This window comes from Prionailurus bengalensis, chromosome D1 (genome assembly GCF_016509475.1).
Source record: "Prionailurus bengalensis isolate Pbe53 chromosome D1, Fcat_Pben_1.1_paternal_pri, whole genome shotgun sequence".
Classification (NCBI taxonomy): domain Eukaryota; kingdom Metazoa; phylum Chordata; class Mammalia; order Carnivora; family Felidae; genus Prionailurus; species Prionailurus bengalensis.
The window spans coordinates 86788232-87076589 of NC_057346.1; the positions used below are offsets into that span (position 1 = coordinate 86788232).

At 42.9% G+C, this 288358-nt stretch overlaps 1 protein-coding gene across 1 annotated transcript; it reads left to right on the plus strand.

Annotated features, from left to right (window-relative positions):
- Positions 1–55791: 55791 nt before the first annotated feature.
- RCN1 (reticulocalbin 1) lies at positions 55792–69294 on the plus strand. Its single transcript, XM_043580878.1, has 6 exons — positions 55792–56357; positions 60739–60932; positions 61939–62117; positions 63833–63893; positions 66591–66790; positions 68154–69294. Exons 1-6 carry the CDS (start codon positions 56104–56106, stop codon positions 68259–68261), a joined length of 996 nt encoding a protein of 331 aa, XP_043436813.1. The 5' UTR covers positions 55792–56103; the 3' UTR covers positions 68262–69294.
- The last annotated feature ends 219064 nt before the right edge of the window (positions 69295–288358 follow it).

A 288358-nucleotide genomic window follows, 5' to 3' on the forward strand; every position in this document is an offset into this window, starting at 1 on the left:
ACAGATCCCCTCCAAACAGTGGCTTAAAACAGTAAAAATTGTTTGGTTCAGGAGTCTGAGAGAGTGAGGTCTCTCAGGTGGCTGCTCTCCAGTGAGCATCTTGAAAGCGTCATCATCCTATTCCAGGTGCCTCGGCTGAGAAGACTCAGCTGGCTGCTTGAGTATCTCTCTCTTTCCCTGTGTGTCCCTCCAAGGGGTCTATCCACATGGTGGCCTTAGGTTAGCTGGACTTATTACATTCAGCTGAAGATGCCTAGAGTTCCTGTTCTAAGAAAACCCAGCAGAAACTGCATGAAGTATCACTTCCTGTGCATCCTATTCTTCCATGCAGTCAAAAGGCCACCCAGGCACAAGGGGAAGGGACCTAGACTTCTCGTCTTGGTGAGGGGAATGACAAAGAACTTGTGGACTTGCTTTAAGACAGCATGTATGAAATAGTATCACAAGCGCTCTGTCACCTCACTTTGTTACAATTCTTGGCACAGTATGTAGTGTTACCTTACATTCTTATTGGTTTGTAATCTCTCTAAGCCCCCAAAGAATGCAAATTTTGAGAAGAGAGGCCTCATGTGTCTTATTCACCCCTGTGTCCCCTGTGTTTAGTAGAGCAGTGCCTGGCACTTACAGATGATAAATACATATCCAATGAATGAATGAACTATGAATGACAAGGGCTATTCTGAAGTATTCTGAGTATCATCTCATCAAGATTGATACTTGTGGGCTCCATTTTGGATGAAGATGGACGGTCCTCTCCTTCCTTTTTGTACTCTTTTTCTTTTCATCTCTCTTCCCCCTCCCTCCCAAAATAATTACAAATCCTTAACAAGACAGTATTTCAAACCTAGAATTCTTAGGAGAATTGTGATCCTTTGGAGATAGCTTACATTATCCCGTTTTTCAGGAGAACAAACACACCCAAGCATGCTGATTGCATCATTTGGTTAAGTCAAGGATACATATGCAATTCTTTTTTTTTTTTAATTTTTTTTAACGTTTATTTATTATTGAGAGTCAGAGAGAGACAGAGCATGAGCAGGGGAGGGGCAGAGAGTGGAGGAGACACGGAATCCGAAGCAGGCTCCAGGCTCTAAGCTGTCAGCACAGAGCCCGACGCGGGGCTTGAACTCACAGACTGTGAGATCATGACCTGAGCCGAAGTCGGACACTCAACCAACTGAGCCACCCAGGAGCCCAGATACTTATGCAATTCTGCACCTTGTTTATTTTACAGATCATAGATTGGCCTGGATCTTTTTGTTTGTTTGTTTGCTTCCTGAGTTTTTTTTTTCATTTGTTTGTTTTGCTTTGTATTTTGCTTTTCTTCCAACCAGATAAGCTGAGACCTGCTCTGTTTCCATTTGAAGGTACTCATCTGTCTACACTCCTTGACATTTCAGTCCCTGAGATTCAGCCAGAGATTTAGCAAGCTTTAACATTCTAACTACATGTCGTTGGCACCATTGTCTCTTGTCACACTCTTAATTCTATGTTCTGATAATAAAACTTCATTAGTGTCTGTGCTTTTCCCTTACCTTTGAAGTACTGTCTTCTGCTAAAATGATTAGCAGTGCTCTGCGTCAGATCATTTGGCTGCCTGACAGCCATTGTGAGTGAGCTAAACTGTGGGGATATGAAAATTTCTGACAATTTCCATTATCGTCAAATGGAGATATTTACTTGTACAAATATTAAAGGTTATTTAAAGATGTAAACTGACTTCATTTCATTAGAGGTTTGCATAAGGTAATAATTTAAAACAACTACCCATCCTCCTTTAAATAAATTACCAATTCATTTTCTGAAAGAAAAATGCCACTTCTCCAGGCTGTGTTTTTAAGTGCTTGCAATAGTAGAAGGATAAAAACAAAAACCTATGAATATTTCAGAACAAGAAATGTTCAAGTTCTCTTATTGAATCAGACAATGGGTTATTGTTCTGGAAATCTGACTGAGAGTTGTCCAATCAGATGAGATAGTGAAATATCACTGACATCAAAATGGGTCTTAGAAAGGGGGTAGTAGCAACTGTGGTTAAATCCTCCTGAATTCCAGTTCTAGGAATTTATCCTAATTAAAAAAAAAATCAGGATGTGTGCAAATATTTATTTATCTACAGGGATGTCCATCCCAGTGTTATTTTTTTTTAATTTTTTTTTAATGTTTATTTTTGAGAGAGAGAGACAGAGTGCAAGCAGGGGAGGGGCAGAGAGACAGGGAGACACAGAATCCGAAGCAGACTCTAGGCTCTGAGCTGTCAGCATAGAGCCCGATGTGGCGCTCAAACTCACAGACCATGAGATCATGACATGAGCCGAAGTCAGACGCTTAACTGACTGAAACACCCAGGATCCCCTTTCCCAGTGTTATTTACAATGGGAAAGAAAGAAGGAAGCCAAAGAAGAAAGAAAATGTATTTGAGACCAGGGAATTGGATGATACATTAGGGAGTAGACATATGATGAACTACAGTAAAGATGATTAAAAGTCATATTGTAGGGGTGCCTGGGTGGCACAGTCGGTTAAGCGTCGGACTTCAGCCAGGTCACGATCTCGCGGTCCGTGAGTTCGAGCCCCGTGTCAGGCTCTGGGCTGATGGCTCAGAGCCTGGAGCCTGTTTCTGATTCTGTGTCTCCCTCTCTCTCTGCCCCTCCCCCATTCATGCTCTGTCTCTCTCTGTCCCAAAAATAAATAAATGTTGACAAAAAAATTAAAAAAAAAAGTCATATTGTAGAAGAATTCATAATGACATGTGAAAATGTTCACTGTAAATGCAAACCATAAGGATATATATCCTATGATATGGCTTATGAAAAGGTAAACATCTATGTTTGCATTGAAAAAAGGCTAAAAGGTGGGGCACCTGGGTGGCTCAGTCAGTTAAGTATCTGACACTTGATTTTGGCTCAGGTCATCATCTCGTGGTCATGAGATCAAGTCCCGCATCGGGCTCTGCACTGACAGTGTGGAACCTGCTTTGGATTCTCTCTCTCTCTCTCTCTCTCTCTCAAAATAAATAAATAAACATTTTTTTAAAGGCTAAAAAGAAATGGATACAAATGGATAACTTGGTAGTGGGAATACTGGTGATTTTAATTCTTGTGCTTTTACAATGTGAAAAATACTGGCAATCCAATATTATTCAACCGTTTGCAACTTAATGGTGCTGGAGGCATCGTTATTCTTGCTTAGCTGAATCAGCGCTTCTTTTCATCTAGTACAGCACGGAATATCCCTGGGTGATTCAGTGTATTAATGCTAGTGCTATGCGGGTTGGCAAAAGGATATGTGGAACAAGCTGGTCTGATATTACACAGGAAGTTCTTTAGGCCTCCAGAATTTGGTATCTTGGGGCCAGTCCTTCCCACTGAATACCTTTGATATTAAGCCAGTAAAATACTCCCTAATCGTTAAATTAAAGCCCTGCCTGCAAAACTTTCAAAAAGCATTGTATTTTATTATTATTATTTTAAAATTTAAATCCAAGTTAGTTAACATATAAGGTAACAATGATTTCAGGAATAGAATGTAGTGATTCATCATTTACATATAACATTCAGTGCTCATCCCAACAAGTGCCCTCCTTAATGCCCCTCACCCCTTTAGAGTTTCCCCCCATACAACATCCTGCCAGCAACCCTCAGTTTATTCTCTGTATTTAAAAGGTTCTTATGGTTTGTCTCCCTCTCTGTTTTTATATTATTTCTGCTTCCCTTCCCTTGTGTGCATTTGTTTTGTATCTCAAATCCCACATATAAGTGAAATCATATATTTGTATTTCTCTGACTGACTTGTTTTGCTTAACATAATACACTCTAATTCCATCCACATTGTTGCAAATGGCAAGATTTCATTCTTTTTGATTTCTGAGTAATATTCCATTGTGTGTGTGTGTGTGTGTGTGTGTGTGTGTGTGTATCTTCTTTATCCATTCATCAGTCAGTGGACATTGGGGCTCTTTCCATACTTTGTCTATTGTTGATGGTGCTGCTGTAAACACTGGGGTGCATGCGGCCTTTCGAAACAGCACTCCTGTATCCAAAAGGCATTGTATTTTTTTCTTAATGTTTATTTATTTTTGAGAGAGAGAGAGAGAGAGAGAGACTAGGGGAGGGCAGAGACAGAGGGAGACAGAACATGAAGCAGGCTCCAGGCTCCGAGCTGTCAGCACAGACCCCAATGCAGGGCTCCAACCCACAAACCATGAGATCACGAGCGGAAGGTGGATGCTAAACTAACTGAGCCACCCAGACGCCCCAAGGCATTGTATTTTAAAAGAATGAATTAGTAGGGATTAGTTTGGCCTTTGTGTCACAAAACTCCCCTACCTCCAACCTCCAGCATAAAGCACAATGGTAGTTTTCTCGCTTTTAGGAAGTCCAGGGCTGGTAAGGCATTCCGAGGTCTAGGGATTTCAGTGACTGCTATCCTGTTGCTTTACTACCCTCAGCACACTGATTCCTCCATGAAGTCCAAGCTCCACCCATGACAGAACATTCTAGAAGACAGGTGGCAAAAGAGGAAATAGGCTGTGTCCCTATTCTAAAATCACAGGCATGACTTTTGTTATAACCCATTGGCCAAAACTTGGTCACATGGCTACTGCAAGGTTGTGTTATGAGAACCTGGAAAACCTATTTATTCTACTTGGCTCAGTTAAAAGTTTTAAGGGGAAAAAAAAACAAAACAAAACAGATACTAGAGGGCAAGTATTAGCCTCCCCAAAACCAGTCATACATGTGGGCATCACAGGATGTCATCGGGCAGAAAAGACCAACCAAGTGTAACTGTTTCAACATTTTCCTACCTATTCAACCCAGAAAGCAGTTCCTGGTGCTTGCATTTATTTGAAAACAGTCTACATGCTGCAGAATTCCAAGATACGGTCTCTGGGAAGAAATAAAACAGCTGCAGCAAATAAAGCAGATGGGAATTAAGAATGCTGGAGAATCTCCAAAATATGATCCCATTGTCCACTAAGTGCCAACTCTACAAAGAATGTATGCTCCAAAATAGAAACTCTATGAAACTTTGAAGCATTTGATTAATGTAAACCTACATGAATAATGCAAGGCTGTGCACCAGGGCTGGATGTGAAGCAGAGGGAGGAGAAAGATTAGCATGTTCATCTTGGCTTAAAATTAAGAAAAATTCACAGAGGGAACTCGGGCTTTTGGGGGTGAGGGGTGTGACAATTAAAATGGCCACTGCTGACGTGATCCTTGGGGGCCTCGAAGCAAACACCAGCTGGCTTGCCAATGAGATCTCCTCCAGCAGGTAGACACAGTTTGTGCCCCTCAAGGCCCCCCAGGTCCAGCCCTATGTGCCATTGGGTAGAACAGTCTGAGTCAGTCATGCATATGTGACAACATGCAGGCCCCCAAAACTCTTCTTTGCTCTGTAAATATCTTTCCCACCTATAGTTTGCTGAGACTAGACCTTCTTCCGTTAGACATTCTCTCCTTTTACATTAATGAATTATTTTCTGTTGAAATGCAAAGATCTCTGGGAGGGGTTGCACACACATATTATTCCAAAACACTGCCCTTTCTCTTCTGCCTATAAAATTTCTTGTATAAATCTTATCACAAAATATTTTAGATTTACAGAAGGTAAGGAATCACCCATCACTCAACTTCACATATGGAATATTACCAATGAAGCTCAGGCTCCTTTCACCCCTTCCCTAATCACAACTTCTTCCTGGCCCCTAGAAGTAACTGCCATCTTGAATATAATTTGGTGTAACATTGTTAAGCATGGGATGTCACATGAATTCATTATCTAGCCATCAAGCCCGTATCTCCTGCCCTTCTACTGCTTCGGGTCATTATCATTTTTCACCAAAGCCATTCATTCAGCACACGCTGAGCACCTACTCTGAGCCAGGCACCATAACAACAGTCTTCTAGTCTCCAGTATCTTCTACTCTCCATCCAGTTCATCTCCCACTTTGCAGTGGCAGTATTATATTCCTGCTTAAGAACTTCAAACAGCTTCCTATTGCCTGTATGATAAAGTCCAGGCTCCTTAGCATGGCTCCCAATGCCATGTGACCACACTGCTAAATCCTCTCCTGGAGACTTGGAAGGGTTAAGGTAAGGATTAAGGTGGGCACAGAATCTATCATTAGCTTTACTGCAAATGGACCTCTGTGCAAATGTTTGCATGGTTGCAGTAACAGATTTCTGGGATGTATCTTTTCATTTTTAGTAGAAGGAATTAATAAAACATGTGTTCAAATCCAAGCTCTGTTTCTTGCCAGAACTGGGGCAAACTGTTTCATCTATTGGTTTCTATTTCTTTGTAAGGGTAAGTCTCTATGGAAAAGACTGCTTGCTAATCACTGAAGTCCACTTTGCCCTTCTTCTATAGTTCTGGAACTGCAGCTAGGACATTGTTGTCCAGCTAAGGACCACATTTCCCAACTTTCTGTGGGATTTGATTTTACCCTACTTAGAAACTGATATATTCACTTGTTACTGTTTCACTGATGCTATTAGAAGACATGAGACTCCTAGGTGAGAGGCAAAGGATTTTATCACTCATGATACAACAAGCAGCATGAACATATTTGCATTGGTTCCTCTTCTCCCTGGGTCTCATGGGGGTGATGAGACAGACCCAGAGGTATATTATGCACACAGAGGGTTTGGGTTACAACTGAGGAACACTGACCCTGGGGAATCCACCTCTTTTTATAGCAGAGAATAAAGAAGCCTGCTCATTGTCCTTGGTGTGTGTGTGTGTGTGTGTGTGTGTGTGAGATGTGTCCATCTTTTAAGGTTATTGTCTGCACAAACAGCTGTGAGAAATGGCCTGGCTAAAAGAGCAATGAGGCCTTTCTAGTCTTGGTGCATCCAGTCGAGTCTTGGACAAGTCAGAGACCCAAGGAGTAATCTCTCCCCACACCTCTTTTGAGATTAAATGTGACCATGTGACTGACCATATTCTGCAACAGAATTTTAGAGGGCCTATGGGCTGACAACATAAGACCAGGCCATGCCTCATCTACTCCCTTTTCCCCCTTCACATTGGCTGGATGGTTGGAATGGCAATGATAAGAGTAATCTCAGAAACCAAGTATTAAAGAAGGTGGGGCTGCCATCATCCTGAGTCCCTGAATGACTGTGTGCAGCAAAGTTTCCACCCACTTAGAACGTTCATTTCATATGGTCATGTGAGAGAGAAATAAACTTTTTATTCTGTAAGGCACCTAAAAAAGTTAATTTGCTACTGTGACCCGGCCTACCCTTCATGGATACAACATCTAACTCAGAAAGATTATGGGGATTAAGTGAAATTGCAGTGGCTAACATTTATGCAGAGTCTACCAGTGTGCTAAAGACTTATACACATGGTGTCGTTAAATCATCACAATAGTCTTTCAATATAGGCTCCATCATCTCCATTTTCTAACTGGAGATCAAAGAGATTAAAAAATGTTCTTAAGGTTCAAGGACCAGAAATTGACAGTAATGGGACCAAATCCAGCTCTGACAAATGCTGAGCTCATGATGGTCTGCAGTAAGCCACATGTTCCCAGGTTTCACCTGCAGGTTCTCTCTCTCTCTCTTTTTCTGTCCCACCTGCTCCTGATCCCCCATTTCTTCTTCCCCTCCCTCTTCCTCCATTCCTTAATATTGGACTCCACTTTCATGTAAGATGGAATGCTACAATGTAATAAATACTGCGGTCAGGATATGTGAGTTATGGTCTCAGCTCTTGCAAGCACTAGCTGTGTGAACTTGGTAAATCATTGAATTCCTCTGGCACCCAGTTTTCTTGTCAGAATAATAGTTATGTCAATGGTAGTTGCCTTATCCATCTTAAATGATGACCATGAGGCTCAATTAAAATAAATTGCATCAAAGGTCTTTACATATTATAAAACATTCTAGAAATGGCAGGTGTTTTTCTCCACTTACCCCCTTTCCATATGCCAGTAGTCCACGATGTATGGTCCCTCTACAGCAGCATCAGCATCACTGGGAACATGTTAGAAATTCAAATTCTTAGGCTCCACCCAGGCTTGCTGAATTAAAAGATCTGGAGTACGGCCTAGAAAACTGTATCTACCAAGCCCTCTAGGTGATTCTGAAGGACACTCAAGATTGAGAAACACCATCACACGTGCACACACATGAACACACACTCTCGTATCCAGATGGAAGTAAGTCAAAATAAATATTAAATAGAAAAGAAGTCATAGAAGAACAGCCTGAGGGTGGTGTTTGTGGAAGGAGGTGTGAGTGCTCAGGAGAAGCCTGGGAGGGAAGAGTAGGTCGATGACGTGCATAAGGGTGCCAGGCCTTCTGTATTTAGAGGAATTTCCTTCTTCTCCCGAAAACCAGTGCTGTGGTCTATGGTTCAGCTATACCAATGGAAGAAGAGCAGGAAAAGTGAGTCTTCAAAGGTCCCCATATTCATGAGGACTCTTTTGGTTGCAAGTAAGGGAAGCCCATCATAAATAGTTTTAAAGAAAAATGCAAATTTATTGGCTTACAAAATTAGAAACTCCAGGAGTAGACTAACTTGAGGCACAAGCTAAGTTCTTAGGCTCAAACCTTGTCTCTTACTTTCTTGGCTCTAGTTTTCCCCATTGTTCTCATTACTCCCAGGGTCTTCTTGTGTGGTGGTAAGAATGTCCAGAATTTATCTGCTTAGCAGCTCTAGTGTAAGGAGAGTGCCTTTTCCCCCATAGCTCCAGCAGAAATCTGAAGCTGACTCTCCTTGATCTTGCTTGGGACACATGCCCACCCTTGGGCCCATTAGCATGACTCTGATTGGCCAGACCTAGGTCATATACCCAACCCTGGAGTCCAACATACCCACATGCACCAAAGAGGGGAGCGTGTTCCCTAAGAGAATATAGGACTGCTGTTACAAAAAGGAGGGCAGGTTGACGTCAGGCAGGTAATAATAACAAATGTTTACAAGAGACACTAACCTCCTACCTCTGTGAAGACTGGGATTATGGGTCAGCCATAAACTCCTACCAAGTTTCCCACCTTCCCTCTGAATCCTGCAGAATCATCTGTGACAGCAGTGACTGATCCTGAAAGGGGAGGGGTAGAACCTAGGAAACAGCAGCTTAAAAAATAGGCCTGACTGTATCTCATAGTTTCAGGCTTGACTCAACTTCTCCAGTCTTGGGAAATTATCCAGAGAGAAATCTTTGAGCTTCATCACTCATCAGTTCCCATCTCCTTTTGCAACTTTCTGTGATAAATAAAATTCCAGTTGCCTTACAAAGAGAGGCCTGGAAGCTTCAATGTCTTTTAGGTTTGAGTCCACAATCTGTAATCTGTGCTATACAATAAATAAATAAATTCTCCAGCATGGAAAGGTTCTTTATCTGTAATGCTTAATGTGGTAGCCACTAGCTACTCATGGCTATTGAGCACTTGAATTGTGACTGTTGTGACTGAGAAATTAAAATTTTCATTTTATTTCGCTTTAATTAAGTTTAAGTTTAATAGCTGCACGTGGCCAGTGGCTACTCTGGCCTAGAGTAGATTGTGGGGAAAAAAGTCAGAGCAAAGGCTCTGACATTCTGAATCCTATCAAGTTCAAAAGACAGGCTTCAATTCAGGGCTACTCACTTCCTGTTCTACTCTTCTTCTTAGTAATAAACTTGTAAGTTTTAGTGGGCCCATGACCTACTAGCAAGAGGCTCTATTGCTCAGCTTGCCTCGCAGCTGGCAGGGGTGTTGGGCCGGAAGTCACATGTTAACTGGTTTATGGAATGTGAGAAGTGTTATGTGCAACTTTGGGGTTACCTCCTTAAAGAAAAAACCCTTGCCCTGGACTTTGTCTTCTCCTAGACTGGAAGGCAGATCTGGAATTGAACGAACTCAGTCCTCTTAGCACAACACCCTAGGAAATCATGGACCATAAAGATGGAAAGATGCTGGGTCCCTGAATTATTTGATGGAACAGAGATACCATATCAACCTTGAAATGCTCACCTTAGGGCCATGTGGCAGGAGATAAATAAAACACTTTTATTTAAACCATTTTGAGTTTCTGTGTTGTAGCCCTTAATCTCTATGCTACTACATCATGTATCCAACAAGGCAGCACCGTGGGGCAATGGACTGGTGATTTAGAGGTCTCAGTCCTCATTAGTTCCACCACTTGCTATGGCGGGATCTTAAATTTCTGTGTCCCCTTGTGTAAAAGGAGGCATTTGGACTGAATATAGGCTGTAGGAAAACAGAATTTATCTTGAGCAAAATAAGGAAAATAATAGCAACTACTTTATAGAGTCCCAAGGATTAGACGAGACAACACATAAAGCACACTTAGCCCAACTCCTGAGATGCAACAGATGCTCTATAACTATTAGCTGTAATTATTGTTGTTGTTATCATTACTATTAAGTTCTGACCCTCACAGACTGCAGGGAGCTTCCTGGAGAACTGTGTTGACAAAAAGATGAGACCCCTCAGGACCCCATCAGTGCTTGCTAGAAATTAACGCCAGAATCATCCGGCAGGGTCTACTGTGAGCACAGGAGGGAGAGTTCCCTATAATGAAGGGAATTCCTGGATTTGTTTTTTGTTTTTTAATTTTCCTTTTTTAATATTTATTCATTTCTGAGAAAGAGAGAGCACAAGCGGGGGAGGAGCAGAGATAGAGAGACACCGAATCTAAAACAGGCTCTAGGCTCTGAACTGTCAGCACAGAGCCCCATGTGGGGCTTGAACCCATGAATCGTGAGATCGTGACCTGAGTCGAAGTTGGAAGCTTAACCGACTGGGCCACCCAGGCAGCCTGGGAATTCCTGGATTTCCAAGGCACTTCCCTTCCAATCTCACAGAATTTATCTATCTGTAATAACAGCATAGAAATATCCTTTTCCCCTTCCTCCCTATGCACATATGCCACCAAATACTTCGAGTAAAACACAAATACAGGAGCCCCTCCTATGGTCTTTCACTCTCTGGCCTGCTCTGAGCCCATTTTCTCTCTCTCTCTCTTTCTCTCTTTTTGAGCCTAACCCCTGAATCTGGAGACTCCAGACTTAGGAAAGATACCTAGACTTCTTAGGTTTTTCTTATTATTTTTTAAATTTCCTCCTCACCTGACTCAAGTCACTTTTCAAGGCCTGGAAATTGCTGTGTTAAAATGATATTATTCAGCCAGTTCCTTGAAGGAAGTGTTTGGAGGACAGGGGTACCCAACAGGTACAGTCCCTTTTGGGGGTAACCTTGCCTTGCTGATGTGATGACATGTGGAAATTCTGCATCCAGGATTCTGGTCTTCTGGAAACATAAATACTCACACAGCTTAGAAAATAACCCAGGTCAGAGATCCAAATCTGCATGCCCATACCCAGTCTCAAATCATTTCCAGAGAGAGGTTTTATTTGGGATCTTTTCCAAAATCACTGAAACTGGAGAAACTATGTATGGAAGGTTCAGTTGGGGAAAATTGGAAAATAGAATCAACTCAGTTTAAACAGTGCATAGTTCTCACAGGATAAATTCACTCCAACTCCCTTATTTAGAAAGATAGGTCTTTATATTTTTTCTTTTATTTATTTTTTATTTTAGAGAGAGAGCACAAGCAAGGCAGAGGGAGAGAGAGAATCTTTTTTTTTAATTTTTTTTAAAAACTTACATCTAAGTTAGTTAGCATATAGTGCAACAATGATTTCAGAAGTAGATTCCTTAATGCCCCTTACCCATTTAGCCCATCCCTCCCTCTCACAACCCCTCCAGTAACCATCTGTTTGTTCTCCATATTTAAGAGTGAGAGAGACAGAGAATCTTAAGCAGGCTCCACGCTCAGCATTGAGCCCAACATGGGGTTTGATCCCAAGACCCTGAGATCACGACTTGAACTAAAATCAAGAGTCAGACGCCCAACTGACTCAGCCACCCAGATGCTCCTATTTATTCTTTTATATTGGGGTCAGCAAACTGGACCCCTTTCATAAAGAAAGCCACCATCTGTTTTTGTAAATAAAGTTTTATTGGACCACGATCACACCCATTCATTTACATATCACCCATAGCCCCTCTAGCCTTGCCACAGTAGAATTAAGAAATTGCAACAGAGACTGTGTGATTCACAAAGGCTAAAACTTTTACTTGCCTGTCCCTTTAGAGGAAAAGTTTGCCAATTCCTGTTCTATATTTTAGCAACTCCATTTCAGGCCAATATTATTTTTTGACTTCAGTCAACCAACCAAGCTAACACAACCATTACCATCTGCCCATGTGTACATTTATTCCAGTAGCTTTGGTAATGGCACCCACGGCAACCATTTCAGCCTGATCCATCTCTATGTCCCTCCTTTCCTGGTCTAGCACCCTAAGAGTCCATCCCCACACTCACAGATAGGAGAGGTGAGCGATTTTGGGGGCCAAAACACACCCTGGTTCTCAGACAGCCTTAAAGCCCCAAGCCTGTCATGGTCTTTGTAAGTTCCCTTGTTCTGTCAGATGAGGCCAGACCACCGCATGGTGTGGTTCACAGAAGGCATCCCCCCTCTGTGGTGGGGAGAATACAGGAAGGCCAGAGATGGTACAACCGGAGAGTCCTGCCTGGTCTAGTGTGTGCATATTCTGTTGAGCTGATTTTTGCTGTGGGAGGAGCACAAACCCATGTTGCCAGATGTGCAATTCTTTAAAGGGAATCTGGAAATCCCTTTCGTTTAATTTTGTTTCCTTTTGATAGGTGATCACTGCATGCTGAGGTTTCAGACTAAGAGCTAATGACCTTGGGCAAGTTCATCTGCTTTTCTCAAGTACAGTGTCCTGAGCTATCCAGTGAATAGAAAGAAGGAAGGAGAAGTACTCTCTCTCAAAAGGGGTTTTGGATGCTTCCCCATGATAATCATGACAGTTTTATAGAATGGAGCTTGGCTGGCACAGAGTAAGTGATCAGTAGTTGTAGCTTTTTGGTTTTTTTACTGGAGGAGCACTACATTGAGATCCCATCTGTCTTGCCTATATCGATTCAGAATACAGTGTCCTGTCTTCCAAGGCAGAGACCACCTAGAGGAGAGATCCAGGGCTCAGTGGGAAGTCTCTGGAGCCCTTCATACAGAGGGGTGGGGGAGAGAGATACTGCAAGGAACTGCTCCAGACATCTGCTGAGACCTTTTCTACTAGAGGGAAAATAAAGAAATAAATAAAGACGAAAGGCTGGAAGGAAGGAAAGAAGGAATGAAGGAGAAAAAGAAAGAAGGGGAGAAAAGAGGAGAGGAAAATTAGATTTAGAGAAAACTAAAAGCATAGATAACATTGTATTTAATACATAGGATGATACCCTAGAATCAAGGTTCAGGGATATATAAAAAACTGCTAGAAAAAGTCATGTTGCAGATTATAATTAATGATATGTAAAGATGCTTAAGACATTGTTGAGCTTGAAAATCAGGGTATAAAATAATGTGTGTTGAATGAGACTAACAGTGTGTATGTATTTACTCATATCTAAATAGAAAAAAGACTAGAAAGACAACATAACATAAAAAAATGTTAATCTCTGGGTGACAAGACTGTGAGTGATTTTTGTGTTTTTGTTTTACTTATATAAACTTCCTAAATTGTCTTAACAAACCTCTAAGTTGTGTAATAAGACAAAATAAGAAGTATTAAAAATAATCAGTAGGAGTGTGATGTTAACTAGCTACAGCCAAACTGACAGTTTCAGATTCTTTTCCCAAACTTCCAGCAGGTGGCGCAATGGCAATGTCTGCCTCCGGCCAAGTTTCACTCCAGATCAACAGAATCTCAGATGCTTTGCTGTCTGCAGGCCTTGGTAGGTTCCTGTACAGAGCCTCTGTTGAGGCAGAGGACATGTTCCCCAGTAGGGCGGGGGCACTTGGAAGAAACAACCCAGACCGGGGGGCTGCCCATGCTCAGATCCATGGCCCAGGGTTCCATTCTTCCTACACCGGGAAAGACAACAGTGTTAGAAATGCAATGAGACCCCTTTCCTCTCCTTCTCTCCACTGACATCCTCCCCCTAATTTGGCCTAGGGAAAAATTCAAGTTACACTTTTAGGTTGGCATTTCTGGATTGGATTGGATTTGCAGCTCATCTAAACCCTAATGATAAGTGAAATTTTGAGTTGAAAGGTGAAAAGGGGGGGGGGGGGAAGGAGGTAATTCTGTATCCACAATGTTCTCCAGTCAGTACACAGAAAACCCCATCTACAAAAATGATGGACATTTTGGCCACTCTCAGATGTGTGGGTAGGAGGGCAGGAAGCAGGCAACCAGGCTAACCAGCCTCCAGGGAGTAAACGGGACAGAGTCTTTCCAGGCCTGGACATATCTGAGGCAATGGATGGGCACAGCTGGGGCACAGCCTTCACCTGCTCTGGAAGAGGAGCATATCTCAGAGGAATCACCTCCACTCTTTCTTTTTCACTTTTGTTTTGAATCTTAAATTGTTTGCCCCTAAGAGAACCACTCTGAAGGGAATTCAGGGTAAAAAAAAAAAAAAAAAAAAAAAAAGCCTCCAGAGTCCACCAAAATGGTCTCCATTCTACCCAGGCCAGCAAACACACACACAGTCTGGAAATAAGAAATGTTCTGGGCCCTTACTATTTCTCACAGCTCTTCAATAAGCCTCCCATGCCTTTCTCTGTGTTGACATGAAGAAAAGGAAGGGAGGAAGGCAGGGAGAAGAAGGACAGCATGGCTCATCTTGGCAAAAAGAGGCTAGCAGTCTCCCCTGGCCTGGTTCCAGAAGTTTTCACTTACTGACTTATTCCTCTTCACCCCCGTTGTAATCTGGACACCTTAACAGAAGACTGACTTGCACGTGGCACTCATCTGGGTTTTGAGTAAAGGAATCAAAGCCCTTAACATATAGTAGCTTTCAATCTCAGACAACCTAGGCAATCAGAAGGATCCACAGAAATGACAGGCAACAGGGATGTGGCAACAACCATATGTGCATATGTAACTTCATCCTACAGATGTTCATTCCTGCTCCAGCCCTCTTCCACCCCCACCTCCACACCCCCAACACACACATACACATGCACACACACACAGGCATTCCTCAGGGCACTAGAATAGTGGAGATCATATAACAACAGGAAGATGAAAATAACACTTATGAGACTGTATATCAGTTCAGATTCAAGGCTAAGGGCTTTGGAGTCACTCAGCCTGGGCTTGAGTCCCAACCCTGACACTTCCTATTGTGATACTTTGGATTACATAAACTCTCTGAATCTTAGTCTCCACATCTGTTAAATGATAATAATAATGTCTACAAGTCACAATATTACAGAGAGGGTTCAACAAGATTCTTCACGTAGAACACTTAGTGCAGTGCCTATCTGTGAGCAGCTCAGTACAAGTGTGCCGTTATTACTTTCTAAAAGCCAAGGATAAAGGGGCAGTTTGAGATTGCCTGAGTTTGTCAGTTGAAGGGAAATTTCACCAGGGGCAGTTATGGTCAGTGACAAGACCTACTGTCACCAAGGTAATTTTTAAAAGACATTTAGTATGCTTTTAAGCAGATCCCAACACTTTTGGGGGGGACAGGTTTTTAAAGCCACGATCTGGGGACATCTGTGTGATCAGTAAGCTAGGAGGGTGTGGTGACCACCAAAATAATCAACAACCAGCACAGCAGGAGCTCCAGCCAACTGGAAAGAACCCTGTCTTAATGCTGGATCAGGGTCCGAGAGAACCCCTGGGAGCCAGGCCCTTTATGTTGGATTTTGGGGAAATTTGGGGAACCCAGGGAAGGAGCTAGGCATCAACAATGCAGAAGGGCACTTGGCAGGGGCTCCTGACCAACTAGTACATAAGAAGTCTAGTAGGTCAATAATCTGCAGGGTCATGCTGGTGCACCCTGGCTCAGTGTCAGTTCTGGGTCAAGGTATGGGGTTCAATCTCATTCTCACTTGAGCATTCCTTTGTCCACCAGCCAGACTGGACAGCCCATTTATAAATATGACTTCTTTGGCAAAAGAGATCAGTGAAAAATGTGTGAAATGATGTTCAGCAGAAATCTCTCCCCAGTTCTGGAAGGACAACACAATGTTAAAATGGCACATGGTTGGTTCCTAATCTTTTGTAACTGGTAGAGGGTAAAATACTCAGGAGCCCCACTTTCTAGCTGCCAACAGTCCAGGAGAGAGCTTATTCCCAGTATGAATGGAAGGAGAGTCCACTAATGCACAAGGGCTCTTCTGAGGTGGGTTTGGTGAGGCATGAGGGAATATCCCATGAGGTTGTGAGCTCTTGGAGTGAGGAGCACACCAGGCTCTGTGCCACTCCCAAAACACTGTTCCCGATCAATACTCAGTGTGGCCAGGTGTTAGTGTGGAGCTCAAGCTTTGGTCAGAAAGGACTGATCACATGTCTGGGACAAGTTTCACCAAGGTGAGGGACATGAGGGGAAGAAACATGAGAGCATGGGGAGGGAAGACTTTGAAGCCAGCCTCTGTGGTCTTGTGTCTGGGCTCCAGGGAAAGATAGGGCTACAAAGTGAAGCTGGAAGAATGCTTTGTCTCCATATTCTCTGGCAGACTGTAGGAGAGCAAGGCAGTTGTCCTTTGGAACTGGCAAGAATGTAAGGGGGTAAGAGAAGAGATCATTCCACAGTTGCTAAGTGGCCTGAGTGGAGTGGGTGCAGTTTGGCCCCCAAGCTAGCAGAAGAATGGAGCCCCACTACATGGAAGGAGCTGTAGGCAGCAACAGCACTGGGAGACACCTTCCCTCAGCAGCATCATTAAGACTTTCCTTGGAGTTTCCCTGCAAAAGCTGGAAGGGCTATGAGGAGAGAACCAGAGGGCCTGCTGCAGTGGGAAGGCAACCCAGAGAAATGCACGCCACTCGATGACAATGACCCCCACATCTAGAGAGCATTCTGCAGTTTACAAAGCACTGTCTCAAACCTAACTCTTCCCAGTGGAGATTACTACTCCTGTTTTCTAGATGAGAAAGCAAAGACCCAAGAAGGTGAAGGGATGGAGTCAAGGTCTATCATGATGGTGCCAGGACGCACTGGATTGTCATTCAGGTTTTCTGGCCCTCAACAAAGTACTCTTAATCAGAGTGGGATCAAGTGAGGCATGTGGGGTGTAGTACATAAGGAGGCAAGATCCTGAAGAGTGAGGTGGCTGGGGCACAAATCTGAAGGTGCTTGAAATGGCTCTCAGGAGTGTACAAATGGGCAGTCTGCCTTCTTAAATTTGGCCCTGAGACACCTTGCTCACCTCCCCCACACCCAGGCCTTCCTTTAATGACCTGTCCCATTCCAGGGGCAGAGAGCTTTGCCAGAGGAGCATACTGTTGGGATTGCAAACTAGATATCTCTGGCCCCCGCTTGCCTGTTGGGCACGTCTGGGGCCTCACCACAGGCTACATCCTTACAGAGAAGTAGCCTGGCATCTCAATCTGTTCTTGCAGCTCAGAGAGGGGGAGAAAAGGAGAGGGTTGCCACCAGATACGCTGGGCACCACAAACAAACAACAAAAAAGATTCATGTGTTCAATGGAGCTGAATTTTAATTGATACTTTCTCAAACAGTGGTTCTGAACCAACATCCCTCAGCCCCCAAAGATGATAAAGGGGGTGTGGCTTAACGCCACAATTAGCAGACAACCCCACAACAAATACAGTAAACATTAATCATATTAAATATTGAAAGCAGACTTTGGTACGCTTGAAGAGCAATGGGTTTTTTAAATTTTATTTTACAGAAGACAAAGCAATGATTGTGGAAGAATTATTCCAATGTCAGGGCTGAAGGGAAATAATGTAACATTCTGGAATTTATATAAAAATTACAGCTTTGTTGTGTTTCACACTATATATAGTAATTTAATCATTTGCAGCTGATTAATTTCAGCGAAGGAAAATGTAGCATTATGCATCCCTAATGGAGTTCCAAGGTTTGAATTCTAATCGTGAGTTGGGCACAGTTTAAGTCTAAATTAGCAATTAGCCTGGGCAAGGGACATGTAGGTTGAAATGGAGTCATCTGTTGACACGCACTGAGTCAACAAGAGAGCGGCAAAGAAAATCATCAGGAAAATGCTCGCCACAGAACACTCTTTGCTGGGTTAATAATTATAATTCCTGACATTACCAGCATGCCGCTGCACTTTAGAAAACATTTCTTGTACGTTTATCTCATTTGCTTTGGTCTCCGTCTAAGTCTATGAAGTGGAGATTTGTGCTCCATTTCATAGCAAGGAGACTGAGGCTCAGAGAAATTAAGATCACAGTGAGGAGGAACATATTGTGGCAGTCTTTGAACTCAGATGCTCCAGTTTCAAAGCTAGCACAGATGGTCCTCAAATTACAATGGTCCAACTTACAATTTTTTGACTTTGTGAAGGCGCGAAAGCAACACTCAATCAGGAGAAACCGTTCTTGGAGTTTGGAATTTGGATCTGTTTCTGGCGGTATGCAGTGGCAGCCACAGTGTCCAGCCCGCTGTGCCAACAGGGAGGGTAAACAGTGACACACTTACAACCATCCTGCACCCATAAAACCATACCGTTTGTCACTTTCAGTACAGCATTCAATAAATTGCATGAGATAATCCACACTTCATTCTAAAATAGCCTTCGTGTTGGAGGATTCTGTCCACCTGTAGGGCTAATGTAAGTGCTCTGAGCACGTTTAAGATGGGTTAGGCTAAGCTAGGATGTTCAATAAGTTAGGTATATTACATGCATTTTCGACTTATATTTTCAACTTATTGATTGGTTTATTCGGACATGACCCCATTGTAAGTCGAGGAAGAGTCTCTCTACAAGATATTTTCTGGGAGAAATTTGCTCCATCTTGAGATTCTCCAGAATGAAGTGCAAAGGTTATAACAATACTGATAAAAGTGACCCTTGATGAAACTCTCATGATGCATCCAGCACTGTGCTAAGCATTTTAAGGTATTAGCTCAGTTAATCCTGGAACACACCTATGAGGCAGCTTCCATTAATATTCCCTTTTACAGATGAGGCTCAAATGGGTTAGGCTATTTGTCTAAGTATGCAATTGGGACTGAGAACCTTGCTTTCTGCCATAACACTTAGCTCCTCTCAAAGACAGTTCTTTTTTTTTTTCAATATATGAAATTTATTGTCAAATTGGTTTCCATACAACACCCAGTGCTCATCCCAAAAGGTGCCCTCCTCAATACCCATCACCCACCCTCCCCACCCTCCCACCCTCCATCAACCTCAAAGACAGTTTTTAAATGGCAGGGTAAGGTGTCTGGATCATTGAGTCCATTTGGAATCTGGCATGCTTGGTTGTGATGCACATTTGGGGCCAGGAACTAAGCAGAGCCCCTGTGCTGGATATCACCACATCCATTCTCTCCTCTCCACCTGCTCTGAGCCAGGAAGGTGAGGCTGGGTGGATCTGCTGAGTCTGGCCAGGGGGAGCAATGGCAGGAAAGAGATAGGAACAAGGCTCCTGTCACATGGCCACGATGCCCTCCTTGCCTCCAGGTTTAATAACTGCACCTCTCCCTGCCCCCTTCAAGCCCAGAGTTGGGTATGGTGCCCACTATCACCATCCCTGGAGCATAGCACTCTCCCTTCTTGCAGTTTCTCTACAGTTTGCCTTTCACCAATGAGTGATGCATAGAAGACCTACTCTGAAGTCCAACCAAGCAAAGGTTGCTTTCAAGGAACTGGACAGAGAACAGTGAAAGATAGTAAGCTTTTCAATATTTCATTTAAACACCCACAGAAACCTGAGACTGGAATGAAGAGCTCTCCCTGGGTTACACTCTTCAAACAAATGGAAGAGCTCACCGTGTGTCTCTAAAACCTCGGATCCCTTTGCTCATGCAAACTGCCGACCCTTTGTACTGCCTCCAGATATCAGGGCTCTTTGGATGCAGGTGACAGACACAAACTCAAACTGGCTTAAGCAAAAGCCAATTTCATTAGTTCATGGACCCAAACTGGAAAAAGTAGAGTGGATCTGAGCTCGGGGAAGCTGGGATCCAGGAACTCCACTACCAGGAGGATACTCTCTTCCATTTCTTTTCTGCTTCTCCCTGCACGTAGTCTTTACTGACAAATGCAGCCTTGCCAGTGATGCCATTGACAAAAGCAAAATTAAAACCAGCAATCAGATGGGAACTGGTCATTTGGAGTGAAATTCACTGAATCAGTCAGAGTCCTGTCAGGAAGCAGAATTTCTCAGGTTGTTTAAATAAAGGGATTTTTTAAAAAGCATACCCACCTTTTCTCTTTTTTTGAATGTTTATTTATTTGTTTTTGAGAGAGAGAGAGAGAGAGAGAGAGAGCACAAGCAGGGGAGGAGTTGAGAGGGGAGGGGGGAGGCACAGAATCCCAAGCAGGCTCCAGGCTCTGAGCTATCAGTACAGAGCCTTATGTGGAGTTTGAACCCATGAACCGTGAGATCATGACCTGAGCCAAAGTCAGATTCTTAACGGATTGAGCCACCCAGGTGCCCCTAAAAAGATTTTTAATAAAAGGACTCTTTACAGTGATGCGGACAGTGTTAAGTATATAAATAAGAACTACCAGAGCACCCAGACTGGAAGAGGAGGAATCTATTATCATCGTAAGGTGAAGGGCCAACAGGAGGAAACACCGCTGTTGGACAGTAAGAGCTGCCCCGTGGAGAGGCATGAGGTGGGGACTCAGGTGTGACGGATGTTGCTACCGCCAGCAAGAAGAGCTGGAGCACCTCACCTTTTCCCTCTCTGATCTTTGATGTCTTGCCAGTAACATGCTCCCATGGGCCTCACCCAACCAGATACGCAAGTACAAGCAAATTGGGGTGGTACAGGGTTCAAGGTCAACCTCCCAGGGTACAGACTAGGGTAGTTAAGGCAGAAGGTGGAACTCAGGAGACAAAGGGAGACTAACCTGCATGTTTATTTTGTATCTGTTGGGGTGTTAGGAAAAGTGAACGTATTTAAGAGTGTTTTGATTTTATGAGCATTTCCTAAGAATTTCAACATCAATGACATAACTGACTTGAAGAAAATATCATCCAGAGTTAGTAAAACCACTGAATGATTAGTTGGTTGGCCATCAAGATATTTACACGATCTCAAAGTATCTTCCCAAAGATTACCTGTTAATTACAAAATGGAAGGTATCTTCCTGCCAGAGAGATCTGCCAGGCAGCTGCTTAACCAAGCAGTCTGGCTTAGCATCACCAGTAAAGGACACACTGACACCAAGTGCCTCGTCATAGGATGCCACAGGAGGTATACAACTTCACCTCTGTTGTATTCTTGCCAGAATGGTTAAGCTGTCTCATCTGGAAGAAATGATCAGGCAAGTCCAGATCACAGAGTATACTACAAGACAGCTTGCCCAGACTCTTCAAAAAAGTCCATCCCCTGACCAATAACAACTGAAAAGTTAGGGGTAATTCAAAAACAGAGTACTGCACACAATTTGGACAAGCCTCACATACGTAGTATTGAGCAAAGTAAGCCAGATTCAAAGGAGAGTTTATAAAGTGTGATTCCACTTACATAAAGTTAGAAAACAGACAAAACCTATTTGGGTATTAGAAATCAGGACACTCGGGGTGCTTGGGTGGCTCAGTCGGCTGAATGTCCAACTTTGTCTCAGGTCATGATCTCACAGTTCCTGGGTTCGAGCCCCACATCGGGCTCTATGCTGACAGCTCAGAGCCTGGAGCCTGCTTCAGATTCTGTGTCTTCCTCTCTCTCTGCCCCTCCTCTACTCGTGCTCTGTCTCTCTATCAACAATAAATAAGCATTTAAAAAAACCTTTTACATTAAAAAAAAGGGGGGCACCTGGGTGGCTCAGTCGGTAAGCGTCCGACTTCAGCTCAGGTCATGATCTCACGGTTCATGAGTTTGAGCCCTGCATCGGGCTCTGTGCCGACAGCTCTGAGCCTGGAGCCTGCTTCAGATTCTGTGTCTCCTTCTCTTTCTGCCCCTCCCCCACTCACACTTTGTCTCTCTCTCTCAAAAATAAATAAACATTAAAAAAAAAAAAAGAAGTCAGGTTTTCCTTGGGCATGATGCCAGGGAGGATGCCCAACAGAACATTCTGGGGTGCTGATGGTGTTCTGTTTCTTGATCTTAATGCTCATTATAAGGGTGTATTCACTTTGTGGAAATCTGTTATAGCCAGTGTGCTGTGCTGTGTGTGTGTGTGTGTGTGTGTGTGTATTCACACTCCTTAGAGAGAGGAAAAGAGAGAAATATAATGTTAATGTGGCAAAATATAGCCAACTGATAAATCTATATGAAGGATATATAAGTATTTTTCATTCATTCTACTATTATTTTAATTCTTCTCTTCTTTGAAATCTTCCGAAGTAAGAAGTTAGAGGAAAAACAGAAATGGTTTTAAATTATTTTTTAACTGTTCCACGCCACACAAATGGCTGGCATATTATTTATTAGGAATGGCCTCTCCAATACATTCACATCAGCCACACACTTATTTAAATATATGCAAACTGTTCATCCTTAGCTAGTACAAAACAAAGAACAAAAAAAAAAAACGCAACTATTTTGCATTCATCATGATCCCTAAACACAAGCCAAATATCTGTCTGGTGTTCAAACACAAAAATTGCAATCTTTTCCCGTGTTAAGAGAAAACGTGCTGTGTTGGGCATACTAAACTATAGCTTGGAAACCACAGAACCATACCTATGGGACTTTGAATTCCTACAGGTTATTTTAATGGTAGGTGAGTTTTACTATGCTCGCTAAATTTAGAACCCAACTGACTTAGCTGTGACACTACCGGCAATGTTGACCAATATTAGAATCTTGTTTATCCTTTAAAATATATAATCTTCGTGTGCCTGGGTAGCTCAGATGGTTGCACGTCTGACGCTTGATTTTGGCTTAGGTCATGATCAGAGGGTTGTGGAATTGAGTCCCGTGTTGGGCTCCATGCTGAGTGTGGAGCTTGCTTAAGATTCTCTCTCTCTCTCTCTCTCTCTCTCTCTCTCTCTCTCTCTCTCTCTCTTTCTCTCTCTCTCCCCCTCCCCCCTCCTCTGCTTGCTTGCTTTCTCTCGAAAAAAAAATAATAAATAAAAGTATATGTTCTTGTTGGGGTAGGAGGAAGAAAATTCAGATCTCTGTCTTCTGATTTTTTAGACCCAGGCATGGATAGAAAATCCCAGAAGAGGGCAGACAAAAGAGGAAACAGAGAGGAGATCTATTTGTTTTTATCCACCTCTGTTCCAAAATGGCAGAAGATCCAATGTGGGGAGCGGCTACTCTAAGAAGCAATGGTTCTTACTGTCAAATGTCATCATGACAAAATCTTTATGCCTCCCCCCAGTTCATCCTTTAACTTCCAAGGCTTCAGGAGGGCACAAGTATTGTGGCCTCTTGGCAGCCTGGGTCTGAGAAAGAAGCAGACTCTGATCCTGACTCTCCAATCTTCCAAAGCCAACTAAATAGACAACTTTATTTCAGCCCAATTGCCAGCTGATCTGTGAGCCACTCTCTGGCACATTCCTGGAACATAGTAGGTGCTCAATACATACTGTTAGATAAATGAATGAGCTAGGGAGAGGGGACTGCAGAAGAAGCTGAAGGAATGGTTTTCATAGAAGATTCTATGCAACTCAGAGGGCTTTTTGCTGATTTCTGCTCAGAACCCAGCTCTGGAATGCTCAAGGATGCCATCTGGGATCAGTAGAGATGTATCCTTGGCAGGGATATCAGCATTCTTACTTCAAGGGACTTTGCAGGGAACTGACATCTGTAAGGGGGCAGAGTAGGAAAGAAATACCATAGCTGTGAGGCAATTTATGGAAGATATACTAATTTTTGAGTCTATATGTGATATCCCCTAGGAGTCCTTGACTAACTCAGCATTTGTAGGGGGCTAAGGTGGTGACAGCATAAGAGTATAAGAGAAAGAGTCAGTGAAATTAAGGAGGGAGCTACTATTACAATGAGTCCATTTTGTGTTCTAAAAAAATCTGTATTGAGAGTGAATTATGTGTTAGATCCCATGCTATATACTTCAGATATGTTATTTTGTGCAATTATCACAGCAATGCAATTATGTATCTCATTTTACAAATGAAGAACTAAGGCTTGAAAAGGTAACTTACATAAAGGTGATGGTTATGGGTCAGCTTGACTGGGCCATGGGATGCCCATATATTTGGTTAAACGTTGTTCTGGGTATGTTATGTCTGTGACGGTATTCTAGGATGAGATTAACATTTGAATCAATATACTAAGGAAAGCAGATTGCCCTCCCCCAATGTGAGTGGACCTCATCCAAGCCATTAAAAGACTCAACAGAATAAAAATGCAGAGTAAGAGAATTCTTTCTCTGACTGTCTTCAAGCTGGACATCAGTCTTCTCCCACCTCTGGACTCAGTCTGGAACTATACCATTGGCTATCCTAGGTCTCTAGCTTAGTGGCTGCAAACTTTGAGACTTTTCACTGTAATCACATGAACCAATTTCTTATAATAAGTCTCTTTATATTTGTATACAAATTTGTTTAACTTTAACTCAGTAGTTCCCTGATGTGTGTGTGTGTGTGTGTGTGTGTGTGTGTGTGCATAGTATTATTATATTCTGTTACTCAGGAGAATCCAGACTAAAATACTAAGATCATGCAATTATATAATAGACACTCTTGGCTGAGACACCCCACTCCCCTTGCTGGTAGGACCCACCTTCCACTATGAAGACTTAAATTTCCAAATACTCCCCTTATCAGCTTCTCATTCAGGGCACAGGCATGCAACCCACACCTTGTCATGTGAACCTAAAGGAGAGTTTGGAGGGAGGTAGTCCTGCAAAAGAGTTTCTTTCCTAAAAAAGCAGCCAACCAGGAGGAAATAGCTCTATCCAACTTTGTGGAGGATTTCATCTGCCTGGTGCCAGAAACTACAGCAACATCTTGCAATCAGAAGGAAGACACTGCCTTTGTGCTGAGGAAGGCAGAACAGAAAAAAAAAAGTGTGAATTCATGACATTACTGTAGAGCTGCTGGATTAACCAATTTTGAAATCACTGGCCCTCCAGATTTCTTATATGACATAATATTCTTATTGTTTAAGACCCCTTTAATGTCAATACTACCCAAAGCAATCTACACATTCAATGCAGTCCCTATCAAAATAACATCAACATTCTTTACAGAACTAGAACAAACATTCCTAAAATTTGTATGGAATCAGAAAAGACCCTGAATAGCCAAAGTAATATTGGAGAGGAAAAACAAAGCTTAAGGCATCACAATTCTGGACTTTAAGCTGTATTACAAAACTGTAATCATCTCCACAGTACAGTATTGACACAAAAACAGACACATAGATCAATGGAATAGAATAGAGAACGCAAGAATGGACCCACAAATATATGGCCAACTAATCTTTGACAAAGTAGGAAAGAGTATCCAATGGAAAAAAGACAGTCTCTTCAGCAAATGGTATTGGGAGAACTGGTCAGCAACATGCAGAAGAATGAACCTGGACCATTTTTTAACCCCATACACAAAAATAAACTCAAAATGGATGAAAGACCTAAATGTGAGAAAGGAAACCATCAAAATCCTACGGGAGAAAAGAGGCAGCAACCTCTTGACATAGGCCACAGGAACTTCTTACTTGACATGTCTCCAGAGGCAAGGGGAAAAAAAGCAAAAATGAACTATTGGAACCTCATCAAGATAAAAAAAAAAAAACTTCTTTACAGTGAAAGAAACAAGCAACAAAACTAAAAGGCAACCGATGGTATGGGAGAAGATATTTTCAAATGGCATGTCAGATAAAGGGTTAGTATCCAAAATCTATAAGGAACTTATCAAACTCAACACCCCAAAACCAAATAATCCATTGAAGAAATCGGCAAAAGACACGAATAGACACTTTTCCGAAGAAGACATCCAAATGGCCAACAGACACATGAAAAGATGCTCAACATCACTCATCATCATGGAAATACCAATCAAAACCACAATGAGATACTACCTCACACCTGTCAGAATGGCTAAAATTAACAAGTCAAGCAACAACAGATGTTGATGAGGATGCAGACAAAGGGGAGCCCTGTTGCACTGTTGGTGGGAATGCAAACTAGTGCAGCCACTCTGGAAAACAGTACGGAGGCTCCTCAAAAAATTTAAAATAGAACTACTGTATGACCCAGCAATTGCACTACTAGGTATTTATCCAAAGGTTACAAAAATGCTGATTAGAAAGAGCACATGTACCCCAATATTTATAGCAGCACTATCAACCATAGCCAAATTATGGGAAGACCCCAAATGTCCATCAACTGATGAATGGATATATAATGGAATACTACCCAATGATGAAAAAGAATGAAATCTTGCCATTTGCAACAACATGGATGGAACTAGAGTGCATTATACTGTGCAAAATAAGTCAGAGAAAGATATCGTATGATTTCACTCATATGTAGAATCTGAGAAACACAGCAGATGAACATAGAGGAAGGGAAGGAAAAATAAGATAAAAATAGAGAGGGAGGCAAACCATAAGAGACTCTTAAATACAAACTGAGAACAAACTGAGGGTTTCTGGAGGGGAGGTGGGTGGGGGGATGTGTTAAATGGGTGAAGGGCATTAAGGAGGGCACTTTTGGGGATAAGCACTGGGTGTCATATATAAAAGATGAATCACTGGGTTCTACTCCTGAAGCCAAGATGACACTGTATGGTAACTAACTTGAATTTAAATAAATTTTTTTTTAATGTATGCCCAAAAGACCCTTTAAATGGAAGTCTGTTTCCTGCATCCAAAATCATCCTAACCTAATTACCTGATTTAATTTTCACTGTACGAACTCACATTAAAGGGCATCAGTTTATCTAGTCACAGGTATAATTAGAGTTTCAACTCGTATTCTTCTTTATTTACAAATAGTCCAACTAAACGCTAAGTATGTCTATACATCTATGTCCATATCCATCCCTGCATCCCTTCATCCTTCCATCCCTCCATCCCTCTATCTATCAATCATCTATCATCTATCTATCTGAGTTCTGTGATCGAAAAAGTTTGGGAAGCTGTGATTGGAGCATACTATAGCTCCTCTGGAGAATCACAGTGAACATTAACGTGGGAGAGCCTCTGAGAAGTTCTACAGTAAAGAAACTTCAACTCAGTATTTCTCACGTTTTTGTTATCTAATCACAGAACTCTTTCTTTGAGCACACACTGTAACAGCAACCAAGTTTGGGAAACACACAAGTGACTGGGTAACTCTCTCTCTCTTAAGATCCCACACACACACTTTAAGAGGGCAATTGTTCCCTCTGAAGGCAGCACTTGTTATCCTGAAGCACTCAAGCAAAGCCTCCAGCACAGAGAGGCCACTTGGAATTTGCTTAGCAGATGTTTACATATAGCTGATGTTAATTTCTACACAAAAGGTTTGTTTATGGCCTTGACTTATTGTTTAGGATTCACAACTACATTCTAGGACCCTCGAGTCTGGCCCGTCATCCTGCTTGAGCTAACCATATTTGACACAAACAGTTCCCATTCAGGGTGGCCCTAACCCCTGTTTACACCATCCACAGCCCAAGAGGCAATCTCGTGCTTGTGTGTGAACATAAACTTCAGATCACATGCATCCTAACACTACTTCATGAGCAAGAAATTATTACATCTGGTTCATTGACATTTACTTCTGGGAACTGTTTCCATCAGATTAATCCGTTTATCTAAATGATCTTCCACTCACTTCACTACATCAGAACTCACCAATACATTTTCTGTTGATGCTTCCAGTCCTCCTTTATGTGGCCCAAGATACAGGGTCATTATTGCCTGCGGATCTGCAGACTGGACCCTGATCCAGTCTGCTGTGAGGTGCGAGGGAGCCCAAAATAACATGTACCCCATCAGCGTTCAGGAAAGGGGAGAAAGAGTCAGACAGCTAAATGTGTCAGCGTCAGCCTGTTACTGAGAGTGCTTTTGGGAAAAGTGACTTCGACGTGCAGGAGCAAACAGGCCTTGTGTTAGGACAGATAGTGTATGCCACAGTTTTAACAACCAACCAGGACTCTCGGCGGCTGGTAAAAAAAACAAAGGTTTATTTCTGATTCACATGCCCCCCGTGGCTGGCTGAGGGTCTGTGCCATGTCATCTTTACCCAGGGACCCAGCACTTGGAGCACTCACTACCCGGAACGCTGCCAGTCATCACGGCAGAGGGGGAAATATGAGTGGGGAGACACACACCCACTCTGGGAGCTTCTACCCAGAAGCGATCACATTGCTTCTACCCAGAAGCGATCACATCGCTTCTGCTCAAGTTTCATTGGCCATGTGTGAGCTCCATCACCCAGGCCCCTTACCTCTGAACCCCAGAGCCAGACAGATGTGTTCCTCTAGAACAGGCGTCACTGGAAAAGCCGCAGGCTGCATCCCACAAAGAGCAGAGCCAGGCAGGTGCTCTCTGCAGACACACAGATCCCAGAGCACTCGATGGGGCTAAACAGAACTCCCCGTCAGCTGACAGGGTGGACATGGCCAGGCAAAGGCAATCAAATCACACTAAGACTTTTGCACAACAGGTTATTCCTTATGGTCTTCTTCAGTATGAAGTTCCCCCTTTCACTCTTGAACCCCTTCTTCTTCGACATGTCCTCCACCTTCCTCATACTTTACTTTCCCATCACTCTAGCCTGCTTCCTCCTTCTCCAGTGACAGCAGTGAACCCCACTCCACCGCTGGCCACCCAGTGACATGAGCCAACAACCCAGTGGCTGAATCACAAACAGCAAAGGTGATGTTTAGATCAGTGTGAGACAGGCTTTTCTGTGACTGGCCGCCATAGGCTTCCTGTGGGAGCACTGAGCAGGTAGATAAACGAAGAGATAATGTCCCGTGTGCAGTAGGTACAGTAGCTGCTCATTCAATGTCAGTTTCCACCTTCAGTACCTTTGCTTCTTTTGGTCCTTTCATGGCATGCCCTGTGTTTTTCTCTCTCTGTATCCAGATGCCAACTATTCCTCAAATGTCAAGCTTAGGTCCCACCTCCTCAGGACACGTTCATACCTCTATAGCCAATGGTGACCCACCATGATGCTCTGTCTACATCCCTGTGCTAACCCTTGGAACTCAAGTTGTTATCTGACTTCCATGTGTGAAGATGGACTCTACAAGTTACCTGGAAGCTCTTGGAGGGTGGTGGCAATGTCTCATATGCCCTCTGCTCCCCTGACAGAAACCAGGACAGTGCTGGATGCAGAGCAACTTTGTGACAGATAGTTTCTGGAATGACTTGATATACAGGCTGTGCGGGGTGGTTGGCGAGGTCTGCTCCTATTACAGCGGGTAGGGGAATGAATGAGCACCAGCCCGGGCAGGGTGGACACTTGATCATGCCGAAACCCAGGAGACAGTCTCCACGTGAGTGCACGACTGTGGGGTAAGATGAGACTCTCTCTTTCGGGAAAACATGTCAGAACTGCCAAGGGGGAGGGTTACTCAGCTGGAATCAGTAAGGAGATAAAGGAAATCTCACACAAATTTTATTTTAATTACTACATTATTCATTTCTCCCAGGATTCTGGGTTTTTCATTTGCTTGCTTTTACTGGACATTTTTTAACAAGTAAAGAGGTGAATTTTGCCCTGTGAATGACCTAGGAGCTGCAGCTGATCCTGGCTTGATGTCAGTGACTTTTAATGAGGTGCCAATGGCAAAGTGACTCTCTTGCCTAAGTTTTGATGTACCAGTAATAACAATTATTATGAGCCAGTTACTATTCCAAACATATTTGTACTAATCCATTTGATTTTTACAAGAACTGTACAAAGCAGGTGCTATGAATGTCAATGTCTCAGAGATCAGAAAGCAGTGTAACAGAGAGGTTGGGTTATTTGGCTAAGGTTACAGAGCCTGGAAGTGCTGCAACCAGGGTTTGAACCCCTGTACTCTGCCTCCAGAGCCCTGACCCTTAATCTCTGCACTGAAGGGCAGGTGGGGCAAGAATGGGAGAACTTGGGCCTTCTGAAATCAATCACATAGGGCATGGCCTTGAGAGACAGACAGCCTGGGTTCTTTACTGTCTATTAGAAGTTTCATTTTAGGTCAGTTGCTTCACCTTCCTAGGTCTTAGTTCTTTCATCTGCAAAGTGGGGTTAAAAGAAATTAATATATAAGGTGTCTGGCACATAGTAAATGCACAGTAAATGTTAGGTATGAATTGTTCTCATGTTCTCTTGTCTCCTAAGACCAGAGTCTTTATTTCATTCAGACTGCATTCCATCTGCCACTCTTCTCACCCAGCTCTGTGACTTGCAAACACAGGAAAAGAGAATTCTCTGATGAAATGGAGTTTCCAGGCCGGCCAAGCAGTGACTAGATCACCAGGCACCTCTGTCCAACACCTGCAGTCAGAGGTTCATAGGTCCCTTAGGAGACCCCAGATTCCACCGCTTTAGCTAGGAATAAAGATGTGGCTGTCGGGGCGCCTGGGTGGCGCAGTCAGTTAAGCGTCCGACTTCAGCCAGGTCACGATCTCGCGGTCCGTGAGTTCAAGCCCCACGTCAGGCTCTGGGCTGATGGCTCAGAGCCTGGAGCCTGTTTCCGATTCTGTGTCTCCCTCTCTCTCTGCCCCTCCCCCGTTTATGCTCTGTCTCTCTCTGTCCCCCCCCCCCCCCAAAAAAAAAGATGTGGCTGAGAAGAAAACAAGTTCCTTGGGTATTTATCATTATAGTTCGTTTATGCCTTTTTTACCTTCCCCCTCTCTGGCCCTTAATCAGATATTTCACATTTGTTAATAAATCCAAAGTCCAATGACAGAGCTACAAACAGCAAACCAACCAGTGTTTCCCCATGGCTACTTCATAAAATGACACAGACCTAATCTAGCTGCAAAGAGGGGCAAGCTGGTTAAATTAGTTTTTTTACAAAAAGAGGAACTCTCTTCCATTGTGTTTTACCTCCAACAATATTGAAGGCAATTTAATAGCTTTATATGCAAACAACCATGTCTGGTTCTCAAGTAATTGCCTTCCCTGATGTAAACACTGGTTTGGGCTGTTCACACTTCACCCAAAATAGCTGGGTGAGCAGGTGTGGTCTGGAGAAAGAGAATGCCTGGGTTTGAGCCCCACACTTGCCATGTGACTTTGGGCAAGTCACTTGCCCTCTGTAGGAGGCCACTCAAAAATAATCATGTCCTAATCCCTGGAATTCGGGAATGCTAATATGGGGGAAATTTCACAGGTATGATTAAATTAAGACTTTTGAGATGAGAAGATTAGCCTGGATTAAATTAAGACTTTTGAGATGAGAAGATTAGCCTGGATTATCTGGGTGGGCCTTCAATGCTATCACAAGCATCCTGCAAAGAGATGTAGGAGTTTATGCCCACACACGGAAGGCAGCCAGTGACATGATGGGGGAAGGAGAGAGACAGATTTGAAGATGCCATACTGCTGGCTTTCAAGATGAAGGAAGGAGCCATGATCCAAAGAACGAAGCTCCAGGAGCTGGGACAGAGAGGCAGCAAATTTCCCCCTAGAGCCTCTGGAGGGAATAGAACCGCGCCTTCAGCCTGATTTCCATCCAGTGAGACTGATGTTGGACTGGCAGCTTCCAGAACTTGGAGGGGAGAGGACATTTATGCTATTCGAAGCTGGGAAGTTTATGGCTGTTACAGGCAGCCCTAGGAAGTGACCAGAGCCTCTAGGAGTCATGGTCTCCATGACCACCAGACACAGGATGGGACAGGGCCAGGCAGGTGATGTGGAGGTGGGGACTGTGACAGAGGTGCTAAAAAGTGAGATGTGGAAGCTGGCTACAAATGCCATAGCGGGGCAATTTCCTGGTGACCCAGGGCAGACCTCCACACATCTGCTCAGCACTTCTTGAGTGTGAGGCCCTTGTGTAACTCTACACAAATCCTAGTGGTATAGACTCTGCAGCCAAAATCTCACTGCGCCTCTAGGTACCTGGATCAGGCTATTTAATCCCAACGGCTCGGTTATCTGAGCTGTAAAATGAGCTAAATGAGGTAACGGTACAAAGGACTTGGTGGCTTACCTGGCACAGAGAGGTCCCTGAACAAGGTGGGCTTCCTTACAGTCCTCTCAAAGAACAGAGAAGCAGGAGGGGCTTCTCTGGGATCTTCCCCTCCACCCCCTTCCAGCTGGACACCAGTGACAGAAGAAAATGACCTGAACTGTGATTCTTGTAGCACCGTGGCCACAAAAGTCAGCTTGCAGACTGGGAATGGCCCTTGATGGTGTTCCCGTCAGCCCTTCAATGTTCACTGGACATGTTTGTTGAGCATCTACTACATGCCAGGACTGGTCAAAGCTCCCAGTGAAAGCAGAACAGTATAGCACATGGCCACTGCCAGCTCCAGAAGTGTTTTGTGCAGATTAGAAAAAGTTGCCCTCTCTGGGCAGACACAGCCCTGCTGGCACACAACTTGGCAAGCAGGAAGCCCCTTTGCATAAAGGAAAAGGTGTCCCCTCATCCAAGTGGACACAGCCCATGCAGGGCTCATGGTTTGACCAACAGAGTGAGGACAGGTCCTGTGTACCCTTCATCCAGGTGGCCTGGCTGTTCATAAGTGTCCTGCTAGATGCAGTGTTCCCCTAGTCATGCTTTACAATTTTTTAATTTGAATATAGTTGATACATGATGTTACATCAGTTCCAGGTGTACAACATAGTAATTCAATTTCTCTAGGCTTTATGCTATGCTCACTACAAGCACAGCTAACGTCTGCCACCACATAACACTATACGATACCAGACTCTGTTCCCTATACTACACCTTTCATTCCTGTGACTTATTCATTCCATAACCAGCAGCCTGTATCTCCCACTCCCCCCTTCACCCATTTGCCCATCCCCCCACCCTCTTCCCTCTGGCAACCATCAGTTTGTTCTCTGTATTTATAGGTCTGATTCTGCTTTTTGTTTATTCGTTTGTTTTGCTTTTTAGATTCCACATATGAGTGAAATCATATGGTATTTTTCTTTCTCAGTCTGACTTATTTCACTTGGCATAGAACCCCCCTAGGTCCATCCATATTGTTGCAAATGGAAAGACCTCATCTTTTTTTATGGCCGTGTCTTATTCCATTGTATCTATACATCACATCTTCCTTTTACATTCATCTATTGATGGACACTTGGGTCGCTTCCATATCTTGGCTATTGTAAATAATGCTGCAATAAACACGGGAGTGCATCTATCTTTTTGAATCAGTGTTTTTGTTTTCTTTGGGTAAATAGCCCATGTGGAATTGTTGGATCATATGTTATTTCTATTTTTGATTTTTTGAGGAACCTGCATATTGTTTTCCACAGTGGCTGTGTCAACTTTCATTCCCACCAACAGGGCAGTGCATTTTTCTTAAAGCTAAATGTGCTCTGTTCAAGAGCTTCTCTTTGATTCTCTCCTTTCAGATAAATGTCCTTCCATTTATGAAATGAGGGTAATAATAGATGGCCATCGAGAAGTGTAGATGGCACTTGTGGGTTTTATCTCTTTTGTGAAATGTTCTTACCTCACAAAATTAAGTTGGCAACTTTGTCAGTTCTCTGGGACATCTTTCTGGCCTGCAAATTTTATAGCTTTGGAAATCACCAACCAATGGGAGGCGTTGCATGGTAAGAAGCCCTCTGTTCAAGCAAAGAAAAAGTCATTGCAAAACACAGAGCCAGGCAAGTACTCTATTAACATCAGTGTCCCCGAGCTGCAGCGATCTGCATGACATCTCAGAACTGCTGGGTTGCTATGGTTATCACTATACCTCTGTAATTACCTAGGACGTTGCTGTCTTTGTGACACATGAGGCCCATGCCATGCAGGTATTCAAAAAAGGAAAGATGTTTGCATCTGAGAAATGTACATGTGAGCAACAAACGCCACTACTGGAATGCAGCCGCATGCACACATGAAAACATTCATGCACACAGGAGAAGCACTGCCTCTTGCATGCTTTGGTGATTAGATGTGCCTCATGTGAAGACCACATAGCTGTGAGGAGGCAGGCCTTGGCTCCAGAGCTTAATCTTTCTCTTTGAGAAAGACTGAAAGAAGCCAGGATTCTTTCAATTGCTGGAAGCAGAAAACTGGTCTCAGTGAGAGGGGAGTGAATTGGCTCACCCAACTGAGAACGGAGTGTTTCTGTCAGGAATAGCTTGATCCAGGGGCTCAGTGACAGTAACAGGATCTGGCTTTCTCCTCATCCCCCTGATGCTCTGCTTTCCCCTGTGATCACTGGGCACAGGCTCTCCCCTCAGACGGCCTCACCACGTGGCCGATTGGCTGCCAAATTTCTAGCCTTGGATCCACCAGAAAAAAGGAAAGCTTATCTTTCCCAACAGTTGAAACAAACAAAAGTTCTGCGTCTGGGTCTCATTAGCCTGAGTTAGATCATATGCCTATCCCTGCACCTCCCACTGTAATCAGGGGCATGCTGAACCCTGAGCTGGGTTGTGGGGGAGCCATAGTTCTCTAGAATATGGTCAGGGTCAACGGATGTGGCCAGCCTAGCTTCCTTTTACACCTAAAAGGAGTGGGTTCTAAGAAGTTAGTCCCCAAAGGGACATCGCCCATGCTGCTCATTCTCCCTTTGCCTCTGCCCGCCTCCTCCCTGATCTGTTCTCCCCTTTGAGATGCTGCCCAGTAGGGACTTTGTCCCCAGGCCCCTTGCTGGCTGGCCTCTGATTGAATCAGATGACAGGAGGCACAAGCAGGAGATCTGAGGGAGGGAAGGAAGAAAACGAGGTGAAGGTACTTCTTCCCTGCTCCCTCACTGCTCTAGGACCTCCCAGCACCCCATTCTCACTGGGGCAAATTCATAGGACTTCTTCCTCCTGCCCTGTCAGCCTCCTGCTGCTGTAGTCTCTGGGTACCTCAGTGCCCCCTGTTTGTTCCTTTGACCCTGTACATATATCTGTTCATGGTCCCTTAAAGTTTTTTCATTAAACCAAGGGTCAGCAAACTCTGGCCCATAAGCCAAATATCTACGTCCCAGTCTCTTCTTGTAAAGACAGTCTTACTGAATGGAACTCAGCCTCACCCATCGCCCATCACTTAAGTGCTGTCTGTGGCCAATTGTGGCAGAGACTATGTGACCTGCAAAACCAAAAATATTATTATCTGGTCCTTCACGGAAAAAAAATTACCGACCCCTGGGCAAACCATCGGTGATGGATTTTGTTTCCTGCTGCAACCCTGCCTATTACGTTTTCTTATAAAACTTAAGAGGAGAGTGCTACTTTTGCTGGGAGATTTGCATGTAAATATCAATATAAAAGGTCAACGCTGCTGGCTCAAGGGGAAACCACATAGGGCAGACAGAGACATAGCAATTTTTGTTCATACAGCAAGCCCTGCTCTCTCTCAGCCCTTGAGATGAGGGGGGCAGGACAGAGGGTGCTTCCAGGGATGGCCCCTGGCCAGCACCCATATAGACGGCGCACCTGAGTGCTCCAGCTTCATCAGAGCATGCCGGCGAACGGGAAAATCAATATGTAAAGAACCAAACCGAAATGCTGGAAGAAAAAGATGAACATTGCTAGGTTTAGAAAATAAAAATGTTCTAAACAGATAAACAGTAAGCATTGCGCTTTGATTTGTACTGTTTTCCAGTCCATAAAACCCTAATATCCACCGACGTTTCATTAAGAGCTTCTATGCCACTCGGCAAGCCTGCGGCAGCTTGAACAGATTGCTGCAAAAATGTTATCCGAGCCGCAGACCCAATCTTTAGCAATGTTTTACATGGGTGCTAAATGGGGGAGAAGTCTGATCAATCATGAACAGAGCTCTAGTTTAGGGGAAAAGTAAATGCTAGAGTTAAATGAACAATATCTATCATTCTGCAATGCAGTTCTTCCAGTCAATCAAAAAAAAAATGCTAGGCAAAGAGCATTTATGGGAGTGAGGGGGAAAAAAAACCCAGCAATGAACATATGCAACCATATCCTTCGGCTTTTCAGAAACAGGGAGGATTTGTGTTGTGAATAATAACTCCAGTGAAATAAATGTTCAAATTATGTTGGAAAATTGCTCATTTGGACTCCTAGCCTTTTGCAATCTCCAAAGCTAATAATACTCCAGTTTATGAAATCTCTAACTAATATATCAAAACCTCTTCGCCTGTTGTCATACTCAGTCCCCCAGTGGCCCCACTGAAAGTTTTCTGAATGATCAGCCAGCACTGAAGCCACTACAGGGGACCCTTTCCTTTAATGATCTCCATTCTGTGGCTGCAAGGAAGAAGAAAAAGCCCTAGATAAGAATGCAGCAACCCTGAACTGGATTCTAGGCTAAGCTGAGAAGCCTTCGACAAATTACTGAATCACTCTCTGAGTGAGCCTCAGCTTCTTTATCTATAAAATGGGACCAACTCCCCATGCTCCCTGCCACCCAGGTTCTTATGAATTCATCTATTTCCATTTGATGAATATCTTCTAAGAATCTTTTATGTGTCAGGAAAGTGCTGGGTGGGGAGGAAGGTGCAGGCCCTGCCCTCGTGAAACTCGAGTGCTGAGAAGAGAGGGCCAGTGACAGCATGCTGCAGTAAGCCCGAGAATAGCCATAGAGACAGGTCTCTGGAAGCACCCAGGAGGCACCTGCAGGCCAGAAAGAGCTTCTGGAAGGAAGGGATCCCTAAATGAATTCTTGAGGAATAAGTCAAAGAAGAGGGGTAGAACGGAGAATATTATCATCACAAGGAAGACGAGAAAGAAAGTGGCCCCTTGGAGGTACTTCAAGCACCTTCGCATGGCCACATCCTGAGGTTCAAGGTGGGGTGTCACGAGCCCAGGGAAGGAAGGAGAGCTAAGCAGGACCCAGCTATCAAGGGGCCTCCTGGTTCCTCTGTGGAATTTGGACTTAACCTTAAAGGCAATGGGGAGCCCACTGAAGGATTTCTGCTGGGGGAGGGAGCCTGATTTGCTGTGTTTTAAGAAGGCCATTGTCACCCCCCAACAGCTGCCAGGTGGAGGAGTGAGAGAGGAGGCTGGAGGCACAGAAGTCCACAGGCCAGAGGCACTGGCAGCTGCGGAAGAAGATACAGGGAGCGGAGATAAGGTAGAAGACGCCTTGTAAGAGGCATGGAGTTGACAGATCAACCTGCTAGACTGGTGGGGAAAGGAGAGGAAGGTATGAAGAAGGATACTAGGATTTGGGCTTGGACAAAAGGGCAGATGCTGGTTCTTGTCACTGAGAGGGAGCATGCTTGACCATGGTGCCTGGCACAAGGTAAGGTACACAGTAGGTGCTCAATAAATGTTTGCCAACTCAAAGCAGAATCCTTATTCTCCTAGCTTCGTTCTCATTCCACTCCTGCTGCCCCCACCCACTGTACCTCATTCTGTACATCACTGCCTCGTAAATCTTCTTAAAATACCAATTTGTCTGTCAAATTGAAATGGCTCATTTAAATGGCTTAGGATTTCCCCAGGCACCACTCAAAGCCCCTCCGCTCAGCCTCCCTAAGCCAGCTCGCCCACACCGAGCAGTCTTGTTTCTGTTCTACTTCAGCCAGAACGTCCACATAGTGGCCCCATGACCTGCTGGCCTTCAGGTCTTTATTCGGGCTGTGCCTCCTCTCCGGAGCACCCGCCTCACCTCTCTTTTATTCTGCCACTGCAAATTCAAATCAGAGAATCACAGTGGAGACGAGGAAAAGAGAAAGCAATTCTCTCTGTACTCCTGTTAATTCTGTTAATTCAAGACAGGCATAGTTCTTTGACATCCAGGCGACTCACAGGTCTGAGGTTAAGGAAGTTACGAAAGAAGAGAAAACAAGAGGTAAGTTTATGTAGGTTATAAATAAATTGGCTAATCAGACGAGTCTTAATACATCCTCCTAGTACATTCCAGACTCTCGGAGTCCTTTTGATTTTGAAATGCGTTTTTAAAGCATGAGTGGATTATGATTGTCAGAGGGAAAAAGCAGTTTTCTTACAGGCCTGAAGCTGTAAAAACTGCTATTCCTGTTCTTTCCACAAATGAGCCCACTTTAGTATGTCCCGCTGGGAAATGAAGGCAATTGCTTTATGCCTGGGAATTACCAAAGATTTACTTGAAAGCACTACCTCACACTCAGTGGGAAATAAGTCTAAATGAAAGGGAAGACAATTAGCCCAAATGTGCCAACTGCAACGGTGTTGGCTGGCTGGTTGGTTGATTCTGAAGGCCCATTTTTGTTTCTAGAATCAAAAGTTGCAAAAACAAACAACAAACAACAAGACCCCCAGTAGTCATATAGTCCAAAGATGAGAAGCCCGTGGGGCAAACGCAGACAGGGTTACTTTGAAGGCCACCCATCTTTGTGTTTGAGCCCTTCCCAGGACTCTGGGACAAACTGGAATCCTTTGGGCCAAGAAAGCCACAGAGCTCCCTAAAACAACCAGCAGACCCAAGTTCTGTCCACCAGGCTTCCCCATTACAACATGACCTACCTCCTGCCCCAAGCTGGTTCCACCCCCTTTCCAGCCACCAGGGCAGTATTTCTCAAACTATGTCCACAAACTACCTGTACCTGCTTTAATGCATCCCATGCTTCCTGGGTCCAAATCACTGAAGGTGGGTTCATTCTTCAAGGCTATTTGTGTGTAGTCAGACTAGCAAGGCTCCTTTTTTTCTCCCGGTAAATTGGCATTCTCCTTCCATTGCTCTCCTTATCCAACTTAGAGTATCCAGTCCATTGTTTTATTCTAAACATCCTTGCAATTCTGTGCCCTACAATTCTACTCTGTTCCCCCAGGAAACTCACTCCTCACGCACCTCAATAGTGTTGTCAAATCTCTTCTACTCTCTTCAAATTACAATTTCCTAATTACCAATCATACAACCTTGTAGCAATCCCCTAATTCTCTGAAGATTTAGATGCTACCAAATGAGAATTCTCTCCTCCTCTAGATACCAACACACACACACACACACACACACACACACACACACACACCAGTCTTCTCTGGCCCCATCCTTCACCTTGACTCTGGATCCCACCCGGCCTTCCTTCTCAGAGCCTTACACTTTCATGTGCCTCCTCTCACCTGTGTTCTTAGTCATATTCTCTTAACTGAACTCTTCCCTTGGCTTTCCTTTCCCATTATAGAGCATCACTAGAGTAACAAATTAGTGTGGGGCCCTCTCCAATATCCAACTTAGAGAATAATTGCATCCATAAGGACATGTTCTACATTTGGATACCACACTTGAATGTTCACCTGATTGTTGCCTATAAATCCTTAATAAAATGAAGAATATGTTCAATACAGCTTTTAACATTTATGATTATGGAAATTTCCAAATATATTAAAAAACAGAGAAACTAGTTTAATGAACCACCACGTACCCATCACCCAGCCTCAACAATTACTACCATTTTATGGATGTATTTTAAAGCCAATCTCACATATCAAGTGATCACAATATGCAACTCCAGATGATAAGGGCATATTTCAAAAACATAACATCTACCAATTACTACAGCTAAATAATTGACAGTGATATTAATCACCTAACATACAATCCATGTTCCATTTTCCCAACTATCTCAAGATGTCTTTATAAGTTGGTTTGTTCAAAATCAAGATTCAGTCAAGATTCCCATATTGTATCTCGTTGTGTTTCAAGTTGTTTTCATACTATAGTAGTCTCCTTGCCTTTATTTTTTTAAAAGGGTGATTTCGTGGGCCATTTGTTATGTAGATTATCCCAAATTCATGATTTGGCTAATCATATCCTTACAGTGTTGATAACTTGTGTCTCTATTCCCCACATTTCTGGTAAAGTGGTAATTACATCAAGAAATTTCATTAGAGGGGCGCCTGGGTGGCACAGTCGGTTGAGCGTCCGACTTCAGCCAGGTCACGATCTTGCGGTCCGTGAGTTCGAGCCCCGCGTCAGACTCTGGGCTGATGGCTCGGAGCCTGGAGCCTGTTTCCGATTCTGTGTCTCCCTCTCTCTCTGCCCCTCCCCCGTTCATGCTCTGTCTCTCTCTGTCCGCAAAAAAAAATAAATAAACGTTGAAAAAAAAAAAAGAAAAGAAATTTCATTAGATTGGGGCACCTGGGTGGCTTGGTCAGTTAAGCATCCGACTTCGGCTCAGGTCATGATCTCACGGTCCGTGAGTTGAGCCCCACATCGGGCTCTGTGCTGACAGCTCAGAGCCTGAAGCCTGTTTCAGATTCTGTGTCTCCCTCTCTCTCTGCCCCTCCCCTGTTCATGCTCTGTCTTTCTCTGTCTCAAAAATAAATAAACGTTAAAAAAATTAAAAAAAAATAAAAAGAAATAAAAAAGAAATTTCATTAGATTGGGGTGCCTGGGTGGCTCAGTTGGTTAAGTGTCCAACTTCAGCTCAGGTCATGATCTCACGGTTCATGGCTTTGAGCCTCACGTCAGGCTCTGTGCTAACAGTTCAGAGCCTGGAGCCTGCTTCAGATTCTGTGTCTCCCTCTCTCTGCCCCTCCCCTGCTCACGCTCTGTCTCTCTCTGTCTCTCAAAAATAAAGAAAAATGTTTTAAAAAAAAAGACAACAGAAAAAGAAATTTCATTAGATTTGGGTTCAGCCTTATTTTTAGTAAAGTACTTCATAGATAGTGCTTTTTAAACAGGATGTGGTAGAGACCACTTTTAGAAAAACTCTTCCTCATCTAACATCCTCTTCCATCTATCAACCTTTCTATCTCCTCCCCATCCACAGCCAAATGTTTCCTGAAAGTGGCTGTCTTCACTTTCTTAATTTTTTTAGCTTCTACCCACACTTTAACCCACTCAGATCTGGCTTCTGCCCCTGTTGCTCCTAGAAAAAGTAATGACCTCCATACCACCAAATCAAACAGACTTTTTTTTTTTCAATTCCTATTTTGTTCCAGTATAAAATTTAGGAGGTTAAAACAAGAATTTATTTTTCTCCCTCATGGTCCTGTGGATTGACTGAGATTAGCTGGCAACTTCTCACTTGGGGTCACTCAAAGGGTTGGAATCATCTTGACATTCAAGATGGCTTCTTTCCTCATATGTCTGGTACCCAGGCTAGAATAGCTAGATTAACTGGGGATTGGCCAGGCATCTCTCTCTCTTCTTGGTCTCTCTCTCTCTCTCTCTCCCTTTCTCTTCCATAAAGCATTTCACAGTTAGTTTGGACTTCTTCACAACATGATGGTCTAAGGATAAACGGACTTTTTACTTGGTGGCTGGCCTTCCTCTGAGTAGGCGTTTCAAGAGACCAAGAAACACTGCAAGGATTCACATGACCTAGTCTCAAAAGTCACATAGTGTCCCTTCTGTGCAGTTTATTGGTTGAACACAGACAACCCTCATTCAATGTGAAGGATACTACACAAAGGTATGAATTTCAGGAGGCATCCTTCATTGGCGGGGTGGGGGTGCAGGCGGGCATCTTTGGAGACTAGTGGTCATACTTCCTCTTTGACTTTTCAGCAATTATCAGAGCCTTTGGAAACTATCTGTTTTCTTAAATACGCTAGTCCCTTGTTTCTATAACACACCACATTTCTGCTCTCTTTCTGCCTCTCCGACAAAGGTCTATCCATGGTCTTTGCAGGCCTCATCTTCCTCTGCCATTATCTTCCAGGCCTGGCCCTATGCCTCTTCTTTTCTATATCTCTTCTCTCCCAAAGCCATTTCAATGTCCACAGTTTCAATTAATTCCTAAAATGTGAATGATGAAAGTATTAATAGGTCCAACCCAATCTATCTGCTGAGCACCATACCTCACTATCTCAAAATCTCCCTTTGAATATCCAAAGGTACATCCAACTTAGCATGTCCAAACTGAACTCCAAATGGACCTCTACCCCCAACTGGGGCCTCTTCCAGAATTTTCTATATTGTCTAATGGCACCACCATTTCCTCCTTTTGCACAGAAATCTGAGGGTCATCTTCAACATCTCTCTTTGTCTCTCCTTTATTGGTTCAATTTATTCTTTCACCGAAAGACTGTTTCTGAAATATTTCTGCCCCCTCTCCCCCACCTCCATCTTTTATCACCACGTACTATCCACGCGACCATTTCACACATGTCATCTCTAGGGCTATCCCTTGAAGAAGGTGAGATCCAGGGCACCGCAAGGCAGTGCCGAGTTCACCCAAAGTTCTGGCCCTTGAAAGGAGGCCATTCTGTATTGGCATATTTTATTGGCCCCTTGAGATATTGTTAAGGACAGCAACATCAAAATTGAATTTTAGTGATGTTGATTACATGATATTCATTCTGTCGCTTCCCATCCTAAGTGCAGGGCTCAAGAAAATGCTCCATATTCTCTACCCAAAGGAAAGGCCTGCTAAATGGTCTCCTTGCATCCACTCTTGTCCCTTTAGAATTTCTCACACTTAACTGATTGAGTTACCCAGACACCCCTAGAATTTCTCCATGCAGCAGCAAAAGTAACCTTTTGCAAAATGAAACTATGGATCATGCTCTCTGATTAAAACTCTCTAATGGCTTCCAACTGATCTCAGCATAAAGGCAGAAAAAAAAAAAACCCAATCCTTAACATAACCTCCAACACAAATAAGAGACATGGTCTGTCCCTTCTTTATTGTTATGATGTTTTGACCACAAGTAAGAGAAACTTGAACTCAATAAGGAATCTCAGGAATTATATAGCCCATATAACAGGAAGTCCTGAGGTAGGGTGGCCTTCAGGACAAATTAATTCAGCAACTCAGCCTATGTCAAGGAAAAAGGTTCTTTCCACATGTCTCCTCCATCCTTGGTGACAGCTTCATCTTCAGGAGGAGAGGATGGCTGAAGCTGCCCCAGGCTTCACATTCAGGTTTGACAAAATTCAGAGGGACAATTAAGGACCCACTTTTCTTTTGACTCACTCTTAGGAGCAAGGACACTTCTCTTGGAAGTCCACAGGAAACTTTCCTTCTCTTCTCACTTGCAAGAATCAGGGCACAAGCTGATAAGTAAACCACTAACTGGGAAGCGGTTCACCCCCCTTGAACTGGGAGTGAAGTTAGTGTCCCCTGAGGCAGAAGACTGTGTTGGGGGATGTCTAGATTCCTGAACAAAGTGGGGGTTCTGTTGTGAAAGGAGAAAGGTATAGGGCATGCTGGGTAGACTCTGCAGTCTGATCTCACTCCAAGTTCCCCTGCTTCTCTCCACTGCAGCTACATGAGTCTTCTTTCACACCCTTGTCTGCACCTGCTTCCTTTGTTCAGAGTCTGGTACATCCCCAGGAATGCTTCCTCCCTGAGGAAATACGAAGTATCCTTCCCGTCTCAGCTAGAGCATTACCTCCCCTTGGATTCACCCCTGACCTTTGCAAGATCAAATCTCTCTGCCAGACAAATGCTCTTAGAGCCATGGACTTCTCCCTTGTAGCACTCACCACTGCTGCAGTTGTACATGATTTCTGTGATTATTCCATCAATATTTTTCCCCCATCAGACTGAAAGCAGGGACCATGTCTGATTCTCCCCACTATTGGATCATCAGTGCCCAGTAGTGTCTGACACAGAACCACAAAGAAACAAAACCCAAAATATCATGAGTTGCATGAAAGAGTTTGAAATCGAAGGGAACGATTTTAGTTAAGGTGACTTTTACCTGAGCGTCACATAATCTGTGGTCCAAAATGGGAAACTTTTGAGAGTGAAAGGGGGCTCAGTTAATAGTTAAGCCAGGACAACAGGATAAACCAAGATGTTTCCACGAACGCCAGGATAGGTGGTTACCCTCTCTGTCCCTCAACATTGTCCCAGACTTCTTTTGTTGTTGACGTTGCTGTTGTTCTTTTTGTGGGTGTTTCATTTGTTTGTTTGTTTGTTTCAAGTTTTTCCAACACTTCTTCAGGAAAGAATAGGGGAGGCATGCATTTCCAAAGGACCACACTGATGTACCTCTCTTGGGATTTCCAAGGTGACCTTGTTTTTCTTGGTTTATGTCTCTGAACCTTTGGGGCACATCCTGCAACTAGAGCACAGACTCCTAGAGTATCCATAGTTTGCATAATTTTTTTTTCTATACGTCATGGTCATTGAGAAATCTGCTCTGTCACTTGCTGTTCATGGTAATGTAAACTGGTACACCTTTCTGGACAGCAGTTTGATAGTTTATCTTCAGAGTCTTCAGAAAAGGATATACCTAGCAATTCTACTGGTAGGAATTTGTTCCATAGAATGGATCAGATAACACTCAAAAATATTTGTATAAGAATTTACTATAAAAAAAAGTCCCCCAATTGTTCATCCTTCCCTGTGTCCACACCATTTGCCCATAATTGTGCTGAGCCATTCTACTCTGTGCAGTTGGCCACATGGCCTGCTTTGGCCAACAGGATGTGAGCAAATATGCCACAAGCAGAGGCTTGCAAAAGTGCTTGCACATTTCTGCTTAGCCGTTGCTCCTCTGAACAGCCATGAGAACATGCTTGGGCTAGCCTCCTGGAGGATTACTACCTGGAACAGACCAGAAGTGCCCTGGCTGTCCAAGCCATGAGCATCCTAAAGAAGCCAGTAGCCAGCCAGTCACAGACATGAGCAGGTCAAAATGAGGAGGACTGCTCAACCAGCAGGCAGTTGCTGCAAAGGTGTAAGTGTGCCCAATGGAGAACAGCCAAGCTGAGTCCAGATCAGCTGAACCCCCCCAATCTTGCAAACCAAACAAATGTTTATTCTGGTATGCCACTGCAATTTTATCAGTTGCTCACTACATAGCATCATTGTGTCAATAGATGATACAATTGCAGTGCATCCAACAATTGAAGAATGGACCAATACCATGCAGCCATTAGGAATGTTGTGTAGATGTATACGGACTTGAAATGTTCACAGTAGACCGATAAGTTACAGAAGGAATGCAGAACATTGTATATAATATGAGACCATTTTCATAAAACATAAATGTTTGTACCTGCAAATGAAAGTGTCAGGTCTAATATACAACAAGATGCTGACATGGTTATTTCTGGATGATAGAATTTGAGATGATTTGCATTTTTTGTTTATCTGCATTTATAGTTATTCTATAAGAACATGTGTTACTTGCATAATTTTTCATAAGGGAGAAAAATATTTTGTTTGATTATCCTTTGGTTTGTCAGTAATAATCCTGAATGCTTTTTGGGTTCTTTTTGCAGATAAGGTCTTCAGTACTCTATTTCTACAATATCCTGTGCAGGAAACTTGGAAACATTGCCTCTTTCAAGATTCACTAGGGAGTGCAGGTAGTAGAACATCCTTTTCTAATCCCTCCAACAAACCTGAGAAATAAAGCTCTGCATGTGGGGGTGGCTTTCACACCAGCCCCAAAGTTTAGAAGAACCCTGTTTCCAGCTCCCCTGCTGGAGCCAAGATACTGTAGAGCTCCCTCCCCCAGAGACAAGGGCTGGGGAAACTGGGAGCAGAGGAGTGCACCCAAGCAACTTCCGACCTACAGGGCTTAGTGACAACCCTTGAACAAACAAAAGAGAACTTTTTCTAAATTCCTAGTAACAGGGTATCAAATTTCATACATTCAGAAAAAGAAATTCAATGCCCCAAGGCAGGCCAAGCATACCTAATGCTAATTCTTCCAAAGACTAAAAGGACTTTTTCTTTTCTTTTTTCTTTTCTTTTTTCTTCTTTCTATTCTTTTCTTGTTTCATTTTTTTCTTTCTTCATTTCTTCCCTTCCCTTCCCTTCCTTTCCCCTCCGGTCCCCTCCTCTCCCCTTCCTCCCTTTCTTTCCTTCCTCCCTTCCCTCTCTCCCTCCCTCTCTCCCTCCCTCTCTCCCTCCCTCTCTCTCTCCCCCTCTCTCTCCTTCCCCCTCCCTCCCTCTTTCTTTCTTTTCTTGCTTCCTTATCCAACATTTTGTAGTGAGACTCTCATTTAAAATCAGCCCTAGTTTATATAGCAACTCTATCCCTGCATTCTCCTTGCCAATCCTCAATTTGCAATAAATCGCACATCCACTTTTTTTCTGCCACAAGTGCTGCTGTTGCTCACACCTGCTTCACAAAGCTGGTGAAATCACACATCAGGCTGAAGGATTCTATAGCAGTCATATAATAATAGTATTATATGTAATCCCACCCCAACTGGCTATCCTTAAAACCCTGGATTTCTTTTTCTAATTCCTACTGATTTCCTCATCCTTTTCCCTAATTTGAGTAGATCTTAACCTTTTCGATCTTTTTCATGCCCAAGCATCTCTGCTCCCTTCCTCACACACTCTGTGGAATTGACTCCTAACATGTGAGATCCAAAGACTGGCATTCCTCCTTCTCCAACTGTCTCCCTGCCTCCTTGTGTCCTATGAACCCCCCACCCCCCACCTTGCTCTGCTCCAATCTTCCTCCAAAGCTCTTGGTCCCAATCAACAGGTTTCCCCAGGACAGAGGCTCTTTAAAAGCTCAGTTCAGGGGATCAAGCAGAGTCCACGAGGCACTCCAGATGATACAAGATTCTTCTCAAATTAATGCAGATTTTTGCCCTTATGTCAATCTTTAGGTGAGAGTCTCTAGCTTTCACCTAATTTCCAAAGGGTTCTAGTGATTGAGGGCTTTGCTTCATCAGTTACCCATACTTTCTTGCATTTTCAGGCTCTTCCCTTTTGACAGGCATCCTCTTCCCTATCTACAAACAACCTAGGGCCGTGGACAAGCATGAAATACAACTGACAGGTTGACAGGTTATGCCAGGTCTGCTCAGGCTGCCATTACAAAATAGCACAGGCTGTGTGGCTTTAACCACAGAACTGTATTTTCCCACTTTTTCGAGGCTGGACGTCCAGGATCAGGCTGCCAGCATGGCTGGCATCTGGTGAAGACTCTTCCTGGATTGCAGACAGCCACCTTCTTGCTGTATCCTCATATGGTCTTTCTTTGGTGTGTGCATGCAGGCAAGGGGTGAGGGGGCGATCTCTCTCTCTTCTTCGGCTTTTCTTCTTGTTGTAAAGTCAGGAGGGACAACCTCCAAGCTCTTTACTTGTTGAAGCTGAAACAGGAAACCCTGAGAGGGGCTAGTTTTTGATTGCCTGTCTTTGATTGTCTTTCCCTGACTAGTTTGCTTTGATGGTGAAATCCAAGGTTGGTAGTAACAGTCCCATCCACTTCAAGGATACACTTTATATTAGTTGAATCTGTTTAAATTTATTGAGACTTGTTTTATGGGCCAGAAGATTTTCTTAGTAAATTTTGTACACTTGAGAATAATGTGTATTCTGCTGTTGTTGGGTCGTTTTTTAATTTATTTATTTTACTTTTTTGGTTATTGTTTAATGTTTATTTATATTTGAGAGAGAGAGAGAGAGAGAGAGAGAGAGAGAGAGAGAATGAGCAGAGAAGGGAAAGAGAAAGATGGAGATAGAATCTGAAGCAGTCTCCAGGCTCTGAGTTGTCAGCACAGAGCCAGATGCAGGGCTTGAACCCACGAACCTCGAGATCATGACCTGAGCCGTTGTAGGATGCTTGCTTAACCATTTAACTGACTGAGCCCCTCAGGTACCCTGGGTGTTGTTGTTGTTGTTGTTTTCTTTTAAACATCAATCAGGTCAAGTATTGCTAGAGTTTCAAATCTACTATATTTTTGCTGATTTTATGCCTATTGTTCCATTAGCTATTGAGGGAGAATTTTTAAAAAGTTGTTGACTATAATTGTGTATTTGTCTATTTCTCTTTGCAATTTTTTTCTCCATTTATTTTAAAATTTTGCTGTTAGGTACATAAACATTTAGGATTGTTAGGCTCGCTTGCCTAACTGACCCCTATGTGATTGTGAAAGGACTTTCTTTACTCTTGGCAATATTCTTTGCTCTGAAATATACTTTATCTGATATAAATATAGTCACTCCAACGTCCTTTTGATAAGCATCAGCATGGTCTATTTTTTTCTATCCTTTTACTTTTAACCTATTTGTGTCTTTATATTTAAGATTCATTTCTTGTAGGCGGCATATAGGTGGGTATTGCTTTTTTACATAATTTGACAATCTCTGCCTTTTAAACTGGATTATTTACACAAATTAGCTTTAATAAGATCATTAACATGGTTAAGTTTGAGTCTATCATCTTGCTATTTGTTTCTATTTGTCTCTTCTGTTCCAGGTTCTCTTTTTACTCTTTTATCTGCCTGCTTTGGGATTAATTGAGTACTTAAAAAAATTTTTTTTTAATGTTTATTTATTTTTGACAGAGAGAGAGAGAGAATGTGACATCGGGAGGGGCAGGGAGAGTGGGAAACACAGAAACCAAAGCAGGCTCCAGAAACAGAAACCAAAGAAGGCTCTGAGTTGATAGCACAGACCCCAACATGGGGCTCAAAACCACAGACCACGAGATCATGACCTGCGCCAAAGTTGGATGCCTAACCGACTGTGCCACCCAGGTGTCGCAGTTGAGTACTTTTTATGACTATTCTATGACCTTTGTTGGATCATTTAACTCTTTGCTTTCATAGTTTTGTGTTGCTTTAGGGTTTAGAGTATACTTCACATTAACAATGGAAGTTGAAGAGTTGACTGCTAAAGATTAAGACTCATGGAACCAAAAATGACAATATTTACATAGCTATAGTGTGTGTGTGTGTGTGTGTGTGTGTACACATAACAACATTAAAGAAAAGACATGCATGCTTCACATCATAGTGATGGGTCTGGAAAGGTCAGAAGGGTCTTCTATTGCCCTGCTTTCTATAAGGACCACAGCCGAATACAATTTATCTCTTGGATCAGGAACCACTGTGTGTATACAGAACTCCTCAGAAATAAGCAGCCCCAAAGGGCACTTTGCCAGTCATGTAGCCATATATATTCTTGCTACATGGAGGCAGACTCCTCCAGGAGTCCCAATAAATGATGGTACAAAGTTGTAAAACTTGCACCCAAGTTTCTCAGACCCTTGGTTTCAAGGCAATACTACGATGGAGTGTGTTTTCATGACTTGATTAGGGGTCATGTTTACGATGCAGAAACATTAGCAAAATGGCTCAGATTAATTCCTACTCCACTGGAATTAAGCCTTACAGCATAATCTTTAATATATCATGGTCTGCTCAAGTGATAATACACCACTTCATGTGTAATATAAGAACCTTGGAACAGTGGACTTCCATTTCTCTTCTCAGGTCGTATATCCTACATACAGTTGTTATTATAGGCTTCACGTATGCATGTTATAAACCCCAAAATACATTGTTATTATGTTTGTTTGAGCCATCAGGTACATTTTTTATCTTTTAAATAATAAGAAAAATGTCTTATATATTTATCCTTTCAGGTGAACCATTTCTGGTGCGTTTTGTTTCTGTGTGTTCAGCCAAATTTCTAGCTGGTGATGTTTTCCTTCTGTCTTTTTTGTTTCTCTAGTCCTCTTTTACTGCTTTCTTTTGCATTAAGTGAATGTTTTCTAATGAACATTTTCAGTCCTTTAATGATTTTTTTCCCTGTATATTTTTTGAGCTACTTCCTTAGTTCTTGTGCTAAGGCTTATGTTATACATCTTAACTCATTAGAATCTACTTTAGATATTAATTCCAATGAAATATAGAAATGTTAATTCTATATAACCGTTCTCTTCCCCCCCCCTTGGGCTATTATTTTTACATGTATTACATCTATATATATGTTACAAACTCAACAATACATTGTTATAATTATTACTTTGTATCATTTTATGTCTTTTAAAGGAGCTGAGAAAAGAAAGAACAAACATATATTTGTAGCTTTTGTTATGTTTACCTTTTATTTGCCATTTCTGGTTCTTTTCATTTGTCCTATGGATTTGATTTATCACCTGGTCAAATATAGCCCAATATAGCTTTGTTCCTACCCACTGCCTTTATATTGTTTGCCAAATTTGTTACATATCTATATGTCATAGGCCTAACAATACAACTGGACACATATTTTACATACACATTTTAAAATCAGTTGTGAGAAGAAATATGCATTTATACTGTCTTTTATAATTACATTATTGTCTTTACTGATGCTCATGTAGGGGTGTGTGTGTGTGTGTGTGTGTGTGTGTGTGTGCACACGTGTGTGTGTATTTGAATTGTTGTCTTAAGTCATTTGCTTTTTGCCTGAAGAACTTCCTTTAATGTTTCTTGTAAGGTAAATCTACTAGCAATGAATTCTCTACTTTTACCTATCTGGGCATGCCTTTATTTCGTTATCACTTTTGAGAGGCAGCTTTGCTGGATACAGGATTCCTGGTTGATTGGCTACAGGATATGGTTCCTCTCAGTGGCCATTTCTGTTGCCTATATTTTTTTCCCTGTATATGGGTCATATTTTCATATTTCTTTGAATGTCTTATAATTTTTAAATTAAAAAAAAATTTAGGGGCACCTGGATGGCTCAGTTGGTTGAGTGTCCAACTTCAGCTCAGGTCATGATCTTGCGGTCTGTGAGTTGGAGCCCCGCGTCGGGCTCTGTGCTGACAGCTCAGAGCCTGGAGCCTGCTTCAGATTCTGTGTCTTCCTCTCTCTCTGCCCCTCCCCTGCTCATGCTCTGTCTCTCTATATAAATAAATAAACATTAAACATTTTTTAATTTTTTTTTTTATTTTAGAGAGAGAGAGAGTGCAAACAGGGGAGAGGGGCTGGAGGGTGGGGGGGGAGAGAGAGAATCCCAAGCTGACTCCATGCTCAACACAGAGCCCAATGCAGGGCTCGATCCCACCACCCTGGGATCGTGACCTGAGCCGAAATCAAGAGCCAGACACTCAACTGAATGAGCCACCCAGGTGCCCCTGAATGTCTTGTAATTTTTTTTTGAAAACCGGTTATTTTAGATAACGTACTGTCACAACTCCAGATACTCGTCTTCCTCCTCCAGGTCTTCTTGTTGTTTGCTTGTTTATTTGCTTAGGAACTGGCTGGACTCTCTTAGAGAAGCCTCTTCCTCCACATTGTGAAGGCTGTGGCATTGCTCCTTTGGAAGTGCTGCCTTAGACATGCACACAGTCACTGTCACCCTGGAATGACAGTGGTTTAAAGAGAGCTCTCTTTGACTATTTCCTGGGTCACAACCAAATTTAGACACCACTAATTGCCAGCTAATTGCTCTATAGTTTTAGACAATGTCCTGGGCAAAGACAGCTCCCCAGTCTGATCCCATTAAACTCATAATCCTTGCCAAAGTTTTTTGGGATCAGTATTTGAGGTGGTTCTGACCCCAGGAGGCACCTAGCTGTCTCTTTTCTGGGTTCTCTCTGGTAAACTCGCTGGCTTGTGATTTCATGTGTGTTCTTGTTACTAATTAGCATCCTTTCTTTTCAACTTAAAGAAGGCCCTTTACCATTTCTTATAAGGCCAGTTTACTGGTGAGCTCCTTTAGTTTTTGTTTGTCTGAAAAACACTGTATCTCTCCTTCACTTCTGAATGATAACTTCCAAATTCTCATTTGGAAGTTTTTTTTGGCTGTTTGTTTGTTTGTTTGTTTGTTTTCCAGCACTCCGTTCTGGCCTGCTACTTTCCTGCTGGAAAATATGCTGATAATCTTATGAGGATTCCCCTGTAACATGTTGTTTTTATGTTGCTACTTTTAATATCCTCTTCTTGTCTTTAACTTCGGACATTTTGATTGTAATATGTCTTAGTGTGAGTCTCTTTGGGTTCTTCTTATTTGGAATTCTCTGGGCTTCCTGGGTCTGGACATCTATGTCTTTCCCCAAGTTAGGGAAGCTTCAACCATTATTTCTTCAAATCAGATTTCTGCCCCTTTTTCTCTCTCTTCTCCTTTTGCGAGACCGATAATGAAAATGTTACTTTTAGACATTGTTCCTAAAGTCTCTTAAGTGATCTTCACTCTTTTCTACTCTTTTTTCTTTCTTTCTTTTTGCTGCTCTGTTTGGGTGAATTCCACTGCTCTGTCTTTGAGTTGACTGATTCTTTCTTCTACTTCATCTAGTCTGCCGTTGACCCCTCTAGTGTATATTTCAGTTCATCTATTGTATTCTTGAGCTTTGTGGCATCTGTTTGGTACTTTCTTACATTTTCCAGCTCTTTGTTGAAGTTCTCACTGTGATCATCTATTCTTCCCCCATTTGGTGAGCATCTTTATGACCATTACTTTGCATTCTTTATCAGAGATAAGTATAAATTCCTTATCTCCACTTCACTACAGCTTTTTCTGAGTTTTTAGTTTGTTCTTTCATTTGGAACCTATACTTCTGTTTTCTTCATTTTGCCAGATTCCCTGTGTTGGTTTCTATCTAGTAGATGAAACAGTCCCCTCTCCCAGTCCACACAAGGAGTAGCCTTGTGTAGGAGATGAACCTTGTCACTCAACCCTGCCTCAGCTCTTTGTTGCCTTTTAAACCTTTGTGCATGTCCAAGGAGGCTATTATATATTTAATGGCTCCCAGTGGTTGAGGATGTACCAAGACTTGTCAGTGTCTCAAAGGGGGAGGATCTCAGCAGCTAGATTCAGACTTACTGGAAACCAAACCCTCAGGCAACAGCTTTTAAAGTATGCAAATATAGGGGCACTGGGTGGCTCAGTCGGTTAAGCCTCAGACTTCAGCTCAGGTCATGGTCTCACGGTTTGTGAGTTTGAGCCCCACATCAGGCTTTGTGCTGACAGCTCAGAGCCTGGAGCCTGCTTTGGATTCTGTCTCCCTCTCTCTCTGCCCCTTCCCCGCTTGCACCCCCCCTCAAAAAAAAGTGAATAAATATTAAAAAACATTTTTTTAAAAGTGTGCAAATAAAAAGTGTGGGATCACCAGCATAAGCCCTACTGGCCACCAGAGCCAAGCAATGTAAATGTGTCCCCTGGCAACAGCCACCAAAATGGGGCACCGGACATGGGCACCCTCCAGGAAGACACTGGCACTTTGGATTGCAACAGAAGGTGAGACTAAAGACAGAGCCTACCCTCAGAGTTCTCTGGAAAGGATCACAGTTAGCACCTAGATGCCTGTTTAATTAGAACGTTGCCCCTAAAGTCTCAGTCTGATGATGATTAGCTAATATGCCTCTTTCACAGAAAGACTGAGCTTCTGGGTCTGTCTCCTCTTGCTCTTTCTTCCCTGGGGTGTCAGCTGGTTAAGAACTCTGTCTCCTTTGTTCATAGTCCTGTGGGACCCACTAGCGTAAGTCCTGCTGGCCACCAGAGCTAGGTGATGTAGAAGTGCCCCCCAGCAGTAGCCACAAAAATTGGTGCACCAGATAGGGCCTATGATGGTGACACCAATTATTATGGTTCCACGGGACAAGGGTTGCAAGCTCCCTGGTCTTCAGAGCCACATGATCAAGAGAGTCCCAGGCCACAGCCACAAAACTCAGGGCACCACATGTGTATAAAAGCTCCCTTCTGGGAGATTCTGGTGCTCTGGGATGCTTTCATATAAAAAGGTGAACCCCCTTCACTTAAAGTCTGGGTGCAACCAGCCATTCCTGAGCTGGACCCAGAAGCTGATGAGCCTGAGCCCTTGAGCCCTTGAAGAGCAGTTTCTCAGCTCACTCCCAGTCTTGTGGGTCTTGGGATGAGAGCCCCATTGGTTTTCAAAGTTAAATGTTTTGTAGGCTTGTCTCTCAAGTGTATGTTGTAAAACTTGGGATGCCTGATGTGGGGCTCACTGTGGGTGAGCTGTTTTCTTTTGTTGTTGTTGTTGTTTTTTACTTTAAATAAATTGAGTTTTTGAAATGGTAAAGAAAACCTAAACTCCAAATAAATAAGGTCTTTTAACAAGTAGTGGGGGGTGGGAAGAATAATTATTTTGACATTTTAGTTTCCATCAAAAGAAACAGAAAAAGTGTGTGCCATCCCAGGGGAAATTATATAAGCTCTTCCGGGTTTACAGCAGTGCTGGAATTCTCTGGTGATTCTCACAGGAGCCAAGATTACCTCTGGAACAATCTAACTATTGGAAAGCACTAGTGTCTGGCAGAAAGCCAACTAGGATAGGGCAAAGGATGTGCTGTCCTCAATCCTGAGAGTCTGGATCAATCCCAGGGGCCCAGCCTGCCTGTGGCAAAGCTGTGAATAAGCAAAGCAAAGACTATCTCCAATCCCCACCCACTTTCCTATTCCCTTCCTAATCCTCCTCCTCTTGATCTTTCTGTGCCTCCTCCCACTCCTCTTTCTCCCCCCTACTCAATTCACATCCTGCTTGTGTGATGAGCACTGAAGGTACAAAGCCACCTACTCAGGGCCCTTGCATTTTAATAAGGAGCTCTTATACACCCAGAGTAATGTTTCTCTATTGCTAGAAATTCAAGCCTCTGTACCGGCGGTGGGAAATACATCTGGTCTCAAGCACCACACTTCCTGTCCCACGAAAAGTCAGCTCAGGTTTGGTGAGTCACTGAGGACTACTACATCCCTGCATCTCACTGCGGGCAGATGGGGATGTACAGCATCACCAGGATAATACCTCAAACTCCTCTGCTCTGTGCCAGCTCACACAGAACCTTGTTCTCCCCTCATATATCCACACCCCTGCTGTCTGGCTTAACCCACCTACCTTCAGTCTCTGTTTAGATGTCCTTTTCTCTAGGAGGCTTTCCCCAGTGGATCCCCAAATCTGGGTTCTGTCCCTCTGATGTACCCCCATAATACTGAATGCCTTCCCCCGCAGCACTTATCACACTGATTTGCTACTTGGTAAACCAGTACCCATCACAGCCCTGACATTTAACAGGTGCTTAGTTTATTGAATGAATGAATGAATGAATGATCTATTCACAAACCCTGTAGCTGCAGAGACCATGAAGGTCTTATCCTGCATCGTACCCTCATCACCCAGGCCAGTAATTAGGCCATGATGGGCATACAATAATTATTCATTAATTGATTGAAAGAAGTCCTCATAAAAAAGGTACTTGGATCTATGCCAATAATGTCCTGGCATCCTTCTTACAAGAGCAAGAGGCACAGCCCAGTGACCTTTTCTAGACTATCAGGATGGGGAGACAGAACAAGATAAAGGAAATGCTCCAGGAGTACCTCTGTCCAGGGGGCTCCTCTCTTCGACCACAGGTTTAGTTTTCTAGGGATGCTGAACCTGAGGCACAAGAGTAGGCCTTCAGACAATCCATGAACATCCTGAAACTTTAATCAAACATTCATGTCAGTAATTATATGCACATTTTCCTGGAAGGAGGCCCTTGGTTTTCAATGAGTCTCAAAAGGCTATGACACAGAGTCATTGCTCTAGACCTGTACCATCCAGCATGACAACCACTGGCCACATGTAGCTATTTAAGTTTGAACATAAATTAAAATTTCAAAACCTTAGTTACACTCGGTACATATCAAGTGTCTCAATACTCACTATTGGACAGCCCAGAGATAGAACATTTTTATGGCTGCAGAAAGTTCTACAGAACTTCTCTATATTGGTAGCATTACCCAGCATTCAATGTATAGGCAAGATTTGTTTGAATTGCGCAGTGTTTTTGTAAAATGAGTTACCGTGGTTCAGAAATGGAAACATGGACCTCTGAAATCCTGATTTGGCGGGGGAGGTAACGGGACTATCTGCCAGGTTGGGGCCTGCACTCCTGGCAGCCGGCATATACAGGACCGCTCAGTTTAGCTGGCCCCTCGTCATATCTACTCGTTGGGCCCTCCCCAACATTTGGGTTTGCGCCCTGGTTTCTAGTGGACCTCAGCCACCCAGGTTTCTTTCCAGCCTCTTGTGTTTGTAACCAGACTCCAAGTTTGGGTAAGTGGGGATGAATTTGGTTTAAGAGCGCATCTTGGGGTTGAGGTCTAGGGCTGGGGTACAGGCGCCCAGCTGGAAGTTGGGGAGGGGCAGCGCCTCGTTCCTTTCAATTCTCCATAACTGGAAGAAGAGAAAGGGAATTTTATCCTGAACATCTGTTGCTTGACAAAGAACTTCCCCGTCTTCCTAGGAGCCCGGAGTCCCCAGCCCAGTACGCCTGGGCCCGCCCCTCGCGACGAGATCGCGGGGAGGGGCCGAGGAGAAACCCGAGCCCCGCGCCCACCACCCGGGCTGGCGACGTGGCTCGGCCTCCCCGGCCTCCCCCCTCCCCGCGGCCCGGCGGCCAATGGGCGCGTGAGCCGGGCTGCCCGAAGCTTCCCTGCCCGCGGTCCGGGGCGCGCCCCTTCGCTCTGGCGCGGGGCGGGCCCGTCCCCTCCCCCGCCGCTGCCGCCGCCGCCACCGCGCTGGGAGCCCCCACTCCCCAGTCGCCGTCCTGGTCGCTCGCTCCGTGCCTCCCCGCGGGCCGCTCTCCCGTCCTGACGATGGCGCGTGGCGGCCGCGACCGCCTCCTGGGGCTCGCCCTGGGGCTGCTGCTGGCGCTGGCGCTGGCGCCCGGGGCGCTGCGGGCCAAACCCACGGTACGCAAGGAGCGCGTGGTGCGGCCCGACTCGGAGCTGGGCGAGCGGCCGGCCGAGGACAACCAGAGCTTCCAGTACGACCACGAGGCCTTCCTGGGCAAAGAGGACTCCAAGACCTTCGACCAGCTCACCTCGGAGGAGAGCAAGGAGAGGCTGGGGTGAGGCCGCGGTCCCGGCCGCGCTGGGGGGCGTCGCAGGTGCCCGCGGGGACACCCCGGCGGGAGCCACGCGGGACGCGCGCCGCAAAGCAAAGCGAAAGCGAAATCGGGCGCGCGGGCGGAGGGCGGGGTCCGGCGGGTGCTGCGGCGGCCCGGCTCGCGCTGAATTGCCCGCGGGCTGGGGACCAGAGCGTGGGGACAGCCGCCGCGCCCGGGCCGGGGTGGCTTCCCGCGGGGAGGCAGGAACGTGGCAGCGGCAGCGGGAGCCAGGGCGGCGAGGGCCCGCCCCCTCCCCTCGGTTGCATCAGAAGGGAGGGGAGAGTGGGTACAAAAGAAGAGTTTGTGCACAGTGGCCTTTTAGTGACATGAGTTCTTCCCCACCTTCCCAGTTTCCCTCTTCTCCCCCAGTTCCCGGGGTGGAGGTTTTGTGACACTGCTAAGAAGGTCTGCAGGATGAACACAAATGGATCAAAGCTGAAGGAGCAGATGAGGGAGAGGGTAGATTCCTGGCGGGTGTTCTTGGGCCGCGGCAGGGGTGTTCTTGCCTCCTGCCTAATAGTAGAGATTGTAGAAGTGGGCATATACAAACCTTGGTGAGAAGATAGGGACATTAGGGGATAGGGAGTGGGAAGTGGGAATGGAAACCGGTCCCCCAGTTTCTCTTTCCAGCAGATGTCTGCGGAGGCACCCAGTCCCTTGGCAACTGAGGGCAAAAAGCTGGAGGGTGTGGCGGCAGATTGTGAATTTCACAGTTGAAGGCAGTTGAATCAGGAACCAAACCTGGAAAACAAAACTTAGGTACATCTCAGTGCACCCTCTGCGGGTCCCCTGGGGACACACTTGGTCATTGTGCAGAGGTATCTGGGAACCCTTCCATAGAGGAATCAGCAGCCATGGCCTGGTCCCAAGTGGAGGCTGGGCGGGGGAGGGTCCCAGTAGCCCTGCCTACTGGGCACCAGGCCTCCTGGAACCTGCTTCCTGGGAGTGGAGGATCTTTCTGTCCTGATACATGAAAAAGAACAGCCATCCCTGTGCTGAAGGGGGCCACCAAAGGCCAGTGTGGTTGGTTAAGATATGAGGCTAAATTATACCTATTGTGTGGGTGCACCATCTGCCCGCCCTGATAAAAAGATCTTTGGACTTCAAAGTCACCTCCAAACAATCACCTTTTATTTTGCCGAGAAGTACTTTTCTCTTCTTGTTCAGGACTTCACAATGGGGGCCATTGATGAGTTCAGTCTATTGTATTAGCTTTGAAGCACTTGGAAACTGATTTATTCTGGGACCCTGAGAGGCAGCACTGTCACCTACGAGGAGGAGGGGAGGTTTTGGGATTTGGAGTAGGGAACTCTGCAGTTTGCAGTCCTAACAGCTTCCAGTTTAATGCCTTTATCATGACCATAAGCCTAGTGGTGAGAGCTAGTGCTGGTGAAGTTGCTCTGCATTTGGCCCTGGTAGGGACACCTTAACTTCGTTCATGTATTCATGCAACAAACATTTCCATGGCTATTGTGTGCCAGGCACCGTGTTAGATGCTTGGCAGATACAAAGATAAAACCTTATGCTCTAGGCCTCAAAGTACTTATAATTAAAAGTAGAAGAGGGGAGCCTGGGTGGCTCAGTCGGTTAAGCAGCCGACTTGGGCTCAGGTCATGATCTCGCTCTTCGTGAGTTTGAGCCCCGCGTCGGGCTCTGTGCTGACAGCTCGGAGCCTGGAGCCTGCTTCCGACTCTGTCTCCCTCTCTCTCTGCCCCTCCCCCGCTCACAATCTGTCTCTCTTTCCTTCAAAAATAAACATTAAAAAAATTTTTTTTAATAAATAAAAGTAGAGGAGAGAAACACAAGCAGACACTAATGTGTAATTGCTATGATGGCGGCAGGTAAAAACCACAGTGACCACACTCTGGAAAAGGAGCCCCTAGGGCTTCAGGTTGGAGAGCGGGGCTTAGGGGTTTGGGGACGTCACCTGATCAGAGATTGCAGGATGGCTCAGAGGTCGCCAGGTGCACAAGCAGAGGAAGGCATTCCTGAAAACAGCCTGCTTATAAAAGTCTTGAAACCTGTTCTGGGGGATGAAGGCTGTTGGGACAGTAAAGGGACAGGGCAGAAGTGGGAGGTGGGAGGGGACCTAAGAGCAGAGCAGGAAGGATCTCTTTGAGGTAGAGATTAGGTGTTATCCTGTACGTAATCAAAATGTCACCATCCCAAAAACTTGTTAGTAATGTCAGACAGGCAGGAGGACAGAGAATATAACTGAGGCGCAGGTGGAGAGACCAGGGGCAGGGGAGTGGCCACGAGTGCCTTAACCAGGCACAGCTAGTCCTGAGGGCAGGAGACTGTGAATCCAGGCACGTGGGAAGTAGAACAGTCAGTGCTTGCTCTGGACTTAACGTGGGGTGGGGAAGTGGTCTCTGGGGGGACATCTGGTCTCTGGCCTGAGCTACCAGACAGGCAGTGGACACACACTCACCTGTAAGGTAAATCCAGGCTAGAAGGTGGGTGGAAGGTTGGGACGTGATGGAACATGAAAAGCCACCTTTCTGCCCACAGCTCCTGGTGCAGCAGTCCCCTCTGCCCGCCCTCCCCCCCCACCCCGGGGTTGGGCTGGATCCAGGCAGTCACCACCTGACCTTAGATTCTGAAAATGTGACAGTTCGAGAGCTTCTGGAGACAGCTAGGCCAAGGGGCTTGCAGAGCGGAGGCCCACAGGCCACACGCAGTCACAAACATGCTATGAGCTCTTAGAAAAAATGTAAATTACTTGCCCACATTTAAGCTGAGCGATTTCACATACAGACCCTGATTTCTGGTTTCTCTTGACACCGTGGACTTCTATTCCCATGTGGCATTCATCGTCTGGAGCAGAGATGGGCATCTCCAGGTTGCCTGAGGCTCCACCTGGAGTCTTGGCTCACTTCTGTTACTTCTGTTACCTGCTGGGTGTTCGCTGAGTTCTCCATCCACCTGTGATCTAGATTGCTGCCCTTAGTGAGGCTGGGCACACATTCTCTCCTGTATTCCCCACAACATCCCTTGTAAAGCAGGTGTTCCAATTTATAGTCAGGCAAACTGAGATCCAGAAAGGCTGTGAATCCCTAGAAGGAAGCCTGAGGATACTTGAGGCTTAGTCTGTTAGCTCTGGGACCTGTTAAGATGGCAAATGAGGGGACACAGGAAAGCTGTTTGTAGCACTCACACTTTCCTGAGGAAGAGGGAAACGGGCTCCCCAGGTTCAGGTAGGAGACAGTAACTTTATACGAACTAATAAATTCCTTCCCCATTTCTAATTAATGAAAGAGTAACTGTCAGTTAGAACTTCTGTTGACAGTAAGATTTTCCCGCTGAGTTGATAGACTGCAGCTCTAAGCAAAGAAATAAATCCCTAAGTAGCCTGGCTGACCGCATCCCAGGTAAATGGACTACTGGAACTTTCTTAAGCATTGGAAATGGCTTGTGGGTGTCCTTGAAGTTCCCCACAGGGACTGCATCTCTAGCTTGGGACCCTCTGGCCTAGAGATGGACACTGGTGAGTTCCCAGCCTGAAGTTTACTTTGGACCAGGGTTTGGGGGTACCTCAGTAGAGTCCAGCGGGCAGTCGCTGGACCCCGGGCTAGCTGTGGAGCAGGAGACCCCCCCTGGACATAGGTATCTTCGCCCAAAGGGCAGGGTGTAGGCTCCTGCAGCTGGCTCAGCTGGTCAGGCTTCTTGAATAGTTTTCATGATGTGAAGGCTCTTTCATCCCTGACGTTTTATGCTTTGGCCAACAAGATCTGGTCTTCTAAGTGTCGAGTATGAGTCCAAAGTGGTGATATTTTAAAAAAGAAGAAGAAGAAGAAAAAGAAAAGAACTCGCTTATCTTCTGGTTTACCTAGAATTTTCCTTTTTTTCAAATTTTATTTTATTTTATTTTGCATTAGACCTAGCACCAGAAGACATGGGTTCTTACCCTGTTATACTAAATATTAGCTGTGTGATCTTGGAAAAGTCGTCTCATTTCTCTCAGCCTCTGTTTCCATCACTGTAACACAAGGGAGTTGGACTGCATCTGGAGAAGACTGTTGGGTTTCATCTCACAATCAACTCTCATCAATTGGTGGTGTCCACCTGCACAGTGCTGTGTTGAGAAGGATTCAGAGGCACGCCTGGGTTTATCAGGACAGAGGGCATGGTCCGCTAGTAGTGTCTGCCATTGGCAATGGGGGGAGGACGCATATTACCCTCAGAAAGATGAACTTTAACATCCTTTCCAGCACAATTGGATCATTGCTTTTATTTCACTTGCTTATGCATTTTAGATTCTGCGGTGTTTGATCTTTTTCTGGATCAGGATCACACAAGCCTTGATAATAGCCTTGTGGGTTTTTTTTTTTTTTAACTACAGGAAGATTGTTGACCGAATTGACAGTGATGGGGATGGCTTTGTTACTACTGAAGAGCTGAAAACTTGGATCAAGCGAGTGCAGAGAAGATACATTTACGATAATGTCGCTAAAGTCTGGAAGGATTATGATCGGGACAAAGATGATAAAATTTCCTGGGAAGAATACAAACAAGCCACCTATGGTTACTACCTAGGTAAGAGGTGCTGCCTGAGCATTCGCACAGCTGGGGCCCACATAACAAGCTCCTTGCGGGAGCCTCTCCTCTCTCAACACATCTACTGCCTCCGGGAGATGTCACAACCCCCTAAGTAGAGCCTGCTTGTATAACATCCTCCTCTGCTTACTAAGAATGTACAGAGCTCCTTACCCTGAGTGAAGCTGTGGGTGGTGAGTAGCGGGAGGGGTCCCGGGTCCAATAAAAAGTGACTTAGGTTGCCGCCCAATATGAGCTTACAATCTCAGAGGCACAAAGAACAAAGAGAACAGAGCAGAGATGAAGTGTGCCTGTGCTACAGTCTCAAAATGCTGCCAAGTTTCAGACAGCAAGGACCGAGTGAGCTGAAGCAGTCAGGGAAGGTTTCCTGGTGGAGGGTGGTCTGGGAGCTGGGCCTTGAAAAATGGATATATATTTGGAGAGATAGAGGCAAGTGGGGAAGGTGGGTCCATTGGAGGAGCAAAGGTGCAGCAGTGAATTCAGCAGTGGGTAGGGTTTGGATGTAAGACATGCGTGTTTGTGAAGGTAGAGGGATGTGTGCAAAGCGTAGAGTGCAGCCCCACTGGGTACGTGGTAGAGAGAGCTAGGAGATAAGTCTCAGGAGAGCTGGTGGAGCACACACTCGTGGTTACATTAAGGGAGATTATGAAGGCCAGACAGAAATGTCTAGACAGAATATTGCAGGTACTAGGGAGCCTGTGCATGTTCTAGGTCAAAGAATGATATTATGAGAGCAGAGTTCTGCGAAGAAAAGCCTAAAGCCAGCACTCCTAACCACTTGCTATAATGCCCCCAATAAGCCGTTGGGGCCTGGATTATAGGAGGGATGAAGGGACAGATGCTAAAGGTAAAATGCTTCAAAGAACTCAATTGGTCAGGACCTTTTTTGTCCTGTGTGTACCATTTAGGCATGAAGGATGACTGATCTGGAAGGAAATGCTTTCCTTAGCAGCCCAGTTTAAATGTTTCTGCACACATCTTGCAGGAAACCCTGAAGAGTTTCAAGATCCTTTAGATCATAACACCTTTAAAAAGATGCTGCCACGTGATGAGAGAAGGTTCAAGGCTGCAGACCTCGATGGTGACCAGATAGCCACTCGGGAGGAGTTCACCGCCTTTTTGCACCCTGAGGAGTTTGAGCATATGAAGGAAATTGTGGTTTTGGTAAGATAAAGAGCCCGGACTGGGAAAAGACCAGAGCAAAATCTGTACCAAAGTCTTGTCCCTTCTTCTAAAGAAAGAGCATTCTTCATTCAACCTGCGGGGAATTGGAGAAGAACTCTGAAGTAGAATACAATGGAATACTTGTCTACCACTGTGAGTCAGGGCAGGCTAGCTGCTGTAACAAACAGCCCCAATCCTAGCCATGTAAAACAGAGCTTATTTTTGCTTATACCAAGTCCAGTGCAGATGGCCTGAGTCAGGTGGGTCTTCTGGGCACTTCTCCAAGTACTTTCAGGCTACTTACATCTTACACTCTGCCATCTTGTGGCTTCAAGGTCATCCTGGCAACAACCAGCTGGGAGACAAAGGAAAAGATAGGGAATGAGGAGAAGGCAACAGTCTACCATTACTGTTCTGGCCAGGAAATGAATCATCTTCCCTTTTACCTTCCACGGACTGCTTCTAGATATGACAAGGCAGGGAAATACAGATGTGTGCCCGAAAAGAGCAGAAGGGTTTTGTGAGCAACTAGCTAGTCTCTGTCCATTTTGCACCCTTGAAGGAACTGGGAAAAGACTCTGAAATGGAATGCATGGTTGTTAAAACATATAGAAACTTAAAATAAAACTGTAGCTGGAAGGACACTCCTCTTCGGGCTGGGTCTTTGGAGGATGAATGAGTCTGACCCTAGGCTTTGAGAGATGCTTATAAGGCCTCTGAGTGTAGTTGCTTTCCATAGTGGCTGGCAGGGTCCCAAATGTCTTCATTTGCCATGACAGTAAAATAAATGCCATCATCTCTTTCCTGGGCAGATATGCCAGGCCAGTTCTGACTGCTTTGATGCTGGGAAACAAGTGGCTAAAGTTTTTGTTCATAATCGGCTCTGGACTATATTTTAGTTTTCCAGCTGGTAGGTGGTATCCACTCTTGGTTTATTCTTCCTTCTCATGACCACCAAGACACTAAGGACTGGGCAGTGGCTCTAAGAAACATTTCTTTTTACCACCCAACATCCATTTAGCCACACCTAACTTGCCAGAGGCAGATGAAGATTAGGGAATTGTCCACAAGAAGATTATGTGCCTCTGGATTGACGCTCTGCTCTTGGGTGGCTATTTTCTTTAACCCAGGATATGCCTGTGAGTTGCTGTGACAATGGACAGTAAATTCATTTAATTACTCACCCTCACAATAAACCTAATTAAGAAGTCTAATGGACTAAACATAGAACACATACATTCAAAAGTCAGATACACTTTTATTTTTTAGTTGCTCACTGTTTCGTATTTTTATGACACCAACCCAGCCTTCATAGTCCAGTTAGCACTGGAATCTATTTTTTTGTGATTATCTAGGCTGGTGGTTCCCGAGCTGGGTTCCTCACAGGTACCCCCGAGGATGATTTGGCTGGATGATGGAGATAGTTGGCCTGGCATGGCTTCTTGGTAAAATCAGAGTCCCTCTGGGCTTATACGTACATTTTCATGTGAAGAGAGTGTTGTGCTGTTACAACTATGGGATGGGGGAGGAGGAACCCAAGCCACTGCCTATTGTTTTACAGATAAGAAACTTAACGCCTGGGGAGGAAAAGAGACGAGCCAAAAGTTTCCAAGCATTTTCAGCCAGAAAAGCCAGAGAAAGGAGGACAGTAGGTAGAATTCTCAGACTTAGAGCACATAGCCATCTTGCATTCTCTGTTCCCCTCTGCTTCCTAGGAAACTCTGGAGGACATCGACAAGAATGGGGATGGGTTTCTGGATCAGGACGAGTATATTGGTGAGTGTGGCCTAGGGTCTTGTTCTTCTGTCCCAACTGGGCAACATTCTTCCACCCACACATGTCTAGCTGCTTTGGTCAGACGTCTCTTTTAGCAACAGCTGCAAGCCTGAAGTTGCCATTGTTGTGCCTTCCCACTGGGGAGGGCCTTGTCATTACCAGTCCCTAGTGGTACAACCTCAGGGAGGCATTTATGGGACTTCACACAGCGGCCAAGAGCGGGCCCACGGCTCTGAGAGGTGCCCTCCTCCACACTGTGTAGTTTTACCTTTGCAGAGTGAACGTGGGGATCTGACGGATTTACAGTTAGGCTAGAGCAGACTGACCCTGAAGGACCCTGAAAGACACTGTGGGTCAGTCTGTGGGATCTAAGAGCACTAAGTAGATGGAGCTGTGTTGAACACCCAGGCATCTGCAGAAAGGTGCCCCTTCTTAAAGAGGTACTTCCTTTTACGGAGCACACGGTTGCCCCTTGATTAGCCATTGTGTGCCTCTGGGTTTTGATCCTTTGGGAGTACCGAACCTAGCATTTTGTTCTGATGGGCTCCCCTTCAAGCATCAGGAAGTGTGTTGTCAGGCGCCCGAGCACTGGTGGAGTGGGGCTCCGATTAATGCCCCCGGGTCAGAAGTCACCTGGCTGGCTAGAGCCCTCCCGAGCAGCCTGTAGGTCTCCAGGCATAAAGGACTGGGGCAGGCAACGTGGCAGCTTCCACTCGACCCTTGTCACTGCCACTTCAGGGCTCTGCTACTTGGTTCCAACAGCAGGCTGCCTTGTGGTGGTGGCTCTTCTCCCAAGTGTCAGTAAAGGCTGGAAAATCATTTGAGGGATGGGATGCATATCATTTTTGTACTCCTATTTAATAGAAGCAGTTAATTATCTTTCAGCATAATACAGGAGCCCGAGTCGCCATCAGTCTCTAGTCTGTGGTTGTATCACTTTGCCACCCCAGGCACAGGAACAAGTGCCTTCGGTAATGGAGAGCAAAGTTTCTTCTAATCATTAGAAATTATATCTGATCTGCAGGACCGAACGCTGTTCTTCCTCGGCCTGTGGTAACAGACAGGTGGCTCTCACTACAGTAATTAAAGTGATCTTGGTGGCTCTACCTTTGTGGGATGACACATGCTGACAGGCTACTCGTCCGTGCAAGCCGCAGAGCCATCCTCTGGCCCGGTGCGTGCGCGAGGGACAGTTCAGAGCTGTGGACTCACCTTGACAGTGGTGATGGAATTAGACAGAAAAGGCTGACGGACTGAAACAAGCAATGTAGCACTTTTGATTAAGTGTGTGCTCTTCCTGGCCCTCCTGAACTCTGCATTGAAACAGTGCAAAGTCAGGGGCAAAACTCCGAGTGGCTTTGCCTAAAAGACACATTCCATTCTTCACACTGGGCAGGGAGAGAGGTGGGGGGCATTGTGCTTGAAAATCCAGTTCTGAGCAGCTCACAGTCAGAGAGGCCTGACGTGTGGACTTGTCCTGCAAGTGACTTCATTGATGGAGAAGCCTTCTTTTCAGGTGGGAGGGAGTGGAAAACCAGTGGTGATGTGGTGCACTGGGAACAGCACTGCACTTGGGAGCCCTGGCTTCTCCACTTACTAGTTGTGTGACCCAGTGGGAGTCATGTAATCATGAGAAGCCTCAGCTTCCTCATCCATAAAATGGGAATACATAGCGCCCAGGCTTGTAGGATTAGACGATGCCCAAGTTAGCTAATAAATGTGACAGCTCTTTCTCAAAAACAGTCTGCAAATTTCCAGTGTGGGTCCAACGTGTGCTGAAACAAGAGTCTTGCTTCTCTTTTCCCTTGATTCACTACCTGCTCTCTCTACCTCCTGACATTTCCAACTTGGGTTTCCATCAAAGAGAAAACTGCCCACAGAGTAGCTGTGTTGTCCAAGAAGATCTAGTGACTTAGCAAACAATGCATATGAACGTTGCCTTCTTTTTTCTTTTCCTGCCATTTTGTATAATAAGGATAATAATCCATCTTATATAATTGTTATAAGGGTGAAATAAAATGATCTATGCAAAAGCCCCTTGGGAACGATACCAGCAACGAAAGGAATAAGCGGTAAAGGCCATGGGTTGGAAGCAGAGTGCTCCTGCTCCTACATTGTCTTGAGCTCATGCTAGCTGTGGGTCCTTGGAGTAAGGCTGTGCCTCAGTGTTTTCATCTATAAAGTGGGAATAATAATAATACCTAATTCATAAGATTGTTAAGAAAATTAAATGAAAAAAGTGTATGTAAAATATTTTTTATATAATACCTGGACTGTAGAAAGTGCTTGATGTTGGTCCTTATTGGTTTTTCACTTAGATAGTGCCAATTTGGGTTGTAGAGTGTATTTATAGAGAGTATCCTATGTAATCTTCATAATAACTCTGTGGTTTTTAAATATTACCTCCATGTTATAGACAAGACAATTTAGGACTCAGTCACTGAATTAAGTAACTTAATCCCAGTCACTGAACTCACTGGATTCATCTTCTGATTCCTAAACTCAGTTCTTTCTATTCTGCCAAGCAGCTTTCATAGTGGATAAATCATTCTGTCATTATCCCCAAGAAACTGCCCACGAGACTTCTGGGTTAGGTCTCTTGACTGGTCATCATCCTTCCAAAAACTCAGGAGGTCAGGTTTTCCTTGACTTACCTTCCCACTTGTCCTCGTAACTAAGAACAACCTTCCCTTCTAGCGGATATGTTTTCCCACGAGGAGAACGGCCCTGAGCCTGACTGGGTTGTGTCAGAACGGGAGCAGTTTAATGAGTTCCGGGATCTGAACAAGGATGGGAAGCTGGACAAAGATGAGATTCGCCACTGGATCCTCCCTCAGGACTATGACCATGCTCAGGCCGAGGCCAGACACCTGGTGTATGAGTCAGACAAAAACAAGGTATTTCACGTTGTTCTGGAATCGTTCCTTGAAGGGAGACAGTTTACATAAGATTGGTTCTGTTTGGTTCTTTAGTGATAGTATTTGGCCCGTGGCCCATGCAGCTGTGTCATTCTTGACCTACATTACAGACTTGTAAACTTCAGCCACACCTTGATTTTTAAAAAAAATTTATTTTTTTATTTTTTTTTTTTCAATGCTTATTTATTTTTGGGACAGAGAGAGACAGAGCATGAACGGGGGAGGGGCAGAGAGAGAGGGAGACACAGAATCGGAAACAGGCTCCAGGCTCTGAGCCATCAGCCCAGAGCCTGACGCGGGGCTCGAACTCACGAACTGCGAGATCGTGACCTGGCTGAAGTCGGACGCTTAACCGACTGCACCACCCAGGCGCCCCTTAAAATTTTTTTTTTAATGTTTATTTATTTTTGAGAGAGAGAGAGAGAGAGAGTGAGTGGGGGAGGAGCAGAGAGAGAGGGAGACACAGAATCCAAAGCAGACTCCAGGCTCCAAGCTGTCAGCACAGAGCTGGACGCAGGGCTCAAACTCAGGAACTGTAAGATCAGTGACCTGAGCCAAAGTCAGACGCTTAACTGACTGAGCCACCCCGGCACCCCTAGCCAAGACCTTGGTAACCCACGGTGAACTCAATTGGCCCAGACATTCCTGGATAGTCTGCTATGGGCCACACACTTAATTCATTGCCATCTCTTAGGACTGCAGAACCGGTAACTTTGTTTGCTGTGGGCAGGGCAGGGATTTAAGAGATATACCCTGAGTTGCCCTAGGACAGGTTTGTTCATTCAGCCAGTCACTCAGCAGATAATTTACCAAACATCTGTCATGTGTCAGACGCAAGGATGCCATCCTGTTACATCCCAGGCATCTTCAAGCATGCGCTTACTGCTGGCTCTGATGCCCAGCACTTCAATACCTGTTGGTAAATATCCAAGTAAACAAACAAGATTTAGAAATAAGTCCTGTGTCTTCCAGTTGGATCACTGTTGCAAGTTCTTGGGACGCAGTAGAGTTTTTCAGTCAGGCTATAAAAGGGGAATGGAATTCTTTGGGGCCTGTTTGGGGAATGTCAGCACTGTGTGTAGACATAACTGGATTCTAGCTTCTGAATTCCTCGAGGACTTGCCTGATGTATTTTAGCACAGCTTTTAAGCCAGGGGGCTGTTCTGGTTTAGTTTTTGCAGGGCAGTGTGACGGTGACTGCTGGAGGTACCTAGCAGCTTCTTCATTATGACCTGTAATATTTTAGATGTTGAAAACCCATGAAATAACATGAGCTTCATGCTGAACTATTACTCAGAGTTACCAGAGCTGCTGTGACAGAGGTCTTTCCTCTCTCTTGCAGGATGAAAAGCTAACTAAAGAGGAGATATTAGACAACTGGAACATGTTTGTTGGAAGCCAAGCTACCAATTATGGGGAAGATCTCACAAAAAATCATGATGAGCTTTGATACATACAGCAGACTATGGGAGGCTTTCTTTTCATGTCTGGGATGGTTGCTACAGTTGTCTCATTCACAAAAAATGCAAATTTATAACCTCAGATTGGGGTTAAAATTGTTTTTCACTCAGTATTTACTGGAAAATCATTATTGCTATTCTTTCAGTGAGACTCTCCAAACACATTGAAACCTGGGTAAATTGCTTTGGGGATACTTGCTAAAACATGATTTTTTAGCTTTTTCCATTAAACGTAGACTAAAGGGGAAGAAAATTTGAAAGAGCCCCTATATTCAGAAGTTGGGTGGGTTGGGGGCAATATATGAAGCGACTGCTATGTTATTTTAACCGCACGTTTTTTGCATTTGCCACTGTTGAACGGCTGGTGAGAGAAAGTTCTGATGAAACTACAGTGGTGTCCTCCTGTGTAGGCTTATTTCAGAGCACGTCTAATATTCCAGATTCTTTCTTCTTGACTTTGTACTCTGAGCTGTCACTGTAAATGGTATATCAAACTTCCGTGCATTTTTCTGCACGGACCTGCTAATGTGCACAACAAATCCCTATCTTTGTGCTTTTTGTTTTTACATTAAGAAGCAATCAAGAAAGATAATGTGAAAAAGAAAGGAATTTTAGAGGTAGGGAAAACATGAATGCCAGGCATTCAAAGAGCTATAGGAAAATGGTAAACACTTTATTTTACTTGAGAACATTTTCTTGACATGTAAATGAGGTAGGTCTGATCTTTGAAAAAGTGAATAGAAATACCATCCATTTCCTCGCTGATCACCAGTAGGAATGAGGCTGTGGGGTCCTGGGGAAGCGCAGTGTGGGGAGCTCGAGCTCTGGAACCCGCGCCGTCTGGTCCCCGTGAAGCTGCGACCCTTGGATCTGCCCCCCAGGACTATACACCGTGGAACGAGGACACGATGATGTTCCAGGCCATTGGCTGAACTGGTAGAAACAACTTTTACAGGTTGACATTTCACCTTGTAAGTAGCAAGTGAACAAAATAAAGGATCCCGCTGAGGATTTTCTACTGTGTCTGTGGTGTTTGACCTCACATGTTCTATTTGTGACATTCTTATTCATATTGAATTAACAGTGGGATGGGATTACATGAGGAAGATTATAAAGGTTCTGGGTTTTAATCCGATTGCTACAATGTTTGGCATATACTCATTATTTAATCAGTCCATACGTCTTTCTCTGCTCGTAAGGGCATCTGCAAGTCATTATAAGTGTTAGGTCTCTCTGAGGTTACAAGGCTCTACAGGGTCTGGTTCCTTCCTGTCTCAGCATCTCCCTACCACTCTCCCCTGCACCTCCCATAATCAGCACCACTCACTTCCTGGTCTTTGCACACACCAAATTAATTCCCAGGTTAGGCCCTTTATACTTGCCCCCTCGCCCTCCGATTCAGAACACCCCTCTCCCATGTCCTCAGGGAATTCAACTGGTACATCCTAATTGGGGCCTTCCAGACTCCATCATTTATGGTGGTCACATCTGAGTCCCTGTTTATATTTTGTCTCATTTGCCCATCTTATTTTCTTCTCGGTACGTGTTACCATTTATGCCATTGTTTCCTAGGGTTGATGTACAAATGCCCACAAAGAGGGAGGCTTACAACAACAGAAACTTAGTTTCTCACGGTTCTAGAGGTCGGAGTCTGAAATGAAGGTGTCGGCAGGGCCAGGCTCCCTCGGGGGGATATAGGGCAGAATCCTTCCTTGCTGCTTCCAGAGTCTAGTGGCCCCACATGTTCCTTGGTTGTGGCTGTATCACTCCACTCTCTGCCTCCCATTTTATGGCCTTTTCTTCCTCTCTGTGTCTCTTCTGTGTGACTTGGAAAGTCACTTGTCGTTGGATTTAGTGACCACCCTGATAATCCAGGATGATCTTCTCTCAAGATCCTTACTTAATCTGCAAAGACCCATTTTTCCAAGGAAGATCACATTCACAGGTTCTGCGGGTTAGGAGGTAGACATAGCTTTTGGGGGGCTGCCTTCAGCCAACTGCACCATTTGATATGTTCTTGTTTGTACGCCGTCTGTCTTTCGCACGCTAGGATGTGAGAGCAATGGTCCGGTCCATCTTAGTTGCTGAATGAATGAGAAGTAGTTAGCTTTCGTCAAAGAGGATATTCTTCAGGGGGAAAAATTTGTGTAAATTATTTAAAAATTAGCTAACATTTGCTGAATGAGAAGTTCAGTAATTCGCCTGACTCCACTAGGCAGGGCTAGAACTCAGATCCAGGTGTTCCTGGCTGCAAAATCTCCACTGGTGAGTGCTAAGTTTTACTGCTCCAACCTTTGGTTCTGATATATGTTCCCTTTATTTCTTTGCTCACCCATGGTGTATGATTATATGGTCAGGAAATGAGAATAACTCCTCTTACCCAGAAATAAGCTGACACCTTTTTTTTTAAAGCAATGAAAACCTGTCTTTTGAAAAATGAGAAAATAATATCTTGTAACCTAATTAGAAGCATAACACTTGTAAAAGGTGCTAACATTATTTTTCCCCCAAAGGGAATACTGGTTGATTTATTAAGTTATGCATAGTAAAATGTTAAATATATTTTGAGCACTAAATTTTTCCTTTCAAGTCAGTGCACATAAGAAGAGAACCCTCACAGAGACTAGTGCTTCTGGGGCTGAATTTAACACTATTTAAGGAAAGAAAACCTTAGCTAGGGGACATAACTGTTAACATGGTGATTTGTAAAGCCTTAGATTTCTAATAGGGTCTGACTGTTTCAAGGAAAACATATTTTGTTTCTAGGTAATATTTCAAGTCGGATTATGGACAAATGCTACAAAATTGATCTGTAATGGGAAATACTGTAATGTCACAAAGCATTATTTATATGCTTAATGTGACTGAAAGCATTAATTGCTAGGAGCCAAAATCTGTCCAAGCAAAACATGAACACACATTTCGTACCTCTTGTCTCTTATGTAGGTTTTTGAATGAATTCGAGTGTAACAAAAATGTGGTTAGAGCAGCAACATCTGAAGGTTTTCTTCACCTGCTTGGATTATTGTAGTTGTTTCTTGTTAGCAAAGGCATGAATCGTATCTGCTTAGAGGTGCCCAGCAAATCGTAGCTGCATGGCTACCTGTTAGCCACCCAGGCAAAAACATCTTGTGGAGTTAAGTGGTGAATGGCCGACTGGATGTTTTTAAGTCTTTCTAGACGGATTTTGTTACCTTTATGATAAAATCCGGCTTCCTCCAAGTATACACAGCTAAGATTTGCCTCTCTCTGGAGTCTTAAAACAAGTTTCTAGTGCTAGAATTTCCCACTAAAAACCAGTGAGGGCGGTAATGTTCGCTGCTTTGGCTCAAACTGAAGTATTAAAAATTTGAGCCGTGGAAAGACTCTCATTAGAACTTAAACTCCTGGATTTACACGAACATGGAGCTATTTCCATAGAACCTATGTGCACTCTCAATTCTGGTCAGTTCCAGAGTCCGAGGCTAGCTAAACACACCCTAGGAATGATGCATCCCACCATCCCATGTGTTTTCAGTCCCTCTATCATTTTTCTTCCATAAAATGGAAAACAGCGTGCAAGTCCCCACGGAGGCACAGAAAAGAACGGGAGTGTGAGGACTGGCTACTCTCCTATCTTGGAGGTGCTTGTATAGCAGAAGCACATAAGCATTTCTTTTCTCCTACACTAATAGCCAGCCACTGTGTCAAGTTCTTACATACATTTCTCCTGGAACCCTCGCAACAACCTGTGAGGCTGGTACTTGTAAGAAAGAGGGATAAGCCGCGTTATGCTGCGGTTAACAAACAACCCTACCGTCTCAGCGGCTTAAAGCAACACAGGTTTGTTTCTTTTGCAAAGTCCACTCTAGGCCAATGGTGCACGGCGGCTGTGGTGTGGGGGCACCGCAGTGTGAGAGTCAAACACAGGCAAGCAAACGTCGTGACTCCTGACAGTACCCCAGGTCAGATCACGTACTTCTAGAAGTGGCAGAGCCAGGATACACATCCAGGCTTCTCTAATGGGGGGCCTGCCCTCTTAATCACACCACCATGTTGCCCTCCATTAAAGTGCCTCTTGGTGAATATGCTGCTAATTTTAAAAACTGGTGGCAATGCATGGTGTCATTTGAAAATTCAGGACCCCTGGGATGAGAGGCAGAGTTGGCGGCAAGGAAAGACAGGTCTAAAGCCGTGGCTGGATTGAATTCTAGCTCTGTACCCAGAAGTTCTATGATCTCAGCCAAGTCACCTTCCTCCTGAAAAGCCTGTTTTGACTGCACAACATGGACAATAATGACAACAACAATCATACCCAGCTCTCAGAGTAATCACAAAGATGAGGTGCAATAATGTACATGCAAGAACCACATGGACACTGAAAATTTTTCCTAACAACCTTTCTGAGCTGGTCAAATGTTAGTGGTCAGAGACGTCATGCTCACAGACGCTGGTTAATAGTCTCTCCTTCTTGTGTGAAGTGTTCCTCCTAAAGCCTCAAGATCCATCTACTACTGGAAGAAACTGACTGGATCAAATGACAAAGGAATCACATTCAGCACTGTTTTCATCATGGTGAGGGAGTTCCAAAGCTCTGTGTGTGTGGCAAAGATTTGGAACTTACTTCAAAAGCAGATCAAAAGAGGGGCGCCTGGGTGGCTCAGTCGGTTAAGCGTCTGACTTTGGCTCAGGTCATGATCTCTCTGCCTGTGAGTTGGAGCCCCGTGTGGGGTTCTGTGCTGAGGGCTCAGAGCCTGGAGGCTCTTCGGATTCTGTTTCTCTCTCTCTCTCTCTGCCCCTCCCTTGCTCATGCTCTGTCTCTCTAAAATAAAATAATAAAATTAAATAAAATTAAAGTAAATTAAAAAGCAGATCAAGAGAGTCTGCATAAAAAACCTCCAGGGACCCAACTGAAAAAGGTCACACGGGGTCATGTTTTCAGATGGGGAAACTGAAGCTCAGAAAGATTAAGCTTGTAGCTTGCCCTTCCTCGGGACTGAGACAGAGGTTAGACTAGAACCTCTCTCTCCCCTTACTCCAGCTGTTCACTTTAAAGCCTCAACGATTTCATCTGAAAAACGGCGATAATAATCCCAACCTTCTAGAAGAGGAATAAGGATTGGTCAAGGAAATGCCTGTAAAGCACTTTGTGAAGGCAGTGCTCCCTCAGTAAATGGTAACCACGTTTATTGTTACACCTAAGGAGAGTCCTTTCGGCATCAAACATTGTATTTATTTGTGGTTACTTTAGGCTTCAACCATGGCATTAGTGAAGGAGGTTGTGTTTTTATCAGAACATCGTCAGAGGCTTGTTTGCTGTTTTAAACATACGAAAGAAAGGTGTTGTTGTTTTATAAAGGTCACATCTTTAAAAAAAAAAAAAAGATGTCACATGATTATTAACTGTAAGAAGCTGAGGAGATTTATCAGATCAGTGATCCCAAACCAGGGAAGTATGTGGCTGTGCTAAGATACTGGTGATAAAGTTGTACATAGAAAGCACAGCCAGGTGACTGAGAGTCTGCTGGACCCCCCACTGGAGAACACTCGGCCAATTACTTCCACTCTACAAACTTCCTTTTCCTCTTCTGAAAAAGGCAGTGAGAGTGGTACCTGCCCCATTGACTGGCTGAGAGGGCTCAGGGAGACTCTGTAAAGCCCTCTGCCTCTGGCCGGACACAAGCAGATGCTTGATCAGTGAAGCCAGGTGACGCTTGTTATAAAAGCTTGTAAGAAACTGACAGTCATTTCAAGGGTTAAAAAATATGCTAAGGAAACAAAAGAAATCGTCTAGAGAATAATCTGAACTTTATTTTCTGACAGGCAACGTCCTACCTACAGACGATTCACACTGAAGCTGGGCTCACTAGCCTCAGAAGGCCCCTCCTGAAGTCTTCTGGAAGGCCCGTTGGCTTGCGGGGGGCTGGATTCACAAAGACATGGACGGAAGACCCGTTAATACAGGCCAAAGAGTCAAAATGGACCAGCTTGGGGTGGCCAGAGAAAAAACCATCCCTGAGGTCCCAGTGATTTACAGAAGGCAGCTCCTTGGTGGCCTTAGGTGGAAACAGAGCAAGGTGGTAATACACGCTGGAGTGACCCACTTTCTCCACAGCCAAAGCAGCCACCGGGACCTGAGGAAAGCTGATGGGTTTGTGGGAAGTGCACTGATTGGTCACCATGAACCCCACCATGGGGGACGTGAGCAAGCTGGTTCTCAGGCCGCAGTATCTAGAAGGTTGAATCACAACGCTTATTCCGGGGCACTAGGACCCTCTCTCCCAGCCCAAGGATGTGTGTTTCAGAGTAAAGGGCTCTAGTGTCAAAGGGCCACCACTGGGTAGCTGTGTTACCCGGCCAAGCTATTTCACTTTGCACCTCAATTTACCCAACACGAGAAAGTTCATAACCGTAATACCAACCCCATGGGCTAACAGGGAGAATTAATGATGTGTGCCATTTAACACAGTGTGCCATTTAATACACGAACAGTTCCTGGACCTAGTAAGCTCTCAATAAACATGAGCTATTATTAGCATTATCATTTCCATCTTATCCTTAATTCTGATTGTGAATAGCCAAGTACTTTTGTGTTAAATTGAGAGAGAAAACTCATTTGTTATAGTTACTGTGTCTCTTATCTCTGCTATTAGATTATAATCTCTTCAAAGGACAGTGGTTGTGTCTTGTTTATTTTCTAAGTTTGTTGACTAGAAATGAGGTTGCATTTGAGATAGATTTGGTGGTTGAACAGAATGGGAAATAAAAGCATAATGCTGAGTTACAGTCTCCCCACCTCCACCCCCTGTCACCTCAGAGGCCTATTTATGACCTAAACATTTTCACTGCACTTACTGTCTTCTTTCCTTGAGAGAATTAACATTGAACATGAGAATTCATTGTAAGGGAACAATCAGGGCTTGTATAAAGGCTTGACTACAAAGTCGCTCACTGAATCCCTGTTCACAGAAAGAAACTACCAGTCTCCACCCAGCGAGGGCACGGTGAGTGCCTGTGTCCAGCCCCCCTGGGCACCTGACGATGTCACCCACTGTGACATTAGATAACGTTCATTTGCTGACATGGAAAACTGTCCCGTGAGAAAGATCAGGTTACAGAACAGTATGTACCATTTGATCTCATTGATTGTACAAGACCTATCACTGGATGTACTTATTGCCTAGAAAAAACTTTGAAAGGATAGACTCCAAAGTGTTTCCAGGAGTCCTGTAGCTGTGGAATTTTGGATAACTTTTTTCTTCTTTTTGTTTGTATGAATTCCCCAGAATGAACATGATTTGCCTTTGAAATAAGAAAAAAAATTACTTAAAAAATGTCTGAATATGATTTTTTTTTTAAGCACTGGAATGTTGAACAGCTTGGAGAAGCAAAACTCCTTCTGCCCATTAGGATCCTCCCCCCGAATGCCTGAGTGGCTCAGTCGGTTAAGCGTAGGACTTCGGCTCAAGTCATGATCTCACAGTTCATGGGTTTGAGCCCCGCGTCGGGCTCTCTGCTGACAGCTCAGAGCCTGGATCCTGCTGCAGATTCTGTGACTCCCTTTCTCTCTCTGCCCCTCCCCTGCTCATGCTCTCTCTCTCTGTGTGTCTCAGAAAATAAATAAACGTTAAAAAAATAAAAAAATTTAAAAAAAGGATCACCCCCCTGGCTACCCTCGCAGAGGAGGCTTCCCCAAGAACACTGGAAAGGGAAACAGAAAACATGGAAAGAAAAGCCTTTGCTCTTCAGCGTGATTCCAAGATCCAGTGAAGATCTAATTCTTGCATTTTCATTCCCATGCTTCTTTCTTGCTATTGCTTTCCTATTTCTCTGCCGCCGTTTTCATTCTTTTAGGACACCGACAGTAAAGAAATAGTGCCTCTTCCCACGGGGAGAGCAGTATTTCATGAGCTCCCTGTACCTCCAAACCCAGCCACCATACTTTAAATAACTGAAATGCAGAGGTACTCTGAAACAAGGTCATCTATGGGCACCTGGTCACCAGGGCTGTGCTGGGGGGGTTTACATTTTATATTCAGTCTTCGAAACAACCCTGTAAGGCAGGTCTCATTTTCCCCATTTTACAAGAAAGAAAGTCAAGTGGAGAAGCTAAATAAATTTCCCAAAGGCATGTGTGCAGTAAGTGGTGGCTGGGGCCCAAACTTCAGGCTCTGTCAGGCCAAAGTGCACACTTTCTCCTCCATGCTGGCTTACTAAGGTGGTAAAGCCAAAATCTACTTTTGAGTCCAGTGCATGAATTGCATATTTTAAGTGTTTCTATGACTTTAAGCATTACGTTTTCTTGAGGCGTCTGGGTGGCTCAAATGGTTAAGTGTCCCATTTTGGCTCAGGTCATGATCTCTCAGTTCTTGGGTTCGAGCCCCGCATCAGGCTCTCTGCTCACAGCTCAGAGCTGGGAGCCTGCTTCAGATTCTGTGTCTCCCTCTCTCTCTGCCCCTCCCCAGTTCTCTCTCTCTCAAAAATCAATAAACATTGAAACAAAAAATGAATTACATTTTCTTTAAGTGTTTGTCACGAGTCAGCTTTATCATGTTTGGACAACAGAGCTCCTGTTTATAAGTTCATAACCTAAGCTGATTTGGTTGGTGGTAACAACACGGTCCTCGGTGTGAAATTTTTCTATTATTATATTTTTAAGGTTTTAACTTTTATCAGTGTTTATATACACGTACATACTCTAAAAAGTCAAGTTGTTGCTCAAGACTTATTCCAAAAAATAGTTCTCTGACTGGTTATGCTCTGGGTGATAGTCCACGTCCAGAAGTTCTTAGAATGAATTCATTCTTTCAGCAACCTCCACAGCACATCTACTGTTTGTCAGGTCCCTGAGGATAGGACACTGAAGACGAGAACTCCTGCCCCTGTAAGTTCTCGATGTCAGGAGACTGGGGTGGGGGATGGGACGTGGCAAGCTTCATCTTCCCTTTGGCAAGAAGGCGGTACCAGTTGTGTTCATTTCTGGGTCTCCTTCCATGCTTTCCTCCTCCTTTTTCTCTCCCTTTCTTCCTTTCCTCGGCACACACTGTGTGTTACTCTGCCCCAAGCATGTGCTAGGCATTCAAAGAGAGCAGTGAACAAGGCAGATGGTGACCGTCCCTGCACTCCCTCGTGCAGCCTGGGCCTAGAGAGGATGCGATCCTGATGCAGCTTGGCAAGGGCTATGCCCAGGGCAGCCGGGGGCGGGGGTGGCTCTGCAAGCTCCTAGCAGGGGGCCTGATTTGATCTTGGTGTCAGGGAAGACTTTCTCAGGAAGTGACAGCTAGATGGGACATGAAGAACAATAGAAACAATTCAACTGAAGACTAAGGGGAATAAAAGGTGCCTGGGCGGCTCAGTCCATTAAGCGTCTGACGTCAGCTCAGGTCATGACCTAACAGTTCCTGAGTTTGAGCCCCACGTCAGGCTCTATGCTGACAGCTCAGAGCCTGGAGCCTGCTTCGGATTCTGTGTCTCCCTCTCTGGCTCTCCTCCCTCACCTCACCCCCCCACACTCTGTCTCTCTCTCTCTCAAAAATAAATAAACATTTAAAAAATTAAAAAAACACACACACACAAAGAGTAAGGGGAAGAGTCCTCCAGGAGAAGGAATGGCATATGTGAGGGCCCGGAGGCCAGAGACAGTAGGGCACATTCAGAGACAATACAAGCCCCACATGGCCAGAACACAGACTACCAGAGGAGGCTGGGGAGGAGGTCAGAGCCAGACTGGGAAGGATCTTGCTAGGGAATTTGGATTTTATCCTGGGCCAATGGGAAGCCAATAAGTGGGCTGTACACAAGGCAGAGGCAAGATCAAGTTCATTTAGTTAAATGAGTACTGTGACTTTGAATTGAGCAACGGGTTAGATGGCAACAATAATGTCTGCAGGAGAATAATCAGGCAACTACCACAGTCCTGGCAGATGATGATGTTGGGGATGGAAGTCCCCTTGGGTTTGCCCAGTACAGGGCTTTCCAACACTGGTGTGTCTCAGAATGCCCTAGGGAGACCCTGAAACATCCAGATCCCCAGTATCGTCCCAGACCTCCCAAATCAATCTGCATCAAGCTAGGATGGTGACAGTGAGATGCAGCAAATGGAACGGAATCAAAAGAGATTTTGCACAAGATCTGATGACAAGTCAGGGTGAAGGAGACGAAAGGGCCCAGGATAGCTCCCAGTCTTGGGCACTTTCTGGTGATTTTATTTGTGGAAAGAGGGACTGTGGAGAGGCTGGGGGTGAAGGTAAGGAAAGTACTGGGGTCTGTTTTGAATACTGTAGGTTGAGTTGAGGTGCCCACAAGACTCTGGGAGGAGATGCACAGTAAGAATAATAATATCACTAATGTTTACTCGGCCCTGCACTACGTGCCAGGTCTCCCATTAAGTACACAACTGGATTCTGTCTCCACGAGGCATGTGGATATATGGGCCTGATGCTCAGAAGAGGTTCGGGCTGGAAACAGGAGCTGAGACACTGCATTAAATCTAAACTCAGGGTCTAGACAGGTAATGTAAAGGATTGAAGCCGGATGGGTGTAACACACTCGGGTGTGGTGGGCCTATGGTGAGCCAGAAAGTAAATACCCAGTCTGACCCCACATAAATTCAGACCTTAAAAAAGTACTGGGCAGACCAAATAAAATTCATGTGTGGCCAGACCAGATTTGTCTTTGTGGCCCCCAGTTTGTGTCCTCTGCGAGACATGGTAATTAAGCTGTGGGAGAGGGAGGGGTTGCCTAGGAGAGAACATACAATGGGGTAAACTCACACACGAAAAACTGGCTTTGGCTAAACTCCCCAATTGGTGATTTCTTGGGGGGCAGCAAGAGACTGATGAAGTGTCTGATTCTGATGCTGCCTAATTGCTGTGTGAGACAAATGCCTACCACATGTGCTTCCGTATCCCTGACTGGGTAAACTTTAGAATACAGGGATATTGAGGATGGAAGTCCCCTTGGGTTTACCCAGTACAGGGCTCTCCAATGCTGGTGTGGCTCAGAATGTCCCAGGGAACCCGTGAAACATCCAGATTCCCAGTATTGTCCCAAATCAATCTGCAATGAGGGTTCCAGGCATCTTGATTTTGACAAGCTCCCAGGTGATTCCCATGTACACACATGGCATAGGAGTTGTATCTCTAGGCCTACCGCTTTGGATGAGGAGAGAGCTCACCGGCATGCAGCTAGAAAGGGACATGGCCCGCCTACGCTCTACTGGTCACCCTAGCCCTTCCTGGGAGTCCATTAACCCCCCACACCCAGACTAAGTCCCAGCCCAGGGTTGGGGACCAATGGGTCTTTGGTATATTCATGGCTCAGGATCAGATCAGCAATGCTTCTACCCTGACTTTGTACCCAATTCTAATAACTAGATTCAGTCTCATCTCACTCCCCTCTTCCTAAGCTCCTGCCTCCTTCCTTGAGTCCATAACTAGGTTCTACCTTGACCCCTGTGCTGAAGCCCTGCATTGGTATCTCCCCAGGCTCTGGGCATCCCTGGAGCGGGAGATGAACGCACCTGAGGAGCATGGTGATTCTGGGTCTGTGTCAGAAGCTCTTCTGCCATCTGAGCTCTGGAGAGAAGCATCTTTCAGATGGTAGGAGGCCAGTGGGCATATGGCACAGGCACACCTTTCAAGGGATGAGGCTATTTTTGTCACTCACTATAAATAGCAGAATAGGCCATAGCATGTGGTCAGTTACCTGGAATGCCAGAGTAGGATTCTGGCAAAAAGTCTCTCCCACACTCCCAAAACTAAGAATAAGCACAAGCTTGGCAGCATGTGCCCATGACCATGCCAAGTCCTCAAGGAGTATCACATGGGCAGCAGAAGGGGATGTCAGCTCTTGGGAATCTGTACAAGGAGGGAAAATAGCCTGGGTGGTGTTAGTAGGTTATGGTTACAAGGAGAAACACATGCATTTAGAAATATAGACAAGGGAGAAAACACCTTAAATGTGACCATGTATAAAATTAAAAGACTAAGATGATAAAACTAACTTAGGAATGAAGCGTGTGTCTTTCTGTAAACAATTTATCTTCAGGCAAGCCTACTTGGATAGCACCTTTACAGGATGATTTTGGACTACAGGGCTAATTGAAATTAATTGTATGCAAGTCCTTGTATCAGCCATTCCTACCGATAGTGGCTGGCACATGGAATACTGGTTAAGAGCTAACATCTTTATTTTTATTGTCTTCAGACCTGAGTTTGAATCATGGCCCTGCTGCTGTGTCAGTGAGTCAATGTCCCAGAGCCTCTGCTTTTCTCGTCTCTAAAATGGAGATAATAGGGGCGCTTGGGTGACTCAGTCAGTTGAGTGTCCGACTCTCGATCTCAGCTCAGGTCATGATCTCACGGTTCGTGAGTTCAAGCCCCCTGTCAGGCTGTGTGCTGATGGTACGGAGCGTGCTTGGGATTCTGTCTCTCCTTCTCTCTGCCCCTCCCCTGCTTGTGCTTGCTCTCTCTCTCTCTCTCAAATAAACTTTAAAAATAAAAATAAAAAATAAAATAGAGATAACAACAGAGTCCTGAGGGTACTTTTATGGCAATTAAATAAGGTGATGCATATTTTCTACATCTTGGCTGATTTCTGGAACTTAAAGTTTTTTGTTGTTATTGCTGCTTTTTTAGTTTTTGAACTTTGTAAACAGTTTTGGCCTGTAGGGATGGAGACTTACATTTGTCTTTGGGCCAAATTTTTCCCTTATTTTGGGAAGACTCTTTGTGTTAGGACCCTGGTAACCAACTGGTCATCTACCAGGGGGCCTATCGATGAAGACCTCTGCATTGTTCCTTCCGGCAGCTTCACGGCAGGGAACATGAGAACCAGCCAAGCAGCAAGAAGGAAAGCACAGGTTGGATGAAGTCTGGAGATTGCTACAGCTTTAGGGACTTCAAGGAAGAGCCAAAGCATGCTTCGAAGGGGAGAGAGGACAGGTCCCGCAGCTGAGCCAGCGTAAGTTTGAACCGATGTAATTGTCATAGTAAATCCAGTAAAACTGAACTAACATTTATTGCATTGTTATAACAGACAGGAATTTACTCAAGAGGCACAAAGTCTTGCTTGGTGTCTTTGTGGCAGTGACACAAGTGCACCCATTGGTGGTGCTAATTCTCCTCAATGGAAACTGGTAAATCAATCTAGACTTCATCTTAAGTTTTTCTGACTTAACCACACCTTGGGGGTTGGTGCTGGTGACATGGCAGTGATTGGGTCCCTTCTCTAGTAGAGCTTCCACTTAAAGAGACACAATAATGAATATGTTGATACAAACTGTAGGTGAGCATTCAGCAGGAGAGGGACACGGCTGTATGAGATGCTATAACAAAGAAGCCTCCCCCAGGTGGAGGCAGGTGGGAGTGCAGGGCCTCTAAGGAACTGAAGGGAAGCCAGGGAGGCCAGTGAGGTCCCACCACAGGGCTAGACGGGAGAATGGCAGTGGGTGATGTGGAATAGGAAGGTTGGGCCCATCCATGTACAAACTGGATTATAGCCCAATAGAGTGAGGAAATACTGTGGAGGTTTAAAGGGGAGGCAGGGTCATGGTCACCTCTGCATTTCAAGTGTAGCCCCGTTGGGAACAGACTGGGACAGACAAGAGTTTGTGAAGAGGTACCAGTGAGGAGACGAGGAGATGATGAGAACAAGGCTAGGTGACACTGGTGGGATGAAAACTCGTGGCTCCAGAGATATTCAGGGAGGGGCTCAAAGGACCAAAACCTGGGCCTTGCTGGCCAGTTGGCTCCCAGCCTCCCACAAAGGTCAATGTTTGATAGTAACAGCCCTACAGCAAAAGCAGGGCCTCCTTCAACTACTTTCTAATCTTTGGGGCTATTTTCCCACTTTTTAGCTGAGTATAAATTCAGGTCCAGGTGGGGCTCAGTCAGTTAAGCATCCAACTCTTGACTTCGGCTCCCTCAGGTGATGATCCTGCGGTTAATGGGATCATCTGAGCCCCATTTTAGGCTCCAATGCAGATCCTGCTTGGGATTCTCTCTCTCCCTCTCTCTCTGCCCCTCCTCTGATTGCATGTGCACTCTCTTTCTCAAAATAGATAAATAAACATTTTTTTAAAATTTAGGTCCAGTTTTTCAAGTACTTCAGGAAGAATATTATTCCAAACCTAAAGGAAATGACCATGCAAATAAACTCATTTGCAAAGTTTTAAGCTGTTTTGCTTCCCAAAGGGCTGAAAGGGATATTTTGAACAACAATGACCTAAAGAATACTGAGTTTTTCCTTTGGTTAGTTTCTTGTGCTTTTTTAGCACACACTGGCTTTGTTTTAAAGGATAAATGATGAGCATAGATAACAAGAAAGATCCCTTAGAACTAAGGTCAAGGAAGACATGAGACTAAGCAAATATCTAAACAAGACTTTACCCCAAGCTATGTTTATCTTGCTACTTGGTAATATGGACAAAAATAAAAATAAATGTGATATTTCTAAACCAGGTTGTCTATATCCAAATATAAGAAACTGATGTAATGAGCTGGTGATAGCTCACATTAGGGAAATGCCCAGACACTGTGGACTCAGATCATCACCACTGCAATTTCCACAGCGTATGCATTGGGTCCCCAAACTGAGCAAAACTAACGACAATCATCTGCTGTCAGAGCAGAACAATTTCTTCGCTACAGTGTTCTCGCAGGAGGTTCATTCTGGTAAATCAGTGTCAAAATGACAAGAAAATCCAACATGTCTCAAGAGGTACAACATATAACAAGCAAAAATCTCCAAATCTATGTTCAGAAACTGAACGTTAAAGGGCCTGATGAAAAATTCAAGACAAAGTGAAGGGCTTGTAACAGATTCATTAAAACATTTTGAATAAAAACAAGAAGACCGTGACATTATGCTCAATTAACAGGAAAACAACAATCTTAAAGGGTAAATGTGGCAGACGATGATCTGATTTTTTTGGACATCCAGAAGCCGAAACAACCATTAGAGATGACTCTGCAAGAGAGACTAGGGTAGGGAGAAACTTTTAATTTGCACACTAATGATACGGTAGCTGTCATGCCTTTGTCTTCACTGGGGTCGCTCTCGCAGTGAGAGATTTCAAAGAAAGCATCTCTGAAGAGTTACTTTTCCATCTTCTAAGCCCTCACATTCAGCAGGCCAGGGGTGTAATGATCACTCAAGCACCTGCTGAGAATGAGAGTGGAAGGGAAGAAGGTGAGTGATGCTTCCCCTCACCCCCACTGCCCACAACACTCAGTGAGGTCCCCAAAATCCAGCATCTCACAATTAGTCATGGAAATGTGCAGGAGACTGGGAGGAGCAGCAGTTGAAAAACCTATCTTAAATCCATCAGGTAGCAGAAAACACTTAGAACCCACGGAGAGCAATCTAGAACCCATGCAGAGCAATCTAAATATACCAGAAAAGACTCACTGAGGGCTCTATCTAGAGAAGGCATAGTTACAGGAGACAGAGGACAGAAGATGCAGAATTTTTCTTTTTATTTATTTATTGCTTATTTTTTAAATTATTTTTTTAAGTTTATTTATTTTGAGAAAGAGAGAGCACGAATGGGGGAGGGACAGAGAGAGGGGGAGAGAGAGAATCCCAAGCAGACTCCACGCTATCAGCGCAGAGCCTGACGAGGGGCTCGATCTCATGAATAGTGAGATCATGACCTGAGCCAAAATCAAAGGTCAGACAGTTAACTGACTGAGCCACTCAGGCACCTTGTTTGTTTGTTTGTTTGTTTGTTTGTTTGTTTGTTTTTAATCACCACAGGGTGATGTTGGAAGCTGACAGAACGTCAAGCTTCTGCTCTGGAAAGAGGATAATGCAGGGACCCCAGCTCCGCGGGCCCTCATCAGTCCATGCATGCGTGTGGTTTTAAAGCTTTTTTTGTCACTTGTTTCTTCATAATACTTAGTAATTAATTTTATGGCACAATTAATGAATGCACAGTGTAGAATAAACAGAAAATATAGCTAAACACAAAGAAGAAAATGTAAATTACCCTTTATTCCCTAACCCAGAAATGACCAGAATCAACATCTTGGCACACATCTTTCCAGACTGTTTTTTAGAAAAGGAGATTTTTGTGTTGTTTTGAATAAAAACAAGATTGTACTGCAACATGCTCTCTTCAATCAATTATATATCATACACTTATTTCCACATCAATAAATATAGTTCTTTTTTTAAAGTTTATTTATTTATTGTAAAAGAGGGAGAGAAAGAAAGAGACCACAAGCAGGGAGGAGCAGAAAGAGAGGGAATCCCAAGCAGGCTCCATGCATAGCATGAAGCCGGATGAGGGACTTGATTCCATGACCATGAGAGCATAACCTGGGCTGATACCAAGAGATGGACGCTAAACCAACTGAGCCACCCAGGTGCCCCTCAATAAATATATTTATCATTATTTTAAATCACTGCCAAGTATGACCTCATAACATTTATTGAATCAATCCCCTGACAATTTTAAAAACTTTTTAGTCTTGAAGTACTTTACTGCTTAATGAAAAGTCTGCAAGAATAGTACAAAGGATTCCTGTACATATATTTTTAAAGTGTTTAATGTTTATTTGAGAGAGAGACAGAGACAGAGAGAGAGAGAAAGAGAGAAACAGAATGTGGGCAGGGGAGGGGCAGAGAGAGAGGGAGATACAGAATGTGAAGCAGGCTCCAGGCTCTGAGCTGTCAGCACAGAGCCCCACGCAGGGCTCAAACTCACAAACCATGAGATCATGACCTGAACCGAAGTGAGAAGCTCAACCCACTGAGCCACCCAGGCACCCCTCCTGTATATCTTTTATACAGAATCAAACATTTGTAACACTTTGCTACCTGTGCGTTTTCACTAACTTCTATTACTTCTGAACTATTTGAGAGTGCGTTATACATAGCATGGCACCTTCCCTCCAAATACACAGTTCTGGGTGTATTTCCTAAAAACAAGGATAATCTCTTCCATAAATTATCACACTCAGGAAAAGAAATACTTTTTATAATCTAGAGTCTATATTCCAAATTTACCAGTTGTCCCTTGAAGAAGAAGAAGAAGAAGAAGAAGAAGAAGAAGAAGAAGAAGCAGAAGGAGGAGGAGGGGGAGGAGGGGGAGGGAGAGGAGGAGAAGAAGAAGGGGGAGCGGGAGCAGAAGAAGAAAGAAACTTCTTTTTTTCTGGTGCAGAACCTGACCCAGGCTCATGTATGGCATTTAGTTGTTATCCCAACCGGGGACAGTCCTTTAATCTGTGCTTATCTTTTATGACATTGATATTTTATGAAGAATACAGGCCAGTTACTGTATAGCATGACCCCTGATTTGGGTCTGTCTGGTGACTCCTCATGGTTAGCTTGAGCTTACATGTTTTTGCTGGATGCTATGGACCCTTCTCAGGTATCACATCCAGAGGCCCATGCTGTCCATTTGCCTTTTCTCAGCAATGTTAATTTTGATCACTTGATTAAGGTATTTATTGTCCAGTCTTTCTACTGTATAGTTTTTTCCCCTTGTCAATTTTTTTTATCATGGTAAAATATACACAACATGAAATTTACCATTTTAACCATTTTTAGGCGTACAATTAAATAGCAGTAAATATATTCATATTCTTGTGAATATATTCATATATTCACATTCTACTCTATAGTTTTTATTTTTCCTTGTAACAATTTTTTTTGTGTAGAAATATTGAGATCATCTTAGTCTCATTCTCAGATACTGTCCTTAATAACCTTTCCATTCATCTCTTACCTCCCTATTTAGTATCCACCAATGATTCGTGCCAAGACAAAAGTGTAAGGCCTTATACTAACTCCAGGCTTCCCCTTTGCCTTTCCCTCAGTCCTGAGAAATGGGTGGAAATTTCCATAGTCACTGGCTCTGAATCTAGGTGAGGAAATACTCATTTGGATGATTTCTTTTTTTTTTTTTTTTTAATTTTTTTTTTTTTAACGTTTATTTATTTTTGGGACAGAGAGAGACAGAGCATGAACGGGGGAGGGGCAGAGAGAGAGGGAGACACAGAATCGGAAACAGGCTCCAGGCTCTGAGCCATCAGCCCAGAGCCCGACGCGGGGCTCGAACTCCCGGACCGCGAGATCGTGACCTGGCTGAAGTCGGACGCTTAACCGACTGCGCCACCCAGGCGCCCCTCACTTGGATGATTTCTAAGAGCCATTGCTGCACTGAACCATTATAATTCTTCATAAAAATAGTCATCCCTTGTCTGGTATCATGTTTAGATCTTCAAACAACTGTTGGTTCTACTCTGAGCCAGACTCTAGGCTAGATGTCAAGAAATAAAAATGCATAAAGCAACACTGCCTTTTATTGAGCTGCTTACATTTTGATGGGAGAGGCACAAATGGTACTTACCGTGCAATGTGGTAAAGGCCACATGACACTCTGGGCATGGAGGTAGCTCCTAGAGCACAGTATGAACCGAGAAGTAGCAAGTCTCACAGCTAGAGTCAAGACTCATGGAGGTGAGCAAGATGTGTTTGTGGGGACTCAGGGAGTCAGGGGGTAGGGAGGGAGTGGGTTCCTGCACGTAAAATATCAGCAGGGAGCAGGGGAGACGAGGCTAGAGTGGTGTCAGGGCCAGAGCATGGAGTGCCTGGATGCAAATCAGAGAGCTTAGACTTGACCCTGAAGATAATACAGGGTAAGCAGAAGATAACACAACCAACAAGGTTTGATGGATCACCCTGAAGGCAGCAGAGAGGTCAGGTCAGAGGGCAGCAAACCCAGAAGCAGCAATTAGTCTAGATGAGAAAAGAGCCTGGCCTAATGAGGAAAAGTAGGGGTAAGGGTCGTGAGGAGACACCTGATTCAAGAAATACCTAGAAGTACCTGTGTGTGGCAATGATGGTGAAGAAAGAATCAGGGTTGACTTTCAAGTTGAAAAGTTTGAAAGTTGAAAAATTGTCCAACATTTCACAGAAAAAAAAATCATGAGCAATATTATTTATCTCAAGATGAATCTCTAGAACAACCTTGTCACATAGATAGGACCAATAACTATGGTCCCCATTTTACAGATTATTAAACTGAGATGTGGAAAGTCAAAATGACTTGTCACAGGTCACACAACTATTCAATGGCACAGCAGAGATACCAAGCGCATGTGCAAAAAGATGATATAAAATTATTCAAAATCCTGGAACTGGAGAACCATATGCAAAACAAAAAATATGAACTTGGATCCATATCTCACATCATATACAAAAATTAAAAAATGGATCACAGATTCAAATTTAGGAGCTGAAATTTAAAAGTCGTACAGAAGAAAACACAGGAGAAAGTCTTAGTGGCCACGAGTTTAACAAATATTTTCTTAAACGGGATGCAAAATGTATGAGCTATCAAGAAAAAAATGAATAAACTGGACTTCACTAAAATTAATATCTTTTGCTCTTCAAAACTCACTAATACAGAAAATGAACAGGCAAGCCACAGACTAGGAGATGTTGGACAAACCCTCCCACAAAGGGCTTCGATCTAGAATATAAAGCACACTGACCACTCAACAATAGGAAGAGACATACTATACTTTTAAAATGTGCAGAAGATTTGAACAGATGCTCCACCAAAGAAGAAACATGAATGGCAATAAACACATGAAAAGATGTTCAATATCATTAGTCGTTAGGGAAATGAAACTGATGGAAATGTAAAATGATACAACTGCTTGGGAAAATAATTTGTCAGTTTCCCGAAGGAAAAAAAAAAAGTAAAAAAATACACCTATCATGTGACCCAGCCATTCCACTCTTAGGTATTTACCCAAGAGACATAAAAGTATACGTGCACATAAATTCTGGTAGATGAATACTTGCAGCTTTATTTATAATAGCTGGAAACAACCCAAATGTCGGTCCACAAGTCCACAAAGTGTAGAACATTCATACGGTAGAAGACCAGTCATCAATAAAAAGGAATGAACACACAACAATGTGGATGAAACTCAAAATAATTACGCTGAGTGAAGGAACCCAGGCAAAGAAGAGGACATTCTGTATGGTTCCACTCACGTAAATTTCCGGAATACGCAAACTAATCTCTAGTGGAAGAAAGTAGATCAGTGGATACCTGGGGGTGGGGAGGATCAGGAAACTTTGGGGTGATATTCATGATGTCAATGGCAGTGATGGTTTCACAAGTGTGGAAATAGGCCCAAACTCATCAAATTGTATGCTTTAAATGTGTGTAGCTTAGTTTATGTCAATAATACCTCAGTAAAGCCATTTAAAAAAATAATAACAATGGAGGGACATATACCAATATCTTTAGCAATAGCAACTATACCAAAATATTAACAAAATCAGGCTCTGATTATGGGATTATGAATGATGACCCCTTTATTTTTTATCTTTTTCTGAATTTTCCAAATTGCCCAAAATGATCATGATATATCATCAAAATAAAAAAAAAAACTACTTTTGAGGAAAAAGAAAGAATTAGGTGTACAGAGACTTGGGGAAAATAATCTGTGCTTATGAACCTTAAGACCATTGGTTACAAAAATCAAAGACATGACATTTTCAAATGACAAATATCCTCCATTCTTTCCAAATCTATGGTAGGCCAGAGCAGACTATGAGGCAGTTTTATATGTTCCACAAGAACAAAAATATCTAAATCTAAAGCAACCTATGGAGAAGGCACCACATTAACACAGGGTCTCATTCAGCTGGACTGTTCAGCTTAAATGTTTTTTGAATACATCAGTGGGAGACAGATGCAGGGAACAAGGAAAAGAAAGAGACCATGCTAGAGAGCAACAGAAGATGAATTTTTATGTGATGCCATTACCCATCATTTCTAGAGTTCACTCAGGAGTATAAGGTTTAAGGAATAATCCAACATAATTAGCAAGTAGTCTACACTGTATATCCTTAAAAAGAATACACGCCGTAAAGTACAAGTTAGACCATGGAAAATGCTATTCCACATCTGACCAAATATGGTGAAGAATCATTTATCTGGGTTTCCACTCTCGGAAATATTTGCTAAATCTGTCTGTTACTGGGCTTAGGATTCAATTCTGGATTTTTATTAATAGTGAAAATAACAACATTTTAAAAGCTTTCAGGGAATGCATTTCACTTACTTAGATGGTAAACAATTTTTTAAAGCCCTTGGTGCATTAATCATTTGGATATCAAGTATTGAGTCTTATCAGGTCATTTTTTATGTCCATTTACTCAACAAAAAGTCACTGTTAGCAACTGTGCTATGTCCTAGGATATAAAGAAGCAAATACAACCCATGCCCTTGAGGAGTTCTTAATCCAAAAACTAGGAAATCTATAAACAGTTGCCATACAAAGTGTCTGTGGCTTGGGAGAATAAGAAGTCAGAGAAGCTATTGAGAGGTGGTAACATTGAAGCAGGGTCTTGAAGGCTATGCACAAGTTCTCTGCTTAGGAAAAGAGACACCTTCTTGGCAGAGAGGCCAGCATAAGGCAGGGAGGCACAACAAAGCTTAATTTGGTGAATGGTGAGAGCTTCAGTGAGGGTTAGGAATAGGGTCCCCTTGAAGGTGACAGGACTTGAATATGAAGCTCCTTTATCCCGTGCTGGAGAGGCTCAGGCTTTATCCTACAGGGAACGAGCACGTGTGTTGGTTACAGCTTTGCATCTTAACAGAAAGGAATTCATGTAAAAGAGAGAGAGATGGTCCCGTGTCTTTAGAGACTTCAAGGGCTGCATGCAGTCAGGCCTAGAACGGGGCTAGAATTGAGGGCTGGAAAGCTAGAGGAACTCCCCTCTACCTTTTGTCTTATTTTTTTATTTCTCTCCTCACATCTATTTGATATTAGCCAGGATTCTTTTGGCCATAAGTGACAGAAATATAACTCAAAACAATCCAAGCCCAAAAGGGAATTTTTTGGAAAGGCTAGGCATATGCTTCGACACAAATGCATCTTAAAAGACATTTGGTATGTGAAATCAGCTACTCACAAAAGGACAAACGTTGTAGGATTCCACTTATATGAAATACCTAGAGCTGTCAACTTCACAGAGACAGAAAGTAGAATGGTAACTTCCAGGGGCTGAGGGGATGGTGGGGAGTTGCTGTTTAATGGTTTCAGTTTGGGAAGATGAAAAAGGTCTAGACAGATGGTGGTGATGGTCACACAACAATGAGAATGTACTTAATGCTACTGAACTACATTTAAAAGTGATTTAGGTGGTAAATTTTATGTTCTATAAGTTAACACAATAAAAGTAGGGAGGGGGCACCTAGGTGGCTCAGTCGGTTAAGCATCTGACTCTTGGCCTTGGCTCAGGTCATGATCTCATAGTTCATGAGTTCAAGTCCCGCATCCCTGCTTGGGATTCTCTCCCTCCCTCCCTCTCTCTCTCTCTGCCCCTACCCCGCTCAATCTCCCTGTCTCTCTCTCAAAATAAATAAATAAACTTTAAAAAAAAAACAACTGGGGACTCTAGGAGTAAACACAAGTTCAGACACTGCTAGATTCAGGAGGTCGAGAGACATCATCGGGATCCTGATACTCTGTTTCACTCTCCTTTCTTCTGTGCTGGCTTCATTTTCAAAAGCAGAAGCAAAGATGGCCACTCTCAGGGGCGCCTGGGTGGCTCAGTCGGTTAAGTGTCCGACTTTGGCTCAGGTCATGATCTCGCGGTTCGTGAGTTTGAGCCCCGCATTGGGCTCTGTGCTGAAAGCTCGGAGCCTGGAGCCTGCTTTGGATTCTGTGTCTCCCTCTCTATCTGCCCCTCTTCCACTCACACTGTTTCTCTCTCTCTCTCCCTCTCTCTCTCTCTCTCTCTCTCTCTCTCAAAAATACATAAACAATAAAAAAATTTAAAAAAGATGACCACTCTCAACTGAAATTATCTGTGGAGCTAATGCCACACCCAGAAAAGAGCCTCTCATCTGAATGTTCCAGCAGTTCAGGGGGTGACTTGGCATGGGGCCATGGACTGCTTCTGAACCAATCACTGTAGCCAAGGAGTAGAGTACTCTGATTGGCCAAGCCTGGGTCATGTGTCCAAGCAAACATTGCCATCCCCAGCCCAAGCTCTGCTTTCTCTTTGGCCAAGAACTTTCAGCCTCAATTCAAAACCCCTGGGCGAATCTGACTAGTGCGGCTTGTCCAATTAACTGTGATGGCGAGAATGGGGATAGTCATAGGGATAATATGGCAGCTATAGGCCCATTTTTGTGCATATAGGGGTAAGTTACAAGGGTTACTGAGCAAGACAGATACTTCAAGAGGTGTCTTTTACAAAAGATGATAGACAATCTTTACAGGAAAGTGGTGTAGGCAGTGTGTATGAAAATAGTTCTGGCAGCTAAACATAGGATAGGTTGGAGCAGGAGAATTTGATGACAAGAGGGTGAATCATAGGGCTGCTGCAGAAAGATGACTCTGAAATGTCTAGCTTAGGAGAATGGAAATATAGTGATACTGTCCACCAAGAATGAAACTATAAAAGGAATATTTGGTTTGGGGTGGGGTAGGAAGGAAAGGATGATGAGTTTAGCTTCGGAAGTATTTCCTTCAGATGCCTATGGAACAGCCCAGTGGGGAGGCTCAGCAGGCAGTGGAAAAGAGTCCTGGAACCCAAGAAGGAGCGTGTAGCTGGGGCCAGAGATGTGGGAATTGCTGGTATACAGATGGGTGTTCAAGTCATAAAGCATCTGGGATTGCTCATGGAGAGCACTGAGTATAGGCAGAAAAGAGAACAGAGGGCAACACCCTGACAGATGCCCTCAGAGCCCTGCCCGTGGCTGCTCAGCGCTCACTGTTTGCAGCTGTGCCAACAGCATCTTCCTAAAGCTCTCTTTCCCGGGGCTTGCTTTCAGGTTGAGCTTGCTTCAGGCCAGAAATGCCAGGGTTAATCGCCCTCAGCCAGTGACAGGTGGGAGGCAGAGCTTAACTAGCCCAGCTTCCTCACTCCAGTGTGTCCCACCCCATCTCCCAGAGGTCTCCCTGGGATGAGCCCTCGTTGCCCATGGAAGTCACCTCCTCCTTCCTATCTGCCCTGGCTCCCTTCACGTCACACTCTCACTTGTCTAGTCTACTTGCTTGTCCTAGCATCACCTCCCAAATAAACCACTTCCACCCAAACTCACTTCAAGGTATGCTTCTAGGGGAACCCAACCTAAGACACAGGCACACAAAGAAGAAAGCTCCAAGAAGAATAAGACTGGGTAAGAATAAGACCATGTATTTTGGTCAGAAGAACATAGGGAGTTTGTGAATGAGGCTTGGTTTGCAAATGGGCTAAAAGATGCTTGGGGAAATTCCAAGTCGATACCTAGGGGAAGACCAGGCAGGCAGGCCTATGAGAAGGGAAGGGAAAGCTGTGACGGAGGCACATGCACAGGTGCAGATTCGAGAGGTGGCTGACAGGGAGCACTTGGACACAGAGGTGGGGGTGGGGAGCTTCCTGTGTGCTACAACAGACAGCCCATTTCACCTCATCAATGATGGTTTGTAATGATGAAGAAATTGTGAGTGCAAGCATCTATGATCCAATTAAATGGTTTTGTGATAGGAAATGGAGCATACTTTTCAAGTGGTATCCAGTCAGAGATTAATACGAGGTGCTGGACCGTGGCCGGAAATAGTGCTAGTGGATGGTAAGGTACATTGCATCTGTGCTGAGGTTACAGCTCAGGAGGTAAGGAAGGAAGGCAGTGGCAGGGGGACTCAGAGCCCATGCCTACTTTCTGGAAGAGCGTGAGTAGCAGCAAATAGAACATCACTGTGGCAGCACCACTCCTACATGGGGCCCTTCGTGGCCTCCAGTAGCCAAAAGGCCGTGGCTGGAAGGGTGGTCCCTGGGACCTAAACCTCACCCAAGTACCTGCCTAGAGAAAACTGAGCCTCTTTTCCTCAAGGCTCTTCCAGTTACAAGTGATAGAAAGCTCAAAAGGCTTAAGCAGAAAAGGAGAATTTATTGGCTCATGTAACTGGGAAGCTTAGGAGTAGCCTAGGACGCTAGGGATTGGAGTCTTGTTCTCAGAAATTAGCCCTGTCCCACCTTCCTTTTTTAACTCTGCTTCTGTTTGCTCCTGCAGACATGTCCTCCTGCACCAAGGCTGCAACAGCCCAGCCTCATACTCATCCAGAAGGGAGCAAGCTCCAGCCTGCCAATATCTGAATATAAATCCTCGCTGGTCCACCTTCACTCATGTGCCCATCTCTGGTCCAATCAGTGAGGCCAGGCAGGTGGGTATCATGACAGCCCAGGCCTTGGTGTGGTGCTGAATTGGCAGCTTCTCCAGAACCACATGGAAGAACGAGGCACTTCTCACCAAGTAAGGGGGTGCTGTTACCTAAAGGAGGAAAGGGATGCTGGATAAATAGAAGCTGAATCCCTTAATTAGCAGAACTTGCCAGGGGATTCTCAGACCCAGAGCAATAGCTAATATCAAGGCTACAACTATTACAAGGCCAGGGCTTTAGTGTCTTGACAAGACGGTAAAGAGGGAAGAGTCAACTACTGTGTGAAGGACAGTTGGTGGTGGTCCACACACTGTCTCATCTAGTTTTCGTAACTGTTATCATCTTCATTTTACAGATGGGGAAACAGAGGATCAGAAAGTGAAGCAATTGTCCAAAGTCATCCAGCTAGTAAGTGTCAGAGCTGGTAAATGGAGGCACAGGTCTTCTTCATCCTCTGGCGGTGAGGAAAATGTTGTTTCCTGGTCCCCTTTCTTATCAAACTTCACTGTCAGAGCCCTACACATATATCTTGTGACCCTTCAACCAGATTTTCTTTGGGCTGTTTCCAAAGCTCAAGATGTGAAAGATGTCTCCGTTTTCATCTCTGGTTTTAGGAGGGTGGGACATGCCATGTCGGTGTCCCTGAACAGACACAGAAAGCAGTAAGAAAAAGGGGCTTAGTAAGAAAAAGGTGTTGCTTACACTGCCAATGTGGTCACTAGGTCCCTGACTGAATTAACCAGCACTCAGCCTGGCTGTCGAGCCTCCCCTGTTCTTATACCTCGTGTAACAAATAGCACGGATGTGGCGCAGTCAGCACATCAAGTAAAAAGTAGGAGATTGTAGTGAGTCCCAACGTGTCCCTAGTTCCTGCCTCTGATACTTTCTGGCTATATGACCTCTAACAAATAATCTCCATTAGCCTCAGTTTTCTCATCTGGAAAATCGGTTCACACCTGTTTTAAAGATGCGTTATCCTCATTCTAGTTGTTTTGCCCATAACTTCTGTCCCTTTTGGCCATGGTGGATGAGCGGTATCTTTCTGACCCAAGGGAAGAAAAATCACTAGCTGATAAGAGACCACTGATGTTCTACAGAGAATTTCAACTAAAAACAGTAAGGCTGCTGCCAAACCAGTGGTGGGTGCCTCAGGTGAAAGGCCCTGGGTGAGTGGGGTGGGCACAGCTATTTGGGCCGAAGCGCCAAAGAGATGAGCAGAGGAAGCCAGTCAAGAAAAAGAGAGCTTTGATAAGAGAGAAGCAGAACGAGAACAATGGCACGGCTCCTGAATGGTAGCATAACATGGGAGAGCTGCCCTTGGCTCCTTCCTCTTTGGATTGAGTGACATCCCTATTTCTACTTCATCTGAAGTTTCCATTCCTTATAGCAAACCAGTATAGATCACAGCACTGACAGGAGCAAAGAAGTGGGCGAGAGTTCTGTGTTTCTGACACATAGTAGGTGCCCGCAGCTTTAGTACAGTTTTTCCCCTGGACTTAATTGAGGGAGATTAAACTCATTCACACTAGCCCCGTGTGACTACCGCCAGGTCTGTATTTGGGTCATCTTCCCTTCTATTCCAAAAACCATGGTCAAACTAACTCTGCAAGATATACTGCACAATTAGTGTGCACCTCTTAGCCTTGGCTAATTACCTCTTTTATCAATTAAAAATATTTTCCCATTAAGCCAAGGAGTTGAGAGGGAGAAAGGAGTCTCCTCTATTTCTAAAGCCTCTGAAAATCCAGCAAGATAATGTCACTGATTTGGTTAATTTCAGGTGCACATCGGGCCATTCAACCTAGGTGAATTTAATGACTCAGGACAGGTCGGGCGATGAATGTCCCTGTAAATCATTTATAATTGCAAGCATAAAAATTAAAAATCAGTCTGAAGAGCAAGATAACGTAATGCTAATGACGGAGGGCAGTAATCTGAAGATAGAGGTTCCCCGCTTTAATCAGGCCCATTCGGATGACGGAGCACTAAGCCTCTAGGGGATTGTTCTGGAAACAAAAGACTGGGAACCTACTTCAGTCTTTAATGACTCACCATGATAAAAGAAATTAACTGAATTTTCATATTATAATTATAAAACTTAATAGGGAATTTTTTCCCCTTCATACTTTTTATTTTTCTCCTAGTCGAGATAAACCAACATACAGTCTATTCTCCTTACGAGGATGACTTTAAAAGGCCAGTTATGTTCAGCTATGCCATGTTGAAAGTCCAGTTAATAAATTATGTCCAGGAAGAGGAGTTGCCGTTGCTATAATGGAAACAGTTTCTAGAGGTCTTAAGAAACTAGAAAATTCTTTGCCTTATTTTCAGTGTTTCTGTAATATACCTCCAAGTCAGTCAGAATCAAGAACGGGGTGGGGAACAAAATATCACATCTGTCCCTTGGAATACTCTCAAATCACCAGTTAAACACCCTCCTTCCCTCACCTTTTCTGCCTGGTGGATACCTAATCATATCTCCAAGTCTTGCATTCAGGTGGAAATTCTTCCAGAAAGCCTTCTCTGACCATCATCCCTCCTTCCCCTTTTCCCCACTCTTTTCATCACTCTTTCTTCTGGGTTTCCTCTGAATCTGGCACACAAACCCAACCCTGGACTTATCACACTGTGTTATAACATACAATACAGTAAGACTGCATTCTCTCCAAAAAACTATAATTTCTTTGCGAGGAGACTGTCTGGAAACCATGACCAGTTGATTCTGAACACTTGGCACATCATAGGCATTCAATAAATATTTGTCAGCTGACTGAGATTGGCCTTAACTGCAGGCTAACCTAGGACAGACAAGTGACAGAAAAGTCAAGAAAACACCTTTAAGCACTGATGAATAAAAATTACAAAGAAAGATAAGAGGGGGGGAAAGGTGTTTTATTTTTTAGTAGATAAGCTTCTGTAAATAGACACACACACACACACAAATTCTTGCTCTTGATAATAAAAACAAAAAGTGGGTATTTTACCCGGAGGTTTTAAATATTTCCAATAGTCCTTGATAAAATTACAGTCTTGGGGGAACTGAATGGTTCAGTCAGTAAAGCATCTGACTTCGGCTCAAGTCATGATCTCGTGGTTTGTGGGTTCGAGCGCCATGTTAGGCTCTGTGCTGACAGTGCACAGCCTACTTAGGATTCTCTCTCTCTCCTTCTGTCTCTGCCCTTTCCCCACTCACACTTAGTCTCTCACACAAAATAAGTAAATAAACTTAAAAAACTTTTTTAAATAAAATTACGGTCTTTTCCCAAGCAGCTGGGATGATATCACTCCATATAATTTCCTCTCTGCATGAGTTGTATATAGTCCTATTGTGAGGTGAATGAGTAAGGAATTACCTGCAAGCAAAAGAAACTGACTTCAATCAACTTAAGGGAAAGGAAACAATATGTCAGGGCATATTTTGTTATTAGGACGTAGAAGTGTGTCAGCAAAGGCAGAAGAAGGCACCTGGCCATCTGGGCATCAGGAGGAATGGAACTGAGAACTGGGACATTACCCCATCCACAGGAACTCTCTCTTTCTCTAATGTATCATATTCCCTCAGTCTCTTTCTCCCTCTCTACCAACCTAGTGTGTGTCAGAATCACCTGGAGGACTTGTTAAAATGCAGATTGCTGGGCTCCTCTCCAGAGTGCCCAAATCAGTAGGTCTGAGGAAGGGCCTGAGAATTTGCATTTTCCACCAGTTCCCAGGCAATGCTGCTGCTGGTCTGAGCACCAACTTAGAGAACCACTGCTCTATACTGGTCAGTGCACAGGCAGGAAGATGGCCACTAGAGCTGCTACATTGGCAGGTCACAGCTCTAGCCACCAGGAAAGACTCTGGTGCCATCGCCAATTTCCTGGGAGACAGAACTGACTGGCTAGGTTGCAGTGAGATGTCTACCCTGGGCTCTCAGCTATGGCCAGACACAGAGCCGATTGTGGACATGGGGGGCAATTCCCAGGAAGGAGTTGCCGGGCAGACAACCCTGGGGGACTGACACCAATATGAAGAAGTCTTTCGTTTTTACTGGACCAGTAGAAGCCTGGGTGCCTTTATCACAAGAAAATCTCAAGACTCAGGAAATGCACTCTCAACTGAAATAAAACTTGGAGTTGCTCCCACCTCTGCAAACAATCGCCCCTTGTCAATGTAGAGAGGCAGGAAGGAAGTGAGACTTACATCGGGCTGTGTGAGACACTCCAGCAGAGGGTGGAAGAGCTTGATCTAGAGCATTTTCTTTTTTAAAAAATGTTTACTTATTTATTTATTTTGAGACAGAGAGACAGAGAGAGACAGAGAACAAGCAGGGGAGGGGCAGAGGGAGAGAGAGAGAGACAGAAGCCCAAGCAGCCTCTGCACTGTCACCACAGAGCCCAATGTGGGGCTCAAACTCACAAACCGGGAGATCATCATTATCTAAGCCTAAACCAACAGTCAGGTGCTTAAGTGACTGAGCCACCAAGGCGCCCCTAGAACAGTGGTTCTTAACCAGGAAAGACTTTGCCACCCAGGGACATTTGGTAATTTTGGAGACAGTTTTGTTTTTCACAACCCGGGCTGGGGGGATGAGGTGATTATGACAGCTAATGGGTAAAGGCCAGAGATGTACTGAACATCCTATAAGGCACAGGACAGCCCCCACAACAAAGAATTTTCTGACTCAAAACGTCAATAGGGTCAAGGTTGAGAAATCCTGTCTAGAGCCTACAGGATCCACAAAAACAACAAAGAAACAAACAAACAGAAACCTACAGCCTTTACACCCACAAAAGGGGCAGCCGTGCTCCGACTGGCTGAATTCCAGTCCCACATGCTCAGATTGGGGTACTACACTGCTGCTTGCTGGCTGAGTGAACTTGGATAAGCCACAACACCTCTCAGCTTCAGTTTCCACATACATAAAATGAGATAACGGTGTTGGAGGGAATTCAATGACTTAATAGTTGTAAATAATTTAGTCCCATTCCTGGTACATAATAAGTACTCCTTATATGGTTGTTACATATCAATACTCTTATTCTTATTAATTTGTGAATGGAAATAAATCTATTAACAGATTTCTCAACAGAAAGTTTGCAGGCCAAGAGAAAGTGAGATGATATATTCAAAATACTAAAAGAAAAACAATGTTAACCAAGAATATCATACCTGGCAAAGCTGCCCTTCAGAAATGAAGAGAAAGATTTTCCCCTAAAAACAAAAGCTAAGGGAGTTCATCACCACTAGATCTGGCTTACAAGATATGCTAAAGGGTGTGCTTCAAGCTGAAGTAAAAGGGTGCTAATTAACATTGTATAGAGAGAGCCCAAATCACGCTCTGTACTGACAGCTCAGAGACTGGAGCCTGCTTCAGATTCTGTGTCTCCCCCCCCTCTCTCTCTGCCTTTCTCCCTCCCTCTCTCTCTCTCTCTCTCTCTCAAAAATAAATAAACATTTTTAAAAAGCAAAAGTATAAAGTTTTTGTATGCTATGGAAGTTAAGATGTTATCAGCTTAAAATAAAATATTTTAAATATAATTTATGTAAGCCTCCTGGTGACAATAACAACAACAAAAAACCTGTAGCAGATACACAAAAGATTATGCTAAAAAGGTTAAAGCATACCACCACATTAAAAAAAAATCCTCAAACCACAAAGAAAGGCAGCAAGAAAGGAAGGTGCAAATGATCCTACAAATCACTTAACAAAATGGCAATAGTATGTTCTTGCCTATTCATAATCACTTTAAAAGTAAGTGGATTAAATTCTCCAATCAAAATATACAAATTGTTGGATGGGTAAAAAAACAAGATCTAATAATATGCTACCTATAGAGACTCACTTTAGCTTTAAGGACATACAAAGACAGAGAGTAAAAAGATGGAAAAAGATATTTCAAGCAGATGGTAACCTAAAGAAATCAGTGGTACCAATACTTCCATCAGAAAAAAATAGACTTTAAGCTAAAAATGATAAAAAGAGACAAGAAAGTCATTAAATAATGATAAAGGGGTCAATCCATCAAGAATATATAATAATTCTACATATTTATATGCCTCCAACATCAGCACACCTAAATATGTAAAGCAAATACAGAACTAAAAGGAAAAATAAAGAGTAATACAAAAACAGTTAAGTACTTTAATACCCCATTCTCAGCAGCAGACAGATTATTCAGAGTCAATAAGAAACGATGGATCTGAACAACAGTATAGACCAAATGGACCTATCAAACATATATAGAACATTCCACCCAACAGCAGCAGAATACACATTCTCCTCAAGTATATACGGAATATCTTTTAGGGTAGATCATGTTGTTGGGCTACAAAACAAGTCTCATCAAATTTGAGAAGACAGGAACTATATCAAGTTATCTTTTCTGGCCACATAGTATGAAATTAGAAATTGGTAACGGGAGGAAAGTGAGAAAATTTGCAAATACATGGAAACACACTTCTGAACAACCAATGGATCAAAGAAGAAATAGAAAGAAAAATAAAAAAATACTTGAGACAAATGAAAATGAAAACTCAACGTATCAAAATTTGTGGGATACAGCAAAAGCAGTTCTAAGAGGGAAGTTTAAATTAAAAGAAAGATCTCAAATAAACATCTCCAGGAACTAGAACAAGAGCAAACTAGGCCCCAAATTAGCAGAAGGAAGGAAGTAACAAAGATTGGAACAAAAGTAATTGAAATAGAGAACAGGAAACAAAGGGAAAAGATTAACAACACAAATGAGAACTAATAAAGGGATTCAGTAAAGTTGCAAGGTATGAAAATTAACATACAAAATCAGTTGAGTTTGTATAAACTAACAAGGAACTATCAGAAGAAGAAATAAGGAAAACAATCAAAAACGATAAAATAATTAGGAATACACTTAACTGAGAAGATGAAAGATCAACACTGAAAATTATCAGCATTGATAAAATAAATGGAAGAAGACACAAGTAAATGGAAAAACATACTGCATTCATGGATTGGAAGGGTTAATATTATTACAGTTTCGTATTACCCAAAGCCATCTCAATGCAATCCTTCTCAAAATGGTTTCATGGATATAACAACAAAGTACAAGCAACAAAACCAAACATAAACAAGGAGGACTACATCGAACTAAAAAAAAAATCAACAAAATGAAAAGAGAAGCTGGAAAATATTTGCAAACCACATATCTAATAAGGACTTAATACCCAAAATATATAAAGAACTACAACTCAATAGCAAAACAAACAGGAAAAAAAAAAACCCAAAAAACAAAAACCCAAACAATTGATTTAAAAATGGGCAAAGGGTCTGAGTAGACATTTTTCCAAAGCAGACAGATGCATACATGAAAAGGTGCTCAACATCACTAATCATCAGAGAAATGCAAATTAAAACCATACTGAGATTTTACCTTATACCCAGGAGAATGGCTATTATCAAAAAGATAAGAAATAACAAGTGCTGGTGAGGATATGGAGAAAAGAAAACCCTTGTGCACTTTTGGAGGAAATGTAAATTGGTGCAGCCACCAAGGAAAACAATATGGAGGTTCCTAAAATATATATATATATATATTTTTATATATAAAATATAAATATAAATATATTTACATGTTTATTTTATTTATTTATATTATTTATTAAATATATTTATATATATTTATATAAATATAAATATATTTATATTTATATATATATAAAATATATATATATAACTACTATATGATCCAGCAATTCCACTTTGGGTATTGATCTGAAGGCAATTAAAACACTAACTTGAAAAGATAAATGTATCCCCATGTTCACCGCAGCATTATTTACAATAGCTGAGATATGCAGACAATCTAAGTCTTTATCCATCCATGAAGGGATAGAGAAAATGTAGTACGCATATGCAGTGGAATGTTATTTGGCCATAAAAAAGGCAATTTTGCCATTTGCAACAACCCTCAAGGTTAATCCATGTTGTCACATGGGGATGCATTTATCTTTTCAAGTTAGTGTAAGTGATATCAGTCAGAGAGAGAAAAATGAACACCATATGATCTCATGTATATATGAAATCTAAAAAAACTGAACTCCTAGGAACAGAAAGCAGATTGATGGCTGCCAGAGGAGAAAAGCAGGAGAAATGGGTGAAGGTGGTCAAAGGACACTAACTTCTAATGATAAGATGAGTAAGTTCTGGAGACATAATGTACATAACTGTGACTATAGTTTACAATATTATATATATGAAAGTTGCTAATAGCGTAGATCTTTGTTTTAAATGTTTATTTGAAGAGAAAGAGAGAGTCGGAGAGGGGCAGAGAGAGACGGAGAGAGAGAATCCCAAGCAGGCTCAGTGCTGTCAGCATGGAGCCTGACACAGGGCTCAAACTCACAAACCGTGAGATCATAAACTGAGCTGAAACTGAGTGTCTGCTCCCCAACTGAGCCACCCAAGCACCCTGCTAACAGTATAGATCTTAAAAGTTCTCACCACACACCAAAAATTATAACTGTGAGGTGATAGATGTGTTAAATAATCTGTGATAATCGTTTAGCAATATATACAAATATACAAATGCACACCTTCAAGTTACACGATGTTATTTGCCAATTCTGTATCAATAAAGGTGGAAAAATCCAATATTAAAAAAAGAAGGTTAAGCTTTTCCAAAAATGAATAAATGGGGTGGGAGGAGGCTCTCATTTTTTTAGAAAGGAGACACTAGACCTTGTGAGCGGCATCATTCTGCCTTCTCTCTCCATCTCATAGCAAAGTGTTCTTATGTTGGCACTTTTCATACTGAATTAGGGAAAGTGAATATTAATCTGAGCTGATACTAATCACCCATGACAGAAAATTCCCACTCTGATCAAACTTTCATAACATATTAGGAGTAAAAAGCTCTCTCTCCTGCCTCTCACAGGTCAATCTCCACACTGCCTATAAGCGTATGGTAGTAACAAGCATCTGTCCATCTGCAAAAGGCTCCTTAACGGAGGTCAGTGACAATGTGAAAATTGAGACTACAACTGAAACATTACATGGCCCAGTGACAAGGCCAGCCTCCATCAAAGTGGACAGTAGGATCCAGTGTTCCCTTGATTCTCCAGAATGCCAGCATAAAGCTCTGCCCACAACGATGCCACATTGGGAGAATATTAAATATAGGAACTTTTGAGCTGAAAAGACCTTAGGTGTCTTCTAATCAAATTCTCTCACTTTTGAGCTATCAGTTCAGTAAAGAGGCTACTGGAATTTATCTCACCACAAGACATTAAATCTTCTGCAGGAACTGGACATTAACCAGAGCAGAGAAATAATCTGAAAGTCTTTGCCTTCTAATGCAATTTTTGATAGATAGTCCTTTAAAATTTGGGGCCCAAATCTAGCTGGGCTTTGTGGTGTTTTATTTTTACTTAGTCTTGATCCAATATGGTAGTCTTTGTCATTTAATGGGTTACATTTCTTGTGATTACTGAGTTGTTTATGCCTTCATATTTTGTTTTTTCCATTAGCTAATCCATTTTCCTGGCTTATCTCCTTTCTTTTTCTGCCTTCTTTTAGATTGACAAATTTTTTTTTAATTTTTTTATGTTTATTCATGTTTGAAAGACATAGAGAGACAGAGCACAAGCAGGGGTGGGGCAGAGAGAGAGAGGGATACAGAATCTCAAGCAGGCTTCAGGCTCTGAGCTGTCAGCAACTCACAAACTGCGAGATCATGACCTGAGCCGAAGTCAGACGCTCAACTGACTGAGCCACTCAGGCGCCCCATAGATTGACAAAATTTTTAATAATTTCTCTTGTCTATTCAGTGGCTTAAAACCAATAGATTGTATTGTTGTTCTTCTACTGGTTATCCTCAATATTTTAGCCTACCCACTTAGTTGTATATTTGTACAACAAAGTCTCAAATTATTCAGTATTTCTATCTTCATCCCAAATGTGACACAGATATTATCATGTGAAAATGACTATATGGCCCTGAAGACTGAAATATTTACTATCTGGCCCTTTCAGAAAAAATTTGCAGAATCCTGCTCTAGAAGAATAGCTTTGTGGGGTAGAAAAATTTTAGGTCAATGGTTATTGTCACTCAACACTTTGAACATATTATTTTAGTGTCTGCTGGCCTTTACTATTGCTTACAAGAAATTAGAGTTTTTGTGTTACAGTTTTACTATGATGTATCTAGATGTGAGTTTTTCTTTATATTTACTGCTTGGAATTTGGTCATGCACTTTGAACCTAAAGAGGTCATGTCTTCAGTTTCTTTTCAGATACTATTTCTGTACCAATTCCTATATTGTAGTCCTTGGTCTATCCTCCATGTCTGTTAACTTTTTTAAAAACCTTACTGATTTGTTTTATTAAAATGTTCTCCCTGTTCATCTACATTTTGAATTATCTCAGTGCTATCTTCCAATTCATGAATTCTGTCTTCAGCTGTTATAATCTAGAGTTTGTCCTGTTACTTTTTTGATTCAGTGACTATAATATTTTATTTCCAATACTTCTTATTTGTTATTTATTGATTGCCTTTCATTGCTCCCCTTGTCTGACAGCTTTCCAATTATCTCCACAAAGTCCACCCCAAACAGATCTTTTATTTTTTTTTATTTTTTAATTTTTATTTTCAGAAAGAGAGAGAGAGAGAGAGAGAGAGAGAGAGAGAGAGAGAGAGAGAGAGAGGAACATGTGTTGGGGAGGGGAAGAGAGAGAAGAGACAGAGGATCCAAAGCAGGCTCTGTGCTGACAGCAGAGAGCCCAATTCAGGGCTTGAACTCACAAACCATGAGATCATGATCTGAGCTGAAGTCAGACACTTAACCAACTGAGCCAACCAGGTGCTCCCCAAACCATCTTTTAATGATATCTCAGAGTTCCTGTACCATGTACTATTGCAAAAACATAGATTCAGTCATGAGGCAGGGGGCAACCTGGCTAAGTTCTTACTTGGGAGATTCTGTGTTCTCCAACCTCCATCACTTTATAATCCAGTGGTTTCAACTAGGGCTGATTTTCCCACAGGGGATATTTGGCAATGTCTGGAGTAGTTGTCATTGTCACAACAAAAGATGGGTGTTTGCTATTAGCAGCATCTGGTGGGTAAAGGCCAGGGATGTTGCTAAACATCCTACTGTTAGAGAACAACCCTATTACAAAGAATTATCTGGTACACAGTGTTATTAGCATTAGGGTGAGAAACGCTGGCACAGCCCCACGCAGTGGTCAGCACTTTTAGTCCCTTCCACGAAGGAGCCACAGCCTAGCTCTAGGCTAGCTCCACAGCCTAGCTAGCTAGGCTGGCCACTGAAGCAGCAGTGAATGTGGCCCAGTGAACACTATTAATCTTTTTTACCCCCAGAGGTGGACCTCCTAACCGTCCTTGTTGACTTCCAGACCCAGAGTCACCAAGCGCAAGGACTCCACCCCATTCATGTTGCACTTCTTGTCCACAGAATTATCTTATTTCTGAGCCTAGCCTTTTAAATCTTTTTGGTTTTCTACTTTAATATTTTATCTCTCATTACTATGGATTTGGAGCAGAGATATTGGGCCAAAACATGAATCCACTCAGCCACCTTGACCCAAGCCAACTTCCTAATGGGGTAAGTCTAACTCAATCAACGGGTGTTTTTTTTTGGGGGGGGGGAGGGCTTTCACATTTATTTATTTGTTTGTTTGTTTTTGAATAAAGATATTAGATATATGAATATGCTCTGACACAACTCCTGATACGAGATAATACCTCTCAGATAGAATCTTCTCAGTTACTTTTTAGCAGCTAAAATAGGCCTTTCAACAGATCTCCATCTAAAAAGCTTACAGCTGGCAGGTAAAAAAGATACCCCTGGGGTGCCTGGGTGGCTCAGTCTTCAAGCATCAGACATCTTGGGTTAGGTTGGTCAGGTTCCACACTGACAGTGCAAAGCCTGCTTGGGACTCTCTCTGTGTCCCTCTCTCTCTGTTCCTCCCCCCACTTCGGCTTTCTCTCTCTCTCTCTCTCTCTCTCTCTCTCTCTCTCTCTCTCTTAAAATAAATAAACTTAGGAGGGAAAAAAAGATACCCCTGATGAATGCCTGCACCTTTCACAGGAGCTTCCCCTACATTTATAAGATGCATGGGTTTTAGGGTGGAGATTTTTGAGGACTGCATTTCAAGAAACAGATTCCTCCCCGTGACATATGTTCCTGCTTCCTGTGTCTTGTTGATCCCGTGAGAACTGCTGTATGGAAAGGAGACAACTATGAAATGCCCACGGCAGGGGTCCACTTCTCAGACGAGATTGTAGGAGGAGAGTGTGCAGAGGATTGATGACTTTATCACTAGATAGTGACCTTCTCTGCCTCTTTTCACAGCAGACCCTAAGGTTTTCTAATTTTAGTATATGTGCTGCCGAAGCGAGCACTAGACCCTAAGGTTTTCTGACACTGGACATTGTCATCCAACGTCTTGCTCTTCCAAACCCACTGGGTCTGAGTGATTCAGGGGCAAGACCAGGGCTCAGGTACATGCCGCATTCCACACAGCTTCTGATTCAGATGCCGCACATCCCCTACAGCGTCTCCCCTCTAAGGAACGTCCAGCCCAGGCAGTGGTGCGTTTCCTAGAGATGTACAACGTCTACCCCCAGAACAGTATTTATCATGGGTCTGCTTCTCACTCTCTCTGGACACATTCAATTGCCTTCATGGGACACTTGGCCCAACTGACTTCTCTCTCTGAGGAAACTGAGTTTGAGTCATGAAGACATGGTCATTGCCCTGTGGGAAATCTAGCTAGAAGGTCACGTGGAATTGGGAGCTGAAGACATCATGTTGGGTTCACAGAGATAAGGCCACGTGTACACAGGGCCAAATGTACGAGAGCACCCAACTGAGGGGCAAGTGAGCACCGAACCCAGCTTGCCACGCTGTGTGCCCGAAAAGGGGCACTTTCTCCTAATTTGCACAAAGTTGTCACATTGGCTAGCAGTGGGTCTTCTGTGCAAGTGGATGAGTGTGGACAGACACATGTGTTCTGCAAAGATAAGAATGAAGGAAATGAGCAGCAGTGATAAGAGATATGTAGCCTCAGGGAGAAGGCAAGAGGGAGCCATTGCCTGGGCCCTGAAAGTACCAAGTGCTTTGTTCCAGTGTCTATAACAACCAGCTCTACTTCCTGCCCTTGGCTTGCAGGAGATGTCCTAGTGTCTTTCTGAGAAATCCCTTTAATTATCTTTAATGAGTGGACTTCTGTCTCTTGCAATTAAAAATATCCTGTTGTAAATATATATATACACATACACACACACACATACACACACACATACACACACACACACGTGTGTGTGTGTGTGTATGTGTGTGTGTGTATACATATACACTGTTGTGACTAAGCTGCAGGAGGGCAGGGGCTGTATCCCGTTCACTACTGCATGCTCAGAGCCTAGCACAGTGTTCTCACATAATAGTTGCTCAATAAAGATTTGCCAAATAATGAAACTATATATATATAAGTTTATCTAAGTTTATTTGTCTATTTATTCTTAAGTAATCTCTACACCCACCGTGGGGCTTGAACTCACAACCCCGAGATCAGGAATCACATACTCTTCCAACTGAGCCAGCCAGGCGCCCTAAAGTTTGCCAAATAAATGCCTGGATGAGAAAGTAGTGACATGAGTGGTTTAAGAAAGTGGCAGCATTTGAGACTCCTCACCAAGTGCACCTGGAACAACAGAAGGATGAAGGTTTCTTCAGGGAAGTTAAATCAGTAACATTTTTCACCCGAAGCCACTGCCAAAATTTCAAGAGTCTAAAGAAAACACAGTGTGAGCCCCAATATTCAGAGGGCTATGATGCCCACTTAGCAAAAAGAAAATTTACCTTTGTGGTGAAATAAAACTCCTGAAAATGTTTTGCAATTTAAAAACTCAATACCTAAATTGAAAAAAATTTTAATCCTTTCTGGAATCACAGATATTACAGTTGATATGCTCTACAAAAGATCGGCCTATCTAGCACTATTGTTTGAAGCAGGAGCTCAGGGGTGCCTGGGTGGCTCAGTCCGTTAAGCCTCCGAATTTCGCTCAGGTCATGATCTTGAGATTCGTGTGTTTGAGCCCTGCGTCGGGTTCTGTGCTGACAGCTCAGAGCCTAGAGCCTGCTCCAGATTCTGTGTTTCCTCTCTCTTTGCCCCTCCCCCACATGCTCTCTCAAGCGCTCTCTCTCTCTCTCTCTCTCTCTCTCAAAAATAAACATTAAAAAAATGAAGCAGCAGCTCAGAGAGGTTCAATAGCTTGCGCAAGGTCACACAGCAAACATAGGGGAAGACAGCCTAGATCTCATGTCTTTGGCCTCTTCAGGCAGTGTTTCTAGTATACCAAACTGTCCTTGGCAAAGGAGGTTCTCTTCTCATTTCTCTGCTACTACAATTAAAAAGATACCTCTTATGCTACCCATTGAAACAGTTCCCATTTACTACTTTTGGTTCTTTTAACCCCGGTCAAATGGTTAGAGTAATGACTGCATTTATGCATTTATAAATTGAGCACACATTTAAGAAACAACAACCCATCAAATATGTCAGCTTCATTGCAGCTAAAGTTTTAAATGATCAGGTTACCAAAAAAAAAAAAAGTGCAATTTTCTGCTGTATTATTGCCTGTGAAATATTACAAGTGCAAAATGTAATTACCTTAATGCTATTTTTGATATCATATCAGCAAATTATGCTGAGTCCCCACTGTGACACTTCTATCAGGGTAAGCATTATCCTGTTGTGAGTGTCGATCCCTGGGGAAAATGAAGTCGCTCAAACGGTTTGGATGCTTCAGCAATTAGCCACCCCGAGACTGCCACGAAGGGCTGATTCTGAGCCACTTATGGAATGTTTAACCTGTAAACATCTAGGATATTTACCTCCTGTTTGTTTTTTTCCCAATGAAGCCCCAGAGAATCTTCTTTATGCAAGCAAAGGATCATTAAATGTAATAATAACTTTTCTCCCTCTATTTTCCTTCCTAATCAACAGCAAATCCCCTCTGCTATTAAAATGCACACCACGAAAACTGGAAAAAAGAGGTAATAAGTATATATCATGCTGAAGACTAATACCAAATGCCACGAGGAGAAAAACACACACAATGTGATGTGTTGGAGGGTTAGCTATCTTCACGTTGAGCAAACAAAAATAATAACTTCCAGCAACCTCTGGAGGCCAGTGATTTGTTTTCTGAGCTTCAGAAGCTTTATCAGGAGATTAGAAAGGATACAAAACACACAAACACTCTTAAGCTTTGCAGAATAGCTTCATTTACTTTGGGTGTGAATACAGTGTGCTCAAGTCAGATCCGACTTACAGTGAAAACAAACAAACAAACAAACAAAAAAAACTAGGCAAAAATGACCCTGGGCACACCCAAGGTACCAACATCATGCAGACTTGCAAACAATTCCTCTACCAAAGTGAAAGACTCTATCCTGATCTCACTCTTTTGGAGCTCTGTTAAAAATTAAACTGGAGAGAACTTGTGACATAAATGCAATAGTAAGTTGTCAATATAATTCAGACTTGTGATCGAATTTGGTACAAATTGAGGTTTTGAGGCTGGAGAGTATTCGTAAAGAACTATTTTCTCTGCAGGATAAAACCAACCTCTCAGAAAAGGAACAGTTGCCTCCAACTTGGCAGTCTTTTCAGGCTTAGCTGCAAAGATGAAAATATTAAGGTCAGTTACTAGATCCTGAGCATCTCTGCATTTTCAGTGTCTATTTTAGGTCGAAAATCACCCTTTAGGCTGCCATTCCATCTGGAAAATGTAATTAATAAATCATCAGCTCTCAGCTCTGCACACTGCCTTGTAAAGTGAAAGAAAGCACCAGGAAAGAGAAAGAAAGATGAAGATCTATTTCTTATGTATCAGCCCCTAATGCTGCCCTGCACGCTTTTCTTAAGTATCCCTGGGTCTCCGGGAAAACAAGTGCTTGGATTTACCTGGACAAACTTGGCCTTCTCCTCCAAACACACAGAACTGTCCCTGCCTTTTCTAAACACCTGATCTCCAAGCCTGGGCCTATCATCTCAACCACAGGGCTGGAAAAGGGAGGGAGAGACTGAACTACCTCTCCAGTGGGGCTCCAGGGCTCGACCAAATGCCCCTCCTGTGATGACAGCCTCAAGAAAGCCCAGAGGGAAGGAGGAGACCTGGTTGGGAAGCTCCAGGAGCACCCTTAAATCAGAATCAGATTGAATAGGTTCAAACCCAGGCTCTACACAGCTATGTGAACTTGGGAAAGTGACTTCACCTTTCCAAACCTCAGTCCCACTCCAGAGTAAGCATCTGACTATTAACTGTTATTACTGTGATTTAATGAACTTATTTAGAAAAGAAGCAATAGCATCTCACCCTAAGGAAACACCTCCTGGTGGATTCTGATTCAGCAGGAAAAATCATCTCAGGAGGCTTGGTGGAAGCTGTTCAGCAAAGCAAGCAAGTATTTTTATTTACATTTTTAAGAGGAAACTGATGTACAGAGATGTAAATGGCCAGGCCAAGGTCAAAGTGGTAGTTCAGGTCCCTGGTTTAAAGTCTGCCCAAGACCTCAGGGTTCCACCCCCACAAGGGCTTCACTCTTTTCATCTAATCTGAATGTGTCTCTTGTCACTCTTAGGCCAGAATGACTGTTCTAATATTACTACATTAAGCCTGAAGGCTTACCTTTTTTTCTTGGTCCTTTTTAGCTTCAAATTTATAATATTTACTTGCTCTGCATGCAGTCATGATTACTGTCTGAATTTGACCATTGTGGGGTGTGTGTGTGTGTGTGTGTGTGTGTGTGTGTGTGTGTTTATACAATCACAACCCTCCACAGCTAACTGGAGTGTGATCTTATTTGGCTTCTGGGTTTCTGTACCTCCCTGCTTTAGAGCGCCAGGTATTTGGGACTAAATCCAGCCTGAAATGTTATGTGCTCTGTTTAGTGCTTTTATGATGATTCTCTTATTATCTGCATGGGCTTCAGTACTAATTGTACATCACAATGGTTGGAAGCAGGCTGCCTGCAAGCAAAACAGGGGTGAGGGGTTGGAACAAACTGCTATTCCATAGAATCCAGGCAAGAAAGGACCAAAGAAAGAGATGTCAAAAGGAAAAGAGAAAAGGGGACAACTTGACTTTGCAGTTCTCTGAAAACAGGGCCTTGTGATGCCCCAAGGGTTAAATTAACTCAGGGCATTTAGCAAAGTGTTCTACCAAGAAAATATCTAGAAGATTAAAATAAATGTTATTCCTAAAATCCTAGGAGGGTGTCCAAAATAAACCTGAATCTGCAGACTCTAGAATCCATATGGTTACATTCAAGGGATGTTTGAAAAGGGAAATACAACATTTAAATTATTAAAATAGTCCAAAGACTTTGATGATAGTTGGCATACTATGAAGATTAAAATAGTCAAAAAATAAATTCCCAACCCCGAGTTTGAAAAGAAATTTTAAAAATCATCCTTCTGATATTTATGCTACTAAAAGAACTCACAGGAACATAAGATTATGCTTCCCCTCTACAAAAATATTTCCAATAGCTTAGAAATCACACTGAGGCCCCCAAATCATGATCTCTGGTGAAAGACTCCCTTTATGTTACATGTAGTTTGCAAGTTATTTTAAAAGACCACATATGGCACTATAATGCATCTACAGAACTTTGATAAATTGCATATAGAAACCAAATTATGTGGCAGTTCCTGGCATTTTTATTAGCTTAAAAGTGATTTTAGCATTGACATTTTGCACAGTGTAATGAAACACAAATTATAATTAGCAAACATCTTGGTGTTCATTCTCAAATTTATCTTTTGCAATTCCCAGTTTTCTGACAACAGCTCAGCCACTGGAGATGAGAGGGACAACCATCACCACCAGCCTTAAACTGAACTTCCCCATCAGTCTCTAGGATTTCAGCTCCTTCCACATTTCATATTGAGCTGGTTGGGACCATTTTAGCCTAAGCTTCAGGCCTCTTCACTCCCTGGCGACCCTTTCAAGGCCCTGGATTTAATTTTATGTTTGTAGTTTTGCATTCTCTTTTGTAAACAGGTCTTCCCAAATATATATATTTCAAGCCCCATAAAAACTGCCCATTGGTAGAATGGATGAACCTTCTCTAAGCATCTCTGTTAAGTCACGGATCGCAAAATGCCAGCCCCTTCCTCAATCCCTTCCCAACCAGGCCGCACTTGCCTGATGTTATCGTGTCACATACAGACAACTGCAGAGTGGCTGATACCATGAATGACAGGGTCTGTGGGTGACTCTCTTGTACAATGTAAGCCAATTCTATTAGTAAAAGATGGTTTCTTTTGAGATTTTTCTTTTGTGAACAGAAGCTTGTTGTTGACTAGTCCCTGCTTTTCGTGTGCAATGAAAATTTACAGATATCTCTGGAGTGACCCTTAGCATTCCAAAGCCATGGTTTTGGCCAATTTTGAGCAAGCATAGTTCTTTTAAAATTTTCAGACTCGCAAAATGGTATATAGTTTGGCTTTTTGTCTAAACTTTGGAAAATTTCCTAAAAGTTCCATTTCTAATTTTATTTTGATTTAAAATTTTAATTTATGTAAGCACAGCTCAATCCAAAATGTTTAGTAAGCTTCATAAAAATATCTAAAATATCTAATCTCTTTTTTACTTTATTCAAAATTTGCAGATTTCACAAAGTAGTTATGTCCCCAAACACTGTCTGGAGTCTTTTTAAATCACTATGTAACTGCATTTCACCTTAGAGCTTCTCATGTATATAGCAATAAGACAATGGGTGAGATCTAATTTTATTGTCACTTTCCTTTTTCCAGGTATTTGCTCATATATAGATAATGTAAGCCTCTGAATAATTCTATGAGGTAAATGCCACTATCCTCATTTTATAGTTGTGGAAACTGAGACTTGGGGAGGCAAAGTAACTAGTTCAAATCAAGTCATGTAACTAACTAGTAACTGAACAAGTGTGGAGTCCAATAAATTGCATTAACGCGAGACAACTAAGTATTTGAACACACATATAATCATTTTCATGGTACACATGAAGAGAGTCACTAAGAAGAGTGCAGAATTTGTCCCCAGTCTGTAGTTCTCAAAAAATTAAAATGCACAATTTGACAATTCCACAACAAAGAAGGTGAGGGTTTAGGGAAGGTGAGAGCATCATCAAGGACCAATAAAGAGTGAAAAGTGAAGTGTCTCTATAGAGCAAACCTTTCCCAATTCTGGTCACACATTACTAGTGGGGTGGCAGGCAGAAATTGGGAAGAGTCATAGAAGATAATCCAAAATTTCCTTGAAAAAACAAATAAATAGGAGTCCTGAAAAATTCTTGGGCTGCTGAAAAAAAACTGATGCAGGTTACCAAGTCTTGCATCCTGGAAAGTATGCTTGATGCTTGAAATTTCAGAAGGAAACAGACACTCCACAGCAACCAAGATCAGGAAGTAGGAGAGATCTTTCTTAGAGGCACTGGGCTTAGCACCAGAGCCTGTACTCCAAGGAGAAGAGAAGAGGTAATCGGGATGGAATCAAGACAGTATCTGTTTAGAAGTAAGTTAAGATGCTGAAGCTGTAAGTTGAAGATCAGGACATAAGGTCATTTATTCCTCAAAGTAATGTCACTGAGATTTCTCAGTGGGATTCAGCGGACATGGAGGAGTGCCCACCCAGTTATAATGTTGGAGACTGACAGACTGAAATGGAAACGGCAGAGGCTGAAACACCAAATCAAGGAAGATGGACAGTCTTTGGCAAGAGAGGAATGGAACTTTAAAATGAATTTGGGGCAGAGGTTGATTTTAGGTCTTTTGGCATCGATAAAAAATGACAGCAGCACTCGATTTGATCTTGAGGATCAATGCCAATTCCTTATTAAACTGTCAATCTTTCTTAGTGTCAACCTTAAAGATTTTGATTCTGTGACTGTGCCAGTGAACCTGAAAGCTGCAAGTTTCAACAGACCTCCTTGAAAAGTAAACATCAGCCTCTCACCCAGAATTTCTGGAGCTTCTGGTGCCATTTGGTACTACTTTCCCACTGATTTTCCTAATAGGCTACCACCAAACAGCTTACTTCATGAATAATTTGCAGAAAATGTCTAATCTTAAAACTACTTTTAAAATAATAGCTGGGGGGCGCCTGGGTGGTTCAGTCAGTTGAGCATCTGACTTCAGCTCAGGTCATGATCTCGCAGTTGACAAGTTCGAGCCCTGCATCAAGCTCTGTGCTGACAGCTCAGAGCCTGGAGCCTGCTTTGGATTCCGTGTCTCCCTCTCTCTCTCTGCCCCTCCCCTGTTCATGCTCTGTCTCTCTCTGTCTCAAAAATAAATACAAACATTAAAAAAAATTTTTTGAATAATAGCTGGTACTAATTTCCCTGGGACCCCCAAACAACTAAAACCTATCACTCCCCAGCCCTACACCGTGGAAAATCGTGCAAATGGCCATGCTGGCAATTGGAAAAATTCTAAGACTTTGATAAATGTCAATAACTGTTCAAATATTTCTCCCTAAAGGATCATTCCTGTGTCATCAGCTCACTTGAGCTCTTTTGGGGCTGTGAAGAAGCCAGAAAAAGGATTCAAATCTGATTTCTCTTTTGGGGGTAGAATATAAGGAACTTAGCTTTGCAGCTCCCAGGAACATGTTGTGACTTGGGTCACTCATCTGTCTACACCGAACTTTAAAGTAGACTGATTCAGATAACCCAGGGAGTGAGTCACTTACTTGTGCTCAACTACAATTCCAACCTTTATCAGCAGTCTATACCAAGTCATAGAATTCTGAATTTGGTCCTTCATCATCTTTATTTCAAATCTGGGCAAGGTAAGTGTTTTTACATGCAGGGTCTCCTTACTTCCATCCCAGTGAGGCAATGAGGCAGTGAGGCAGTATTTCTCCAACAAGAACAAAAGATCAAGAATATTAAGGACAACATGGTCATCAATGTAGATGTGTAAGTGTATATGTATATGTGTATGTGTATATGTAGGTGTAGGTGTAGGTGTATAGAATATGTGTATGTGTATGTGTATGTATATGTATACGTATATGTATATATAATGCATAAAAGCATTTGCTAGGTGCACTAAGTACTTTATCTGCAGTTTTTGATTCCAGTGCTTGGCACTGTCCACACATGTCTGCCCATATAAGCCCATGGCCTTAACCACCCACTTGAATGCCTGCTGTGCATCAAACATTGTGCCATGGCCAGGAGGTATAGTGATAAACTCTGCCTTTGAGAAGGACACAATCTGGTAGAGGGGACAAGACCATTAACAAATATATTAGCATATGAGAATGCAAAAACTGAAGTAGATACAGGGTATAGAAAACATCCTTCTGTCCAGCCGGGGGGGGGGAAGTGACTCTAGAAGTGACTCCCGGCATTGGGTCAATGGGTTTAGGCAAGTCCTGAAGATCATTCACTAAAGCAGCCTAGCAAGCACAAAGGGGAGGGGCATCTTTCTTCATCACTGGATCACTTTTTGGTTTCATTGGGGTAGTCCCACCAGGCATTACCTCAGAGATGTGCTGCTTGACAGGTAACTCCGATAAGCATCAGACCCAATTTTCTGGGGTTGTCCATGGAGCAAGCATCTTCACACACAGAGAGGCAGATGTGTAAGTGTATATGTATATGTGTATGTGTATATGTAGGTGTAGGTGTAGGTGTATAGAATATGTGTATGTGTATGTGTATGTATATGTATACGTATATGTATATATAATGCATAAAAGCATTTGCTAGGTGCACTAAGTACTTTATCTGCAGTTTTTGATTCCAGTGCTTGGCACTGTCCACACATGTCTGCCCATATAAGCCCATGGCCTTAACCACCCAGCAGTTAGGAACTCTTCAAGTTGCAAGTGACAGGAAAACTAACAGTGACAATTCAAGTGTCACTAGAAGTGACAATTCAAACTAACTCAAGCCAAAAATAGGTGAAGGGCACAAGTGCTTTATCAGTCCACCTAAGTAGGAGGCCCAGAGAGGGTAAGCTTCAGGTGAGGTGGCATCAATTTCGCCTAGGACCCAATTTCACCTAGGACCTGATTCACGGTCTCTCCAGTCTACATTCCTCCACAGTGACAAAATCTTCAAGCTTTACATAGTGGTCACCGGCAGCTCCAGAAAATCCCTTCAGGTCTCAAAGGGACTGAACAGCTGCCCACCTCACAACCAGCAGAAGAAAAACAGCCTCTTCACTGGCTCCCCACAAATCCTAGGAGTCACCCTCTTCCATTGGCCAGAACCAGGTCACATGTCCATGTCTGAATCAATAAATGCAAACGATCCCTGGATCCCTCAACGGTGCTTAGGCCAATCAGAGCCCATCCCAGGAGCTAGAGGAGAGGCTAATCCCTCCTGAGAAGAGAGAGGGGTGAAGTCCCCGAAGGAAAAATCAAGGTCCCTACATGTGAGAAGCTGAAGGTAGATAATGGAGAGGCCCTCCAACAAATATCTACCACAATCAACATGATGCGTCCAAGGTTGTTACTTTATTTTGCTTGACGGGTGGGGACTCAACCAGAGAATTGCTGAATTCTCTGGTAGCTTCAACTATGGCTCACTAAATTTCAGTCCTTCCAGAGAACTGTCACAACTACCGGATTTCTTTGGATGGAGAAAAATCTCTGTAGCACAAAGCTTTTAAAACAAGCCCCCATGTTGGATGGGTTTTTCCCAGAGTCCTCTATTGAAATCCTGACTATAATCCGGGGGTATTAAGACATAAATGCCTCATAAGAGTTAAAAACTACAGAAAGATCTTATGAACAAAGTTCAGGTGTTATCAGCTCGTACCCTAAGATTACACAAATAAGCCTGGTCAGGCATGAGGTTAGCAAATCTTTCAACAACTGTAAAAAGATTTAAGGAAGCCTGTGATGTCATATTTCTGTGACCGGCTCTTCAAACAATTTTTTCTCAAGCTCATAGCTTGCTGTGCTAGTTCCTTTTGGTGACAAGAAGGCAACATGCATATAAGGGAGGGAGGGGGAACTCCAGAAATAAGCAGCAAGGGATACACTTTGAAAAAGAATAATTCTTGGCACTAAAGTATCCTTTAGTATATTTCTGCTCCAGAGGGCTTTAAAAATATCACATTCATTTGAAAGATGGAACGCTCCTCCTAAGTTTATAATCTATAGCAATTACTGTAATTAATAATCAGTGACATCCATATGGGCAGGAACTGTGTCTGTTCTGTTCACCACCGTGTACCCAAGTCCTGGAACACGGTAGGCATTCAGTAAATATTCGATGCAGTGAAATCAGATTGAATTTATCTGGTAGAAGCCAACCTATTTTAATACACAGGCTTGGCCTGAAGATTATTTCACTATTCTAATGTAATTCCTCTAGGTGGTTGAGATTGAGGTGAGGCAGGGGGTGACGGTGGTCAGGGAGTGGTAACGAGCAGAATGCTTAAGGTGACCTAAAAGCAATTATTCCAACAATTCAACCTCAGATTGCTTGATGTGGGGACCCAGAGATGGAGATAATACAAGTTCATGGATGCTCAGGGCGAGAGGAGCACCCGTGTAGTGATAACATAATGTCATATATAACAGAAGGAAATGTAAAGTGTTATCGGCACAAAGACGAAGGGGCAACTAATTTTCCCTAGCAGGATCAGGGAGGATTACAAGAAAGAATTTTGGCTTATAACTATTCTTACCTGTAGGCTCCACAAAGACAATATTTAAGGTCTCCAGGGGCTGAGAGGAGTGGGAGTAGGAGGTGGGAAAATCACAGGTGCCACGTAATCCCTAGAGCCTTTAAAAGTGTCTTCACAGATGAACGAGTCCTCCCTTTGCTGCCCCACGAACCTTTGTATATGTACCCATCACAGGCCCACGGGGTCCCAATCAGCTAGAACAAAGCCCCAGCTTTGGGACAACCCGGTGTCCCAGGAACTGAAGAGTTTAGCAGGGACGGACAGAAAGTACTTGCTTTGAAAAGAGGCAGTGGGTTGTTTCTACCACGCTATCTTGTTTCTGGTGAAATTTAATAAACAGTGGTTCAGAAGAACGGACCACATCCTCTCCACTAGATAGATCTGTTTTTGCCACATGGTTTTCAGTATTCCTAATGAACTGTTAACAAGCTGTCAATTAAATGCACAAATTAGGAGAGATGACACGAGAGGTTTCTACAACAGAGCATGCTCCTGGGCTGCAAACTACAGACTCTTCCAGAAAGGCCAAGGCCCTTGCATTTGGACTTTCCAGTGAACATCTTTGACCTGGATGGTGGAAATGTTGCAATTAGGTTCCAGTTTGGGGTGGGGTGGGGGTTAAGACATGAACTGAAAGTAAAATTATTTTTTTTTCTCACTCCAAGCGCCAAAAATCCTCTTGGCTTATAGCAAATCAAACAGTTAATTCTCTGCTGCAACTTGTAAACCTGTTTTACTTAAATGGGTGCTGACAGAAGACTTTATTCTGTGTGACTTTTATTGTCATTTCTTTTCCAGCCAATTGGTTCTGTAGGCTCTCTGCTGTTTATCAGGCCCCTCTTCAGGGAAAGAACTCCACACAAAGGAAGAAAACTGCAGAAACACACATCAAACTTTAAATGTAATTATCCCCGTTCTCTGCCTGTCGCTCCTTCCCAAGAGAGTCTCCTCCAAGTACATCTTATTGTTGGAGCCCTAAATCTCCCTGGCCTGGTTTATTGCCCAAGATGGGATGTTAAGGGGAATGGCTGAGAGCATCAACAGGAGTGCTGAGGAGACCGAGGGCAGCTTAGCACATCCTGGGGGGCAGAGTGAAGCTCTCTCACACAAAAGGACATGAAAGGGTTTCTGCAGACCCGAAAGAGAAAGGAAACAAAAATCAGAAGGGCTCCTTCGGTGAGAATTGTAGGAAGGGTTCCTCACGCAGAAATGGGATAACAAAAAGACCAGTTACTGGTTAACGCAGAGAAAAGAGCCTGGACACACTGGGGAGAGGGGCGGCATCTTGATACAGTGAATGAAACGGCCCTGACGACACATTTGTCAAAGGAGTCCGTGGGAGGAATTCTGGAAAGGAGGCTGCCAGGGTGGGGGACACATGGAGCTGACAGGAAATGACTGTTCCCACTTCATACCCCAAAGTCAATCATTTCCCCCAGAAAGAATGGGAGCCTCTGCTGGTTGGGCCCAAAGACTTGCAGGGCTGATTCCCCACCAGCCTACACCCTCAGGGACTTGGTTTCCCCACCCACTGAAGGACTGGAATGGTGCTGACAATCCTTAAATGAAAAAAGATGCCTGGGTGTGGGGGGGGGGGGCAGGGGGGAGGGCTGGCAGGACTCTTCTCCTTCCCAGAGCAGAGAGGGGAGGTGGGGAGGAGGGCTTAAGCCCCAGGTGGCCCCAGGGACCTTCTTCCCTTCCTGTGGCACTGCTGTCTCCTGCCGCCCTGTCTTTTACATCCCAGGTTCCTCCCTCAGTCTGGTGATGATGAACCAGACTCACCCAATCTGCCCGCCCAAGCACTGACCCTCTTCCAGTCTTATCTTAGGCCCTTACCCTACCTTGCTATACAGCACAGGGGTCCTGAATTTGGAATCTGAAGACCCAGGTTCATGCCCTATCTCTGCCATTCACTGTGTGACTGTGAATACATTTCTTGGACTCTCTGACTTTTGCTTCCTTTTCTGAAAACAGATCACAGAGAAAAAAAGCTGTTGTGAGAGTCAAATGACAAAATGGAAAATTCTGTAAACCAGAAGGCAACAAACTAGAAGTTTAAAAATTCTTCTCCCTCTCTTTTTCCCCTTTTAGCAGTGGCACTCTCTGTTCCAAAAGGTGTCTTAAGTGGAGCTCCAATGTGTTAAAGAGAGGAAAGACAGAGCGTTCTGGAAGAAGCAGGGGCAGAGCCCCACACCCTTTGCCATTCCTTCTACATCTGTTCTCGACTTCATAGTTTGGAAACCACCTGCCTCTATTAACAGTCACCATTAGTAACTGCTAATCAGAAAGCATTCTGGAAATAAAATCCATGCTATTACAGGTAACATGAATGGAACATAGCCCACTATGGCCTTCAGGTACTTATTCGCACTGATGGTTTTCAGTCAGACCTACAGGGGGGCAGACTTGCACCTCCTTGAGTATCAACCTCATATCACAGCAGCCTGGCATCACTCATGCTTCCCCATGATGACGCCTACTTCATTCACCACATCCCCCTGCTCTCTCCTGTCTTACACTCATGGCTATTTATCCTTTAAAAGAGGTATCTTCTGTCCATTTTGTGACTCACCCCTACACACATAGGTGCACACACACACACAAACACACACACACTTAACAGCTAGATAAAAGTACAAATTTCTTAAAACCAGTCCAGGAAGAATGAGCTACAGATACATTAACAAGAATGCTTTGGAGTCCCCTAACGATCCTTACCACCAAGCAAGTTTCCAAAAGTGACTACAAATCATTGACCCCGGCTGACTAACGTGTCTGTAGTCAGGCATGGAGCCTGCTGGACAGAGGAGGGTCTGGCAGGTTTGGGCGTGTTAGCAGAGCTCCCCTGATCAGCCGCACTCAGGCCCAGCTTTAATTCAAATAAGCGTTTGTGCAGGACGCAGCACCACCTACCCCCCCCCCACTTGCACTCTGCCTCTTTCATTAAGCAATTCTTCCCCCAGATCTAAATGCTAACTGTCTGGCAGGCTGCAGAGCCGCATTCCCTACCCCCAGCCCCTGAGAGGCCCAGAGGGAAAGTCAGCAGGCACAATTACAGCTTTCACGTGTCTTTCTGGAGAGAAGGCTTAAGTGTTATTTTATATATTTTCTCTGCACCATGTCAGTGATTTTTCTCGGGAAGCACAGCCTCAGGCGTCCCCCCCACCACAATGAAAATTTCATAGAAAACTTATCCACACTAAGAAAGGCAACATTTTTTTTTTTCTCCTGAGAGCTATGTGGGCTGCTTTCTGCCCCATGCTACTGTTATAAACACAGAGTCACAGTAAACTCACGAAGACAGGGGAGGGGTGTAAAAATAGGAACATGGAAGAGAAGAGGGGAATTAGAGACATCAGGAGAGGGCTCCTCACTAATAGGAAAGAAGAATAACAGATTGCTTTCTTTACAAACGAGAGAATCAGGCCTGCAAGGGGCCTTGCCTGCTTCCATTCCCAAACCAACGCTCCAGCCCGCGGGCATTCGTGGCTTTCTTGTGCCCTCTAGTGGACAAAGGTGGTCACTTTTTTTTTTTTTTTTCCTTGAGTGACAGCCAGAGTCTCTTATGCACTTGTCGGCCTTCTTATTACATCATGAATTTTGATAAGCCCATTAGCCAGCCAGGCAGCCAGGAGGAGGATGTCTTTCTCACTTGATGACTACACAATGAGGAGTAATATATTTTAATTTAAACACCATAAACCTATTGAGTGCTTAATTAACTTTAACCGTCTTTAGGGGAATGAAGCCAATTTGAGGGGGTCAAAAGGAGTTGTTTCAATATCAAACAGTTTTACATAGTCAATCCATTCATTCGGCCTACAGCTACTGATTAACACACAAAATTAACATGTTAGTAAAAATTCATATTCAGGCCTCTAGGGAAATTAAGATGCGCATGCACAGGGCATGATTAGCACAGCTATTGTTTTCTCCCAACAATATAATTTAATGGGTTTTTAGAATTACAGAAAGAGAGACTTGGTGCTGGTTTGAATTGATTATTTACCACAATGCTTTGAAATATAGAAAGGATAGAAAACATCTCAAGCCAAAAGGGCCAGCGAACAGAAGCGGATGGGCTCAGAGTGAGTGTATCTTACTAAGGAGCTTGGCCAGGATGAACTGATGGAGAGGCAGGCTGGGCACCACAACCAGACAGGAGCCCAGGGCCAACAAGAGGAGTGGAGAGAGGCTTTTTGGATGCATGAAAAAGCACAGTAAGAGCTGTCTTCCCAGGGAGGAGGAAATCATTTCATTTAAGATTTAATCACACTACACACCCAGCCTATCTCCCAGAGGTATCTGAGGTATGTACATTATTCAAACACACATGAAAAGAATAAATAAAAAAGAATGTAATTTTGTATTTTTTAAAAAATAGGGAGTCAATGGGGGTACCTGGGTGGCTCAGTTGGTGAAGCCTCCGACTTTGGCTCAGGTCATGATCTCACAGCTCCTGAGTTCCAGCCCCGCATTGGACTCTGTGCTGACAGCTCAGAGCCTGGAGCATGCTTTGGATTCTGTCTCCCTCTCTATGCCCCACCCCTGCTCACACTCTCTCTCTCTCAAAGATAAATAAACATTTTTTAAAAATAAAAAAAAAATAAGGAGCCAATGAGAAAGAGAACAGAGAGCAACCGAGTAAGATCGTTACCACATTCACAAAGCAGATTTAGTTCTGAGCTTCCTGGCAGCCAAGGAAAAAGTGCTAAGCGCACTGGGATATCTAGTTCTCATTATCTGATGTCCTGAAGACAACATACAAGTTTGTCTGGATCGACATATTCCCTTCCTCACCCTGAATTTCAGAGATTGATTTTGTAATTGTTTGCAGACAGGTCATCACATACGAGGGTTGTCAGTGTGTTTAGCAAAAGATACAAAAGTGTTCTTCACAAAGTACTTCTTATGTTAATGCTCCATAATATGTAAGGACAAAACTTGAGATTGAAACTGGCAAAACCATTTCTTTAGTAGAGTACTAAAATAATACAGTGTAGGTATATGCTTTCTGGTGATCTTTCTAGAATCTCTGTTGTAACAATAGTAGCTTTAGGACCCAGACAAGCAGGAAGCAAAAAATGACTTTTTCTTCCCACACAACTTACAGGATCTCTATAAGAACCTTGATCGCCTTCAGTCTCTCCCCGTCTAAACCATCTCTACATGGCCAAGAAACAAATCCTTCTAAAACCTTTACCTCAGGGGCCCCTGGGTGGCTCAGTCGGTTGAGGGTCTGACTTTGGCTCAGGTCCTGATCTCACAGTTTGTGGGTTCGAGCCCCGCATCAGGCTCTGTGCTGACAGCTCGGAGCACTACCTCACACAAATCCTCCAGCCAAGCAGGCTGGTCTTTCACGAAACCCTCACCATGCCTCCAAGCCCCTATTCACGCCAGTCTCCCATCCCACGCTGGATTGCCTTTACTCATCTTCAGATCCTTCTTCCTCCACCAAACCGTTCTCCACTCTCCTCAAAGACTAATTTTCTGCACAATAAATAGTCAAGGCCCTTTACTATCTGACCCCAATCCCGCTCCTGCCATTACCTTCTATGTATCCCAAGCTTCAGGCTATGAACGCCTGCTTCTCCCCAAACTCACTACCGACGTCTTTGCCCACATCATCCTCCTGCCTTGCTGTCCATCCCTGCTTTCAAGCTGGCACACCCTCCTTCGAGACACAGCTCAGCTGAAACCTCTTCTGTGAGGTTCCCACCCGCCGGGCAGGTCGCCCTTTTCTGCCCTCGGTTCCCGAAGTGCACCACCCACACCTCTTTCACCCCCCACACAGTTTACTGCAAATATTTAGGTCGGCTTCCATCTCCCCTGCCACACTGGGAGCTCCTCGATGACAGGTTGAGTGTTTTAATGGCTTTTTCTTTCTTCTTCTTTTTTTACCTCCTGTGGTAAACGGTGCCTGGCACTTATTAGGGTTGGTTGAGTTAAATCACTAGGTAATCCTCAACCACGTGCACACCCCACTGGACTCAAAGCTCCTGTATGACAGGGTTGCAGGGTTCTGCTTCTCTGGTCTCTCGGGCTGTTCCTCATGTCGTGGGAGAGCAGTCCTTCTCTCTGCTTACTGTTGTAGAAAGACCTTCCGCTGTCTGTCTGACGGACCGACTGTCTGTGTATCTGTCTGCCTTCTTCTCTCCCGTATCTCTTTCTTCACTCAGTAGCTTTTATTCACCAAAGAAGTGTGGCAAAGCGGACAGATGTAAGGAGCCAGACAGGGAAAAACAGAATGGTTGAAAGGACCCAAGAGCACGGCCTCTTTCCACACCCAGCTGGCCTTGTTTCCCCGCACTGGGAAAGGCCCAAGGCCAAAAGGTGTTTTAAAACCAGGTCCTTCAGCAAAGTGAGCAGACCACAGCAGTCAGGTCACTTTAACAGGCTGGGGCTAGGGTGACGGAGACAGGGACTGGGTTGGTTCTGGGACACGAGACAGGACTGAGACTGTGGTGCAGAAGAGCTCGGGACCTGGGAACCACACATGTGTCAGGACCGTGAGGGGAACGACGCTGTCCTGGGTATCTGCACTGACCGTCCCTCAACACAAATGGGCAGAAACTTGCCGGGGGGCAGTTTGGCCCACTCACTTCAGTCTTAACAATGTACGCATTCTTAGGACTCAATTTATTTAGGGATTTATGCCACATAAATAATCACAGATGTGTTCCAAGATTTAGCTATCTAGACATGCATGACAGTATTATTTAGTGAAAAGCTGGACACATGCTCAATAGATCAATTAGTTAATGAGATGATAGCATCCATTCCACAAAATACCAGCTAAGTGGCTTAATAGTTATCGACAGAAAAAAATATTCATCCAATTTTACTAAATCAAAACAGCATGGAATAAACATTTCTACAGTATAATCCTGTTTTGCTTAAAAATATGTGTATGTTGGAGCACCTGGGTGGCTCAGTGGGTTGAGCGTCCGATTTCGGCTTAGGTCATGATCTCATGGTTCCTGAGTTCGAGCCCCACGTCGGGCTCTGTGCTGTCAGCTTAGAGCCCAGAGCCTGCTTCGGATTCTGTCTCCCTCTCTCTCTCTGCCCCTCCCCTGCTCACACTCTGTCTCTCTCTCTCTCAAAAGTGAACTCATGTTAAAAAATAAAAGAAAAAATAAAACTAAAAATATATGTATGTGAATGAAAACAAAAATTTCTGGAAGGCTATTTACCAAGATGTTCACAGCAGTTATCACTATATGATAGAGTCACGGTGCCTTTTTGTTGTAAGTTTTTCACTCATCTGCAATTTAAAATTTTGTAACAATAAAATTGTGTTGCTTTTGTAAAAAGAAAAAGACAATAGGAGTTATATTTTTAATTATTTTTTAAAAGCTGATCATACAGCTTTACAGCTATTGCCACGCTTTATTACAAATACGATCCCGGGTTTTATGAAAGAAACTATGATCTTACCTGGCTAAGACTGATTGCTACCCAGCACCCATTCTTCCCTTCTTTGGTAAAATAACCCCAATGTTATCCTGGGTGACAATCACTCAGCTAAATGACTGCATTTTCCAGCCTCCCTTGCAGATGCTGTGGCCCTGAGACTTGCCCAACGACAGGGATACAGAAGTGCGTGTGAGGCTCCCAGGAAGACTCTTTGAAGAAGTGCATTCCCCTAGAAATTCGGCCCACCCGTCCCTCCTGCCTTCCTCCTGCTTGCTGCCATGATGACTGAAGTTCCAACAGCTTTCCTAAATCCATTTTTACAGGGAAAAAAAAATTACATTTTTGTTTAAGCTCCTGTTATTTTGGATTTTCTGCTCTACCTACCCCCCCCCCACCACTGCTCACAGTGGGTCAACAGCTACTGGGTGGGGGGAATACAGGAGGAAAAGGACTTGAAATTTTAACTTGGGGTGGCAATGAAAGCCAGCAAATCCTTCAGAGCTGGGCTTTCATGTGTTGTTATTTAAAATCATAAATGCTGACATTTATGCCACTGAGGGAGGAAATGCCATTATTTCCAGCAATAACAGCACAGACCTGTGGCAAGTTGTTTCACTTAGAAGATGTTTAACACAGGTCTCGTAATTGTCACTTAATGGGTCAGGGAACCAAGAGAGACCTGCCTTTGTGTGTTAAGACCTCCCTTCTGCAGATCACAAACGTTTCCTTTTATGTTTAGGAAATGTAATTACAAGCCAGAATACCACCACAAAGCTTATTGCTTTTGCGGGGCTTTAGTCCTTTCAGTATTTCACAAATGCTACAGGCTCCAGAAGGCAAAACTTAACTCCCAAGACCCTTTGGGGAACACTTAATCGTGCCCTTCGAAGGACTGGTCACCAAGTGTAACACTGATGTTGGACAAGGCTTCCAGGTGACTTTTTAACCACAGCATTCCCCAAACTGAAGCCTTCAGGCACCTCTCTCTTGCCTTATTTATTCCTACTAATCTTTTATTTTTTTTTCAACGTTTATTTATTTTGGGGACAGAGAGAGACAGAGCATGAATGGGGGAGGGGCAGAGACAGAGGGAGACACAGAATCGGAAACAGGCTCTGGGCTCTGAGCCATCAGCCCAGAGCCTGACGCGGGGCTCGAACTCACGGACCGCGAGATCGTGACCTGGCTGAAGTTGGATGCTTAACCGACTACGCCACCCAGGCGCCCCCCTACTAATCTTTTAAGATTCGGATCTGGTGTTCCCTACCTCCAGGTAAAGCTCAGTTAGGGGCTGGTCTCTGGCATGCCCATAATACCTACAGCTTACCTCTTATAATAGCCGCCACCTATTGAGTCCTTATTACACATGGGCGCTGTGCCAGTTGGTGCTTTGTGTGGGCCATGTCACGTAACCCTCCTAAGAGTCCTATGAGGTAGGTACACGTGCATTTTATAAATGAGGATAGGAGTCTCTGAGAAGCTAACAACCCACCCTAGGCCTTGCAGTATGATTCAAAGATTATGAGATAATGATTCACCCACTTTATCTGGCCCCGGAGGCAAAGTCATACTGTCTCGTAAACCAGTGGCAGCCTCTCATTACACCATCCCCTGTACTTCCCATGCCCTGCAGTGCTCGGCATCCAGTAGGTACTCAATAAATGTCAGCTGAATGATTGGTCCACTGTCAGTCCATTCCTATCCAACTATACAGACTTAGGTTAAAAATCACTAGATGGAAATGCAAATTGGTCCCCAAGGCTGGAAGAAACGGCCTAAGAGAGACATGGTTAAACAGAAGTCTACATCCAAGGAGTGTGACCTGTAGCTGATGGAAGCTCCTTCCAAGATGCATCTTCATATCGTTGAGGGATGAGCGGTTGGGAAGAGATCCATATTTCTTCCTCACGATTCTTCACAGAAACAAAACACAACCAACAGCAGTTGGGAAAAAAAAAAAACAAAAAAAAAAACAAAACGTAAGAAACAGCAACCTGGAAGCAGGCCCAGCCCTGTGCTCTGATTCCAGAAGACAATGGCTCCAAACTCAGAACAGGATTTAGAGGGCATCCTTGAAGAGGCTCCAGAGACTCACAGTGGAGATGTAGCTGCTGAGGCCAGAGAGAGCCCAACCCATAAGGCTTTTCCTCACCCTCACGATGAGGCCCGTCCACCGCAATCCCATGATGCCTAGTGCTACACTCTCGGTTAGTGTTAAAGCTACATCCTACTGTGTCCTCATGATGTACCAGGCACATTTTCCTGCCCTGGGAAGGATGTACAGAATCGGGCAGGAGAAGGCCTTTATTTCTCCTCAGGACACTCTTAGAAACCAGGAAGTGATGCATCAGGCAAAATTGAGAGATCAGGTCTGTTGCCACCCCTCTCCTGGAGCCCTGGAGAGCTTTTTCACAGGACCTTCTGACATCTGTCTCTGTCTCTCTCTCTCTCTCTCTCTCTCTCCCTCTCTCTGAGACCACCTCAGCAAGCCCATCCGTGCTTGTGGCTATAGTGCCCTCCAGTGGGGAGACTGGGCCCTGTGGGGCCAGGCACAGGAAATGGCTGCCATGACAGAGGGTGATGCCAAGTGAAAAGCATGGCTTCCAGCAGCAGCACCTGGCCTCCTGGCAAGTCCCAGCCAGGCTTGGAGTTGTGCCTGAGTTTTTTTGTTTCAGATATTTGACAACTCCCCCCACCCCCACTTCATTCTTTTCCAAATAGGATCCTCCTGAAAGAGCCCTCCTGTGGCTTTGTGAGGGGCCAGATAGCACCAGTCCTGAAGGGCTGCCCTCATTTTTCTACAGAAGCTATTTCTGACTCCTTAGTCAATGACAAGCTAAAATCTAGCCTTCTTGAAACTGCAATTTTGATTTGGGAAATGAAAATGAAATCCCTTTTCCTCTGGCAGACTACCAAGGCCGCTTTTGCTAAGGTAGTGCATTTGGGGGCAGCTATCTGGCTCTGCGACAGACACTGGGCAGGATGGGCGTCGGTCTTAGCAGTGACCACTGGGAGACTTCAGCCTCCTGAGGAGGAACAGCAGACTGGTGACTGGGAGGCATATCCTACAACCAGGTAAGGTTTGGGCCACTCACCATCTCCCCAGTGCATCCACCTTCCTGTGCATCCACCGTCACCAAGCCCTGTAAACTCCACATCCTCAACGGTGATTTTATAGTCTCTTCTCCATGCCCAGCACCAGAAAGCCAGCTGTCGACATCTGTGTGGTCTACTGTAACGACTCCTGCCTTTCCTCCATGCTGCACCCCGCCACAGTGTGATAGTGTCTCCCCCACGCCATGACACTACAGTCTGGCCCACATGAGGATCTTCCATCCTCGTTCTCACCTTTGACGATTCCTATCCCTGCCCGACTCTGGCTTTGTGCCCCCCCCCTCCGCCCCGCCAACACACACCTGTTTGTGGTGGTGCCCCAGCCTGCATCTGCTCTTCACACCCTAGTCTGATGTGTTCCTCAGTCTTCAAAATCCAGCTCAGCACCACTCACTCTGGGATGAAGACCGCCAAACTACACACTGCCCACTGCCCACTGCCTACTTCCTCCTTTGAGTTCTAGAACTCCTTCACTTCTTTTTTTGACTCCCCCAGGGGACTGTGAGCTCTTTTCAGTCCAGAGCCTGATGTGAATTCATCTTTGCATCTCTAGTGTTGATATAGCACCTCTTACGTAGGGACGCTCCGCTGCTCCTCTGTCACTGCAAACTCACCATGATGGAAACCAAACTCCTCATCTTCAGTTCCTCTGTCTTCGCCTCGGACGGCTTATCAGTAACTAGGTTAGGTGGTCTCATCTCCACAGTCATGCATACCCATTTCCCCTTCCCATTTCTACTTCCACTGCCCTAAGGAGGACCTCATTATCCTGTACCTGAGCTATGGAAGTGACCTCCTAGGAGCTGATTCCCTTCCGAAAATACAAGGTGATTATGTCATTCTCCTGCTCAAGATCCTTCAGTGGCTCCCCTCTGCCCATAGAATAAAGTTCAAACTCCTTCACTTGCCATCTAAGATGCTCTGACTTAGTCCCAACTTACTTTTGTCGTCTCTTCTCTGAGCATCTGTACCCAAGGACCATGCTCTCATTCCCAACAGAATTATCACTGTTCCTTTCAATCCAGATAAAATAGCCCCTTCTTTTCAGGCAAAACCAGTCCCTCCATTCAAAGTATTTCCACAACATGCAGTTTCCATGTTAACTGAGCACTCATTTGTTCTACCTATTATCACATTGGGTTGCTTTCCTCACAGACTGGCCTGCTAGACTGTAAGCTCTCAGGGGCAAGAGTCCTGCCTCATCCACCTCTAATCCTCTCTGTCTCCTTGAGCACAACAGATGGTCAGTGTATTTCCATTAACTACAAATGGAGCAAATGAAATCGAAGAAGTTACAAGTTGTGTTTAAATAGGTTCACACGGGTTTGAAAAGCACCATGGTCAGGATCATGTTATGAAGCAGCTCTGGATGAGACAACGGCTCTTAAAAAGCTCACAGTATATTTGAGATGATATAGGAGACCATCCAGACACGAAAAGCCACAAAGGAAAAACAGTGGTCTTCAAGCATGCATGCATGCAAAATGAAGCGGAGATAGCACACAATTTATGAAACCCAGAGAGGTGTTTTCATGCCGCTGCTCTGAATGATGCCTCTAGGATTTAAAATTCTATCAGCTTTGTCTGGAGAAACAAAGATTCTCTGAAATGTCTTAATATTGTTGCACGTGACTATTAGATTGTGTAATCATGAACAGTCCTTAGAGGAAACTCTCCTGGGGCAGTGTATCCTAACAGTTAAGAGTCAGACCATCTGAGTTCAAATCCCAGCTCCACCACTTACTCATTGTTGGCATGGGGCAATGTCTTAACCTCCCTGCCTCATTCTTTTCCTCCTGTAAATGGAGAGCGTAATAAATACCTACCTCACTGGATCCTTAGGAGAACTAATTGAGCTAGAATATATAAAGTGCTTAGAACATAGTAAACCCTGTATCAACACTGACTATTATTTTTAAACAGACCAACTTTCCAGACAGGACAGAGCTAACAAGATTCAGCTAACAAGCATCTGTGTAATACCTAGTATTCAGGTACTCTTCTTTCCTTCTCATTGATTTTAGAAACTACTTTTTAATGGGAAGTTTGTTTTTTTTAAGTGGTTACCATTCACTAAGGGTTTACTTTTTTTCAGATAGTGGATCAATTAATCACACAGGAACACAGTACAGTAGCTAAGAGGCTGGACTCTATAGCCAGGGTGACAGAATCATCTGTGGGTATCTCCACTATGTGATTTAATCTTTCTGGTTCTCGGCTTCCTCGTTTACAAAAAGGTGATAGTAACGGTATCTACCTCTTGCCATCCTCGTGAGGATTGATGAGCTGGAATGTGTAGCAGCCCTTGGGATTTTGTCAGTGCTCAGTAAACGTAGCTATTCTTTTCCAATAAATAGGCACCAACCACAAGCCATGTGCCAGGTACTGTGCTAGTTGTTGGGGATCCAGCAGCAAAAAAAGACAAAGTCCCCACCCTCTAGAGATGTAGGTACTATTATCACCATCATCAATCTTGAAATTGAGACTTAGGGCACATTCAAATCTGCCTGAAGTTACTGCCTTGAAAGTACACAGGCTGTGGTTTGAACGCAGCCAGGGCTTAACGAGAGTGCCATCCCCCTTCAACGTGGAGCGCTCAGGGTCAGCATTCACTCTTTCATAACACTAGAGACCTTGCTCACTGTCTACAGAGTTAGATTTGGGACCCTTTAGCCTGGATTCCAGGCATGCGGACCATGGTATCATCTTCAGACCCTTGTTTTGGGAAGCAGCCCAAGCTGATCTCCAAGAAAGGCAGAGCCACTAACTGGACCACAGGTGGCACCTGACCCAAAGGCAGTCCAGCTATAGGAAGACCATGGCCCATGATGTGGCCAGCACAAAAACTTTGCTCAATAGGGCTAATGGTAACTAGTGAAGCCAATCAGACTCAGTCTTCCCCCAGGGTGTGAACAGAAAATTTCAGAGAGAAGCAAATCAATGGGAAAGAGGACGAGGAACTAGAAAACACCAAAAGAGATTCAGAGAGCACATGTGGCAGCATCTTGATTGTTGGCAGAGGACAGAGCTAAAGTCCTCAAGTTCAGGCACTGAGGAAGAGACCTCGGATACAGGACAACGATGACTCCATGGGATCCCTTACCCACCTATAGACTCCGCATCCTGACAAGAAGCCCCTATTTTCCAACAGAGCTCCTGAGACTCTGTTCCCTCTAGCTGTGTGCAGCCATCTAAGACTCTCCTACCCCAACTTCCCCAAATTCTTTCTCTTCTACTTTTGCTTCACACATAACACTCCTGGGACCCAAGCAGACCATGGGCACTCCTGCTAACAGGCTTCCATACCCTATACCCACATCATACTTCAAGGCCCAGCCACACTCACCATCTGCCTGACGCCACCCTCAGCAGGTCCTGCTCGTACCTGGGACCTCTCTGATCTCCAGTTTCCTCCTTTGCCCATGAACATAAGTCTCTGCCTCCCCGGCATGATTCCAATCACGCTGTGGGTCTAGTGCCTTCTAGTATGTTGCCTTGTGCACAGCACAGTAAAACCCAATAAATGTTTGCCGGTTGACCGGTAATTCTAATGCAACATACCACAGGGGCTAGGGAAGCAGGCCACAGCCTTCAGCCCTAGGGGGTTATTTGCCCTCCCCTCCCCCATCCAGAGAACATTTGGCAATATCTGGGGACATTTTTCGTTGTCACAACCGTGGGGATGTGCTAATGGCATTAGAAGGTATAGGCTGGGGATGTGCCCAATGTCCCACAATGCACAGGACTACAACCTCTCCACAATGAAAAATTATCATGCTTAAAATGTCAGTAGAGCTGACATTAAGAGACTCTGGACTAAAGCCATGAGAAAATTAAAGAGAAACAAGATTTGGGAAACACACTTAAAACGGTAACACATTGTTAGAAATAGAATGTTTGGCTAGACTGTATTCCTCTGAGTTGTGTTTATGATTTTAGATAAATTACAGTAAAATCCTGTGATCCCAAGCCTCATGATAATGCTAATTTGGATATAAGGCAACTGACAACTAGCAGCAAATTCACCCCAGCAACGCCACGCTCCTCTCAACACGCAATAACATGACCCTACATCTTATGGGGTGGAGTTCTTGGACCCCACCAATAGCCCTACGGCGGGGTTAGATTACAGTTCCACGGTGCTGGCAGAGTTCATGAGCAAGCTACTGCCATTCTGGCTGGTGTGACCATTTTTTATCCAGTCTGTGGGCTTCAGTAGGATTGGTCCTATTTGCCCTTTTTTTAGTTGAACAGCATTTCTCCCTTTGTGTCAGTCACACACATGGCTTTGGAGAAGAACAAAGCCAGACTCCACCCTCAGTTTTGCCAGTGGCCTTTGCCTGCACGCTCCCAAAGGGCAGGACTGGGCCTGTGCCATCAGCCACTGCACACTCAGTGCCTGAAGAGTAAGGGTGGTTGGGAAACATCTCTGGAATGAATGAAAGCACTCATTCTGTCTCACCTCTTCCAAACTCATTTTCTTCACCTATAACATAGAGAAAATAGCACCTAGGACAGCAGTTGTTACAAGAATTAAATTAAGTGAGACCATGTATATCAAGCTCCTGGAACAGAGTTGGACACACAGTTCGCTTAACGGCTCTTATCCCTCCATCTGAAAACCAGTAAAAATCTGCCAGCTCTCTCAGAATCCTGCTAGGCACCACGAGCTCCTCCCCAAACTCTCTGTTCTTCAAAGAAGCACCATCAGGCCAGAGGAAGCTGTAAAGCACCGAGAATGGAATAGGTTTATTTCTCTGAAACTAATTAAAAATCAAAAGTTCTGCCATGATTTCCAAGCCAGATTTATCCTCACATGTGGGCTTCGCATTTTAAATTTTAATTTGATTATGCACATCTCAGACTAGCAACAGGAATGGATGAGGGCCAGGGGCCTGTCTTTTTATATTTCCTCAGCATTACCTACCTACCTGCAGGCGCCTAATAAACAGTAAATGAACAAAGGGAAGAGCCACAACGTCAGGTTCTAGCTCCCAGATTTCCTAAGGGCAAGGACTAGTTATATAAACATGAAAGCTTATCTACTTGTACTCTGCGTCACAATTCGACATGAAGCCATCAGGATGAAAGAGTTTAATTGTAACATCAGCTCCTGAGATAAAACCTCGCAGACCCCATGGTTGCTGAGAGAATTTTCATGAGGCAGTATCCATGAGTACACGCAGACCGGGAAAGCTGCGTGGAAGAGCAGAGCAGACAAGAGGGCTGGCTCCAGACCAAGCTGGGTTCAGTCCCTGGCTCCACCAGTTTCTTTTTCCTTTGTTTAAATTTTTTTTAATGTTTATTTACTTTTGAGAGAGACAGACAGACAGACAGACAGAGTGTGATCAGGGAAGGGCAGAAAGAGGGAGACACAGAATCCGAAGCCGGCTCCAGGCTCTGAGTTCTCCACACAGAGCCCGATGTGGGACTCGAACTCACAAACCGTGAGATCATGGCCTGAGCCGAAGTCGGATGCTTAACCAACTGAGCCACCCGGGTGCCCTTCTACCACTTTCCACCTGCAACTTCAAGTCTGCATTTTCTCATCTGTGGAAGAGGAATAACATACCTGCTGCTATGGGCTGAATTGTGTCCCTGCCCCCACCCAAATTCATATGTTGACATCCTAATGTCCAGTATCTCAGACTGTAACCTTACCCAGAGAAAGGCTGTTTAATTTAGTTAAATGAGGTCATTAGGGTGGGCTCTACTCCAATATGACTGATATACTTACATGAAGGGGAAATTTGGAGCCAGACAGGCACACCGGGAGAATGTCATGTGAAGATAAAGCCAGAGATCGGGGTGATGCTTCTACAAGCCAAGGAATACCAAAGATTGCTAGAAAACCACCAACAGCTGGGGCAGAGGCATAAACAGATTACCCCTCACTTCAGAGACTTCAGATGGAGCCAACCCTGCCAAAGCCTTGATCTCAGACCTCTAGCCTCCAGAAATGTGACACAATAAATTTCTGTCATTTAGACCACTCAGTGTTATGAGTGTTGTTATGACAGCAAACTGATAGAGAGCCTTGCAGTGCAAAGCCAGTAGCTGTTGTCGGTATTGCTCATTAGAGTATCACAAGTTGAACATAATAACATAGAGAGCAGATACACATGTATGTTGAACACAGGAGATAACATATTGTCTGAATATAAGGCAACTCCCTAAATGCCAATCTCCCATTTTTCTGATGAGAAAACCAGGGGGAAACTTTCAGGGATATACATGAAAGAGCCAAATGTCTACTTACAATATTTAATTTAACTTACTTACATTATCCACACGTAAAATCTCATGTATAAGAAAGCCATACACTGATTTAGAAATGCGTTTTCCAGTTTCATATTCCATGAAATACTTTTATTCTAACATCAGTCTTCATCATCCTTAGAACTTTTTTTTTAGTTGTTTCCAAGAGAACTTCATCTAAGTTGTGTGAGATGACGCACTTTTGAATCTGTATATGATGCTAAACATGAAATTTTTATTCTCAACCACAAGTACGATTTCCATTTATTTGTACTTTTACAAATATTCATGACCTTCCCTGTGTAACCACAGTGCTTTGCAGCATGATTTCTAAAAGGTGCATTTAAGACAAATTCTAACAGTTGCCATTGTGAAGTCACGCCCAAAGGAATAATTCCTAAATCAGTGCTGGGAACCTCTATAAGCATTGAAAAGTAACCTTGATTGGGTCATTTCAGGGTAATGTGGTGTTTCAAAATAAAACAATGGAAAGAGAATCCCGTAACATGAGAGAACTTGCAAGACTTAATAAGGCAACTTCTTCTTTCCTGAGGGGCAATTCTTGGGGGGAAATCCATTACTTTAGTTCAGACTATAAGCAGCTTATGCACAGTTGGCATTCTCAATCCTGATGCTTCTTCTTATGTCCCACTGATTCTCATCCTTCAAGGCCAAGTTCAAATGTCCCTTCCTCTCCCCCACAGAGCTGGAATGAGTCTCTCATCACTTCATTCCCCACTGCACACCACTGCATACTCCCCATAGTTTTCTTCTGTCCTGAAACTGAGCTCTGGTCTTAACCACGCATACACAGCACCTTGCTTTGCAAATAAAAGGTCCCTTTTCCTTTAATAACTGAGAGAAAATAACCTAGTTTTTTTTTCTGATTAGAAAAGTAGTACATATTTATTGTAAAAAAATTCAAATTCTATAGAGATATTTTGAAAATAAAGTACATCTTCTAAAACTCCCCTACTGTTTTTGTATATACTTGCAGAATTTTTGCTCTGTATACACACACACATGCTGATACGTGGGCATATACATACATACAATACATATACACATACACAGACACATTTAAAAAAATTTTTTTACATTTATTCATTTTTGAGAGACAGAGAAAGAGAGAGCACAAGTGGGGGAGGGGCAGAGAGAGAGGGAGACACAACATCCAAAGCAGGCTCCAGGCTCTGAGCTGTCAGCACAGAGCCCAACGCGGAGCTCACAAACTGCGAGATCATGACCTGAGCTGAAGTCGGACGCTTAACCGACTGAGCCACTCAGGCACCCCGACATAGACACATTTTAAACAGATGAGGAGTGATCCGTATCGTGTTGTTTTGTAACCTGCTCTGATCACTTAATAAATTATGCAATCTTCCTATGTAAAGAAATATAGATTTATATTATAATTTGTAATGGCAGCATAGTATTAGGATATCAAAATTTATTTAATCATTCCCCTACGGATGGTTCTTTCAGTTGTTTCGCATTTTTTAATAATCACAATGAAAAGCTTTGAAATTACAGCTTGGAAAAATGATCATTTCCTTAGGATAAATTCTGAAAAGTAGTATGCTAGTTCAAAAGGTATACTTAATGTCAGTTTAAACTACTCCCAATAACAGTGCAAAAGAGTATCCGTTTCCCCAGGTCCTCACCAACATTAGCACTACCATTGTTTTAAACAAAATGAAAGGACAAAAAAAAAAAAAAACTACTTTATTGTTTTAATGCCCATTTTTATTGCTAGTGATTTTTGGCATCTTTTTGGTTAATCCAATTATACAATTGTTTATTGTGCAATTATTTGTGTTGTATTAAATATATTTGAGCACAATGCACAATGCAATATTGTATAGTGTGATTATTCTATAGAATAGAATATTTTATAATATTTATTATATTATATATTTGTATAGTTATATTATTATTTATAATAGAGTTATTATTCTATAGAATGCTTCTACAGAAGTAGTAAGCTCTTACTAAATATTTGCATAATAATAATAGCTGAAACTGATTATGTACAAGGCACTGTTCAGAGCACATGTCAGCGTGGTCCCACCTCCTCTAGGCTATTCAGGTACATTCACCATTGATCGGGTGAAAGTTGTCATATAGTTTGAAGAGGAATATATATTAGTATGTTTGAAATATGCTTGTATTTTTCTTTTTGATCAGAAGTTCTTTATATATTATGGATGCTAATTCTTTATTACATATGTTGCAAATAGCTTTTCCTGTTTGTTGCTTGACTTTTTATTTATTATGTGCTACCTATTACTATATAAAAGTTTTCGGGGCGCCTGGGTGGCGCCGTCGGTTAAGCGTCCGACTTCAGCCAGGTCACGATCTCGCGGTCCGTGAGTTCGAGCCCCGCATTGGGCTCTGGGCTGATGGCTCAGAGCCTGGAGCCTGTTTCCAATTCTGTGTCTCCCTCTCTCTCTGCCCCTCCCCCGTTCATGCTCTGTCTCTCTCTGTCCCAAAAATAAATAAACGTTGAAAAAAAATTTTTAAAAAAAAGTTTTCAATTTGGTTTATTGCCCCCTAACAAAACTTATTGTCCCCTAACAAAAGTAGTGGCTGGTTCACAAGGTCCCTCCAGACAGCCTTGTCTCTAAGTTAAAAGTAACACTGAAGACTTTAGAATAAAAACAGTAAGAGTCACAGACATACTGGGACCTTCCATGCTTCCACCACGTGCTTTAGTCTCTTCATCACATGCAGAAGAGTCCCAGAACCAGAGACTGGCTCAGGGCTGGAGAGGATCATAGTAGGAGCTGGGTTCCCTGCAGACAGAGCTGGAGAGGCGGTTGGCTAGACCAGCATCTGAACTGGTTGGGCCCATTCCATTAGAAACCCAGAATGGGAATTTTTGTCAATCAAGCAAGAACAGGGGAGAGCAAAGTGAGAAAGAATAAGTGTGAAGGAGAGAGGGAAATAAATAAAGTGACATTTCCTGAGTTTTTACTAGGCACCAAGCTGTGTGCTATGCGCTTTTGGTTAGGTCCTATTACTTAGCCCTCCCAGCTCCTCTATGAGGTAGGAAGTGACACATCTAATGTGCAGAAGATACTATGCAAGGTCACACAATAGCAGAGTGAGGATTCAAAGCCAAGTCTTGTATTCAAGTCCAGGAAGAATCCTCAGGGCTCCAAGGATATACTGGCTCGGGTGAAGGGCAGACTCATGGGGCAAGGCTCTGGGCTTCCACCTCATGTCCACCAAGCCTCCATTCTAATCTGCTTTAGAAAGAGCAGCTCCAACTAAGGGTTCATTGCCATGATATGATTCCACTCTTTAAAAAAATTTTTTTTCTAAGTAGGCTTCACATCCAGCTTGGAGCCCAACACAGGGTTTGAACTCGTGGCCCTTAGATGAAGACCTGAGCCAAGACCAAGAGTCAGATGCTCAACTGACTAAGCCAGACGCCCCTGAAACTAGTTTCTTTTAAACACAGTACCATACCATATTTGGTTCATACCTCCCTCCAACCATCAATCAGTTGCACTGATTTAGTAGCACTAAATAGGCACATATTAATCACTGACTGTGTGCAATGCTTGCTGTGCTGGCAGTGGCATTGTGAAAACAAACCAGACATCAAGACGTGGCCCTGACCTCACACCGTCCACCTTCTGGAAGAGGAGAGAAGTACTGCGCCAAACAGCAATGATGCAAGGTGAATGTGGCAAAGGGGAGCGCAGGGCCAGGCAAACGTAACCAACTGTGTGCAACAGGGGGAGGTTTCCCTGAAGATGAATGTTAGAAAGGGTCAGAGAATTTAGGAGGAAGGGAAAAACTTGTGAAGGTGTGCTAAGAGGATAAAAAGCCGTTCACGCGTCATGAGCACAGTGAAGAATACTTGGGAGGCAGAGGGGGCATTTTAGGGATGAGGAACCTCCACACCCCAGGCTGGCAGTCAAAGCTCTGGTGGCCTTTGTTCCCTTTGTTATGCCCTTCAAAAAGCTAGAATCCTGAGAAGGAAGAGCTGACGAAGATGAATGGAAGCTCCAGCAAGGTTTGTAGCTCCCAACCTCACTGCATCTGCAGGTCCTTCTCATGAGCCGGGTGTGAACACCATCTTCCCTACAGAACACAAGGCCAGAAGAGCCCCAGAGTGAACAGAGGTTTCTATTTTTTATTTTTTTAATTTTTTTAATGTTTGTTTATTTCTGAGAAAGAGAGAGAGAGAGACGGAGCATGAATGGGGCAGAGAGAGAGGGAGGCACAGAATCCGAAGCAGGCTCCAAGCTCCCAGCTGACAGCAAAGAGCCCGATGCGGGGCTCAAACCCACGAACCGTGAGATCATGACCAGAGCCAAAGTCAGATGCTCAGCTGACAGCCACCCAAGCCCCCCCACCCAGGCGTTTTTATTTTTAATATAAAATTTAAATTCTCCTTCAGGAGAGACATTTGATTGCAGAAAATATTATAATAACGAAGATGTCCAATAGCAGGGTTCTTGGTAAATATATTAAGGTATCTTCACCTTCACACATTATATAGCTATTAAAATTAGTGTTGAGGGAAGAATATTACTAACATGAAAGATGTTCATGATATTGTTAAGTACAAAAATTTAATTATGAAGTAATGTGATGGTATTATTCAATTCTTACCAAAAAAAATACTGTACAAAGAAAAACACTGAAGTGTTCATAGTGATTACTGATGAGTATGAAATTACTACTCATTCGGGCTTAACTAAATTTTCTAAAGTTTCTACAATAAAGATTTATCGCTTTTGACATAAGAAAAAAAACAAGAAGTCAATTTTAAGTGTTCCTCCCAGCCAGTGTCAAGGCCTAGAACGAGTGCATGGCTGGCTGTAATCCCTGACTCTTATTTCTGTGACCTGGCTTGTTCCTAGGCACAGAATTCAAGGCTGGCTAACAGAAAGTAGAGTCTGACTGCTCACACAGTCTCTGTCTGCTGGAGCGTATGCACGTCAATCTCTCTGTTCCATCACCACTACTGTATTCAGTGGGAAAAAATACATATTTGAGTTCCGTTCATGCCTCATATGTGGAGGCTATACTTCAGTTGTAAGAGGTGACACTTGTTAGGCGTCATCTCCATGCAGGGCTCTGTGTGAACATCTTCATTATCTCACTTAACCCATCAACAGCCGGGAAGTTAGATACCATACTTCCACTTTACAGACAAGGAAACAGACCCAGTACCCAATCCCCAATGACCAGTTAAGTGAAAGAACCGGATTTCAAACTCTAGTCTGTGTGACATCTTGAGTCTTCATATACAATCCTTCCTTCTAAGGATCCAGTTTGTTACTATTTGCAGAAAATGCATAAGTGTCCTGGGACTGGCATGAAAACCTCCACCCAGGAAGCTGCCAAATATAAGGTCATAGGTGGCAACTGTGACAGTCAAATAAATTATATTTAAAATAAAGCCAGGGGTGCCTGGGTGGCTCAGTTAAGAGTCAAACTCTGGCTCAGGTCATGATCTCACTGTTCGTGGGTTCAAGCCCCACATCAGGCTCTGTGCTGACAGCTCAGAGCCTGCAGACTTCTTTGGATTCTGTGTCTCCCTCTCTCTTTGCCCCTCCCCTGCTTGTGTTGTAGCTCTCTCTCTCAAAAATAAACACTAATTAAAAAAAAATCAGGGGCGCCTGGGTGGCGCAGTCGGTTAAGCGTCCGACTTCAGCCAGGTCACGATCTCGCAGTCCGTGAGTTCGAGCCCCGCGTCGGGCTCTGGGCTGATGGCTCAGAGCCTGGAGCCTGTTTCCGATTCTGTGACTCCCTCTCTCTCTGCCCCTCCCCCGTTCATGCTCTGTCTCTCTCTGTCCCAAAAATAAATAAACGTTGAAAAAAAAAATTAAAAAAAAAAATCAAAGGTAATAAATGTACTACTCAAAACTCCTCACTTCCTAATTTACTACCTTTTCTTTTTTTTTAATATGAAATTTATTGTCAAATTGGCTTCCATACAACACCCAGCGCTCATCCCAACAGGTGCCCTCCTCAGTGCCCATCACCCCCCTTCCCCACCCTCCCACTCCCCCTCAACCTTCAGTTTGTTCTCAGTTTTTAAGGGTCTCTTATGTTTTGGCTCCCTCTAATTTACTACCTTTTCTACTAACCACACTCGTATCTGTGGGGTGGAAACACCATCTAATGGTATGCTGCATTCCATGACATCTTGTGGGTAGCCTGAGAACTAGCTACAGTGGTAGTATTCACACCATGGAAATCAGCAAAAGCTAGAAATCATGCCTTGATTTATTGTTTTGTTATCTAGACTTAAGGAGGTTATGAATAAAATGTTAATAACATAGATTAAATTTAAACTATACATCCTTGTAGCTGTTACATTGTGAACAGCACAAAAAATTGAGGAAATATTTCTCAGCATTTGAAGGCTATTATTGGCCTCCCTAAAGAAGTATGTCATGTCATTGCCTAACGAGTGATAGGTCTTTGTTGTGCCATTCATATTGGAACTGTCTTACTCATCAGTGATGTGAGAAACTTCTTTGCTGAATCAGAGTGCAATCACCCATTTATTTGCAGTCTGATTTTGTCAAACTATGGATAGACAGCAACCACACATTGGCTACAGATACAAGAGTTCAGCAAAACTCAACGAGAGCATTTTGTGATTATCAGGTGGCTATATGAGACTTACAATAAGTATGTTGCCTATGTCAATATTACTTACAAGTTGCAAGCTGTACCTCTTTTATGTTAGTAAAATTTAGGATCAATTTTTTTCCCGGACAGTTACTTGTTAAACATTTAAAGCACACCACAGCATAGAACTATGGACAACTTAGACAACTCCTACAGTGATAAATTCTCATAATTGTGAGAATTGTCTCAGTTGTCTCATAATTGTGACAACTGTCACAATTGTCTCACAGACAAGGCCCCCAGTGATCCCAAGAAGTGACACTTCCTGAAAACACAGGTCTCAGTTCCCAACTTCTTAAAGTCACATGAACTCTGGGCCCATCTTTCAGAGAGCTAATCACAGGTCACCCCATAGAATTAGAAACTCTCCCCTGGACCATGAGCTAGAAGCAAAATAAGCCTGATGAAATAGGAAGCTTTCCTGAGCATCTTGACAGAAGTTCACACTCTCTTCTTAGTTACATGTGAATATCTCATCATCATACCTACCACATAATTTACATGCCAGTCTCCTCTGCTAGACCTTGAGCTCCATGAAAACTGGGCTATCTCTTGTCCAGGCCTTGCCCAGCAAGTTTTCAGTGTTCCTGAGCTCATGTCTCAGTGCCCTGACAGAGTAGAGACGGAGGACCTCCTTTACAAATTTGGCATTGGCAGAATTAACATCTGTCTCACCGTGTCATTTAGGTATTTCCTACATGGTTCAAAATCAAAATGTTTTGATTGTGATGCTATATCCAAATGGATGCAATAGCAATCCAATTCAAAAAGTTATCCAAATTCTTAAAAATATGCTATATATACTTGTTATTCTTACTACACAAGGCACCTGACCATCACGATTAATGAACAACATCCAAGGAGTTCATATAAATAAATAAACTGCCTTTGCAGATATGGCTTCTAAATTCCCAAATGTATGGACTAAAGACACTTTACAAGTATAATACAGACTCACCATTTCAAGTTCCATATTTGTAGAGTAGAGGGAAGAACAACCTATCAGTGGCTGTGTGGCTGTGTGTAGTGGGAGCAGGTCCCACACGCACAATTTTGTCCAGAGGGTATCACATCTACCTTGTTTCAGAGTATTTAGGAACCCATGCCCAGAGCACTTGGGGGACAGGAGACCGAGATGGAAAGAGGTGACAGCTACTCTCCAGAACAAACTGATCCTGACAACACTCATAGGCAACACACATCCCTGACTTTGCTACAAAACTGTCTAGAGCTTAGATAGTTTTCCAAGTTGTGCTGGAATTTAAAATAAAAGGCAGGGGGTGGAAGGCACCAGGATGGCTCAGTCAGCGAAGTGTCAGACTTCTGTTCACGTCATGAGCTCATGGTTCGCGAGTTTGAGCCCCACATAGGGCTCTCTGTTGTCAGCAAAGAGCAGGCTTTGGACCCTCTGTCCCCCTCTGTTTCTGCCCCTCCCCCACTTGGGCACTCTCTCTCTCTCTCTCTCTCTCTCTCTCTCAAATATAAAATATTCAAAAAATAAATGAAATGAAATGAAATGAAATGAAATAAAATAAAATAAAATAAAATAAAATAAAATAAAGGGGGATGGGGATGCCAAACAATACACATGAGATAATTAAGTCTGTTTAATTCAATCACTGTAATAACAGACATCAAAACAGCACCAGAACTTTCTTCTGGGATCCATATAGATATTGGTATTGGCCCACCTTCCTGATTTCCATGCTTTCCACAATTTTTTTTTGCCTTTTTATTTATTTTTTTTTCAATATATGAAATTTATTGTCAAATTGGTTTCCATACAACACCCAGTGCTCATCCCAAAAGGTGCCCTCCTCAATACCCATCACCCACCCTCCCCTCCCTCCCACCCCCCATCAACCCTCAGTTTGTTCTCAGTTTTTAACAGTCTCCCATGGCTTTCCACAATTTTTAATTTCTCCTCTCAATGACTGGAAACCAAATACACAATTTTATCCCTCGTAATTCTCTCTCACTAGGAACTGGGAATTTTGTAACCTAACAAGCTAATTAAGAAGAGATTACTACAGCAAGTGTTGCCTTGCAACTCACCTGGCATCTAGGGGTTAATCTCACACATTTACCGTCCTACCTTAAACAGGAATAATAGGAGCCAGGAACCGGCTTTTATGACAACCTTCCTAAGATGGTGCTACTTCTTCAGAGCACAACAGTTAAAAAAAAAAAAAAAGCCGTGCAAATGGAGATGAATGGTACGCAGGCCACCGAGGTAATTAAAAATGTATTTTCCATCTCCTAGTAATTGAATTGTGTACAAGCTGCAAGTTAATGAGGTCATCTACCCTCGAGCACTGACAGGAAAGCAGGAATAATTATCTTTCAATTTTTTCTTATGTAGCAATTAATTTTAACCATTCGCTTACACCCCACTTCCACTCCCCTCAATCCAGTCAGTCAAAGTCACGGCTAAACCGAATTGACAAGCAATTGATACGGTGGCGGCACGGAGCTGCCGAGGCGGGCAAGGTAATCAAGGGGCTGCAGCTGTTGAGGGCTAAGCGCTTCCAGGTGAATGTCGCCTGAGATTTCGCATTCTGCCACTCGGAGGACACGGGACACACAGTGGTGGCTGACAGAACATCTGGTGCCAGGTGGGCTGGGAAGAGGCACTGCTGACTTGGGAAGGCAACAGAAGGATGGACAAGGATTGATGGATGGACAAGACTTTGAAACAAAATGTCACTTAGGAAAACTGTTATCCAAAAGCGGGGCAGAAATGCCCAGCCACTCGTTAAACTTGTCCTGAACCTATAGCACCGTCGAGCTTCTGGGAGGGTTCTGGCTCCACATCAGGAGTGGGGGTCCTAATGGTAAATGCTGTTAGAATCCGTTTCTTCACTCATTTGCTTCAACAAAACACACTGCTCTGTTTAACCACCTTCATTCTGAGCCCACGGTTCTGGTTCCGGGCAGTGTAGGGGAGCGATTTATTCCAGCTCTGCTGGTACCTGATGGACTTGGTCCAGAACGCACCGTGTTATCATAGGCGGTGGCTGGAGTCTGTCCGTCTGTGATGCTAGTGTTACGACCGATGCGTAGATCAAGCCCCAGACATTCCACTCACCCCCACTTCTCTAATTGGTGAAATTAGAGCAAACTCTCACTTTTGACAGGTTTCAACCAACATGACTAAATATTTACAAGACAGAGAGAAAGAGAGCAGGCCTTCATTCACTTACCCTATTCAGACTTATGAAGACTAGACAGCTCTTAATAGTAAATATGGTGGCCAGATTGCTCAATTTGTATCTGTTGTCCTGACACAACTGTTAACAGCATCCACTTTCATTCTTGAAAGCATCCCATCACGGATGGTACCTTGTATGGCCACCTGGTCATGGGGTGGCCAGGGGTGAAAGTTGGGATACAGCGAGGGCACAGGCTTCCTCAAAGTGAGAAGCCCTTCTCACTCCCTGAGAGCAGGAGGCCATGTCTTCTTCTCTTCTATATGTCTCCATGCTATCCGGCGTGAACACAGCAGCCTGGCAGTAAATGGGCATCAATGACTTTGTGAATCCCACAGGAGGTTGGAAGTCAGTACAGGGAAGTGATGCCATCAGGCAACACGGTTTTCCTATTTGCTCCTACAGCAAAGTGAAATTTCTCAAATGCTATCCATTAGAAATTCCTCAAAAGCTATCCATTAGAATACCAAACAAACAAGTGTCTTCTAGTCAAGTGGAGGAAGGGCAGGAGCAGCATCTTTTTCCTGTGTTTCTGGGACTTCTGTTGTATTTTCATTCACATAATATCTATACCATTAGGTATAGACCCCAGTGATCCACTGGGGACCACAGAAGTGAAGGTACCTTGGATTCAGCCTTACTCTGATCAATGCAGGGGTGGCCCAGGTGAGCTTGGGGATCCATGACAGGGCAAAAGGAGAATCTCTTTCAAAGCCTATGAGGTATGCCAATCGCGCTCCTATCCATGCCCTGAAACCACCACAGAAGGAGAGGGGGACAAGAAGCTCTCGCAGGCCATTTTGCAGTGGTGAGCAGCCCTCATTACAGGTTTGCTGCTCCAGCAATTAAATGCACATCTGCAAACCCAGAACCAAAGTACAAAGATGCACTTTGTACCACAGTGGCTGCAATTTCTAGTATAGGCTGGCCCTCACTCCTCCTGCAAACCCCCAAATAAATCTCTCTTAAGAAGATAAAGAAGCCAGCACAGATTTAGCTCCTACCATATGCTAGGTAGTGTACATGTATTTATTTACTTGATTTTTTACAGCAATTCTATCCCATATTAAAGCCTCAATTTACATATGAGGAAACTAAGTCTCAAAGAAGTTAAGGGGTTTTTCCAAAGACACATAAGAGGTGGACCTAGGATGTAAGCCTGAGTCCATCAGACATCAAAGCCTTTGCATTTCCTTGACATCCCTCTAGCAGTCTGGACTAGGCAGTTGAAGTTTTCATCCTTTCTCATTGTAGGCTGGCTTTTCTACAGTGACACTCTTATTACCAGCCTAACTTTCTGGAGAAGTGAGGCAACATCCCCACTGGCCTCAATGTGCGTTCTTGATGATGTCTGTGTTAAGCATTGTGCTTTTCCTCTTCTACGGGCAAAACCCATGTGACAGGGGACACATATCTGCCTCTAATGCTTTGGTATGACTGAGTTTACCTGGTCACTTTTCTGCTGAATTACATGGCTATCAGGAGATAAATCCTGTGAGAAGAGAAGAAACCCAGAACCAAGGAAAAGAACACACATAAACAGGCTGGGGTTAAGCAGTATATTCATCAGAGTTTTCCAGAGAAACAAAACCAACAGGACATGAGAGGGAAGTTTAGTTTAAGCAATTGGTTCATGTGACTGTGGAGGTTTGGTGAGTCTAAAATCTGACGGGACAGGTCAGTAGTCTGGAAGCTCAGGAAAGGGCTACAGTTCAAGTCCAAAGGCCATCAGGCTGGAGACCCAGGAACAACCAAGATTGTAGTTCAAGTGTGAAGGTTGTCTGCTGTAGAATTCCTCTTGCTCAGCAGTGGTCAGTCTTTAGTTCTACTTATAACCTTCAACTGATTGGATGAGGCCCACCTACATTATAGTGGGTAATCTGCTTTACTCAAAGCCCTCTGATTTAAAGTAAATCTCACCCAAAATATCCTCACCCAAATATCTCACCCAAAATATCTCACCAAAATATCCTCACCAAAATATCTCACCTAAAACATCCAGGATAATGCTTGACCAAATGTCTGGGCACCATGGCCCAATGGTTAATTGACACACAATTAACCATTATAAGCATGGAGGAGTGACAAAGCTGGTGTCATACCAGAGCATCTCTGGCCAAGACCCAGAGAAAGTAAGACTTCTGTGAAGCTTCCAGACTTTACATCATTTTTCTGTTTTCCCTTTTCTGTTTCCTACTCAATAACTGTGTAGAGAAAGCATTTAGGATGTTATTGGAAAAGACACATGGTAAAAGATGATGGAAAAATGTTTTAAAGATAGGAGATAGTGTATCATGTATCTACACTGTAGGAATGATCCAGTGGAGATGAAGAGAGGTGTAATTCAGGAGGGACAGGAAATGGCCAAAGGAACCAAGACCTCTAGACTGAGAGCTGCTGGCAGAATCACAGAACCTCAGAGCTAAAGGGGACTTTTGGGGCGCCTGGGTGGCGCAGTCGGTTAAGCGTCCGACTTCAGCCAGGTCATGATCTCGCGGTCCGGGAGTTCGAGCCCCGCGTCAGGCTCTGGGCTGATGGCTCGGAGCCTGGAGCCTGTTTCCGATTCTGTGTCTCCCTCTCTCTCTGCCCCTCCCCCGTTCATGCTCTGTCTCTCTCTGTACCCCCCCCCAAAAAAATAAATAAACGTTGAAAAAAAAAATTAAAAAAAAAAAATAAAGGGGACTTCTGAGTTCCCCACACCTTCTGCCCACCAGAACAGCAAGGTGAAATGACATAGGCAAGGCTACTTCAGCTGGTTAATGGCACAGGCAAGACCAGAACCCAGGTCTTATCAATGACTTAGACTGTTTATTGAGCACATACTATGTGCCATGCATGTATTTTACAGAGAAGAAAACTGAGGCTCAGGGAGATGAGTTGTCCCAAGTTACAAGCTGGGGTTCAAACTTGAGAATGTCTGACTCAGAGACTTGAACACTTACTCTCCACATCGGACAGCCTCCCAGGCCAGGGCTCCCCTCGCCCTGCAGGGGTGAGTCACCAAGACTCTGGAACTCCTCACCTGTTGCTACTCACACCCATCTCAGAGAGAACAGGGGTATCCTAACTCTTGGAAGCTGGTCTAGACAAGGGATGATTCTGTCTATCTCTGTGACGCAGAGCCACAGACCCTGTCAAAGCAAAAGATAAGACTAAGATCAGATCCTTGAGGGAGTCTGTCGAGAACACCACACACATGTACACACACACTGAGGCGCGCACAGACAGCGCCACTTCACATGGTTCTGCGACGAGGCGAAGGGGCCATCAGCAGGAAGCTCCACCGTCACCTGCTAATGACAGGTGTTCCACTCCCGTACGGAGCCCTGGAACCAGTGTGTGCTCAGAAACAAAGAAGCCTGGCTTCATTTAGCAGCCAAATTGCCATCCGAAGAAAAGCCTTCCCAGGACAACAGATTTCTCCGAGGGGAACACAAAAGGCTGGGCAGGTGGTTTCCCCATCAAAAAGCGTCACCGGTAACTTTCTCTCCAGGCTCCAGGCTGTCTGGTCAGACTTGGAGAGGAAGACACAAGCTGGCTCTTAACAGAGATGGTTTTGTTTTTGAGATGCAAATGTACCTTTTGAGTTCTTTGGGCATTTTCTTTCAACAGATAAAAGACATTTCTTGGAAAAAGGTAAAATGGTGATGATGATAGCTACTACTTATTATGCTTGGTAATAATGGTAGCTGCAGTTTCTTGAGCACTTAACTACATGCCAGGAACTATTCACCTGCTCTCTTTAACTTGGTCTTCATAACACCTCTGCAAAGGATATTCTCTTCATATCAACATTTTATAGAGGAGGAAGTGGAGACTCCAATAGGTTAATTCACTTCCCAAAGACAGCTGGTTTTTAAGTGCAGTCACTGAGGTTTAAACCCAAGTCTACCTGACTCCAAAGCTTGTGTGTGTGTGTGTGTGTGTGTGTGTGTGTGTGTGTAGACAACCTAACATAAAGTGGAAAGAACCCCGGGCAATTAACTGCCCAAGAAGCAGGAAGGACTTCAGGACACAGAGTGAAGTCAAATTCTCTCCTTTATTTCTCTACCAATAGGTCTACACACTAGGAATATGCAGGTGAGTGCCCACAGCACCCCTGTACTCAAGGGGCAAATGTGGCGGGACCTCCCCTCTGCATTCCCCCAGACCTTCTCAGCTTTCTAGGCATCAGTAAGACACAGGTTCCCTGGTGCCTTCCCCAAATGCCCTCACGATGTCCATCCACTGCCTTCTTGTGTATCCCCCCTTTCTGATACCTTCAATCACATTTTGAATAAAACATACACTGTGTATGTACCAAATATTCTTCTAAGTGTTTACTCAAGAATTCCCTAAAGTGAGTATCATTCTTACCCCCGTTTTCAGATGAGGAAACTGAGGCACGGGGCAGCTAAGTCCTTTGCTCTTTCCACTGTGGTCTCAACCTATGCGCTCTGCTCCAGAACTTGCACTGACAACTTCCGTTACCCAACATGGCAAGAAAGGATCTTCCCATTTCCCAAGGTTTCTCACCCTTATCAGAAGCCTTCCTCCTGATTACAAAATTTACAAGGCATATCAGAAATGAAGCAACACCCCTACCACTTTGCATCCATGACACTTTCCCTGCCCGTAACAGCAGGGTAAGAAGAGCTACAGAAGCAGAAAACAGCTGCAGTGTATTATTTTTTGTTCTCTTCCCATTTTCCTTTGCCATAGGAGCTGTTCCTCCCAAGGGGACTCCTTAAACTATTCTACTCATGTACCTCTTACCCTTGACTTGATATCTCTCAGCAATTCAGAAACACGGTCACAGGCAGGGGGGAGGAGGTGTCATAAGGATCCACACCACCTGACTGGCCAGCACGCTGTGAACCCTCTCATCAGCCTAACTGCTCAGCAGAAGGCTTGGCATACATATTTCACCATTGACAATCAGGTTTTTACATTAAGCCATCGATGAGAACTTTCTTTAAGAATAAACCCTCGGGGCTAATGGTGGAGTGAAATTCTATTTCTAATGCAAAGTGAGGGAAAAGCAAATATATTTTCTCCAGCTGTCAGTTATTTTAACATGATACACAACCTGAGATGAATGCCTTCCCTAAATTGGTTTTATTGAAGAAGTTCATGCACAAATGTTTTACTTCAGAACCTCATGACCAAGTAAAACGAATCATTCCCACCTTACCAAATTAATAAGGAGAGCTATTCACTGCTGCTGTTTCGAACCCACAGTCACCCGCAGCTTTCTTTTAACTCTGCTTTATGTTTTATCACACTGTCATCAAGTTTACCAAGGGTGTGTTTAATTCCAGAATTTTGGGGGGAATTTTTAGGGTCAGGTCAGGAGGGAGGAGCCCCTGCAGCATTAACTACAACCACATCTAAAGTCTTCAAAAAACAAGATGATTGTTTCTGTGAGCCAAACTAAAGAATCCCTTCTTTTAAGTCTTCTAGAGTAACACAAACCCAGCCAGTGACTTAAATAAGAGTAGGTTCCCCTCCAGGGGTACCTTTGCAAACCAGCCGGTGAGGGGGTGCCCCTGATCTCTTGCTGCTGGGGCTAAAAACAAAAGAGGCAGGAATCTCCCCTGCAGTAAGAGGGCTAAATTGACTTCTTTTGCAAACTACACAGCCAGAGAGGACTCAGAAAATACTGGCTGCTTCACTGCACCTGCAGAAAGTGCCATGGAACCATCAGGGCCCTTATTCCCCCTAATCAGACACCATCATCATCATCATCATCATCATTGTACTTAACTGCTCTTATGGTACCAACCAACACATTTCTATGCCCCCCCCCCACCCTATAGTTTACAGAGAACTTCGAATACCATCGACCCTTATCCACGGTTCACTCTCCACTGTTTCAGTCATCTAGAGTCAACTGGGCTCCCGAAGCAGAAAGATGGTCAGAAGGTCAGTGGTAGCCTAAAGCTACATCGTAATGCCTACATTATTCACCTCACTTCATCTCTTCATGTAGGCATTTTATCATCTCACATCATCACAAGAAGAAGGCTGAATACCAGAAGATAAGGGTACAGAACAATAAGATACTTAGAGAGAGAGAGAGAGAGAGCACATTCATGTAACTTTTATGATAGTATATTGTTATAATCATTCCGTTTCATTATTATTGTTGTTAATCTCTTATTGTGTCTAATTTATAAATTATACTTTACATAGATAAAGGAAAAACATAGTATATATTAAGATTCAGTACTAACTGCAGTTTTAGGCATCCACCAGGGTCTTGAAATACGTCCCCTGTGGACAAGGGGGGACTACTATATATTAGCAGGCGTGGCACAGGACCTCGGTCGCTCAGCGCTTCTTCCTCCAGCACCAGGCTAGTCTGGCCACACCCCGGTCCTCACAGCAGGTAATACTGAGTGTCCTCAGCACCCTCATGCTCACCTTGCCCAAAAACTGGAGTCAATGGTTCTACTTTGAAATATCTGCTCACCCTTGCCTGACTCCACCCCCACTCCTGCACTTCAGTTTCATTATCATAAAATCCAGGCAAAAGACACCTTATCTCTGAGGGTTGTTGTGAGGATTTCAGTATATTTTATATATCACAATCAGAATTTTTCATTGCAACCCACGGAAATGAAGTCCGGCTAATTTAGGATGAAAAGGGCTTTATTAAAAGGATTCTGGAGAGCCCACAGATCTCTGAAGGGCTGAAAAACATGTTTAAAGCTGATGTTCAGGAAAAACACCCAAAGTCACACCACAGAGCGAGTTCCTTGAAGAAACTTCTGCCACAGCCACTCTCCCCAGACATACTCTGGATGTTGACACCAGAAACACTGTCACGGCTGCCACCTCAAGCAGGATGTACCTGCCGAAGGACCACCACCCTCACCAATCCCCACCTCGACACATCAGCAGCTGCCAGTTCAGAGCCTGGGGCAGATGCATCGGCAAAGCCTGGATCATTCACCAGCATCCTAGCTGCAAAGGAGGTTGGGAACACAAGTGCCTGGCACTTTCAGGTTCCATAATGGGTGTATTGTGGGGCAGGAGATTCCTATAGTCATATGAAGTGTGTTTAGTTGCTAACAGCCAAAAACAATGGCTGATATTCATTAAGCAGATGGAATACTTAATCCAGTACCTGATGTGTTATTGGCCCTTGTGCCTTATCTCATCCAAGTCTGTGTTGACCAGTCTGTCAGAACACGACATTATAAAGATCTTCACAACTTCTCCACTTCCCCTCAACACTCTCACAAAACTCCCAGCCTAAAGAACCCGCCTGTTCCCACGTCTCAGTCTCTTTGTTCTTCTCCCCAAGAAGTCAATGTTGTCTGATAAACAAGTCTCTGCTAAATGTTTGATATAACTGAAAATGGGTTACTTAGTGTGATGTTCCCTCCCCCCAGAAACTATTTTTACAGGAGATTCCAAGAGCTATAAAGCTTTAAACCCAAAGAAATTTCAAGCAGCTGTGACCTCTACCTTGGGGAGTTTTGGGTCAGTAACAGAGTCTTTTGACTGAGGTAACTGCTCTTTAATAAAGGACTTCAGTAAGCCAGTGTCACCAACTCCCTAACAATCCCTTACCTTTGGTAAGAACTCACATGCGTTCCCATGTTTTTCCTCACCCAGTCTTCCCCCAAACTCCATGTGATTTTCAAGGTAAGTGCTATTACATTCATTTGATAATGAGATACCCTGAAAGGTTTAACGAATTTTCTAAGGGACTAAATCTGGTCACCTGGAGAACTGAGACTGGACCTCGGTTTCCTGACTCCTGATCAAGTGTTTTATTTCACTTTCTATAGTCCCTGGCCGCCCTTCTCCAGGTCAGGAGCAATCACAGTGGTGTCAGTGAATAAGAGAACAAGGGAATCCCAGAGACAGGCCCTGGGAGGCAGGAGAGGCTGTCAGGGGAGAAGAAATAACCTCAAGATGATCCCCTTCCTAGAGCGATTCCATTTGCTTTGATTTAACTCTGAGTGTTTTCAAATGGGTTCTGATTCCAAAACATTTACATTCACCAGGAGGACTGAATATAATTACTCCCTTTGTGTCTCAAAAATTGCAAAAATTAGGGGATGTACCACAACCACAGAAGGAATCCAGGAGCTGAGGTGGGGGTGGCGGGGGGAGGGAAGCCCAATCTGCAAAACCAGTGTGAGTCTTTTTAGCCGCAGTGATGGGGAAAGTGTGCTATCTCTGAGCTCCATGATTAAAGCAACTGCAAATTAGTTTCTGCAAAGGTCTTTCCCCTTAAATTGAAAAGCACCATGTAATGGAATTTCATAGATGCTGCTTTAGAAATGACTTCATACCTCACTCTGTTCAGAGCTGAGAGGTGGCTTCATGGCATGAATGATAAAAGGCTGAGGCTCGTGAGGAGCTACCAAACCTTTCTCTGACATTCACGGCTATACACCCTCAGGCTGTTCACCCCATCCCTTGACCTGGGCCCAGAAATAGTGAACTCAGAGCACTGGCATCACCGCTACGTGATTAGTAGTCTTCTCCTGCCCCAAACCAGGCTATCTACCTGCAAACCATGCTTTCTACCATAGTCAGGCTCCTGGGCTTGCTAGCAGCACAAGGATTGCCCAGGTCCACTCATTTTAAATAAAAGGCTTTGGATGACTACGAGGTCCCAGGCTCTTCAAGATTTCCTGTAGAAACAGTGAAGTCAAGGTGACAAAGATTTATTAAACGCAACACCGTTTTCACTGGATACCTGTGCTTTCTTGGGGGCACCCTTCAAAAGTGTAAAAATCAGATTTCCAAATTGTCAGCAGCTTTGCAGTGAATCAAACAGGTTGCATTTCAATGTAAAGCCTGATTGACTAATACTTCCAGATAACCCAAATCCTTAATTCACTCATGCAAGAAAAATGTATTCACACCTACCATGTGCCAAACCCTGGGATATAACAACAAAACAGCTACCAGTCACGGCTCCCAAGATGCCTGCAATCAAATGACAGAGACGTGATGCTTTCAAATAATTATTCCAACCAATGAAAAACTGCAATTCTAACAATGCTACACTACAGGTGGTACTGAGAGAGCCCAGGAGAGGGGAATTAGATCTGGTGAGCACATCTGGAAGACGTCCCTGAGGAAGTGACCTGTCAGCTCAGAACTAAAAGGAAAAGTTAACCAAGAGAGACAGGGAAAAACCTTGAGGTACTAACTCCAATAACAGGATATCAGCACACACATGGTGATCTCTTTCCAACTATTTCTATTTGCATATCCTATGTCTACAAGACAAGTTCAAGCGTGTGCTTGCTCTTAAAAATGATAACAATAGGGGTGCCTGGGTGGCTCAGTCGGTTAAGTGGTCGACTTTGGCTCAGGTCATGATCTCACAGCTCATGAGTTTGAGCCCTGCGTCGGGCTCTATGCTGAAAGCTCAGAGCCTGGAGCTTGCTTCAGATTCTAGGTCTCCCTCTCTCTCTGCCACTCCCCTGCTCACGCTCTGTCTCTCTCTCTCAAAAATAAACATTTAAAAAAGGTTTTTTAATAAATTGTTTTAAAATGATAATTATAAAAACAATTTAACTTCCAGTCACTATCTGTGTGCTTGTGCACTGGAGATGAGGAAGGGAGCTGGTCACCCAAAGGACCAAGCTGTCTGAACAAAGGTTTTTATGTAGTAATTCATCTATTTAAGGGTGAAAGTACATTGTTCTCTGTCTTAGTTTGGGCTGCTACAACAGAATACCATAGACAGGGAGGACTTAGACAACAGATATTTACTTTTCACAGTTCTGGAGGCTTGAGGTCCAAGATCAAGGTGCTGGCAGATTTTATTCTGGTGAGGGCTTTCTTCCGGGTTTACAGATGGCCACCCTATTGTTGTGTCCTCACATGGCTAAGGCAGTGAGTTCTACTCTCTTTCTCTTCCTAATTCCATGAGGCCTCCACTGTCATGCCCTCCTCCAAACCCAATTACCTCCCAAAGGCCCTACCTCCTGATATCATCCCACCGGGAGTTAGGATTTGAATGTATGAATTCCGGAGGGACACAAACATGCAGTCCATAGCATGCTTATTTTATTAAATTATTTATTTGCTTATCATTTAATAAAAAGATCTAAGATGATGGTATTAATTTTTAAACTATTACCAGTATTTTTTCTATTTATAACAATTCTCCCATAATCATTTTGCACAAATAGAGGTCACCCGGAGCTCTGCCCCTTCCTCTCTGCTCAATCGGCTAGAGTGGCTCATATGACCATCATCTCCTTGTTTCTGTTAAAAATTCATAATGATGCTCCTCAGAAGAGTTGCACATGAGCCCATGAGCTTCTTTTGACCACATCAGCATGCAATAGATTATTTAATTAGTTAGAAACCAGGGCTCTGCATAAATGGAAGGCAAGACAGATGAGCTTTGAGAGGGAGGACAAAGGACAGCAGAGACACAAAAAGGCAGACCTAGGTAGGTTCCCATGGTGGCAATCAGCCGTCTTGAAAGTCTCAGGTGCTAGTAAAGGGAGGTACCAAATCTCAGGTTCTGGTGTATCCTTGGTTTGTCCTTGAAGAAGGTCAGTGAGGCAGGAAATGCTACATGTTGAACAAACTCCATTTCTTTTTCCACCGGGGGACTCTTCTAGACTACATTTCCAACCACCCTTTCAGTTAGGTGAAGCCATGTGATTTTTGCCTCTCAGAGTACAGGTGGAAGTGATGTGTACACTTCCAGACGTGCTTTATAGAAACCTCCTGCAGAATCCTCCTTGATATTTTCCCATTTCCTTGATGAATGCAGGAGGCTCCACTGACTTAGAGCAGTCGTTCTCAACTGGGGGCAATTTTGTCCCCCACTCCTCGGGAACATTTGGCAATGTCTGGAGACATTTTGATTGTCACACTGGGAGAATGTCCTACTGGCATCTAGTGAGTAGAGGCCAGGGATGCATCTCAACAGCCTACAATGCACAAGACAGCCCTGCATAACAAGGAAATTGTCCAGCCCTAAGAGGCTGATAGTCCCAATACCGAGAATTCTGAGCTAGAGGGGGGCAGAGCCACAACATGGGTTCTTGAATGACTGCATGGACACACACACACACACACACACACACACACACACACACACACAGATGCTGACCTGTGTTAGTGATTTTAACAAGAAATAAACTTTTATTGTATTGCATTACTGAGATTTGGGGGTAATTCTTTACAGCAGCTAACATTATTTGACAAATACATGTGATAGAGGTTAGTGTTTCAGTGGAGGACAAGTGCACCTTAGCAACAAGGTCATACTACTTGACAGGTGCTGTGAAGGTTTGTGGGATAGAAAGTAAAGGGCAATGAATGCTTGGTCCTCTCCATTAACTCACGAGACCTCACACCACCATGGCCGTGAATAACATCAAGAATGCAGTGGACTCTTCACAGTTCTTTCATTAATGGCCAGAAGTGATGCCTTTGGGGAGAACTCTTAGCAACTCAGCAGAGGAACACGGGAAGAACCCACACCTGCCCAGGAAAAACACAAACTGCCAGAAATGGAACAAGGGCTAACCTCTCTCATTTTCCTCTTTCTCTTGTCCCTTTTTGTTGTGTGGCAGACCAGCTGACAATAGCCAGCAAGGTCCGTTTAGTGTATGGTCTGGTCTTGCTGTGACTAATAAGATGATTGGTTGTATATATCCTCTTTATGGTTGTTCATTATATCACCCTAACATAAAGTAATTTAATTTCAGTGGGATAATTAGGGTATTTCTAATCTAACTGATAGTCTGAATGAAATGAGATTCTCAGAGGGAGATTTGTGTATCAGGAGACTGGTGACCTCCGGCCCCAATTTTCACACAATGTATTAATCTGACAGGCCTACTTCCCAGGCATACTGTATCCGTACATTTCCCAGCCTGTGGGTTATAGAACACACCCGCAAATGAGATTACTTTATTTATAATGAGATTTCCTTGGGCTCAAGGAGACAGATCATAGTATTTTAACTGAGGCCTTCACACTGACAGAGTATCCATATGTTAATAGAAGCCCTGAGATGCAAATGTACTAAAGAGGGAGTGTGGCCTTGTCTTGGGGTCTGGGAGATGCCAGTCAGCAGGAGAAATGAGGACTGGGCCCTGAAGGATGCCTGCCTGACTGGGACAGCTCAAGGCCTGCCCAGCAGAGAAACCTTGTGCTGGCTGAGGAGACGGTTCTCACCTGCCCCCGTGAGGAAGATGTGCAGTGTGCTCACTGGGCCTGAGATGGGGAAGAAGGGGAGGGACCACTGGAAAGAGGAAGGAGTAGAGGCTGGCGGGGATCAGGGCCAGCGTTCTGAGCCAGGAGGCCAGCCAAAATGCTTCTGGTTCCTCCTCAATCTCCCAAACATACCCCACCCCACCCAGGGCACACCCCCTGACCTCTGTTCTCCAGCCTGGCCCCAAACCCTACCGGTAGAGTCACTCTTTTACACCAGGCATCAGAGGCAGGATGCTGCCTCTTATGAAAATCTGCCACCAGAAACACTTCCCATTATTCTTCTATCCGTGGAGCACCCACAGGCGCCAAGCACTGGTCAAGCCCGGAACAGATAAAACCCTTCTTTCCAGGATACTTACATTTATATGATTTTATTGTTCAAGCCTCGTTGGTTAACTCCTTTAAATACCTTTTAAGAATTGAATTTGAGAGGGAAAAAGTCTGTTTTCTCAGGAAGAAATCATCTGTTTTTTCTTCTATCAGGTCATGAGAATTGCGTGGCTCATCCAGTTTCCCTGTTTTCTTGGGCCCCAAGAAGCTCAGAGTGTAATGTCATCCTCAATTGCAGTACCAGAATTGGGTTGGTGTTTTATGTCTTTTTCTCCTTGTTTTCCAGTTTTCTTATTTTTTTATTCTTTTTAATGTTTATCTATTTTTGAGAGAGAGACATACAGACAGACAGAGCACAAGTGGGGGAGGGGCAGAGAGAGAGAGGGAGACACAGACTCTGAAGCAGGCCCCAGGCTCTGAGCTGTCAGCACAGAGCACGACAAGGGGCTTACACCCACGGACCGTGGAATCATGACTTCAGCCGAAGTCAGATGCTCAACCGACTGAGCCAGGTGCCCCTCTATTTTCTTATTTTTCAATTTCTAGTAAAAAAGATTTATTTAAACGCATCTTATTTGGTAAGGTATTTCAAGTTCAACTTGGAAAGAGTATCTTTTATTTTCAAAAATAAACTGAAATAATGTAACACTGTATGTCAACTATACATTGGTAATAATTTTTTTTTAAAAAAGAAAACACATAGGAAAATTCTTCACGTCCTCAAAGAAATATATTTCCTCCCATTTTCTTGGTCCTACTGATTTGTCTTTCACTTTTTTTTAACAGATACAATGAATAAGTAAAAGAAAAAAAAAAGTAAAAGAAAAAAAGAAAAAAGTAAAAGAAAAAAGAAAAAAGAAAAAAAAAAAAAGAAAAAACCAAAAAGTAAATAAATAAGCAAAGATAGCCAAAGACGGCTGTTAAAAAATTCTTTAGTATTTACTAAGTGGCTATTAATAACTAACATCTGCTGAGCACATGACATGGGTCCTTTTCTAAGCACTTTGTACCTCACCACAGCCTCTGCTCTAAGTACTGCTGTCCCCACTTTAGAGACAAGGGAATGAGGAACAGAGATGCTCAAGGGTTTACCTAGGATTACACATTCAGTAAGGAGTGGAACCAGGATTGAAACCAGGGTGGTCTGGCACCAGCAGGCGCCCCCTTAACCAGTGCTCCTCAGCACATACAACCTCCTGCGCTAGGCAACAGAAAACGTACGTTCCATGCGGTGGGCACCTCTGCCAGGCTGCCTCTCGTCCCCTGAAGCTTCTTCTTCACGCCAGCCTTGCTGCAGCAACTGGTCACGCCAAGGAGGGACCTGACAGCACCTTGCCTGGGCAGCATGAAGAATCTCTTGCTTCCTGCCCTGGGTGTCTCTGCCCCAACCTCATGAGAGGTTCCAGGAATCTGCTCAATGATTCTGACACATGCACAGACTCGGCAAAATCAGGGAGCTAACACTGTGTGGGGCAAACCTTGACCAGTGAGGGATGGAACCAGTAGGTGAGTGCTCCCCATTTCTGTCTTGTGGGCAGACAATTGGGGGGCCCGTTGTACAGGGCCCCTCACGCATCCCCAGAAGAATTCAGCTGCTGTTGCCCACACTATCGATCAGCTCAGCAGCATTAGGCTGGCTCCCCTTCTCCCAGCTCAGACCTCCCAGGTCCCCACTTTTGCTCCTTGGGAACAATTTCTGAAGCAAACTGCCCATACGCAAAAATCCTGTCTCAGTTCTGCTTTGGGGGGAAATCAAGGCTAAGACACTACAGTTCCTAGCTTGAGGAGTTCAGATTAGGGTGACAGGTCATTAGAGGAGGACAAAGTCAGTAATGATACATTAATAATCCATGACCAAATGGCCAGAACAATGACTCAAGCTATAAAAATACAAGAGCACAGAGAAAGTAGAAGAGGTAGGGAGCTACCATAAAGTTTTATTGGAACACAGCCACGTGTTCATTTACATGTTGCCTGTGGCTGTTTCCCCGCTCCAACAGAGACCCACGGCCAACCACTCCTAACATGTTTAATATCTGGCAGTTCACTGAAAAGTTTGTGGACCTCTGATCTAGAAAATCCAGGACTCTATGGGAATACAGAGAATGGACACATATTCTACTTGAGAGGTGGCAGTGGGATGCTCACAAAAGGCTGGGAAGAGACAGACCACTGAAGAACAGGAGCAAGGGCATTCCAGAAAGAGGCCACGGCAGAGACTCGGCAAGCTGCTTGCAAGGAATCACAGGCAGTTTGCTGCTGCACGACAGAAAAGAACAAAGAGGGAAGAGACAGGACAGAAGACTGCAGACAGAAATTTCCATAAGGAAATTGTCGTGGGTTATTTCTCTCATTTGGGGTTATTTCCTTCAATAGGCAAAAACACTATAACAAAGAGTGACCGCAGAGCCTTGTTTGTACCTTCTACCAAAGGGAGTTTACGTGAAGCTCGTGACACTCAATGCTCTTCTGATGAACGGTGGGAGCCCCCGCTCACAAGGCAGCCCTCTTGGCAGCTGGGCATTCCTGACATTAAAGACCCACTGCTTTGCCCTCCTCGGGAAGCAAGTCCCGGGGTGTGCTGGCTGTGGCCTCTTGCTCCAGACATAGCTGACACAGCACCGTTACGGTGAGACCCCACCTGGTGCTCATTGCTGGCATGAGGACAAAACAGTAACGAGGGGCAAGAACAGTCACCAGAGACAGACCTGCTGCACTGGCCCCAGCGGGCAGTGTTCCTCACACCCCCGGGAAAGAAAAAACCCCGGTGATCCAGCATGGTCCCACAATGAGTTATTTTGTGTCGTTCTTTCAAGGAACATTCACTGAGGACAAAGCATGTGCCCCACAAAGCAATACACTCGGTATATATAAATGATGAAGGTACTGTTCTGCCCTTGATGGGGGCTCACAGGCTAATGGGGGAGAAAGACATGCTATTTTCTTTTCTTTAATTTTTTTTTAATTTTTTTTTTCAACGTTTATTTATTTTTGGGACAGAGAGAGACAGAGCATGAACGGGGGAGGGGCAGGGAGAGAGGGAGACACAGAATCGGAAACAGGCTCCAGGCTCTGAGCCATCAGCCCAGAGCCTGACGCGGGGCTCGAACTCCCGGACCGCGAGATCGTGACCTGGCTGAAGTCGGACGCTTAACCGACGGCGCCACCCAGGCGCCCCTCTTTAATTTTTTTTTTGATGTTTATTTATTTTTGAAGGAGAGAGCGACAGAGAGTGAGGGGGGAGGGGCAGAGAGAGGGGGAGACACAGAATCCAAAGCAGGCTCCAGGCTCTGAGTTGTCAGCACAGAGCCCGACGTGGGGCTCAAACTCGTAAACCACAAGATCATGACCTGAGCCAAAGTCGGAGGCTTAACCGACTGAGCCACCCAGGCACCCCAAGACAGGCTATTTTCAAGGCAGGGAGAGAGAAGCCAACTCCCCTCTGATGGGAGTGCAGGTCCTAAGAGGTAAAGCATGGGAGGGTATTGAAAGCTTAATAAACATCTTGAGGGCATATGCTTTAATGATTACCACAGCCACTGCTGACATGCAAAGATAGACACAAAGTACTAAAAGATACTCCAAAACAGCCCTTAAGAGCTTCAAGATTTTCAAGGGCCACCTGGGTGGCTCAGTCAGTTAAGCGTCTAACCCTTGGTTTCATCTCAGGTCATGATCTCATGGTTCATGAGTTCGACCCCACGTTGGACTTTGTGCTGACAGCACGGAGCCTGCTTGGGATTCCCTCTCTCTCTCCCTCTCTCTGCGCTTCCCCTGCTTACTCTCTCTCTCTCTCTCTGTCTCTCCCAAAGTATTAATTAAAAAGAAAAGAGAGAGGGCTTCAAGATTGCCCCGATAATACTGATTCTATACTCTTGACTAATTTGGCGAACCGTTTCTGAAACAGCCGTGCAAAGGTAAATTTCAGTCCCAAAAGGACAGAATTTAAACATAATCTGGAAAACAAACCGATATACCAAGTTGCTGGCATTTAGATACCATTTTCAATTGTTTCAGACTTGGCTATGAAGGCTAAGATGGAAATGGAGAAAACCAGTGCTGAGGGGTTTTTCGTTTTTGTTTTTTTTAAAGGAAGAATAGTTAAATAGGAGTATGTACATTTTGTCAAGCACCGTGATGAGGGCTTCATCTCATGCATTACCTCACTGAATGTTCACAACAATCCTCTGAGGTAGATTTCCAGCATCACGAATGGCTCCATGTTACAGACAAAGCAACTAAGTCAAACAGATTGAGTAACTCGTCCTCCAGCCATCCCTGGAGGAGGGGCAGGTGTCACCTGGCAGTTGGTCCCCAAGGGACGCACCCTTCACCACCCGCCCGACAACTATCTCGCCTCATAGGCCCCATCCCGTTCCTGCCTGGGACGTCTTTTTTTCCCCCAGCAGTTTTGCCCTGAATAGGCTTCAGGATAAGTTCCTTCCTCGTGATAAGCAGGGCCCACGATCTCTGACAGCTGTTCCCCGCTCCTCATCATCCTCTGAAACAATCAGTAAGCATTAGAGAGCACTTTTCCCTTTACAAAGGTGATAATTAGATAACAAGCTGAGATTAAAGTAATTACAGTCAGACAGCTGGCGAGGCAGCACAGTCATGTTGAAATATTGTTGGTACTTCAGCATCTGGTTCTAATAACAGCACAGGCTAAAGGATTTTACATTAATTACAGAACATAATTTAATATAAACATATTTAATTACAATTGATGAGCGATAAACTGTTCAAGAATGACTTAACCCCTTCCACGTGTCAAAGTGATGGGAACTTTGGGCAATCTGCAGCCTCTTCCTCCGTCTCTTTCACCCTTCTCCACCATGCCCTCCCTCCACAGCTCCCTCGTCCCCTCTCCTAGAGAAAATTCCCCTCAAAGAGGAATGTTCTAGACGGGGATGTTGCTCATTGATTATCCCATGGGTGTTTGGTGCGTGTAGGCACTACTCATCCTTAGAGAGCCAGGTGAAAGGGGGTGAGTGTGCCAGCCAGGCCGGGACGCATTGTTTCAGCTGGACCAGCTGCCTCCTCACATTACCTCACACTGGCAAGACCAGGTTGGGTCTCCTCAGCTGGTCTTCCCCATGTTCTCACACCTTTATGTGGCTCTGGCTTGGCTTCTGACAGCCACCTATGAGATAATCCTCAGGTCTCCAGAGAGAGTATGTCATGACTAGGAAGTCCCTGGCCACAGTCGCCAGGGTATTTTCACAGTTTTGGAGTGAATGTGTAATATCTGGAGACCTTGACATGAGAAAGGACACTCTGTTCTGTCGGGAATTCTTCCTTATATGCTGCCAACCCCCATCTCTCCCCCAACTTCCCACAAATTGGTGGAATCGGGCCTTGGGTGAAACAGTTTTCAAACAAACTGGGACCACACAGACACAATCTTCAATGGATAAAGGACTCAATCATCATTATCTGCACATCAACTTCCCACATTCATAAATGAGAGATATTCAAAAAGCCACAAACATTCCATGTTTGGCATGGACTGCATGACTATGTTGCCCCCCAAATTCATAATTTGAAACCATAACCCCCCTGGGGTGGTATTAGAAGATGGAGCCTTTGGGAGGTAATTAGAGTTAGATGAGGTCCTAAGGGTGGAGCCCCCACGATGAGATTAATATCCTTATAAGAAGAGAAAGAGACGTGAGCTTGAGCTCTCAGCCAAGAGAGGACACAGCAAGAAGTCAGGTGTCTGCAAACCAGGAGGAGGGTCCTCACCAGAACTCAACTGTGCTGGCACCCTGATCTGACTTGCCAGCCTCCAGGGCTGTGAGAAACAAATTTATGTTGCTTAAACCACCCAGGCTTTGGTGTTCTGTTACAGCAGCCAAACTAAGACACTAGGTCTCAACGGCACTGGGATTAAGAGTCCACCCAAAGAAGGGACAAGGCCGCTCCTTCCTTAAAAAGAGTGAGTAGTCCTGAGCACGTTGGAAAAATTCGCTGTCAAGTTTCCCTACGGGACAAATGACATGGAATTACAAGTAGCCTCAAATACTGTTTTTACCTCCTGCTGTGGATTTCAAACTATAAAGCACACATTCTCCTAAAAGCTAAAATGAGTGCTGAAAAAACAGTTTATTATTCCTAGGTAAGCAAGTATAAGCTATTTCTGGAAGAATTACTGACAGGTGCACACAAAGTAAAATTAGTTTGAAGATTCAGGACCACAAAACACCCAAGAGAGAACTAGGAACACTCAAAGTGAAAGCTGCTCTATACATATCCTCTTGAAAGAAGAAGAGATTTGAGTTCACTAGCACAGCAAATGTGCAACGCGGGCAAGAACTATGAGGTACTTTTTGTGGATTAAGTGTCCGTGCAGAAGTTACAGGAGGGGCAAGCAGCCAATAAAGCCTTTGCTACTTAAGAAGTTACCACTCTGTTATCAAATTTAAAACTTCTTTCTGTTCAAAAGACACTGGTAATAAAGTGAAAAAAATCTACAGAATGGGAGAAAGCATTTGTAAACCATATATACGATAAGGGCCTAAGAGCCAAAAGAACTCCTGCAACTCAACAATATAAACACAATAACCCAATTAAAAATGGAAAAGAGATCTGAACAGATATTTTTTTCCAAAAAAGATATACCAAAGGCCCGCAAGCACATAAAAAGACACTCAACATCATTAGTCATTAGGGAAATATCAATCAACCAAAATGAGATACCATTTCGCACATACCGGGATGGCTATAACAAAAAAGCTAGATAATCAAAAGTGTTGAAAAGGATATGGAGAAACTGAAGCCCTCATACATTGCTGGTGGGAATATAAATGACCCAGCTACTGGAGAGCAGTCTGACAGTTCTCCAACAAGTTAAACACAGAGTTACCATATGACCCAGTGATTCCATTCTAGGTATGTATATATGCAAGAGAATTGAAAACATGTCCTTACAAAAACTTGTGCACAAATATTCATAGCCACATTATTCTTAGAACCCAAAAAGTGGAAATAACCCAAATGTCCATCAACTGATAGATGAATAAACAAAATCTGGCATGACAATACAATTGGGTATCATCCAGCTATAGAAAGGAATGAAGTACTAATACATTTTAGAACATGAATCAGCCTTGAAACATCTTCTAAGTGAAAGAAGACAGACACAAAACACCTCATATTGTATGATTCCACTTATATGACATGTCCAGAATTGGCAAACCTATAGAGATGGAAAGTAGATTCATGGTTGCCAAGGGAAGGGGGGAGAGGGGAAATGAGAAATCCTTTTTTGGGGTGATGGAAATGTTCTGGATTCAGAGAGCAGTGACGGTTGCACAACATTGTGACTGTACTAAAAACCACTGAATTTGTACACTTTGAAATAGTTAAAAGAGATTTTAAGTTATATAAATTTTAACTCAATTTTTTTAAAAAGCTACCAATCTGGGAACTGGATCTTAATCCCACTGGGGAAGCACAGGAGCCTATGTAAAGTGGGTGGCTCAGAGGTATCTCATCCAAGAGGTGAGGAAGCTGGGGTATTTATATACCAACTCCCATCAGTCACTGACTGAAGGCTACTTTGGTGCAATCCCTATCAAAATCTCAGTGGCATTTTTCACAGAGATAGAACAAACAATCCTAACATTTGTAGGGAACCACAAAACACCCCAAATAGCCAAAGTAATCTTAAGAAAGAACAAAGCTAGAGACACCATGCTCCCTGATTTCAAACTATATTATTAGAAAGCTATAGTAATCAAAACAGTATGGTACTGGCATAAAAACAGATACACAGATCAATGGAACAGAATAGAGAGCCCAGAAATAAACCATGCATGTATGGTCAATGGATTTACAACAAAGGAGGCAACAACATACAATGAGAAAAGGATAGTCTCATTAATAAATGGATTTGGGAAAACTGGACAGCCACGTGCAAAAGAATGAAACTAGACTATCTAGACACACAAAAAATAACTCAAAATAGATTAAAGACTTGAATGTAAGATCTGAAATCATAAAACTCCTAGAAGAAAAGGCAGGTGGCAAATTCCTTGACATCACCCTTGGTGATATTTTGGATCTGGCTTTAAAAACAAAGGCAACAAGGGGCGCCTGGGTGGCTCAGTCAGTTAAGCTTCCGACTTAGGCTCAGGTCATGATCTCATGGTTCATGAGTTCAAGCCTCACATCAGGTTCTGTGCTGACAGCTCAGAGCCTGGAGCCTGCTTCAGATTCTGTGTGTGTGTCTCTCTCTCTGCCCCTCCCCCGTTCATCCTCTCTCTTTCTCTCAAAAATAAATAAACATTAAAAAATTTTTTAAACAAAGGCAAAAAAAAAAAGCAAAAATAAACAAATGGGACTACATCAAACTAAAAGGATTCTGCACAGCACAAGAAACTGTCAACAAAGTGAAAAGGCAACATACTGAAAGGGAGAAAATATTTGCAAATCATATATCTGATAAGGGGTTAACATCTAAGATACATTTAAAAACTCATACAAACCAATAGAAAAAAAGCAAACAATGCAATTAAAAAATGGGCAGAGGATCTGAACATTTTTCCAAAGAAGACATATAGATGGCCAACAGACACATGAAAAGATGCTCAATATCTCTAATCACCAGGGAAAAATGCAAATCAAAACTACAATGAGATATCACCTCATATCAGGTAGAATGGCTATTTCAAAAAGACAAAGAACGACTGTTGGCAAGGATGTGAGAAAAGGGGAACCTTTGTGCACTGTGGGGGAATTTAAACTGGTGTAGCCATGATGGAAAACAGTATGGAAGTTCTTCAAAAAATTAAAAATAGAAATAACATATGATTCAGCAATTCCACCTCTGGGTATTTATCTGAAGCAAATGAAAACACTAATTTGAAAAGATATATGCATCCCTGTGTTCACTGCAGTATTATTTACAATAACCCGGATATGGAAACAACGTAAGTGTACATTGATGGATGAACGGATAAAGAAGATGGAATATTAGCCAGCCATAAATAGATGAAACCTTGCCACTTGCAACAACGTGGATGGACCTTGAGGGTATTATGACGAGTGAAATTAAGTCAGAGAAAGATAAATAGGAACTTGCTTATATGTGGGATCTAAAAACAAAACTCACAGATACAGATAACAGAATGGTGGTGCCATGGGGAGAAAGGGGCTGAAGGATGAGCAAACTGGGTGACAGGGATCAAGAGGTATAAGCTTCCAGTTCTAAGAAATAAGTCATAGGGATGTAATGCACAGCATGGTGACTATAGTCAATAGAATTGTCCTGTATATTTGAAAGTTGCTAGAAGAATAAATCTTAAAAGTGTCCATCATGAGAAAAAAAATCAAGTTTTTGTAACTTTGTATGGCGATGGATAGTCACTAGATGTATTGTGGTTATCACTTCACAGTGTATAAAAATATCAAGTATTATACAAACATTGTGCACCTGAAAGTAGTATAATGTTTTATGTCAATTATACCCTCAATTTAAAAAGTCTCTGTAAAATGCTCCACAGTGCTAGATGCAGAGAAAGCTCTCAACAAATGCGAGTTATTTTTCTAGAAGACTCCATATGGTTAAATAGGTTGCTCAAAACTGCACAGCTAATGCAACGTGGAGGTAGAATTTACTCAGATGTGTCTATATGACACAATCTTTCATATAGAGAATTACATTAACCGAATATATACTAACCAATCTTGCAAACACACATCAGATGGCAATCATGTCAGCGCTGCACTCGGAGGCCATAACATCTTCATACCTTTAACTTTCTCTCTTCCCCCTTATGTGCCCTGTCTGGGGGAAGCAGCTGCTTTTCTCACAAAAAGGCCCGAGGGCTGATGGTATTGTCTGCTCAAGTCTGAACACATGTGGCTTTTTGTGTAGATGCTCATTTGAGATTCAAAGCCTGCACATTTGCTGACAATTTAGTGCAAAGGACCAAGATACACGAGCACCTGAGACTGCAAGAGCAGCAGAGTGACACTTTCCTCACTCACATGTTGGTCCTCCTGTTCTTCTCTTGAGTAATCTGACTTTCAGTTGGCTCAACAAAAAAGGTGCACTAGCAGAAGAAAATGGAAGGTATCTCTTCCCATAATGCCCTGCCTGAACTCCCAACTGAGAGGGCTGACATGAGGACATGGGGCTCAGACCCCAAGCCTACCTGATCAGGTAGTGGCTGATAATAGTGTCAAAGTAGCTGTGGTACACGGCATTGTTCACCTGACCATACTGGTCATTGTCCTGCCACCTCGTTTGGATGGGTAAGAAGTACCCATAGGCCTCATGGTGTCGATGACAATCCTCAACTCTCTGACTCTTGGATGATGTACCCAAGGAATGGACATTCCTAGGGAGCAGCCTCGAAACCCACCAGGTCATAGTTGGTGATTGCTGTCTCAGAACAGACCTTCAAGAAGAAAACAACAGAGAATAAGGATGGTTTGCAGAAATCGTGATTTCAGTTTTACAAAAGCAATTTCATTTAAGTTTTGGCCATTGGTTTCAAAAGGAAACTAGATTTGTTTTCTAGGAAATAAATCTTCCCTTATAATCCAAGTCTTTGTCACAAACCTTTAAAAGGACTCCTTACTAAAGGACTCCTTACTAAAAAGGCTTTTGCAAACACTGACAGAAACAGTGAAGCCTCTGTTTGAATCTGACTAGTAGGAATTCAAAGTATATTTGTATGGAAGTCTTCTGTTCCACAAAATATTTCTGAGTCAGGTACTGTAGATTCCCATGATTCATCGCTTACATACAACACCCAGTGCTCATCCCAACAAGCCTGTCACCCATTTTCCCCCTGCTGTGCCCCCCCATCTACCTTCAGTTTGTTCTCTGTATTTAAGAGTCTCCTACGGTTTGCCTCCCTCTCTGTTTGAAACTATTTTCCCCTTCCCTTCACCCATGGTCTTCTGTTAAGTTTCTCAAGTTCCACATATGAGTGAAAACATATATCTGTCTTTCTCTGACTTATTTCACTTAGCATAATACCCTCCAGTTCCATCCACGTTGTTGCCAATGGCAAGATTTCATTCTTTCACATAGGCAGGTACTGTTTCTGATGAAATCTGTAACACCACTGAGGGCATAAAGACAGAACTCACGCAACCAGTATAAAATAAAATGTTTGCCAGAAAATATTATCAACTGGGCCTACCAACTATCAGGGTTTTTTTTTAAGTGTATTTATTTTTTCTTAGAACAAAATTAATTTTCCAAAAATGGAAACAATTTTAAATATGCATAACGAAGGGAGGGAAACACCCAATAACCCAACAATACCAGCTATATGCGTTATTCCAGTCTTATCTCTATGTATCTGTATATACAACCTTAAATTGGGCCATACTGCACATGTTGTGTCATAATCTCTTGTGCTTAACTATTGATCATTATTATGTTTAAATAGTCTTCTATATCATTTCTAATGTTGAGTTCCCTAATATTCCATCGTATTGAAGCACCACAATTTATTGAATCCTCCATTGTTTCATACTTAGGATTTTCACTCCAATTTTGTTGACTGGGATTAGAACCTGTGTAAATAAATCTCCACACACATCCATGATTATTCTCTTAGGATAAACACCTAGAAGCAGAAGTGCTGAGTCAAAGGGCAAAGGAAGTGTTAAAGATTTTGATATAAATCAACACCCTCTGGAAAGGTGGCACCAACTTACACCCTCCCCAGCAGTGTTTGAGCAGGCCCCTTTCTTTATCCTTTAAAAGGCCTTGCTGATTTGCCTGTGTCCTCTCATTTCCATATAATTTCAATGCAATGTGCTAAGTGGAGACACGAATGGTGCTGCTAGCTAGGACAGAATACCTAGTATCAGGATAACCCCTCTATTTGAGAACCACTCGAAAAGTTAGATAAAATGTAAAAGAAGAGCTGCCTGAAGCTCTGGGCAAATAACCAAGAAGGCAGGACTTTACAGGCTGTAACCTTGGGAACAGGGTAATACACTGATGAACACTGTACTCACCATCCCTATTTCTCATCAGGGTATTTGCCAGCTCACCATGTGGCTAACAACGGCTCAGAATGGCAGGAACCTACAGCTCACGGTGGTCTTGCTGTGTTGATAGAGGGAACAAAAGTGATAGGCCAACATCCTGGAGAGGGTGAGCTGCAGGGAAGTGAGCCTGGTGGTGCAGGTTCCCCTCAGGGCATCTGCTCACTCCTCCACTGTGTGTGTTCTGATAGACCAACAAACCAGCCAAAAGCAACTACTACAAGGTTAAAAACCTAAGGAGAAAATAGGAGTCTTGTTGTGTTGAGGAGACCCCCCAGCCTTTCAATTTCAACCCAAGAAGGGCTACTCCCTTACCATGAGGACAAACCTTAAATTGAGCAGCCTCAATCAAGCTTACCTGCCCAAACATCATCTGTCAGCCAGTAGGAAACGAAATCAGCTCTAGAGGAAAATAACACCACCTATAGCCTCTACAACTTTTCATACACCAAGTCTGGCATTCAGTTAAAGCCTAGGCCTACTAGGAAAGAGGAACAAATGGTCAAAACCCAAAATTATTTTTTTAAAAAAGACAATAAAAGAGACTCACAGACTGATTTTAAAATAGCCATGATTACCAGGCATCAGAGATAAGGGCTAATATCTATCCTTACTACATAAAGAACTCTAAAATTGAGGGGCTTAAGACAAAAAAAAGAAAGAAAGAAAAAGAAAAATATGTCAAAGTCACAGAGACAATTCACAAATAAAGATGTTAAAATGACCTTTAAGCAGATGAAAAGATGGACTTCAGTCATAATAAGAGAAATTACAACTATGCTGAATTACTGTTTCTCAATGATTAAATTTGGTAAAACTACAAAGCTTGATGGCACATTCTCCTGACAAGACCATAAGGCAAGAGACATTCTTACACACTGCTGGTGGGAATGTCCCCTACCTCTATGGAGGGAGAATTTGACAATATCTAACAAAATCACAAGTAAGTTTACCTTTTGACTCATATCTAAGAATTTACATTGAAGTACACCTTCAGGAATACAAAAATGCATATGAACAAGGAACATCACTAACTGTTATTGAAAAAACATTGGGATAAAATATACATAGAAGATTGGTTGAATAAATTATGGTACATTCACACAATGGTGTATTATACTGCTGTAAGTAAAAACTAAATAAGGTGTTGGTTGGGTACTTGGGTGGCTCAGTAGGTTAAGCACCTAACCCGTCATATCAGCTCAGGTCATGATCTCACAGTTCGTGGGACTGAGCCCTGCGTTGGGCTCTGAGCTGACAGTGCAGAGCCTGCTCGAGATTCTGTCTCTCCCTCTTTTTCTGCCCCTCCCCTACTCATGTTCTCTCCCTTCCTGTCTCTCTCTCACTCTCTCTCTCTATCTCTCAAAAAAAAAAACTTAAAAAAAAAAACTAAAGAAGGTATGATATAGAGTGATTTCCAGGATATACTTGCTGTCAGTCAAAATAAACCAGTGTAAGAAAGTATATAGAGTACACTACTTTTGTGTAATAAAGAAGAGAAAATAAACTCTTTTCTGGGAGATACTGGTTAGCTGGAGCAAGGCAGAGAGAGAGCACCAAGATGGCATCCATTGGCCATGTTCCTCGAAAGCAGCTCCATAGGCCACTAGCTGTGTGCCAAACCTGAAGCCTATTCCTCAGACCAAAGCTCCAGGATAAGCAAAGAGGTCTGTTTCACAGAAAGACTGGGAGGTGTGCTTCAGTCTGCTATCTGTGCAATGTCCTGGGGGTGGCACCCTGACAAAAACGGTCTTTCTGATTGTCATAGTCTCCTGGGACCCAGGAATGCAATCCCCCACCCCAACCCCGGCTACTAGAGCTAGGCAATCAAGGGGTGTCGTCTGGGGAGCAGCTGCAGAAATCAGGGGACCAAATACATGTAAAAGCTCCCTTCCAAGAAATGCTGGTGCTTTCGAGCATGGCAAAGGGAAAGCATAAAGATGGAACCAATCTCTATCCCCAGAGAGTGTTCCAGCAGGCTGCTAAATGTGTTAAATTAGATGCCTATCCCTCAGGCTGATGCTTCAATAAGATAATATAAATGTGTTTATTTACATTTACAAAAAGAGACTCCTGAAGGTTGAACAGGAAACTAATGAGGGTGCATTAACAAGGTAGATGGGGCAGGGGGGCACCTGGGTGGCTCAGTCAGTTAAGCATTCAACTCTTGGTTGGACTCAGGTCATGATCTCATGGTTTCGTGAGCTCAAGCCCCACATCGGGCTCTGTGCTGGCAGCATGGAGCCTGCTTGGGATCCTCTGTCTCTCCTTCTTTCTCTGCCCCTCTCCCACTCGCACCAAAATAAATAAATAAACTTTTTTTAAAAAGGTGGATGGGGTGGAGAAGGAAAAGTAACACTCCTTTAAATATAGCATTTTGTATAATTTTGGGTTTGGGACCATGTTAATATTTTACATACTCACAAAGACGATGATGACGATGGTGACAACAATGAAGTTAAATGAACAATGATGGAGGGGAAAGAAATATAAACAGAAACAAATGAGGCCAACTATATTTCAAATGAATAACAATCACACTGAAGGGAAAAATAACTACCTTCAAATACAGAGTTTTGACTATATAACCTCAGTCTAAAGACAAGAATCTTTTAACAAATATTGAACACTGGTTAGTGCATATGTTTTTTCTAGTGGGAGTGTTAGCAATTCTGAAACTGTTTTCTGTGAATCTGAGACTGGTAAAATGAGTAGATATGCCGAGAATAATGTGAGCCGGGTTTCTCACTTGGAGACAGGAGTTACAAACAGACAGGAGAAAAACTAAAATAAACTTTCTGGTGTTGGATTCGATTTTGAAATATCAATATGGACGTGGAGATTAGAGATAGAAATAGAGATTTCTTAGCTCCATTGAGCCTAGACACAATGGCACTCCAGTAGCAAAATGATGATAGTTAAGTGTCCAGAACTTAGGTTCTAAACTCTCCACGAAAAGAAACCAGAATGCCTTAAGAAATGACTGATTCCAATGCTGCGGCAGATAAAATAAAAGATGATCCTAGAACATCTCATTGTGCCAGAAAGTAATGTTCAAGGAAGATGGCAAAAGTTCATAGGAGTCAACCTGAGGGGCTTCGAAATGGCCAATTCTGCAATATTTTAGCATCAAATTTAAAAATGATCAATGGATTATAAGCTTTTCAATTAAATAAGAATTCTTTTGGGGGCACCTGGGTGGCTTAGTTGATTAAGTGTCCCAACTCCTGATTTTGGCTTAGGTCATGATCTCACAGTTCATGAATTTAAGCCCTACATTGGGCTCCATGATGACACTGTAGAGCCTGCTTGGGATGCTCCCTCTCTCCCTCTCTCTGCCCCTCGCCCCCCTCAAAATAAATAAATAAACTTTAAAAAATTTTTTAAAGAATTCTTAAGTCTGCTAAATTAATAAATGGGATTGAAGGAAAAGTTATTCCTTTTTTTAAATATGAAATTTATTGTCAAATTGGTTTCCATACAACACCCAGTGCTCATCCCAACAGGTGCCCTCTTCAATGCCCATCACCCACTTTCCCCTCCCTCCCACCCCCATCAACCCTCAGTTTGTTCTCAGTTTTTAAGAGTCTCTTATGGTTTGCCTCCCTCCCTAACTTTTTTTTCCTTCCCCTCCCCCATGGTCTCCTGTTAAGTTTCCCAGGATCCACATAAGAGTGAAAACATATGGTATCTGTCTTTCTCTGTATGACTTATTTCACTTAGCATAACACTCTCCAGTTCCATCCACGTTGCTAGAAAGGGCCATATTTCATTCTTTCTCATTGCCACGTAGTACTCCATTGTGTATATAAACCACAATTTCTTTATCCATTCATCAGTTGATGGACATTTAGGCTCTTTCCATAATTTGGCTATTGTTGAGAGTGCTGCTATAAACATTGGGGTACAAGTGCCCCTGTGAATCAGAACTCCTGTATCCCTTGGGTAAATTCCTAGCAGTGCTATTGCTGGGTCATAGGGCAGATCTATTTTTAATTTTTTGAGGAACCTCCACACTGTTTTCCAGAGTGGCTGCACCAGTTTGCATTCCCACCAACAGTGCAAGAGGGTTCCCGTTTCTCCACATCCTCTCCAGCATCTATAGTCTCCTGATTTGTTCATCTAAGCCACTCTGACTGGCATGAGGTGGTATCTCAGTGTGGTTTTGATTTGTATTTCCCTGATGAGGAGTGACGTTGAGCATCTTTTCATGTGCCTGTTGGCCATCTGGATGTCTTCTTTATAGAAGTGTCTATTCATGTTTTCTGCCCATTTCTTCACTGGATTATTTGTTTTTTGGGTGTGGAATTTGGTGAGCTCTTTATAGATTTTGGATACTAGCCCTTTGTCCGATATGTCATTTGCAAGTATCTTTTCCCATTCCGTTGGTTGCCTTTTAGTTTTGTTGATTGTTTCCTTTGCAGTGCAGAAGCTTTTCATCTTCATGAGGTCCCAATAGTTCATTTTTGCTTTTAATTCCCTTGCCTTTGGAGATGTGACAAGTAAGAAACTGCTGTGGCTGAGGTCAGAGAGGTTTTTTCCTTTCTCCTCTAGGGTTTTGATGGTTTCCTGTCTCACATTCAGGTCTTTCATCCATTTTGAGTTTATTTTTGTAAATGGTGTAAGAAAGTGGTCTAGTTTCATTCTTCTGCATGTTGCTGTCCAGTTCTCCCAGCACCATTTGTTAAAGAGACTGTCTTTTTTCCATTGGATATACTTTCCTGCTTTGTCAAAGATGAGTTGGCCATACTTTTGTGGGTCTAGTTCTGGGGTTTCTATTCTATTCCATTGGTCTATATGTGTCTGTGTTTGTGCCAATACCATGCTGTCTTGATGATGACAGCTTTGTAGTAGAGGCTAAAGTCTGGGATTGTGATGCCTCCTGCTTTGGTCTTCTTCTTCAATATTACTTTGGCTATTCGGGGTCTTTTGTGGTTCCATACAAATTTTAGGATTGCTTGTTCTAGCTTCGAGAAGAATGCGGGTGCAATTTTAACTGGGATTGCACTGAATGTGTAAATTGCTTTCGGTAGTATTGACATTTTAACAATATTTATTCCTCTAATCCATAAGCATGGAATGTTTTTCCATTTCTTTGTACCTTCATCAATTTCCTTCATAAGCTTTCTATAGTTTTCAGCATACAGATCTTTTACATCTTTGGTTAGGTTTATTCCTAGGTATTTTATGATTCTTGGTGCAATTGTGAATGGGATCAGTTTCTTTATTTGTCTTTCTGTTGCTTCATTGTTAGTGTATAATAATGCAACTGATTTCTGTACATTGATTTTGTCTCCTGCAACTTTGCTGAATTCATGTATCAGTTCTAGCAGACTTTTGGTGGAGTCTATCGGATTTTCCATGTATAATATCATGTCATCTGCAAAAAGTGAAAGCTTGACTTCATCTTTGCCAATTTTGACGCCTTTGATTTCCTTTTGTTGGCTGATTGCTTCCAACATTATGTTAAACAACAGTGGTGAGAATGGGCATCCCTGTCTTGTTCCTGACCTCAGGGAGAAAGCTCTCAGTTTTTCCCTATTGAGGATGATATTAGCTATGGGCTTTTCATAAATGGCTTTTATGATGTTTAAGTATGTTCCTTCTATCCCAACTTTCTCAAGCGTTTTTATTAAGAAAGGATGCTGAATTTTGTCAAATGCTTTTTCTGCATTGATTGACAGGATCATATGGTTCTTCTCTTTTCTTTTATTAATGTGATGTATCACATTGATTGATTTGCGAATGTTGAACCAGTCCTGCAGCCCAGGAATGAATCCCACTTGATCATGGTGAATAATTCCTTTTATATGCTGTTGAATTCGATTTGCTAGTATCTTGTTGAGAATTTTTGCATCCATATTCATCAGGGATATTGGCCTGTAGTTCTCTTTTTCTGCTGGGTCTCTGTCTGGTTTCAGAATCAAAGTAATGCTGGTTTCATAGAATGAGTCTGGAAGTTTTCCTTCCCTTTCTATTTTTTGGAACAGCTTGGGAAGGATAGGTAATATCTCTGCTTTAAACGTCTGGTAAAATTCCCCAGAGAAGCCATCTGGTCCTGGACTCTTATTTGTTGGGAGATTTTTGATAACTGATTCAATTTCCTCACTGGTTATGGGTCTGTTCAAGTTTTCTATTTTTTCCTGTTTGAGTTTTGGAAGTGTGTGGGTGCTTAAGAATTTGTCCATTTCTTCCAGGTTGTCCAGTCTGTTGGCATATAATTTTTCATAGTATTCCCTGATAATAGCTTGTGTTCCTGAGGGATTGGTTGCAATAATAACATTTTCATTCATGATTTTATCTATTTGGGTCATCTCCCTTTTCTTTTTGAGAAGCCTGGCTAAAGGTTTATCAATTTTGTTCATTTTTTCAAAAAAACAACTCTTGGTTTCATTGATCTGCTCTACAGTTTTTTTTAGATCTATATTGTTTATTTCTGCTCTGATCTTTGTTATTTCTCTTCTTCTGCTGGGTTTGGGGTGTCTTTGCTGTTCTGCTATTTTCTTTAGGTGTGCTATTAGATTTTGTATTTGGGATTTTTCTTGTTTCTTGAGATAGGCCTGGATTGCAATGTATTTTCCTCTCAGGACTGTCTTCACTGCATCCCAAAGCATTTGGATTGTTGTATTTTCATTTTCATTTGTTTCCACATATTTTTAAATTTCTTCTCTAATTGCCTGGTTGACCCATTCATTCTTTAGTAGGGTTTTCTTCAACCTCCATGCTTCTGGAGGTTTTCCAGACTTTTTCCTGTGGTTGATTTCAAGCTTCAAAGCATTGTGGTCTGAAAGTGTGCATGGTATGATCTCAATTATTTTATATTTATTAAGGGCTGTTTTGTGACCCCGTATGTGATGTATCTTGGAGAATGTTCTGTGTGTACTCGAGAAGAAAGTATATTCTGTTGCTTTGGGATGCAGAGTTCTAAATATATCTGTCAAGTCCATCTGATCCAAGGTATCATTCAGGCCTTTGTTTCTTTATTGATCCTGTGTCTAGATGATCTATCCATTGTTGTAAGTGGGGTAATAAAGTCCCCTGCAACTACCACATTCTTATCAATAAGGTTGCTTATGTTTGTGATTAATTGTTTTATATATTTGGGGGCTTCCATATTCAGTGCACAGACATTTATAATTGTTAGCTCTTCCTGATGGATAGACCCTGTCATTATTATATAATGCCCTTCATCATCTCTTGTTACAGCCTTTAATTTAAAGTCTAGTGTGTCTGATATAAGTATGGCTACTCCAGCTTTCTTTGACTTCCAGTAGCATGATAGATACTCCATCCTCTCACTTTCAATCCGAAGGTGTCCTCAGGTCTAAAATGAGTCTCTTGTAGACAGCAAATAGATGGGTCTTGTCTTTTTTTTTTAATCTATTCTGATACCCTATGTCTTTTGGTTGGAGCATTTAGTCCATTTACATTCAGTGTTATTATAGAAAGATATGGGTTTAGAGTCATTGTGATGTCTGTAGGTTTCATGCTTGTAGTGATGTCTCTGGTACTTTGTGGTCCTTGCAACATTTCACTCACAGAATCCTCCTTAGGATCTCTTGTAGCGCTGGTTTAGTGGTGATGAATTCCTTCAGTTTTTGTTTGTTTAGGAAGACCTTTATCTCTCCTTCTGTTCTAAATGACAGACTTGCTGGATAAAGGATTCTCGGCTGTGTATTTTTTCTGTTTGTCACATTGAAGATTTCCTGCCATTCCTTTCTGGCCTGCCAAGTTTCAGGTGATAGGTTGGCCACTATTCTTATGTGTCTACCTTTGTAAGTTAGAGCACGTTTATCCCTAGCTGTTTTCAGAATTTTCTCTTTATCCTTGTATTTTGCCAGTTTCACTATGATATGTCGTGCAGAAGATCGATTCAAGTTACGTCTGAAGGGAGTTCTCTGTGCCTCTTGGATTTCAATGCCTTTTTCCTGCCCCAGATCAGGGAAGTTCTCAGCTATGATTTGTTCAAGTACACCTTCAGCCCCTTTCTCTCTCTCTTCCTCTTCTGGAGTTCCTATTATATGGATATTGTTGTGTTTCATTGCATCACTTAGTTCTCTAATTCTCCCCTCATACTCCTGGATTTTTTTATCTTTCTTTTTCTCAGCTTCCTCTTTTTCCATAATTTTATCTTCTAATTCACCTATTCTTTCCTCTGCCTCTTCAATCTGTGCTATGGCCACCTCCATTTTATTTTGCTCCTCATGACTATTTCTTAGTCCCTTGATCTCCATAGAAATAGATTCTCTGCTGTCCTTTATACTTTTTTCAAGCCCAGCGATTAATTTTATGACTATTATTCTAAATTCTTGTTCTGTTATATTGCTTAAATTGTTTTTGATCAGTTCTTTAGCTGTCACTACTTCCTGGAGTTTCTTTTGAGGGGAATTCTTCTGTTTTGTCATTTTGGGTAGTCCCTGAGGTAGCTCCAAACTTCAGGGCCCTTCCCCTGTGCTGTCTGGAGTAACTTGTGTTGGTGGGCAGGGCCGCAGTCAGACCTGATGTCTGCCCCCAGCCCACCGCTGGGGCCACAGTCAGACTGGTGTGTACCTTATCTTCCCCTCTCCCGGGGCAGGACTCACTGTGGAGTGGTGTGGCCCCTGTCTGGGCTACTTGCACACTGCCAGGCTTGTGGTGCTACTTCAATGGGATCTGGCCAAGGGCATATTAGCCAGGGCAGATCCGCAATGTGCACAGGGGCAGGAGGGGCAGGCTTAGCTCTATTTGCCATCCATGGTCCCCTGTGTGAGGGGCCCTGCAGCACCAGGAGGGAAGCAGGCCCATCGAAGGGATGGATCCACAGAAGCACAGCTTTGGGTGTTCCTGCAGTGCAAGCAAGTTCGGTGACAGGAACTGGTTCCCTTTGGAATTTCGGCTGGGGGATGGGAGAGGAAGATGGTACTTGCCAGCGCCTTTGTTCCCCCGTTGAGCTGAACTCTGTCCTTCCAGGGCTCAACAACCCTCCCTCCCTGCATCCTCTCGCCCTCACCGCTCTCTGAGAGCAGAGCTGTTGACTTTTAACATTCCAGATGTTAAGTCCCACTGGCTGTCAGAATTCAGAGTCCGGCTCCTCCACTTTTGCAAGCCAGACTTTGGGGGCTCTGCCTTGCCAGGCGGGCTGCCCCTCCACCTCCCGGCTCCCTCCCGCCAGTCCGTGTAAGCACACACCACCTCTCCATCCTTCCTACCCTCTTCCATGGGCCTCTTGTCTACACTTGGCTCCAGAGAGTCCATTCTGCTGGTCTTCTGGCAGTTTTCTGGGTTATTTAAGCAAATGTGGGTGGAATCTAAGGGATCAGCAGGACGAGGTGAGCCCAGTGTCCTTCTATGCCACCATCTTCCCAGGTATCAGAAAAGTTATTCTTTTTTTTTTTAACGTTTATTTATTATTGAGAGACAGAGAGACACAGAGAGTGAGCAGGGGAGGGGTAGAGAGAGGGGGAGACATAGAATCTGAAGTAGGCTCCAGGCTCTGAGCTGTCAGCACAGAGCCCGACACGGGGCTTGAACTCACAAACTGCCAAGATCATGATCTGAGCCAAAGTCGGTCGCTTAACCAACTGAGCCACACAGGTGCCCCGAAAAGTTATTCTTTACACAAGTATGCCAAGCAATAAATGTAGAAAAGATAATGGATTTAGAAAATCATCATTTTGCAAATATCATAGTAATAATTGATTTAGGCAAGAATCATTGATGGATGCTAAAATATATTAGGTACAAGTTTGGTGAGAAACATAACATTTATATGGTCCCCAACATCTCTCTCACAAATTACTCATTACAAATCAATAACAGTAACACACAAAGACAGTATAATTTTACCAAGTTATCCAAGTCAGTAACACCCACAACAAACCAATAGACTGAAACAGACACAGTATCACTTCCGAGTTCTTTCTGGCAACAATGCATAATATGAATCTAATCATGATAGAACATCAGAAAAAAACAAAATTGAGGAACATTCAAAAAGTAATTGTTCTATACTCTTAAAAAATATCAAGGTCATGAAAGACACGCAAGGGTGGAAGAATTATTTTCATAGAAAGAGACTAAAGAGCCATGACAACTAATTGCAATGTATACTAGATCACATACTAGACTGGGGAAAAAAATGTAACTATGAAGGATATTTTTAGAATAACTGATAAAATTTGAATTTACAATGTAGATCACATAACAGTATTGTATTAACATTAAACTTCCTAATTTTGATAGTTGTACTGTGGTTATGTAAGATGAATTCCTTGTTTTTAGTAAATACAAATTGAAGAATTTAGGAATAAAGAAGAATGACATCTGCAGCATCCTGTCAACTGATTCAGAAAGAAATAATGTGTGTGAATGTGGCAGGAGATAACACCTGTGCGTGGAGGAAAGGATGATAAAGTAAATAGAGGGAAAGGTAACACATTTGTGACTCTAGGTAGAAGATATGCTGTAATGTTTCCACCATTCCTACAAGTTTTCTACAAATTTGAAATTTAAAAAAAAAATTAAAGTTTCTCCAGAAGGCTATCAATAATAGGTTAAAAAGAGAACATAAAAAATGTGACCATTTTACCGGAGCACTGGAATCTATGAAATACAATCATTGTATTATGAATTCAACAGATAGGTTAAACAACAGATTAGTCACAGTAGAAGAAAAAATTAATTAACTGGAACATAGGTCAGGCTAAATATTCAGACTGAAGCCCAAACAGATAAAAATATTTAAAATACAAACAAGCATAACTGACATATATAGAATACCACTTTTTTTTTAAGTGACACAATTGTTGTAAATAAAGTTCTAGATAAACAGGAAGCAGAAAATGGGTAAGAATCAATATTTGAAGAGATACTGACAGAAAAGTTTCCCAAACTGAAATACATGGAGACACAGATTCAAGAATCATTATAACTCCAAGCTAGTTAAGTTAAAGAAACACAACCATAAAAAACTGCTGAAAACCAAAGACAAAGACAAAAAGAATCTTGAAGAAAAAAAAAAAAAGACACTTTCCCTTCAAAGCAACAACAATAAGCTGACTTATTCAGTGCAAACAATAGAAAATAGAAGACAAAAGAATGGCACCTTTGAAGTTCTTAAATAATTGCAAAGCTAGAATTCTACACCCAGAGAAAATATCGTTCAAAAATGAAATCCAGGGACGCCTGGGTGGCTCAGTCAGTTCAGGGTCTGACTTTGGCTCAGGTAATGATCTCACGGTTCATGGGTTCAAGCCCCTGGTCGGGCTCAGTGCTGACAGCTCAGAGATTCTGTGTCTCCCTTTCTCTCTGTGCTTCAGATTCTGTGTCTACCTTTCTCTCGGCCCCTCCCCCGCTCATGCTCTGGCTCTGTTTCTCTCAAAAAGAAATAAAAATATTTTCAAAAAATGAAATCTAAATAAATAGCCATTTTAACAAAAACAGAGAATTCATCCCAGCAGACGCACACTAAAAGAAATGCTGAAGGATACTCTTTAAATGTTTATTTATTTATTTTTGAGAGAGAGAGGGAGAAAGAGAGGCGGTGGGGGGTGAGGGAGGGAAGGAGGAACAGAAAGGGAGAGGGAGAGAGAGGAGCCAAGCGGGCTCCACGATGTCAGTGCAGAGCCTGACACAGGACTGGATCTCACAAACCATGAGATCATGACCTGAGAAGAAATCAAGAGTTGGATGCTTAACTGACTGAGCCACTCAGGTGCCCCTGAAAGGCACTCTTTAAAAGGGTGGAAAATGGGGTGCCTGGGTGGCGCAGTCGGTTAAGCGTCCTACTTCAGCCAGGTCACGATCTCGCAGTCCGTGGATTCGAGCCCCTCGTCGGGCTCTGGGCTGATGGCTCAGAGCCTGGAGCCTGTTTCCGATTCTGTGTCTCCCTCTCTCTCTGCCCCTCCCCCGTTCATGCTCTGTCTCTCTCTGTCCCAAAAATAAATAAACGTTGAAAAAAAAAATTTTTTAAGGGTGGAAAATGATCCTCAATGAAAGCACAATAATGCAGAAAAGAATGAAGAGCAGTGGAAAGGATAAATAAGTGGGTAAATTTAAATTAATACTGACTGTTTAAACATAATATTAATAATGTCCAATGGGGTTTAAAATATATATATAATATAAATATATAGATATAGACGGTATTGAAAATATTCCACAGCAGTAGCAAAAGAGATACCAGAGTGAATTCAGTTATAGTGTTACAAGGTCCTTGCATTTTTCAGTAAGTGGTAATAATCCTAATTTAAGTTTGACTATAAGTCCAGGATGCATGTTGTAACCTCTAGGATAATCACAAAAATAATAGAAAAAGAATATTTAATTAACAAAAGGACAACTAAGCAATAAAAAAATATATTTTGAAATCCAAAAGAAGGAAATATGTAGATGATATGACCAAAAAACAGATGAGACAAACAAAAAACAACTGGAAAATGAAATTGTAAAACAATATCATTTACAATATTATAATGTAAGCTATCTATGGATTCCTAGCATCAAAAATACCAGATACCTAGGAACAAAGCTAACAAAAAATGTGTAAGACCCTGTACATTGAAAACCACAAAGCACTGCTGACAGAAAATAAGGAAGAGTTACATAAATGGAGGGATATACTATGTCCATGGATTAGAAGACTAAGTGTTGCAAAGATGTCAGTTCTCCCCATTGATCTCAAAGTTCAATGTAATCCCAATCAAAACCTCAGCTGGCTTTTCTATGAAAATTTATAAACTGATCTTAAATTTTTATATGGAAAGGCAAAAGAGCTAGAATAGCCAAAACCAACATGAAAAAGAATAAAGAATTTACATTACCAAATATCAAGATGTATTATAAACTGTAGGGTAATCAAAATAGTGGTACTGGCACAGGATAGGCACATAAATCAATGAAATAGTATAGAGGATCTAGGAAACAGACCACTCATGTAAGACCACCTAATTTATGAAAGAAAGTACAATTGAATGCAATGGGGGAAAAGATGGTATGTTTAATAATTGATATTTTTTAGTGAAACTTTAACCCACCTCAAAGCATGCATACATATCAATTCCATATGAATTACAGATCTAAATGTAAATGGAAGAACAATAAAGCTTCTAGAAAGTAACACAGGCTATATTCTTAATATTGGGGTGAGCAAAATAATCTCTGAATACAGGACATACAAATCATAAAAGAAAAGATTATTACTATTATTACCACCATACAATAAAAGATTAATAAATATAACTTCCTCAAAATTAAGAACTTCTGTTTATCAAAAGACAACCAGTAAGGTGTGTAACACATATATCCAACAAAGAATTCATATTCAAAATATAAACAGGGACACCTGGGTGGCTCAGTCAGTTAGGTGTCTGACTTCGGCTCAGGTCATGATCTCACCATTCATGAGTTTGAGCCCCGTTGCGGGCTCCGTGCTGATGACTCAGAGCCTGGAGCTTGCTTTGGATTCTGTGTCTCCCTCTCTCTCTTCCCCTCCCCTGCTCATGCTCTGTCTCTCTCTGTCTCTCAAAAATAAATAAACATTGAAAAAAAATCTTTAAAAATATATGTATACACAGAACTTCTAAAAATCAATGAGAAAAAAAAAGACAACCCAATTTTTAAAAATTAAGCAAAAGACTTAAATAGAGAATGAAAGAGAATATCCAAATGGCCAAGCAGAGTAAAAGCTGCTAAACATCATTAGCCATTCAAGAAAATGCAATTAAAACCACAGCGACTTCACTTTTAAACCCCTCAGAATGGCTAAAATTTTATTTTGTTGGTGACTAGATAGAGCAACTAAAATGTTAATACTCTTCTGGTGGCAGTGTGAATGTAGGTATTATTTCCCCTACATTTCACAGTGTCTATTAAAATGGTACAAATACATATCCTGTATTCCAGCAATTCCACTCCTTTGTAGACATCCAACAAAGTTATATGATTATATTAAGTGTCTAGTGTCCAGAGCAGTTTATTTCTCATTTTTTTACACAGAGGATTCACCTCTTGTCCATTCACCCTAATGCTAACTCAAAAACCTTGAGAAAGCTAAGATTCTTCTTTATCTATATATGGCCTGGTTATTCGGTTGCTTTGTGGATATGCACGTATTTGTACAATCCTAAACAGACACCAAAGAAGCCAGATTTTAACTCTCACATAGTTAAAATGAAAGTAATGTCTCAGAATCTTTGATGCCCTGAAAATAACCTGCTATCTATGTGACATTTAAAGGAAGAAGTCTCTTAAACTTGTACATTTTTACTTTAAACTCTCCTAAGGAATCAACCTTCATCATCTACACCTTTTGGGAACACAGAGGCTAATATTCATTCACTTGAACACACACAAAAATCTCAAAATAGAAGAATGCTCTGCATGATACTAAGTACCAGGTGGCATTGTGACTGACTCCTAACACAAATTAGAGGGAAATCATTTTTAAAAACAATTTTAAAGAACTTTATCCAGTAGCAAAGAACACTAGCATATCCAAAGGAGATCCATGTTGACACCTGCTTCGTAGATATTCAGATTTTACAAATAATATTAAGGGCATTCCAAATCCTTTGGGAATGTGCCTTGATTTCACAAAGCAAATCACCACAAATGGGTACTTCCCTGAAGTCTAAATATGTGGGGGAGGAGGATCCTGCCATGCAGAGAAATTCTTAGGAAGCTGTGAAGATATTAGCTATTTTACTCAATTTATTCCAAGCTGAAACATAATAGTACATTATAAATCTCTTTTGATTTTACTTAATCTAATGAAAAAATGTTTATCTTTTTGATAAGTGCTCATTAGCCATTTTTTTCTGACATAAACAGACAAGAAAGATGTTCTTGTGCTGCATTTAAAACGCAACTCAGCTAATTACAGTGCAATGACGCAAAGAACAAAATCAACGCACTGAAGTTTCTCACTTGAATTGTCTTTATAGCTGAATTAAAATCCAACAAAAAAAAGTGTTTTAAAGGGCCCCAGTGGTGTATTTTATACTCAGGTTGAACAATGTTTAAGTAAACAAAAGCTAAATTCTAACACATGATATAAATTTTTAAATTTTCTGATGTCATTTGCTAAGAATATTTGCTGAATTTATGAACAAAAGGATACACGCTCAGAGGAGTGATGCACTCTCCTTTTGGGAAGTTATGATAAATTAGCATGAACAATTCACTCTATTTTACCCGGTCCTTGGTGAGACCAAAAGCCAACTTGTAGATAACATCCAATCAGGGTAGGGGCCAGGCAAGGGCTTAGAATAAGCATAAAGCTAAGTGATTGTGTAAGACTCAAACTTTCAGCCCAGGCCGATGCCCAGGGTTTTTAGGAATATCAGATGGTTTGAACTTTTTGAAATTCACAGTATTAATCTGCTGAAACCTTATCCTGAATGAGTCTAACCGAATTAATGCCATTTCCCAAAATGCTTGATTCATGCTCCAGGAAGAATCTTAACTAGAGTAATCTGATCCTTTGGGTATCTTAAATCCAGCTTATTACCTAAGTGATCATTTCATTGATTTTTTTATTCATGTTTTATTATAAAATATATTTACCTGAAACTAGAAACTTTAAAATTTATTTTAGTTCTTTGACATCTAAATTATGCATATTGTACCCAAACTCATAGGCAAAACATCACAGAGAGAAGTAAGTAAAATTGACTACTTAAATATGTCACTTCTTCTTACCTGTAAAGTCAGCATTTAAATGAACACATTCAGGTTTTTTAAAGCTTTATTTAATGAACAAACAGAGAAGTGAGAGAACAGTCTGCTGCTGGGCTCACTGGATGGACGGTTGTCTAAGTCACCTTCACAAATGATTCTGCTAACATTTCTTAGTATTAGACATTGTATCCTAAGGGAAAAAAACACTCCTCTGTAGCTTACAGGACTTCAAACTGCTTCAATGCATGTTAAGAAAATGGTTCTCCTTTATTAGAAGCCCGGTACAACTGTTCCACGGAGCAAATGCACACCTTGGAGGTTATGAATTCAGGGAGAAAGAAACAGAGATTCGAGTCCCAACTCCACCACCATTTGTTCCTCAAGAGAACCTAGACAAGATTCTTCGCTTCTCTAAGCTTCATACATGAATAAATAACAGGACAAATAATACCTATATTGCTGTTATGAATATTCAGTGAGATGATCAGCAGTAAGCAGTTAGCACGGGGTCTGACACACCATCAAGATTCAAATTTTAGCTGAGATTAATGAACCACTAATAGGACATGAATCCTAAGGACCTTTTCAGGAGCAAGGAGCCATCCTTCCTGCTTTCCATTCTGTGTCCTTTTCAACATTCCAGGGTTCTCTAGAATGAAAAGGCAGACCCTTTCCCTGTACGGCACTAACTGGTCAGTTTAAAGCATCACACTTATACACTAGACTTTGTTATTATCATCCCAACCTCACCATCTCTCTTTATTATATCGCACCCCAAAGTGTCAGCATGGAAGAGGAACACAGTACCTAGTGCACGTAGTCATTACGGGTCACTAAAAAAAACACATCTTTTTTGTAATTCTGCTGAGTTTATATTTCCATTAATATACTTGGCACAAAGGAAACGTTTACCAACTTATTAAGTAATGGAATGGGTCATGCTCATTTTACTCTGCTTTTGACTAAATAAAGTGAAACATCAATGCTTCTCTAAATTTTTTTAATGTTTGTTTATTTTTGAGAGAGAGAGAGACAGAATGTGAGCAGGCGGCGGGGGGGGGGGGCGGGGAGAGAGAGAGGGAGACAGAATCCAAGGCAGGCTCCACATTCTGAGCTGTCAGCACACAGCCCAACCTGGGGCTTGAAAACACAAACTGTGAGATCATGACCTGAGCCAAAGTTGGATGCTTAACCGACTGAGCCACCCAGGTGCCCCTGAAACGTCAATGCTTCTCTACAGCGTACATGCTTATCAAAGTTGACCTCATTCCTCCTTAATAGAAGGAATGAATATTCACCCATTGTTGAATGCTTACTAAGTTCCCATAAGTGCCTGAAACTCTTCCATAGACCATCTCATTAAATCCTCAAGTAATCCTAGGTAATAGATACTGACATCCTTACATTAGGAAAGTGAAACTCAGAGAGGTTAAGGAACTTATTTAAGGCATGCAGCTAGTAAATGATGGAGCCAGGATTCAAAATCAAGTTGTTCTAACTCCAAAGTTCATGCTCTGTATCACAAAACTGTAACACCACAAAGGAGTTGGAGACTATCCGCAAACATGTCCAGCAGGGCATTCATATCAGCAACAACTGGGATAAAACTGGACACCCCTTACTGTTATCCTTTTCACTTTGGAGGTCATCTGGACACTGCATAGCAGGTGCATTCTTTCATTTATTTCTATATATTTACTGAACAACTAGTATGTAGTGGGCACTAGGCCAGGTCACATAGATGAAAACAACATGTTTCCTAACCTAGTTAGGAAACTTCTCCCAGGCCTCATCCAAAGCCCAGGGACATCTTTAGCATATTTTCCTCAACAACAATGCTCTGGACAAACACACTGGGCTTGAAAATAGAGGAAGTAAGATTTTCTACATGTTATACAAATTGGTTTATCAACTTCTCTTTTTACGGGTCTTCAGGTACTTTTGTTGTCTGAAATTCCCCAATGGTAAACAACATATATGAAGGGCTTCATAATCTTCCTCAATTTTCCAATTTCATCTTCTAGTGTTCTCCACCATATACCCTAAAGCTGAACCATGCATCTTTTCCCAACACACTAGGCTACTTCTCACCTCCATAATTTTGTATACGCTGTTCCTTCTGTACAACATGCCTTTTCCCCTTAAAAGGACCCAGCTCAAACGTTATCTTCTTTATTATGTCATTTCCCTCCGTCTACGACCTTTAATAATCAGAGATTAATGATCACTCCCTTCATTCGTTCATTCAACAAACTATTCCTGGAGTTGGGACAGATTAGTGAACCCAACAGACAAATATCCCTGCTCTTGGGAAGATGATATTCTCATGGGAGGAAGACAGACAACAAAAATAAATAATTACAGAGAATGTTACAAGCTGGTAAGTGGCATAAAAAAGAGATATAGTAGAGTAATCTTTACTGTAACACCTTCTGTATGGGGAGAGGGGTGCATGCAAGAGGCACTGCAATTAAGAGTGGTGGTCAGGGCACCTGGGTGGCTCAGTCGGTTAAGCCTCTGACTTCAGCTTGGGTCATGATCTTGCAGTTCGTGGGTTCGAGCCCCTTGTTGGGCTCTGTGCTAACAGCTCAGAGCCTGGAGCCTGTTTTGGATTCTGTGTCTCCCTCTCTCTCTGTCTCAGCCCCTCCCCTGCTCACCCTCTGTCTGTCTCTCTCTCTCAAAAATAAACATAAAAAAAAAAATTTTTTTTAATTTTTTTTAAAAGAGTGGTGGTCAGAGGAGAGCCAACTAAGAAAGTGACCAAAACATGCAGAAGGTGAGAGACTCCAAACACTTTGTACTGCCTCTTTCCACATACCATTTTGTAATTTCCCATTTGCATTTTAGTCTTCCTCATTAAGCTGGGAGGGGCAGGGATTAAGTGAATTATCTTTTTCTCCCCAGTGTATAACACAGCACTTGGCAGGAATTGCTCAATTTATTGTTTGTTGAATGAACAAACGAAAGAAACACTCTTTCACCTGCTCCACTGTCAGAGAATCGGTTACTTCTACCCCTACATTTTTATTTCATTTTATTTTATTTTATTTTATTTTATTTTATTTTATTTTTTTAACGTTTATTCATTTTTGAGAGACAGAGCACAAGCAGGAGAGGAGCAAAGAGAGAGAGATACACAGAATCTGTAGCAGGCTCTAGGCTCTGAGCTGTCAGCACAGAGCTCAACATGGAGCTTGAACCCATGAGCCATGAGATCATGACCTGAACCAAAGTCAGGCACTTAACTGACTGAGCCACCCAGACCCCCCTACCCTACATTTTAAAAATATGCCTGACTTTGTTTGCCTTTAGTATCCCCAACCTTCCTGTCCTCTAATCCAGCGATCTCCAAAGTGTGGGCTATGCATCAAGCATCTTTCCAGGATGATCCAATGATGAGAAGCATGGGAAGAGAGGAGGAAAATAGAATTTACATTCATGTTGATTTTTTTATATCAAGACTAAGAGAGAAATTAAGCATCATTGAAATATAGTATATGGGTTGATACTGAGCTGTCCTAAGGAAAAGGAGGATTCTACTCTATCTAGAATGGCATCCCTTCTTGGACAGAGCCAAGAATAAGTAGGTTTACACGTCACATATTGCTATAGACTGAATGTTCATATCCCCCCAAAAGTCACATGCTGAAACCTAATCCCCAACATGATGGTATTGGGAGGTGGAGAGTCCTAGAGGTGCTTAGGTTGTGAGGGTGAAGTCCTCATGAAATGGAATTATTGTCCTTATTAAAGAGATCCCAGAGCACTTACTCACCCCTTCCACCATTTACACAGTGAGAAGACAGTTGTCTATAAACCAGGAAGCCATCCCTCACCAGACACCAAATCTGATGGCACCTTCATCTTAGACTTCTCAACCTCCACAACTGCGAGAAGTAAATGTTGTGTATAAGCAAACAACCCATCTTCTTTAGTTTTTATTTTTTTATTTCTTAAAAAAAATTTTTAATGTCTTATTTATTTTTGAGAGAGAGAGAGAGAGAGAGAGAGAGAGCCAGCAGGGAAGGGGCAGAGACAGAGAGGGAGACACAGAATCTGAAGCAGGCTCCAGGCTCCAAGCTGTCAGCACAGAGCCCAGTGCAGAGCTCGAACTCATAAACCATGAGATCATGACCTGAGCCGAAGTCAGACGCTTAATCGACTGACTGAGCCAGCCAGCCACCCCGTAGTTTTTATTTTTTTAACTTTTTTATTATAAAAAAGTGGCATACCTACTTGATAAAAAACCTTCAAGCTCTACAAGAGCATTAAATGAAAAACACCAACTCATTACCTTTATACATAGTTATTATCACATTATTTAACATCTTGTTCCCTACTATCCACCCACACTGGTCCTTCACTCCCATTCTAACCCACTCCACATCTGGATGTCCACATTCATGGACAGGATAACTGGAATTCTCACGTAACCACCAGACTAATTGAAGTCTTCTGTCCATTCTCTTTAAGATCATTTACCATTTTTGTAATTATGTATTGTTACTGTGATTACTTAATTAAAATATGTCTCCTCTTCTAGACAGAGGTTCTTTGAGGGAAGAGACCCACTGCTATTGTTTTCTTACAGTTTGTCCTGCTTCTGGAAAGCATGCAACAAATATATGATGAATGAATGAATATTGGCAAGTATTACAAATAGTAAAAATTCTGGAGAATTGAACTAAAGCTTGTCTTTGCACCTCAGGGACCCCTGGTAAGGGCTGAGAAGGACACAGATGTGAGAAATAAAAAGAGCTATACTCATTATTCAGGTCAAGACTTTCCTGTTCCCTGGGCCACCCCAGCTGAGAGCAGCCCTGGTCTATTTGAGCTTATAGGAGATGGAAAAAAGATTTCTTTTTTGTGCTGTGACCTATCCAAAGGAAGAAGATTTTTCATCAGGCCCTTCCTTATCTCCCAACATTTCCTTCTTCATAAAAACAAAAGGTCCTGATATCTGAGAGACTCTCATGTTAAGTGAGACTTATCCAGCCTGAACTTAGACTGTAAAAGGTCACCCATAAACCAACCCTCTGTCCTGATGGAAAGTAATTGACGTGCACCATGACCTCCAGTAGCAAACCTTTGTCTGTAACACAACAAACCTCACCACTTGACTTTGGCATCCTGAACACGGCCAAGCAGCCCTGGTTATTAGACGTGGGTAGCCAAAATGCAGCCCTGTGGAACAGGTCTACCGTACTCACCCCCAAACCTTCCTGGGGAGAACAAAGCAAGACTGTCAAGGGCACCCAGTGATGACTGGATTGTTGGGTTCTGATCAACCTAAGTACGGTTTCTTCCTTCTTCCCCCTTCCTCCTGGGGTTGGAGACCTAGTACATGAAGATGATAGAGAAAGGGAATCAGGGGCGCCTGGGTGGCGCAGTCGGTTAAGCGTCCGACTTCAGCCAGGTCACGATCTCGCGGTCTGTGAGTTCGAGCCCCGCGTCGGGCTCTGGGCTGATGGCTCAGAGCCTGGGGCCTGTTTCCGATTCTGTGTCTCCCTCTCTCTCTGCCCCTCCCCTGTTCATGCTCTGTCTCTCTCTGTCCCAAAAATAAATAAACGTTGAAAAAAAAAAAATTAAAAAAAAAAAAAAAGAAAGGGAATCATCGTAGCATAATGATAGTATTGGAAATACCCAATATGAGTTGTGTATCATATTTAACAAATACTCCCCACCCAGAGAAGATATTGTGAAAATCCCCTCAACCCCATCATTCAGTGCTCTGGTACCATCTGGTCAAGAATACCTGGAATCAACCATAGAGAGGGGCATAACTCCAAGGACTGGGAGCAAACAAGTAAAAATAAAGAGGTCACAATGGCAGGAGAGAAAAGGTAGGAGGGCAAGAGAAGGAAGACTTACTGGCCTCCTTGAACCTACTCCACCATCTACAGAACGGGAGTAATTAATGCAAAGTCCTGGATTTAGGTGTAAAGTATCACTTGCACAAAACTAAGGAGGGGACTCTCTGATGAGAACCAGGGGGGTTCAGCTGACTGAAGGTCAATATGACATACATGTGATGTATGCAATCGTTTAAAAGCAAATACTGTTCTCCAGCTGCATGAAGAGAAGTAATATTGTTTGCAATAAATAAAGAACATGTCTACCCTTTCTGCGTGACTTTGAGGCACAGCAGGCAGTTCTTTTTTTAACGTTTATTTTTGAGACAGAGAGAGACAGAGCATGAATGGGGGAGGGTCAGAGAGAGGGAGACACAGAATCTGAAACAGGCTCCAGGCTCTGAGCGGTCAGCACAGAGCCCGACACGGGGCTCGAACTCACGGACCGCGAGATCATGACCTGAGCTGAAGTCGGCCGCTTAACCGACTGAGCCACACAGGCGCCCCATAGCATGCAGTTTTAAGGAGAACTCTCAAGTTCCAGAGGAAGATGAGCAGCGTGACACAGGCCTAAAAGTCACACCACCTGGGACAATCACAGTGAGACCCGCAGGGGCGGCTTGCACAGCACACGGAAAGCCCAACCCTCGCTCATCATCTGGGCTCATGCCTCACCACCTTTTCTGCGAATGTGGCAATCATTAGCCTCCTCCTGATTAATGACACCACCCTTTATCTATCTCAACAGACAACAAAGGATTTCATTAAACAGGTCAACTCAACCTAATATTTTATGTGTATGTATGTGTGCCTGTATAAATATATAAGCATTTATTAATATCCTGCCTCATTCTAAAAGGGATTCAAGGTGGTTTACAGTGATATATACAAAAAATGCAAAACAGCATATAGTGGAGAATAGGTAAGAAAGACAAATAGTGGAGAATAGATAAGAAAGATAAATAGTGGAGAATAGATAAGAAAGATAAATATTACTTTATTCTACTTCTCCTCCTCCTCCATCCCCATTTTTGCCTTGGGTTCCCAAGTCACAAATGCCATACAGTTTGACCCAACATCCACTCTGAATAAGCGTGCTTCAGCAGCAGTGGCCTGAATCAAACCTATGCAACCAGCTTCAACTTTCCCAGTCCTCTCCGTCAATGTTAACACTGTCCCCTAGGCACTGGAGACACAGGGGTGGTAAGACAAGGCCGCTTCCCCCAAAGAGTTAGCAGTGTAGCAACCCACCTTCTTCCCAATAGATAGAATGCTTAAGAAATTGGCAATGTTGACTTTGAAAATGCAAACTTAGGGGCAATGGGATTGCTATTTCCAAAAATTTGAAGGGCTCTCACAGAATTTATCTTTTTCTTCTGTTTTAAATAGTTTTTAACTATGCTATTTTACATGCACTTTTATTTGAAGAGGCCTCAAATTCCTTTCGGATCTAAGGAAATTAGAAATTAGAAATGAGTAAATATAGGCCAGCAACATAGCAGAGTAATTTAATGCAGGGATGTGGGAGTCAGCTGACTTGGTTCCAAATCCAGGCTTGGCTATTCGCTACAACGGTAGATTATTTTACATTCACTTAGACCTTGGGCAACTTACTTAACATCTCCTTGTTTCAATTTTGTCATCTTTAAAATGAGATTATTAATATGTTGTGAAGATTAAATGGCATGATGTATTGCAAAGCACTTAGCTCAGGAACTAGCAATCATAGCTAGTTACCATTAAATATAAGCACACTTGAAAATATATATATATAAAAACATTAAATATAGGTAAGTCTACTTGAAGACATGTTATGTGGAAAAGGATATCATGATACTAGTGAGGTGAACTGTGATTTTATTTTCATCACTTCTAGAAACAAACTCTGGGTTTCCTTAGACTGAGATTTCTACTCATTAAAGAATAAGTTTCTAACATCTAAAATATTAAAAAACTCACAAAATTAAAAACTGCAACAACTTGGGAGTTAAATGCTCAGTTGTTACGAATGGACAAGCAGTGTAAACCCCTCCATCGTGACTGTCACTGGGAGGGAGTTGAGCTACGTATCTGTAAATTCCCTTCCTACTATAAGACTCTGAATTTGAATTAAAATATAATGTAGAGTGAGAACAAAAGAATTATACAGCCCCAGGAAGGCTCTCTTGTCACCTGGACCTCAGAAGACTAGATCAGAAGAACTGAAAGCAGTTTTCTGAAGCACAGCAAAGGTAAGGGATTCCTGGACCTGAGAAGACTCAGATGGCCTCTGGCCATAGTGGCCGGACTGTTCTGCTTAGTTCCTGGAAGCCAAATGCAAATCTAATCAATGATCAATCGATATTTATTATATCCAGGATTATGAAAAGCTCCAGACATGGTACCAGAAATAAGACTGAGACATGGGAAACAGGTTGAGAGATCATTAAGGATGACAATGACCACGAACCTTACTTTTTCTCTCAGGAGGCACAGGTCAAATGTCAGTGTTTTCAGTTACAAGCTCCCAGACCTGGGTCTCACTTAGAGATGCCATCCTCAGTCCCTGTCCTACACAGTGAGTACATGTTTTAAAGAGCTACAGCATTCAATTCTGGAGACAGTTGCTACATAAGGCTGGTGGTAATCTTCCCAAACATGATTTCTTTGCAAAATATTCATCAGAAGAGTGACAGACAGTAAGGAATGATCAAGGAGACCCCAGACTAAATATTTTTAAATATTTTATGTATGTATGTATGTATGTATGTATGTATTAGAGAGAGAGAAAGAGAGAGTACACGAGTAGGGAAGAGGGGCAGAAGGAGGGAGAGAGAGAATCTGAAGCAAGCTCCACACTCAGCACAGAGCCCAACACGGGGCTCAATCCCACAACCCTGGGATCACGACCTGAGCCAAAATCAAGAGTCAGACGCTCAACCAATGGAGCCACCCAGACACCCCTGAATATTTTTAAAGTTTGCACTTGAGCTCCTAGAAGAAAGGTACATCATAGCCAATAAATAAAAACATCTGAAAAATACCTGTCCTTATCAGATAGTTTTAAAATAAATTGTTCTTTTTAAAGCTCCTCTCTGGTTCCTTACAGATGAGTGTTAACTTCTGTTCCGCATCAAAAGCTTTTTTATGCATTTAGTCCCAAGTTGTCATGCTGCCTACAAAATCTGCAATAAAGCAATTAGAAGCCGGAGAGTAAACAAAATGTGTTCGGTAGAATGGCAGGCTCAGGAAGCAGATCAGAAATATTCACACACTGTCTGTCAGGGTGTTTTCTGGCTTTTTCTCTGTTTTATTCATTTATACTAATGTGTGGACAAGAGGGTTGAAAACATTTTGCTAAGAATGAAACCCTGAGATTTATATGTAATTCCTAAGCTTATCCTTGGGAAAGAAGCCACAATCTGTTTTCAGACAAGAGTAAAACACTTGCAATTCCCTTTGAAAAACAACATCCAATCTTCCCTTAAATTGAGATGCCAGGGCAACTAGATTGCGATTTAAATCAGAGAACAAAATTAGTCCAGGTACACCAGGATAGAAGGAGAAGCAGAAAAGACACTGGTAAATAGCCTATGAATTCAAAATGTAGAGTCTTCCCCCTGCCCCCAGCCAATTCTGACTTCCAACAAATTAGAGAAATAAATTGGCAGTTCACCTACGACTTGCTGGTAAACAAACATTTTTCACCAGCCCCTTCATGACTGTCTTTTTTGCTGGGCCTTTTTAAATCCCATTAAAAAACCAGGATGGAACGATAACTCTCGGAGTTCACAATAATCGCTGGCAGGGCTCTAATGAAAAAACAAAAATCTCCACCTCATTCCAACAATTTGCCATAGTAACAGAAGCGTTCCTATTATGAATATTAGCATGGCCTGGCGGCGGGGGCCTGGGGGGTGGGGGGTGGGGTGTTACAACCTCAGTGAGGGACAGGGACTGGCAATGGCAGCTGAAATATTACATCTCCCAGTTAAGCCCAATAAGACTAGGGTTTCAAGTTGGGTTCAAAAAGCACAAACACAGACCGATATCAAGGATGGACTTGACTGAACTTCATGAGCAGCAGAAATGAACAGACCATTCTGGTTGTACAGAGGCTCAGCCTGCTAAGATTTCTTCGTGCTCTGGGTAAATAGATCATCGGCTGGTTCTTCTTACAAACTGGAATAAAGGTTTGGCCTCCATATTCCCACAAAACTCAGTATACCCAGGAATGATCAAAATCCCAGATTCGTCCACTCTTCTCTTTGGGTTCTATAATCAACTGAGGCCTCTGCTGGCAGAGAATTGAGGGGGCAAGCGAGGGAACACATTCTGATTGGAAGAGTTTCTATTCCACAGAGGTGTCTTTATCTCCGCAAATATGTCCCACCGGCAGGTTGGCTGGAACCAGACCTATCTCTCCGAGGCAAGGGCATTTCAGGACTCAGCCCAAGGTGGCATCTATTTAGTCCAAAACTTTACCATCAATAGAGCACACAATCTGCTTAGCAGGCTTCGTCTGTCCCTCCCCAGCCCTCCCCCTGAGAAGGGCACTGGTCCCAGGTGAGGGGACATAGCCAGAAATGACAGAGCCGTCTACAAAATAATTTTTGCAAACATTCAGGTAGGGATAAAGGGCCGAGGGGGTGATTTGCATTAATCTAACATCCTACCATTAAATTCTGTCCAAGTGGGCTTTTGTCAAAACTTATACCAAATAGTGAGAAGCAATAATCAACTGAAGGCAAAGTGGCTACTTACAGAAAGGTTTCAAATTCACCATCTTTTATCATGGAAGAGGTAGGTCAGGAGGTGGGGAGGTGGGTTTCTAAAAGACACAGCAGATCACAAATGTGCCCATCTAACATTGTCAATGACATCTCATCCCAGAGGGCAAGTGAAGGAGACACTGGGATTTAAGGCACCTAGACACCTGCCAACAGACTATGAAGACATAAGGAAAAAGCAAACAAACAAGAATCCTTCAACTGCATGGTTTAAAAGGCACATAGGTCTAAAGGCAATCTCAAGGACAGTTTTAGGAATAATACGTATCTAAACCTCAGAATAACATGAACTTCCAGCGACAGAAAATGGGGATGCCGACTACATTCAAATCTGTTCAGAGACTTTATTCCAGGGCACAAAGCCTGAGTTGCTGCAATGTACACAAGTGGGGTGTAAAGTCAATGGGATTACATTTTCCTAATTATCTTCTGCTTGAGCTTTACAGCACATACACAAAATGAGATCAGCCGGGACTTGCCTCTCTAACAAATCACTCAGATTTAAACATTGCTCACATAAACAAAGCGGGGTGGGGTGGGGGAGAGGCACAAGGCTGGGAAAAGACAGAGAAGGGCTTCTTCAATCACAGTTGCAAGGAACAAAAACCTGGAGGGGGGAAAGAGTTGCTGGACCGCCACCAAATCTCCCCCACTGGAGACAAGAGCCCATCTGCTGAGCTCGGCAACTTAGCTTTAACTACCATTCAGCTCGCGTCTCTGCAGAGATCTGTCTGCAGAACTGGCAGATGGACCCCTGCTTCCCCGAGTCGCTGTGTTATTTGTTTAATAAATTTAATTAATATCCATACTGCATTGGATTGCTCCCAGAAAAGGGGCCGAAGTGCTCCCTTTCCCCAATAGCTACACGATGAGTGATTTCCCAGAAAAGATCACATAACGGTGCCCCGGGGCCACCGAGAAATTAAAAGTACCATGTGCTTACATTACTTTGCATGTATTAATTTTTTTGTAGTACACTAATATACTTTTTTGAGGGTTATTTTGACTTTATGAAAGTAGGTAATTCCAAAAACGGCAATCCAAAGCTGACCTCTTCTTTCAGATCAGTTAGATTTGTTGGAATGTTTTAAAAGAATCCAATTTAACCATATATTCAACACTTGCATCTATTTCCCCCAAATGAAGCATCATGAATGGTAAGAAGGTTCCTTTTGGCAAACAGCTAGCTCCCGGACCATTGTTAACAAATAGAAAAACCTCGCCAGTCATACTGAACTTGTATTATTTCCTAAGCTGAACAATGTGGCCACGGCAAACATGGAGAATAGAAAGGGTCCTGGACAAAATCGAGGCAATGACATGCTTCCTTCTCATCAAGTGGAGTGCCAAACTGCTTGGTGACAGAGTCCTGCAATCAACAAGTAAGAATTAAAGCAGTGTTTTACTTGCCTTGTTATCCAACGTCATCCTGTCCTTCTACGCAGCACATTTCATCTTAACCTAGATTTCCCCCCAGTGTGTTGTAAGAAAGAATAGTTCCTTGAGGATGTAAAGGTCTAGGAAACATTATATCAAAGAAGGTTAAACAGGTTTCTTCACTGCAGGACTTCTCAGAGCCTTTCATGTGCTAACAGGCACTGTGAATATTTCTGCAGAGGGGGATGGGGTTCAACAGAAAAGAGAGCATTTCCCAAAACCCAGGCACGCATAGCTCACCACTGTATCTCAGGGCTTAATACAGAACCTGGCAAATAGTAGGTACTCGTTAATACTTGTTGAATGAATCAATCAGTGAACAAATGACTGAATAAGTAAAGAAGTAAACTTCCAATGGTTTTGCTTACGGATAATCCTTGGCCACTTGAACATGAGCACAGATAAGATTTTATTTGAAAACAAATGAACAAAATCACGTCCACACTAAAGAAGAATTGAAGGTACTTCAATCAACCATTGAATTTGTTGGGTTTCACTTTCAAGGTGTTATTTCCTTTATTATTAGGTTTACTTTGCATTTTAAACTCTTCCTCACTGCTAAATATCGTAAACAATCCCCCTGCTCCTTTGCATGTCATAAAAACCTGATCTTGGAGAATTCTGTACACTTCTCAGCTCCTTGGCAATACTATAATGTTTTTGTCTTTGATATGCTTACTACCTTCCAAGAAACTGAGTAATGAATTCAATTCAATCATAGGCATTGAACTGAGATGAAAAATCACTCCTTTCAAGTGAATTATTTGATGCAACAGCTTACAGAGGCAGAATTATTTTTGAGAGCCTGTTGATAATCTCAATGTTAAACTTGTTAAATTGAAATTAAAATGTTATTTAATAGGAAAAATTAAAAGTTATTGTAGCGTAGGTTAACTCTTGTGAATTTATCTAAAACAATCCCCTGGGGTGCCTGGGTGGCTCAGTTGGTTGAGCGACCGACTTCAGCTCAGGTCATAATCTCACGGTTTGTAAGTTCGAGCCCCGCGTCGGTCTCTGTGCTGACAGCTCAGAGCCTGGAGCCTGCTTCTGATTCTGTGTCTCCCTCTCTCTCTGCCCCTCCCCCACTCATGCTCTGTCTCTCTCTGTCTCAGAAATAAATAAACATTAAAAAAAGAAAAAACGGGGGCGCCTGGGTGGCTCAGTCGGTTGAGCGTCCGACTTCGGCTCGGGTCATGATCTCACGGTTCGTGAGTTCGAGCCCCGCGTCAGGCTCTGTGCTGACACCTCAGAGCCTGGAGCCTGCTTCACATTCTGTGTCTCCCTCTCTCTCTGTGCCACAATCCCCCCCGCCCCCGCCCGCTCATGCTCTGTCTCTCTGTTAAAAATAAATAAACATTAAAAAAAAATTTTTAAAAAAAGAAATAAAAAAAGAAAAAACAATCCCCTATTGTTCGTTTTCCTTATGTAATTTTCCTACAATACTCCACCCTGTTGCCACAGCACTGAGTTCACTTGTCTTTCTACCACAGTTTCAGACGACAGCCCTTCCTGCTAATTTGATACTCACAGAGGATGCACAAAACGGCACCCAAGCCCACATATCCAGAATAACTAGATGATAAATAGCTCTCCTCTACTCAGCTGGCTACTGGTTTCTAAACCTAAAGAAAAAGATCTTCTGATACCTGGTGATTTCAAGCAACTCATTGCAATTTTATGTTGAAAGCTCTCGGGAAGGCTTTGCTAACAATGAAACCTTTAGGAAAAAAAAGGAGAAATTAGAGAGGCTTTAAACAAGCAGTGCCTTTGAAAAATTCCCTACGTCAAAATATTTCTTGAATTGGAGAATAAACAGTCAATAAATTAGAACTCAAAAAGTATAGGCTAGCTTTTAGGACACAGAGGGGAAAAAAGAAGGGGCAGGAAATTGACATTTATCGCATGCCTACTATGTGCCAGCCACAGTGTTCAATACTTGTACTAATAATAAAAATAGTGGACAGCTAACATTCGGGTATATGACAAATACTGTGGTAAATCTTTATATGGATTTTTATTCCTCTTAGTAGGTACCATTATGATTTTAAAGTTGAGGAAACTGGGGCTCAGATATGTTACACAATACGCCAAAGGTCACAAAGCTAGTAAGTAGAATGAGGGAACTCAAATTCAAACCCTGCCCGTCTGACTCCAGGGTCCATGCCCCCAAACACTGTGCTTTCCCACCTCATACGTATTACCATATGATCTTATTTCAGAGGCTATATACTGGAATTCTCTCCATCCCTGCAGAATGGAAAAGAACATGACGAAAATATTTTGCATTAGCACTCCCAATAAATGGCAGTGGCAGGAAACTGTTAGGACTGATGTGTGTCAAGACTAGCCCTGAACTTAAATTTGTTAACCTCGTCAAAATCCCAAGTCCAACTAAACTGGCTTAGCTGTCTTTTCCTCTACCAGATTTTCTGGCCCACATTTCAATGTGATCTTCTCCTGCAAGTATCTTTTTTAATATTATACTTAATGTGATGTGCTGAAATTGTTTATATCCCCCGCTCACTTCAGGAGCAGCAATTAATACAGAAACATGCACTTAACAATAAACTCAGATGAAAGATACACAAGTACCTCTCTACAATTGTTTGCCTTCTCCCCAAAAGACCTCCTTTTCCTTTAAGGCAACATGAGAATTTTAACTCCTTGAATAATTTAACAAATATTTTGGTTGTCTATCACTTACAAATATCAATAAGCATGTATGGGGCACCTCCCAAAGGCTCTCTCTCTGCCACTGGATGCTGGATAGGGTACGTTCTATTGTCCGCACTTCACACAGATAAAAACTTTGCAGCTTAAAACAACAAATATTGATTACCTCGCTGTTTCTGTGGGTAGGGAATCTGGGCACAGTTTAGTTGGTGGACTCCCGCTCAAGATCTCTCAGAAAGCTGCACCCAAACCGTCAACTGGGGCTGCAGCCTCATCTGAAGACTCAAGTCAGGTGGGGAACGATCCACTTCCAAGCTCATTCACCTGGCTGTTAGCAAGACCTACTTCCTTGAGAGCTGTTAGACTGAAGCCTTCAATTCCTTTTTGGCAGTTAGCCAAAGCCCTCCCTCAGTGCCTTGCTACATGCATGGGTCTCTCCACAGGGCAGCTCATACTGTAGCAGCTGGATTTCCTCAGACACAGAGAGAGACAGGGAGCAGGGAAAGAGAGAGAGAGAGAAAGAGAGAGAGAGAGGGAGAGAGAGAGAAGTTGCAGTATTTATGTCACCTAATCTCAGAAATGACATCTTAACACTTTTGCTGTGTTCTATTCTTTACAAGTGAGTCAGCACCAGGTACAGCCTACACTCAGGGAGAAGGGAATTACACAAAGATTTGAAAACCAGGAGGCAAAGATCATTTGTGGCCATCTTAGAGGTTGCCTATCTCTAACGTTGTACTTCTGTGCCTCAAGGGACACACACACACGCACACACACGCACGCACACACACGAACACGAACATCTACAAAATAATTCTTGTTTCCCAACATTTCTGTTTTAAAACTAAATGAATGTATTTACAAAAATGCCCATGTATACAACAAATACTTTAATTCATTCAACAAACATTACAGAGTGCTTAATAGGCCTAGACACGGTTCTGGAACTTTTCATTAAATGAAATAACTGAAATTGTACCATAAAAACTCACTAAGACCATGACCAAGCTCCTCTTCCTATAAGCAGAGACACAGGAGCAGCAAGATTAAGACAACCATTGTTCCTTTCTAATTAAAACCACCTCAGCATTTACTGCTAGCAACTATTTTAAGAATGCTTTCTCAGGCTAGAGCAGCGATGAGCAAATCCACTTGCCACAGATATAAAACACATTCTCTAGCACTGGCTTTAATAATGATAGTGGTGCTATTTCTGTCTCCCTATGCCTTCCTCTTTTGTCTTATAGCTCAACTGACCAGAATTTGGGAGAGGAAGAAGAGTATTATTTATCATTTCCCTTCAAAACTCAATATACATCAAGTAGAGGCCATCAGTAATAGAGGGCACAACTAGACATCTCATCCCTGATGCAAAGAAAACACTTAAGCTCCTCTGGAATTTTAATTGCTTTAAGGGAAAAGAAAAGAAGGGAGAAAGGAAATCATTCCTAATTTATGGAGAAATTCATGAGCTGGCTTAGATTCAGCTACAGAGAAATAACATCCCCTTTCTGTACACCTAAGTTTTTGTAAAGACACTCATTACACATGTAAATAAATATTTTACAACCTGTAGAAAAGTGCCAAGGGGGAAGAGAGAAAAGTGATAGAGAGTAATAGAGATGTACTTAGTCAAAGAAGATCTCTCTCTAAAGAGATGATATTTATGCTGAGAAGTGATGAAGGAGAAAAGTTCCAGGCATGTAAAAGAAAAAAAAATGGGAATGTTCCAGATCTATAGAATAGCATGTTTCCTGATAAGGGGAAGAGCTTGGCAGGCTATAGGAATCCAAAGAAGGCCACTACTGGAGTATATGAATAGGGCAGAGAGTGGAAGAAAACGAGACAGCACTGGCTATTGTGTGGGAGATGGAGAGAGCAGGACTGGCAGTGGGGAGATCAGTTAGGAGGTAGCTGTAGCAATGTAGGTAAGAGATGATGGTGCCCTGATCTGGGGCGCTGTCAACAGAAACGTAAGTCAGAGGCAAGAAATATTTAGGAAGTAGAAATGACAGTTGAAATTGGATGGGGGTGGTGATAAAGAGGTAGAGAGAGAAAAGGAGACGGAGAAATGACTTCTATGTGGATGGCTTCCATGTGTCTGGCTTACCAACCTGGTGAGCAGTGTACTTCAATGTGACCCATCTCTCCGGCTTTGAGAAAGCAGCCTTGAAAAAATTCTGCAGAACTCAATTCTCACTTTTCATCCTGTCAGCCATGGGTGACATCCCCCATTACCTGGGAAGTCAGACAGGAAACAGACTAAACTGCCCATGGAAAGAGGACTGAGAAGTTATAGAGTATGCATGCAATCAAGAAAAGGTCTTTATTACCTACCCTATGACCCAGCAATAGGAATTTACCCAAGGGATACAGGAGTACTGATGCACAAGGGCACTTGTACCCCAATGTTTATAGCAGCACTCTCAACAATAGCCAAATTGTGGAAAGAGCCTAAATGTCCATCAACTGATGAATGGATAAAGAAATTGTGGTTTATATACACAATGGAGTGCTACGTGGCAATGAGAAAGAATGAAATATGGCCTTTTGTAGCAACGTGGATGGAACTGGAGAGTGTGATGCTAAGTGAAATAAGCCATACAGAGAAAGACAGATACCATATGTTTTCACTCTTATGTGGATCCTGAGAAACTTAACAGAAACCCACAGGGGAGGGGAAGGAAAAAAAAAAGAGTTTAGAGTGGGAGAGAGCCAAAGCATAAGAGACTCTTAAAAACTGAGAACAAACTGAGGGTTGATGGGGGGTGGGAGGGAGGGGAGGGTGGGTGATAGGTATTGATGAAGGCACCTGTTGGGATGAGCACTGGGTGTTGTATGGAAACCAATTTGACAATAAATTTCATATATTGAAGAATAAATAAAATAAAAATAAAATAAAATAAAATAAAATAAAAAAAGAAAAGGTCTTTATTGATCATCTTTTCCAACCACTCTAACAGATGAGAGAAGTGTGACTCAAAGATACCGAGGAGTCAGGACCAAAGTTAAAGAGGCAGTTACTGACAGAACCAATGCTAGAATCCAGTTCTTCTGACTGGACAAAACAACAAATTAAGCAGCATGACAAAGGGGGACAGTGACCACATGTATTTAACAGCCATGTGTTTACACTTTCCTTTTCTTCCCTCCTCCAATTCTATGAAACGGTGCAGCATTTGAATGCCAATTGGTGGGGGGCCATAGAGTTTTGCATCCCTTTTGGATGAGAGCCCCGAAACATATGCTATGGGACACTAAACAGTAGAGCTCTAAATATTACTGAAGAAAAAGAAGGGAGGGAGGAAGGGAGGGGTGAAAGAGAGAAAGCTGAAAATTATAACCTCAAATTACATTGTTGAAGATAAACAAATTTGTACCCTGAATGAGCCTGTGATGCCTCCTTTGCTTTACGGGGCTGTAAATGATAATGAAATCCATGTGAAAATTTTTCATATTTTAATTTCCTAAGTCTAAGGACCTAATTTTTATCATCTTTTTTACATTTTTCTAATAGTCCAATTCTAGTTCTTTTCCAATATGAAAAGAGGAACAGACTGAATTCAAAAAGAGGTAACAAATGAAAAGAGAGAAGATGATAAATACAAAATATCATTATTTTAGCTCGAATATTCCCTTTCCAAATGACATTTCAACACTAGGGGCTTTCCATTTCGCTCCTCAATCTACTGACATTTACTTTTAACTCTCCTTTACAAATCCATTCTGATACAAAATTCAGAGCGAAATCTATGTAAAATATTTCAAATTGTGACTCATCTCACAGTAACATGTTTGACTAAATTCAAGTTCTCAGGAAGACAACTTTGAGTGAAGTCTTTCATGCAGGCTTACATCGCCAAGCTTAAAAAAAATGCTTATGTCAACAGATCCAATTTTACATGAGAAGCAAATAGCTTCCATATACATTTACACCCACCAACAGAGAAAACAATCTAGCCTGAAGCTACCCACTTTTCCTGAAATTATGGACAGCCTATGCAAGTTGAAAATGTCTGTTTGAAAGCTCTAAAACCAGAATTAATTTTGCTTTAAGATAGCCACCAAATTTTTTCCCTCTTAACAGGAAAGTTAGTTCTTAGGGCCTGTGCACACTGTGGATTTGAAGTTTGGAAAGATCAACTGCTCCTCTTTATTTCATGCTCTCACACTCAAAATGGCTGGCTCAATTTAGGTAACACTTTCCCCCAAAGTCTCATTACACCCCTCTTTGTGAAGCACAATGTCACTGCTCAGAAAGTTGTGAGTCATGGAAAACAGGAGGTTATAAAGCCTTTCTCCTCTAAACTAAATAAAAGTATGCATTACCAACCTCAGGAGAGAAAAGTCAAATCAGTCTTCATGCAAGTGAGTGAATCAGTTCTATAACCTCCCACAAGATTCTTCTCAAATGATTTGCGACAAGAATTAGTGCAGCCTTCACCAAAGGAGTTAAAAACAAATTGCACTCTTTCTGTAATTCAGTGATGAATTTATGTCTTGACCATTTTCTTGTCAATGAAAAGATCCAACTTAACCTTCTTCCAATTCAGTTCTGTATTTAAGTGATAACTTCCAGTTTAAATAAGAAATCTTAATCAAGTAACTAAATAAAGCAACACCTGGCATTTTAAGTATGTCACAAAGAGGGCTATCACAAATTTACCACCACCAGGTCCCCAAACTCTCTCACGACCTACGTATAGGGGCTCTGTCAGTAGCCAAGGGGTTCATGGGCCTCCAACACCATCAGGCTGGGCAGAAAAGGGAAAGGAAGAAGATGAAAGGTCCAAGCCTACTATTTCTCCCATGCCTTTATCCAGTGTGTTCAATTTTTCTGCTAAGAAAGCAAAGGAGTTTTAAAAATATTCTCATCATAGTGGTCTACGACTCACAAGGACCCAAAAGTAAGAGTAAGAGTCCATCACTATCTTTAAAACAGAGAAATAAATACTCCCACTAGCTACAACTAGGTGACTATCCCTTTCACCGATGCATGTTTTCCACTTGGACCCGTCCTTCATCCCCATCGCACTGCCCCACTGCCTAGATCAGAACTGGTAGAGTTCACGGATCTGATATGCAATGCACTCCCCCTCCCTAGGAAATAGTACATCAGGTTGCCAATCATAGGCCACCCTTCAGTGGTGACCCCATGAGGTAGCTCCTCTGAAGGACACAAATCATGGTTCCTAGTAGAGGCCTTCTCAACTGCTGCCACAGGGAGAGGGAAGAGTAGCCTGCAGGGACGGGGGTGCAGACACATTCCATCTGAAAGATGATGCCTGACATTAACAAATCAAATTCCAGAAATCTTAGACCTAGTTGATGTCCTCACCGAGAGGCATCCAATTCTTAGGAAAACCCTGAAACCACAACAAAATATTAAGGATAGATGTGTTGGTGCAAAAGAAGGGGCTAGACTTTCCCCTGCCTGGGCTCACACCTAACTCCCAAGCTCTAAAAAGAATTCTATTACTTATTTTTTATTAATATTTATTTATATGTCCAATACTGTGACACCTGAGTCTTTAAAAAATCCTTAGGCAAATTGTAACTGTCTACAGATCACAGGATAATGCAGATGTTATTGGCAACTGCAGCAGCCTAGGATTTTGCACATACATATTCCTTTTGTTAAGTATTGCATTCAGTCTTAAAACATTTTATCTACCTGAGGACCAGGTGTGGAGTCCTTCAACTAAAAAAAAAAAAAAAAAGGAATAGATGTAGTAAATTTGTATGTGTGTGCACATGTGTGTAGAAAAGGTTGTTAAATGTTAGAACTGTACAGAATCCTGTACCCAAGTATACGGTATTTCTTCAAGAAATTTTTGCTAGCTGTAAGTAGATATATTATCCTCGACATTCACAAATGTGGAAGAAGTCTTATGACCCTAAAGATTCTTGAAGACTTTAAGCCAAAATAAACAGCTAAGTGTGTGCTAATCATCTGACAAATGTAGAAGGCTGAGATACCTTCATTTAGAGCTTTATGAAGATATTCTAAAGCTCACTTTACTGCAAGTAGGATTTTCAACCTGTAAATTTCACTAAAGCACACAGTGAATAGAACCATGGCAGTATAATCCTCACATATTTCTGCCAGCTGGGATCCTGGATGTTGAGCTGTGACTGCCTCTCTATGGGCCTGAAACCACCAATCTGTTTCACATGGGTCACCACACAGTCATCAGATGGAGACACTATGTGGTCACTACCCTAAGGAACAGATCCAAACCACCTACGTCGAGGGAAAAGGCCACAGCTCCCATTTCCAATCTCCCAAGCCACCCCCGTCCCTCTGCGATGGGGTATCAATAGAGAGACTAAATGAATTGTTCACTTCATTGTGCCGTACGAGCTGAATAATTGCACGCTTTCCAGAAAAGCTTTGTAACCAATGAGATGGCACCGAATCTGCCAAAACCTTCACCTTGAAGCCAACATCCTTTCTTTCTGCAGTCCCTCTCCTATCACAAATAATGGCAACATTGGTATTATTTCCAGAGGATGCAAAACCATGGCAGAAACATCAAAAAACATGTCTTTCAAAATGGAAAAAAAATCTCCATTAAGGTGCACCCGCTGAGAACTGCTATCTCTATATAAGCCAATGTGAAACCTTTAGTTACAAACCCTGATTTAATCTGTTAAGCACTAAAACAGCCAACAAATGGCAAAATAATCTACGTTTTGGGTGAGTAAAATTAGTCCATTACATATAATGTCCACATTTTAAGAGGATAAGAGAAATGTTATGAAAATAAGCGTTTGGAAGCTATTTTTCAAATATCAAGTATTATGCAAGAAGACCAGAAAGATGGAAAATGGAATATTATTTATGTGTTGAGTCTTTAGAATGATAAAAATCAGCTAATACAAGACAGAAAATACTGAGATAAGATGTGTTAAGTGGAAAAAAAATCCCTTAACTGTAGCAACCATTAAAATTTTAGCCAAAGAAAACTCCATATTACTTAATAAGTCAAGAGAATAAGGCTAAAGAGATGTCTCTATAACTCATTCCCCAAAATATACTTGAAGCATTAAAAAACACAAGGGAAGTTCTCAAAAGACTTGCTTCTGGTAAAGAACTGTTTGTAGCATTTCCCTTATTTTGTTGTTTTCATTTAGTTATTTTTGAATAGGTAAGGCTTCAAAGACATGGTTCTTTGAAAAGAAATTGAAAAGTCTCCTCCTGCCTAGATCTCCAGCCAGGCATCCCCCTTTCCAGAGGCAACCACAGCCACCAATTTCTTATGTTTTCTCCCAGACCAGAGATCTAAATATTCTTCAAACTCTATTTCATAATGATTTATCTCCTATATGTTCTTGTCCTTATTTGTTTATTGTTGTTTTGTTTTGTTTTTGTGAAATTTTCCATTAATAATAATCAGTGCCTTTTCTCCTTGGTAGGTTTGTGTTCATATAGTTTGAGATTCTTCAACGAGCTATTTCTTCTCAGGTGCCATAATCACCCATGATACAGTCTAATCAACAGGTCTCACTAACAGGATTAGGACTTTAAAGGAACAGTATGCACCAGAATCTAACAACAATGCAAAGATGCTATTTTTACCCAAATAACCTCTCAAAACCAAGATATTTAAAACAGAGGGAAAATACAATGGACAGCTGTCACCAAACCAAAGTTCTAAGCGTTGTTTGAATCTTGATCTGACAGTGTTGTCCTGATTCAAGTGCCAGCTGGCTTGGATTTTGGAACATCCACCTCATCTGATTTTTCAGGGGTAGGCTGGCCCCAAGAAATATTGACCTGAGCACCTCTGAATGTGTTTGGGAGTAGAAAAGAGATGATGGGTGTTTTATTGGGAGGAAATATAAGGAAGAAAGGTGCAATCCATAGTCCAAGAGGCCTTCTAAAGAGCCCTTGCTTTGAGAATACGCAAAAGGAAGGTGATATGCAAATTTCAAATGTATAAGGTCAAATTTTTTTCCTTCCCAAATCCAACTGAGGTTATAGACAGTTGGGGAGTCAGGGAGGAAACCCAAGTTCTAGTTCTGGTTTTATCACAAATTCAATGTACACTTGGCCTAATCTCAACCTTTGATTCACTCTTCTCATTTATAAAATTAGGTCCTTGGCCTTGATGAGCTATAAAGTCCTTTAATTCTCTTGGTCCAATATGCAATTTCTCTCCATATATTGACTTATATACTTGTTATATGGACATAAAATTCCTTTGACTTCCCACAAACTTATTTGCAATGAAGTAACACTGACAGTTGTCTTTTTGAAGATGCCCATCTTCCATTCCTCCTCCACTTTGATTTCTTTTGATGGTACAATGTGTACAATGTGTATACAATTTGATGGTAGAATGTGTACAATTTGTGGTGGGAGGGGGACAAGTCCTAGTATTTGCCTCCCCAACTACAGAAGCTCAAGAAGAAACTGGAAGTTTCTTCTGCCAGATTCTCCTCTCCTAAGTCAATCCATCCATAGAATGAACATGTGACTCAACAAATTTTCTACTTCAGCACTCTAAATCTTTAGAACACAGGAACAGAAGAAACAGCTAGAGTTCATTCACTGTATAAGCGGTACCCAGGCAAGACTGTTGACTAATTCCTGCTACAAGACTTTCAGCTTTCCCTTCAATCCTACAAACAGCCCTATATCTCGCCAACAAATTCTCTTTCTTTTTTTTAATGTTTATTCATTTTTGAGAGAGAGAGTGTGAGCAGCAGAGGGGCAGGGGAGGTGTGGACAGAGGACCTGAAGTGGGCTCTGTGCTGAGACAGTGAGCCTGATGCGGGGCTCAAACTCACAAACCATGATATCAGGACCCGAGCTGAAGTCGGACGCTCAACCTACTGAGACACCCAGGTTCCCCCAATAAATTCTCTTTCTACTGAAGTTAGTGGTTTGCCGCATAACAATCTACTCCAAAACTTGTAATGCCTTAAAACAACCAGTTATTTACTCACAATTCTGTAGATTAGCAATGTGGGTAGGGCTCAGCTAGGATTGTGTGTTTCTGCTCCATGCAGCATCAGCTGGGTTCATTTAAGTATCTGTAACTGGTGGGCAGATCTGACTGATCCCAGATCGCCTCACCTACTCGCTTACTTGGAAACTAGCTGGAACTGCCAGCTAGAGTCCCCGGTTCTCCATGTGGCCTCTCATTTTCCAGTAAGCTAAACTGGGCTTCTCTAAATGATGGAGAAACGTTCCAAGAGAACAAAAGCAAAAGAAGGTGAAACCTCCCTTCTACCACATTCTATTGGTCAAAAATAGTTTGAAACCAACCCAAATTTGGGTGGGAGAATCAACTTCATCTGTTAATGGGAAGAGTGGCAAAGAAACCTTGCCAAGAAAAGTGGCCACAGGGAGACATGATTCACTGGGGATCACTACTGTAGTAATCTACCATGTTGGAGTTCATTTCTGTTGCTCAACCCAAGAATGATAAGTAACCCACCAATCAATGAAATGTGACATGGAACACATTAGATTTGGGGGGGCCTCAACATTTAGGGCATTTTTCCCATTTACACCTCACATATTAATGAGATTATTTGGAAAGAATATAAGTGTCATGGTAGTGGGGCTATAAGAAGCAATGAATTTAGGGGCTCCTGGGTGGCTAAGTCAGTTAAGGGTCTGACGTTTATTTATTTTTTGAGACACAGAGAGAGACAAAGCACGAGCCGGGAAGGAGCAGAGACAGAGAGGGAGACACAGAATCCGAAGCAGCCTCCAGGCTTTGAGCTGTCAGCACAGAGCCTGACATGGGGCTGGAACTGACGAACCACGAGGTCATGACCTGAGCCGAAGTCAGATGCTGAACTGACTGAGCCAATCAGGTGCCCCCCAAAAGATTTTTTAATTAAAAACTATTATTATTATTATTATTATTATTATTATTATGGTTCAAGTCCTGCCAGTTATTCAGATATGTAATTTTGAATCTGCATGATCTCTGTGACTTTCATTTATATGAAAGAAGGAAGGAAGGAAAGAAAGAAAAAGAAAGACAGACAGACAGAAAGAAAAAAGAAAGAGAGAGGAGTGAGGGGAGGGGAGGAAAGAAAGAAAGTAAAAAAAAGAAAAGAAAAATGGAGGAGATAATATTTGCCTGAGTTGCAGAATTTTGTGGCCATTAAAGACTGTAAATCTATGAACTACAGGTGGTCCTCACTGTAGGAAAGGACCATAAAAATGACCATGCAGGTTAAGACTGTGCAAGACTGAATGGAAAACATGACAGTTGTTCCATGACCTGTAAAAATGTTTGTCAAAACATTAAAAACTTTCCCTCTTGGTTATAAACGTATAGGAAAATGGAAAAAAATATTGCTTACTTAGGACACTCAAATACTAGAAACATTGAAAATAAAGTGGTTTATTTATTTGTAAAAAAAACAAAAACAAAAACAAAAACAAAAACAAACTTAGGTTGAGCAGAGCTTGCCTTCTTGTCATCATATAACTCACACTATGGAGTGAGTAGCTTTTCTGTGCCTTGGCAAACTGTCACCTCGCTTTTTAAGTTTGCATCTGCTTACAGTCTTTTATCCCTCACTTGTATTTTCGATGTCATTAAATATCTCCAAAAGCTCCTTTCAGGTGAAGTTTTTGCTGGCGTCACCTCCTCTGGGACATTTTTATCCTTTCATCACAACTACTTTCTTCCTTTACGTCTGTAGATTTGCCTTCACTAAGTTCCTCTGACTGCACGTCTTTCAAAAGGAGGCAGTGTCATGCCCACAGTCAGCTACTTCTCTGTTCCATTTATGTCTGATTCCAACTACACTTCAGCATCATCACTTTTGTTTCTTCGCTGCACTTTCATTTTTGTTGGCCAGTTCTGTCTTTGATTATCCCTATTGGCAAAATGTCTCATGGGTTTATCACTGGGGAACAAGGAGGAAACACAAATACACTGCTGTCTGTTCATGAGCTGAGTAACACAGTCACAGTGGCCAATCACTGAAAGACTTTGGAACAAGTGACATGATTGGTTGGAATAAGTGACATGACTGGTCACCGACCATGACGCGCCTCTGTCACTTACATAGTGATTTGTGGACTAAAGAGCTAGCAGCAAAGTTTGTAGTTCATCAAACTTCTCAGTTAATGTATTTGGTAACTGAAATTTGTGCACATCAGAACTATGCAAAGCCAGCATTGAGTATTGAAGAGTATGTCAAATTTAATTACTGCCACAGTTGCTATTAAAAAGGGAAAGACCAGACCTCGTTCTTACTGTATTAAAAAAAAGCACTGGATTTAATTCAAACACGTGCCAGACTCCAACAATTTTCACCTTTGCCACCTCATGGTCTGCAGATTAATGTTACATTAGGCGGCCAAGAGGGGAGTAGGAAGAAGTACAAAAAACAACCGCATTGTAGACTTTTCACATAGGCCTGGAAGAAAATTCCTGGAGAGGAAAATAGAGCATTGTAAACCCACAGGCCACCCAAAAGTGAGGAAAGATATTGCCCAAATTAAGTAGATCTTTTCATTATGTTTTACCTCCATGGCCAGAAAGAAAATATTTCAATATAGCTTTCCAGGAATGTGGTTGGTGGTCTCTAAAATATCCATTTTCCTTTATCAGCACCAGAATCCCAATTTTTGGCTGGTAATGCCAGAATAAAGGTCTTATCTCCCAACTTCTCTTGCAGTTGTGCCCACATGATTTACCACTGTCCAATGAAAACAGAAATGAAAAGACTGTGGGGATTTGAGGGAACTCCTTAAAAGGAGCTTATTTGATTGGAAAAAGCAGCCTTTGTCCTTTCTACTATCTGGAATGTGGACAAGATATTAGAAAGCACAATCTTAGTTAGACTGGGAGGCAATGTTGAGAGTAGAAGCCAGACATTGGGGTGGTGAGACATAAACATAAAAGGCGCATGAGCCCTGAATGCCTTTACGCAAACATCACGCCGCTTTTAGGCTCTCTCCATACAACCTTAAGCGTATTTAAGCCATTCTTTTTTCTCTTAAGTTTATTTATTTTGAGGGACAGAGAGAGTAAGCACATGTGCGCGAGAGGGGGAAGGGCAGAGAGACAGAGGGGGGAGAGAGAGAGAGAGAGAGAGAGAGAGAGAGAGAGAGAGAGAATCCCAAGCAGGCTCTACACTGTGAGCATGGAGCTTAATACAGGGCTCAAACCCACAAATCATGAGATCACCACCTGAGCCAAGAATCAGACCTTAACCCACTGAGCCACCCAGGTGTCCCTAAGCCATTACTTTAGATTCTTTCTCACCCACAGATCTGAATGAGTTCCTAATTGATCAAATGAATACTCTTATATAGTCAGTGGACTATTTCAGTGACCCAAATGTCAACGATTGAGTCTTACATCATTTAACACAACAGAGGTCACAAATGAGGCAGAAACACAAGGGCAAAACAATACCCTTCACATGGTGCTGGATATTTGGGGAAGGAAAGTTTATGGTTGTTTGCAAAACCCTAATACAGATTCACATAATCAAAACTCACACACAGATATGGCTTAAGAACTGTTTGGATGAAAAAAAAAATGGGATGGGAGGGAAAGAAGTACTAGTTCACAGCAAGCTTGCTATAAATCAGAAACTGCAGGTGGGAAATAGAAGCCCCAAAATATAATTCAGTATAAGGCTGCACTCATATAAATAGCTCTAGGGAAACAAAGGAGGTGCTAACTCAGTGCTGGTCCCATGTCAAAGGAATATCTAACAAACAGAAACTGAGGCAAGGGTAACCAAGGTGGCCTGGATATCCCCATTTTGTGAAGGATGGGATAAGAAACTGGGGTTATGTCGCTGGGAACAAAGAAGACAGAGTAGAGATATGATTGGTATTTCAAATATCTGAAGTATTATCTTGTAGAAGGGGGCCTTGCTTTAATCTGCATGGTTTCAAAACAAGTAGAATTGGGACCAATGAGTGAAATAAACATAAAATCTATTTCAACTCAATCAAGGAAAAAATCTTCTGAGAATTAGAACTTTCCAAAATTGGAATGCACTTTGTTGTAAGACAGTAAGTTATCTCACATGGTGAATTGGGTGTACTTTTTAAAGTAGGGACCATAATGGAATTCAGGACTTATTCTGAAACTCAGAATAGAAAACCAAAACCCTAGTGTATCTTGAAATCCTTAAAGAAATGAAGTGGTTTTGATTCTAGTGTGACTATCAGTGAAGGATATTGAGGAAGGGAGTTCTGCATTGGGTGGGAACTGGCAGGTGACCCTGCCAATTCTACTGTTCTATTAACACTGTATTTTCTTATTGTATGTGAAGTAGTTAAATATACAGTGATCCAAGGGTTGAAAAAATGCTCCCTGAGGAAAATGATGATGACCTTATTGGCCAGAACTCTACCAACTGTAAGCGGATGAAACCGACCCAGAATAGTCTGAGGGGGTAAATAAGAAATTCAGTGGTAAGGGGTACATACCACTTCAGGCCTGAGTGTTCAAACGATATGGCCAAGAATCTTTCCCCATCTCTTGCGTTGATTTTCTCTGAGCTGGCTTCAGTCTCAGGAGACTGTCCCCAGGCAGAAGACTAGATCACCTCTGCCAGCCTCATACTACATCTCTAGCCAGCCATTTCAGTTAGCAGAGAGCTCCTTTTTCTCTAAAGGCTTGTAACTGACTTGGAGTAACCTGGGGACTTCGACTGGTCAGGCTTGGGTCACATGAACTGAGAGTAGGGCAGGGGTGGTTTCTATAAGGAGAAGAAGGCTTCTAAAGTAAGGGATGCTGTGAAGATAAAAAATAATAGATGTTCACTACAATGACAATGAATGTGGTAAATTTTTAATGGCAACCTTAATGGACTTCTGGGGCTATTCTGAATCTCAAAATAGGAAATAGAAATACTGCTATATCTTTAAATCCAGAGAAAATGAAAGGAATTTGATTCTAGGCCTTAATCTGAAATTCTAATACTCAGACAAATAACCATTTTAACGTGTCTGTCTTTTCACCAATCCCTCCCCCCCTTTTTTTCTTAAGATGCCTCTGTTCACAGACAACCTCATCAGACAAAGTAATAGCAAACAAAGAAAAAAAAGCATAAAATGTTTATTGAAGTGGATGAAGGCATAGCAGGTAAAGAAAAAATTCTTCATTAATAGCTGAAAAAATCTTTCTCTATATTTAATATTTAGGTGACATATTTCGATTTCAAGAGAAGTAAACATTACAGTCATGAATAGCAAACAGAAACACAAACTCCATTTATTTGTAAAATAAACTCATTTTCTTTTCATATCAATGCAAAAAATGACCCAATGCCATATGTTCCATTTGCCATGATTCTAAGACAGCAAAGCTATACAATTTCTAGATCATTAACTTGTCTTCCTATTTTTCCATGTCTTACAGTTCTGCTAGGTAAGCGTTCGTTCATTCACTTCGATAATGCTACCTTTTATAGGTTTGGTATTTCATTTGCTCAATTACTCCATGTAAAACTACAGCAGCCAGTGGGTGGGGGTGTGGGGAAGAGAAGGGCCCACCCCACAGTGTCTCTAAAAGAACAGGAACTCAAAACTATACTTCCAATGGTTTCAAACAAAAGGGGTTTTTTGTCTTTTGCTAGTCTCAAGTTTGAAAAAGGCATACATACCCCCTCATTTTATGTCATTGGAGCCAGGCTGAATGCCACAGAACTCAGGATAGTACAATGGTACAACACAGCAGCATGTCAGCTCTATAAGTAGTGGGTGGCAAGAGGGGCAGGAGGAAGGTGTCCCTGCAGTCATATGGGAATCATGCAGGGGTCCCTGGAAGAGAAGAGGAACAATCGCAGGGTTTGAGGTTATCTGCATGAAATCAGAGAAGTAGAATTCTGCAAGTATATCCCAAAATTAGACATGAAAAATATAATCTGGGGTCATTGCAGTGATACGAGAGAGATACCCTGAGGTTAAAGCAGTCATGTATCATCCCTGTGTTTTCCATTTTTATTACATTGCCTAGCTAGCCATAGAGTGATTTCTTCTGGCCAGCTTGATTTGATCCATTCACAATGGTTGCCAGGGATTGAGGCCATTATGAAAAAAATGTACTCAATTTGTGAGACAAGCTATAGAGTTCACACTAACTAGCCTAGTTTATGTGATTAAGAATATAAAGTCATCAGTAGATGCTTACCCAAGAAACCAAACAGGAACCAGTACACAATCTGAATATATAAACATATTAGCAGGATATAGGAGCAAAGCAGTAACAGGAGACATAAGAGAATGCAGCGACTCATGACAGATGCATGCTTACGCTATTAAAATTTACTACTTCTTTTTTGGAGATAAACTCAGGAGTAAAAACTGAACAGACAAAATGATAACTATGGAAAGACCATCATGATTTATCGAGCTTGCATAAATAATTTAATAAATCCAGCATGGAGGACCTCACTGAATCCTGAATCCTTTCGATAGGTAGGTACCAATAATATCTCAGTTTTATAAACAAAAAAATGGATCTCAGAGAGTTTTGTGTAACTTCTCTAAAGCCACACGGACAGCAAAGGCAGAGTCAGGACTTTAACTCAACCAGTCTGATCCCAATTCTTTGCTCCTAACCACCAGTACTTTTTTCTTAAGCACTTTGCATGAAGTTGCTCATTCAATTTGATTCTCATAACAACATAATAAAGTAGAAATTGTTATCTCTACTTTTCTAATGGGAAAATCAAGAAGATAAATCATTTGTTCTAGGTCACACTGATGTTCAGTGGCAGAGCCACGACTGGAACTCACGTTTGTCTGACTGTAGAGCCCACTAATATAAATAGTATGCCACAGACAGCTGCTTGCCCACCAAAGTCTATTCTCCTCTTCTTTCTGGGCACATGTCTGCCTCACCAAAAACTGTACTTCCAATCTTCCTTTCCACTTAGGTGTAGCCATTTGACCAAGCTCTTATTAAAGAAATATGAATGGAAGTAACATGTGCAACTTCTGAATCAAAAGGAACTCCTCGGCCCCAGAATTTGTCTCTTTCTCATGAATGGGATTTCACAGTGGCAAAGCTATGCCTCACACAGACAATGGCTATATCCTAAGAGATGACAGATCTAAAGCTTGGAAGAGTCCAAGTTCCTGAATGACTGCATAGAACAGAGCGGTCTCAAATAGCTGGGCCACCCTGGAACTGTCAGATGAGAGAGACAAATCAGTTTCTACATTATTTAAACCACTGTACTATAGAGGATCTTTGCTACAACAGCTTAGCTGATTTCAAATAATATAGCCAACAAGTATCACATGACAAGGAAAAGATGCTACAGACTTAGGTGAGAAGGCAGGCATGAGGATGTGAGAGAATCAGTGAGGCTAATACCCTAATTACTGTATACTTTCTATGAAATCAGCATTGTAATACATTCTTCATTCCTAAACACAATAAAGTATTCCCTACAAAACACACCTGCAAAATTTCATCTACTGGAAAAGGCAAAACAACAAAAATCAGCCACCTGAGATATAACAGACAGCAAATACTGGGATTTTTCATTTCTTGTTTTTACTTTGCTTTAGATACTTAAACATACTAAGAATCTTTTTGACACAGATTGGCTCTTGGTAGGATTCATTAGAATAACCAAGCTAGAAAGCCACTAGATCATACCAAAACAAAATATCCTTTAACACAGGTATACTGCAATGAGCCTAGATCTCAATGTTGTGACCTACTGAGCCATGTCTGGACATCATTTCACATACCTTCACTTCATCCCTACACTGTATGTTGCTTCTCCTGGACATGTTGTTGTGGATCATGCAATGCAATCTCTATTGTCATCTCTATGAAAAATATTAGGAAGAATGTAGAGACAAATCTTCAATTATATACTCACCTCTGAGTCTGTGGTTACCCAAAGAACCCATGGGATCTTCTAACTGAATCTGAGAAACGTTAAGTTTTAATTTTTTGCTGTAAAAAAAAATGCATTCCTAAGAAAAGTAAATTCCACATATTTCAAGATTCACTAAAGTAATCATAACTTTTGACACTCTCTTGAGTTAGAAATGATAAAAAGTATTATATTTGCAAAGATGCACTAAAGTATATTTAAGGAAGGGAAAAATGTAAACAAAACATATGTTTGTTTACATATGTAAACAAAACATAAAACAGCAGAGATGAAATACTTGAATGATGGTCCATCCCTAGGAGAAATACAAGGCTGATATTTAAAAATAAATCCCAAGGAAAAGCACTAAAAACAAATTTAATCTTTTATGATATCTTTCAAAGAGAGAAAAAAGGAGATTTGCTTTTTGCATGACCCAGAACAACACGTCTAAGAAAGGCTACATACACCATAGAAATTAAAAAACAAAAACAAAAACAGGTTCTGCAAGTCAAGTAATATTTTGGAAAAGCAAACAGACAAATCCAAATTCTACAGGACAATTGACTGGGTTTTTTCAACAAGTTAATGGCATTTGTTTTTTAAAGCTGAATCTGCTATAGATGAAAATAAAGTTAAGAAATAATAATAGCCATTGCATTATAGAGATCATTATTTGAATCCTGATGTGTAGAAATCAGGATTTTAAAATGACATTTTTGAGACAATCAAAGAGATTTGAATATGGTTGGATTATACGTAATATCAAAGAATTACTGCTACTTTTGTTAGGTATCATCATGGTACTACAGCTACATAAGAAAATATCCATATGTTCTAGAAATGCATAATGAAGTATGTAAGGGTGAAATGACAGAAGGACTGAGACTTACTTCAACATACTGCAGTCACAGTCAATAGCCACCACCACAAAACACACACCTATTTAGAAATACAAGTTCTGCATTAGTTTGTCTGCCTGAGTAGTTCCTATTTTGAGCCAACACTTACCTTAGGTCAAGTTACTTGACTTTATGCCTCTTCCTCTCCTATTTACTGATCACTATAACCCCATTTATTGTCTCAGGTTATTGTGAGGACCAAATGAGACGAGCTCTGTAAGGCACTCGGCACAGCGTGTTAGCTATAATTATTACGAACCAGTTTGCTCTTCACTGGTCTAGGACCCCAAAACTAAGTCACCAAAACACTTCATTCCTCAAACTCTCTTTTCCTTTTTTTAATGTTTATTTATTTTTGAGAGAGAACGCAAGTGGAAGAAAGGCAGACAGAGAGGGAGACAGAGGATCTGAAGCAGACTCTATGCTGACAACAGAGACCCCAATGTGGGGCTTGAACTCACGAACCATGAGATCATGACAGCCCAAGTTGGAAGCTTAACAGGCTGAGCCACCCAGGTGCCTCTTGAAATCTCTCTTCTGTCTTGCTCTCCAGTTCTTGGTTCCAACCCATTTCCTCCCTTGCTAGCCCCTGTTTCCTTCTGGAGGATCTGTTTTAATTGTTAACAATGAATTCATTAATTTTAACATCTCATTAATTTTTTAAAAGTTTATTTATTTTGAGTGAGAGAGGGCGTGCGTGTGCACAAGCAGGGGAGGGGCAGAGAGAGAGAGGGAGAGAGAATCCCAAGCAGGCTCCGTGCTACCAGCGTGGAGCCCAATGCAGGGCTTGATCTCACGAACCATGAGATCACGACCTGAGCCAAAACCAAGAGTCAGACACTGAACCTACTGAGCCACCCAGGCACCCCTATCTCATTAATTTTTGAAAGTGATTTTCTTTTTAAAAAATTAATTAGAAAAACTATGGAACAACATGGAAATAAGGAGAATACAAAAGTAATGGGTATAATTATACTCAGATATGAACATGGAAAAGGATCAAAGGAAAAGTGGAATATATAAACGGAGGCACTCTGAATAAAATCAGAATCTTATATCTAATGATTTCTGTTATTAGGTTCAAGCAAAGGAAAAAAAGCAAACTCAACAGACTTAAGGGACCCTAAGAACAACCGAATAGTAAGTATGTGTGTGCGTATTTTGATGGATAAAGGCATGTTTGCTATTACTGGCAAACCTAGAGCACAGAAAGGAAATGGAAGACACAAAATAACAGGAGTCATAGTAACACTACTTATCTATCTCATTGATTCCATGGTTTCATGGGTGTGTAATCTATGCAATCACACAAGGTCCTATGTTTAGAAGGGCCGCACACTTGGTTTAAAATTCGGCTATCACCATTTTGAAATTCGTAATAATTTTTTAAAAAGGGGCCCCACAGTTTCATTTGCACTGGGTCCTACAAATTATCAGTCCTATTCTACCTTAGGACACTATTGGCACTATTGGCACTATTAGAATTCCTATTTTAAAGACAAGGAAGCTGGGGCTTTAAGAGGTTAAGGAACTGCCTACAGCCACCCAGCTAGCAAGTGGTAGGATTTGAACACTGGTTCTCTCCACATGAGACTATGGAAAGAACTGAAAGAGGAAAACAGAGAAGAGGAAAGGGGAGAATAAAAAGAAAGCCAGTAAGCCAGGAAACTAGGACATGTCATCTACATGAGACTCATCTATTAAGAAATGCAATCAAGGTCATGGAGTTAGTCTGAGACTTAACTCAACCTCATGAAGGCATCGATTCTGTAGCTGATGCCAGACTCCGTATCACAAGACTATGTGAGTAGAACGTGGAAAGGATGACAGCACCCATTAGCCCTTCTGGAAACATGATCTGCAGGGGGTGGAGGGGGGGGGTGGCGGGAAGAGCCAGCATCATTTTCCCATGTAAACTTGCCAACTCCTTGGAGGTTCCTGTGTTTCTTGGAGAACTAGAGCAGTCAAGGATTAGGATGGCCCTGTTCTCTTGTTAAAGTAAGACTTTAAAAACTATGTTTCAACATAATGCTTGCTTAGTTTAGCAGCACAGGAAATTGTTGGTCCATCCCTATCCTAAGAACTGCTTTAGGAAGTCATAGGACTCTGCAGGCAACAGATCTCTGCAGGAGGAGCTGCTGGACTTGGTAGTTTTCCACATTCTCCTTCAGACCTACCTCTCTTCGAAGAGGTTTAGCGGCTATGATTATTACACTTAGAGCACATTTACAAAAATAAAACAAAATAAAAATCTTAGGAATCAGGGAACCAGTTCCCAGGTTAGCAGTAAGAAAACAATCCCCCACTTTGGAGGAAGTTGAATGGATTTTATTCTGTTGTGCTTGTCTCATTGAGGCCAGAGTGGTAAGAGTTGAGGAGACTTCCAATGGCAATTAATGGGAATAAGACAGATTTTCAGACAGGCAGCTAGTGTCTAGGGGTACCTTACGCAGGGAAGAACCTCCTGTTCCTCCCTGGGATCCTCCTCCCATATCTGGATCTGCCTCCTGCCTTGTCCTGGGGAAAGACACCCTCTGCCACAGAAGGTGGCCACATAGTAAAGGCAGAGTGGTGCCCAGAAAGCCAGATGACCGAATTCAGAGATTTCCAAATATGGCTACAGATCATAATCCTTTGGAGCAGCTTTTTAATATACAGATTCCACGACCTACTCTACGGCCATTGATCCCATAGTGCTAAAGATCATTACCTACAGGTCTTTACTGATGTTGATGATGCAGCTGGTTGAGAAGATGGAGTTAAATGAACTTATTCTCTCCAAGACACAAGAAGTGTAATGTAGTTTATTTATGCTTAGGATTGGCTTATTTTAGGTAAGATAGACTTATTATGAATTAATTCTCTTTCATTCATTCAACTCATTAGTTATGACCAGGAACAGGCCTTTTAGCTTTTTGTGTTGATTCAGCGGTTGCTAGAGTGTGGTTTTGTTAGGCAGAGGTTAGGGAGAAGAGAAATACAAGTCTGGCAAATGAGGTCATTAGCAATGCCTTAATTCTTACCATGTTGATTTTTTGGCCATGTCTGGTAGACCTAGTAATAGGTAATGACCAGTAATAGATAACATTCTGAATTCTTACCTAGGAAACCCGAAAGACTCACAGTTACAAGAGACTGAACAAAGCTTGCTAAACTGTGTTTATTGACATAGAAGGTATTTGCAATGCAATTAACTGATAAAGGATCTGTTTCCAGAAAAAAAATTAACAACAACAACAAACCAGAAATAAAAAAACTCCTATAACCAATAAGAAAGGCAAAGACTACAGAGAAAGACAGATACCGTATGTTTTCACTCTTATGTGGATCCTGAGAAACTTAACAGAAACCCATGGGGGAGGGGAAGGAAAAAAAAAAGAGGTTAGAGTGGGAGAGAGCCAAAGCATAAGAGACTCTTAAAAACTGAGAACAAACTGAGGGTTGATGGGGGGTGGGAGAGAGGGGAGGGTGGGTGATGGGTATTGAGGAGGGCACCTTTTGGGATGAGCACTGGGTGTTGTATGGAAACCAATTTGACAAAAAAAGAAAGGCAAAGACTATCCAGTAGAAAAAATAGACAAAGGATATTAATTATGAATAAGCATTCCATAAAAAAGGAAATCTGAATGACCTTTATAACCATGCAATGATGCTCAGGGAAATAGAAATAAAAAATAAGAGACCATTTGATCCACACTAGATAACATCAATTGTAGGTAGCAGATGGAAAACAGAGATTGTGGTAGAGTGCTGTTGGGGGCACAACCACTTTGAAGCATATTTTGAACACGAAAGTGGAAGATGTGCAACTCCAGTCCCAGGTGTCTGTCCAACAGAAGCTCAGGCATCTGTGAACAAGGAGGCTGTTCCAAGATGTTCACTACAGCATTATTTTTAATAGCAAAAGAAGTAAAACAACTTAACGGCCCATCAGTAAGATGTATACATGTCAAAATGAATAAATCTCAAAAAATATAGTGTTGAAGGGCAAAAGCAAGTTGCAAAAGCATACTATTAGTAAACGAAACCTATAAAACTCAAAAATAATACTAAGTATTATTTATGGATACATACAGAGCTAGTAAATACATAAAACCATGCGTGGGAATGTGACACGGATATGACATGCCATCTTTAAGCTAGGGAAAGAAGTAAAAGAGAGGGGGTAGGGCTTTGACTGTCATTGTTCTATTTCCATTTTCAAAATGAGGGTCTAAAGAAACTGAAGCAAATATAGCACAATATGAAATCTGGATTGCAGGCACATGGGTTTCTGGAAAATTATCTTCTTTTTGAGTTGTTTTAACTATTCAGTAATTAAAATTTTTATTTCAAATGAACTTAAAAATAAGAATACACATCAGAGAATGTTTCCAGGTATATTTCAAGAAACTGGATTTTCAGACCTTTATTACTGATGCTCACTACCTTCACTGATTCAACTAAAAGATGACTGGGTGAGTGGCAGACAGAAGGAGGCAGGGATGGATGGATGGATGGATGGATGGATGGATGGATGGATGGACGGACGGACAGACAGATGGACCGACAGATGGATGGACAGATGGACAGACAGACAAGTGGCTGGATAGGCTGACATTGGAATACATAGATAGAGACAGAAGAAATAAAGTAGCTTAGAGAAGTGAAAAGTTTTAATGAAGTCATATAAAATAAAATGAAGTGCTCAGATTTTGGAGTCTGAACTCCCGGCTCTATCACCCTCTAGACTGTCACCCTGGGCAGGGCCACCATGTGAACTGCACAGACCACAATGTGAATGGCGCCCCCTACGGTTGTGCGGTGCCCCACCCCTGACAGATAAATGCCTCGGGTCTGAGTCCTTGTTTCCTTATCTGTAAAATGAACCCAATAATACCCCAATAATGCCTCACAGGGCCTTTAGGGAGACTAAGTGAGACAATGTACAGGAAGTGCTTAGCACAGAGCCCAACACACAGTAAGTCATGATAATACTGGAATTATTATTGAGGTAGTACTAGGAAAATGGACACAGAGTCTAACATTCAAGACTAGGTTAATGTGCAACAGTAGCTGTCTCCTTGGAATTTAAAAAATCACCTGCTTGCAGCAGAAAAGTAACATATGTACCTTATCAATACACCTAGTCAGTGTGGCTGATCTGGATGACTGTAAGTTTCCCAGCAGGCAATGGAGTGTGTTAAGACAGGAGCCTTCCCACCCTCAGTCCTGGGGTTCTCTGGAGTGCTGCGAGGGAGTGGGGTTCAGCTAAGGCGTTGAGGGCCCAGGTCCTTCCTCTGCTACCATCAGAGCAGGTGGGCCTTTCTGTGCCCTTAGATGCAGGGATCTCTTAGCCAAGACTTAATAAACATAAATCCGATTTTATGTAAGGCTCTCCACAAAGCATCTACAAAATGTTCATGGTGCATAAACATATACAACAAGCTCAGCCATGATGTGGTGTAGCATGCGGTGCAAGGGGGGCAGGACAGGCAGGAGGAGGCAGCAACATGGGGGTTGCTGGAAGCCGTCCCTTCTCCGTTCACACTGTCATAGTGCAGAAACTGATTTCATAATAAATAATAAGCTGGCTTACACACACACACACACACACACACACAGAGTAGACTTAACATAAAGATTTTCCTGAAGGGCACCTCTTTCAGCCATCTATTTCTATTTCTAGTTCAGTCATCTATTAAAGCCCAAAATTTAGTGGCAGAAAATAACAAGAATTGACTATTTCTCTTGATTCTGCACTTTGCTGGGTGGTTCCTCTGCCTTTCTGGCGGGCTCATTCACCCTCCTGCAATTAGCTGGGGAGTCACCTTGCCTGGAAGGTCCGAGATGCCTCCTGTCCAGTGCACAGTGCCAGATGTTGGCAAGGCGGCCCCAGTGCCAGATGTTGGTTGGGGGGGCCTCAGTTCTCATCCATGTTGCCTCTGGCAAAGTAGAGCAGCGTCTTCCCTTAGAGGTCTTAGGGCAAGGACCCCAGAGGACAGAAGGGGCAGTTTCTTCACCTGGTCGTCTTAGGGCCCCATGAAGATGGAGGTGGCGGCCGCAAGGCCTCTGGAGGCGGGGGCTGGGACTTGGACATTGCCCCCTCCACCACAGTCTGTTGTTCAAAGCAAGCCAAAAGGCCATCAGATTCAAGGGGAGGAGAAACAGATTCCACCCCTTGATGGGACGAGCAGCAAAGTCTTATTGTAAAAGACTTCAGCAGAAATAGTTGCAGCTGTCTTAGAAAACGATCTGCCACAGAGCTCTGTGAAGTCAGGCATGGACTGGTCTGGGCTTCTGTGTATGATTTATTTAAAAAAAAAAAGTTAATGGTTACAAATAAAAGTTAGAAAAACCAGTCCATTAAAGCAAAAGACCAGAAAATAAAAATAGGAGTGAGTGGCATTTTTTTTCTCCTCCTGAAGAAAAAAGTCTTCCTGGTGGGAGCAACAGGGTTCCTGAGGAAGCGAGATTTCTCCTCCACTGAGCAGACAGTGAAAGTCATATCGATGTGACCAATGAAGATGGTGAACAAGTGACTGGGGGAGGAGAGGAGTGGGACCCCACTGGAGCAGGTACTTGAGACTGGTCCTCGTGAGGACTGGCGACAGAATGTGATGCTTGTGTGGAGACAGGCCAGGCTGCCCAGTGAGAGAGGTGGAGCAAGGTGAGCCTGAGCATGTTGGGGGTGGGGGGGTGGGGAGGAGGTGGGGTAGGGGATGGCAGTGAAGGAAGCAAATCCAGGAAACGGCAGCAGCTGCTCAGATACAGAGATGCCCTTCACCAAAGGGACAAAAGGCTGAATAGCAAGCGTCCACAATTCTTCCCTTCCTCTTCTGGAAAGAGAAAAAGAAAAAGAAGAAAGGGGCTTTGTCAAAATAGCAAAGCCATATTAATATAATAATTGAACGCTAAGTAAATGAGGAGAGAATCTGTAAAGCCCCGACAACTCAAAAGAAGAGGACAAAGAGGAGAAAAGAAGAGAACAGAGTAAGACTGAGCTTTAGACAATAAGCAAGCCATCCCCCTCTGAGAAACACTTTCCCGCTCCCTCTGTGCGGGCAGGTGGACAAATAGAGTCACACTTGTGTATGCGGGCTTATAATTGGTTTCATTTTATTCCATAGTAAAATGGGTTAATAGTGCATCCATATTGTGACAACATTCTCTAGCAAATGTCCTAATTAGGAACCCTAACTAGCTTTCCATTATTTCAAAACTGTCCAAATCTGGGTAGACCCCAAAGACCATCTGGAACCTGGACATATGCCCGGGCAGCAAGGGATTGTCCTTCATTAGACCTCTCCATGCCCCACCTATTTGAAAGAGAGATAGGGTGACGGAGAGTTGCATGGCAAATACAACGCAAAACAGCATTCCCTGCTCAGACATTTGGTTTCATGATTTTATCTTCTTTGCAACGGACCATGTTCATAAAACTTCAAAGGAGATTTTTCTGGTGCTTTGGCTACTTAAAATTAACTGGGACATGCATTTATTTAAGTATGCATTGATGTCTGCATAGTATGCAGAACACTCATCCAAGAAAACAGCAGAAAGTGCTGCTATTCTTTATTTTATCTTTAAACTATTTTAGTTTGAAAGGGAAGCTTTTAAAAAATCAAGAATAACTTCAAAATCCAGAGGGAGGAATTGCCAATAAAGCAAAACCACTCAAGTTGATTTATCTTTGTATTTCTGCAGCCATCGCTTGCTTCAGTAGCTTGTCACTGTAGTTGGGGTGAGGGGTGGTATTCATCTGGATCTCACGTCGCATATAAAATCTGATATGGATTTTAAAATTCAATCATAAAGCTCCCCCAAGTGGATAATTTTTAAACTACACCAAGGAACCGGCCGTGGTATCTAGGATTGCAATCAAGACTGAGGCCTCCAAATATGCCTTTAATGGGCAGCAGTGACCTGGCTTATCCATCATTTTGTACATAATTTAATAAGATCAGCATCTTGGGAAAAGAATTCTATAAATGTTAAAATGGAATCTGCAAAAGCGCTCCCCCTGGCTTCCTGGGAACTTAGCCGGGGTTAGAAGCTGCCTGTGGCTATGTGAGATCTTACCTGGACTCAAAGGATGCAGGGATACAGTGATTTACAGCTGCTCAGGGGTGGAAAATCCCCTTGTGGCCTCTCCGGAAAAGCTCCCTCGTCCATTTAATTGTGTTCCTTATTCCACTATCTGGGCTGATTATACTGAATTACTTGGCACCCCTGTTAAGCCTGTCACTTAGATTCTAGAACAAATTAAGTTTGTTGAAGGCTTTGCTCTTTCTCTCTATTAAAATATTCATATCTACTCTAACAACCTGATAAAAACTGGCTAAAAGCCTTGATGGTATCCCCAACAGGGAGTGCCATTTTTAATGAACACGCAAGCATCATAAATAAAAAATAACTGGTCTTAATAAAGAATTGATAGAGCAGCTCTGGCCCCAGATAGGTGTCAACATGGAAGCTACACACAGCCTTGGGAGACCCAATGCAGCAAATGAGTCTCCCAGAGCCTGAAGACATCCAACCAGCAAACTCCAAACCAACGCAGAAGCAACAAATTTCCTGAATAACTTTCCATAAGTAGTTGAAGCTAGTGGACCTCTATGGGTATGGATGGGAGAGGGTGTCAAGGAGGCCCCTCCAGGGGAGTATAAGAAAGTGGGGGGAGGACAGAAAGGCACACGCAGGTGGTAATAATAGTAACAGCTAACGTTTCTTGAGCATTTACCATGCACCAAGCATTATCGTCCCAACAACCCTACCAAATGGGCAGTATTATCCCCTCTTCACAAATTAAAGCAAATGCAGTATATAGAATTCTGAATTCCAACCCAGGTCTGACCCTAATCATAAGCTCCTGACCACTAAAGGCTTTAGAAACACTGCTTAAAACTCTCAACTCATCCCAGATAGTTTTTGGTAAAAGATGGGACATGAAATCAGCAATCATGACATTCATTTGCTCCGGGGGGCAAGGCTCCAAACACCCTGGCAGGAATCCTGGCCTCCTTCAAACTAGGCCATTAGATTGTTCACTCCAACCCCACCCCATGGCCCACAAGAGAGCAGGGGACCTAGATTCATAGGCTCCAGAAAACAAACTAAATAAATACTCATGGAGTGTCTGGCATCGAGGCAGACCTGCAGCCCTGGTTCTGTCATTTGGGGATCATGAAACAAGTTATTTCCTCTCTCTGAGCCTGCAAACGTGTCCATTAAGTAGGGATGACAGCCTTAACTGTTCATACCAGCTCTGTTCCAAAAGGGTTTCAGGCTGCTAATAATACCTACTTCACCGAGTGGTGGTCAGAATAAAATAGAATTTTATTAGCTATTTATGACAACTTGTTATGACACAATATCTGTCAAGAGCCCAGCATGGTGCCTGGTTCACAGCAGGCTGGCAGTGAACGGGACTCCCTGCCCCCTGCCCGAGACCACTCACAGGTCCTCCAGCGCTCCCCACCCCATGCCCTCCAAGGGTTCCTGTGCCCAGGCTACCACCCTGCTCTGCTAAGGCTCCCAGTGCTCAGCTCTTATTCCTCTCATGACCTGGTACGTTAGGATGGGGGTGGAGAGATGCAGAATGAGATCAAGAAAAAGGAGTTGCAACAATCCTAGCTTCTTCTCATTCCTCAAGCGCACTCCCAGAAAAAGTGCTTAATTAGCCAAAAGCACAGACTTAAAGTGATGTCCCCCCCAGAAGAGGTTTACCTCACTTAATTCTACACCTCCTTTCCCAGTAGTAGGGCACAACAGAGGAAACCTTCACCTGCATAGGCATAGGAAATGGCACTGGCCGTCCAGATAAGCAAAACTTCTCTCTTCACTCATACTGTTTTCCTGTTTTGTTTAATTACAAGTTTTAGACAAGCACCATTTTCTGGAATGCTAGCACTCCAGACTCCACAGCCAGACTGCACGTCCAAGCCAAGACGTGTAACTTCAGCTTTCTCATCTGTAATACTGGGATAGTGGGAGACCTTACCCCCTAAGGTAGCTGTGAGGACGATATGAAATAATCCATGTAAAAGGCTGGAGGGTGCCTGACATATAGTAAGTGCTCTACAATATTTCATTTTTCTCTTGGAGCTAAAATAGACTGTGCTCGCCTTGGCACCTGACCGCCAGTTAGACCACCACTGTTGCTAAGGGAGAACACATTCTAAGGTGCAAATCACGATTTTAGAATGAACTCCCGACAATTTGAGTTGTTACAAAAATAAGAAGTCACCACTGAACTCTTAATTAGCTGGCTGTTAGAAAAAGACTGCCTTTTTTAAATCAATGCCAAAATGGGGGTCACTTACCAACGATAGTGTTGCAACATGCATTATCCTTTTCTTCATCCAATGAGGCTAATGTGATCAATGTTAAAATATATATATGCCTGGGGCACCTGGGTGGCTCAGTCGGTTGAGCGTCCGACTTCGGCTCAGGTCATGATCTCACAGTTCATGGGTTCAAGCCCTGCATCAGGCTCTGTGCTGACCGCTTGCTCAGAGTCTGGAGCCTGCTTCAGATTCTGTGTCTCCTTCTTTCTCTGCCCCTCCCTCGCTCACACTTTGTCTCACTCTATTTCTCAAAAATAAATAAATGTAAAAAAAATTTATTTAAATATATATACATGTAAATATATATATATATATATATATATATATATATATATATATATGCCTCTCACAGCAAATGTCAAAAGATTCTTAGGTTCAGGGTGTAAGAGAACCTAGCCACCACCCCTAACCCACACCCCAAGACCAACCTCATAGTCTAACTGACCTCAGGGGTCTTCATTCAGAGACTGCTAACAGCTAATCGGCTAAAAGTTAGACACATTTTTCAAGAGACTGCTGGGGTCAGAAAGAAAAACATTTCTTCCACTTACCACAAGGGTCTGAACTTTTGCAGAGGTACGGCTGAGACGCCTGACGCTGGCCTTATCTCAGGTGGGAAGGGTTCTTCTTGCTCAAAAATATCTCCCTCATAATCCCACCAACTGGTTTCACTGCGTCTACAAAATTCTCCTCTGAGAAGTGAATCTTGCATAAAAAAAAAAAATTCTAAAAGGAGATGCTCCATAGTGTAACACCAGTTTTCCCTAGGTGGTGGGATTGGGGGGGGGGGGGGGGAGGGGGTTGGCTTTTCTACTTTTTTGGTTTTTTTAGTCTTTTTACAAAGAACAAGTAAAAGTTAATTTTGATTTTAAAAAGACCTTTCTTAGACGGATTAAATAAATTGTATTTGGTAGGAATTCCCTTTAAAAAGGAAAAAAGCAAACCACAATGAGAGATCACTCCACACTCATTCAATTGGCTATTTTTTTAAAGGGAAAATAACAAGTGCTGACAAGGACAAGAAGCAACTGGAACCCTCCTACACTGCTGGCAGGAATGTAAAACGGTGCCGCCACTTTGGAAAACAGTCTAGCAGTTCCCCAAAGTTTGACATAAAGTTACTATATGGCCCACAACACCCCACCTAGGTAGGTATATATTTAAGAGAAATGAAAACATATAGCCACATAAAAATTGGTACACAAATGTTCACAGAGCATTATTCATAATGGCCAAAAAGTGGAAACAACCCAAAGTCCATCAGTGGATAAACAGATAAATAAAATGTGGGAGGGGTGCCTGGGTGGCTCAGTTGGTCAAGTGTCTGACTCTTGATTTCAGCTTGGGTCATGATCTCATGGTTGTGGGATCCAGCCCCACATCAGACTCCACACTGGGCATAAAGCCTGCTTAAGATTCTCTCTCTCTCCCTCTCCCTCTGTCCCTCTCCCCAGCTTCTATGCTCACTTACTTTCTCTGTCTCTCTCTCTCATAAAATAAAATAAAATAAAATAAAATAAAATAAAATAAAATGCTCACTTACTTTCTCTGTCTCTCTCTCATAAAATAAAATAAAATATAAAATAAAATAATAAAATAAAATAAAATAAAATAAAATAAAATAAAATAAAATGAAACAAAATAAAATGCGGAATGCCCATACAATGGAATATTATTTGACCATAAAAAGCAATGAAGTACTGATATATGCTATACTACACAGATGAACCCTGGAAACATGCTAAGTGAAAGAAGTCACCAAAGGCCACATATTAGATGACTCCTATTTACATAACATGTCTAGGATAGACAAATCTGCAGGGACAGAAAGTAGATCAGTAGTTGTCTGGTGGGGGGGGATGAGGGGAATCTTTGAGAGTTTCTTTGAAAACAGATGATTGCACTTATTTGTGAATATACTAAAAACCACTGCGTTATCCACTTTAAATGGATGAACCATATGATATGTCAATTATATCTTAATAAAGCTGTTCCGCCAAAATGGAAGAAAGCAATCTGAGTAGGATGGGATTGTTGACTTGCATGAGTAGGGACTGCTTTGGGTCAAGGACACATGTGGGAGGTCAGAAGCCCCTGGAGATGGAGAGACTGGAGGGCACCAAAGACAGGATGCCATTTGCACTCAAATGTTCAACCAGCACAGACTGGAAAAACTCATCCCCATCCATGGCACAGGCCTGGGCTTCCTCTCCTATACATCAGCCAATTAGAAACCTAGATCGTTCCCTGCAGCTCACCTTGGGCACTAGAAAACTGCTGGAATGAGAAAGGCAGAGTCAGGAATCAGAAACTGACTCCACCACAATCACACAACACCAGCTAACTTAGTGATTTCCCAAACCCTGTTCATCAGAATCATCCAGGGACTTTGACTCTCTGTTTGTTTTGAAATGTAGATTGCTGGGCCCCCCAACCCAGATATCCTAATTGCATAGGTCTGGGAGACACCTAGGAATCCTGTACCTTTTAAATGTTTCCTCCATGTTTCTGACCATACACCAGGCATAGGAACTTCTGGACTGGATGACAATCCCTCTGAAAATATTTTTGAAGAAAATAAAAATAAACACATTTTTTTTAATTTTAAAAAAGCCTTTAGCTTCCATGCAAAGACAATACATAGAAACTGCTTAATAATATGTTTTTTATAATCCCCGGTATTGCTACAAAACAAATTTTTAAAAAGAATAAAAATATTCATGTCTACACAACTTAGCAATTCTCAGTTTAAGCAAGGTATTCCAATAGATTCTTCTAAATTGTTCCTAAAATACTGCTTAAACAACACAGAATTTAAAAGCTGAAGGAGACTTGGGTATCACTCCAACTCTTTCATCATAAACAAGAAGAAATGGCAGCCACAGAGAGCAAGGATCTTTCCCCACCCGGCAAACCGACCCGGGTTAGAACCCCGCCAGGCATGCTCACAGGACAGCCTTCTCTCTGACGTCACAAAGCACTCTGCAAGAAGAGCTAACACTGGGTCTCCAGTTGCAGTAAAATTAGTCTCTGGGGATGTGAAGGAATGGCATTTAAGCAAAAATCCAACACTCAACACTCAAACATTCAAATCCTGGGTGCATTCTACTAAGAAGGAACCTGTAGGTCATAGGACCAGAATCTACAACGCACGGGTGACCTAGTACCACAAACCTCAATGAACCAACGAGAAATGATGCTAGAGGATATGGACTTGTGTAGGAGTCTTCTGAGAGGAGAAATTACTAATAGTCCCAGACCCAAAGCTTATACCCACTGTGAACTACACAGGGGCTGGTTAGGGGGCATCACTATAGTTGTTGTTGCCCTTGCAAAGATCTAATCACACTCACTGTCTAAGCTGATGTCACCCCTATACAACTTTTCCAAGGCAGCCACACCGCAGCAAGGAGCCCTCCCCTGAACTCACAAGGATTAGTACTGGGCTGGGGTTTTCAAGGTTTGTCACAGGCATGATTGTAACACCCCTGTGAAAGCCCTGCTTATCTCTCCCCTGCCTGCCTGCCTGCCTGCCTGCCTGACCAGGAAACCAGGAAACCAGGAAACTGGATGTGCCCCAGCCAGTGCTCATGTCAGGACACAGGTGGCGAGTGGTATTTTGATTCCTAAGAGTAAGGATAGTTCACTTACAGAAGCGAGGAGACATGGCGCTTGTGTCATTCTTCCTGGTGTTTGAGTGACACTATGACACAATAGAAAGCACCAGATTTCAATCTAAAGACTGAATCTGGGGGCGCCTGGGTGGCGCAGTCGGTTAAGCGTCCGACTTCAGCCAGGTCACGATCTCGCGGTCTGTGAGTTCGAGCCCCGCGTCGGGCTCTGGGCTGATGGCTCAGAGCCTGGAGCCTGTTTCTGATTCTGTGTCTTCCTCTCTCTCTGCCCCTCCCCCGTTCATGCTCTGTCTCTCTCTGTCCCAAAAATAAATAAACGTTGAAAAAAAAAATTTAAAAAAAAAATAAATAAAGACTGAATCTGTGTGCTGATTCTTTTTTTTTTTTTTTCCGGCGGGGGGGGGGGGGAGGGGGAAGGGCAGAGACAGAGAGAAAGAGAATCTTAAGCAGGCTGCATGCTCAGTTCTGAGCCTGATGCAGGGCTCGATTCCACAACCCTGAGATCATGACCTGAGATGAAATCAAGAGTCAGACGCTCCACTGACTAAGCCACCCAGGCGCCCCTGATTCATCTTTTGTTCACTCTAGGAATCTGGTCAAATCACTTAACTGCCCCAATTCTTGTTTACTCCCTGTAAGATGGAAAAAACAGTTGCCTTACTTACCTTCCTGACCAGCTGAGCTCAGTTTTGCAAAAATATAAACTGTGCAAATATAAACTTTACATGCATGTAAGTGGTTTCTGTTACTACAGTATTTAGTGATGAGGGAATGGTGATTGCTACCAAAAACCCGAAAATGTCCACCAGACAATAAAAAGAACCACCATTCACTTTACATATTCCAAGAGCTTGGCTAAGTTCTTTAAGTTTCTTCCACCCCAAAATCTTCTAAGGAAGGCATATTATTATTCCATTTGCACTGGGCCCGAGAGCCAGCAAGCAGCAGAGCCAGATTTTGAACTTCAGTAGTCCAATGAGCCTGCCAGTTTTTTATTTTTTTAATTCCTCAAATGGATAGACATCAAATGCAAAGCTTAAAATGAACAGTGATGGTGGAACTCTTTTTTATGTTTTGGGGTGTTGCGGGGGGGGGGGGATGTGTGCTTCTTTTTACTGCAGTTTCAAACAGCCATATGAATCACTGTAAGAGGCTGTGTTCCCAGATTCTCTATATCCTCTCTCCATGATGGAGCTAACTCTAGAAAGCCCATGCCGGCCTCTGGGTGCCTGGCACAGCACTGCCTCCCATTCTCCAATGTTGTGCTTTCACCAAATTGGCAGCTGCTTACCCAGGCCTGCTTGTCAGGAAGGAATGGGCTGCTTGTGTCTAAAGTCATCAGAAGGAACAAGCAGCTTGTCTCTAGAATGGTACTTATACGATCTGTGCAAATTAGGTACAAAGGGAAGAATTTTTGCAAGAGGGAACATCCCCATGTTTTTTAATCCACAGAAATATCTCCTGAGATTCGTCGGGCTTCCTGTCCAATCAAGAAGCTAAAAGGGAAGAATCAGCTTTCACCCCAAAAAAAAAAGTGATTTGTGAGTCAGCATCTGAGACCACAGTGGGCACACATGCTAGCCACAGTCATTACCCCTCTGCCCCTGGCTAGAGGGGCAAGGACGTTTGTCTTCAGAGGCTCACAGGGGCCTTCAAGTGACCAGATTCAGGAAGATTACCTCACGGGAAAGCTCCAACATGGACTGAGCCATTGGAGGAAGAAAGGCACATCCCAAAGCCTCCATCCTTCCCGCAATTCTCCTGATCTCAAAGCTTTCTCAGCCATTGCCTGCTTGCGGCAGTTGGCAGTAGCTTGCTGGAAGTCCAAACTCTTTGGTCCTCGGCAAGGCCTCTGAGGTCCCTTTATGAGGCCCTTCAGGAGACAGCCCTGCTCACCAGTGTCTCCTGTCTTCCTTCCCCACTGCACTGCAGCCTCCTGTCCTGATCACCTGTCACAGCACCTGGCTCAGGCAGGCACCACAGTGATCAGATGCTGTATCGGTGAGTACTTCTATTTTCCTAAATGAACCAGGTTCTTTTCCCTCTCCAGATCTTAGTTCAAACTACTGTCTCTAACTGAATTGTCTTTCCCATTCCTCCAACTTCCTCTCTATTTACAAGAATCAGCTTTAGAGTTCTGCTCGCTTGGGAAATCCATCATCTTTAACCCTCTCCCTGAGCTGAGTTAGGGACACCAATTACCGAAAAGATCCTGTGTATGATGAAGAAGAAATGAGACTGGGTCTTACTTTAACAAGCACACCTGAATTTACATTCTAAACGAGTGCCGTCCCCTTTAAAGAAGTTATTTAGTCCACTTTAAGAGATCTGAGGGGGTGCTGAGCGGTGCCTGGGTGGCTCAGTCTGACTTCGGCTCAGGTCATGATCTGGAGGTTCATGAGTTCGAGCCCCACTTTGGGCTCTGTGGTGACAGCTCAGAACCTGCTTCAAATTCTGTGTCTCCCTCTCTCTCTGTCCCTCCCCCATTCTCTCTCTCTCTTTCTCTCTCAAAAATAAATAAACATCAGGGGTGCCTGGGTGGCTCAGTCGGTTAAGCGTCCAACTTCAGCTCAGGTCATGATCTCACAGTCCCTGAGTTCAGAGCCCTGCGTCAGGCTCTGTGCTGACAGCTCGGAGCCTGGAGCCTGCTTCAGATTCTGTGCCTCCCCCTCTCTCTGCCCCTCCCCCGCTCACGCTCGGTCTGTCAATAATAAATAAACGTTAAAAAAAGTTTTTTTAATAAATAAACACCAAAAAAAACCTTAAGAGATCAGCTGAGTTTCTGGTGTCAGAAAGCCTCTTCAAAGGCTAAGAAATACATTGATTTTCCCAGAACATCATAGCACTAACGATGGCATCACTTCTGTCACTCAAAATTCGGAATGAGTTAAAAAGTCAGGGTCAGGAGGTAACTTGAACATCAACTCAACCCCTCATTTTACAGATGTGGAAACTGAGGTCCAGGGAAAGTTGAGGTCATCCCAGAGATCCAATAGGAAGTTAGTGGCAGAGTTAGACAAAATTTCAGGTTATCTTTAAGCTAGTTACACACTCAAGGCTTTAATATTTTTTCATGTCACACTCAGAAGAAGAAAAAACAACTCGGAAGTAACTTCCTCCCAATATCGGCTTTGAATCATATTCCATGCTTTGATTTGTTGTTTTTTGCTTAGAAATTAAAGAACAATATTATGCTGAAAATTTAAATCAAAGGTAAACTATTGTAAAAGCTCCAGATGGTTTCAATGGACAACATGTTACATCAAAACACGGGGCCACCCCCAGTGAACAAAAGCTAATCCCAAGGTTCCACCAAGTCTGTAGTCCAATGTTCTTCACACATCATTAATTCACATATCATTATCTCAATTTTGGCCAGATTTGACCACCACCTTTACTATTGTTTACTTCTTTTCTTTGACTTGCTTTTCTTTAACTCACTTTTTAAAACATAAATATGTAGGGGTGCCTGGGTGGCCCAGTCGGTTGAGCGTCCAACTTCGGCTCAGGTCATGATCTTGCAGTTGGTGAGTTCTGACAGCTCAGAGCCTGGAGCCTGGAGGCAGCTTCGGATTCTGTGTCTCCCTCTCTCCCTGCCCCTCCCCCACTCATTCTCTGTCTCCCTCAAAAATAAACATTAAAAAAAACCATTAACATCTAATTTAACCTCAACCTAAGAAAAATAAATAATAAAAAATCCAAAAAATCAAGCATGTTGTAAGTTATACTGTTTTCCTAGCACATTTAAGGTAAATTTGTAACTGTTAAAAGAAAAAAATACTCATGTGCCACTTAAAATCACCCGTGTACCAGTATGCACATACCATTCTAGAAAACCGTGCTTGTACTCTAGAACAACAGCTGATTCCGTCCAAAGCGAAACTATTTACTGGTATGCTCAATAAGTTTCTCTTTAGTCTCCTGCACGCGCCTATTTTATCTGAAGTGTCAATCAGCAGCAGCAAATGCAGATCCCAAACGAAAGCTTATCTTTACACTAATAGCTTTTCTTATCAACCGCCAGATCACTATGCCTTCCACACATCTGATCTGTCACTTTGTTTGAAATAATCCTCTACCCTAATGTTCTGCACTGACTATTAATAAATTATGAACAAACAGCAAAAATAATTACCCTTTCACCTAGGAAAACACTGGTGACTACGACTTAATGGTCTACCAGTGACATACGGCTTTACCCAGCATAATGGATGCAAATGTGTAACAGGATATGGGTAAGTTATTTTCACACAAGCTGTCACTTGTCACACAAATTACATGGGCTTCTTAGCTGTTTAATTCACAGACTTAAAAAAAACAAATTCCACTCACAATACCTGCATCATTCCTAAGCTCCCGGGGAAACCAGAATCAAGCCACAAAACCACCAAAGAATTCAAGGACATTTTCTGTAGGTAAGACAATGGTGCCTGCGAGTGGTGGAAATAATGTCAGTCAGAATCATCGAAGGATTCAAAAGTCTTAAGAGGAGGAGAAGGAGACCTGAGATTGTGAGCAAAGCCCAAATCCGGATGCCCTGGCAGAGCAGGAATTCATCGAGCTGGCCGAGCCATTTATGGATCTGCCGAGCCTGGACAAGGTGAGGCTGGCGGGGTGTCCCTGGCGCCATACAAAGGCAATGCTAAGGTCGGCTGCTTCGCATCATCAATCTACACTCGACAGAGCCCTCAGGACGGTGCTTTCCACGCACATTCCTGAGGAGCAGTGACTGGGGACCAAAGGCCCAGTAGTCTGTATTGGGGGGGGGGGGGGAAGGGGGTACTGGGGCCTGAAGCTGCAGCTGTTTGGTCAACTTCAGCCCGAGGCTCTGTTACCATTTTAGGAAACTAGCCGATGCTTTGCAAACTGACCTGGTTTTATTCACACCTCTTACATCTTAGAGTTGGCATAGTTTACGGTTTTCCTCCTTATAACAAATAACGATAATAGTAACAATAGCCAGTATCAATCCAGTCCTTAGCATGTGCCAGGCATTGTTCTAAGCGGTCTCCGTGTATTAACACATGTAGGATCACAGGAAGGTTGAGATGGAAGGAGCTTTAGCTATTGTGCTGGAAGGAGCCCTGACAGATGTCAGGAGAAATGAGTACTTTGACACCTATTGTCTGTGAGACTTTGAGTGAGTCCTGTCTCTCCCCAGGCCTCAGTTTTCTCATCTGGTAAGGTGGTCAGAGGGATAAGAGATGAAGAACAGGTTCCTAAAGGAATGCCAACTCTGAGCCAGCTGACCTGTTTGGGGCACTATGTTGAGTGGGATTCTGAGCCTGTGCCGCAAAGAGCCACAATCTGTTGACAACATCTGCTACCATGGGCACAGGGGCAGGGAGCATGAAGCATGTCCTCTATTTGCCATCTCTGACTAAAGCATCTCTGAGGTCCCTTCTTGATCAAGTTGCTTCAATTCATGGTTCGAATCCAACTGTCTCACTAAGTGCAGTCTCCTTATAAATTTAAAAAAAAAAAAGAATTCACTTTGGGACCTGGATGCTTCATTTCTGTCCTAGAGCATGCAGCCTTTACAAGTAACTTAAGTTCGGTCTCCGTTTACTCATCTACAAAGTAAGGACAGAAATATTTAACCTGCACAGCCATCTTGAGGATTAAATAAAGGTGGGAAGCACACAGCACGGCGTCTGCAATGCAGTTGATATTCGATGAAGTAGCAGCTACTATTGGTATTTTCATCATCATCACCATCTTCGTTAGTCTATCAACCCCAAGCTGGATTTACAACATTCTTCTGACCCATGATTTGTCATTTAAGGAACATACGCTTACAACAAACACTGATTACCATAATTTTTCTTGAGAAGTAAACTTGAGCTCCTTCCCAAGGAAAAATCATTTAGACATTTTATTATGGAAAAGTCCACAAATACAGAAAAATAGAAGATATTATAATGAACTCCCGTAGACCCATCACTAAGTTTCAAGAATTATCAATTCACGGCTACTCTTGTTGCATCCATATTCCCACCCACTCACCTCTCTTTCAGACAAGCTGTATTTTTTAAGCAGATCCCAGACATTTCATTTGTAAATATTTCAATATCTATCTCTAAACAATAGAAACAATTAGAAACTGTTCATAATTTTAAAAGTATTTGTTACCTGCATGAAATGCCAACAGCAAGGCATAATTAGGAAATTATTTTCTCACATCTCTAATAATATTCCATGAAAGTCACTAACAAGTGTATGTATTAAAAACATAATAATAAGGGGCTGGCTCATGAGGCCACGTGGGAACTGTGGTATGCATGATTTATTATAGCTACACAAAGTGAGTTATTTCATTCTTTTAGATATTTATGACACTGCTAAAACACTGAATACATCAACATCAGAATTAATCATGAATAATATTTAATTAGTGCTTGACAAGGATCAATTTGGCAACTCTTTTTGTTCTTTCTCCTTCCCCCAAATAGAAAAATAGTCATAAACTAAAGTGTTTTATTTTTTCCATCTGCTTCTGGTAAAGCGCATCCCTGAATTGCAAACTTAGTTGAGATCTCCTGAACTTTCATATACCCAGGTAATTAGACTCAGATGCTGTCCAGACTGAGATGATAAATCAAGTCTGTGTATGTAAGCAGAAAACAGACTGCTCACACCAAAGCGGGTGTTGCTGTTTTCTCACGGACCTGCCCACAGAGCAGACAGGCCCCACGTCTGAGCAAAGCAGAAAGAAGCTTCCGTGTAGCTCCCATGTCAATGGACCCCTTCTCTCACCTCTACAGCCCCGAGAAAGCACTGATTATAGGCTGACCTCTTTATTTACAAAAGAAGAAAAATCTCTTGAGACACTCAACCAAAAATTCTGCCCAGAGCTATATTAGTAGGTACAAGGGGGAAGACTGAGGCACACACAGAAGGTACACGACCATGGCATCTTTCCAACCAGATTATTAACATCCAAAGCACTTGGTGGCCCCAAAGAACTTCTGTGGCACCCTGTATACTTCTCAGTCAGGGAGTTTTGTTCTCCTTCAGAGTGATTAGGAGAACTTTCAACCCATTGTTTCGTAACAATATACGCATTCATTTACTTTTAACAGAACAGCAATATTTGTTTCCGTTGACTTAGTATTTTAAATTGGGGAGCCAAAGTCTCCCGGGTTTTTGAAGATATCTGAAAGAAAGTGTTTAATGTTTGTTTTTAATTGAGGGTAGGGGTGGTGTCATTCTAACAGATCCCCTTTTCTTTATCTCTGACTCATATCAAGTAAAACTAGGGTTGAAATGCCTACTGGAGACAACACCCAGCATCCTAGAAGACTTGGAGAACGGGAACTCAGCTAACACGTGTTAGGTTCCATGTGCCAAGCACAGTACATCCTGTACCTAACTAAAGCCTCACAACAGCCCTGGGGGGACAGGATCCGGTCATCAGCTTATGGAGGAACACACAAAGGCTCGTGTGGTATATGAGGTTCCAGAGTTGATGAGCTAATACCTACGAGTTAGGAGTCTGAACTCGGGCCTTTCTGACCCCATAGTCCAGATCTACACCATACAAACTGATCCCCTAAGATGGCTCTTCCATCTTCACAATTATAAAAACTGAGCGCTATGTGCTGCTAAGTGCTTTATATGAACCACCTCATTTATTCCTCACCCGTGTCATTGTTATTACCATATTACAGGTGAAAAAGTAAGGCTTAAAAAGGACATGTAAAGTGCCCACCATCACACAGGAAACTCAACTGACTGCAGGGCCCTTTCTCTTAACATTTTGCTACGCCTACCTTAAAGGCAAACTGGGCCACAATATTGATATTTTTAATTTTTTTAATGTTCATTTATTTTTGAGAAAGAGAGAGGGGGGAGAGGTAGAGAGAGAGGGCGACACAGAATACAAAGTGGGCTCCAGGCTCTGAGCTGTCAGCACGGAGCCTGATGCAGGGCTCGAACTCACGATCTGCAAGATCATAACCTGAACTGAAGTCGGACGTTAACCAACTGAGCCACCCAGCCACCCCCAATGATTTATGAGAGGTATGATACTTTGAAGTTCTGAGTTCCCATAGATTTGTAAATACTGCTGACTGCCTGGGCAGGTGCTCAATGAATTTCACACTGTGTAAGAACATAAAAAAGTAAGAATTCTAAGCGCTCCAACAGACAGACACACATGGACACACACATGCATACACACACACGTACACGCACAGCATGTAGACACAAACAAAAATGGGTACAAACTAACAGGTGAATGATTTTCACAAGGGGGAGGAATAGTAAGAACTAGCCAGAGTTTATCATAAAAAAGCCAGGCTCTTACAAGATATGACTGAAATAAAAATTCTATCTGGTTCTACCCTCCCTGTGCCAGATGCTGAATTTCCCTCCTCCATTGCTTGGGTGATGAGGTCAGTGGATCGCGTTTCTGCTCCACTGACTTTTCCACACGCAACCTGATAGCTTCTGGAAACAAACCAATGATTGTGAGATCATTAAAGTATGTTATTTTAATTAAAGGAGGGTCCTATGTAGGGGGTGGGGGTGGGTAGTAAACTTGTTAGTGGTCAACCCAAGCACCAGGTGAGAATCTACTCACCGTGGCCAGTCTCACCATCCCTTCTTCCCAGTTGGCCTCCACATCACAGCCTGACTGGACCCAATTCTGCTCTGCACCCCCATCAAACTGAGGCAGCCCACCTAGGACCTCACATGTGATATTTTCCAGATAAGCCTTAAGAGGTGAAAAGTTAGTACATTAAAGCAGTAATCACCACAAGAGCTAAGAGAGAGGCTTGAAATTCAATAGGGCTTTGAAAAAGCAAAGAAAAAAGAATGAAAGTCTAGGCTGCCAAAAAAATAAACTGGCATTGTTGTAAAATTGTGTTGCACAGCGAGAATACAAATATTATTCATGTTAAGGAAAGGGCTGACCTAAGATGTGATTTATTGCCTCTTCAAATACGGTACAGGAAGTAAACGGAAAAATTAGGGTGCAAGGTCACCGAGTAGGCAAGAGTCAACTTAAGGGTAAAGTTAAAAACTTTAGGAAGAGAGCACACAGTTCAGCTTGCCATATAAATTAAAATCTGTCCTTACTTTGAAGAAATGGGAGAAAACTGAATTTTAAGGTGGGTATGTTACTAAAGGCGTTTTCTTCTCAACATGCAAGAAAACAGGAATACTTGTTAGAGGGTAAGAAATGCCAAAGAGCTATTTCATAAAGAAACAGACAGGAGGTTGCTGCCATCCAAGAATCAACCCTGTTATCAGTCAGTAATGTAAACAAACAAGGGCCACAAGTAAAAGGGCTTTAGAGGCACTATCCTGAGCAAGAACAAGGAATACAAACCGAGTTTTGTTTTTAGGGATGTGTTGCTTCATTCTTTTATTAAAATAGTCTAAACTTGTTTGGACAGTTCCTAAACTTGTCAGTGGCCAGGGAGTGACAATTGAAACAGAAAGGAGTTTTCGACTGTGGAGCTTCAGGGATTCTGTTCTCTGGAGTCATCTTGCTCGCTCTCTCTCTCTCTGGCCATTCTGTTTCAAATAGAATCAGCATTAAGTGTTGTCTTTGTTGTTGTTGTTGTTGTTGTTGTTGTTGTTGTTAAGACAATGTGAATGTTTCCCAAAGAACCACTAGAGGGCAGAGCTTTGTGATGTTCCGAAATTAATAACTGCTAAACCTGCCCAGATCTCCTACTCCCCCTTCCCCGGCATTCCTCCTGATAGAAGAAAACTAGAGGTATGTATGGCAGGGCAGAGCTCAAGTAGAGCTTGATACAGAGCAGTCCAGAAGGGGGCGCTCCAAGCTGAAAGGGATCTAGGTGGAGCCAAGGCTCAGAGACACCCACCCAATCTGCCCCACATCCTCCAGTCTTTCTTAAACAAACCACACACTCCCCTCATGCGCCTGAAGCTACTTTCACTGCAGTCCTTCCCTTGACCAAGCCCCTGATGTTCATGTTACTATGATTTCATCTGCACAGAAAATACTGAGTGAGGGGCACCTGGCTATCTCAGTTGGTAGAGCATGAGACTCTTGGTCTCAAGGTCAGGAGTTTAACCCCACAGCAGTGTGGAGCCTACTTTAAAAACTAAATAAATACTGGGGTGTTGAGTGGCTCAGTCAGTTAAGCGTCAGACTCTTGATTTCGGCTCAGGTCATGATCTCACGGTTCTTGAGTTCCAGCCCCACATTGTGGAGCCGCTTGGGATTATCGCTCTCCCTTTCTCTCTGCCCCTCCCCCATGTGGTGTGCATGGTGTCTTCTTCTCTCTCTCTCTCTCTCCCTCTCTCTCTCTCTCAAAATAAACAAATAAACTATAAATAAATAAATACATCCATCCATACATATATATTGGGTGAAAAGGCCAAAAAATCAGAAAAATCAACTCTGGGCCTAAAGCATCCCTTATTTTCAGCCCCCATTTAAAACTCTGTCTTCTGTTGGGCTGTTAGCCTGCAGCAACCAGAGTCAAAGTTGGAGGGAGCATCCTTAGAGCTGCTGTGATGTAGAGAAAAGGGGCCAGGAGAAATCCCTGGAGCAACTCTGAATCGGTGCAAGGCCACCACGGAGGGCTCCCACAAAACCCGGTCCCCTTGGCCTCTAAGACGCCTTCTCAGGCTGGAAGACAGAGGAATGTTTTCATGGTGCCCCAAGTCCCTTCACCGCCCCTGTCCCCTGCCTGAGGACCTGAACACAAAGGCTAGAGCTAATTACATCATCATCGCCCACCCCTACAGTAAGGGCCCTCATTAACCCATATCCAGTGTGTCTAACAGAGAGAAATCTGATCTCAGCTAAGGATGTGGGAAGAGGCAATGGGAATTTTCTTTCTTTCCAACTCTGAGTTAGAGTTCCATTAATAATTACTGCCATTATGAAAGCAGGTACCTGGGCAACTTGTTAACTGTCTTAGTAAGGAAAGAGCTCCAAAGGAAAGAGCGTGGACTTTAAGGCTATGCTAGGGCTCTGGAATTATCAGTGGATTTCAACAGTAATTCAGGGAAGGCTCTTCTGCTTGCTAGCCATTACCCCCATGCCCTACCCTCAACACACACACACACACACACACACACACACACACACACACACGGAGAACTCTCAGAGCTTTCCATCAGGGCGGAATAAGCCTTGAAATCCACCCACTCCTGGCTCTGGTGCTTACTACCTGTATGACCCTGGGCAAATCAGTGAGACTATCAAAAATCTACTTCGGTAGGAAGGCTGTGAAGATCAATGAGAAAATACATGTAGAAAAGGACTTAAAAACTCAAAAGTAAAATCATAACCATCCCTCCCCCATTGTAGACATAAAAGCAGCCCCCCCCAGTGAAAGGATACACCGTAGGCTGTTTTGTTAAGTGGCCACCTGGTGAGGGAACTGAAATAAGCTTTTTTTTACAAAAATGATATTTGTTACTCCTCATAGTCTAACCGAAATCTGGGTTTAATGACCAATAACCAAACCATGTCCAAGCTCAAACTGCACAACATTTTCCTCTTTGCTGCCTCCGACAGACATTAACACCAACCCTGGTCTAATGCTGGCTGGTTTTTATTGTTGTTGCTGTTACTGTTTTAGGCCACGTTCCCTGTTGGGATCTGCCAAGACGGAGTAAAGCCCTGGTGACCCCGTAGGGAGTGACCACAGGGCACTGGTTCGCTTCTGGTGGCTGAGAGTGCACCCCGTGGGGAGACGTCAGCAGGTTAGGCCACCACATGGCCAGGAAGGTGCAGGGCTGCATGAGCACAGCAGCTAACACTGGATAAACACACCATCAGTGCTCAGATGTAATACCTAACAGAGCAAAGAGAGTCTTCAGAAAGAGCCCAGGGTAGTACTAGGTTTATTTAAGATTTCCCTTCAGGGCCATCCTTATAATAACGCAGGCAGCGGTTTCTGTAAAAGCCGGATTAGATCATCCTACCCTGCCTTTTAGAAGTTTCCACAACAGATGGAGGGACACAGCCTTAGAGGAAAGCCCGGCTCACATCCGTCTGCGTTCATTATTGGCTCTGTTCTCTGAAATGCTATATGTTATCTTGAGCCTGTTTGTTTTTATCTGTCAGAGTGGTTTATTGTTAGGGAAATGTGGTGTCAGCTGTCTCTTCCCCACCATCAAAGCCGCTTCATTAAAGTTAATAGTGTTTGACTTGCAGAGATCTCTTACCGAGGTAACCCAAGAAAGCCCCTGCTGGCTGTTATTTTTCTGGCAATAAAGGCACCAAACGGACGCAATAACTGAATGAATCTTTTAGGAAGAAGAAGAAATAAAAACTTACTGCATGACTCTATCTAGTAGCTGCTTAGTAAATGCACCTTGAATTCATGACACTAATGCCACTCTTCGGTTTGGGACAGGGTAAAGACCTGAATGACCTGTGTCCTGAATCTGGCATGCAAGGCTCTGTAGCCTGTGGCTTACCACTTCCCCCAGTACGAACTTCAATTTATTAATCTCAGAAGTAAGAGGCGTAGAGTATAAGGAAGCTTTGTCTTTAAATTGGGGAAGCCTTTGGACAAAAGTAATGTTGCAATGAAGCCTCATGTACAAAGCAGATAAAAGCAAACTTTTTCTAGCTAAGGGGGAGAAACCAGAAGTCCCACCCTCTCAGTATATCTACCTCCCTCCATACCCCCTTCATCTAAACCCATCCTCATCCCTCCCCCAGGGGTCCTGAGCAACCTCTGTAGGCTGCCACCCCCACCGCAGACTTCCTAGGACGTCATCTGAAATCCACTACCCTAGAAGGACTTATCTTTAAGGTCTTGTCTGCTCAGAGTCTGGATTCTGTGATTAAGTAACTGGAGTCAGACCACACAAGGACAGTTTCTAATTAATGTCATACCTTCATGAAAGAGCCTCTGCTCAGTGCCGCACAACATGGAACAGTTTGGGTTTGGCTTCATGTTCTGTCTCTCTACCTTGTGATCACTGCTTTCTATTGTGTGCTGTCAAGCCTCCCTTCCCCATTGGAGTGGTGGGTCTCCAGCAAGTTCCATCACCTCTGGGTCACTGTCACTTATTGCTAGTTAGTTCAGCTTCAAATGTCAACGTGACTCTATTTGACCCTCCTCACCTGCCTCCCCTGCAGGGCAGGCTGCATCTGGGAGTGTGACTCTTCAGCGTGCTTCCTCGCCCAATGGGCCACCCTCTTCTTTGGCCAGAAAACCAGCAAGAGAGCCGCACCCAACAGCCCTGCTCCATAGTGTACACCTGACCACAGTAAGCTCGGGGATCCTTGCCACATCAACCAGTGCCACATCAACCCGGCAGTGAACCCCACAGCATCACCCCATCCTTCTCCAGTCCTCTCCTCTGCTCATTAAGCCAGGGGACACATCTGCAAGGCTGCTACCCAAGCAGGAGTCCAATAGGGAAGCTAATGCCAGTTTCCCCTTCTTGCAAGCAAGAAGGAATTTCTCCCCTCATTTAATTTGTTGAAGCAATTACCCCCCAGCCTCTGCCTCTCCCTTGCATAAAAGGGAGAAAATTATGAACACCACTGCGCCAAAAGACTTACAGCCAAGGGGCGCCTGGGTGGTGCAGTCGGTTACGCGTCCAACTTCAGCCAGATCACGATCTCGCGGTCCGTGAGTTCGAGCCCCACGTCGGGCTCTGGGCTGATGGCTCAGAGCCTGGAGCCTGTTTCCGATTCGGTGTCTCCCTCTCTCTCTGCCCCTCCCCCATTCATGCCCTGTCTCTCTCTGTCCCAAAAATAAATAAACGTTGAAAAAAAAATTAAAAAAAAAAAAAGACTACAGCCAAGACTCTCTCTCTCCCTTCGCGCCCCCCCCCCCCGCCCCATAACCTCCATAAAAGGCCCTCAGGATGACAGAAAAGACTTGGGTCAATGACCAGAGGTAGGAGGACCAAGAAGGCTGCCCCACAGTAGGGGAGAGGAGAAGGGAGGGAACGGAGGGAAGGGCGGGGGCACGTTGTCATTGGCTTTCTTTAAAATGTTGCGTTTGCAACTACAGTTCTAGTTGCCAAATCCAATACCACGGAAAGAAATCCCACAAAACATCCTGTACACATGTAATACTAGGATATCTACCAGACTATATTTGTATTTATACATGTGGTTCAGACTTGGATGGGTACCAGCACGGTGCACCTGTGTAAAACTCTAAGGAATCCCAAACCACACATTTAGTTTTATTTTTTTGGCCCAAGTCTCTGAAGGAGAAAATAAAACTAGAGCAAAGAAAATCCATCCTTCCTTCCTTCCTTCCTTCCTTCCTTCCTTCCTTCCTTCCTTCCTTCCTTCCTTCAAATCTGGTGTAACTCTTTCCTTACACCAGACAGGTGCTAGGCACTTGAGTGAGGCAAAGGCAAATAAGACACATTCTCTGGGGGTGCCTGGGTGGCTCAGCCGGTTAAGCATCCCACTCATGATCTCGGCTCAGGTCATGATCTCACAGTTTGTGAGTTCGAGACCCACATCGGGCTCTGCGCTATCCTGCTTGAAATTCTGTCTCCCTTTTTCTCTGCCCCTCCCCTACTTGCTCTCTATCTCTCTGTGTGTGTGTCTCTCTCTCTCAAAATAAATAAATATTAAAAACAAAAAAACAAAAAAACATGTTCTCTGCCTGGCCATGGTTACTCAAAACCACAGAAATAATTCCACTTGTATAACACTTTAGCATTACATTTCCAGAGGCTTTTATACCTAATAGCTCATTAGGATCTTCACATTAACCATAAGATAGCTTTGGTAGATATAATCACTGTTTTACAATGGAGAAAATAGAAACACAGCAAGGTTAAGTGACCTGTCTAGCCCCAAAGCTAGTTAAGTGCATCTGACTTCCGGTCTCAGGTTCTTTCTGTTTGACCAACCTGTGATTTCCTCACAACTAACACTACAATGACTATACATTCCAGATTTTCCAGGGTCCTTTCGATGTTAAATATTCTGTTCCTTTGTCTTCCAATTTTTGCCTGTCAGACCTCTTAAACTAGTTTTGAAAATATAGTCACTTATACCAATTTTAGGGTTGAAAAATATAGCTATCGTGGGCTCTTTTTAGTTTAAATGGATTGAAGTTAGATTTAGACTTGATAGCATTAAGGCTATGCAAGAGTCACAGTTTTTCAATCAAATCATCCTTTGGTGTAGAAAATTATTTCACTACACACATTATTTAAGCTATTCTGAAAACTACTCTGACATTCTTTTTATTAATCTTTTTCCTGTTTCAAATCCTTCCATCAGGCGTTTCTGTCAGGCTTCTGAAGGGTCCCATATGCACACTTCCAGTGCAGAAATGTGTTCTTTTTTGGTTCACTGGAATCTTTCAGAATGTCTGGTACTGAAACAGATTGGCTTTAATTAAAAGGCTATGATTTCTGTGAATTCCCATTAAGCTAGTGAAAGAAATCTGCATTTAAAAAATACAGTTAACACATTAAGACACAGTTGTACTGAAAAATGGTTCATGTTTTAAAACTACTTAAGCAGATGAAACTAAACTGCCTGTAATAAAAATATGCTCATTTTTAGTAAAATCCCTCACTTCTAAATAGAGGAGTTAGTTTAGTACATATGTGCCCAATTAGCCATAAAAACTCAACTAGACACGAACCATGCAATCCACCAATCTGCCTGTTGATGTTAAAACATAGATCCTATTAACAGGAATGTAATTTAAATGGTTAAAAAGTGATAAAGTGCATAACTATAATCTGATAGGGTCTGAAATATGATACTGCTATATACTGATGACAAGTCAGTTTTGAATTATGACTCCAGCAAAGTTTGAAATAGCTCAAGCATGTTAATTAGTGATCCACAAATTTAAGAACTGCATTATATTATGTTATACGGTATATTCAGTCAAAGCTCTTTGCCACGAGCAAAAGCATAACCTCTAACATTCAGAGAGAAAAGCCATGTAAATCTTTTTGAATTCTAGATCCTGGAGACCGTAGAAACACCTGACATAACTTTCCCTCACTCAACTTACTTATCCTTAAAATGTGACATAATTCAAGATAGCTTCTCAAGGAACAGTATTTCAGAGGACCCATGAAGTTCAGAGAAGTTCACTAGTTACTGGGGAAATGCACAAAGAGCAATCAATATAATCACTTCTTTCCACATCAGTGACCCTCAGACTATGTAGGGACACTCCCACATAGGCAGAGGAAAGCTGGTGATAACCAAGAACTGGGAGGAAGATATCTGAATCGTTTATTATTAGCTTTATTAGAGATAAATGTGAGCTGATGTACCTTACTTTTTATTAAAACACCCTATACATTTATGGGATGGGCTTGAGCCCACCAAGAAGATCCTGATGGCTCACCAATGAATGGGTGACCTTGTTTGAGAATCACTGAACTAGGTGCTTATAATATTAAAGGCTGGATTTCTTTGATAAACATTTATAAATAAAATAAAATAGATTATTTTGGAAGACAAGCTAAACTCCCATCATCTAATTTAATTCTCTCATATCTTTTTGAAGTTTATTTATTTTGAGAAAAAGAGAAAGTGAGTGCGGGAGGGACACAGAGAGCAGGAGGGAGAGAATCCCAAGCAGGCTCTGTGCCTGAACCCCATGCAGTGCTTGAACCCACAAACCATGAGATCATGGCCTGAGCCAAAACCAAGAGTTGGACGCTTAACTGACTGAGCCACCCAGGCTCCCCAAATGTCTCATCTTTTTAATTGGCCACAAAGCAGTTGCACTGCAGTCCCTTGATCATGCAATTCCAGTTATCTCCCATCCTTAGAATCAGCTCCTCAGGTCTAATCCAGCCCTTGTTTGCTCTGCTTCAGCAAATTCCCTCTGTTTTAATATTCACTGGAAAAAACCATTCTCGAAATACCATGCCACCATCACAAATTTAGATAATGGCTAGGAATAGTATGCCCTGCCAGAGGACCTGGGCCCTGTCAAAATTGCCAGATGAGATGCGGAATAATGTTCTAGCCGGTGTCCCTAAAATAACAAGTTTCTTGGAGAAAAGGGAGGAAATGAGTCAGCAAACACTGGTAAATCAATCTATTTAGCTCATGTATGAACATTGGGTAGGAAGACCTCCATTCAGAGTTCACGAAAGTTACCGTGGCTTTATATCAGTAATAAACCTGTGAAATTCAAGAAAGAGATCCTCTCATTGCTGCCTTCCTAACTAAGGTTTTCATTTCTCCTTTCCATTTGCTGCTGCACCTCTCTAGAGTGGCACTGTATCTTGCCTGGAATATTGCAGTAGCCTCTTGGCTGGCCACTCCACCATGAGCCTCTCATCTTTCATGCTGCTGAAAAAGTGAATCTTCTAAAAGCCCCCCTCTGATAAAATTACTCTCCTGATCAAAACTCTTGAATCATTGGTTACCAATGCCTGTCAACAGAATTAAGGTCACATTTCTTAGCCTGGGATTCAAGGCACTAGCCTCTTTTCAATGTTGTTTCCCACTTCACTCCAGGCAATCTGCAAGGCCTAGCCCTCTCTGTACAGACTCTCCTGCATTTGTTCCTGCGGCTCCCCCACATAGTGTACTAACCCCTGCCCCATTCCATCTCCTTGTAACCCCTCTGAGTTGAAATCTTTCCCATGTGTAAAGCCTAAAAGAGAGAAATTCCATCTTTGCTATAAAAAGTGCAAAGAGCTGTGCCTGGCTTAAAAACTCAGTAAATGTTTTCTGTTATTATTGTTGTTGCTGCTGCCATCGTGTGCCATGAAGTCTTTAATCTTCACAGATGGACTAACCACTTGCTCCTAAGGGGGTTTTAAATGTAGCTCTCCTATGATATACCTAATTACTTTTTATGTCCTCCCATAGTTACTTAATTATACATTTCATCTCCTCTTATGGACTGTGAGCTTCTAAAACAGATCTTATTTCATTCACCTTTGTATCTTCCTTGTCAGAATACAAGGCCTACACACAACTCTTGGAAGAAAAATGTTAAATATCGTATCATGCCACAAGGGGGCATGGTTGAGCTACTCAACCAGTCAGTTGAGTTACCAGTCAGTAATAAATTAGGTTTTAGAATTGAGAGGCTTTTTTCTCTTGAAAGTCTATTTGTAAATCTGTTTAAAGTAAATATATACGCATTAAGTATGATTACAAATCTATTCATGTTGACAGGGAAAGATAGCTATGATATAGTGAATTTTAAAAAGAAATAAGCAAAATAGAATATATATGATCCAATTTTTATATAACATCTAATCTTAAATATATGTGAGAGAAATAAAAGTCAGGAAGAATACTCACCAAAATGTTAATAGCTGTTATCTCTGGAGTGGGAGGGGAACAGAGAATGGGAATATGGAGGTCTTATTTTCTATTCTGTATCTTTCTGGATTTTTAAAATAACCGATAATACATATTAATTTTATAATCAAAAATACATAAATAAAGCCATTTACTTTAGGAAATCTCAAAGCAAAGTGTTTATTTTATTTCTCTTGTTACCTCATCTCCAGTCCCATACTTGACATATTTAAAAGTAAATACTTCGGGAATTTTCTGATAAATTACAGCAAAGAATCCCAAACTATCGTGGTACAAGGTGCCCTTAGCGTCTCAGTAATTCTTTATGGCACCCCTTGGATGAAAGAAATACTTAACAGTTCCATTTAATAAGTGTTAAAGTCCAAACAATTTACTAATAAGTATTTATGTCCTAACAGTTGAGTGGCCATTTGAAAGAATAACACACGTAAATTGAAGAAAAAGCAGATTTTCTTTCTTAAATGGTCACTTCTTAATGGATGGTGTATACCTATTGGGCACTGTGTGACTTCTTACACTTTGGAATCAGATTGGAAACTGCTGCTCTCATCTCCTAGTCTACACTGATTTTCATTAGGCACTCAGTTTTTATCACAGCTGCACCAAAAACCCAGCTTCACAAAGATATGACACCATTGGAAGGAACGTAGTACAATCTCATGTTAAAACTATGAACACCTCGAGCAAGTAGTTCTAGGGCATCCCACAAATGTCAAGTACAGTTGTGTTTCCCTTAAAAACTTAATATATCTCATGGCACCCTGCAAGTTTACTGCAGCACCCCAAGGCATCAAGGCATACAATGCGGGAACCAGTAAATTCAAAAGATAAAACTGATTCCCTATAAGGCTGGCAGAGGAGGAGAAACTCATTAAACTAGACTTGAAATTATTCCAAACTAATAACTCAGTCAAAACTATTTTGTTTTCTCTAAATATAAGTCCTCAGGGAAGGAGAAAGGGTGGTGTGGAAAGCTGGGCTGAGCTCTGGACTCTGGTGGTCTCTCCCTGTCTCCACATTGCACCAAAGTCCTCTGCTAATGTTGCCCCTACTCAAAACTAAGAACCAATAGCGGCCTCCAAAGCAGCATGTTCCTGGGCAACAGCTGAATTCTTGACCATGGTGTCTAGGCCTGGATGTCAAGCCAACCTACTACTCCCTGCTCCCTCCCCACCACCACCCCCTACCCCTAAAGCTTTAGGCTTTGCAAGGATGTAGGAAAGCACAGCAAAGCCCCAATACTTACCTCTCAACTGCAGAGTTAGCGCCCGTCCATCCCCGGTGGGCTCCTGGGACCAAGCCAAGCCCCCCAGTCAAGTACAGAACTGTTGCTATCCAAATCCACTTGAAGTCTGGGTTAGAGAGTATTTTTTTCTCTAAAGTTTAATGAACTCAATTTCACATCTTGGTTTAGTGAGATGGTTTGTCATTTTCTATTATCAACTCAAACATAACTAAAACAAACTTGAAAGGCATCTCCAACTTGTATGGAAATCCCATGCAGGGACTACTTTAAGAACTGAATCAAGATCACAGAGAAGTGGAAACAACACAAAGGTCCATAGGCACATAAATGGATAAAAAGTACGGTCTGTCCATACAATGGCATATTATTTAGCCTTAAAAGGAAAAGAAATTCTGACCCATGCTACAGTGTGGATGAATTTTGAAGACATTATGCTAAGTGAAGTAAGCTAGCCACATAAAAATGTATGATTCCACTTATATGAGGCTCCTAGAGTAGTCAAATTCATAAAGAGAAAATAGAATGGTGGGCACCAGGGGTGGGTGGGGAGTGAGGAATATGAGTCACTGTTTAGTGAGTATGGGGTTTCAGTTTGGGGAGTTGGAAAAGTTCTGGAGACGGATGGTGGTAATAGCTGCTCAATAATGTGAACATGCTGCACGCCACTGAATTGTATACTTAAAAGCTGAAATGCTAACTTTTACATTATGTATATAATTTCATTTTTTTTTAATCACAGCAATGACTTTCCAGTAAGGGAAGTCTTTGATTTAACTGGAATCATGTCCTTCAATGTCACTTGGAACAGCTTGCAGCAGACCTCGACATGAGTCAATTCGGATGATCTGGTATAAAATGCCTACATGATGTCTCAAAACCCAAGGACCTGTTCCAAAGGAAACCATGCACAAGCAAGAGCTGTAGCAGAGCACCAATAACAGAAAAGAGCTTCCACCTCCTCCAAGCCTTCAGAAGGAAGAGCAAAGTATTCCCAAGAAAATTCAAAATTTCCCCACGATTTCCCAACCTTACAGGCAGGAGTGTGAAATTCTCACTCCTTTTTCCTTCAAAGCTTATAATACACTTTCCCTATGCTATAAATTAGAGGCATGATGAAATAGGACCTACAAAAACTGCTTGAAGAGATAGGCAAATGCAAACTCACCTGGGTTCCAGAACACAGTGTCCTTCCTGGATGATGTTTCCTTGCTGTAATGTAGGACTAGGGTTGTTAAAGGTCCAAGGCACTAGGCTTGCTTCTTACTTGAAGTTTAGGGAGGAGGAGAGAGGGTTTCTGTGGACAACCTGGGAAATGCCGTATGATACATTCTCTCTAAAGGCTCAGAGAAGTCCTATAGAATAGAAATTTGAATTCCTCAGATCTTCACCCATTCATCATTTTTAAAATATGCCCAGCTCCTCCCCCTCTTGACTTCTCTATTTTGTAAGTGGCATCCAATCTCAAATGGTTAGTCTTTTTTTACCTCTCCTTCTGTCCACACATTCCATCAGTCATCAAACTATAAATTTAGCTCCAGCCATACCTCTTCCATCACCCTTTTTTTCCTTGTCCCCTGCCATCATACTAGTTTAAATCCTTATGACTATCCCAATAGCCTACTCCCTGGTCTTCATATCTCTGTTTTCTTTCCTCTTAACAGCAAGTATCAGAAGAATGTTCCAGATCACAGTACTGAGCCTATCACAACTATGCTTAGAAACGTTCGGTGGCTCCCCATTACCTACCCCTTAGTCTGGCATGTGAAATTCTTCCAACCTGCCCTCCTATAGGCATCCCCACTACAGAGAACCTATCACTATAGTCAACTATTTTCCATTCCCTGAATGGACCTCAAGGTTTGCTATCACACCCTGCCTCCCTCCACTGCCATTTGTTCATCCTCAATCAGGTTTGAGCCTCCCTCCTTTCCCCCTTGTCTTTTCCAACTTTGAAGTTCAGCTCAAATGCTGAGACTTTGTGAAATCACTGACATTTTCCTTGAATTCTCCCAAACACTTTGATTATAGGAATCTCATAGTTCATAATACACTCAGCTTGGTATAGTATCATAAGTTCCAAAATGGTCAATAGTACAGTTGACCCTTGAGCAACACAGGAGTTAGGGGTTCCAACCTGTGAAGTCAAAATTCCATGTAAGCTTTACTGATAACATACAAACACCAGATTTTGTCAATGAACACATATTTTGTATGTTATGTTACATATATATATATATATATATATACACACACACATATATATATATTATATACTGTGTTCTTACAGTAAAGCAAGTAGAGAGAAAACATTATTAAAGAAGGGAAAATACATTTACAGTTCTGTATTATATTTACCGAAAAATATCCACATATATGTGAACCCACACAGTTCAAACCCCTATAGTTCAAAAGTCAACTATATATTAATGTATTACATATTGAAGGACTACAAACAACTTTGAATATCAAACTGTTCTATCATCTCTTAGTGTTCCTAAGTGCATAACACAATGCTTCATACATAAAAGCATTTTAAAAATGTTGAATAACAATTTAACACACACCATCAAATTCCTAAACCTCAGTTATACCCTTAAGCCAGTGATAGTCAATTTTCTTTTTTTCTTTCTTGCATCCCAGACCTTTTTTCTAATGAAATCTTAGATGGAATCCCAATATATGTTTTATAAAGATTTTATATGTGCTCTATATACAGAGTAAAGCACATATAAGTGACATCTCATTTTGTATACATTTATTTTAAATTAAAATGTATAACATTTCTTATTATTAAGTGAACTATGAGAATAGGAGGCTGTTTCAATGAATATAAAATTTGAAGTAGAGGGTCAGGAGTGGCCATTTGCAGTCAGCTATTTCTGTATCCAGCTTATTTCTGTATTTTGACTTGGTTTCACATGACTGAAAATTCTGACAGCTAAGTCTCAGTGTGCAAGTTTATGTGAGTGGACATAGGCAGAGTAATGAATTCCATTTTTTTAAAGCTCTGATACAACCTGCTATATCTGTGACACGTTAAGAAAGCCATACACAGGAACTAAGAACCCAGACTCTGATTTAAATCCTGGCTTTCCTATTTAACAGTGCAGACTTGAGGCACCTGGGTGGCTCTGTCAGTTAAGCATCTGACTTCAGCTCAGGTCATGATCTCACAGTTCATGGGTTTGAGGCCCACATTGGGCTCTATGCTGATGGCTCAGAGCCTGGAGCCTGCTTTGGATCCTGTACCTACCCGTCTCTCTCCCTCTCCCACTTGTGCTCTCTCTCTCTCTCTCTCTCTCAAAAACAGAAATAAATATTAAAAAAAAAATTTTAACGGTGCAGACCTTAAGCAAGTTATTCAGCCTCAGTTTCTGGATCTACAAACTGGAAATAATATAGTTCTTCCCTCATAAGGTTGTTTAAGAATAAGATAGGTTGTACAAATTAATGCTGCAATAGCCTTCAGTGTGTTAAAATGCAGTACAGGATACACTGAATTTTTAATGTTTATATATTGAACAGTTATTAAAGCATTTATATGTGTAAAGTATAAAGAATAGCAGTATAACAAAACCTATGTACCCACCCAGGTTAAGAAAATGACAATTACAATTTATATGCCCCTCCCTGATTCTATTCCTTGTCCATTCCCCATGAGGGAACTGTTACTTCTCCGTATTTTATCTTTAATTTTTGTTTAGCACTAACCCTATTGCTATGCACCAGGTTCTGTTCTATGTACTTTCCAAAACGTCCACATCTCGACCTCCCAACAACCCCACGAAGTGGAGAACATTATTATCTGCATCCTGCAGATGCGGAGCGTGGCACAGGGAAGTATGATGGTGTGCTCACAGTTTGATAAGTGGAGCTGCCAGGATTTGAACCCAGGCAGTGAGCCTCCAGAGTCTACATTCTTGGACACACTCAGGCTTGAAACACAGAGCTAAGGGCATTCTCATCCTTCGTACTTGAACAAACACTTACTAAACACCCACCATGTACCAGGCACCGTGCTCAGCACTGAGGAACTTAAGAAGCTTCTCGCTCTGGCACCCGACAGTTCCCAGAACATTGGTTCCTCCCACAGCTGCGGGTTCGGGCTCTGCCCATTCAACATGCAGGCCCTGGCTAGGCAGCCTGCAAGCCCCTGGGAGCCGCATGGGGCCTTGAGGAAAGGCAAGCAGGCCCAGCCACTTCACCTTGGTGTTGGCCCGGTGGTTCTCTACAACAATCAATCCCCAAGGAACCACGGGAAATTCCGAACTTTCTGCCCCCGCTCCCAGCCTCTTCCTCATCAAGGCTTCCTCTGAGAAGTGAACCACGTAGGAATCTGCAGGAATCCACGGCCTTTGCCAGCAAGCAGGCCAGTTGCAGCCTTGTAGCCCAGCCCACAAGGAAAGACCTCTGCTTTAGCACATGTCACCCCCCTAATTATTCCCTGTGCCTGGAGTCCAACAATAACAGAGCATCTTTCATGAGCAGCTCCCACCACGAACCTTGGAGCCTCATGCGTACAGCCAAGCACTGGGAAGTGCTAAAGGGTCAGGGGGGTTGTGCGGCCAGCAGTCCCAGGCCTCTGGGGGAGAATCCCAGCCACTCTCTAGTCCAAAATCCAGCCCCAGAAAAACTGCCTGAGGCCCCATCTGCCTCCAGGGCCCACTTCCTGGGGCTGGCCTGGGTCACTGTGGGTGGGGCCCCAAGAAGGGCCAGCAGATCAGAAAGCAGCTGCACCCAAGTCACCAAGGGGAAAAAGGGGTGGGGAACAGGAGACTAAAGATGTTTCCTCCAGGGTCACATTTCAGCAAGTGCTCCCAAGGCTACACTATACCACTAAGATTGGGTTTTCAGTAAATTTAGTCACTAAATACCAGTCCTGGCAGACTCTGGGAGTGGGGGATATGGCTCTGGGATAGAACAGCAAGTAAAACAGCAATGTCCCCTACATTACCGAGGTGAGGGGCCAGGAATAATCAATTAATAATTTCAGATCGTGGTTAGTGCTTTGAAAAACACAAAATATCCTTGTCCAAGCATGTGGGTGGGCACGAAAATGGATATGAGCTAAGATCTAAATAAGGAGGAGCTAGCAAAGCAAAGGCAAGGGAAAAGCATTCCAGGCAGAGAGAACAGAAGTGCAAGACCCTGAGGCCTCTGATTAAATACTCATTAGGGGGTTAAAAAATGATGAAAAACTAGTGCTTTCAAAATTCTAGTACAGGGTAGTTATTTCCTTAAGAGTATAAAGATCAAAGAACTATGTTGGAAAAAAAAATTGTCCCTGGCTTTAATGAAGATGCAAAAAGAATGTGTGTGAATATATATTTACATTTATGTGTCTCACAAGGATCTTTTTAAAAAAGCCTTTCATGTCTATCCTTTAAACTTTTGTAATATAGGTTGAAAGCATGATACAATCTTTAACTTCCAGCTCATGCACTGAAAGATCTTTCTTCTAGAACTAATGAAGACATCCGTTCTGTCGGGATGTAATCTACCTCCCTTGTTCCAGAATTTGAAGTAAGAAGGCCATGTACCCCTAATTGCAACTATGTAAAAAAAAAAATACGTGTGCGCATGGATTAAGCCGGTGGGAGTACAGGAAGGGGTGGCAGTTGTTTTTCAAAATTCCTGTTTTGTTATTAAAACTGGAAAGAAAAGAATACATTGTGCATAACTGTGCCATCTTCCTGTCTTCAGTGTTAATAAATGTGTTTTTTACTGCTGTTAATATCCCATTTCCAACATCACTACCACTTACATCCTCTCCCAACTACAAATAGAGTTGAAAAGTGCACGAGGTATTCACAAACCCTTGTAACAGTTGAGTGCGTCTGCTCACGTGCAACCCATGTGCACCCTTCTCTCTCTCTCTGTGGACGGAATTTCTTGGGGATCCTTCGGGCCCCTGGCCATATTTCTCCCTAGGCTCTTATTAAAACCAGGTGGGCAGGAGGCGGGCGTTTTGGACAGAAAAGGCAGCGCTTGGCCCCAAACTCCCCCTTCCGGTGTGTTTTCTAGAAGGGATCCGTGAGCTGAGCAAAGAGAAAGCGGGCAGCTCTTCCTGGCCGGGCAAACGGGGCGTACTTGTCAAGGAAGACACGCAGCCTGTCTGTGCCAGGGCCAAGTGTGTAAGGGCAAAAAGTGAGGCCGGGGGCGGGGGACGCTGCGCCCGGGCCCCAGGAGTGTGGTCCGCGCGCTAGGGAAGCCTCCGAACCACAGCTCGCCCCGCGGCGGAAGGGAAGGCGCGGAAGAGCAGCCGCGAAGCCGCCTCGGATCTGAGCTTGAAAGCCGGGGCGCGGAAGAGCCGGAGGAGCCGGCGGAGCCGCAGAGCTCGCTCGCCGCCGGCTTCCGGAACGTCCGCGGGGCACCTGGCGCTTACCGTGGGCGGCCGATGGCGCTCGCGTCTCCAGGGAGCGGGTGGGCCCGGCGTGGGGCGCGGGGCGCGGCGGCCCGAGCGCTCCGTGCGCCCGCCAAGCACGCGGCAGCCCGGCGCCCGGATCCTGAGCTGCGGTCGGAGACTCGGGGCTGCGCCGCGCGGGCCTCTCCGCCCGTGACCTTCGACCCGCCGTCGGGCCTGGGCCGGCGAGGACCGCGCCCCCTCTCAAGCGCGCAGTGAAAGTCCTGGGAGACTTTCACCCCTCTCGGCCTGAACCCCGACTCCCGGCCCAGCCCGTGAGGGGGTGGGCGGTCGGCTATTTGTGCGGGTCAGAGATCCGAGTGTGGGCGCCTTAATCAGACTCTAGAGCTATTCAAAGTAGGGACCGCGGGCCTGAAAGAAAGGGGAGCGTTATTAGGTTACAAACAGTTAAGGGGCAGAGAACAGGGACTCCCAAAACTATGGTTCCAAATTTTGAGCGGCCATTTCCTCTTCCTGGGACCAAAGGGCAGGCCGACTTGTTTTTTCCTTTTCTCTAATTACTGTTTTTAAAAGCCCTTTCCGAGGCTCTGTGTAGCTTCCAGCCCGACAGCTTTGCTGTCTAAAGGGGTTGCATGAATTTTCAGTAACCCCAGGAAACAGTCGGTCAGACGGTTAGAAGGCCTAACTTCCCAAACGTTTGCTCGCCCACTCAGCTCCATGAAAACCACTCCAAACTGGATCACCAGCGTGCCTTCTGGCCGTGATGCCTTGTTTGATGGGGAAAAGTTTTCTCAGCCTCACCGCGCCCCCCCCTCCCCGAGATCCTGTGACAGCTAACAAGAGAATTCTAGAGATGTTTTCAGATTCAAGCAACCCTAGTAATTCCTGGCGAAACATTATCTAAAGCCAATTTGTCAAATCGTGGTCCAGGGACTACCTGGATCAGATTTCCAGAGATCCTCACTGCAGATTCAGTATTTAGGGCCTACGCTATAGCTGACCAGTTAGATTAAGAATGATGAGGCCCAGGAATCTGCATTTTAACAAGCTTGTCTGGTGAGATTTCTGCTCATTAAGGCTTGAGAATTCATAGATTTGGCCCTTTATTTGACATTGCTGAAATGATGCTTGTTTCTTCCATCTAGAGGCCTCCCTCAAAATTCTCAACAGTGTTAAACATTCTTTTTTGTTGAGTGTAGGCTACAAAGTTTGGCTTCCAAACAAACTGTGCCTTAATTCGTGGATTTGTTTAAATAAAATTATTCCAAAGGCATTACTTCCCACCGTATAGGCCCCCGAGCACATCCTGATGATAAAAAAGTGGGTGGGTTATGCTGCGTGCCTTCTACTAACATTGGGCTATTTGTCATCCTGAGCCAGACATCCTCCTGCAGTGCTGCTACTGACTTAATGTTTGTGTCTCCCCAAATTCATGTTGAGACCTCATCCCCACTCTGATGGTATTTGGAGGTGGGGCATTTGGGAGGTGATCAGGTCATGAAGGCAGAACCTAATGGGATTAGTGACTTTATAAAAAGAGGCTGCAGAAAGCTTCTTACCCCTCCCACCATGTGAAGACACAGCTAATAAATGACCCTCTGAACCAGGAAATGGGCTCTCACCAAACACCAAATCAAGTGCCTTGATGTTCTAGCCTCCAGAACTGTGTGAAATCTCTGTTGTTTATAAGCCACTGAGTCTATGGTATTCTGTTATAGCAAGCCCACATGGACGAAGACACCTGCCGGTTTTTCTCCTGCTTCACTCAGGCCTCAATGAGCACAGCTTTCCTGGGTAAAATAGGAGTGAGTCTGTGATTGTGGTGGTTTCCAAACTGAACTGTAGAACAAAATCAGCTGTGGAGCTTTTTAAACTGACCCACACAGAATGTCAGCAATCCCAAACATATTTGTTTGCAAAAAGTTTATAATTTCACAAAGCACCTCATGGGATTAATGACCTGTCAAAAGTGGTACTGTCATAAGGAGCAGTGAATTGAATTTGAGGAAATAATGAAGGGTGTAGACAGAATTTTTGCAACAAAAACATTTAACACGTTCTTGCTTATAAAGAATTTGTTGTAGGGCTTTTTTTAAGTTTCATTTATTTATTTTAGAGAGAGAGAGTGCGTATGTGTGCGTGTGTGTGTGTGTGTGTGTGTGTGCAGAAGGGGCCGAGAGACTGGGAGACAGAATCCCAAGCAGGCTCTGTGCCTCCAGCACAGAGATGCAAGATCATGACCTGAGCCTAAATCAAGAGTCAATCACTACCTGACTGACCCACCTAGGCACCCCAAGAATTTGGAAATAACCTAATTTGCCCAGCAGTAAAAACTTGACTAAATAAATAATGGCACATTTATATGAAGGAATACAAGACGTCTATTAACATAATTCAGAGAATATTTATTGACCTGGAAAGATGTTCTTGGTGAGTAAAGTGAAAACAGCAGCATGAACAATTGCTCCCTTCTCGTTTAAAAAAAAAAAAAAAAGTCTAGTGGCACTGACAGAAGACCCACGAAAGCAACTTCTAAATGAGTGATATGAACACCAAAAGAGAATCCCAGTTTGAAGTACAGAACTGGGAAACAGAGCAGAAAACAGAGCTTTGGTTGGAAATCTGTTGAAGAGTAATTAGATATCCTCTCCAGGTCCTTACAGCTGGGTGACTGTCCGCCACGGCAGCAAAAACACTGAAGGCTTACTTTCTAGAAAGGGAAAGTGCATTAAAAAACAAGAGGATGAAATTAAAATGTAAATACTGCCCAAACCCTCTTTCCCAGCAGGCTGGAAGCCTGATATACATCCTCCAGAGAGGAGATTGCAAGATTTCTTCTCTGTGACATGAACAGCTCCTGATCAGATCCAGTAAAACTGCTTTGTGGTAAGGGTCGCCTGGGTGGCTCAGTCTGTTGAGCGACCAACTTCAGCTCAGGTCATGATCTCACAGTCTGTGAGTTTGAGCCCCGCATTGGGCTCTGTGCTGACAGCTCAGAGCCTGGAGCCTGCTTCGAATTCTGTGTCTCCCCCTCTCTCCTCCTCCCCCATTCATACTTTGCCTCTCTCTCTCTCCTTCAAAAAATAAATAAAAACATTTAAAAAAAATGCTTCGTGGTGAAACCCACAGTTGACAAACCCCATCCACACACACAGAGCTTCTACTCAGTGTTTTTCTGCCTACTTGGCAGATACCAAGAATCACCAGATGTTAGAAGGAAGATTCTAATATTAAAGATGTGGTAAGAGCAGAGAAAATGAAGGCTATAAAAGGAGCAGGGGAAAAGTGGTTTTTTAATTACAATCCTCAGAGAGGTAAAAGAAGATATGAATCTATCAAACAAGAACAGGCTATTTTTTTTAAAAAAAAAAAAAAGGACATAAGAACGAGGCAGAGCTCCTTAACATTAAATACATGAAAATATAAGGCATGAAAGATATAGGTGAAAATACATGGGAAAAAAGGAAAGGCTGCATCATTAAATACGTAATTGTTTCATTAATCAATGGGATCTCCCCAAATTGAATGACATGAGTTTCCTGACTGAAAAAATCTCTTGAGTGCTCAGGAAAAAATGATTTAAAATGAGCCTACACTAAAGAACATCATTATGAAATTTCAGAATAGTGGTACAAATAGACTTTTAGCCACTTCTGAAGAAAAAGAAAATGAGTGACCTAGAAAGGATCAAGAATCAAAACAGCTTCAGACTCCTTGACAACGCTACAAGTTGGAAGGCAGTGGTGGCTGATATTCAGGGTAGACTTTAACTCTACTGTACTAAAGTAAGTGTTTTACAGTTCATCCTTACAACAGCCCTATGACATAGGTACTATGACGATCTCCATTTTACAGGTGAGAAATCTGAGGTACAAGGCAGCAAAGTACAAATTTGCCCAAATAGCACAGTTAATAAATGGTAAGAGCTGGGATCGGAACCAGGCAGTCTGGCTCCAGAGTCCATGATCTCATTAGTATATCATACTGAAACAGTGCTTTCAAAATTAGAAGGGAAAAGTACAACGAGCACAAATTTATATATCCGGCCAAATTATCAATCAGTGAGAAATAAAGACATTTTTTAAACTTTTTTTTTTTTTTTTTTTTTTTTACAAGCGAGAAAGTGCAAGTTGGGGAGTGGAGCAGAGAGAGAGAGAGAATCTTATGCAGGCTCCACACTCAGCAAGGAGCCCCATGCAGGGCCCGCTCCCATAACCCTGGGATCATGACCTGAGCCGAAATCGAGAGTCAGACACTCAACTGACTGAGTCACCCAGGCACCCCAGAGACATTTTTAGATATGCATGTTCTCAAGAAATATACCTTTCATATACACTTTCTTAAGGACAAGTATTATGTTTCCACTTTAAATGACTAGAATAGTCAAATGCATAGAGACAGAAAGTAGAACATTGGTTGCCAGGGTGTGTGGGGAGGTGAGAACAGGAATGGTTGCTTAATGGGTACAGAGTGTCAGTTTGGGGAGATGAAAAGAGTTCTGGAGATGGACAGTGGTGATGGTTTCACAATGTCAATATACTTAATCCCACCGAACTTTACACTTATAAATGGTTAGACTGATAAATTTTATGCTGTGTTTCCCAAAAGAAAAAAAAAAGTACTAGAGGAGAAGGTATGCCGCCAAAATGAGGGAGTAGAGCAAGAAAGAGGAAAGCTGGGATACAGGAAGCAAGAAACCTAACTCAAGAGTAAGGTAAAAGGATCCCCAGGATAATGATAGGGTGTCCTCAGATAGCAGCTGTGCAGTAGGCACAGAGAACAACCATTCTAGAACCCTGAGCAGGTCACAAGGTTCTGGGTGTGATGTCTCCCAAAAGATGAATTGATGAAAGACATAATGTTTTTTTGAACTTATTGAGAAGGTATGTAGCCAACTGGGAGAGAATTTGAGGCTAAATTAATAATGATGTGAAAACCTAAGCAAACAAACAAATAAGATGATCATTATTTGGGGGGAAACTTCAAGTTGGGCAGAAATCAAAAATAATCTCAGAACTCCTTTGTACTGCATGGCTCGGCAGTGAATGGCGTGTATCTCGTCAAGACAATGTGACCACTAAACGTTGATGGAACCAAAATCACGATGGAATTACACTGAGAAGGTGGGTGGTGTGTACCAGCTGGGGGGGGGGGGGGCGGGGGCGGGCAGTGCAAATGATTGTGAAAGCTAAATTCTTATATGCTTTAATGGAAGTCAGTAGATAATGCCGAAAAGAGAAAGATCAAGAAGTGGCTTAGACACATGTGTTAAGTACCCAAATAAACAACTAAAAAATTTAAATGCAACATCTTTTTAAAATTGAGGAGGCAGAGGGGTGCCTGGGTGGCTCGGTGGTTAAGTATCCAAGCTTGGCTTAGGTTCCCGGTTCAGAATCTCACGGTTCATGGGTTTGAGCGTCATGTGGGGCTCTGTGCTGACAACTCAGAGCCTGGAGTCTGCTGCAGAATTTGTCTCCCTCTCTCTCTGCCCCTCTCCCAGTCATGCTCTGTCTCTCTCTGTCTCTCAAAAATGAATAAATGTTAAAACTTTTTTTAAAATTGAGGAGACAGAATGGTTTGGAAACCGCTATTTTTGGTGATAAGCCTTGTCGAATTCTTTGACTCTTCAAACCATGTGGACATGGAAGTTTGGTCAAAATAAAAACCAATTAAAAAAAAAAAAAAACACAACTCCAAACTCCTCTAGATAATCTGTTTCTCCCTCCTGGTTTTCTCAAATAGAACTTACTTTTTTTCAAGCAGTAGTTTTCTGTATGCCTCTTCTATTATCCTCTGTCATTGTCACACATTTTCATAAAATAGGTTTTCATGAGCTAGCCTAGGAACTCACCCATTGCTAATATTACTTCTCCAGAGAAATGTAGCTCAAGTTCTAACCAAACAACTTCCGAAAAAACTTTTAGAACTTCTGTTTCTTTATTGGGGACCGTACTATCCATTCCCATAAGACTTTACAATACAACTGAAAAGACATTTGAAAAATCAGAGAATATTGTGATTGTATTCAACACCATTCCAATTGTTTGGTAGAGTCAATGAGCGGTGTGGCTACTGGAAAGAGTAATGGCCAGGGGGCAATCACTGGGGAAGGCTTCCTCAAAGAGGCTCAATTCAAGCTGAACCTGCAAAGACAGATTGTAGCTTGTGTAAACAGTGGTGTCAATCAGGACTCCTTATGCAAGTGACAGACACTCAAGCCAAACTAGGTAAACCAGAAAAAGAATTTTGGTTCACCTAACTAAGACATCCCAAGAGACTGGCTTCAGGCAAAGATTGATCCTGGGTCCAGAGTGATGCTAAGCTCTCTCCATCTCCATTGCTCCCCTCTGTAGCTCCAGTCTTACCCTTCCAGCTTTGCAACATACGGTGCTGATGGGGTGGGTGGATAACTTTATTGGCTATTCATCAAAATCCCAGGGGAAGACCCTGAGTGGTCCTCCTATGGTTATGGGTACTATGATTTGGCTAGGCCTGAATCAGCTGCCAGAAAAGGGAAGATGGGGAATAAACTGCTGGGGTGCCAAAAATAAAACCTATTACATCCCTGTGTAATTGTACATACCAAATATGCTCTAGTGGAGATTTATTAGAGCCTGGGCCAATTGGCAGTGTAAGTAAAAATGCCTCATAAATGCTAAAGCACCATGAAATGTTGGTTGTGAGTCAGTACTAAATGTAAGTCTACATCGGCCCTGCACAGCCAAACGGCAATTACTCCTGGATCCTTAGCTCTCTGAATGTTTCAAGTTTTTCTTTCCTCCTAGCAGATACATTTGTCACAGTTTCCCCGCATACTGGCCTCTTTCTTCTAACAGAGTCTGCTTCCAACTGCAGTGAAAAATTTGCTCATGTCGTTTTTCAAAGGAAGTCAGAAGGGGAAAAAAAAAAAAAATGTCCAAAGTTGGAATAGTTTGAAACTGGAAACATAATAGATGTATGTGTGTGTAATCAGATTGTTCTCAGCATCTTTCACTCTACCGTTTCCTTAATCTATTGAGTCACTTTCTTGGCCTCGTTGCTCTAGTCCTCAAATAAGCCAAAAATATTTCGCTGATACTAGCTGCAATTTATTGAGTGATAGGATATTTGTAATGTACTTTGAGAGCGAGCTTAGAGCCCCGAAGATTAGGCAATTAATTAGCAGAGAAATATTTTTTCCATCTAGAAAAAAACCCCACAAATTTCAGATTAATTAACCATCTATATTGGAATTTCCAGTTTTTATAAGGTTTCTTTAGACATCTGATTTTTAATTAAGTGTGAGGTGTTCATTTACTGCTGACAATGTGAAGTAGGGTGCTGCCTAAATTTGCTTCTGATAAGCCTCTTGTCAATACTTGAATACCTAATGCTACATTGAACTTCGTATTCAAAGGTAGTATGGATGAGGTGCCTGGGTGGCTCAGTCGGTCTGACTTCAGCTCAGGTCATGGTCAGGTTTGTGGGTTTGAGCCCCACGTCGGGCTCTGTGCTGACACTCGGAGCCTGGAGCCTGCTTTGGATTCTGTGTCTCCCCTTCTCCCTGCCCCTCTTCCTGCCCCTCCCCGACTCACACTCTGTCTCTCACTCTCTCAAAAATAAATAAACATCAAAGGTAGTATGGATAAAAGCTAACTACCTGTGAGTCAGGGTTTTACTAAAAAAAGCCTTAAGCCAGATCTTGGTAATGTTCTCTGTAATGGATACTAACAGAATCTTAGGACACTGGCCCCTACTTTGTTAGCACAAAATTACCAAAACATTACTGGATGATTACCCAAGGCCATTCTCAATCTACTTTTTCCTCACCAGCTCCCCACTACAGAGACTGAAAATTCCAGGTATTTACTTTCCCAGCCTTCTCTGCAGCTAGATAGCCATATGATCCAGTTAAGGCCAGTCAGATGGAAGAGAAAGAGGGGATTTGGGGAAAGATTTTCCTACCTCAGTAAAAGACAAGATTCGTGGGAAAAGAGTCCTTTTGTTTCCATCCTTGCTGCTTCCTTCTTGTTTGGGTCACAGCTGCGTCCTCCTTAACATTTGAGAATGTAATACCTAGAGCTCTAGCCGCCATTTGTGACTGTTGCTAAAACACTGAGTGTGACAAAGCAGAAAAAGTCCAGATTACCAGGGACCTTATTGAGCCTCCACACCAACTGGAATGGCCCACCTTCACATTTCATACTAAGTGTGCCTAATAATCTATATTTCAGCCATTGGGTATTCTATCACTTTTAACCAAAGACATGCTTTATCTTTAAGTAATTCAAGGGTTCCCCTTCTAAATTATGAATAATTTATCCACTAACCATTCTCTGCTCTCCCCTTCCTGTCTATACTCAGATTTTTATTTGGGTATCCAGTCTTCCTGTGTCTTTCATGTAGCTAGTGGAAGCAGATTCTGCCCCATTTCCAGGGGTGATTATTGGTTGACTTAAGTCAATCAACAAATTCCATTCTCCTGGCCTGGAGTGGCAATTGACTCAAGGATTAGCTGCAACTTTAAGTTGTCCAACCAGGATGAATCTTTGGATTCTTGCTTGGAATACTAGAAAAGAAGTGTGCTCTCACCGTCTCAACTACTCACATATGAAGTCTGGAGTGCAAACAGAAGGCAGAACAGAAAGACATAAAGAAACTAAGTCCATGATAACGTCATTGAGGTGCTGTATCACCCGAGTTTTGGACTTGCCGTTACATGAGCTCATAAATCTCCTTTATTAAAGTCCGTTTGAGTTGCATCTTTTGTTCTTTGCAACTTCAGAATGCATTCTGATTGGATACAACTCTTATCTGGACTGATAAGCAACAAAGAGGAAAGCCAAATGGCAATCTCTTAAGAGGCAAAAGCAAAATCATCCCTCCATATCTCAACCATATTAGGTAGGGTGTATGGTCATTCATCCTTTTTTTCACTCACCAAAGCTGGAGGAAAAAATGATGTGCTGAGCTGTCACATGTATTGTGCCCTGCCACTTACTCGGTTGGGCTTTGAGCAAATTGGTTAGCCTCTCTGTGTTTTAGCTTCTGTATAGGTGAAATGGAGATGATAACAGCACCTGTCTTATAAGGTGGCTCTGAGATTAAATGAGGTAATGCACGTAAGCGCCTCTGCTAAGGCCTGTTCATCATAGTAGTCAGTAGATGTTGGTTCTTATGGTGATCAGGAGTCCCCTGTTAACTAGGGATTGCTCTGAAGAGACCGATGTCTCCTACCAAATATTCCCAATGGTCTTTCTACACGATATCATCTCATTGTTAAAGAGCTCACTCCTCTTCTTTTAGTCAAAAGAGAGCAAAATAAGATTCCTCCAGGTTTCTAAAAAGGCCCCACAACTCCTTAGCTCACACAGATCTCTTACTCATAGCTCAGTCCTGCCTTTCAGAAGGATGTGGAGTATTTAAACACTATTAATTTTCACCCTCCACAAAAGGAGGTTCTCACCCTCTGTATCCCCTTACCCCAGGAATCCAGAAAGACCCTTTATGACGGCACATCAGCACCACGCCCAGCATGAGGAGGAAGCCCAGCCTGGGGCATGTTTGTATTTGGCAGTTGCCACCCCACCCCCTTGGCCCCCCAGGAAAGACCAGGATGGATTAGCAGACCCAGAGGAAAAGGGAGAAACCGAGAGACTGAGAAGCAGCCTCTAAGCAGGGTTCATGGAACGGTTGCATCAGTGACTTCATCCCTGGTCAGGGAAGCCATAAAGAAGAGAAATATTCAGTGATCCCCGTTTCACATCACTGTAAAAGACTTAGAATCAGGGCCCAGAAAGCTTGGGTTCCAGAAACATTCTGCTTTGACAGGACCTTAAAATGCCTTCTGGAGTCAAGTCAGGGAGAAAAATTCTTAAGGTAACTGAGTGCAGCAAATAACTAAGTATGAAGAATTTACTCTAATTGCCAAAAAGGAATATGGCCAAATCTTCTCAGGAAAGGGGAAAAAAGTAAAAAAGAAAGCAGAAACATTATGATAAGAAGAGAAGGGATGTTCATTTTCAAACAGGAGATAAGATATGGATTAAAGTTCATCCTCAGAATAGTGTAGCAAGAAACTTTATAGCCAAGCTGACTCCCGACCGGAAAGGTCCCTGTTTCTCGGATCTCTTTGAATTATAGGGAAAACTAATTGGATCTTCATGTTTACCATGGAGGAAACCAAGTGTTACTCAGGATGTAAATCCTGGAGGTACTTTAAAAGGACAACGTTGACCTTTACAAGCCTCTAAACTTATAGATCTGTAAGGAGAAAAAAATTGATTTCCTGACCTTTGACTGGTTCCTTGTCATTTTTTTTTTTTTCTCTCTGCACAGGGGCCTCTATTCCCCTCACTCTCTCCCTGGTTCTTTTTTTTCTGACTGTACCCTCTATCCTTGGTCAGACCTAGGGCAAGGGAATCGTCCCAGTCTCCAGTCCAGCCCTGGGAGAAGCCAGCATGAGATGTGACTCCTTCATACACCAACCCTGGGTGAAGCCTGCCACCCCTCAGCAGCCTCCCCTGTCTCTAGAAGCCGGCTCACCTCTTCAGCAAACCCATGACAATGAGACTAGCCACCACATTTACGAACCCACTGTGTGCTGGGTATTGTGGTAAGACATTTTCAGACATTATATTAATTAATCCTCACAACAACTCTATGCATTTGGGCCCCTATCTACACACAACTCTCTCATTTCACCAGTCGGGAAACTCCTGGTGTCCTCACCACATCCTATCTCCTTCTTCCTCCTTTCTTCAGCCCACCTTCCCTGCAAGCAAAGAGGTCAGGTAAATGGAGGAAAGATCATTTGAACTCAGAGTTTCAGGGCTGATGGGACAGTTGCTCCAAGATGAAGAAATGGAGGCCTAGAGACAGAGAGGGACTTGCCCTACAAGGCCCTTCAAGTTCAGAGGAGGCAGGGCCAGAAGCCCCCACACCAGCATTGTTCCACTATGGGGCGCAACCTTTTTTCATTCACCCAAGTGTGTTCAAGGAGGCCACAGTGAATCACCATTCTTCAATGTGAAGCAATTCCCTGTGAGTCAGCTGCCATCTTTCGTGTCACAGTCTATAAGGAGAAGAGAGGGAAACCTGGAGGCCATTGCAGGACCGGAAGGAGAAGTGGGAGTGAAGGGGCAGAGCTACGGATGAGCCCACAACAGAGAAGCCAGACTGGGAGTGGTAGAATCATGGGGCAAGGGGTGGACGGTGCTAAGTGATTCATCAATTTATTCCCAATCCTCAGGCAAAGATGACCCTTCTCAAAGTAGGCAAGGGGCTGGGCAGTGTGATCTGCGATATGTTTACCTCAGGGGCCTGTGTAGGGCCCCAAATCATTGCCACTCAAATGGTTTACAGCAACATCTCTTGCTTTTAAGGCATTTGCTTACGGTTGTGAAGATTTTGTCATATTTGTGAACCATCTGCGTTACTTGCTTAATGGTTTAGACCTATTTTAAAAAACAAATGGATACGTTTTAGGGAAAACTTTGCAGTCAGTAGTGTAAATGGAAAGTCAGTGTCACTTGCCCAAAATAGAGACGTAATAGTAAATACAATGAAAACAATACAATGTTATTAGGAGCTAGTAGCTGTCAGCCAAAGGCCCTGAGCCTGAGCTTTGTTCTCTTTTTGTTAAAAAGAGAGATTACCAAGTGTTAGGTGTTAAAGGCAGGGCCAAATGGAAATTGTCTCCTTGACCTAAACCAGAAGGATTGACAGAGAAGTTAAATGCTGTTGAACATCACCTAAATCATCTTAAGAACAGCCAGTGGTCTTCATCCCAGACCCTGGGAGTTCTTTGGGCCCCTTTTATGTTTCTCCAAAAACCAACACAGTTACACACACGAAGGAACAATTCATCAGAGACCTGTTGTCCAGCTCTGTGAGTTGGAGTGATTCACTTCTCTGGGCTTCAGTTTTCCTCACCCACAAAATGGGAGAGTGAGACCAGATGATGTCTCCCAGTCTTTTCCAGCTCCAGAGTCTACTTCCTTTTTCATCTAAGGAAACACGTATCAGATCTGGGACATAAGACAGCTTGGATGTAATGGCAGCCGGATGGTACCGTGAAAGGTGAGAGAGAAGGGGACCAAAGGCTGGAGAAGGGGTGTGGTGTGGGAGTATCACAGATAAAAGTCATCCAGTTCCCAGCCTTGCCTGGGGCCACTGAAATAACATGCCCAGCCCAAGAATGCTGAAATGGTAAACATGTAAAACTCTGATCTCTTCATGTTCAACACTCAGATTTCAGAACTAAATTATATAATTTTGGTGAGAAAATCTGACTTCATTTTCCTTTAAAGAAAAAGAAATCATTATCTACTTTCTGATATGGACTGTCCTGAATAGACTGGTTTCTGTTTGACTGAGAGATGGTTTGAGCAGTGGTTAGGACCTTGGCCCGATAACTTGGACAAGTCAGTCTCCACCCTAAAAGAGGGGTTAGGGCACACCACCCTTAAATTGCAGTGACTGGGCCAGAAAATATGTGTAAAGTGTTTAGCATAGTGTCTAGCAAACAGAAAATGTATAAACGGAAGTATTAGTTGTTAGTGTTCCTGCCCACATAGACCCTTCCCCCTCAACCCCTGCCCGCTCTCGTCCTGCGTTCCTGTCTTGATGTCACTTTTCTCATGCTCTGGCTGGCACCTCTCTATGGGCCTGTCTCCATGTCCTTTGCCAGACGCAGTCAGCACTCAATAAATCTGTCGAATTGTGTAGAGACCCTTTTGAAAATAATAGAAGCACCCTTTAGCTGAAAACAGGGAAGATTTTACATGGATATTTGTATACTGCCTTCGGATTGGTTGCTGAAAAACCTAACCCCAAAGTGTGTTATGTACGAGAAATACTTGTACAGCATATGCAGTCTTTATAGGACGTAGCTGAAACAAGTCCTCGTTTGCTAAATTAAGATGAGGAAAAGAACATCGTCTCCCACTTCTGTTTCATTTCACCCCAGGATAAGGAAGAAGAGAGGGATGCAAGTTTCCTAACTGTCCTGGTTTTCTTCTTGGATTCATCTAAGTGTGTTTACAAAATATAGTCAATGGATTCCTTAGTAACACACACACGATTAGCCCCTTCTGATATCTGAAAGATATATGAATTGCTGAGCTGCTGATGAGAAAGATCCATGAAGAGTTTTTTTAATTGGTTTAGTAAGATTATTTCCAGTCAACAATTCTCTAGTTTAGTGGCAGGAGATAGATCTGTTTTCCATTAAAGTTAGATGCCAGACTTTTGAATCATTCCACATAAAAACTATTCCCTTAAAGAGCCACTTGCTATCATTTGTTTTACAGCAAAAAAATAAAAGTCAAGATAGAAACTATTATCCCAGAATGGCATGCTGAAGAGGCACTGGCAACGATAAGGACACAGCTCTTCTGCCAGGACCAAATTTCCAACTACCGCTGCAGGATCTGCTGGGCTTCGTTGGAAACAAATAAACAAACATAAGCCAACTCGCCCTCATTTGTTTCCATCAGCTCAATAAAATCGGCCGCCTCCTACTTGAGAGTTAGAAAATGCTTTCTTGCCTAACTTTTATTTGGTCCTGAGAACCGTCCCTGGGAGGCAAATGGGGTGGGAAAGGGAGATAACATCAGAAACATCCCACATGTCCATTAACTGCTGAACGGATAAATAAAATGTGGTATAACCATACAATGGGATATTACTGAGCAGAAAAAAGGAAGGAAGTTCTGATACCTGCTACAACAGAGATGAACTTTGACGGCATTAGACTAAGTAAAAGAAGACAGTCACAAAGGACCACATATTGTATGATTCCCTTTATATGAAATGTACAGAACAGGCAACGCTATAGAGGCAAAGTAGATTGGTGGTTTCTGAGGGCTGAGGGAGTGGGGTGGGTGGGGGTAGTAGAGAGACAAATGGGAAGGGGTTTCTTTTGCAGGGGGGTGCGTAACAAAAATATGCCCAAACTGATTGTGGTGATGGTTGCACAACTCTGTGACTATACTAAAAGCCAGTGAATCTTAATCAATAAATAGACATATTGTGTGGTTTCTTATATCTCAGGAAAGCTGTTTTTAAAAAGAGAAGGGTCACATTGAGGAGTCTATTTCTGGCATTAATGTGGGTTCCATCCCAGCTCTACCACTTAGTGACTGTATGACTTTAGCCACATTACTTCAGCTTTCTGAATCACAACTGACCTCTGTCAGAAATAATACTGCCTCCCTTGCAGGGTGGTGCAGAGGACCGATCAGTGCTCGCGCACCGAGTGCCTGGGAGTGTGCTGCCTATGTGGTTAGTGCTTGATAAATGGCGGCTCTGATTATGACGATTTTGATGTTGAGCTCACTGAGGCCCAGATGATTGAAAGCCTTGGTGATGGATGGGAAATGGGCCTCGCTGGCCTGCTTGTACATGGCACAGATCTACCTTCTCCATTGCCTTCTTTGAAGCAGAACAGAACGTTTAAAAAATTTTTTTAATATTTATTTATTTTTGAGAGAGAGAAAGACAGAGTGCAAGCGGGGGAGGGGCAGAGAGAGACAGAGACACAGAATCCAAAGCAGGCTCCAGGCTCTGAGCTGTCAGCACAGAGCCCGACACGGGGCTTGAACTCATGAGCTGTGAGACCATGACCTGAGCGGAAATTGGATGCTTAACTGACTGAGCCCCCCAGAAGTCCCACGAACAGAACGTTTAAAAGAACATCAGATTTGGGAGCAGAAGAAGCAGGCGCTTACTCCCTGCCATCCTCTGGCAGTGAGGACACAAGGAAGGGCTAGGTGGATATGGTCCCTGTCCTCATGGAGTTCGCAGAGTAACGACTAGGAGAACCGGTTCAGGAGCTGAGTTGACTGGAGGCAGACTGCAGGCGCTACCATTGAGTGGCTTTGTAATCCTGGGTGAGTTATTTAAGTTTTCTAAGATTCAACATCTGCAAGTGTCAGATGAAAATAATACGTCATCTGTATGTCAACTATACTCAAAACAAATTTTTTTTGCTGTGGATGTGTTTTTTTTATTTTTTTATTTTAATTTCAGCATAATTAACATACAGTGTTATATTAGTTTCAGGCGTACAATATAGTGGTCCAACAATTCTATACCTCCTTGCTCAGTGCTCATCATGACAAGTGCACTCTTAATCCCCTTCACCTTTTTCACCCCCCAAAAAATTTTTAATAGTAATACGTAATCTATAATATTGGTGCGACAATTTAATCAGATTATCTATATCACGTGTTAGATGGCACACAGTGAACACTAAAGAACCGAATGTTAACACTGTCTTACTTATGATCACCGAGAGTAGTATTGCATTCCAAGCCAGAGGACAATCTATCCAGTTTCTATTAGCTTATTCCCTCATTTATGAACTGGACATATTCATGATTATCTCCAGCTTTTTATGGAAGCCAGATAAGGAGATTTGTGTAAAAAGCATTTTTGACTTGGGATTATTATTTAATCCCACGAAAGGAGCACCACTCAGAACCCTGAGTGAGCCAAAGCATTGCTTTGTTTTGCCTCCAACAGCAAGCGCTTCTAAATTACAGCCCTGGGAAATCAAGATGATAGTAAATTATCTGGGCCATCCCCTGGCCTGGGGGACTTAGGGTTAGGGTTCAGGTAGTAAGTCCTAGAGTAAGTGGACGTGTAGCCAGCCTGCAGATTGATGAGGGCTGAGAGAAGCTGGTTACTTGATCCCCAGGAAATGTTTCTGTGCCGGGGTCACTGTTGCCAGCTTTTGAATCAATAAGGCAGCACCTTTCAGACCAGAAAGTTCAATTCTATTTATCAAGTCAAGAGAAGTGAGAGAAGCAGAAGCATGATGAAAGCGGGGCACTAGCAAGCTGCCGTGGAGGCCACAACTTTACTCCTCCAGGAAAAGAGGGCGGGACCTAGGCAGAGCGTCTCATCTCCTGGTTTGCGGGGGGTTCTGGGGGTTTCCAGGGCGGGGGGGGTCTTCCTTCAAGAGCTCCACCACTTTCTCACCTCGCCAGAGAAACAAGCACCAGATACCAATTCATTAAGAAAACCTTTACTGAACACACACCAGGGGCCAGGCACCTTTCTAGGCACACATAATATTCATCTGTGCATTTGCACAACAGTAAATATTGAGCGCTTCCTATCTTCCAGGCACTGTGATAAATGGAACAGTGGAGACAGGGCCACTCACAGACTTTCCAGTTTAGTAGGGGAGAGAAGGAGATCAGCAATTACAGAGTGATAAACGGTATGAGGAAGGACTGAGTAGGTGCTGTCAAAGCACATAGGAGGGAAACCAGACCTAGACTGGAGCAATCTAGGGTGGCTTCCCGGAGGAGGTGATACTTTAGCCAGGAATTGAAGGATGAGTAGAAAGGAGGAAAAGACTACAAGCAGAGGGAGTGGTGTATCTAAAGGTCTAGGTGTGAAACCCACAGTATTTTTTGAAGAATGGAAAATGTGCCATTTGGCTGTTGTCAAAATGGTACGTGATGGGGATTGGCCCGAAATACAGCTAAAAAGATTGACTGAAGCCACCTCTCACCTACCTGCTCAAACAACTCTGGTGTTTTTGAACTGGCTGAAACACACTTGAGGATGCTGGCACGTGGCCGGAGAAACAAGGCAAAGGAAGAATTGTTTGAAATAGTAACAATTCATTGTCACATGTGCCACCATCTGGGGACTGAGAAAGAGCAAAAGCTCCTCCTTCGATTCCCACTGCTAGTGAGGCTTCCTCCCCCGTCTGAAGGCCTGACAGCCAGGTTCAGTCCTCCAGAAAGTGTCTGTGCCCCAAAACCTAGAGCAGGCACACAGTGTAAATAATGACATAAAAAAGCAACCATCCTCCAAATGTGGGTTCTCTTGGTGACCCTATGTTCATAACTTGAAACCCAAACACCCTTTTCCACCCTCCCCCTGCTCCCCTCTCCAGTATGTTGACTTGGCCTTTGAAGTCACTAAGAACTCCTCAAAGGGGGAGACCCCTAGAAGCGGGCCGGCCACGCATCAAGAAATGAATCAGACTCACACTTTTATGATATGGCATCATATCCCTCAGGTACTTTTCCCAATTTGTGTGTTACCTGGCCTCCATGGGTTCCCATCTAGAGCGCTCCCTTGAGTTGTTTCCCATAATCCATGCCTGAGATTTTTCAGGCAAGAAGACACATGTGACGTGCTGGGTGTGGAGCAGAGGGGAGGGATGCTCAGCAAACCAAGCAACATGACAGCCAGGGTGGGGCCATGGGCAGAGACCCCGGTTTCCTTAGTGAAGGGGAAAAGATGGGGAGGGGAAAGGAATGATGCAAGATGAACTAGCTTGAAAGGCTTTCCTTGGGAGATATATATGTATTTATATCTGTATTCTTGACTAACAGTGTTTCTCAAACTTCACGTGCATATGAATCACCCGGGCAGTTTGCTAAACTCCACCTTCCGATTCAGTGCATCTGGGGTGAGGCTTGAGGTCTGCATTTCTAAAAAGCTCCCAGATGATAACCATGCTGGCTATCTATTGCCGCATAACAAATTACCCTGAAATTTAGCAGTGTGAAACAATTTTTTGTAGTCTCACACAGTTTCTGAGGGTCAGGACTCTGGGAGCAGCCTCACTGAAGGATTCTGGCATGGGCTGTCTCATGAAGTGACAAACACACCATCCCGTGGGCTGCAGTCTCTGAAGGGACTGGCCCCTCCACTTCCAGGCTCAGGCTTGCTGGTTACTGTCGGCAGGAGGCTCCAGTTCCTTACCATGTGGGCCTCTCCAGAGGGCTGCTGATGATACGCCTTCCCCTAAAATGGAAGCCACAGTCTTTTTACGCATAATCCCAAAAGTGACATGTCTTTGGGTCTGTCGTGTTCTATATGTCAGGAGCCCACACAGAAGGTGAGAGGAATTAAACCCCACCCCTTGATAGGAAGAGAACCAACACATTTGTGAACGTATTTTTTAATGTTTATTTATTTTTGAGAGACAGCACAAGCGGGCGAGGGGCAGAGAGAGAGAGGAGACGGAGGACCAGAAGCGGGCTCTGCGCTGACTGCAGCGACCCCAGTGCGGGGTTCAAGCTCACGAACCAAACTGCGAGATCATGACCTGAGCCGAAGTCACTCAACCGACTGAGCCACCCAGGTGCCCCTGTGAACTTATTTTTAAAACCATGATAGATAGGGGCACCCAGGTGGTTCAGGTTGGTTAAGCGTCCGACTCTTGATTTGGGCTCAGGTCATGATCTCACTATTCCTAGGATGAAGCCCTGCATCAGGCTGTGAGCTGACAGCACGGAGCCTGCTTGGGATTCTCTCTTTCTTTCTCTGCCCCTCCCCCACTCACGAGCACGCACACAATGCTCGCTCTTTCTCAAAATAAATAAATTTTTAAAAACTCTTTAAAAATAATAAAACCACACTGCTGCTAGTCCTCAGTCCATATCTGGAGAGACAAAGGTTCAGAAGTAGTTGGAAGGCCATTTAACCTCTCAGTACGTCAACTGTAAGATGGACATAATGATGGAAGCCATCACATAGGGTTTTTGCCTTATAGGTCACAGAAACCGCTCAGCACAGTACCCAATTTGTGGAAGTGCTCCATTAGTGGGAGCCATTGTCATTATTATCCATAATGTTGTCATTTGAGAAGCTGACCTGCCTCCCAATACCAGGGGCATCAGGCTCTGCTCTCTTACTCCTTGGTGCCAGTGCTGCTCGGAGCAGGTTGTCTTTTGTCCCTTGAAGCAACAGGCTGAGTACTATATTGTGCCCAATTGTGCCTGAATCCCAGAGACTTTCTCACCGTCGTCCAGCCTCCTGCAGAGGGGCTGTTGGATGACTAGGTGGGAAGTAGGGGAGCAATGCCTCAACAGCATGAAACCAACGTTGGGGATGCAGCACAGTCATAAGGTGGTCATTGGTTGATTTTCAGAGTCATGTCAGAACTAGACCCACTGAGCCAGAATCTCTGGGTACCCTATATTTATAACATACTCTGTATGAGAATTGCTACGTACACTAGAGTTTGAGAGGCACCGCAGACAGATGCAAAGGATTTATTTATTCACCTACCTCCCCCTTCACCTCGCAAAAGAACGGGAAGGCTTGACTTGGAGTTCCTGAGAACAATAATGAGCTGTCCTCCTGGGGCCCTGTCTGAGGCCAGAGCCGGACTGGCCCTGGGGTTGACCTGGTACAGAACTTCTGTCCTGGTGACTAATGATCCAGCGCGGCCCAGCCTGGCTGCGGTTTGTCTACAGGCCCCATGACAGGCCCATCCACCCAGATAACCACAATCTTGCTTTGTGGGATCAAATACTGGCTCAGGATTTATGAGTCCAAGAAACGACAAGGCTGTGCTGGAGAGGGGGCGGCGGAGGGCAGGGGGCGGCCTCTTCTCCCTCCGGAGCCTTGGCTGCCTTACCTAGCTTCGGGCTGCAGGGCAGGCCAAGAGGACAGGCTGCTGACCCTCTTGGGTTGGAACAGGGTCAGAGGGCCGATGAATAGCACAGCGGCTGCTTCATGTCTCCACTCAACCCCTTCCACTTGTGTTCGAGGGTGAAATCATCGCATGGTACGTGCTGGTGCATTTTGTCATCCTCAAACTGAAGACGAAGTTAAAAATAAAAAAGCAGCATTCTCCCGTTCTGTAATCAGGCAATGGAGAAGACGTTTGTCATTGTTACTTCCTCAACAACTGGAATTAACGGCTTGCCGACTGCTGAGATGCTGCAGGCCTCAGTTATGAATTCCAATAGACATCTTTCTATCTTGGCTCCTCCCTTAGGAACTTGGGCCTATGCCTCACACGGCTTTTGAAAATTAGAAAGTGTGGGCGAACTCCAACCTGAGCTTCCACGTGTTCAGTTCCCCCTGACCATAGTGGGGTAGCATTCATTCATTGATTTATTGATTTAGTTGTTCGTTTAAGTGATTTTGATTAAGTAGTATTTGCCAGGCACTTTCTTAGGCAGCTGAAGATACAGATAAAGACTGATGATGGAGCGTACATTCTGGGGAGGTGCCAGTGGAGACAAATAATGAACAAGGAAACACATAAATTAAGATAATTTCCGGTTGTGATGAAACAGGGCTGGAGGTTGCTAGGAGCATTTCTAACAATCATTAACCTGTGTTGTGGTTGGAGAAAGCAAAGAATTAGAAATTGATTTGCAATTTAGACTCTAAATTTTTTATTATTTCTCGTCTGAAATGGTTACCTGCCTAAGGACTATCTGTTGCCTACGTTTCACTTTCCGTTTTGTTTGGACGGGACATCATGCAGCCTTACAGCACAGGGCCCCCATTAATAGCACGGTTGTTACTGCACAGATCTGTCCAGGTCAGATTTTATTGTTTTTGGCTCAAGCCTGCTGCAAAATTTACAGAGTAAAGAGAGGTACAATGTGGTCTACTGAGCAAGTTACTGAGTTAGAGTGAGTTTCTACGCTTGAAGATACTTAGCATTTAAAGGCAATTTCATAAAAGTCATCATTAGACTAATATATCACAATGGCAAGTCAGCAGTGATACGTAAGTTTTAACTGTGACTTTTGGAGCAACCAGTACAAAAAAAAAAAAAGCCTTGAACATAAGATTGGGATGACTTTGCTTATACAGTCTGGGGGTGATAGAACCCTCTGAGACCTGTAGAACACACTGAACACTGGAAAATGCACACATGTGCATTCACATAAAATTTCAGGGTCCTTGAACTCTTGAAGTCCATCCATGGATCTCCCAGAGGATCCATGGACCCTAGCTTCCTGCTCTAAAATTTATATTCATGGAAAGATATCCAAGATATTTTTAAGTAAAAAATATAAATAAATTGCAGACAGTATATATAGCACGATTCTATTTTTCTTTTCGATGTTATATGTAAATGAACATTTGATACCCAAGGGGAGTGGAATCAAGTGAAAAGTTCACTTTTTACCTTTTATTTTACATACTCCGTTTTAAATACTTTATGTAGCAAATGTGTTATTTTTGTAATAATAATCTTCATACAAATCAAACCTTCAAAAAATAGAAATCGTGACCATGAGTCAGACAGTGAGCTTAACATTTCTGGGAAACTGATCTTGACTGAGAACCAATACTTACAAGAGGCTCTCGTGTGGACCATAATATAAGGGGTCAAATACAAGGTCATGTGGAAGGTCTGTTTCAGGGTGCTTTAGATGCAGGGTTGCTGGATTTAAAAGCTCGACAGGGTAGCCATGAAATAATTTAAAATGTCTTCTGAAAGAATTTGTCTCCAATGAGGAAAGAGCAAATTGGTCTAGAATGGTCCCATCAGATCATTTTAGGTTACCTTGGAGAGGTCTGCCACATAAAGCATTTGGATCAAAGATATCTGTTCTTAGAAATTGGTGCCAGTCTTCTACTGAGTCCTCATCAGAAAAGAACAGAGCTGAAACAAGCGAGAAGAATGATAAACCCAACTCCCAGAGTTCCATATCTGGGCATAGTTCACAGGGAAGGCTTACATCTGGGGGTATTTGATCCTGCACACATGTATCCTAATAGAGAGGTATAGAAATTCGGTCTATCATGTTTTAAATCATGACTCCCTTCCCATCTGTTAACACCTCTGTTAAGGTGATGAGTAAAACATAGAAAGGTACAAAGTAAAGCACTTTGCATTCAGGAATCATTTACTGCTCTAAGGGTAGGTTTTTGCAAAACCATAGAGCTTAGCACATCACACAGTGTATTAAAGGGGGCTCAGCCATGCAAGGAAGAAAGAGACCAAGTTCTCCTCTGAATTAAGTCCTGGGCTGTGTTTACTGCTTTCCTCCCACTGTGAAACCACAAGCTGTTGAGAACAGGCTTGGGCCAGCTTCTGCTCCGTTTCCCCTGGCCTTGAGGAATGGAGGCCAGTTACATTTACTGGAGTCACTCCATCTGCTGTGTAGTTGGCCAGTCCTCTTGAGCTTGTGCTGGACAGGGTTAATCACCACACTTCAGAATGGCTCTTCCAGGGGAGGCAGGAGAAGCAGTGATTAAGTTAGCTACATGAATTTAGTGATATAGGAAGAGACTAGCCCTGCAAAGACTTCCTTGGCATCAATGGGTGAGGGGGACACTGCTGTCCCACCTCCAGGGAGTAAAAGCATGGATGGGGTTGGGATCATTCTGACCCCATTCCTAGTCCCTTCTTGGGACCAAGGCCATCAGAGTGTACTTGGACAGTGCATGACATCAATAGTCCACATGACTCCATTGTTAGCTGCTGCGACTGCCATCGTCTTATATTCAGAGTGCTTTCCAACTGTACAGCACGGCCACATGAATTCGTTATCTATTTTGATCTTCATGATATATCCGTGAGCCCAGATGAGTGTCCCCACTTGACAGATTAGAAAACTGAGGCTTGTAGAGGATAAGGAATTTTTCCCAAGTTCTGCTCATCGCATTAGCAGAAGAAAATTTACTTGAAACCAGGTCTTCTGACCCCAAGTCCAATGCTCTTTCCCCTTTGACTAGCTGAGATTAGACAAATAACCACAAAGCACAGTCTAGTATTGAACCAGTGAGCATCCCTGGGCATGGCCTGTGTTTCTCTTGGACATAGCAAAGGAAGCGATCCTTTCCCCTCCAAAACAAAAGTAATAATAGCTAGCTACATGTTCTTAGCTCTTACTCTATGTCAGATGCTTCATAAGTATTATCTCCTGATCCTTACAACTATTTTACATAGGAGGCACCATTATTCATTTTATTAATGGAGAAACTGAGGTCACGGACATCAAACGTCTTGTCACAAAGAGTAGCAACACCAGGATTTCCTCCAAGCTGCGGCTCGGTGGAGGTCCTGATTCTTAGCCACCACACTTGCCTCCTTCTCCCAGTGGGCTTGCTCCTCAGTGCATTTATCAGGCAACCCTCCCCAGGTCCCGACACCCTCAGAACCTTTGCTTGGTAGCAGGTTAGCTGATTGAATCAAGCCAAATACTTCCACCTTGTCTATTAACACCCCTTTAGCAATGGTGCATTAGGGACCTAAGAGCCCTTAAACCAGCCACACAAAATCCCCTCTTTCTGCAAAATTGCTCTTTCAGATGGCAGTCGAACTCCGTGAGGACACAGAGACAGATTCCTCAAACAGAGTCTCACTCGGCAGCATAATTAATAAATGTCCTGAAGAGGGTCAGGGGGAAAGATTTGCTGCCGTTTTGCTGGGCATCTGGGGAGTGAAACGCAAGCTATTCAAATACATTTTTTATTTCCACTTATTGCTTTTGTCAGGAGCCTCCATATTCCATAGGCTAGATGGATTAGGGTTGTTGTTTTTTTTTTAAAATAGTTCCATGGTTAAGTGAAATAAAACTCCCCTTTCCACCTTCACTGAATAAAAAGAAAAACTACATACAAAGGAAGGGAAAAGGCAAAAACCGAAGCTTCAGTTGTTGACACGCGCTGCGGAAGAAAACTTTCTTTTTATCCAGCTAATACTTATTCTCATGTTTCAGCCCTTTTTTTCCCCCCAAAGCAACTACGTGCAAAGTTAGTAATACAATTTGGTGGAGAGAAATAAACTTGCAACGGATTGCCTCCGCAAAAATGTGCTGATAGTGAAGGCGTGGTTTAAGATTTTGGAGGTTTGTGCCAGAAAGGGAATGCAAACCCTGTTGCCTGTGACCTGGAAGTCTCAGCCAGTCAAGTCCCGGAGTTCAGCTTCGGGTTTTGCTGTTCTTCTTGGAGACTCCGATTGATAGCTGGTGTCTCTGCGGATACAACTTGAACTAATTCCCAGGATAATGACCCAGCCTCCCATGATTTACTAACCTCACCGCTTTGCAGCCGCCGGACCAGGACTGGTTAATCCTTTAATGGTCTCTGCAGTGTGTTTGGGGCTGCTCCGAAAATTCCACAGCCCTCCCTGGAACACTGAGGGGCATTGAATGCCCTCTCCCCCTCTCTCTGCCCCCACCCCTTATCTTATCAGGTGGCTAATTCCCACAAATTATTGTGTGATTCAGGAAAAAAAAAATGAAATCGCTCTCAAATCATAAATTTGTCACTTTCTGGACAGCTGCTAAGTCAAGAAAATCTTGACCAAGTGGGGCTTAGTTACCGTTCTGAACAATTAAGACCTGTAAGTGCATTTGGCTTTTTCTCAAGTAATGTTTATTGATGGGAAGGAAGAAAACAGTTTATGTAGTGATTTAACATGATATCCACTCTTAAGTGGAGTGTAATCCCTCATCGGGGGTAATGGGACTCACCATACACTGTTCCAGGCACAATGGCTCTGTGGCCCACACAGCACCCCATTTCCTGTGGTCATCCTCAGGATCAGTGTTTGCTTTAAGACAGAGAACACCCAGGCCTCCTAAATCCAGTACTTCTAGGGGCTGAGAGTAATTACAAGGGCTGTAGGAGGTATAGACCACATGGGGTCCCACAAGCACTGAGCCTCTGAGAGGATATTGGGCCGCTTTTCCTTTAAGTTATATATCCAGAATCTGCCTACTTCTCACTACCTCCACCACTACGAGCCTGTCCGAGCCACCATCATGCCTCAGGTGGATTGTTTTGAGAACCGACCCACTGGTCTTTGTCCTCGCCCAGTTCAGTCTATTCCCACACAGCAACCTGAAAGATCCTACTATTTATTTCTTTATTGAGATAAAATTCATATAACATCAAACTAAGCGTTTCAAAGTATACAATTTAGTGACTCTTAGTCTATTTAGGATGCTGTGTAACCATCACCTCTCTCTAGTTCCAAAACATTTCCATCATCCCAAAGGAAACCAGTACCCATTAAACCATCACTGCCCACTCTCCACCTTCCAGGGAGAGTGTTCAGGGAGTGCTATGGAGTTTTCAGAGCAGCCCCGGAAAGCAACCACGAATCTGCTTTCTGTCTCTATGGATTTTACCATGCTGGACATGTCATTTAAATGGAATCATACGGGGGCGCCTGGGTGGCTCAGTCAGTAAAGCATCCAACTTTTTTTAAAAATTTTTTTTTCAACGTTTATTTATTTTTGGGACAGAGAGAGACAGAGCATGAAACGGGCGAGGGGCAGAGAGAGAGGGAGACACAGAATCAGAAACAGGCTCCAGGCTCTGAGCCATCAGCCCAGAGCCCGATGCGGGGCTCGAACTCACGGACCGCGAGATCGTGACCTGGCTGAAGTCGGACGCTTAACCGACTGCGCCACCCAGGCGCCGCAAGCATCCAACTTTTGATGTCAGCTCATGTCATGATCTCAGGCTCCACACTGACAGCACAGAGCCTGCTTGGGATTCTCTCCCTCTCTCTCTCTCTCTCTCTCTCTCTTTCTGCCCTTCCCAACCTTGCACTCTCTCTATAAAAATAAATAAATAAACTTTAAATAGAATAAACTTTAATAGAATAGAATGGAATAGAATAGAATAAAAATAAAATAAAATAAAATAAAAGGAATCATACAATATGGGGCCATTTTTGTCTGTCTTCTCTCACCATGTTTTTGTGTCTCACGCATGTTATAGCATGTATCAGTATTTCATTCTTTATTACGGCTGAATAATATTCCATTGTGTGGATATACCACATTTAGTTTATCTGGTTATCCGTTGATGGACATTTGGTTGTTTCCACTTTTTGACTATTATGAACAGTGCTGCTATGAACATTTTCATACGAGTTTCTGTTTGAATACCTGTTAAATACTTGACATAACAGATTTAGGATTGGAATTGCTGGATCATGATCCTTTTCAGTTTTAAGTCAGATCATGTTACTCTTCTGCTCAAAATCCTCCAATGGTTTGTTGCTCCACAACAAAAAAAAAATCTTTACAATTCCCTACAAGGTTGATCCTCCTTGGTCTGGCTCCTATATGCTCTCTGAATTCACCTATTACTCGTCTATTAGCCCCAACGCACCAGCCTTCTACTGTCCTCTAGTACACCATGATGCCCCATCTCGGGCCTCTGCACTTGGCTGTTGTGCCTGGAACACTCCCTCTTCCCTTCTCCCTGACTTCCTTCGGGTCTCTGCCCAAATAATCTCAAATAATGACCCTATTCCAAATGGAACTTCTATCCCCTTTATCCCACTTTGTTGTTCTTCACCTGACCCAATAAATATTCATTTGGTTTTGTTGTCACTGTCTTGTCTATTTCCCCCAAGTGAATGTAAGTTCCATGGGAGCAGAATTTTTGTCTTATTCATTGATATTCCAGTACCTAGACTAGAGCTTGCACTGGCTAATAACAATAAGCACTTACATAGGTGCCTGAGCTGCCAGACGGGTGCTTTTATATGAAGATATCATCTCCATTATCTCCAATTACAACAAGGGACATTAGTTCAATCTCTATGCATATATCAGGTTTATTTTTTTTTAGTTTTTTTTTTCAACGTTTATTTATTTTTTGGGACAGAGAGAGACAGAGCATGAACGGGGGAGGGGCAGAGAGAGAGGGAGACACAGAATCGGAAACAAGCTCCAGGCTCTGAGCCATCAGCCCAGAGCCCGACGCGGGGCTCGAGCTCACGGACCTCGAGATCGTGACCTGGCTGAAGTCAGACGCTTAACCGACTGCGCCACCCAGGCGCCCCGCATATATCAGGTTTAAAATAAAGTTCAACACAAAGTAACTTAGTAACATCATACCCAAACAGAAGCATTTACACATATTCACTCAAATACTCTTGACAAGAAGCCCATGTATTAGCTTAACCCACGGGCTTCTTGTAAAGTGGTTAAGTGACTTGCCCAAGGCTCACAGCTAGCAAGTGACAGAGCAAGGAATTTAAACCCGGCAGGACGCTTGCCCTTAATCACTATACTGTACTATCTTACTATTTGAATGCATTGAATGAATGAAGGAACACACATAAATATGAGCTTTAGAAATCCAAATTTTCATTTCAAAAATCAAGATGGACTTAAAACACTTGTTGTGGTATGGGCTATTAAAATATATTTTCTTCCACAGCTAAGAAAGAGTTCTGAGTTGTGGTAGGACAGTTACTAAAATAACAGAGTTGACTTTTGCAGGTATGGATACATGTGGTAGGTTTGAATTGCTATCCACACATTCAAGAGCATATGAAATCATATAACTTTATTTTCCTAAAATGGAACTTAATTCCTATGTCAAACTCCCATGTCACTGGAGTCTAATCTTGGCTAATGTTAAAGGGTCTAATGTAAATTTCAGAAGAGTCACTACAAAAACCTGAAATATTGGTTTTTTGCTGTTCTAGCAATCTGTGCACACAGGTATTCCCTGAGACACTTCCCCTGTCTGCCTGTCTCCTTGAGACCTGGAGAGCACTAGACATTCAGCTGGGCCATCTGTGGCACCCTACCCAAGACACATCACTCAGCCCCCTCCCCCTAGGGTCTTGCCATATCCTTTCCCAAGATCTTCCCTTTGCATAAAGGAATGTTTTACTGGTCTTCAGAAGAAATCCTTTCTTTTAAATTATGGTGATTTTTTTTCAGAGTCATTCCCTCCATGATTTTTTTTTACATGGTGGCAAATACAAGTACAAAAATGCGTAAACACTCAAAGGAGGTACCAGCTGGTCATTTTTTCCTATCATACCTATTCCCTGAGGAAAGAAACCCAAGGACTAGTTGCTAGAGTAGGGAGAGAGGAAGCAGATGCTAAAAGAAAAATAACAAGGATAACATTTCCAAAGTAGTTTCACTGGCCAACTTAATATCGAGCACACAATATGGGCCAGTCACTGCTCTGGGTACTAGGGATACAAAGATGAACAAAATCTACATAGAGGATGTATTAGGTTTCTACTGCTGTGATAACAAGTTACCCCAAACTTAGTGACTTAAAGCAACAAAAATGTATTTTATTACAGTTCTGAAGATCAGCAGTGCAAAGTGGTTCTCACCAGACTAACATCAAAGTATATCATCAGGGCTGCATTCTGATGGAGGCTTGGGGGGAAACCTGTTTCCATGCCTTTTCTGGCTTCTAGAGGCGACCCGTGGCCTCTCATCACTCTGCACCATGGCCCTCATCACCCTGAACTCTACTTCCTTTATTATATCTCCTTCACTGATTCTAACTCTCCTCTCTCTTTTCCTTATCAAGGCCCTTATTACACTTAGGGTCCACCTCAATAATCTAAGATAATCTCCCCATTTTAAAAACCTTAATTTAATCACAATGGCAAAGTACCTTTTACTTTGTAAGGTAACACATGCGAAGGTCCTAGGGATTAGGACATCTCTGGGGAGCCGTTGTTCTGCCTAAAATAAGGGCTTAGAGTCTGGAGTTGCTGTGGTAGGAGCAATAATAGGAGAAATGTGGGGTTGTACCAGAGGTCTCAGGGATGGTAGATTTGGAGTCCAAGAAATGCTTCTCTGTTTAGCCTGAGACCTGGAGAATGAGTAAGAGTTAGAGATTTGGGGGAAATGGGAAGAGGAGCTACAGAGGAAGGGATTCAGACAAAATTCAAAACAGACGCTCAAAGATCATAGAGAATGAAGTCCATCTTCAGAGCTGTGAGTTGTTGAGCAAGGCTGCAAAGTAGGGGTCAGGTGTTCAAAGGGCCAGTAACCCCCTGGGAATTTAGGCTTTATTCTAAGGGCAATGGGCAGTGAAGTGAGATGACTTATTTTAAAGAAGTCCCTTGTGGCTACTGTGCCAGTGTAGATGGACAAGAGCAAGACTGGTGGTAGAGAGAACAGTCAGGAGGTTTTTGCAATAATCTAGAGTCGGATAATGGAGGTGAGGGCCTGGAGAAAAGTGGAGGCAGTACAGAGAAATTTAGATTTAGGACTGCCAGGATTCCATGATTGATTGGATGTTGGGTGATGGCATAAGGAAGAAGGAGGATCCCAGGATGACTCCCAGGTTTCTGGCTGAAGCTACTGAGGAGAAGGAGGCTTGGGGAAGAAGATGATGGGTTCCATTTTGAAAATGTCGACTTATTGGCACCTGTGGGAGATCCCAGTGGAGATGCCTGAGAAGCAGTTGGCTACAGCTATGTCACTGGGTTTTTGTTAAGATTAAATGAAATGAAATGTCCATGGAAAGCATTTGGCCCAGCAGTGGGCACTTAGTAAATGTGAGGTATTAGTATTAATAATTTTCTATTCAGGTCCGGGCTATGCTTCAATAAACCATGGCCTGAGAGCCACTGGGGGTAGGGGATGGGGACAAAAAGAAGGCAAATAACTGAGGGGAGAGCAAGGAAAAGGGTGATTCTGTGACTGCATACATGTCCATGAGCTGCTCTCATTCTGGGATTAACAGAATCTGTTAATCTCATAGATTAACAGAGGAAAGGTGGGCGGTTTGCCTGCTGAAATGGGGACATTGATTAGCATTAACCAAATACAGAGGAAACAAAACTACTCTGAGTGCACAATATTCCTGGGGGCAGTCAGGAGGGAAACACATTGATTACTAAGCTTAACTCAAGGCTGGTTTTTGCTCGTTTTTTAAAGATTTTATTTTTTAAAGTAATCTCTACACCCAACATGGGGCTCAAACTCATGACCCCAAATTTCAAGAGTTTTATGCTCTTCTGACTGAGCCAGCCAGGTGCCCCCATAGTTTGTTTGTAATGGGAAGCTGGGTGGGTGTGAGGAGTGGGGCAGTCCTTCCTCAGCGGTATCAACAACAGCAGCAATGAGTTGATTCTTCTTTTAGCTCTGATTTCAACCTAGTATTATAGCCATCAAAGAGAGTTCTCTGTCTACACATCTGGGCACACAGGCACTTGTAAGAAGACAAAGGCAATTTCTCCTGGTAGTTTAATACTAATATTCTCCCCTCAGAAAGAGGAATTCATTATACTTGCCCCTCAGAAAGAGGAATTATTTTTTCTGGGCAAAGGTACCATTTGGTACAAGGAAACATTTTATGATTTATGAGGCACCAGAGGCAATGCATTTCCTTTAAATATTATCATTATGAACGTAGCAACTTCATAAGAGAAAAATGGAATTGAACGAACATTAACCTCTAAGTATTTACAGCATTTCAAATTCTGGTCTGTCTTCATTGTCAATAGGATAACTTTGGAAGTCATAGGCACGAGGTCAGACAATGCAATGAGAAATATCCAGAATCCAGTTGGTTGTTGTTTTAATACCTTTTATGTGTTGTTGGACTTCAAGACTGGAAAAATATTCAAAGAATGAAGGATTCTACCAAGTTTAAAGTTCTTTAAAACTAGACCAGACACATTTAAATATCTCAAGAATCAAAGAAATGCAAAATCCAGTCAAGTGAAGTAGCAGGCTAGGAGGTGTGCAGACTTCTTGAGTAGAGAGAATGCTTAAGAATCCTGACTTGTATCCAAGGGAGACTGAGATACAGGATTGCAAATAAGGCTCAGTGGGTCTGATCAGTCTGGTGGACAGTTTTGTAGTCAGCATTCAGACTCCATCAACCCTGCCAAAGATAACCCCCAAAATGTTTGGGGTAATGAAATTGTTTCCTCAGAGGGTAAAGGCTTCTTTTTTTTTTTAAGCTTATTTATTTATTTGAACGATACAGAGACAGCACGAGTGGGGAAGGATCAGAGAGAGAGGAAGAGAGAATCCCAACCAGGCTCCATGCTGCCAGTGCAGAGCCTGATGCAGGGCTCTAATTCACAAAACTGTGAGATCATGACCTGAACTGAAATCAAGAGTTGACTGCTTAACCAACTGAGCCACCCAAGCACCCCAGTTAAAGCTTCTTTAATTCTGAAACCTGGGGGATTTTTTTTACATAAGTGTAGAAATGGTAAGAAAATCAAACAAAAATATTAATGTTTTTGTGTTATAAGTACACGTTTGGTACTTTAAGTATAACATTTAAGAGAACTTGATCTATTAGAGTTGATGGGCAGTTCTGCAATTTTATTTTGAAGTGCAATGTGAATAGATCTTGCCAGTGCTTCTAATTCCTGTTAAAAAGAGATTGTAGTGAAAGACATCCTTGTCCACTTTCTTTTTCAGGAAGAATCGCTTGGTTCTTCTATATTAAAGATGCTTTGGCTTTTGCATTTAATTTCTCAAAAAGTTTTTATCATGGAAATTTTCAACACGCACAAAGTTAGAGAGAAAAGTATACTAAACCGTCATGGATTCAACACCCAACCTCAACAATTTTTAACATTTCTCCATTCTTGTTTTATTTACTGACCCTACTCCAAAAATTCTTTTCTCTTCCTCCTCCTCAAGGCTGAAGGCCGACTTAAGTATTTTTTTTTTTACTGAGGTAAAAGCAATGAGATGTATATATTTTTAAGTGAACGACTTGATAACTTTTAATAAATGTATACAACCAAGTAATCAAAACCCCAGTCAAGATATAGAACATTTCCATCACTCTAAAAAATTTTCTTATGCCCTCTTCCAGGTAATCCCCCCTTTCCATAGGCAACCACTGTTCTGGTTCCTATTTCTACCCAGTTATTTTGCCTTTTCTTGAACTTCATATAAAAGGAATCATTCAGTATTCTCTCTTTTGGTCTGTATTCTTTCACTCAAACTGCTTTTGAGATTCATCCAGATTGCTGCATTGATCAACCATTCATTCCTTGTCATTGCTGAATAGTATTCCTTGTACGAATTTGCCACAATTTATTTATTCCTTTTCTTGTTGATGGACATTGAGTTGTTTCAAATTTAAACATCGTGATTAGAGGTGATATAAACATTCTTGTATAATTCTTATTGGTGATGAATGTTTTCATCTCTTTTGAGTAGATATTAAAAGGTGGAATTAAAAGGTGGGTAATAGGATAGGTGTATATTTGACTTTATAAGGAACTGCCAAAAAGCCTTCAAAATGACTTTACCATTTTAAACACTAATAGCAATATATGAGAATTCCAGATGTTCCACAGTTGTTGAGATTAATTTGCATGTGTGTGTGTGTGTGTGTGTACGAATGTGTGTGAAGAAATTCTTCCTATCAAATTTCTAAGTTTGATCAAGGAAAATGATAGACTTCTTATTAAGGCATAAGATAACTATTATTTTTCCTGTTGAACAGGAAACTATTAATAGTTTCTAAAAATTACATTTTCCATTCCCAGAATAAACCTCATATTACCATAGTGGACAGTTCTTTTAATATGTGCTGTTTTATTCTAAACTCATACAATTTGCTACATAGCTTTTGCACCATTTCCGTG

Excerpts from the sequence above, each read along its gene's own strand:
- RCN1 (XM_043580878.1), top strand. The coding sequence starts at position 56,104 with ATGGCGCGTGGCGGCCGCGACCGCCTCCTGGGGCTCGCCCTGGGGCTG. Across the intron at positions 60,933-61,938 it reads CACCTATGGTTACTACCTAG|GAAACCCTGAAGAGTTTCAA; the intron begins GTAAGAGGTGCT and ends CACATCTTGCAG. Across the intron at positions 66,791-68,153 it reads ATGAGTCAGACAAAAACAAG|GATGAAAAGCTAACTAAAGA; the intron begins GTATTTCACGTT and ends TCTCTCTTGCAG.